This window comes from Cupressus sempervirens, chromosome 5, assembly GCF_028749045.1.
Source record: "Cupressus sempervirens isolate cs-2001-9-10 chromosome 5, ASM2874904v1, whole genome shotgun sequence".
Lineage (NCBI taxonomy): Eukaryota > Viridiplantae > Streptophyta > Pinopsida > Cupressales > Cupressaceae > Cupressus > Cupressus sempervirens.
The window spans coordinates 592,477,532-592,765,889 of NC_143122.1; the positions used below are offsets into that span (position 1 = coordinate 592,477,532).

Sequence of the window (288,358 nt, forward strand, 5' to 3'; positions counted from 1 at the left end):
CATGCTTTGCATCACTTGATTTGTTAAGTAAAGCAACTACTGTTGCCTCCAGCCAAATCATTTATCATCTATGTGTAGTACTTGGGTTTTTCTAGTAATTTCCATCCCCCATACCTCCTCCTCCTGTGCACAATAGAGGGAAAAACTACAATAGTCTCCCCCATGTTACAAGAAGAAACAAGAACAAAAGGGGCACAACACTAGCTAATCCTAGTAGAACACCCACAACCAACATGTCATCGAGCACACAAGTAAACCTAGAAACCCTAGGATCGAAGTTGATTGTTGTAAACAAAGTCGATGTAGAGGCAAGAGTAACTGCTATGACCATTTTGAATATATGTCAGGATTTAAATTTTATAATGTCAAGTGTGCCATTTTCAAGGTGGGAAAAATATGTACAAAAAATGAGGTCTACGAGGTCAATGCATAAATGGAGGATGATAGAATTTGACAAATGTGTAGTTATGTGAAATATATATTAGTTTGTGTATGAGGCGAGATTAAAAGATTTGCTTTCTAAATGTAGGATTTCTATCTTTGAGATTTTTGGATATTGTATATTTATGAATTTGGGTATACAATTCTAGATTTGATGGTATAAATGAAAAGCACTCAAGAAGTCGAGGGTTTAGGATAAATCAAGCTAAATAAAATATTTAAATTGGACAAGTTTTTTGTGATACTTTTTAGAAAAATATTGGTATTTTGATGTCTACAACAAATCTATTTAATAACTCTATTGAGAGAATGCCAAACATTTATGAACAATAATAAGATTAATTTGAAAAATGATTGGTAATGGACCATTAGATTAGGGTTAGTATTATTATGATTATAATCTTAATTTTATAAATTTTAGTTACTACTCCCATTTGTCCCTCTTATATATTACTATCAGCCTAACTATTGCATCTTCTTTTGATGCAAACGCTAGTTATTGCATCTTCTATTGCACTTTGTTTTGCATTTCTTGCTCTTCATTCTAATGATGGATCACGTAGTGCGATTCAAAACCTTGATGATAAAAATCTTAACACAATCAAATCCAGAAATATATCATTGCAATAGAGTTTTTATTTAGATTATTGTCATGATCAAGATTAGAAATGACTTAAATTTGTTAGAATTATGATTTGGATTTATGTCACATCAAAATCAAAGTTATACAAATGTCATTAACTAAATATATATTGTCTAAGAGACTTACTAGTCCAAAAACCATATGAAGAAAATAAAAAACATTTTTCCACTAAAAGACCATCAATCTTTTTTTGCAAACCCATATTGCACACTAGATTGCTAGTTATAGAAACACAAAAAGATTTGCCAAAGTACTATTTGAGAAATTTCTTCGCTTGGGTAAATTGTATTGGTGGTGCTGTTGTTTTCAGATTATTTGACGGTTTGGATTAGTGTTAATTATCTCATGTTCTGTGCTTCTGTACTGGTGATTAGAGCTGACATTAAATTTTGAAAGGGTTCCCATTGTGTAGCGGCAAGCACTGCACAATTGGTGAGAGGTTGTATATCTGCCGCAAGTAATTTGGCTATGGTAACCGGCGATTGTGTGAATTATCAGTTTCAACCATTTGCTTGCAATGTTTGGGTAGTATAGATTTTTTCAGCTCATGTGTTGGTTTCTCTGCAAATCGACACAGAACAAGTGATTCTACGTCTGCATTCTTTATTACTGTTCATGTTTGGTGGTTCAATCTTATCTTGAGTTATTTCAAGGTAACTGCAAATCAAAGAGTATTAAGATCACAAGGGTTTGAGTATCTTGAAAGAAGTTGGGAAAGCATAGTTGTTGTGTGTAAAAGGTTGGCATCATAAGCTGTACGGAATTATATTCGATTGCTGCATGCTTCCAACAATGAGTTTATACATCTCAAATTACTAGGGGGACTGTTAATCTTATTTTTGGGCTGCAAAGAGGTTAGAAAAACCTCTACTTCTCTGCATATGAATCTGAAGTGTGTAATGACTGGATGGATTATCTAAATTTCAAATCTGCTATTAAAATATTGCGCTGCTCTGGAGAATCAAGTTGTATTGATATTGTGTTTGAGGAAGATATCTGTATACTCAGTTTTGCATTATGTTGGCTTTGAAAATTCATGAGCAACTAATCAAAACAGACCATCAAATATCAGAAAATTAGTAAACAAAGCTTGCATGCAAAATGTTTGACAAAATGTCAAACCTTTAAAATCAAACCATAATGTCAGTTCGACAAGGGTTTCCTTACGCAAAGCTTTGCCTTTAACTAATGCATTTATAATAAATAATGAATTACCTTCTAACTGGAGTTTCGCAACCAACATTTTTTTGACCATGTAAACCGTCTGTAATGCTGCCTGTGCTTCCGTTTCATTATTGGTCCGTCATGAATTTTTTGTCACTTAAAGCAACAATACTTCCCGAGCTCTTCCTTTCCACATAAACAGTGCTAGATAGCATGAATTGCCTTTCGTCGAAGTTCACTTTGATTCACCCCTTGTCTGGTTTGACCCAATCCACTGACTTGTTATGAAGAGAAATTGGATAAGCCCAGCAAGGTGGATTAACAGGCTGATGTAATGGCGAAATTTGTATAACTTTTTAATTCATATTTAGTTTTGTGTTTATTTGAAGGGAATGTTTTGATACATGTATATTTCATATAGTTTAATAAGTGACAAGATTTTGTGCAAATTAGACCTTAATTTTGTATCCTCTAGCCCTCTTGTCCACTCTTTTGTTTTATGCACATATCGGATTGAACTCTTTAACATATTAGCATGCACATAGTTTTCTATTGACATAACCCTTGCACCTCTTTTGGGTGCAAGTGTCAGTTAAATTAGCTGTAGAGTCTGAGCCCCAAAAGCAAGCCTCGTAATTTCATTTGAGCTCTTGCATTGGAAGTGTGCAACGAAATACACTTTTGCAAGTTGACATTCTTATTGGGCAACTAATGTGCAAGATACCTTTTTGTTATCTTCTGATCTTTATTTATTTCTTCTAGTCAAGAACAGGTTGTAATGTTACTGAAACTTTTCTTTGGTTTAGTGTATGTGAAATGACAATAGCAGGAAATGATGCTGAATGGAAGGCAGAACAAGTGATTGCAGGAAATCACAGAGCACTGCAAGCTTTGAGGGAGCTTTTGTTATGGCCTACTCTATTTTCAAAGGAAGCCAATATTCTGGGACTCAGGGTAAATAATTATTTTAGTAATCTTTGTATATGTCATTAGTACGTTGTTTTCTCTTTATATTTATGTTTCATGCGAAGATATCAGTATACTTGAGCAAATCTCATAATCGACGTCAAATGTTCTTCCTACACAGTGGCCAAAGGGTTTGCTTTTGTATGGACCTCCAGGAACTGGCAAGGTATAAACCCGTCCCAAACTTAATTCATACCTGTAATTTATAATTGAATTATTCTTAATTTGATATTGCAGTGTGAATTTGTTTCAGACAAGTTTGGTTCATGCAATTGTACGAGAATGCCATGCTCATCTGGCTCTGATAAGGTATGTTCATTATATATGAAAAATTGACCATATCTTTTCCTTTCTGCATCTTTGATAAGCCTATCTTGCAGGTTATTTATAAACTGGTTTGCTTTTCAAAATTGTTTTTGGTGGTGGTTGTTGCTTAAGGGCTGGACCATTCATCATGTCTCCAACAATTCCTTGAAACCAACTCTCTAACGAAATTGCATTAAAGTTTTGTAAACATGCTTATGATACTACTGGCCAATAATGGAGTGAACAAGTGTTAAAGATAAAAATATTTGCATGAAAATTCAAAATAAGAATTACCAGTTGCAGAAAATGCATTTAATGAACTTTTTGTAAAAATAATAATATATGGCTAAGGCCTCAGAACATTTCAAGGCAGTAGGAGCAGGATGTGGTTAACTCCAGTGGGTGAATACATAGAAGAGTAAATAATCATGCACGGCTAGTTAGAGAAGCCCTTGGTGCACATGATTGGGAAGTGGCCCTACAAAATCCAAAGAGAATTGTAATGTGGAAAGAAAACTAAGAAATATCCAAGTTCTTCAAACACACTAAAATTAGCAATTATTTTTTGGAGCATTAAAAGACAAATTATTGACAGAAAGGTACCATAATGTTGAATTATAACCAAAATGATCAGGGGATTAAACACTAGACCCGTGATGAACTTTGGAAGCCTTGAAACAGTGCTGGTAATATAGGAAAAACAAGTAGCAATACCTCTAGGGCTGCTGATTATTTCTATAGCATCCTATGCTGCTAAACATGATAAAGACAATGTTAAAAAGAATATGCTGGTGTGTGTTTTATGACCCACCGACAGTAGACCAAAATATTGAGATTTCTTATCCTCTCTTGATCAAAACCGTTTGTATGCTAAGATTGTGAAAGATCAATCAACAGATTCCAAGGTTCCTTTCATGTTGGTTGTTGACTGTGGAAAAGCTCAATGGTAAATGTGATTGTCATGTCCCCATTTTTGGAGGCAGTTCGATTTAATTAATTTGATTAACTTGGTTGTCCGAAATAATGAATATTTTATGAGGACGACTAATTAATCATTTTAATTAAATAAATAAGTAATATTAAGTTAATTATTTATAAAGTTATCAAATAAATAAATATTAAAAGATGACTTTATATTTAATTAATTTAATAAAGTGACTTGGATTATAAAATATTTAATAAAGTCACTTAAGAGATAAAATCAGAAATGTTCTAGAAGTCTCTGGAGAAGTGGAGAGAAAAGAATAAATAGGCGCCCCGGGGCTCCATTCGAATTAGGGCAGTTGTTTATTTCTCTCTTGTTATCAGATTGTGATTCAATCACATGTGCATTGTGGAACCTAGGGTTTCTGCAATTGTCACAACTGGCCATTGAGAACGAAAACTCTCAATTGGTACGCAATTTTGAGGATGTGAAATATCATCTGAATTATTGCAGATTGGAGGTGATATTCAGTCATTTCATCAAGGCAATTATCTGCGGCTTAAGGCCAATTTGTAGTTCTTGTATCACTATTCATTGAAAGATTTGATTCAGATCATCGGTTCAGGGGCAGAATTGAGGATTTGTTGCAAAGATCATCTATGGGTGAAGCAATTATGAGCAGTGACTAATCTAGGGACATTCGCTGCATAACTATATCAGGGAACGGCATATTATTCTGTTTTGAAGATATTGTTCGATTGCTCAGGATTTTTAGCAGACATTCATGTGATCTTTATGTGTTCTATGCTATGGTGTATGGCAAATTTGTATTTTCCAAGCCAGGCGTCTTCCTTTCATGCATTTCTGTCACTGTTCGAATATTAGTAAATATCGCAGGACTGGGGAAGTTTGCGGGTGTATTGAAGGAAGTATGATAACCGCCAGCGTCGACTTTAAAGACTGGTGCGACTCCAGGCTATCGCTCCAGTAGTGGGAATCCATCAGCGATACAAACCCATTAACTTCGGTTGCGGGCGGCTTCTGTTTGCACAAAAGAAGAAACAAGGTCGAAATTACATGGGACGAGGGCTGTATTGAGTAACGACTATTAACAACTTGTGTAAATTTTTCCCAAGGTTTTAGCGGGAACAACAGGTCCCTGTTACATCGCTTGGTCTTCTTTAATCAAGCCAGGAGGACACAGTTATAGACAGCGAAATAAATTAGGGATCATTTCAATCCAGTTTCAAGGAAGGTAATTCGGGCAAACAAATAAATTTCAAGTTGTTCTAGATTGTAAATGTGCGCAGGCAGCAAACTGTAAGTTGAACACCGTCCTCAGCATCGGCATCTCTATCGGCAAGTTATATAATTTGATTGTTCATTTTCATGTTTGCAAACATAGGCGTCCAGTTTCTTGCTGTCTAAATTAGTGTTATGGGAATGTATGCAATTGGGGAAAGTTAGGAGCATTTATATTAGAACTTGCAACAGATCCGTCCTAAATAGCTAATGATAATAAGATCTTCTCTTTCTGAATATTATTGATGTTCATTGCATTCATTCATCTTAATTGGTGAATTGTCTAAAATCTTATATTTGCCGTTTCATGACAAGTATTAGACGAATCGCCATAATTCAATACTGGTTCTTTAAGTGACTTAATAGTAAGGGTCATCTCAGAAGTATCAGAGCTTGCTTGCAAAGTGTTTGACGAAATGTCAAACCATTGAAGTGTAAAGAGTTTTTGGTGTTGGAAGAAGTAACAACCAATTGGGGTTATTTCAGTGGTATCAGAGCTATTGACCTGCCATCCTGTTGGGTAGGAAATATTTTATGCAACCATATTCAGAAATTATTTCGTAGGGGAACAACACTAAGGGCAGAGCTATGGGTGAAAGACAGTCACAGAGTTCTCCGAGGTTCTCCAGAGTTGATGCAACCAGAGAATTTTACAGAAGCATGACTACCGGACAACAGGGAATAGCTCAGTCACTACAAGCTTTGACTACCTTAATGGAGAGAGTTGTTCGAAGTAGAGGTACACCGGATCATAATAATAGAAGTATGGCAGGCTCACAGGGGGCTACTAGGCGCAGATCATGGACAGCGAATAGGCCTACTCGTCCCACTTCCCTAAGGGAAGAGGTTCAGGAGAGAGGAGAAGATGATTTGCCTGATGACCTTAGAGCTGCTACTGCAGAATGGCAGACATTACCCCCGCATGTGCGTAAAATATTGAACTTTGATCGCTATCTAAATCGAAGGAGAGAACATATGAGGAACAGCCGCCAGAACAAAGAAAAAAAAGAACAAGGGATCTCTACAAGTGAGGTATCTAGAAACCTCTACAAGGAGTTTGCAGCAGTTGGTGACCAGCATATAGCCGAATCTAGGGAGAACAAAAATCAAACTAGCTTGGAGGAAGATGTTGGGCACACAATACTTCAGGAGGTGGTGGGAATGGATATTACACCATTGGATAGTAACTGTCAACTTGATACTCAAGTTGAGACAGTTGTATACAGGTTTCCCAAGGGTGATGTCTCGGATACTCAGGATGGTTTGGTTGCAATAGGCAATGATTACATTGAAGTGAGTTCAGATGATGATAAGGATGTTGATGGTGAGATACCAGGTCGAGATGAGCAAACACTGGGTATTCATGATTTAGCTGAGAGAGAGTACCAGGCTCAGTTAGATGCTTCATCACATGAGGTTGAGACTGGCAGTATTTCACATGATTTGTCCAGCCAGCTGAAGGTAAGCGAAGATAGTATTGTGACTTCATTATCTCATCATGACAAGATGCGGGACATGTTAGAAGATCACATCCAGATGATTCAGTTACGGGATAGACATAGGGGAGTTCAGGCAAAGTCTTCTTGCTTTGACTTACAGGCAATTAGAGAAGGAATGGGAACGATGAAGTTGAGCTATTTACATCTTCTATCAGATCGTGACCATCTTCTTAGACTTGTCAGAGACTACTCATATGCCTTGAGAAGGAATGAGGAAATTGACAAGGTTTCTTGCAAGCTTGAAGACACTCAAGTTTCTTGGGTAAATATTCCCTTGGCATTACAGGACTGGGAGAGACATGGGAATGAGCATGGCATGGAGCTAAGCTTAGTTTCATCTTGCATGCCTGACACTCAGCTTTCTACATTTGATGGATCATATGTGGTTACTGATAATGCAAGGACGATATCAGACAGTTATATGAAGTTAGCTGGTATTGGTCACATTACTCAGGTAAGTAGTTTGCTTGAGTTACCAACTGTTCCTTGTATATGGATTCGGGAATGTTTCAGCAGCATTTGGGATTCAGTCAACCGGAGATCTTTAGCACTTTATGGTAGCCATGATTGTTTGAGTACTATCATGGATTTGATTAGCAGAATATACGGTGTTGTTTTTCCTTGTGCTTGCAGCTCATCCGATATTGGTATTAGTTTTTATACACCGTTGTTGGGTTTGGTTCATATATCCAGACGACCATTCTTGCTGAAGGGTGTTGAAGATTTTTCATATTTGGCAGTGTGTACAGATGAGTCCCAAGATCGTTTTGGCCTTGATGACATCCAGGAGGATGAAGTGGACAATTTTGAAGATTCAGCGTCCTTGACAAATTCTTTGGGTACAGGGGAGTTAGACAGTAGTACTATAGATTGTGACACTCTGGATGTGGATATGAGTTTTGAAGATGATTCGCGAGATATGGATGATAATATTCTAGAAACCAGTAACCTTGAAGATACTCCTTTAGACAGAGCACCAGAAGAGGCTTGTAGGAGACAGTTCAGCTAGAGCCATCATGTGACTAACCAGTTGAAAGTTAGTGAGCGAGACATTGCTATCGCTTGTGAGCACTTTGATACTGCTCGTCAGTTATTGGCTGTTACTGGTTGGGGTACTTCTATGACAGATGAGTCCAGCGGTGGTTACTTTTCTTTGGCAGAGATTCATGCCTTGTGTGAAGCTATTCGGATTTTGAAGCAGGATTACTTACGATTGGTAGCCGACCGTGATCACCTGGTTGAGTGGGGAAGTACGGCATATGAGGCACTCTTGGATCGTGAAGAGGAGGTGAGTGAGCTTTCCCAGGAGCTCATAGCAACTACTGAGGTTTTAGAGGACACACAGCGAGATCTACAGGAGTCGCAGTTTCAGTTAAAAGAGATGACTGTGGAGTTGGAGCAATTGCAGTCGAAACCAGCCCCAGACCCAGTTCACCTGATCGTTGAGGTGGATGGTGGTGAGTACACTCCTGCGGTTGCTATTGAGGAGCATATTGTTGTTGGGACTGACACACATGTTCAGGATTTGGAAGAAGTTGGTCTTAATGAGTTTAGGATACCGGTAGAGTCGAGTCTCCAGATTTATTCTTCTCAGATAGATGACAGTGTGGTACAGTTGGGTATGCCACCTTCACAGGAGGATCAGTTGTGGTGTACAGGGAAGTATATTGATGCTTGCTCGTATAATTTTTACTGCACTGAACTGTTCATGGAGTATTTGCTGGATAGTACATGTGTTCATTTGGACTCGCATAAAGTAACAGAAGGTGTTCTCATCCAAGATACTAGTATTATTTGCAGATTGGTTGAGAAGATTATAATGGTCCTCTCTACTGTGCTACTTCACGGGGATCTCGAGGTAGGGTTCGTTGAGCAAAATGCACGGGATCCTATCCAGCCTATAGTCACTCGGAATCGGAGATTGGAGCCATCTGTAGATTTCCAGTTCAGCGATGATGAGCCAGCAGTAGAGTTTGGAGGTTCTTATTGGCATTATACGGTGGGGTATGCTCATCATTTTCCTTTTGACCTAGAGATAGAAGATTTGATTTCACGCAGGTATAGGTCAGCTCCAGTTTCTTACCATCCATTATGGGATGGTTTGGCACCATCTTTTGAAAATAGAATTGGTAGTTGCAAGTTACACAACTTGCAATATCAACACATTCAGAACAGTTTATCGGGAATGGATTTCGTTGGCAGTGACTCAGGTATTTATGGTTGTGCAGTTGGGTGCAAGAGTCAATTAGACAGGGACTTGAGTTTTGGTAGAGTTGATGTTTCAGTTGGCTTGAGTTCTACAAAATGGTTCTCTCTATCAGCATCTACAGTTGGTCTTCAGATGATTTCATCAGAGTTGTCAGTTGTTTGGGTATTGAGTACAGTTTCTCAGCTGATTGTATTGATGAGTTCTTCACGGGAGTTTGCTGAGGATTGGGATGATACACAGATTTTCATTTGGGATCCAGGCAGACTGATTGGTTATGTTTCAGCCATTGCTTGGGGACAAGCAATTTCAGGAAGGGCGGACTGTCATGTCCCCATTTTTGGAGGCAATTCGATTTAATTAATTTGATTAACTTGGTTGTCCGAAATAATGAATATTTTATGAGGACGACTAATTAATCATTTTAATTAAATAAATAAGTAATATTAAGTTAATTATTTATAAAGTTATCAAATAAATAAATATTAAAAGATGACTTTATATTTAATTAATTTAATAAAGTGACTTGGATTATAAAATATTTAATAAAGTCACTTAAGAGATAAAATCAGAAATGTTCTAGAAGTCTCTGGAGAAGTGGAGAGAAAAGAATAAATAGGCGCCCCGGGGCTCCATTCGAATTAGGGCAGTTGTTTATTTCTCTCTTGTTATCAGATTGTGATTCAATCACATGTGCATTGTGGAACCTAGGGTTTCTGCAATTGTCACAACTGGCCATTGAGAACGAAAACTCTCAATTGGTACGCAATTTTGAGGATGTGAAATATCATCTGAATTATTGCAGATTGGAGGTGATATTCAGTCATTTCATCAAGGCAATTATCTGCGGCTTAAGGCCAATTTGTAGTTCTTGTATCACTATTCATTGAAAGATTTGATTCAGATCATCGGTTCAGGGGCAGAATTGAGGATTTGTTGCAAAGATCATCTATGGGTGAAGCAATTATGAGCAGTGACTGATCTAGGGACATTCGCTGCATAACTATATCAGGGAACGGCGTATTATTCTGTTTTAAAGATATTGTTCGATTGCTCAGGATTTTTAGCAGACATTCATGTGATCTTTATTTGTTCTATGCTATGGTGTATGGCAAATCTATATTTTCCAAGCCAGGCGTCTTCCTTTCATGCATTTCTGTCACTGTTCGAATATTAGTAAATATCGCAGGACTAGGGAAGTTTGCGGGTGTATTGAAGGAAGTATGATAACCGCCAGCGTCGGCTTTAAAGACTGGTGCGATTCCAGGCTACCGCTCCAGTAGTGGGAATCCATCAGCGATACAAACCCATTAACTTCGGCTGCGGGCGGCTTCTGTTTACACAAAAGAAGAAACAAGGTCGAAATTACATGGGACGAGGGCTGTATTGAGTAACGACTATTAACAACTTGTGTAAATTTTTCCCAAGGTTTTAGCGGGAACAATAGGTCCCTGTTACATCGCTTGGTCTTCTTTAATCAAGCCAGGAGGACACAGTTATAGACAGCGAAATAAATTAGGGATCATTTCGATCCAGTTTCAAGGAAGGTAATTCGGGCAAACAAATAAATTTCAAGTTGTTCTAGATTGTAAATGTGCGCAGGCAACAAACTGTAAGCTGAACACCGTCCTCAGCATCGGCATCTCTATCGGCAAGTTATATAATTTGATTGTTCATTTTCATGTTTGCAAACATAGGCGTCCAGTTTCTTGCTGTCTGAATTAGTGTTATGGGAATGTATGCAATTGGGGAAAGTTAGGAGCATTTATATTAGAACTTGCAACAGATCCGTCCTAAATAGCTAATGATAATAAGATCTTCTCTTTCTGAATATTATTGATGTTCATTGCATTCATTCATCTTAATTGGTGAATTATCTAAAATCTTATATTTGCCGTTTCATGACAAGTATTAGACAAATCGCCATAATTCAGTACTGGTTCTTTAAGTGACTTAATAGTAAGGGTCATCTCAGAAGTATCAGAGCTTGCTTGCAAAGTGTTTGACGAAATGTCAAACCATTGAATTGTAAAGAGTTTTTGGTGTTGGAAGAAGTAACAACCAATTGGGGTTATTTCAGTGATATGCTGTTTATCATGACTGGCCTTATGTTTATATTGCTCAAGTTTATTTCAGATGGTACTGAATGTGGTAGTTGTCAAAAGATATTGCAATAGACTACTTTTTTTGTATTTTCACAAATATGCTGAAAACAAATGGGAATAAGTTTCAGGAAATCTCTCTACTCCTAAGGGCAATGATACCAATGGATATTGCTTTGATGGACAGATTCCAAAACAACCAAGGTCTGCTTCACTAAGATAAGCTACAACTATGCAAAAATTGGTGCAATCTTGAGTGGGTTAGACAAATGATTTTCATACCACAACAAACACCATCAAAACAAGCAATGCACATTGAATGATAGAATTTAAGCATCCATAAAAGTAATGGTTCAATCTAACTTTACACAATTACTTACGCTTAGCAAACCATCAAAAATATGAACTGTGGAATTAATCCAAACATCATTGCATTCTCCATTGAAATCAAAACACTTTATCTAAGAAACTTAATCTAAATAAGGGAATGAGAGAACAAGCAAGCACTAAGACACATCAATTGATCACCAAACTTCAATGATAACTCTATTATCTCAGTAGCTCATAGCAACTATTTAAAAATTCCCTCCTTTACAAATGAGAAACAAGGCCTTTATATAGGTCCTTGATTACAGTGAATGGCCCAAATTAAAATAAAACCGATGGCCCAGATTGTTTGACCTAAGCTCTAATTAGATGAGGACAAGAAGAAAGAATCTACAATAAATGAGGGTGTCCACACAAATCAATTAGGAGGAAACCACCATCTGTAGTGGGAAATAAATGCCAACTACACATGCTCATTTTGTAGGAGAGTGGGGCAACATGAATGCCCACTATGCATTAAATGCAAATCTGTCCAGAATAGCCTATGTCTGACCTTGCCGTTCAAATGCGTGGAATCTCCCCGATATGGTCTCCAACTCATCCATACAGACACTTGCTGCTGATTCCAATCTGAATTCTAGGATTGCCATTTCTCGTTCAGATTTGCTCAAGTTGTTCTCCCAGTCTGACAACAAGTCCTGGGTTGTTTGCATATGATGTTTGAGAAAATGGAGAAGTTCTCAAAGTTGTTCTTCGTGAAGTAATTCATTTGAAACAACTCTCTGAGTCTGCCTTCTAGATTTTCCACCATTATTTCATTCTTGACCAAGCTCTCCAATAACAATGATGCAACTGTGTTGGATATCTCTTGCAAAATATTGTCTGACTACCTTCTCCAATCAAGTAGACTCCTTGCTGAAATGTTCAAACATTTGCTTTTCCATAATCACTGCGCTATACCACTATGCAAAGTCATATGCTTCTCCTTCATTGACTACACTACCATCAGCTACTATCTATCTAATAGTCTCAATCAAATTCTCCAAGTGTGCATTATCTCATCTAAGTTAATACATTCATCCTCCCATGACTCATCCGTGCAGGGTATCTTGGAAAGGATGGATCGTGCCCTGTCATGAATTTGCACCAAGTCTTTAGCATGCATATTTGCCTCATTCTAGATGCCTTCTACCCAAGCCTCTGCATTCTGAGAAATTCGTCTGATCCTTTCTATACCTTCCATTGACTCGACTGGAAGAGCTGTAGGGGAACAAAGGCTGGGTCTCACTGGATGGGGTAGGTTGTTTATATATTCGCACAAGGCCTTGTTCTCGCCTTTCAGTTTCTGTTTTTTCCCTTCTAGTTTCCTCATCTTACCTTTTCATTGCCGGTGTAGAATACTAGAATCCTTAAATTGTTGAATAAGTTGTTCTCAGGAGGTATAGACCAGATCAAACTTTGTTATGTTGTACTCATCCACAATAATCTGGTCCTTAATCTTGTCAACAGCAGAAACTATAAACTATAGAATTTTAGATCCAGACTCTACTCTCTTGACTTTGACAAGTTTCTTGGCCTTGCCTTTCTCCTTTGTTTGGTTGACTCAGTTCAGGATTTCCTATAACTTGAATGTCGGTCAACCTCTTTCTCTTGACTTCTTTGCAACCTCTGCCTTGACTACTCTAGAACATCATCATTTTGGTCATTTCAAATTTCCAGTTGCTCGTCTTTGTACTGCCCTTGTATCTCTTCCTCGACTATAGGACTTTCTGTCATTGCCTCAGTTCAAATTTCTGCCTCTACTGCAGGTATTTTTGCTTCTATTGGTAGAACTTCCGTGTCCATCATTTGTCACTCAAGGATACCGCTGAGACTTTCCTTAGTAGCAATATCTTCCTTTCTATTTCTTCCTTGCTCGAACTCCTGATAGACATTGATGCTCTCTTTGTCTTGTACCAATTTGGCCATGTGATCTTCTTGCTCTATTCTTCCCTGGTGAAAGGACCTATCTCCAGCAAAGACGAAGTCTAACTAGGTGATGATGGAGTATTCTTGGATCACTACCTTTTCTGCTAGGGTTCGTCAATATGAAGATCATGACTACTTCTTGGTTGAATTTCCTGAGAAACACTCTTTCCTTTTCGTAACCCAATGCTCCCTGATGAGATCTCCCCTTTTTAAATTCTCTCTCCTTAGTGCTGCTTTGGTCTCTCATCCCTCAACAACTGATGGCCGGTCAGTTTATATGTAAAGCTATCACTTAGTACCTTGAGCCCGCCGATCAACCCATTTTGTGAATTCCAGAATAGGTTCAGATAATCTATCAATATTTGAATTTCCTTGTTTGACCAATTGTACAAATGGATGGTATTTTGATAGGGCATTCGAAAGATCTTGCATGCGCTGATCATATTCAGTGACAACCTGGAATACATCCTCTTTTTGATCTCATTTTCATCTGTGACATTGGCCCACAAATCTTTACCCCCCACTATAATTTTGTTGTAAGGATCATAATCTGTCCTCACCTGAACAAGTGGTAGAAGGCAAAAATGCAGCTCCTCTGATGACCTTTCTACTGCCTACAAATAGGACACATCTCGACTGCTTCTTTTCTAATAGAAATTGGGAATTCAATTCCCGACTTCCTCTTCTACTAAATTTTGTCATAAGTTGTTAATTGCCCAGTGATCTGCAATAGGGCTGTCTTATCAGTGGGATATCTTTGGAGCTTATACGACTGTGAAGCAAATCTCTGCAATCGGATGTAGGAGAATGTAGGGAATTGGATGAACCATGTTTGATACTCAACAGATTCCTTCTCCATGACTAATAATCTTATGCACAATCTCTTTTGTAGAGTCCTGACAATGCGCATTGTGAGCATCATTTACTCTAACATAATCAATTTTGACATATGCAATTGAGGTTACCATTTATGCCCCTTTAAGCGTTGGGCATCACTTCTAGTTGTTCCTTTGCATCTCAATCCATTATATTTTGTTGTGTGAGCCAACATGTAGATGACATAAGAGCTCATATAAAATTTTCCTGATTGCTCCAATTCACCAGTTGCTCATTCAGGTTGACACTAATCATTCCAGCCCAATCCATGTTGTTGAATCCTTTAACCACCTATTTAGTGAAATAGCACATCCATGCCTCAAGCTCATAGGATTGAGGAATCCTGAATATTCTCTTGAGCATCATGATTAAATCACTGTATTCACATTGGAGATCAAGCCAGACTAGCTGCTTAGGCAGTTTGGAATGGTGAGCTTTATGCATCTACAACCACTTCTTATTATTCTTGCTTTTCTAATGCTCAATTTCAGTGGTGAATGCTCAATGGGCTTGCTCGTTTGACATCAACACCATTTTGTGGCATGTCGAAATTCCATTTGCTTTTGAAATTGTTAGTGGAGAGAGATCTGCTATAACTTCTCCATCTGGATCCTTGACTATTTTGTGTCATCTAGATTGTAATTTGAGCATTCCGTGATCAATATTATATGTTGGAAAGTTGGAAGAAAATTACCTACAACCACAATGACTATTTACAATCGGAGTAGTCATGTGTGTTGGTTCCTGATTTATGTATCTAAACATTCTCCTATTGGACTTGTTCATGTCTATGCATCCAAGATTTGTGTTACCAACCTCTACCCACTTTGATATAATCTTGGATTCATGATAGAATCCCCTTTGCTCATTCTTTATCAATTGCTTTCTAGTCAAAATTGTTCTTGGTTCCATCGTTACCTCTTCTTGCAAAATCGAAGTCAAACATACAAAGAGCATGTAGGAAATGGAAAACGCAACCCACATTTCTTTTCGCAAATAAAGCTTCCCTTGGAGTAGAAATTTTTAGAGCGTATTTAAAAAAATCAACTTTCTCTTTAGAATGAGATTCTCTCTCTCCTCCAGAAATCCATGTTTTCTCTCAAATTTTGAAACTTACTCCAAAGAATCTTCTCTTTGAAATTCACAACTATTTATGACCATTAACAACTCATTACACGACTTTGCCTTTTTCTAAAACAATTTTCTCTCTCCATGGAAAAATATCAAACAACTTCAATTTCTTTTTTAGCAAATTCTCCAAATTTTTCAAAACCTCATTCTCAGCTTGTTCTTCAATTCTTGAATGTGAGAATGATATAAGGATGACTTTCGTATATAGGCATTTTGTTGAAGTTTTGGTAGTTGCTATTGTGCAAATAATTGCGTAATAGGTAAATTCTTTGATGTATTATAATGAGAAAAGACACTCAATAAATAAGTTTACAATATTTACAAAATAAGCAAGTTTATAAAAATAAATTTTAGATAAGATCAAGACGATCTTATCATCTAAAATAATAATAAAGTATATTATTGAGCATTAAATAAATAATAAAATATTATTTTAATACCTTCCCTTAATGCTCAATCTATCAACAACTCGAATAGATTTCTGAACTTCACAAACTTATCTGGATTGAGGAACTTGGTGAGGATATTTGCCGACTAATTTGTTGTTGGAACATACAACAATTGAATGGATCCGTCTTTGACAAGTTGTCAAATGAAGTCACAATGAGTTTCCACATGCTTGGTTCTTTCATGGAAGACTGGACTCTTGTCCAGTTTGAGAACTTCTTGATCATCACAAAACAAAGGAATCCTACCTGCTTGAGATAAATGCATATCTGCAAGCATTTGTTGAAGCCAAACTATCTCACAAGCTTCTTTAACAGCTCTACGGTACTTTGCTTTTGTTGAGGAGAGAGCCACAACCTCCTACTTCTTACTAGTCCATCTGACTACACCAGATCTCAAGTTGAACATATACCCAGATGTTGATTTTTTGTCACCAATTGAATTTGCCCAATCTAAATTTGTGTAACCAAGAAGTTTAGAATCTTGACTCCGAATGTACAAGAGTCCAAAGTCCGAAGTGCCCTTTACATAATGTAGCACACGCTTCGCTACTACCCAATGATCAACTTTGGGTGATGTCATGAAGCATGAAATTTAGCTCACTGCAAAACTGAGGTCAGGTCTAGTGGCAGTGAGATAGATGAGACTACCTACTAGTTTCTTGAGCAACAATTCATCCACCACATGTGAATCGAACTTAGTTGACACCTTTAGCCCTTTTTCCATGGGTGTAGAGGCAGGTTCGCAATCCTACATTCGAAACTTATCCAGAAGACTTCGAGCATACTTGGACTAGGAGATGAAGATATTGCTCTCTATCTGCCAAACCATAACAACTAAACAAAAAAAGAAGTCCCAAATCTGTCATGTCAAATGAGTTGTACAATCTTTGTTTGAGCTCACCAATCAATTGTTATGAGTTGCCAGTGATGATCATGTCATTGACATAGACTACAACTAGGAGGATCTCATTACCAACCTATTTGACATACAAATTAGGGTCAGATTGATGTCTGATAACCATCATTTGTGAGGTACCTATCAATCTTGATGTACCAAGCTCGAAGGAGCCTGTTTAGGCCATATAGTGCTTTTACTAGTTTGCACACCTCGTGTTCTTGACTGACAACCTTGAACCCTTGAGTCTGAGTCATATAGACTTCTTCAACTCACCATTAAGGAAAGCACTCTTAACATTCATTAGATGAACTTTCCAACCAAATTGGGCTGCTAAGGCAAGGACAAGCCGAATGGTGTTCATCTTGGCTGTAGGAGCAAAAGTCAATGCCTTCCTTTTATGAGAACCCCCTGGCAATGAGACGAGCTTTGTACTTGTCAGGGTTTCCATCAGCTCTATATTTCACCTTATACACCCATTTGCAGCTAATGGGCTTCTTCTGTGGAGGAAAATCAGAAAGGACCCCAAGTGTGATTCTTCTAAAGACTCTGAAATTTGGCTTCCATAGCCTTTTCCCACTTAGGTACCCCTTCAGCACATGAATATATTTGAGGCTCATAAACACTGTGTATGTTGGCCATGAGAGAAAAATTAACTGTATGTTGCAATTTCCTCTTGTTTCTGGATGATCTACCCGGAGTGAGCTCATCATGCTGATTACCAATAGTCTTAGTCCACCATTTAGGTTGGAGAGGAGAACCAACATTAGAGGTAGGAGGTACAACTGGTACTAGAGTTGGAACAGGTTCAACAAGTGGAAGATTACTATCGTCCAGAGGAAACTCAGGTAGAGCATCATCAAACTCAAAATCTGCATTATCCCTCCCATCAGGTAGACCTAGTGGAAGACGAACACTTGAATCGGAAGCCTTCAAAGGATGATCCTCAGGATTCTGCACAAATGAGGATGGGTGAAATGGTCCACATGTTTAATCAAAGATAACATCCCTGCTGAAGACAAGACGATCAATGTCTGCATCTATCAAGTGACAAGCCTTATGGTTGTCACTGTACCTTGTGAACATAAGCTTTTGACTTTTGGAATCCAACTTGGAGCTCTTGGCATTTGGAATCCATACATAAGCTAAAGAGCCAAAGATTTTGGGATGATTGGTCCTAGGTTTGTGACTAATCCAAACTTCTTTAGGAGTCTTTCCCTTAACAACTTTTGTAGGAGACCTATTAAGGAGATAGAACACTGTAAAAACTGCTTCTGCCCAAAACCTATTAGGTATACCCCTGTGTTGTAACATGGAACATGCCATCTCAACAATAGTATGGTTGCGCCGCTCTACAACATCATTCTGCTGAGGATTGTGGGGTGCGGTTAACTGATGTTTTATACCATCTATATCACATAAGTTGGAGAATGCAGTAGAACAAAATTCCCCTCTGTTAGCTGACCTAAGAGTGATTATACAACCACTAAACTCTTTTTGTACCAAGGCCTTAATTTAATGAAATACAATTTAAGCATCTGATTTATGTCTAAAAATGTACACCCACATTTATTAATTAAAATCACCAACAAAAGCAAGAAATAGCTGCAACCAGTAACAAAAGGTGTATTCATTACCCACAAAGATCGGCATGAACCAATTGAAGTACCTTGGAAGCTCGCCATGAGTCACTATCTGTGAATGGTGTTCTGTGCTTCTTCCCAGCCTGACAAGCTCCATAAACACCATGATGCTGAGCATGAATCTCAGGTAAACCAACTACAAGTCCTTGAACCAACTGAGAGAGGTAGTACACATTTAAGTGCCCATTCTGCTGATGCCAAAGACTATTGATGGAGGAACTTCTAGCTGCCATGGTTAACTTTAGAGAATCACTAGTATCCACAAGTCGGGAAAGAGCATGATCCTCAATGCTAATAGCTACAGTAGTGCAAGTCTTCCGATCAACAATCGAACAGTTCTGTGAACTGAATACAACATCCAGCTAGGGAGAATTCTATTACGCTAATAGATAAGCTTCTATTATTAGTTAATGGTTATCCCTTTGTAATCTATTGTAGATATTAACCAAATTAAAAAGTCGGAAAGGTTCCCTAAACCATCATGTCCCTTCATAAAATAATTAATCCTATGTCAAATTTACTAATACTATTTTATTAAGGTAGAAAATAATCTGCGGTTATGCTTCAATTCCTTACTCTATAAACCATGAAGACATTAGTGATTTGGTGTTTTCATATCTGCATAGGCTAGTCTTTATTCTCATCGAATATCTTCTTAGACCTACAGCAAATACGGTGCATCTGTAGATGATTATTCTCGAATTGGGAGGCCAGGTGGGCATTGTTTAAAATGATTGTATATCTTCTAAACCTTCTGGCTTCTCCAATTTGCGGCACATATGCAAATCAAATTCCTTAAGCGAAATTAACTTAAGACTTGGAAAGCCGCATAAATTCTGGACTCTCATATATATGGAATGCCTCCAGTGATATTGTATTTTCAAATCCTTCTACTTTCTTCACCTTGCTGCCTGTCATGCTACCTATCAGTACAAAGGTTCGTAGAGACACTAACTATGCAAAACATGGAAGGCACTCTAACTCTCCAGATCCATATAATCACAGATGCTGAAGCTTCCTCAGGCCACGGACACCTCTTATGTCATTGAGGACATCACAGCTTTCAACTTTTATTGTCTTTAATATCGCCGGCAGGGTTTCGAACTCTTTTAATACATAGTGTCTCAAAGAACAAAAGTCTTAAGAAAAGGACAACAATTTCCACAAATTGATATCTTGGAAATGTTCGTGTGCTCTACTTGTATCTCCTCGACCATGGACCTAGGCTCAAAACTAAGCTCCATGATTGGCATCCAAAATATTATCAGCCTTTTAAGATGGATTAATGTTTTCAAAAAGTACTTCAGTGCCGACCTCGCTATCCATAAATCTGTTAAGAACTTAAGCTGCTCCATGGAATATGGTACATTTTCCTTTAACCAATGAACAAACAGGCTGCATCCAAGAACATCTCCTTCTCTTGTTTTGTTCTGTACTGATGTGCAAATAGTTCGCGGTGTTTGGATTCAAATCATTTGCATATACAATGTAACCTGTCTATGCTGCATGGATAGCAAAGGGCCCTATACCAGCAAACATGTTGCAGATGATCTGCCTTGGCTGGAATTGTGTTAACAACCTCTTGTGTTGATGTTCTAATCTTGAGTTCCAGATGACTGCCATGGTTGTAGATGGAGTATTGAATACTTTCATGGCTCAAATTCCTTGCTTCCTCACTGGTGCAACTCGCTCAGAGATCATAACTATGGATGTTTGGCTTCCATTTCTCCATATGGCAGTTAACCTTACCTCTGCCGTTAATAACTATTGGCCTCACAAAAATCATCAGGTACATTCAAAGATTTGAAGTTCAAATGAATGCGTTCACCTTTCTTCAGGGACAAATCAAGAAGTTAAAGATTTACATTAATATTTGATTATGACAAATATACCCCATGTGTGACCTGGAGAATCAAATTACTGGTTATCGACAATGGTATTGTATTCATGCTGCTTAATAATGTCTCTGGTAATCACTGCTCATAATGATATTTGCTCTTCATCAAAATCTGGAAACCATGCTTAGCACTGCAAGGTAGTATCGATACTTCTGTCCTGATGACCTTTATAACATCAGGTAAGATCTGATGCCATAACTTTTTATGTAAACATTAGTGCCTTGCTTTGTATTCCCGTATTTCTAATATTATATGACCAACATTTACATTTGATTTCCATATCTGAATAACAGACTTCAGGAACTTCAACAATTAATTGCCAGAAGAATCTTAAACAAGGCCCACTTGTTGCTCTACTCACTTGCACTATCTCTGACTGGTATTTACATCATTATTACCTTCATATCGACTGGTAGCAAAAGTCAGAAAGTATTACTGTTGATGCTCAAGATATACAGCTATCCAAATTTAGATATGCTTCAAATCTTTCTCTCAGTAAACTTCTGTCTCTGGTCGCCATTTAAAATGTATCCGTATGACATTATAGAGTGGATTCATGATCTAAGTAAGTCCTTCAATCCTGATTTTGCACAATATATGCTGAAATTTCCTTTGACTAATGAACAGGCTGGCTGCATCAGATTAACATTAGCACTTACCTTTTTGACTTCAATATCTGATCAAAGAGCTCTCCATCTTTACATAACTGCATCAGTTTGTGAACACGATCGTCATCATCTTCAGATGCATTGCAGAAATGCATTTTAATCATGGAGGCTGATACTCATAAAATATGCCCAAATGGATGCCTAAAAATTTTGAATTTTAAGGCTTCATCAGGTAGGATGGTCTATAATTCACTCTGTAGATGCTTTAGTTGTTTTTCTTCTTATTCATGCCCAACTGCCTTGTTATACATGGTTGTATGGTTCTTCGGAACAATTTTCTCTCATGTGTTATCTTACCTTCTTAATTGATGTGTAAGTTATCATGGCATCACACGTCTTTTATTGGCATCGTGATGTGGCTCATCTTCATGGTTGTTGGGATTCCGTCTGACTGGCAGCAGTTCCCATATTTATTTCATACATATTTGTATTCATTCGTAACTTTTATATACATGATGACATTACATCGTAGTCTCTTTGTATTGCTATTGTCCGTTCCTTATTGTGGAGGTGCTATCAGGTTGTATCGTTCATTCTACATTAATCATTGATGTTATGTAACAATGGTCTCTTGAACTTTCATGAGCGATACTTTGGTCATATCATGGTGTTGTTTGGATGGAAAAAGATAAACAATTCTTTTGGGCATCAGTGATGTTCTTGTTGATTATTGGGTTTGTTGTATGAGAATTGTCAGCTTAAGATTTTGGTTGTTGTGCAGATTTGGCATTCTAGTCTCTTTTAATATGCTTGAACAAACCTTCATTCTATGAGTGTAATAGTATTATTATGCATTTCCGCAGATTGTATTGGCTGTAGAGATTACTGTTGTGTGCATGATCTATGTATGTTCAACATCCTTACTCATTAAAGTCTTTAATAGATTTATCGTATCTGTGAGACTTTAGTATACATTGTGAGTTCCATTTTATATAGTCAAAGTGATCTATCTCGAGAGAGAAATAAGGCCTTTGGTTGAATGATTAAAATTCTCAATCATAAGCAAGAACTTACTGTAATTGTTTTGAGAACTCAATAAAGATATCAATTTTGTGGGCCGGGTTCTTCACCATCAAGAGGAAGGTTTACCTAGGATAAGTCTCCTGTGTTCTTTGTTTTTTGTGTTCTCTATTTCAGTTCATTGCAATTGTTATATTCTGGTTCAAAAATTAAAAATGTTATCAGAGTGGGTCCAAGGAATGATTTAGGACCAGAATCTTTAAGTTGTATATTACTGTTTACTCTACTTTTAGTTTATTTGTTTCAGTTCTATACAATGGTGAATGGATGAAAAGTTGAAGTTAGGTTGGATGGAGCCTCCAACTACATCTCTTGGAAATTCAAGGTCCTGATTGTGTTTGAAGAAAATGATCTTCTTGACCATGTGAAGTTAGATGTAGCTGTGTTTACTGATGAAACTGAGAAAGTGCAATGGAGAAAGAACAACGTCATGGAAAGAAAGATCTTGATTTATTCTGTTAAGGATCATTTGGTACCTGTCATTTCCATGTTTAATTCAGTTAAGGAAAAATTTGTCTCTTCAAAGTCTATGAATTCAACAATACTAGTAGAGCTCTGGCTTTGAGAAGACAACTATTACATATTAAGATGGCTGGAGGTGAATCATGTCTTTCTTTATGAAGATTTCAGGATTAAAGGATCAACTCAATGCAATTGGAGATTCCATTGAGGACAAAGATCTTCTTATGTTGGCTATGAATGACCTTCCGCACCCATGGGAATCCTTCATGTAGGGTATCAGTGGAAGAGCTGAACTTTCCAAGGTTGATCGATTGAGAGCTGATTGCATTCAGGAGGAATGCAGATTAGAGGCTAGAGGTAATGGACGTTAAACTCACCATAAAGATGATCATGTAGTTGCTGCCCATACTTCTAAAAGGAAAGGGAAGAAAGGTTTTCTTTTGTCGGGAAGAAGGGTTTACAAAGATCTCCTTATGTTGGCTATGAATGACCTTCCGCACCCATGGGAATCCTTCATGTAGGGTATCGGTGGAAGAGCTGAACTTTCCAAGGTTGATCGATTGAGAGCTGATTGCATTCAGGAGGAATGCAGATTAGAGGCTCGAGGTAATGGATGTTAAACTCACCATAAAGATGATCATGTAGTTGCTGCCCATACTTCTAAAAGGAAAGGGAAGAAAGGTTTTCTTTTGTCGGGAAGAAGGGTTTACAAAGATCTTCTTATGTTGGCTATGAATGACCTTCCGCACCCATGGGAATCCTTCATGTAGGGTATCAGTGGAAGAGCTGAACTTTCCAAGGTTGATCGATTGAGAGCTGATTACATTCAGGAGGAATGCAGATTAGAGGCTAGAGGTAATGGACGTTAAACTCACCATAAAGATGATCATGTAGTTGCTGCCCATACTTCTAAAAGGAAAGGGAAGAAAGGTTTTCTTTTGTTGGGAAGAAGGGTTTGCTTTTTTATGGATATCCAAGAATGTCCCCTCTATTAAGGTTAGCTTGGGACAAGAAATACATGCAAAATAAATGTCAGCATTTAAACAAGTCTAGCTATGCTATTCTACCCTCTATCTTAACCCCAACTTTAAAGACGTCTCCAAATTAGGATCCCTAACCTTCTTAAGGATCTCCAAAGTTCCCAATGATGTAACACCAGTTTTGGAACTGTCCTCGATTATTTCACTATCTTCTCTAGAGTGCACCCCCTAAGGTTCTTCTTGGACGGGTTTCCTCTATCTAAGGCCAATCACATATGCATATGCTGACATCATCAAAATATTCCGGCAATTAGATCATTCTCATGTAGTCATTCATATGGGGTTGTACTAATCTCTTGCATTGACACGATAGCCATTTCGACCAGGTTGTACTAACCTCCTACATTGACACTATGAGGTTCCATTATCACTTATCTAGCCATTCATATAGGGTTGATAATAATATCTTACACTAGCATGATAGCCATTCATATGAGGTGTTGCTAAGCTCCTACTCTAGCACTATGTGGTTCCATTTATCACTCATTAAGCCATTCATATGAGATTATACTAAACTCTCACACTAACATGATAACCATTCATATGAGGTTGTACTAACCTCCCATACTAGCACTATGCGATTTTTAATTTATTACTTCTTATATTCAATTAATACATATAATGTTAAATAATTAAATATCATGTGAATTTTTATTACCTAAATCTTGAAATATCATTTTCAGTTAATACACACACACAGACACAGACACACGCGCACACACACACACATGCACACACACAGACACACGCATGCACACACAGACACACACACACATAGCCGTAAATAATTTATAGTGAGGTTATTTCTGAATTCAATTGTATAAACTTGATTTCCAATTTAGATTATAGTTTCATATTAATCTGATTGTAATCCATAAATCCTCTGATATATTAGCAAAGCTCTTACCAATTATTACTCCATTTGAAGAAACAATGCCATTTCCAATCCATTCATAGAACTAAACTTTAAGTCATTTCTCATGAAATACTGCCAAGAGGTGAGTGAGTTGTTCTCCATAGAATGAGAACTCAATTCTTTGAAAAGTCTTACTTACATGAAAGTACCTATAGTTAAAGGAACTCTTATTGCTCTTCCTTTTTAAGTACAGGGAGTTAGTGCGCCTTTCAAGTACAGGGAGTTTTGTACTCATCTTTCCCTACAGGAACCTATGGTTAATACTACTATAGTAATCTGGGTAATTATTATTACCCAGACTCCTAAACTATGGTTAATACACACACACACACACATGCACACACGCACACGCACAGACACACAGACACACACAGAACACACACAGACACAGACACACACACGCACACAGATACACACATAGACACACACAGACACACACAGACAGACACACGCATACACACACACACACAGAGACACACATAGACACACACAGACACACACACACACACGTACACACATGTACAGACAGACACACACACAGAGACACACACACACACACATAGACACAGACACACAGATAGACGCACACAGACACACACAAACACACATAGACACACACACACGACACACACAGACACACACACACACGTACACACACATGTACAGACAGACACACACATAGAAACGCACACACACACACATAGACACAGACACACAGATAGACGCACACAGACACACACAGACACACACAGACACACGCACACAGACACACACAGACACGCGCACACAGACACACACAGACACACACCGACACATAGACACACAAACACACAGACAGAGACACACATAGACACACACACAGACACAGAGCTGTCATATTCTCATTATCATAGAATAATGTGAAGAATAGAAAACTTAAAATAATATACCTCATACTTTATAATGTTGTGTCCATACCTTTTAATCCTCATGTTTTGTGTATGCCAAATGTTATACTAATATAAGCCCTTTGCTATTTAACAGTGTAACACGGGGACGCATCCCCCCCCAAAATCTGGGCCGTCTCGGAGACAGGGACGTCCCTGGGACAGGGGGACGGCGTCTCGGCGTTTCGGGCGGCGCCACTCAAAGCACCACCGCCGCCGGAGACGGCAAGACGTCTCCGAGACGGGGAGACGTCTCCGAGATAGGGAGACATCTCCGAGACGGGTGCGGGGGGACGGCAAGGAGTCTCCTTCGTTGTGGGGGGACGCCTGGACGTCTCCCGCGGCAAGCAAAAAAGACACATAAAAAAACAAAAAGTTGAACGCATTTTTAAAATGTTTTAATGTTTTTTATTTATTGTATTGGATTGTGGGGCCCATCCATTCCTCCTCCTTTGTTTAAAACCCTTCTATTCTTCATTTTGATTCACATTTGCATTTCTCATTGTTTGCAACAGCAAGAAGAAGAAGAGTGAAGAGCTGAGATAAGGGTTTGTGCAAGAGTGAAGAGAGTGTTTGCAAGTGAAAAAGGAGAGCTTAGGAGCAAGAAGAAGAAGAGGAGGGTGGTTCTAGGTTCCGGTTCACCGAATCTTGTTGAAGTTTTTAAAGCAAAAGGTAGGGTTTCTAACTTTCTAACGAATTTGTATGATTTTGAAATGCATGTTTATGAATGTTTTTGTTTGTTTAGACGACCTCTGTTATCATTGGACTCTTTGAAATATCTATTTCCGATTGTTTAAATCGACGACTTCCACTCTGTTCGAACTATATTAAAAGAAAATTAACAAAAAGAATAAAAAAAAGAAAAAAAAAAAGAGTATAAAACGAAAATTGACTTCCAATGGTTCCGTAGGATTTGGGCTTTTCTGAGCCGATTTCAATATGTAAGAATTAACAAAAAAGGTTAAAATTTACGGAACCATTGGAAGTCAATTTTCGTTTTAAATTTTTTTTCAAAAAAAAAATATTTTTTTAATAATTTTTTTCCAATATAGTTCTAAGAGAGTGGAAGTCGTCAGTTATGATTATCATTTATAAATTATAAATTTCAATAATTTAGCTTTATTAATTTTTGTTTTTTCATTTTGTGAAATGCAGTGTCACAATGAATACTCATAGTGATGATGAGATGGAATTTCATTCAAATAGTGGCAGTGAATCAGAATATGAGCCTGAGCCTGAGGTTGGGGTTGAGGATGATGATAACACTGTTGAGAGGGGTGACCATGAGAGTGACATTGCGATTCCGGTTGGGCCAAATCAGCAAGGGGCCCAAACTAGTTCCACTTCCATGGGTACTGGTTTTATACTATCTGGTACTCCATCTACTGATTGCCCCTCCCCAACTTTGGCACAGTGGGCTAGGGGTAAGTTTGATCCAAAATCTCCTTTAAAACAATTTGCCACTAGAATAACAAGCGGACAAGGAACAGGTGGCATAAGAAAGTGGAGATGCAATATTTGTGGTGAAGATTGGTATGGTAGCATCACTAAAGTGAATGCACATTTCCTCTTTTGGACAGGTAAAGGTGTCCACCCATGTAAGTTTTTGGGTGAATCCACAAACTTGAAGATTAGAATTGAATTCAACAAGCTTTGGGAAGTTCCAAAGGACTTGGGCCTTCCAGTGCCTACTACTTTGGCTGGTAGGCAACAGATTTAGACTATACAGGAGGTGCATGAGCAACAAATACAGGGGCAACAACACCGACACATGTCTTCTTCTAGACCACAACATAGAGCTTCATCTACTTCATTGCTAGGGGCAACCTCCGTACCTTCCTCTACTTATAGCTCTATAGGTGTAGCAGCAGCTGAGACGAGCAAGAGGAAACGCAGGGCATAGTCTAGTGACAACAACCCTATAGCAGAATTGTTTGCAGCCCAGACGAGAGAGAAGTTAGATGCATACATTGGGAGAATGTTATTTGCCAATGGCGTTCCACTTCACATTGCTCGGTCTCCTTATTTTAAGGAGGCATTTCAGAAAGTAGCGAAGGCGGGATTACCATCATATGTGCCACCAGGTGAGCACAAATTGAGGACTAAAATCTTGGATGATGAGTATGCCAAGATTGGTGAGTCCATGGAGACCATGAGGGCTGTTTGGGAGGAATCGGGGTGTAGCATTGTCATGGATGGGTGGACGGACATTAGACACCGTCCACTCATCAATGTCATAGTCACATGTACAGAGGGCCCATTCTTTCTTAGGGCAGTTGATTGTTCGGGGCATCGAAAAGATGCTGATTTTCAGTTTCAGATTCTTCGGGAAGCCATTGAGGAGATTGGGCCACAAAATGTGGTCCAAGTAGTGACAGATGCAGCTCATGTGTGCAGAGCTGCAGGGAGGCTTATTGAGGCCACATATCGGCATATTTGGTGGACTCCTTGTTGTGTGCATGCTATGAACAATGCTCTAAAGGACATGGGGAAGATTAGTTGGATAAAGGGAGTGGTGAGTGATGCTAGAGATGTGCAGATGTATATTTGCAACCACCACACCTCACATGCACTATTTAGGAGCTTCGCCAACAAGGAGTTCTTAAAGCCAGTTGAGACACGATATGCATCCTATTTCATTCTCTTGGAGAGAATGCTTGATTTGCAGGAGCCACTGCAACTAATGGTTATGACAAATGAATGGAATAGGTGGGATGGTTCAAGGTCAGAGCAGGGGATAAGGGTGAAGGATATAGTTAAGAGTGATGTATTTTGGAGCGATGCAAAATACATTGTTTCTATTATTAGGCCAGTCTTTGAGGTGATCAGGTATGGAGATGGGGATGCACCCACACTTGGAGAGGTGTATGAGTGCATTGATTCTATGCTTGGGCAAATGAGTGTAGTTGTGTGAGAGAAGGACCCCACATTAGCCTTCTACAATGATCACATTCGGCCTATTATTTAGCGTAGATGGGACAAACTTAACACACCCTTACACATGGCTGCATATGCATTGAATCCGAGGTGGTACATGACTAGGCCTGGTAGAGTTACACCACTTCACGATGATGAGGTGATTTATATAATTATTATTATATAACACTTTAAGACTTAGATTCTTATCATTTTATAAATTAAAATCATTTACATTACTAGTATCTTGATTCTTGTATTTGCTAATAATTTGTACTTTTTAAATTTTTTCAGGTGAAGGAAGGGTTCTTCAAGTGCATAGACAGGATGTATGACCCTGAGACAGCAGCTAAGGTTCGCATTGAGTGGACCAAATTTGCTACTCTTAGGGGTTACAGACAAGCGGCAAAGGCGGATATCAAGACTATGGCACAAGAGGATCCCATTTTGTGGTGGTCAGCTTATGGACCGAAATCTACAACCACCACACTAGCTATTCGTTTGCTGTCCCAGGTACTTAGTTCCTCAACTTTTAACTTTTCATTGTTTATTGTTCAATGATCATTGTTCAACTTCTAATTCCCGAGTCTTACATTAGCCAATTATTTTTCATCTCAGGTTTCTAGTTCCTCAGCTTCTGAGAAGAATTGGCCTACATATAGCTTCATCCACTCTCTTAAGAGGAATAGACGTACCTCTCAAAGAGCAGAGAAGCTAGTGGCTGTACACAGTGTGTTGCGTATCAATGACCGCACCACAAGTGTGTACAAGGAAAGCCCAACATTACGATGGGATGTAGAGCCTGAGGAGCCATCGCAGATTGATGAGGAGGATGCTTTAGATCCAACCATAGGGCTAGTTGGTGTTCCCTTTTCAGCTCTTGATCTTGGAGAGACTGATAGTTCCAGTGGTGATGAGTTTAAACCTCCAGGGGATGATCATTGATCATTGATCATTGATTTGGCATTTTGATTTGGACTCTTGGAGACTTGTAGTTTTTGTTTGCATTATATACTTATTTTGATATCATGGTTCATGATACATGATACTGAATTGTAATCATCTTTATGTCATGAGTTATGACTCATATGATCATTGATTACTATTAGATAGTAGAATCTAGATACTCATACTATTGATCTGAAGACTGATATATAGACTAATATTTATTATTTCGAATATTTTTTGACGTTCAATGTTCAATGTTCAATGTTCATTGTTTGTTTGTTATAACTTATTTGATCATGAATCATGACGTTCTAGTTGAAAACTTCAGTGCAATGTTCAATTTTTTTTACATCTAGTACATCTTTTCATAACTAGCATTTTAAGTATCATATGTATAGTACATACACCCCTGCTCCCTTGGCCACCCCCCCGTCTCCCGCCGCCGTCCCCAAATCAAGGTCCCTCTGTCCCCCCGTCTCGGAAACCTGTCCCCCTGTCCCCCCGTCTCCTAGGGTGGTGTAACTATGCTATTTAATAGAATTCCTCCCTTTGTCAATCTTAAAAACTTATGCTCTTCCTTTATTGTTGGATAATATTTATTTGTCTTACCATTTTGGTCCTTTTATGCTTTTCCCTTGGTTGTATAGAATTCCAAATGTATTTTGTCACGTCCCCAAATTTTAATGTAATAATTAAATTAAATTAATTAATTAATTGGTCTCAAAATTTAAATAATAATAAAAAGACCTTTAATTAGTTACTTTAATTAATTAATATGGGGCCCAAGTTGATAATATTTTGACTTGTGGTTCTGATTGATTTAGTATATTTGGGACCTATTTTTATTTATTTGTTTCTCTAGGTGTTGCCGTTGGCTATCTTTGTGAACCCTTGGGAATTCCTCCAAAGGGTATTTAAGCACGACGTTTAGGTAGTAGTTGGATACGATTGGGATTATATATTCTTATATTGTGAATTCCAGTCGGGATTCTCTGTTGTTCACCATTTTGGAAGTGAAAGATCTTCCCTACTTGGCTATTCCAGTTTCGGTGGGATTCAACCCTCACCCTATTCCATTTTTGTATTACTTGATCGGATCTAGCAAATTTGTACACCATCTTTGTTTGCATATACATATATCTATATATCTAGAATTAGTTTGCAATACTTGTTCTGGCATTAATAAGTATTTTTGGCGAATATATTTACATTGTTTTGGCATTGCAGATCGTAGCTCAATCCCTGGCGAAGCATCCGTCAATCATTCCCCTCCCTACCTTGTATTCTGTATGGTCCCCAACACACCTGTTCCACACGCCCATAACATCCTACCATCGTACGGTCTTATTACACCACCTTCACTGCCATACAGACATCTCTCTTAGGCTGTACGACTTGTTTCCCCCTGCAACGTACAAACACCTCACCCATACCGTACGCACAAATCCACTACTCTAACCGTACGTCCATCCCATTCCATATTCCATATGAACATCAAATCTTCCCTACGGTGCATAGTGTGTCACCAACCGACATACCTTCGCCTCCACTGTGCAACTAGTATGAACATCGTATGGTTAGTTACATCCACCATACACCAATTTGATGCCATACTATCGATGATTGAATTGCCACAGATACCATTGAGAATTGCACACATGTAGATTGAAGTTGTTTCCTACGTCCAATCCAAGTACGAAACATTACAATGGTATCAGAGCAATTGCCTTTGTATCAAGATCCCCTTTGGATTGAGATTGCCTCCGGACAAAGATTCCCTTCTGGCTGAGATGTTCAGGCTGAGATTGCTTTTCGGCTGAGTTTGCCTTTGGGACATTACATATTTGCTTTACATATCATCTTTTATACTTTTTATCCTATGTTACATGTGTGATTGCCTCAGTTCATACTTCCATATTTTGTTTCTTGCTTTCCGCTTGTGCAATACTCTTGTTTTATTTATATTATGAAATAGTTGGAAAACATTTTCTTGTTATTAACAGTAAGCAAGAGATCAATTTATACAAGAGATTGAACAATGTTTCCTTAAGAAACAATCGTAAAGAATAAAAACATTCTAGAAACAAAGAACTAAATATTAGAAACATTCTAATATTCACAAAAGATTACAATAGATAACCATTAGATACTAAACAAAGATAATAGAAACTATCTATTATTGTAATACCCTCCCTTTATGGTTAATCTATCCAGAGCACTAAGTTGTCTAAAAGTGCAAAAGACAGATTTTGTCTGCTCAAGGTGCTCAACATTGTTCGCTGTGGGCTGTGAACCAAATTGCTTAGATAGGGCAGCTAAGCGCTTTTGACATTCAACCTTCATGTGCTTACACTTGTGGCTATAATTGCATTGAATGTTTTCTTCCAAGAGCCTTTTGAATCTGGAGCAGAGGATGTCTATTGAGAAGACTGCTGATGGTACTTTGGATAACGCTCCAAAACTTTGCAGAGGAGCATAATGCTCCAAAATAGATCGCAAAATACCATGATTTTTAGGAGAAAATTGAAAGAACCAAACACAATTTTTGGGGTGAAAAATCAATTAAAACCCAACATAATTTTTGAGGTGAAAAATCAATCAAAATCCAATATAGTTTTTGAGGTGAAAAAACAATTAAAACCCAACATGCTTTATGAGGTGAAAAATCAATCAAAACCTGACATGATTTTTGAGGAGAAAAAACAATCAAAACTTGATAATACAAAGCTTCATTTTTTAGGAAAAATGGTAAAACCTAATAGATAATTTAAGGAAAAAATTACAAACCCACAAAGGAATGCCACACAACGTTGCGAATTACAGAATCAGAACTTTTTAAGGGAAAATTTATAGAAACCCATAAAATTTTTTTTTTAGGGAAAAAATATGAAAACCCATCAATTTTTTTTTTTTTTTTTTCACGATTTCTTTTTTGAAAATCCACTAAATTTTTTAAGGGATGCAAAACATGAGACTTTGCATGGTAAAGCAATACATGCAAACAACATGCAAGTACATGCAACCCTCAAAAAGTAGAGAACCAAAAAAATTGAAGGGTGACCCAAAAGAGAGCTTGGAAAACCCAAGAAGAATATGTTGTCAGTTTTTGGATTGATTGGCCCGAAAATCAAGGCACACAAAAAAATTTGACAACCTAATTGAGCTCTCAAAAAACCCACCAAGAATTTACAATCAAAAAAATTTTCCGAACTTGAAAATGAGGGTTTTGAACAAAAATTGCTTTGCTGCAAAAAAATCACAAAAAATGATAGAATTGTGTAGAAAATACAGAAGGATCTAGATAGAAATGGATTGCAAAACTGAGTTAGAAGTCAACGGATTCATATCTCTCAGAACGGAAACCCTAGTCGGATTATAGAGAGTTGGAAGCAAATATGCATGTAAATAATTTCAAAAATAAAAGACGGATAATTTCAACCAAGAAATTATAATTATTTTCGAATTTTTTTAGTATTGGCTCTGATACCATATTACAAAGTAATTGGAAAATATTTGCTTGTTATTAACAGTAATCAAGAGATCAATTTATATAAGAGATTGAACTATGTTTCTTTAAGAAACAATCATAAAAAATAGAAATATTCTATTCTAGAAATACATAAATAAATATTAGAAACATTCTAATATTTCCAGAAGATTACAATAGATAACCATTGGATACTAAACAGAGATAATAGAAACTATCTATTATCGTAATAATTTAGTCTTATTATATCTTCCTTAATCTTTGCATATGTTTTTTCCTGATTGTTTATTGTAAGGACGAATCTTTGCTAAGTTGACTAAGTTTGAGATATGTTATCTTCCCGATAATCATGCCACCTCCCAGATAATATTTTCTTCCTTTCTTCTTCTCTTTCCCATCCACTTTGCATGACCTCCTTAAATACTTGGTAGATTGCCCATCGCAACCCTTAGAAGGGTCCTGCTGGTATCTAATTAATTGTATTTATTTAGTTAATGATTCATTGCCCTTTTTCAATGATTCATAGATTGCAGTTAGTATTAATTAATATTTAATTTTCAACTTGGTTAATATTTAGTTATTAATTATTTAAGTTATATTTATTAATTAATAACATGTAGAATTAGTTATATGATTAGTTGATATAAATATTATTTATTTAATTGCTTGATTAATTTCACACACACACACACACACACACACACATGTTATTAGTAATAATCTAATAACCAGTTAACCATTTCCTTTATATGTTTTAATTAATTACTTAATTATTAGTTCCTGCCATAGGCAGGAATACTATTGCATCCATTAGATGCAATTAAAAACTGTAAAATATATTAGTTTAACCAATAAGATTCAAGTATTTTTTGTGTTCTAAGATTTTTATAAAGTTTGAACATTTTTATTATTTTTTGAAATGGCAAAAAGCTATTTAACTAAAATCTTATTGGTTCTCACTAATAATAATAAGGGAGAAAATTAATTTTTGAAACCAAAAAATAAATAAAAATTTAAAGCTCTAACTTTTAGCATTAATTGTGCAATTAATATGATTGAAAATATCATAAAAGATGATGGGACACTACATTTATCAAGAATTTCAAAATTTAAATTCTTTAGTATGATTGAAAATATCATAAAAGATGATGTGACACAACATTTACAGTTTGAACATTTTTATTTTATTTTTTGAAAAACAAGAATAGTATTTAATTGAAATCTTATTGGATCTTACTAATTAGTAATGGATAAATTTATTTTTTAAAACAAAAAATCAATGAAAAAGTAAAATCATAACTTTTTGTATTTATTGTGCATTTAATATAGTTATTATAAAAGATATGTCACGCCACACTTTACTTTACCATTAGTCAAATTAATAATAATAGAATGTACTAACTCATAAAATTTTGATTCATTTTGTCCTTAAAGCATTATCTTTTAAAAGAATTAAAAGTTATAAAAACTAAATAATGTAACAAAGAAGTTTAAAAACTAAAAACTGAATAATATTATAAAGAATTTTAAAATGGTAGTTATTGTAAATCTAATTATGTTTATTGATTATATATTTAAAATTTAAAATATCTTATATCATTTTTGGGTGTGAAGAAGTTGATTAAATATTTTTTTATAAATTGGAAATAGTGTATAAAGATGACAATTAATTGTAGTTTTAAAAAAAAAAAAAATAATTATTTGATGTTGAATATTTCTAAAAAAATTATTTTTGTTTGGTAATATTCAATTTCTCTAGTTTTTTAATCATATAATTCTTTCTTTTAGGATAACAATTGGTTTCTAATTTCTTACATTGCAAACATGCTAAAAATAAAATAAAATTTATTGTATTGTAGACTCAAGACACAAAGAATAAGCAATTTAAATTGTGGATATCTTTTCTATATGTAGAATTTAGTTATAACATGCTTATGCTTTTGTTAGGGTTTTGGTTGGTATTGTTTAACCTTGCACAAGATCTCAATGATCCATTTGTTCACAACACATTACAAGACATTTATGAGAACTTTATAATTGCATTCAGACTAATATTGTAGAAATTTTATTTATTATCTCAAAACTTCTCATGGAAAAACCAACAATGCAAAAAATGTGTTGCCTTGTAATATATGCGTGATTTTTTTAGTGAAATTGAACAACATTTCTCAAGGGCTTATGAAGATGCTTTCTAGTCTCAAAACTCTTGCAGTTAAAGAATTCCATTTTGTTCTGAAATTCTTATACACTTTTAAGTTTTCCAATTTAGAGCTTGTTGTAACGTTTTTTGTAAAAGAGTTGATGTTAAAATTCTAATGACGCAAAGAAGTAATTTTGCACTTGGTAAGAGCTATAACTTATCTACTAGCATTCGACTACAAACATTAATGAAAAATGTAATTGTCTATGTTTCTCCACTGTCTTTAGTTCTTAAGTTCTATGTACAATTACAATTAATTCTAATATGGTTTAAAGATGATTCAACCTCTAAAAGATCAAAGGATATAAAGAATGTTGTTCTAATACATTTAGCATTCTTTCAAATTAAAAAGTTTATTCCTCCATCTCAAACCTTTATTGCCACACTCTACAATACTATAATCATGACACATATGGCAGGAACTACGATGCTTTGTGTCTCTTGTTTTTAAATGCTTATTACAATCAGGGCTATCACAGTCTCTTTATTAATTGGGTAGTTACAAATAAGGTCTCTTAGGACTTCTACTATATGATATCCATGAATAGATTGACGAGGTGTTTTATATATTTATATTTCAACTATTATGATCTAATATTAAATTTCATTATAAGAGGGGATATTACATTTTCTCTATAATCTTTTCTTGGGTCTTCATGCTTGTGTTTAGTCTTGGTTGAAAATTTCTTAGATCTTTCTTATGAAGAATTTGATTCAACCTTCCTTGCTTTTTTGATGGCTTCCTCCAAGTTTTGGAGTTCAAATGGTTTTACAAAGTTTGTGGTAAAATCTTTGAGTCCCTCTATAAACATATAAGCAAGCCTCTTCTTGGAAAGATTGGGGACTATAACGGATAACCCTTGGAATTTGTGGGCAAATTCTCCCATGGTTCCATTTATTTTGAGCTGGGTGTAATGTCTCATTTACGGGACATTGCGAAGAAGTACGACCAAACATATGTAACATTAAATTTGGTTTTTGAGAACTTAATGTAGTTTTAAAAGGGCCAATTTAATAGTATTAAAGTGAGCTATAAAAGGTGACAAAGGGGAATGAGACGAAAAGATAGGAGAAGGGAGTTGAAAAGTCACAGTCTTCAGGAGTAAAAGGAGAAAGCTTCATTCATTTGAGCATGCTTACCTATGGATATTGTTTTTAATGTTCCCAGAAAGTGGAAGCTTGGCTTTCAGTTTTGTGATCTTGAGGATGAACACCTTCAAGCACTTCTTGTGAATTAGATGCAAACCCAATTCAGCTTTGCGGTAGATTTGAGACGGAATTCACACTACACATTTAGGTTCCTTTTTGGTATTTCCAGTCTAGCTGTAATATTGTTTTTAAGATTGGATTTCACACATGTTGTATTGCTGGTTTATAAGACAATAACAAATCTCAAGTGGTATTAAATCTGAGTATTTTAATGAGCATATTGGTTGATTAGCCAGTCTATATTTGGGAGAATATGCGTTCGGAATATTAAACTAGGTTAGTTCTTGGAAATAACATTTGGGGTCTCTTTCATGAAATCTTCTAATAAGCTTTTTGGAAAATTCCCTATACGAGTTTATATTTTGGTGACTTAGGAAAATAAGCTCATGATGCCAGCATTCATGTGCTGATCCTAACGAATGGAGTATTACAAATTGGAGCATGTCTTCTTATGTCATGGGGCTCAAGGTGAAGAAGTTATTCAATTTCTGCAACCATGCGTGAGTTGTGATTTTCCGTGATCTATCAAAATTCTGAAGTGTTTATTTTGTGTTTAAGATATTTGTTTATGTGCCTCCTAGGTACCTCTCGAAATTTGTCTTCACAAAATTTTCTAAATGATAATACGAGGCTGGAGGATTGCATAAGCCCTTGCAATATCCTCAGTGATACTCATTCATTGTTCTATTCGTATAAGCTCTTGCAATGTCCTCAGTGACACTCATTCATTGTATTATTCGTTCCTCTCTTCTTGGTATCTCTTCTCTAGGCAAGAATGGAGGTTGGGGTACCCTAGAAGTTGATGACACAACATTGTTCTCTGAGTGATTTGAACTAGTGTCTCTTCCATGGTTGGGTTGGCTTTTCAAATTATTGATTGAATTTCCCATATTTTGCAAGGCTCGAAGGAGAGCCTAATTTGATTTTTCCATTTGACTTGTCAGAGTTTGGTTTGTTTGTTTCATATAGGATCTCATCTCATTGGCTAACTCATCCATAGTGGTCTTTTTTGTTCTTCTCTTGCAGGTTTGCAAAAGCTTTTATTTACAAGATGGCAGGATTATGCTCTGATACCACTATAATGTTCCATGTTAGGTTGTAGAGGGTTTGGGACTGATTTTATCACCAAAGACTTCTTTTCATACAACTTGCACTCAAGTCTTTTAATATTGATTATTGAATACTTGACTGCCTATTCTCCTGAGTATAAATTTATAGGAGGCTTTTGTTAAGTGAACCAATAAGACTAACAATTTGGTACTTAAAATTGGTGATACCCACTACTATTTGAATACTGACAATTTTAATATATTGTGGCTTTTATATGAGGAATGTATAGATGTGACTACATCTATCTACTATGCCATGAAACAGATAACAATCTTTGAATTTTTAATATGGTAAATCAATGTGCAAGTACAAAGGTGTTGATATTGATCTGCAAATGAATGGGTAATGACTTGTAGAAATGTTATTTCATGGTGGTTGTTTCAGATTCTACCCACACAAGATTAATGCTACTCTGGCAGGGATCACAAATAGATATATTTATTATGCCGGGAATGATGATAAGAGATTGTTTTAATGGTTCTGAAATTATACACTTGGATGAGAGAATCTTCACGATATCTTTAGATGATCATCATATTCTGACTTTGTATTGTTTTTTCTGTGACTTGTATTGTTTATCTATATTTTTTTTTTGTGTCCTTACCATATAACTCCTTTTTAATCGATGCCGATAAGTCTCCCCTTGTTTTGATATATTTATTATCTTCCCCGATCTGAATATCTATTCAATAAGAGTTAATATCATGCCCCCACTCCATGTTTGGAGTGCCTCCTTATATCTTAATCTTGGAGTGATGCCTTAAATTGCGCAAAGACACTTCTTATTATAGTTACAAGACTTGGACTTGCCTTGGACTCACAATCTAGTCTTGGGCTCAGACTCGACAAGCTAGTTTCAGCCCCTGACTCAGACTTGGTGTTTGGACTCGGCAAATTGAAAAGACCCAAAATTTCAAATATTTTAAGTATTTAAAACTTTTTGCATGCATCATTTAGTCAATTAACATCAAAGACATATTAAATTGAGATAAATAGAAGCTACTTTGCACACATGCACAAGTTTACATTGATTTATGAAGGAATTAAGTTAAACTGGAATTATAGAAGGTATAGGTAATTTATTATCATCATTTTGAGTATTGTGTTCATGTTGAAGATTGTTGGTGGCATCTCCCTTGAAGTGGACTCTGAGGTTGCTCCCTCAAAGTGGCATATTATTATCAAGTGTTTACATAGTTTTTCTTATTATATTCTTATACCGTGCAAGTTATTTCTTAAGTGCTTCCCTTAAATATTTTGTTCTCATTAGATTAGAAAGATCATTATGACTTTTTGGAATGATGTCAAGTATATAATATTTCATCATCTTTTAACTTTGTCAAATGACCAGTTTAACAAACATTTGTTTTTTCAATCTTTCACAAACCTTAAAATTGTTGTTTTATTGTTCTAGAGATGTCCAATTCTTTACAAGGAAAGCATTTTATTTTTTGTAATGCTTTTGAATTTGATAGTGCTGTTTTAAAATTTTAATAGCTAATTCCAGGACTTTGTGATTACAGTCTGTGATATGACACTGCTTTTTTGGCAATTTTTAGTGAAATCCCATTCTTAATCAGCTTTACAAACAAATTGTTATGTTTTATACCTACTACATGTAAGAGATTTTTTACTACTCCATATTGATTTCGTTATTGGGAATCACCATTAGAAATATTTGGAACTTGATATTGCAATATGATCATATAAGCCCAAAAAATCATTAAAAAATTAAAAAATGTTTACTTTTTAATTTATGTCTCAATTGACCGTGGCAAACTCCTGGACTTTGCCCTGATTTGGCTAAGTCAAAGTCTAGAGGCCAAAAAACTTTGGAGCTCTAACTCGGCTTGGGACTTCATAGAATCTTCTTTTGTAACACTTCTTTGCATCATTTCATAAAAGGTCTCTAGTGAAGATCGGTTCCATTAATTAATTATTATATATCTAGATCAATTTTGCCAAGAAGAATCGTTGCATCTTTCCATTCTTGATTAGTATGACACATCAATGAGTCATTACCAACTGTTCTTGGATTTAATTTCTTTAAGCATAACCAATCTTAGAATTTTCTAGTCCTCTCTATTGAGTATTATATAATAAATAATATTATTGTCTATCATAAACAAATGTAGGTGCTTCGCTATTAACGTGAGCAATTCCTTATTTTCATTACTACCATATTATCACTGGTCGTTTGAGATGCTAGGGGTGTTTCACATGTCTTAGATCACTTGTAGATTTGCACCCACGTTTCTGTTCTAAAATATATGACTACATAGTTTCTTGGTAGACAGAGTATTATTTGTATTATTAGGAATATTCTGAGTTGCCAGATTCTCTCCAACAATCCTTAAAGTTTGGTTTGATTCTGTACAAAGTTTGGTCCTTGTCAAATTTGCATAGTAGATATTTCAAATTGTACCAAGCTCTATACCATTCCAAACGCATAAAAATATTTCAAACTGTAGATGGCCACTGTATGACCTGCTATAAGAGTGTTTGTAGTGCCAACTCCTTCGAGTGATGTAAACCTATAGGTGCCTGATAGTTTAGACGAATTCTGCGATTTGCCTCCCGTAATTGCTTGCATACAAACTTCAAGTGACTAACCAGCAAGGTCACAAGCTCCTAGTGCCAATCAAGATTGAAGCTCGATAACTTTGTAATCCTCAACAACTCTATGGCTGTAAGTTTTGATTCTAATGGTTCTATGCTTATTTCTAGAACATCCAACAACATTTATAGTTGAACTTGAGATTTTTGGGCTCCACATTGGCAATTAGCAAGTGAGAATTGCTGTCCCATTGAAATTCTATTTTACAACATTTGAAATGTTTCCAATTTTTTAGAAACTATTGTTTCTGCTAATGATCACGATAGTTAAGTTCTTTGCAGGCTAAGAATATGGGCTTCAAAATATTAGGAAATCCCATCACTACTTGTTTATTGTATAGGGTAAACGGATGTTTATCGCATTAAGATATTAGAATGTAACGCAAAACAATAGAGACTTTATTTATATAAGCAAATATGCAACTCTAATTACTATGATGATCTAATAGTCCATTTAGATGATGTACATATACTTCTCAAAAGGGTTACTCAACCATCACATGACCTTTTGGATACCAACTCTACCCGTCAGTTACAATATGGATTTTACTGACAACATCATCCCCCCCAAAAAGTAAAGTCATCTTCGGATGACAAAATAGAGACAACTAATACATCAAAACTCAAAAAATATGATTCAACAACTAATCCACTAATTACATCAAAGTTCACAACTAAGAAGGACACGTCCATGGTGTAGTAGACGTCTGCGCTCTAAGCTTGTTCAATTCTGCTTGTAGCTCGCACTTGCCTAGTTCGTGTCTCCAAATCTGCTTCAACCTCCATTTGAATTTCCAGGGCTGATTACATCATCGTGGCAATCTCTCCAAGCTCTACCTCCTTTGATGCTGACTCTTGCTATAGCTGACTCTTCTCCCACCTAGCCTCATCTAGCTGAGCCATGAATGCTATCCTCTCGAACTCCCAAGCTGCTCGTTCTGACTCCCTAGCTTCTCTTTCTGCAGTTAGGTTTGCCTTTATTGCTGCTAACCTGGTAGCTAACTCCTCCTGAGCCTTCTCTGTTGCTACTTGGTCTGCGTGGCTCCTTCGAAGAGCATAATACGCATCACGATGAATCTGGACTATCTCACGAGTTAGTCTCTATGCGGCTCTCCAAATTTGGCTCTCTAGTGGTAGCCCAATCTTGGTGCATCTCTGAAGTCTCTACTCTAGGCCATCCGCGCTCCTCAAAGAAGACTGAAAAAGTAGTCGAGCAGCCTACTCTCATGAAGGATATAACGAGCTCCAGCTCTTGTACTACTGAATCGAAAGCCTGTTTTGTGTAGAGACCACCACTTGGCGAGCTTGAGTCACTACGTCAGCCAGGAATGTCTCAACATCCTCTCCAATTGCTGTCTCCGGCCCTACTTTAGGCTACTGAGTACCCATAGTTGTCTTCACTGCCTCTATCATTCTCTCTGCAGTACTATTTGTCATGGAGTGTGGTATCTCATCAATTTGTGTCGGGTGACCCTCCACCTATGTCTATGTCTGTTTGGCAGTAGAGTCTCTTTTCGGGGCTACTTCTCGTGTAGGTGTGTGAATGCCTGACGCCTGTGGGGCTGGTGCGCGATTAAACCTCGTACTCAAGTACGTGCTCAACTTTTGAGATTGACTTGCTCTGCTCTGCTTGCCTTGTTCCTCTGTGATTGAAATTGCTAACAACGCTGCATCTATTATGACCACTGCATCCGAGCCCACTACATCTAGGTGAACACAGGGTGTCCTCAAACCCTCACTTGTTTCTACCTGCATAGGTACCTCCATGTCTTCCTCCTATGTAGGTACCTCCATCACTTCCTCCTTTGTCTCTACCACATCATCGGGTATAATTGTGTGTGTCTCAACGCGTAACTCTGGTAGGACTCTAGTTGTATGTGGCAAAGCCTCTTGATTGGACAGAAGAGGTTGCAGCAGGAGGTAGAGAGCTCGGAGCACAAGAACACTAATAGTGGGAGGGAAGACACATCCTCCATGGACACTGATGACTCAGAGGAGGAAGTGGAGGATGAGGATGATGATGATGAGGACGTCGAGGTTATCATAGCACTGCCACTTCTATTTCCAAGGTCTCTCACAGCTACCTCTCACTCGCACTTAGTCCTTGCAGGCATTTACATTCTTGGGTTTGGACAGTTTAGGCAGCCTATGGTTATGACTCTGGTCACCTTAACAGCCAGATCAACAACACAACCATCACTCCAGTCATCGGGCCGGCCAGCAGCATTAGCACCTTCAGGGGGTACCAAATGTTTACCGTATAGGGTAAATGGATGTTTATCACATTAAGATATTAGAATGTAATGCAAAACAACAAACTTTATTTATATAAGCAAATATGCAACTGCAATTACAATGATGATCCAGTAGTCCATATGGACAATTTACATATACTTCCCAAAGGGGTGACTCAACCGTCATGCGACCTTTCGGATACCAACTCTACCTATTGGCTACAATGTGGATTTTACTGACAACACCACTCTCGTGCTTGCAGAAAAATCACAGCTTATGCTATAGCCTCTGGTCAAATTATTTTTCTACCGATTTCCCTACTATTGCTTCCATGAATAAAATTAACTCGTTTCTTCAATTTTTTTATTTTTTAGGTTCTGTAAAATATAATTTTTTGGTATAGAACGTGCCGTCTATACTCACAATAATATTTTTCCAGGCAATGGAGTGTGGTGTATGAAGAGACCTGATATTTAAGTCTGTTCCAAAGAAACGCTATAACATTACCACCGGATATTGAACATTATGAACCTGGCCATATCGCTGATAACATTGGACTGTATTAATTGTATAAGTGCCACATGAGCGCCTAGACCTTGAAACACCTGAAGCAAAATAATATCTGACAATATAAACTATTTGCACTAATCTTGGAAATGATGTAGGTTGTGAATTCTAATGTTTTGAATGACTGTGGAGAAATATAATACTTCAGAACTCTTAAAGACAACTCTCTGCGACCAAACATGACGGTGGAATGAGGCCCAAAATATTGTTCTAAAAAATAATTGAGAATAGTAGAAGTTCACTTGGTGCTGAATATCTGCAACTATATTTGGATGAAACTCTTGACTATATCCAACTTAATGGCAGGATAAATTGCTCTGATACCACTGTACTATCCCGAATGGATATTTGCCCGGTTTTATCTCAACAATAATGCAGAATGCAAGCAGGTAGCTCATCCAATAAACTTTCAGATTAAAAATGACAAATGCTCATATAGAAGACCTCAAAAATTACTACTGTATTATGATATTCAGTAATACAATATCACAATCACCAAATCCATACAAATTCCTCAGAAAGATGTTATTGCATTATACATCAGCAATGCAAGTAACCAACATCAATTCCAATCTTAAAAATAGAAATACAGACAGATTGAAAGTAAACAGTAAAATGTACCCGTAGTCTCAAATGTGAATTCTGATTTGAATCCGCCACGAATGATGAATTGGGTCTATGTCCAGTCCACCTAGAGAATGGCCTGAAGGTTAGTGTCCTCAGGTCTGAAACAAGAGAAGCTAGCAGCTTCCTAATGTCCTCCAAAGAGAAACCGGCAAATTAATCTCAAATCCAAGCATACCGATAATGAACTCCTCATCCTTCTTTTGATGTTCCATGGTGATTCCTCAGATTCCCATTTTGTCTTTTGTCTCATCTCCCTTGTCACTTATTCCCCTTTAATAAAACGAGACCTTTTTAATAGTTTTAATTGAACTCCAAAGTCACTTTCAGTTGTTTTATAACTTGGACACGTAATTTTCTAGTGTCCCCAAAAAAGGGACATTACAGTTTATGAGGATGTGCAAAATGAGGTGTTTATCATTACCTACCTTTTTGAAGAGTCGTTTGATATCCATCCTAGCCTCAGTTCTTTTTTGTTCATATGACAGGGTTGACAAACAATCACTGTTGTAGCATTCAAGAGACTCTCCTAGAGTGAAAAACAAATATCATCATGACATGTTTCGAGTTTATTGTTTGTGAAAAGGTCAAGTTCTCATTGCTACTAAACAATGGGATATTTAAATGTCAACCAACCCAACAAAGTTTATGCTGTTAGTTAGAATAAACAGTGTTCATTCGTGGAAAGAATGTTAAATCTTGTTGGTTTAGAAAAGAATGGGGTGCATATATTTTTTCTTAAAATATATTGTGGGTGCAAATTGTTAGTTTGTTAAGGAATTTTTTTATTTTAATTTTTGATAATGCTAGAGAAAAGCACGATGGTTGAATTTTGTGGCTTAGCAGAATATTTGCACACTAACCTTTTTGCTTATGAAACTTGTAATCAGCTGCCCTACGTTTTGGTCCATTCAAATTTTATATCTGCCATACTGTCATTGGATGTCTGTCCATTATATATTCATTCAAATGCATTTCTTTTATTACGAGAGGAGTTTTACTGATTGAGTTAGCAATTGCATTTACAGTGCAGGTCTCATTCACAGGGCATATGCTGGAGAAAGTGAAAGGATTTTGCGGGATGCGTTTTCTGAAGCATCATCTCAAGTGGCAGCAGGTAGACCAGCCATTATATTTATTGATGAGATTGATGCCCTTTGTCCTCATCGCAATTCCAGGTATGGATAACCTTTGATTTCAGACATGTATGAAGTAGGTAGGCTGGTTCAATCTAGTCTTTTAAGAAATAAATTGATTTGTCACAGACTTTTGAGTTTGATTTTGAACTAAAGTTGATGGCTTCTCTGTGCAACTTATAACTGAATATTACAGACGAGAACAAGAGTCCCGCATAGTTGCCCAACTTCTTACTCTCATGGATGGCTCCAAAAGTTCAGCAGGGTCTTTGGAGAGAGTGGTTGTAGTTGCATCAACAAATAGGTTGGTTGTTGCGTTATTGTTTTCCTTATTTTGAAAGTTCTGGTAATTTAGTTATTACTGTTATTGTAAATAAACAGACAGCGACTTCTGTAAGCAACTCAGAATTGCTTGTAACTAACAAAATAGGTGATAAGACTGATCTTCCACACATCCTTTGGCACTTAATTGCTTGGTTTACCTAAAGAGTTCCTGAAACACATGGCAATAGTAATGGAAGAAAGGTTGTAAGGGGATGGTTGATTATGAAGCTAAGTCCTATAGAAAGGACAATAGTGGATGAGCCAGTGTTGTCAGTTACTTGATATTGTCTAATCTGAATATTTATAAACATTATGCTTTTGTTAATAGAAAAATGACGTGCTATATAGTATGAGTCTCAAGCCAAATTCTTTTCAAAATTTCAGTAAAATAATTATTTCAAAGATTCCCATGCCAGGAATTTCTTTTTGAAGTCCAATCATGTAAACTAACCTTTTAGTTGTAATTTGCTTTATTCATAAAAATATTTAAAAATCTTTCAATCTAGATCCTGCAGTAAAAATTGGTGCTATATGAGGATTTTCTTTGTTAGTTTCTATAATGTCCCTAAACTAGGACTTTACTTGTTTTACCCTAAAATTCCCAATTAGGGTTTGGATTTCACTTGGAACTGGCAATTTACTTAGTGTCTGTAATGTTTTGTATTAGTAGGCTGCCAATTCCCAATGATTGACCTACACCACTATGCATTTAAATTGTATTAAAATAATTAGTGATTCATAATACATTTGGCAGTTAACCTACTTAAGCTCAGTTTTTTACTTCACTCCAACCTCAACCCTAAGGAGAACATGTACTACTTTTTATAGGAGGCTTGAATACTAATCTACAAGTGGATTCCCTCAAGGTTCCAGAACGCATTCATACCCATCTTGAAACTAAGCCCTTATGGTTTTCCAAAATATATGCCTTAGCTTCTCTTGGGATTCACCCACCTTGTGAGGAATTACTCCAGGATTTCCTTACAACCTACTGTCCTCAAAAGGGACTAGAGCAAGAGATTAAAGAACAAGTTATCTCATGTATTAGGTGTGTGTGTCTCTCTCTATATATAACTGACATAATTTTGATTTCACTATTATTGATGTATATAATCACTACAGTATACATATACCTGTACATCTGCATATACATATACATAGCCTACTTGTGTGTGTGTGTGTATCTATCTATCTATTTATCTATATATAAACCTGCATGTATATCTATATAAGAAACCATATATCAGTATTATAACTTTGCAATGCACACCAAATGCAAATAGACAATAGTCATTCAAAACACTTATCATACAATAAATATCGAGTGACAGTCATATCAAGGAATCACTGATTTGAGTTATTCTGTTTTTTCTTATTATTAGCATTCTTCTCTGTCTTATTGTGAATGTCTGATATGTTTTACAATGTCATTCTTCGATGCCCACCTTCCTGGTTGGGTCCATCTCCATATATGTCTTGCAAGCTAAAGGATCACACCTCTTTGCTAATCATTTTATTAACAAATTTTAACAAACAGTCTTCTTACTAATTGTTACCTCCAAAATGTAATCACCCCTTAAATAACCATTCGTTTTTACCAATATTATTGTCTCTTGACATATTCTAATCTCTGTAACTCAAATATGGAACTCTTATCAATTGTTTCTCTTTTCTCGACTTAATGTTGATTGTTGTTTATCGAGAGTCTTTCTGATAGCCACTATTGCTGATGACTTAATAACATACTTTATTGCTGGCTCTTGTGTCAACATTGAATTATTGTCAACACAATACTTGCTGGATTGGATTCATTAACGGATCATCCACAATGGCTAAACACACTGCATAGCATATGTGAACACCCCAGCTTGGTAATTGATGATGGGTTATTTCTCTATATCTTTGATGATGCATATTAATCTTATTTTTGTCATGTTTCAATATTCATGTTATTTATGTCTCAATCACTGCCCCTTGTCTTAGTCTCACTTGCTGTCTTTGTCACAATCCTTGTTTCCTTTTCCACTCAGCACCTTAACACCAAAATTTCTATACCATCTTTTATCTTCTATGTGTAAGGTACAAAATGATTTTGGTAACAATACAAAATTCGCTAAATTTTTTTGTTTGTGTTCTTACCCATTATTACTATAGCTTCAATATCTCCTAAATCATTCATTTGATTATCACTTGTTACAATTTTTGTCTCAGAGACTTAACAAAATTTTTGATTTGTGGTTGGTGGGAATATTTCAGTTAGGGTTTCAAATACTGGACATGGGAAAAGAGCTTTTAGCTGGGGGTCTGCTGAGACTATTTAAAAATTCTATTAGAGAATTGGCATGAACACAAGCGTGGTACAAGCTCGCTTAGAATACACACACTAGAAAAATATATGCCGAGTACTCTCCTCACTATTGCTACATAGAAAGCACATTGAAGGTCCTGGAAATCTCCCTTTTTGTAGATTTTCCCAAGTGAGACATCTATATTGTACCACCAACCACACAAAGCATTATACTTGGACCAGGCAAATTGATTTCAAACCTATGTTCACTAAGGAACAACCACCTTTCCATAAGTCAATCCATCCAACTCCATGCATCTTGAGGCCATCGAAGATGTTGCCTATGAGTTTGGCCCCAAGCAATGACATCTTGTCCCTTGAGGGAGTTGCAAATTCATCATGCTAAATTCCTAGCAAGTTCTTGTCAAGCATGCACTGATCCTCGAGGACATTAACGTGATTTTTTCCATCTAACTACTTTGCCTTGCCCTAAGCTATGGATAACTTTGCGATCCTCAACTCTACTCCATCCAACTTTAATAAAGCTATCACATAGAAATTGCAGCTGCAGAAATTACAAGAGATAGGAGGGAATTCATTCCAAGATTCATGCTAGAATAGGGCTTCAGCTCCTCTTTTACAAATCTAGAAGAGTCCTTGCTTTACGATCGATTCTCCTCATCCCGTGTATTCCATACCATAGAACCTTTGCTTGTCATATTCCACCAAGGAACATCCTTGCTATCCACTCTCCACAAATATTTTATATTGAGGATTCTGGCTCAACCTGGATCGTGGCAAGCGCTCCAACTCCAGAAAAACTAACTAGCCTTGACACAACCGTCCATATCTAATTGACGCAAACCAAGGATGCTATCTTGTAACAGCCTGCAAACACAATCCCATTTGACCACACTCTTCAAAGAGAGGAAATTACCAGTCCACAAAAGTTACCTAGAAAGGGTATCAAATTCTTTAATAAAACTTATTTTACTTTTAGTCCCATGGAGGAGGAGGATGCGTTTGGATTGTTACATTGTATTTAGCAGGTGTTGCTTATGGTGGCATATTTGGCTTCTTGCACAAGGACATATCCTTGATAAACCATTTGATGATTCTAGTCAATGGATCCTAGAATACTTTTAGGGGAAGGGTAATGATGAGTACCTTAGAGGGCTTGTTTGTAGAAAACAAAAACACGTTGTGGAATCCTATTTTGCTGAATTGTTACCAAGTTGCAGTGATGGTTGTTGACATTTCTAAAAAACAATCACTTTTTGATTTGTTGAAAGTTTGTATGAACCTTCAGAAGGCATTGTTGAGGCTTTTGCATCCATATTTTTACAAGAAGCAGCCAAAGGAGGTTTAACGCTTTAGTCATTTGTGCTTAAGAGAAATTTTCTATCTTAATCCAAGACACTCACCTTTGTGTAGCATGAAGGAAATTTTCAAAAAGGGAAATTTTAAAGACATAATGTTTCCACAGTCCATGATTATGTGATTAGAGCTTCTGGTTTTGATTGTGTGTTCGTTTTTACATCAATGTTTTGAATCATACTCTATGATTCATCATCAGGATTCAGAGCAAGAGAAGCAAATATTCATAGAAGATCACACCTCCACCATTATATAGAAGCAATATCAGATTATAGCATATCTTGAAGAACGATAGACACAATCTACTATAAAGGAACATGCATCTAAGACTTTCGACAGTGAAACAACAGACAATGACACACTTCCAACTCTTTTAGGTGTGGTCAAATATCACCCATTGAAGTTTTGAGGAGTGCGTCTGGTATAGAGAATAGCAATGCCTATTGATAGAGAATAGCAATGCCTATTGATAGTGGGGTCACCCTCAATTTCATGAATGGAAATTTGAAGATCAAGGGAGGGTTAAAGATGAAAATTTTAAAGGATTCAATGTCATTATTGCTGATGGATTCACAATCTTATGAACTAAAATGATTTCACAAAAGGTATGCGATGGTTTCTTTGTTGTGGGTTTAGAAGAGATTGAAGTGGTTTTTGGTATACAATGGTGTAACAAATGAATTTTCTTAATTAAAAAAATAGTTCTATATTCTGAATTAAAACAGATATGCAAACAATACTTCAAATCCAAATTACCGAATTGAACATCCTTAATTCTATTTCATGTGAAATTAATTGAATTAACATCCAACTGACACAACAACCAACTGAAATAACTGATTTCTATCATAATTAAAAGAACTTAAATCATTACCATTAATTCTATGATATTCAATAATTACAAGAGAAAGTAAATGCATAGTAAAGAATGGTAGAAGAACATACAAATCTAATTGGAGAGTCTCCTAATTGTTGTGCAAGCCTCGGCTTTTGGATAAAAGGAGAATCATTAGCTTAGGCTTAACCTCCCAACCATAGACCATATCAATCCCCACACAATCTTTTGCCAAGAAAGACCCTCCCTACCTTGGGGCTAGGCTTAGGGCACTATTAGTCCAGCCATTTGAGCTATATTAGTGTTTCTAATATTCGATCACCACCGCTCAACTTGACAATAGGGTAAGTAGATTAGACATGCATGAACTTATTGGATAGTTTTTAAAGTTATCATATCAAATCTGATTCCTGTTCCTTGTTTTTGCAGAACTTCCTTTCTACCTCTTCACTCTCTTTCTTGGCCATCCAGTCCGGGTAAGTCCTTGGTGTCTATTCATTAATGAAATTAGTTCATTTGCTGAAACTCAGTTGATCGAAAGATAATAATTTAGTATTGGCATGAAGCCATCCTTCTGATTCAAGGACTTCTCTCAAAAGAATCCGAGAATTATATTTCAGAATTGAAGGACAAGCTGATTTAAGAATGAAAACATAAACATTGCATATTCATTCAGTTTCAGATTCAAACATGGTCAGATTACTTGGTAAGCTTGATTGAATGAACTATTCATTATTCGTCTTTTACTTCATAGTCATGCATTAAGGAAATAACATTGGCAGTCCTTAAAACCTACTTGCATCTAGATTTCGGGTGCAATAAATATACCACATAAAAGAATAGAAGTTATCCACATAACCTGATCAATGATGGAATGAACTTGATTAATCCTGACTAGTCGGCTCTCAATGATTCAGGTTGCCAAAAAGGATATCAGATATAGAGTCCCTCGTCAAGGAAACAACAAGCTCGGAATTCACTTTCAATATTGGGCCATATGGAAGAGGTAAGAACACGAGAAGGAAAGAAGAAGTGAAGAGAGTAGTATCAATGATCTCTGAAAGAAATGCAGTCGAGCTTACATGTTTAAACAAAAGAGAAAGCTTCAATTGAAGCCGCAGCTCAAGATGACAATCGCAAACAAGATTATCGGCTTCTTGGTTCACCGATTCAAAAGAAAGAATATCGCCAAGTGTACTCATCGTCCCTCTCAGAGACTTATAATTTTAAAAACTGAATTCAAAGGACTCCTTATTAAAAGAATAATCTATATATATATATAAAATTTTCGAATGATATCATCATAGTATCATTGTATCCAAGGTCTTACCTATTAGGATACGCATATCTACATACGTGCATAATTTGGAGAATTTATTTCATCTTCATATCATCCCAATGTATATGCATATATATGTATGCATAGATATATAAATAGAGACGAGTTTGGATAATTTAATACCATGGTGGCATCATACCTTTATAGATATGTGCATATATATATATATATATATATCTATATATATATATATATATATATATATATAATGAAATGATGAGGATGCCAACATAAATCATTAAAGGTACGAATTTGATTATGTTAAAATATTCAAATGTTTTAAATGATGTCCAAGTAGCACATGCATTTCCAATGTATGTACCCTGTTATACAGTAGCTAGGTCCTTACCAAGGTAGTTAGAGGTCATACTTGTCTATTGGATAAATGGACTAAGGTAGTGCCCCATTCCATAGATCTCGTTAAGCAATGCTTTCTCCCCATTATTTGCTCTTGCAACCACCTGTGCAACATTTCCACAATAATAACAAGTTTTCCATGAAAAATCAACATCAATTTATAATATAGTTGTGAAAAAAATAGTTAACTACCATTATCCAGTAAACAAGCAACTGCTAACTACCATCATTAGACATATGATAAGTATTGGTTAACTACCATCATCACTAAGCAATTATACATAATAATTGTTAACAACCAACTTCATATGAAATAAAAATGGTTAAATATAACTACCCTTTTCACATGAACAAGGAATCAATAGTTTTAACTAATCATCACAACTGCTATAATATATTTTTAAATAGGTCAAAATTTTGGGATGTAACAAATGGTTGCACTCACTTGGTGAGTTTTTGTAGAATCATTAATCCATGGAACTCATGTTTAAATCTCAAAGGAAGATGCAATGCTTAAGGGAATTTCCAATGAGTGCTAGAGGTGGTAACAAGTTAACAACTAAAAGGATAGAAAAGACATTGTACAAATGACAAGTTGCATGGGCAGCAAGCTGTTTGATCATGTGTACAAGTTTATCATGGGTGAGTACTGCATTTTTCATGTTGATTTCAAAAATATTTTGAACAAGCATCATATGGCATTTAGTAATATTATTCGAAGATCACCACTTGATAGAGGATTTTAGTATATTATAGTGCATAAACTATGCTCTAAGTGTATCATGGCCACTCCTTATCAGCACAGAATCTACAAAGAAGCAATAGAAAATCTCATCAAAGAGATCTTGGAGATGGGTAATGTCGTCGGTAGAAATTGTGTAGTCGACGGGTTGATATCGTTGGTAAAGATTGTGTAGCCGATGGACCCCTTCGGGAAGGTTCGGCAGGAAGTATATATACCCTATTTGGGATCATTGCAAATCATCACCATAAGCTTTATGTAATCTCTTGGTATATGCGAATAATAAAAGGAGTACTACTGTTGCTGTTCTTGTTTGTTGTCTGTGTGCATTAATCTATTTATCCCATGCGGTAAACATTTGGTACCGTTACCTGATGGACCTAGAACAAAGGTAGAGGAATGTAGACTAATGTTAAATCAACTTAACAAGGATAGAAATAAGCTAAAGGGCAAAGATGGAATATGCACCGCACAAGAAAATTTAATTTTAGCACAACAGGCTGAATGCAGACGGAGATTTCAGCAACTCGCCGACGGATACCAAAGCACTGAGGAATTGTTGGAGGAGACTCGACAACAGGTGGAATTGGTGGAGGAAGCAAAGGAGGAATTTTTGAACTTGTATTTGCTGAGGGAAGAGAATCCAGATGGAAGGGAATTAACTCGCACGGCTCGGAGTGCCAAGGAAGCACGAGCGTGGAGTGAACTCTTTGTCCGCGATACACTTCTAGAAGGGACAACTTCAGAAGATCCTTCTTCACCAAAGTTTGCGGCTGTTGCAAATAAGACATTTGTACAAAACAGCGACGGTGTGGGAGCACAAAGTGCCGGTGTGGGAGTGCAAAGCCACGGTGTGGGACTGCAGAGAGCTGGTGTGGGAGTGCAAAGCGTCAGTGTGAGAGTGCAAAACATCGCCACTATTGTAGGACCGAACGACGCTTGTGCACAAAATCAAGTAGTGATGGTGGGACCAAAGGAAAAGTTGCCTAAGTTTGATGGTGATGGTACGACCAATCCAATCCGATACTGTAAAACATGCAAAGCGATTTGGAGGGTGAATAGCATAATAGATACAAACGAATGGGTCTGACAATTCTCAGCAACTCTACGGGGTGTCGCAATTGATTGGTTTGCCGATATGGACCCCCAAAAATTAACCAACTGGGACAACATTAAAAAGAAGTTTATCAACGAATTTCAACTGTTGTGCGATGACAATGAGATCATAGCGGAGATATACAACACAAAGCAAGGGAAAAATGAAACTGTTCGAGTATATGCCAGGAAATTAAAGGACTTAATAAATAAAATGGAGAAAAAGTCGGTGGATGGGCTGCAAGAAAGATGGTTCATTAAAAGTCTACGACCAAAGTTGCGAAAGAAGATGAAGATTGTGCCGCCATCGTAATACACTGAAGCATACAGTCGGGCGATGAACTTGGAAAGTGAGCAAAAAACAAAGAAGAAGAGTGAGCTCATCCAAGTTAGATGACGATGCGTTTTCGGAAGAAGAGAGTAGCGATGACAAAAAGGGCAGCAAGAAGGTCTGCGCTCTCTAGAAAGATATGATCTGAATGATGAAAGAATTTAAGAACATGCAGAAAGAGACAAAGGGAAACGACCTCTGGTGCATGGAATGTAAGACAGAAGGACACACGAAAGGATCCTGTCCGAAGAACTAGTTTTGTGAGATTTGCCAAATTATGGGACATTCCTTAAAATAATGCCCTTTCAACATGAAAACAAGAGGCCCTCAGCAAGTACTTCTCACACAGGAGGCTTCCGCGTTAGGAGATAGTGGAAACACCAATAATGCAGGTGCCACGTCTGGAGGGTACAAAAATAATAGACGAGGGCAAAACAACAACAATATGAACAATAATAATGGTAGCCGAAGTCGAATTCAGTACGATGCGAATGACCGACCAGTGGTTTAATGCTGAGCATGTAATTTGTGGGGCCACTTTGCCCGAGACTGTACAACGGCAAACACACTAAAATTATTATGCAGATGGTGCGAACTCGGCGATCATGAAGATGCCAAGTGCCCAAAATTAGGTTTAAATTTGATCACCATCAGGATGGAAAGAGAGGAGGTTCCGACAATTACACGGAGGCAAGCAAAACTATACCTCGACCAGGCGGAAGAAAAGAAGAGGCTAGAGGAAGTACAAAAGGAAATTGAGAAAGTGACACAGGCAGAGAGTGCACACTTGAGGGACACCATAGGTACCTCAACAAGGAACTGCGTGGAATAGAATATTGTACGACAGATACTACAAACGGAGGTACCCATGAAAATAAACGATCTGTTGATCACAATGCCTTAGCTTCGATCGACACTCACAAATATCGCTCCAAATGCTAAATTACCAGGAGAACATGGGAAGGAGAAAGAAAGTAGAGCAAATACAGAGGGCCCAATGCTGTTAGCCCTTACATCCGGATGACATTTGACCGTCGTTGATATGGGAATTCTGGGAATGGTTCTGACGGACACAATTGTGGACAGAGGATCTAGCGTGAATGTGCTACTGGAGGATACGTGGAAGAGGTTGGGACAACCAACATTGTGGCCACCTACATTCCAGTTGCTCACAGCGGACCAACACGACATTAAACCTCTTGGCGTCCTGATGGCACAACTAGTGACAATTGGAACACAACCATTCCTCCTTGACTTTGTCGTCATCCCGTTGAAAAGGAGAGGGTACGACGCTATTTTGGGCCGTGGATGGCTCATACAAGCAAAAGTTAAACATGATTGGAAGAAGAATATATTATCACTAGAAAGCAAAGGACGAAAATTCATGATTGATCTGCACACGCAAATGGTGGGCGAAGAAGCTCTGTCATCAGATTCCGAGAAAGAGGATGAAGGGAAGCAGCGGATGGAATCGGATTAGGAAGGAGTCCCATGGTTGGAAGGAGGATCAACGGACAATGATTTGGACTCAGTAAACGACTTTTTCCATTGGTAGATGGAGGATTACGAGCTCTTATTGAGCTGTAATATGTTAAGGGTCGCCAAAGGTGAGAAAGAAGATGAAAATGAATGTCCAAAAGAGTACAGAGAAGCGGAAGAAGGAAAGACAGTTATGACTGCAGCTGAAGGGAAGAACATACAGTACGAACTTAGAGAAAGGAAAGATTCCACCGTACGGAACACTGTGAATGGACCGCGTGGAAAGAAAATATTATGTTGAACCATGGATATAGTAGAAAGGTGCTGGCAACAAGGAAAACACATCATACGGTTTGCAGAGGAAGAGTTTAATAAACGCTTTAGTAGTACGGAGTGAAGGTTCTAAAATTAAGAATACAATTGTTGACGGCAAGGAGTGCTAGCCGACAAAATTCATGGTACCGAGTGTCGAGAACAGACTGGGTGACATGAAAAACCTGAGGGAGAGATTGTATAACTTAAATAAACTTCGACGATTGTAGGCACAAAAGGCCACGGAGGTGACATAGAATAGGCGAAAAGCATGGCATGATAAGTTCCAACTGGGACAATTGGTATTGAAGCATGATGGACAAAATGAAATCAAACCAGGCAAGTTTAAAGTCAAATGGGTCGGGCCATACCAGATCCGGGAGGTAGGTGATAATGGAGCAATAAAGTTTTGGACATTAGATGGACAAGCAATACTAGAGGCAATCAACGGTTCAAAGCTAAAGATGTACCATGCCAGAATGATTCCCTTGTCATCAAAAAAGGACGAACTTAGAGGGAGAATTAGATGTACATGTTAATTTTTTTTTAAAAAAAGAAAAGAAAAAGAAAGTATGTTAGTGTGTGGGTGTTTCGCGGACATCTGTCCCGCAAACGGGGTGTCCCACAGACACTTGTTCTGCAGACACTAAGTGTCCCGCGGGCATGTGTCCGTGGACACCTTTACCTGCAGTGAGCTTTCTGCGGTCTGAGCTTTGGATCTCCTTGGGTTATACTTTATGTTTCCGTAGACAGTGTTTGATATCCCTGAGGATGTCAATGTGAATATGGCATGTAAATTTTCGCGGCTTGTGTTATAATCTCTTGCGGATGGAACAAATGGCAGCTTTGTGATTCAACACATTGATAAAGACTAGAACATCCATGTGCAAGAGGACGAAACGACCGTCACGTACGCAATTCATTTTGAGGAAGAGGAATGATCAAGGATTTAAAGATCTTGATCTTGGATGTGGCTCTTAGTACCCCTGGTTCGTAGTTTATTGAATTTGTTGTATTGATACGTGCAGTTTGAGCATTCCAGATCATAGTTTGATCAACATTTTGTGGGGTTTTCTTATGCTGTTGGATTCTGTTGGGGTCTGAGTGAAAAGGAGTGGGGTTCAGAGGTTAGGTTTTTGATTTGGGATGTATGGGAAAGAGAAGTCGAGGCAACTTTGGACAGACAAAATATCATAGAATGTTTTCATTGATTGGGTTCAGGATGGGCAAAGGATGGAGCAGGAAAAAAAAAAACTAACGACAACTCAGAAATGTTTAGAATGAATATTGTATGACGCTGAGGGGAAGGGAAATACATAGACAAGGAGGAAACATGAGCAGTTGCCAAAAAGAGTGTGGGATTGGAAGAAAATCCCAAAAATAGTGTGTTCCATGTAGTTTTGTGTGGGTTTCAGAGTGCTAATTTGGGCCCCTACCCCAAGACCCCGCTAGGGGCTATTCCCTCTAGACCCCCAGTCGGTGCGGTTATTAGTCGTGGGAAGTGTGATCGGTTGATGAGACCTGGAGCTGCTGCAGGCATAGTGTGCTAGAGGTGGAGAGAACATTGGAGCAAGCATTTCGAGAGGGATGTTATGCTTTGAGGCACTTGGAGTAGGTGTTGGACGTGAAGCTGTCTTGGTGGATGCATAGAGAGCTTGGGAGGAGCTGATCATCCAGTTGAAGGCAGTAGAGTGACACTTGGCTCAGGGTACCTAGGAGTTGGAAGCAGAGAAAGTAACACAGGTAGCTATTAAGGTCAGCTTGATTAAGGGGACAATATTGTGTTAGCAGAGGCTACAGATGCAATGTGGGTTGGAGACCAGTTTGGTGCAAGCGTGGGATGAATGTGAAAGTAATGTGACAAAAACAGATCTATCTTGTTGTAGTTAGTCAATTAATGTATTTTGCTTGTTAATTTGTCTCGAATATTTTGTAATTGTCGTCTGGAGACGACTTTTTCTTTTGGGGGGGATGATGTTGTCGGTAGAACTTGTGTTGCCGACGGGTTGATGTCGTCGGTAAAGATTGTGTAGTTGACAGGTAGATTAGCATTGTCATATAGCCGACGGACCCCTTCGGGAAGGTTCGGCGAGAAATATATATACCCCATCTGGGATCATTGCAAATCATCATCATAAGCTTTATGTAATCTCTTGGCATATGCTAATAATAAAAGGAGTACTGCTGTTGCTGTTCTTGTTTGTTGTCTGTGTGCATTAATCTATTTACCCCATGCGGTAAACAGGTAACATCAGGTCCATTTGCCTCATCCATGTTTCTTTCAAAGGAAAAGAATCACGCCTTGCAGATGTGTATTGATTAAGAGCCTTTTAACAAGAGGCCAATAAAAAGTATGTTGTTGCATTTTGTTGTTATGTCCATAAAAGAATCACATCATGCAGATGTTACATTCTGTGGGCTATCTAGGGTGCTGAAACATTCATGTGGTCTCACTAGTGGAATTTACACAAGACTATTGGGATTTGAACTATGATTGTTTGGGTAGCAAGTGTTGTAGTTGACATGAAGACATAGCTTGGAGATATATTATACCAAAGACCTGACATCCATTGGAGTTTGTTTTTAACTTTGAGCTCCTTATATGTTTGCTTTATTTCCAACAATGGTCATATAGCTTCCATATCCTCTCTTAGGAAAATCCTTGATTAAGCATTGAGTATGCATTTATATTTTGGGAATATTGGTGGTCTCGTGCCCAAGGTTCTTTGCATTTGAAACACAACACTTCTCTTGATAATTCATCCCTCTTTCCAATCTCTTCTTTTCCTTGACATCAATCTCCTGGATTCCATTGCTCTTTACAAAAGTAACATGTTTTTTTTCCTTATTTTCTTGTTTTGATCCTTCATACTTGTTTTGACTTTTAGGAGGGTAAGTCTTGAATCTTTCCTTTGATACATTTGATTCCACCTTCTTGGCCTTTTGAATGGCTTATTCCACTACTTGAGGTTCTAAAGGGTTAACCATGTTTTTAATGGATCTTTTAGGCCTTCAACAAATAGGTATGTAAGCCTTCTTTGGGATAAGTCATGAACCATGACTAAAAGTTTTTGCAACTCATTTGCAAATTCTTTGACTGTTCCATGCTGTTTTAAATGGGCTAGCTCTTTGAAGTACCATTCAGGCTCCACTTGATCAAACCGTTTTATAAGCTTTTGAGAGAATTCTTGGTAAGAAGTCACATTTTGATGGCCCAGGGATAGCAGCCCATTGTGCCCATTCATGAGCTGTTCCTTCTAAGTGAAGTATGGAAAATTGAAGGGCATCTTCTGTAGTCATTGGGCTAAGTGTATTAGTTTTTGCAGCCATGCATGGGCTGTCATTTTTCTTGATCCATCAAAATTGGGTAGTATCACTTTGTTCACTTTGTGTTTCAAATCTTTGTTTATATGCCTTCTTATCCTTTTAGGGGCCTCATGTTTTTGACCCTCACAAAATTTTGGAAATGTTATGAGTTCCCAAATTTCAGGTTCAAGGCTTGCATAGGCTCTTGCTTTATCTACAATGCTATTGGTGGGTTGGTCTATTCCCTCCTCTTCTCTCTATATCTCTTCTCTTGGTAGGAAAGGGGGTCTTGGGAATCTAGATGGTGTTGACCCATTAATATCTGGTTCATTTGAACTTATGTCTCACCCATGTGAAGAGTTATTCCGGAGGTTATTAATAGAATTTCCCATATTCTGTAAAGCTTTTAGAAGGGCCTTGTTGGATTGATCCAATTTTTCATTTTGACTTGCTAGAGTTGATTGGTTTGTTCCATGAAGGCTCTTATTTCATTGGCCATTTCATTCATGGTAGTTTTCCTAGTTCTTTCATAGTTTAGCATAAAATGTTGTTCTCAGGATGGCAAGATCGATGATGTGATACCACTGTAATGTCCCTTATCTATCTGGTTAAACTTCTTGCTTCCCGATTTCTGCACCTTCAAGGATGTTAGTATTCTAGTGGAGATATGAACCAAAAAAAAACAAACAATATTTAATTATTAGAGAAGATCAACGTAAGATCCCTATTCCCAATTACTTTCTTTCTCAAGGAGAGACTATTATCAAATGCTTAGTTCTTGAGGGAGGGTTTCCTGTGGCTCTAGCTGTTTAGAGCAATTCTCCACTAAGCATCATCTTCTCACTACCTCTCTTTAAGACCCTATGAATAATCAATCCCGATATATCCATCCTTCCTAGAAGATTTCTCAGTCTAGGCCTTGTGGATGACCTTAATAGGTAGTTCCATCCTTTCATATGCATATACTGACCTTCAGAGATAGATGAGCTTTGCCTTAATTCTTATTTTTGGATTTAGAATTATTTTGATCTTCCCATATCTCTATTTGTTAATATGGTTCCTAGCTCAGTATATCTCAGACTGAGCCTATTTAGTTTGCAACATATTCTTTCTGACTCTATGGTTGAATCTCTGATTCTTCTGAGATGTAGCAATCTAATGATTGCTGTACACTGTCTTTATCTGCCTTGCGGTTGTGTGAGTGCTGTAGCAGAAGAATGGATATTTCTTGGTTTAACGGCAGCTCCAACAAAAAACTTTGCTCCTTTCTTGATTGCGGATGCCTCTATGTCTGCACAATATCGATGACTGATGTGGTGATGCTTGTCAAAGATGGGGGTAGTTTTTTGTTACTTCCTTACTCTATCTGAGCATTTGAAGGCTCCAATTGATTTTCTCCTGGGTAACGCACGTATCCCTTCTACTGGTGCTCGGAGGGTATGGCATCTGCCTTGGTCAATTGTCAAACTTGGATGCCGACTTTCTGCTGACGATGACTAAGTCTGTATCCTCTTCTGAGTATTTCCTTCCTTGCTATGTCCATCAGTTGTGCTGGAGGCTGGGCCTTGTTCGATATTGCAAAAAATGAAAGTTTTCCCCGCAACGTCTGCCTTGTCTATGGTAAGTTGGACTGTCTCTTCCTCCGAATGCTGTGGTGTATGCTCTGATTCCTTGGTTTCAATCCTTCCTTCTTTCCGTAATGGCCGTTATTAATATGTGTGGAATCCACATGTTTGGAAGGGTTGCGATATGTGAAGGGTCGTGGCTTCATTCACCAATTTAACAATTTATTTATTATAATTTTATAAATGATCCTCATGCCTTAATTATTCTATTAAACAATTATGATAATATTTATTACTATTGTTTAATGTTTGAAAGAATTAAAATAAGGAAGAATTATCATTGGAAATAAAAATAATTTTGAATTAATATTTGAAGGAATGTTGCTTTATAAATCCTAATCATTTTTATCTTTCTCCTACTTATCATTATTTATCTTGTTTATTAGTCTATTCCTATTGGGGTTATCACATAGTGCACATTACTTTTTTAATGACTGATATATTTCTTTAATCTTGTTAATTTCTCTTTAATATCAAAACAAATCTTTTATTTTCCAAAGCTCAAACAGTAGCCGTTTACCTGTACGTGTAGAGTGAATGCAATTGATCCAGCATTACGAAGGGCAGGACGTTTTGATGCTGAAATTGAAATCAGTGCACCTAATGAAGAGCAGCGTTTTCAGATTCTTCAGGTGAAACCACATCTTTTTCCTACTTTTGTGATGCTTAATGCCTTTTCCATTTTGTGTTTTGTTCCTTCCCATAATCATAACAGAAAACAACAAAATTCCAATATAAACTGAATAAACACACATGCCTGTACCAAGAGGGCAGGGGTGGGCGGGCAAGGGGGGTGCACAGAGAGGCCGGCGAATCAGTATGAAGTCTGTTGTTACTTTTTTATATTGAATACCATAAGCATATTGTCATGTCTCTGAAGAAACGTTTTAATAAGTTTAAATTAAACTTATAATAAGCATGGGCTAATATATATAACTCCAACCTAGTAATCAACTTAGAAGAAACACAGTCAATCACAGGATTAACAATCAGGAAGACAGTGGCCTGATTAAAGAGGACGATGGGTGAAAGACATCAAGTCTATCAACTTAAAGCAGGGAGGACGATGATAGTCAACACCAGATCAATGTCTTTGACCAGCAAGACCAATGACAACAAACACAAGTGTTTTGAAATCAGTCAATCCGATATACGAATCATAACACCACTGCATATGCGTTGATGATTAAAGGGAACAGATAGCGGTTGATACTGTATGTAGAGGGCCACAGACGGGCATCTTACTTAAGCAGGAATCGACGGTGGGCTCATAAAGGAGACTGCAACAAGGATATCTTGCAGGCTTGTCCAAATAACATAATCACATTGACAGGGAAATAATCGACTATGTGAATCAATGGGATCGCTTCCATCGGGCATGATGTACCTTCAGCAAATACCCAGAAAGAATTAAGGGTTGTATGATGCAAAAGATGATATTCCATATAGAGAATGGACTCATCAATATCTTAGTTATTGATACACAAGGAAAAAATTAACATCCATAGAGAGTGTAAGTAGCTCATCTATCCATACATTGACTCTTAGGTCCAGATTATAGTGGATTTGATGATAACTAATCATCACCAATGAAGAGTTAGTGATATTACTATGGATAAGGTCGTTAAGAAGATCGCTGTTAAATGATTTCAACTGATATCGGTTAAGACCAATTGTCAAAAGGTGTGAACTCCATAAACATGAGATATTTCTCATGTAAAGACATGACTTCACATAGGCTACTATTTGGTGAGGCTGGCTACTTAAGGGAGAGGAAGATCAGTCCTTCAAGGTATGAAGATTTCATTTTATTAACTTAAATTTCTTTGTGGAGTTCGCTCGATAAGAGCAGAATCAGTTACTACCACAACCTATCATCATGCAAGTATAATAATTGCAGATCAGAGACAACACCAGTCAAAGAGCATACAATATGATAGACATATTAGAGATGGCTCCTGTATAGAGTATTTGCATACTTCACAACATAATATCTTAGACGACATACTTCTGCCAAGAACTATCCAGTAAATTGCAGCATATACCAGAAAATAGGAGAGACGGTTCACATGGTAATGTGAATGCTATTATATTGCTAAATTAGAAACAGCCAATATATATATATATATATATATATATATATATATATATATATATTATTGCTTTGAAGTTTGAACTGCCAAACACACCTTGCAGTCATTCATACATTTATCTCTGCATTATCATATTGTGATAGTATTGTAACTATTGGTTGTATTCCATTGTGGCATTCTGAATTACCAATTGTATGTATATGAAACCATTTAATTATTATTTAGTGCATTTCCATTATTCTAGCATTTGAAATTACCAGTCATAATTGTAATTCAGTAACTTGTGTTCACAAATTCACTTCATTGCATTCATAATTTAAATAGCTGCACATTGCATTGAAAGGAAATTGACAATTCACATGGTGTCCAAGTAACCACAAAAAGGGGGCATTATGCATATTAATTGCAAAATATGAATAACATAGGATGTAACAATTACGCAACATCAAAAGCACACATAAGAGACATTTTTTTAAGTGGAAACCTTTGCAGGAGATAAGATTGGAGAAAACTATGGAAACATATTGCTCGTATAAAACTTTCTTAGAAATTTTGTGGCCACCAACCCACAAGAGACACTGATCCCCTCTTGATGGTTTGCAGGCACCAACCCACAGACTGCCTCGCTAAAACAACTTGGTAAGCGACACCAGTCTTCTTTGATGAGAGTCACCAACCTCTCAATCTCGTCAATTATGATGAACTAAAATCCAATTGAATAGAATGACAACTATTTGACACTCCACAAATCTTCTTATGACTTGATAAAAAATCTGCCTTAACATCTTAACTACACAAAAATTTATAATATTTCTGAAGTCTGCAATAAGGTTTTTAATGTTTCTCCACATAAATTTGAATTATAATCTTTAATATTCCTGCTCATATGATTGCCACGATCTTTTCTTTAGATCTGCTTCAAAATTTTGATCTTAATTCCTTTCAATCTGCTCTTAAAATAAAAATTATATTTGTGGAATTCTCGCCTTCAACTGCTCTCCACATATTCTATTATCTTCTCAAAATGGGCGGACCTGATTGGAAAGATGTCTACTTGCAAATGTGGCAACCTTTGAAATATATGCACCTTTCATGCGTAAGTCTATAGTGGGCTACTCCTGGATGGGTTTCTTGGTCTTCCAATTCTGAGTTCTGTGTCACAAATCTGATATTGACCAGGGTTGGGAAATTCTGACTTTTTAAGTTTTTAAATTTTTTCTGATTTATGTTTTTTGTTTTTTTTGAAGCTTTCAATTTTTTTGTGTGTTTTGAATGAATAATGATTTGCAGACATGTAAACAAATAAATCTCACTAAAGAAGCAATGCTGCAAGGATGTTACTGGCACTTAATTTCCAAGTGACAATGGCAACACCTCAAGGACAGTGATCAGCCCTACTCAGTGTACTCAACCAAACATCCTACAAGAGTATACCAAAGCCAAATGTCCACCTAAATGGAAATAAGCTCTCATGGATGCAAAGAAAGATTGACATGGGTGCATAATTAATCATATTAATCCACCTCATAGTGCTGTTATGACCTCGGCCAGCAAAACAGAAAGTACCAAATGTATCATAGTAATGCAAACGAGAGACTTCCATCCCACACTCATATATAGTCTAAAGACTCTGATCCATACTCTATCCGAAACTGATCCTGGATGCATAACAAGCTTCCACTGCATCACCCTGCCAATGCTATCAACCGAATTCCACTCTATCCTGAACTTTGCCATATAATTGTGAGTGAACACTGCCATGGGTACAAAGTCCATCAACTCTATGTTACTGGTATGATAGGTACTGATAACCAATAAAATGCAATTCATGTTATAGAGCCTAAGTTTGGCCTCTGGCTCAAACCAAACAACTACCAATAGCACATTGGGATCTGAAGAAATGATGAGTGGCGTTGATTTGTGTTTTATGACCTACCAACAATAGAATGTAATATTGAGATATCCTATCCTTACTTTATCACAATCGTGTGTATGCTAGGATTGTGAGAGATGATACAATTGACTTAAAGGTTCTTTTTATGCAAGTTCTTGGTTGTGGATAGGCTCAACAGTTGATGTAACATGATGGTATCACGAGGGGCCTTATGTAATTCCTGAAGTTGACTTTGAACAGTACTGGCTATGGGAGCGTTCAAATGATATTGGAATGAGAGCACCTTTTTGGGTTTTGACGAATATGCAGAAAGTAAATGAGAGTAAGGTGTAGGGATTCTATGCTAATATTAAGAGCTTGAAAGATGAATCCTAACAACTATTAAAAGCTGGTGCAACTTCGAAGGTTTGTGCAAATAGTTTTCATATCCCAATGAACACTATCAAAATGAACAATGGACATTAAAGACAAAAGTGAAGCATCCACATAATAACTAGGATCCAACCTTACACTACACTTAGAAATGACCTAAGAACAAAAGGCATGAACAAAATGATTCCACCTCAACACTATTATCATTCGCATTTGTCTTAGTACATAAAAATGAATCTAATCTATGTGAGGGATCAAAGAGCATGCAAGCACCAAGATACATCAAGAAATCACCAAACCTCAATGACAACTTTATCGTCTCTGTAGTTTATAAATAACAATCTCCAAATTTCGTCCTTTATAAATGAGAAATGAGGCCTCTATGCAGTTCTCATATTGCTATGATTAGCATAGATTGAGACAAAACTGATGGCATTGATTGTGCTAGCTCAACCCTAATTAGGGCCAGGGCTTAGAAAGAGGATCTATTATTAATAAGAGGGTTTGCATGAACCAGTTTGAAAGAATCCACTCTCTTAGTGGAAACGCCCACTATGCATCAAATGCTTTCTCGCCAAGAATAGCCAAGGCTTGATTCTATTCATTGAATGTCTAGAATTTGGATAACACTGTCTCCAACTCATCTATGTTGACACTTGACTCCGAGTCTTGCTTTAACTCCAGAACGATCATTTCTCGTTCACACTTTCTTAAATTGTTCTTCTAATTTGGCATTGAGTCTTAGGCTGTTAATAACATTTGAGACTATGGAAAGGTTCTCAAAGTCATCCTTCAAGAAGAAATTTAATCGAAAGAAATCTTCTAGCTTTCTTCTTAGGTTTCTATTATATCATTCTTGGTCATCCTTTATGTCAATAAGGCTACAACCATGGTGGAGATTCCTTGCTAAATAGTCTTGACCACCTTCCTCAATCGAGAGGATTCCTCTTTGAGTTTTTGAAACATCTCCTTCTCCATGATTGTTGTGCTGTACGAGTAGGTGACATTAGACATCTATCGCACCCTTGCCATTCCATCATTACCCACAGTCTGCTTGGGAGTTTCAATCAAGGCTTCCAAGTGTGAGATTACTTCTTGTTAAATATGCTTATTGTTTCACGACTCATCTATGCATTGTATCTTGGAAAGGATGGTTAATGCCTTCTCATATATTTGTACCAAGCTTCAGCAGATTTTTATGCCTCTTTCTAGATATCTTCCATCCAAGCCTTTGCACTTTGGGGAAATTGGTTTCATTTTCTCAATACCTTCCATTAACTCAGTTGGAAGAATTGTAGGAGTAATAAAGGGTTGAACTTCTTACCTCGATGGATGAATATGTTTAGAAATTTGCGCAAAGCTCTATTGTAACTTTTCTCCTTCTAGTATTTTCCTCCAACTTCCTCATCTTCTCCTTCATTGCTTGGACAAAGTCATCAATCTCTTTAATTACATACTGCCTCGAGGCATATCTTAGATCCGATTTTGTTACATTATACTTGTCTAGAGCAATCTTTCCCTTAGCTTTGTCAACTATAGTTATTGCAATTTATGAAGTCCTCGATCTAGATTTACCCATGATGAACTTTGCAAACTTATTCGCTTTGCCCTTTTCTTATGGCTTGTTACTTCATCCAAAATTTCTTGTAATTCCAATGCAGGGTCAATTTCCTTTTCATGACTCCTTTGCAACCTTTTGCTTAACCAATTTGGAATGGTAGCATGTTGGTCATGGATTTTCTGTCGCCATAGCATTCTTTCATTATTTTCTTCCTCCACGATGGAACTTTTTGCTATTTCAATGGGAACTTCTACTTCTGTAATAAGAAATTTATTTGCCGTACCAACATCTATCTCCATTAGTTCTTGTTCTAGAATGGCTCCAAGTCTTTCCTCAATGACAATGCCTTGCTCTTGATTTCTTGCTTGAGTAGATTCTTGATAAACATTAATACTTTCTCTATCTTGCACTGTCCTATTCATTTGCAACATCCTTCTCTTGCTTGTTTCAACTTCTTCCCTTGTGTCTCCTATTAGCTTGGAGTCCTATTGGGCAATGGTAGAGTTACTATTGATCCTTGCTGCTTTAGATGGAGTTCTTCACTATACAAGTCAGGCCTCTTTCTCAGTTGCACTTTTCAAGCAGTACTCTTTCCTTTTTCTCGCTTTGCATTCTCTGGTGGAACTTCTCCTCCTTCGATTGTAACTCCTGATGGTTTCCTCGGTCTATCATATCCCGCAACGTTTGATGTCCCATCAATTTATAAGTCAGACAATCTTCAGACACCTTTAGTTTGCTGATTGATCCTATTGAGTGGCAATCTAGAAAACATCCTCCTTTTGACCTCATACTCATTTGTAGTATTAGCCCATAAATCTTCAAGATAAGTCTTGTATTGGTATTTCACACCAATCATTCTATTGTAGGGATCAAAATCTAGACTTGCTGGGTAAAATGTTAGATGGTAGAAATGTAGCTCATCTATTGATCTTTCAGCTATTTGTAGACAAGGACACATCTGATATTCATATCCTAAGTTCTTTTTTTTTTCAATCATTTCATGTGGGTCAGCTGTTTGGTGACTTCCAATAGCACCATCTTGTTAGTAGGATGCCTCAGAAGTTCTTATGGTTCTGAAGAAAACCCTATAGTCTAATGTAGGAAAAAGTAAGTGGATGAACCATGTTCTATATTTCTCCACTAACTTCATTTCTTCAGTTGATAATACAGTATGCAATTCACCCTACAACATTCTGACAATGTGCATAGCAAAAGCGTTGTTGACTCTCATGAAGTTATCCTTAGCATAAAGTTGCAACTAAGGGTAGCACTATTGCACTTTCAAACAGCGTGGACCATTTCCTATTGCTCCTTTGTATCCTAGTCCATCATACCTTGTCATTCTAGTTAGCATGTAAACGACATAGGAATTCATGTAGAATTTTCCTGACTGCTCTAGATTTTTCGCTCATTCGAATTGTTGTTGATCATTCCAGCCCAATCAATGGCATTGAATCCTTCGATTACTTATTCAACAAATCGCATTGAATCCTTCGATTACTTATTCAACAAATCACCACATCCATGGTTCGAATGCATAGGACTATGCAATTCCAAATACTTTGCTGAACATCATCACTAAGTCACTATATCTTGTTGGAGGTCTAATGAAGTCAACTTTTTGGGTAGCTTGGAATGGTATATCTTGTTCTTTGGTAGCCATGTATGGTTGATTATCGCCTCACAATGGTCAACCCCAAAAGTTTAGACTTTAAGTGCTTGCTCCTTTGATTTTAATATTATTGATTTTTATGTTTGGATTCCAAAAGCTTCTGAAATCGTTGATGGAGAGAGGTTTACTAGAACTTTGCTATCTGGGTCTCTAATTGTTCTATCTTTTGAATTGTAATGCTTTGCACATTCCACGATCAACTCTTGATGATGGATGGCCGAAAGAAAGCTGTTTGCAACTACAATCTTGCTTTGGACTATGTGACTTGCTATATGTGGCATTATGGTCCTTATTTTCAATGATTCTTATATTGAATTCACCTATGGCGAGACCTCCCAAATTTATATGACTAACATCTTTCCATTTTGAAACAATCTTAGACTTTGGATTAATTCCTCTCTACTCATTCTTAATCAAAGCTGCTTTGGACAAGCCTGATCCTTTGGGTTCTACCATTTTTGCTTCTTGCAAAGCAAAATAACAAACATAAGAACATGCAAGGAATAAAAAGCAGATTATATGCCTTTAATTGGTGGAACGAATCCAAAGTTTGAAGAAGCAAAATCTTATGAAAATAAGAACAAATTCAGTACAAAACTTCTTCCCTCTCTAGAAAGAGATTTTCTCTCTCCCAAAATCTTCTCTTCTCGAAAATTCAAACTGAATGAATGTTGCAATTTACTGTAGAATTGCTTCTCTACAAATTTCAGAAACCCTTTTCTTGATTCTTCAGCTTAGCACAAGTTCACCTATCTCTACAAAAAGATTCACTCCAAAATTTTTCTCCTCAAATTTTGCATAACCTTTCACATGAAAACTTAACCTTCTCAAATTCTCCAAAATCCTCACCTTTACTCTTGGCTCTTCAATTCTTTGTTGTGAAATTGAACCCCCATGTTGCTAAATTCGAATGAGTAAAATTTGAGAAACTGCATTAAGTTTTCTTCCATGTTGTCATTTTGGGATAGATACCAAGGTGAAGTCCTCTATATAGAAATTCAACCCCTAGCTTGCTAAATTCGAATGAGTAAAATTTGGGAAACTGCATTAAGTTTTCTTCCATGTTGCCATTTTGGGATAGATTCTCTTACAAAAATTGCTATTTGTCTTCAAGTTTCTAATCTTCCTCAAAAAGATGCTATTTTTAGCATGTATCTTCATCGGTAAACTTCGTCCATATGTGTGCTCAAAGGGCTTGGAATTTAAATATTTCACAATTTAATATTTCCATTCCTTTATTTAATGATTATTGGATATAAAATCCCAATAATTAATTAAAGCCAGTATTTTCCAGTTTAGTTTCCATCTTGGTTTATGCTTAATTAAATCCATTCCCGCTAGTTCTTTTCTCGAGTGCACTTTAGGCATTGGTGGTGGAATCATGTCATTTAATTTATTATTATTATTTTTAAATGTTTATTTAACCACAATCTTAGGAGAATTAACAATATTTCCATTATTTAATATAGTTGTAGCTTTATTTCTTAAATACCTCACAATCTTTTTGTGTGTAAATGTGGCACTTTGGATGGCTTTTATATTATGAATTTTTTCATGTCCTAAACTTTAATTGCTTCTTGAGTGTATTCCATGAGTGCAAATAGTAGAGGAGGATTTCCAAACTTTTCCTCGCCCGCGTACATTTGGATTATTGGGTGCATTAGGGGATACATGGATGATTATCAAAATTTTAAGTAATCTTATCTTTGTGATATTTGGGCTATAGAGTGCATTTAGACTACACTCAAGGATTTAGAAACTTTAGGAAAACTACTTCAAAGTGTGAAATTTGCACTACTGAGCACATTTGGATGCCTGTGGGTGATTTTTAAATGTTGGAAATATTCCATGATCAATCGAAAAATGCACTTGGAGTGCAAATCCGTCCTTTTGGACTTTCTCTTCACACGTATTCCGTCACTAAGTGAATTTTGCGCTATGAGTGCATTTGGGACCCATTGGCGGGCTATTGCATTTGAGTGAGATTCCATGACTATATGGTATTTGCACTGTGAGTCTGTCCTTGCCCCAGGGGAATTTTCATTTTTTCAAAGTTTTTCTTTGTTGTGTATGACTACTGCTTTGGGCGCCTTTTAGCTTGAATATTCCTCATGTGTGGAGAAACAATGCTAAGAAATGCATAGCAAGTGTTTCTATGGAAATTATTTCTAAGCATGCTTAAGGAGCAACGATCATAGCACTTCCACGCTTTAGTGTCATGGCCATTAGAAGAGATACAATGAACGCATGGGCTTAATCCATCTCATAAGAGACAATTTATGTTTGATTTCATTTGTTGTCTTTAGATTGTGAAATAAATTCTTATTCGGGCCTAGTGATCAATTCAAACCTTTTGTGACATTTCTTTGTCTTCTATTTTTGCGTGCTTATAAGTGCCTTCACTATAGTAAAGGATATTATGACCTGCTCATTTTTTATGTTTCTCTCTTCCTTCTCAATCAACATTCAACCGACCTTTGTTCATTTTCTATGTTTTCTTGACCAACATTTAGATTACCATTGCATTTTTGTTCTATGACCATGGATTTTCCAAATTTAATAGAATCTTATGCCTGTACATTATAGGCGCCCTTGAGTTCTTCAACCTTAGCCATTTTCATGTCTTTCCATGCTTACTGGTGTTGGGTCTGCCTAGTACATAGTTACACTAGCTTGTTCCTTGGTCTCTTCCAACTTAGTTTCGATCAACACTGCTTATTTGCATTGCTTTCTCAAGAAGTGCTTTTTCATATTTGACCATTTTTTATCACTTCTTTTCCATTTTTTGGATGCTCTTTGTCGGAGTTTTAAAACTAATGAACAACAAAAGGTTCAATACCAAAATGATATTACTCACACAACCTAAGGATTAGCCAATTCCTATTGACAATTACATGTGCAAACCATTTGGACCCAACTTCAACAAAACCAAGGGTGGTTTTCTGCTCTTTAGGCTTTGCAAACCAGGGTGGGTATACCCTGGGTATGATTCAAGGCTGGAAGCTACTGTATCAGAATTATTTTAGTTTCATTTTGATTCTCATCCCATATCCTCAAACATATGCATGATTCTGATATTTTTGGATAAAACACATCCCATATAGCAGATTTGGTCAAAATTCTTCTATAGATTTGCAAGTGTTCTCAGTAACAGTGGCTAACCAAGGCTAAAACATTTCTTGCAAACAAGTGCTGACCACCTTTTGAAATCTTTAAGAAAAGTAAATTAAAGCTGATTGTGATTTTAGATTTGATGCTTCTTCATGGTATACCAATTCTGCAGATTGAGTAAATTTTGATCAGTGCCTGTTCCATTGGGATTCAGAGTTTACTCCAAATTTATGGATCTAATCTGTTGCTTCACAACAAATATTATCAGCAATTCTTACTGAAATTCATTCTTACAGACATCATTTCTATTACTATGACAATCCCATCAAACTCATCAAAAGTATTTACTTAATTCATTGAATTAATAGCAGTAATGAATTGACATACAACCTAAATGAATTGCATTCAATTGAGCAAGCTTTACTCACAGAATCTCAAAATAACTAGGTAATAGCAAAGGAGACAAAATTCAATAAAAATTGATATGGGGACAGCTCAAAACTTGTATTAATTTTTCTTGATAATGGTATACAATTGTAATAAACTCAGAATGACCTTAGAAAGAGACACAAAGATCATTCCATATTGATGTAGTCTCAGAAAATATGCAGAGAAGATACATTATAAAGTTTTGCTCAAAGACTAGACCGAAAACATCCTAAGTGTAATACTAAAATGCATTAGGAATCGGACCCTTCTCTAGCCCTAGAAACTTATATAATGTGAGATGCAACAAGCTTCAGGCATAGAGAACTGATAGGTGTCTATTACAGGAAATATTTACATACACCTATCACAAAAAGACAAAAATTTCAAGTAACAAGAAAGTAACATCATATTATTCTTGGTAGGCCCCTTTTTCTGTTACATCCTCGCATGCTGGGAATCCCGTGATTGGTCTTTATTCATTCTGAATCCTCGACATATGCGGCTACTAGACTTGCCAATGATGTGTCAGGCTTTGATTCATGTAGCTTCACCTCCACTCTAGCATTTTCACTCATATCATCATGTGTTATCAAGGTGACAACTACTCTTGATTCTGTGTTTGTTGAGTCATCTAACTGATCCATTGCATCTTTTGCACGAGATGACTGCCCTTCTTCTTTTACAGGTACTGATGGAGGTGGATCGATGATTTGTAATTCATCTTCGTGCATCTCATCATCATCACTTTCAACTTCTTCTAGTTGCTCACGAGAAGCAATATCCTCCATCCACTTGTCAAAAAGTGCATCGTCTGGCCAGTCAAAATGCAGAATATCCTGTTGTTTCTTGATAACATATTCTGCTTCCCTGTCAATATCAACAAATTCTTGTTTCAAAGAATCAAAGAATATTTGGGCTTTCACTATTTCTTTAGTTGTGGTAGCCCACCATGCATGCCCTGTTTCATTGATAATTTTATTCATCCCTAGACAAAATAAATCATCAAGTTCCTTAGCCCATTCATCTTTGTTTTTCAAATTATTTCTTCTATCTAGGGCATGAGGAAACAAACTAAACTTTTGGCTCTTATATTTGTTCAAATAGCCAACTATTATTCTCTGCAGATGAATTCTCTTATTATCAAAATCAGAAAGATCAGAAACAATATCAAAAGTCTTTTTAATTTGATCATACGAGGCTTTTATGACAGAATAACATAAAAATGTTATTTCTTTCCTCCTTCCTACCCATTTATTCACAATAGGCTTCAAAGCCTCATCACTTGCTTTCAGTTCCTCCTAGATACTTATCACCCTAGCCAACTGATCATAAACTAGTGGCCATTCAATTTTATCCCCCCAAATATGTGAGAGCCTTTCTTAATTTATCTTCATATTTTACATTCAACTCTACACGTAAGGCCCACAACTTACTCTTTTCTTTTTCAAAATCTTCAGCAGTGTAATACTGTGGCCTCTCTGGGGTATTTGGCATCTCTATGAGAGGAGTGGATTTGAAAGGCTCCACTGGAGGGCGAGGATATGTTATTCTAGGTCTTGTAGACCTCCCCGTTAATTTATTCTCAAGTTCAATCCTCTTTTGAACTTCCTTATTGTAGGCCTCCAGAATTGTTTCATATTTACTTTGTAATTCAAACATGGCCCTTTCTTCCTTCTTAGCAGTGGCCAAAACAAATTGGGATGAATCTACATTCCAATGTGCAACCTGCACATGAGAGGTATCAACCACTCTCCTCACAATGATGTTTCCTGTTAATCCTAAGTCATCTGGCTGTGATGAAACAACCCTAGATCCCCTTCTCAATGACCACATAACCAAAGCAACTTGATCTTCACTGAATGAAGTCCCTGCAAACTCCTTTTTATTGGGGTCTTGTAATTCCAATTTATTTGAAATAGAATAAAAATCAATGAATCTGCAATATCCCAATTGGGTAACAATAATATATTGGAAGCCTTTACCATTTGCCTCCCCTCTTCAGGGGTTATGTTTTGGAACTCTTGAATGATTTGTTCCTTTATTTGATTTTGTAGGGCTGCCTCCTCTAGTTTAGGATGCTCTGTCCTCAACTGGTTGCATCTGTCTTCAAATTTATTCATGTTGGCTCTCCATGCAAATTGGCAGAAAGCCCTAGATTTAACAAAATTATCATCTGATAACAATTGTTGACTTGCTTGTTCTAGTACAACGTCTAATTCCCTTCGTTTGTAATCTGCAACTATCAACTCAAAACTTGGTGTTGGAGGCTCCTGGGGGTCTCCTTCATTTGTTTCTGATTGTGTAACAAAAATTCCCCCTTGTGATCCCAATTGTTCAATTTGTTCTTCAGTGAGCTGTTCCTCTTCAATTCTCATAGGGGTCTGTGAGGGCGAATATTCCTCAATATGAGGATCCTTTTCCCTTATTATTTTTCTCCTTTTTAGGGGGGGGGGGGGGGGTTCAAAAGATCTCTCTTCCATGACATCACTAGTGGATTCAACTATTTTTTTTCCTTTGTCCACAGTGGTCCCTTTATTTTGAATAATAGTATACCTTGGCCTTTTTTGGATAGTTAATTGACCTGCCCCTATATTGGGAGTAAAACCCAATCTCCTCATTACTTCCCTGGCCTTATCTGGGTAAAATCTAATAAATAATTGCTTCTTTTCATTCATTGCCTCCATTATTTCAGGAAAAGTATTCATAAGTTTATTCATCTTATCTACATTTGTAACAGCATTGTCCAAAGGACTATAACTTGCATCAAAACAATGAATGAAATCTAAAACTTTAGAGAAAACTCTCCACTTTTCTTTTCTAGTCCCTGCTCTTGCAAGGAGTACTCATTCTTTATTATGTCTTCAGGAAAATATAATTCATGCTCAATTTTTCCAAGCTTAATTCTACACCTCAGAGCCAAATTATAAAATCCCACAGAATCACAAAAATGAGGGTGAGAAATAGCCATCTTGTAAGTATCCAAAATTTTGTTTAGAGAAAGCCAACCTCCTTTTGTGATTACAAAATGATGGGTCACTGTGCAAGTGGGGAATATTGACCTTGTTGATCTTTTCAACAAAAAGGTTTTCTCTACTCCTCCTAACTGCCACAAAAATTCAGCTACTCCTACCTTCAAGGGCACTTGGTAAGGTAGTACATGAGGACTTCCTTTAAAACCATAAATTCTAAATATAATAGAAACAGAGTATGGGATGATATCCCCCCAATTATGTGAAACTTTCAAACCCCTGGGGTTATCCATAGGCCTAATGAGACCCATTAGTGCCTTGGGGATTCTGGGGTTGTCACTCAATAAAATGCATCTCAGCTTGGAAGTGAAATACCTATCAAAATTGACAAAGCTTGCGTTCTCTTCATCCCAAGTCATATTTGCACTCCATAATTGGACTGACAGTGCTTCCCCATTTTCTTCTCTGTTTAACTCCATTTCTTTACCAAAATATGTAGCTCTCTTAAACAAAAACATGTGACATGTGCATTAACAAAGAATAATGGCCAAAAGTTTTTTCCACCTTGCCCTTAGCAATCCCAATCAATCCATTGTGAATTTCCTTAGCTAATTAAGAAGCAAAATAAAAAATTATGTCCACACCAAAAGATGAAATTTGAATAACCATATACATGAAATCCATAGGCATAAACTGCTCTTCATCTCTCCCAAAAACTCTTCATAGGGTCCTATATATCTCTACAGCCCTGATGTTGAAGTATGCCCTTTTGAAAGGTTCCCTGGAGGCTGCTGTTATTGCTGGCAGAGTTCTAATTTTGCCTATATGTGCCTTCAGTGCACCTTGCCTAATGACATCCTCCTTGGATATGTATTCCTTTTCTAACCCTTCCAAATCAATGGGCAAATGGTAATCAGTAAGAGGCCCTAAACCAAAAACTTCCCTAATTTCATCTGGGTTGACTATAATTAGGACCTGACCATCAGTTCTTCTTACTACTCTAATGGCTTGGTCTTAGTTCTTTGCCACAGCTTCCAGAATATCATAATCCATAAAAACACTAGGAACCACCAGCTTCTGTAAATCAAAATTCTAGATATTGGCATGTGGGGCAAGCAGGTTCCTCTTTGAAAACCATTTTTTAAATAGGTCCAGACCAGTTTGAGAGGTATTAGCATCTCTGACCCAATTCCCTTTGTCATACAATCCATCTACTATTTTCAACCTAGGGTTTAATGTAGTAAGCTTTTTAACTTGTACAGTTTTAGTAGTGGAATTAGGGAGCAGCTCAAGTAAATCATTGTGGACGTTCCTATCCAAATAATTCTCCTGACCAGAAAATCCCTTCTTTGGATGCATTTTGGATTGTAACTTGCAGAATTGAGACACTACAGAGATTATGATATAATTACTTACTTGAACCTTTGCTCGTTCCTTTCTATAATTCTGCAGTATATACACGAACAATGGAATTCCGCTTCAAACTTTTGTCAGGCTCAACACAATCTTCTCAGAAATGGCTTTTGGTCAGGAAAAGCTTGAAATCTTTGTTCGTGTGGGATGGAACTGAGAAAATCTTCTGTATTATACTTTGATTTTCTTTTGCACGCGAAGCTTTCATTCCTCATAAATGCATAGAGTAGAAAAACATAGTGGTATCATCTTTGATTTTAAATTTGCGCCGTTGATCTTTGAAAAATCCTACGATCCAAGGATAAAAATAGGGCTGACTCATCTTTCTTCTTAACACGCTGGTAGTCAAACCAATGAAATGGTTCCTTCATTGCTGGCGTTTCAATCTGGACCCACCGATGACTGGGGACATGTGTCATCAAATCGCTACCTTGCTATACATAACTTTCGAGCATCTTGCTATAGCGAAGTAGCGACAACCATTGATTTTTCTTTGATTGTGTGGAGGACATTTGATACATTACTTAAGAGAAATATGTGGTGGGTCCCTTATTTGCTAGCTCGCTATACATAACCTTTGGGCAACTTGCTATAGTGAGATAGCGGCAACCGTAGATTTGAGATCAATCTGAGGGTGTGGAAATTGCATGAATTACATAAGATGTGATGGGTCCCTTAGTTGCTATGTCACATAGAGTAAAAAGTGCACATCTTTCCATAGCGAGGTAGCGATAATCGTTGATCCAAGTTTGATTGAACGATCAGAATCTTTCATGTGTTTTATGAATGGGGCATGGGTCTAGGTTATTGATGATGTAAGAAAATCCTGCACAACTGGCATATAAAACCATATTCTAATCCTAGTCACATTGCCACGTTGCTTGGGTCCCACCATGTGTTGATTTCTCAGCAGGTCGCTATGTTGCTAACGGTGAGATGCATAATTTTTACGACAGCGACATAACGAGCTCCGGTGTCTTATCAAAACTTGGCGCTAGAAAAATAAAGGCAGGTCAAATCATAATCACCCCCATTAATGCTTCTGACATAACAATAAAATCATTACTCACCACGCCACTTGGAAATCGTTATGGTCATTGGGAAATTTGGAGGCCATTGTGTCATGTATTTCCCGGCTATTCGCTATCTTGCTATCGGCAGGGTGCTTAGTTTTTTCGATAGCGACATAGCGAATCATCGGAGAAACCATATTCCAGTGACTTCTTTTGCCCCCTTTTTTACTTGGTTCCCTTTCCTGCTCTGATAGTACTGACAAAGTGCTCTGATAGTATTGACAAAGTGCACGTGACTAACTGCACCTCCATTTTACGGTCCTGTCCTTTAATTTTTTGGTAGTCGCTATGTCGCATAGGGTAAAATACTTGCATCTTTTTATAGCGATATAGCAACTACCGTAGATCTTACAAGAATCTGACAGTGATAAACATAAGAGAACAAGGCCACTTGAGGGCGTGGAAATTTTTGAAATGAATGCAGAAAATTTGTAAAATTATTTACAATATTTTGTGCCCAAAATTTTAAAAGGAACGAGACACAAGGTTTAACAAATGTTTTCAAAGGCTAACAAATTTGGAGGACCAAAGCCTAGAAACCCTATTCACCATTAATGGATTCAATTCTGATTTTTGTACCTATGTTAGGGAAATTTTATCACGCAAAAATCAGACCAACACTCTTCAAAAATGTTCTTTAGACTCTAGATACCCTTTTGCCTTTTCTTCTGTCAGTGTTCCTGAATTGTCAAAACATACCTACAGAAGACAGACTTATGGTTTGCTATTGGGAGGACTTTCAACTAAGCACTTCATCTTATTTTACAGTTCCTAATCAGGAAACACTTCAAAACTAAAATCTAAAAGGTAGGGAACTGCTCTCTACTCTAGACTTAGCAAAATTCACCACTTCTCACTTGGAACACAAGAAGTCTTGGTAGACTGAAACTAGAAGTGCTAGAAAGCACAAGCCAAAACAGCCAAGGCAACCAAAAAGAAGGGGGTTCCTGTTTGCAGTGTGGCAATGTGTGAAAAGGTCGCAACAGGTGGTAAAGTGGAGTCTCTACCAGTATCTGTAAGTAGCTTAGATAAGGTACAATATCATCATATCCTAGTGACCTTTGTAACTTACAAGGCACATCAAGTGGAAACAACACTATCCCAAAATGTCTATCTTGCTGGAATGCAATACTTACAAAATGATTTGCTGCTTCAGGAGATGTAGTGCTTCTCACAGATAGACAGACAAAGTCTTTTGCAGATTTTGCAAAGAAAAACCATCATGCCTAGCAATGGAAATGTCCTCATAAGAGTATGTCAGTTGGCTCCAGAATCCCTATGGCTAGTCGCCTCCATGACCCAAAACACCCATGCACCAAGGAGTCTCTAGGTAACCAGAAAACATATATTCCCCAATATCAAGCCAGAAGTCACAACTGCCTGCAATGCACACATTAGTGTCCTGATTATCAATTGTAGCAACATCCCCATATATAAACTCGTGTCAACTGAGTCTCCAAGTATGCCAACTAAATATACGAGTCTTCATGGTATGTATACCCAATCTATGGCATAGAGCAGCTACATATTCTATAGAGTCATCAACTAGGTGAGACTTGTCATCAACAGACTTAACAAATGCACTATGAACATTCAAGGACCATGGTAACTGTGTATTACTCACATCACCATCTACATGTGTAGTTGTAACTCTAGGAGCTGATTCACCAAGTACGTATGCTCCATAACACACTCTAACTCCATGTAGTGAACCTCCAGATACCTGGCCAACAGTAGTGACACCAAATCCTGATAAAGCAAGTCATATGAATCCACAAAGAATGTTGAAGAAAATATCAACCTCAATTGCACTACTGGCTTGGCCAACTACTCATGAGTGCTAACATGATAAAATCTCATACTACTACTGTAATAATTCTGACCTTATATTTGTTTCAAATGCTGATGTAAATCTGGAGTATTAATTTCGTCAAACAATTTGCAGACCTTCTGAAGTAACCTTAAATTTCTTTGTACTGATTACTGAAATGTGAGATTCAGAAACTATGAAGAAATGCATAGATTCATTATGTCAAACAGTTGGAAGTAACCATAGATGGGCAATTTAATAAGTATCTTAATTCCATACTGTAAAAGGTTTATATCAGAATATTTAAAATGTTACCACAGTACAGGAATTGATTATTTTCTTCAACCCCCTTTGAGTTTGAATGTGGCCCCAAACATATTATGATATTCAGAAATAAACAAAGGAATATTTATCCAGTTCACAGACAATCACGTAATGAACATTAAGTGCATGGATGCTACAGACCTTTTGTAATCTGGGACTGCTGAAAGGTGAAACTCTCAGTATGGAGGCGTCATTGATATTCACCAATATGTGCCGTAGTCCAAACAGCTGGCTTGGTTTCCAACCCATGATTTATTTCCTGTATCTTCTAAGAATGTTGACCCGCTGCACTCTTCACCTCACAATTTTAAGAACCACGATCAGTCAAGGAAGCTGTCTATTGAATCCTGGGTGAGAGTGGTCTAACTGTCCGCCAATGTCCACATCCTATACACCATCGAAGGCCTGTTGCTGGATACGTCAAGGCAAGCTCGGGGTCCAATAACTCGATTGCCATCTGTGTCTCAGTCCCGCGTGAATGTTCCACCCTCACGTATATGCATCTGGCTGTGTCTTACTCCGAGTGGGCTCCCAGCGTAATATCTCCTGCAATGATATTCAAATGGCATACTATGTCTGGGCAAGACTACCAATATGCCCTCCTGTTCAATATTTCTTTCTGAGGCTAAGCTGGAGATGTTAACTTTTACTGGACGAAAAATGCAGGCCAGTAAGCAAGAAATACCAGATTAAACCATATGCTCCATACCTGTCTTCTTATTTGATTCACTGAACATTCTCCTATTGCCGATTACTGTCCAATGTCATTTACTGAATTTAAAGGAAGTCTGGGGTACTGTCCAGCTCCTTCGAATATTTCCAGACTTAGAGGGTTTTCGTCCTCCCAGTCATTAACCAGTCACAGTAAGCAACCAGAATGCAAAGCTTTCTTTTTTCATAAATATTCGTGTTTTGATAGTCCCAATGTAAGCTCCCTTTAATAGCCTCGAAGTGAGGGAAATTACAAAAAGCAAAGAATGTGGGATTAAAACTCCATTTTCGTTCTGTAGTCACTTAAAGTCATTTTATGAAGTATATAACTTATAACATTAAAATGACTTAATTTTCTCTCACTTTAATAAAGTTCTGAAGTAAATTAATTTAAACCCCTGTTGTGACTGGTAAACATCCTACCAAATAGTATTATTAACCTATCCGGATGTGGAGATAGATTAAATTGGCGCCCATCTCTCTAGTGCTGAGAAGGGGACATGATAGTCCTCCCTTCCCGGGATTGCTTGCCCTCAAGCAATCTCAATGACGGATGTTGCAATATAGACTCACCTTCCCAAGTGGCATCTTCATAAGATAAGTCTTTTCAATGGATCAAATATTGCCCGATAGTTCTGTTGCGTAGCCTCCTCTCTCGGGTTTCAGTTACTTCCTTTGGCACCAAAATAAGCTTACCCACTTCATCAAGTGGGGGCAAACTCACTGAAGGTACAACCTGCTGAACCACAGCCTTCTTGAGGCACGAGACATGAAAAACATTGTGAATTTGGCTGTCACCCGACAAATCAAGCTCATAAGCCACTTCTCCTACCCTCCTGGTGATATAATAAGGTCCATAAAATCTGGGCTTGAGTTTCTCGGACCCACTTCTCTTCAAAGAACTCTGTCTATAGGGCTTATGCCGGTATTACCACTTGCTGCTGCTGATGCCACACACTCCCCACATTCTCAGATGCATTGGAGACTTATAGGATGGATTCTTAGCTATTGTAAAAAGAACTCACAAATACTTATACCGCTAACAAACTTACTTCTGAATGTAGGTTCGATTGATACAAGGTATAATACTGCAAACTTCATGCGTGAACTTGGGTACAACTTCAAGGAAATACTGGGGCTATATCTAGCCTCCCAACTCTTCTTAAGGGGTTTTGTCCTTAAGAAAACCAATCACATTTAGGCAACCAACTTCATCTTTCAATATATTGTTATATTCATGGCATAAATCCCAAGGTCTATTGCTTTCATAACCTCAATACGAGGGAGAGCACAAACAACTAGGCAATGTGGGATCAAAACCATTTTTGTCTTTTAGTCACTTAAGTTACTTTTGTTAAAAGATGAGTTTAAGTCATAAAGTAACTTTATAAATTCACTTTATAAAATAAAGTGACTTAACTATAGATAATCTCGTCGAACTTTAATATTTTCCCAAATGAAACCAAATAAATTCCTGTAACTGGCTGACATCCTTTAGATTAATGCCGTTAGCCTATCTAGATGGAAAGATAGACCAACAAGGCGCCAGAAAGGCCTAGCACGAAGAAGGGGATATTACAATATAGACACGAAAACAGTTCAATATTTCACTATATCTATAATTATTAAGTTTAAAATGCCATAAATGACCCTGTCCATTTATCTGATATTTAAATTGTTTATGGTATTTTAAAAATAATATAAAGGACAAATCAACTGCAGTTTAAATCTCCATGCCTTCAATATCAATAGTCAAAGGGCCTTTTTATTTTATTATTAAAGTAAAATATTTGAATTCATATTACAAAGCCATATTTTGCTCCTCATTCCTCCTTACAAGTGAATGCAAAAATATTTTTTCTTCCAATGTGTTTTTTCGAATATGTCCCTTGGCATAAAGGGATGCCTATGAAGTTTACACCTCTCTTAATGGCTAATGATATTAATCAAATTACTCTAATTAATAAAATTTTCTTTCCCTTTTTCTAATTGCACATCTTATATTATTTTGACCATTTAATAAATAATGTATTGTAGTTACTGATATATTCATCGCACAGAGACGAGTTTTGGAATAGTCATTGTTGAGGCACGAGCATCTGCAAATAATTCCTTCTTTGTGAATACTAGTCAAAGTCCTAATGGTATCACCGACGCAATTGGAGACTCGTATATCCTTTTTGGAACACCTGATGATATCCTAGTTACATTCTAACATTGTTTTATTCTGTTGTGGGCATCCAACCATTCAGCTGTTTTCTGTGAGGATCACTTTATATATTGTTCCTGACCTTGCTTGTGTCTCTGTGTACAAATATTCATTGATGGGCTTCTGTCAACTGTGTTTTGATGACGTCTGTCTGGGTTGAACCTGATAAAACTTCAAAGTCTTTACAAAACATATTTGTTCTCTAATCTCTACTATAATCATCTAGATGTGAATTCCTATTCATTGTATCACTTGTTAGTTTGTAGAAAGCTTTCGTTCCACATACATATTGCAGAAATCTAAAACTCTCTATTAATCTTCTTGCCATGCACATGCAGGTTCTTCCATCTCTGTTTGTAGATGAAGACGCTTACTCATTGTGAATGGCTGTAGACATCGTTATGTATTTATAAATTTGTGTAATGTGGAAGACATGTCATCGACGCATATGAAGATTTCATACTTATTGCCGCTGGAGTAATTTAATCTTTATTCCCAGATTGTTTGCTTAATTTGTAGTCACCATGGCAAAATCCACGTAATTGAAGATTTCTCTCATACATATTAATTCCCGACAAAGATATCTATGAAGCCTTGATTAGTTTATTAGCATTATGAAGTTCAGCAAATTATAATGGCAATTGGCTTGATTCAACAATTGAAACGCAATATTAAAGCCAAACATATTATTCTGAAACTCCCACATAATGATCAGTGCCTTTGTATCTCATTCTTCCTGTATAATCCCACAGTAAAATCCTAATCATTAACCTTGAATGGACCTGTTTCTTCTGATTCATCTTTTGCAAACATATGTTTGACAAACTTTATTCATCTTATCCTGGCCTTTGATTCTACCATTTCAAGTTTATCAAGATAGACAGTTCCCTCTAATGGATAATTTGTCCTTGAAGAACTGTCCATTCAATTTTGGTCTTTGAACTTCATTTTTGCTTATATAAAATGCTGAAGTTGGGATGAACTTTGTAAACTATGTCCATTTTTATATTGATCTATAGCAGTCGTTCTTTTATTTTGTGTGCACGCATCCAATATATGTATACTAGCTGTTTTGTTCACCCTATAAACACAAAGATCATTACCAAAGAACAATGTTGTAACCTCTTCACACCATCGTCCTTGTAAGAAATGGAGACGCCAAAAATTGGGCTCCATCACTACCCAAGAGTTAAAGGGTTGCCCATATCTCCAAACAAGGATTTAAAACATGCTATGAACAAATTAACTCTTCCTACATGTGATGACATTGGTAAAACTTCAGCTAGAGTTTGGATACACAAGCTAAACACATTCTTGACACTTAAACCAATTTCAGAAACTGAAGCAATTAAATTTACTACAATACTCTTAGACGGGGCAGTGTGTGATTGATGTCATCACATGCTGCCCCATTTGACATAGTGCAAGGCAGGAGAATCCCCAAAAGAGGTGTCCTGGCCCCCAACAATTAACCACATAGCGGAATATAAACAATAACACAGAGATTTAAATCCAAAATAATGCCAACTCTCATAATAGAATCATAAGATTTACATCCAACATGTCCAGCTGTAAGGCCTTCTGAGTTATGGCCAAATACATCAGCAAATTACAATAATAGTTTTGCAAGACCTCGCAAGATCCAAACTCTAGCTACCCTAGATCCACAATTTGGTAGAGAACTCTAAGAAGATTCTATACTCATGCTTCCAAGCCACCAAGCAACCTTCTTGTTTCCCAAAGCCCATAGTTAACTACTAGCTTTGCTCAAACTTCGCTCCTCTCAGATACTCCATGCTAAATAATGATCCATTGATGTCTCAAGATAAGACAAGACCCTCCAACTTATACTAAATCAAGCCACGGGTTGGCCTAGCAAATTACATTAAATAAACACACCCACATTAAATACACCCTCAAGCCACAAGTTGTCTTGGCAACAAACATTAAATACATAAAATAACTAAATATTTAGGACAAGCCCAAAGTTTACAATGCATAACTAACTCAAAAGACCATATAAGAGTATGCACCCTTAAGCATAGGTCTGCGTGCCATCAAATGATCCAAATCGAAGAGCGCACATGCCAACTCCCTCGGATCGAAGCTCATGAATACAATCTCCAAAGTTTGCATGGAAATTAGGAACATGTGGCCAATAGTTGCTGAAATGGCTCTCAGTCCAAGACGATAATTCCAAACTCTATGCGCACTATAGACAAGGTTGCTCAGTGTGCCTCGAACACATCCCTAACTGTGCAAACCACAAGTCAACAAAATCCGAGCTCGATGCTCCTGCATCAGGCTCCCTAGGTAGATAGAAAACTATGTCTCATACCTTGATGCCAAAGAAATTTCTGCAACCAACTCCATCTTCACCAAAGGATTCCAATTCATCAAGGACAAGAGAACCAGTTTGCACATCAACCATCTTTGTTTCATCCATCTAAATATTAGGATCAAATGAACCCCATCATCCCAATCGACATGCTCACTCCTAGGACCAAACTAGCCATAGTGCTTCACCAATAATTCTTGCAGTTGATCACAACCAGCAATAGTAACATCCTCAAACATGAAATCCATGATAGCAACATCAGGTAATTGCAAAACCAAATCAGCAACATGTAAGCCCCAATCCACAATAAGAGAAACATGTAAATCCTCAGCCATGTCAATCACAAGCAAGTCCACATCAAGAACTGTAATATCCCCTTTTTCTAGGACATTATAATTTTGTGTTGCTGGCTCACTTCGCCTAGGTTTCGGGGGCAAAAAGGTTCTTTACGAGGTTTAGTTTGAGGTTTGGCCTAGACATTTCCAATTTCAGACCCATCAGAGCAGTTTTGACAGATTGATCGGATACTTACTATTTTTAGTAAGTAAATAGAGCTCAGTTATCTTGATATCCCAGTGTTGGTTTGGAAGCGTCTCGCCCAGAGCTTTCCAATGAGCTATTGTGCGTGCTGAGCCGAGTTCGTTTGATCAGTTATTTTAATGCTTGATGATTATATGGTTTACTGAAAGTGACTATTAAAGTTCATTTAACTTGTTAGTTTATTTTTTAAAAGGTGTTATGTTCACTTAAGTGACTAAAAGACAAAAAGGTGCTTTATCCCACATTGCTTAAAAGAGCGTGCATCACATTGGGAAAAGTGATAAAGGTACAACAAGCTCCACATGGGAAGATATGAAGATTATAATATTTAAAACAAATACTAATCTGGGAGCTGCAAACTGTTATTGGTTATCTCTTCGAGGATGCAAACCCTTGAAGAAGCTTTTGGAGGTTGGACGCAAACCTAGCCTTCTTATATTTTTTATTTGTATTGTCAATTTGACTGTTTTTACTGTTTATAAGATTGGATCATTTGGATAGTTGCATGTCATTGTATTGCTGTTGTATAATACAGTAACGCATTTGGTGGTTATTTGTGTTAATTTCTGGCAAAGTAATGAGAATCGGAATTGAATCGGAATTGGCAAGGCCAAATCGAATCATGAATCAGCAATGAATCGCCTATGAATTGGTGATGAATTGGCAAATTTGAAAAATCCCTTTAAATTTAGAGATTTTAATAATTTAAAACTTATTTATTGCACCCTTTATTGAATATAACTTAAACACACTATAACATCATCAAATAGAAGTTAAAACTTAACATACATAAACATGGAAGTTTGGAACATAAAATCCGTCACATACATAACTATGTTATCTAAAATGTAAATTGTAGGCTAGCTGAAGTAAATAGAAATCAAATGATCATAATGATTCAAATCATAGAATGTATGTAAGATGAAGATCCATAAGACATCAAATCATAAATGGATGTAAGAATCTAAGATTAAGATCCATGAAAGTTTGAAACGTATGTCTATTCAATGATTTAGTATCAATATCTGTAAACAAAATATAAAAACAAGGCTCCAGCTCAAGCTTCAGGCTCATAGTCATCATCATCCTCAAGCTCGGCTATAGCCTTAGCCTTAGCCTCCTTTGAGTATCTAGTCTACCTACTAGAAAGGCCTCTAATGTAGGTCCTAGAAGACTGCCAAGCCATATCCCCCACATGTAAGATGGGCTCACGAACGACGTCGCTAGGGCCTATGTCTGTGCGTGCGCGTGTGCGTCTACTAATGCCTGAAGAACGTGCTCTAGTTGCCTCAACCTCTATATCCACCTGGTCAACCTATGCACGGTCTTTCTTAGTGAAGATTGGATCCACAACCTCTGTGAGCCACTCTCATTCTGGATCAATCTCCTCTAGAATGATCGGAGAGGAGTCAGTGCTCAAAATCTATTTGATCCTAAGAGGAAGGTTGTAATGAACAAAGACAAGATCATTCAACCTCTGCACTGTTAACCTATTTCTCCTCTTCGAGTGGATGTACTCGAACATGGACTAACTGCGCTCACATCCAGAAGCGCTGCTTGGCTGACTTAGAATACGGATGGCAATTTTTTGAAGTTTTGGGGTTGTGGCCCCAAACATTTGCCACCATCTATCTGAAATAAGGGAAAATAAAAACAATTAGTCTCATTTACAAATTACAAATTACAATTCTAAAATTACATAGCCAACTTTAAGTTTAGAATCTAGATTCATGAACATTGAATATATTATTTAATTTTTACCTGGCCATATTGTTGCCCGGGCATCTATGGCCATCCTGCTAGAGAAAAGTGGCCCTTCTTTATTATTGAACTTATTGAGCTCAATAATTTGCAGCAGTGCTATCCTCATCACTACTCAACCTATGGATCACTGTATATAATCCGGTGAGAACCTCCTCATCCGCCTTGAAGTCAGGACGAAAACGAAATGCTGGATTCAAAAAGTAAGTTGCTGCATGGATGGGTCTGTGGAGTTGATTCTGCTATCTGCTATCAATGATATCCCAAATAGGAGCATACTTCTCCTGCACTCTTGCATACTGGGCTCTAATGGCCTCCTTGGCCCTATCCATGCCCTCATATATGTAGCCCATAGAGGGCTTCTCCCCATCAGTAGTTTGTAGGAGAGATACAAGGGGCTCAGTGGCCTACATATAAAGTAAAACAAAAATTTGAGTCAAAACTTAAATATAGAATAATATAACTTAAGGTAAAACTAAATCTTTAAACAATTAACATAGTAAACTGTAAAATACTAAATGTTAAATTGCAATAAATTTACCTTAAGGATTTCTCTAGCAGATTCGCAAAAACCATCATCATCAAATATGCAATCCACCACATCTATCCTTGCAGTGGTCGTAGCATAGGAAGATGAAATTCACTCCCGCCCAACAAACATGCTACTCAAATCATCCCTTGATGTCAACAAGAACTGTGAGGTGATGAAATTCAAGGCAAACCTTGTGATCCCTGGACAAGCTAACTACTTGCCTCCTGTGTACTTCCTCATTGTGCTAAGGACAAATGAATGATTATAAATAAACTTGCATATGTTTTTTGCTCTTTCCACACATGACTTGACCCACTCAAGTTTGCTAATTTCCTCCAACATGAGGTCAATGTAGTGTGCCGCACAAGGGGACCAAAATATGGTGGGGTGCCTCTCCATCAAAAGTTTACCTACAACAATTTTAAGTTAATTAGAAATTCAAATTTCAATTTTAAGTTAATTAGAACTTAGGAAACTTAGAACTTCTAAGTTAGAATTAGAAAAAGTTCAAAATTCAAATAAATTTATTTTCAAAACTTGAAAAGTTAAAAGTTTATCTGCAGCAACATAACTTGCTGCATTATCTGTCACCACTTGCACCACATGTTCCCTCACCTTTGCTATGACTTCCTCAATAACCTTACATAAGTATGTGGCATTTTTTACATGAACGAAAGCATCAATGGATTTGAGGAACATGGTATATCTTGCAAGTAATAAAACAACGAATTATAATGTTAAATGGATCATCAACAAATTAGCAATCAACAAATCAAAATTTAAAATAGTTAATCATGATTCAAAATTATGTATGTAGGAAAGTATAATGATCAATCACCTCCACAAGATACAAGAAAATTGAGGAGTGTTCTTCCCCTCCTATCTGTCCAACCATCAGTCATGACGGTGCAACCCTTTTCAATCTACTCTTTTCGGTTGTTGTCAAGCTCAACCCTCATATCCTCTACCATTTCATCTAAAGAGTATCCACTCAACTCAACCTCAGTTGGGGCTTTAAACCTCGGATCCACAAATAGCAATTGCATCTATCATGTTTTGCCAATAAGGAGCCTTGTCACAAATAGATAATCATATTGATTAGAAATTTAGATGTCAAAAACTCAAATCATAAAACAAGTAGATATAATTAAAGTTTTACTTTTACTTTTAAGTTTAACTTTAAAGAAAACAAAGAAAAAAAATCAATTACCTAGTTGCAATAAATGGAATGTTGCAAAAGTACCAAAATTTGCAAATCTCTTTTCTCGCAGCATCATGAATTGCCTTGTTCAAACCCATGCCTTCAAGCGTGGGTTGGGAGCCAGGAGTAGTGCGGGGTACAAAGTAACTATCCATTCTGTTTTTCCGTACTGTAGGCCGCAATAGGTTGGTGTTGCACTTTGTCTTAGTATAAGACCGACTACCACTAGCACTCACATGAGCACTAGAACTAGGACGAAAAGGAGGCCTGGAAGAACCCTCTCCAACAGAACCTATGAATTCGGAGGTTGATGCAGATGCTGATGTAGATGTGGCTGCGGATGCGGGAGCATGGGAGCCAATACCTCTTAGCCCTTCAAGTTGCATTTTCTTATTCAATTTGTTTTGTTCAATTTTTTCCAATGCCACTAAACAAGTGCGTTTTGCCTCAGCAGTTTGTTGAGTGATTGTGACATCATGTTTAAGTATAGCAACAATGTGGTATTTCATTCTATAGATACCTCAAGAATTTATTTTTTCTTTACAAAATATACATTTTTTTTGAAATTTGGTTCTTCCAAGAAACTCTTCGTTATATTTCCAACATTCATCTTTTTTATCCATTGTAGAAAATGAAAGCAAAGGGCTGCTGCAATAAAAAATCCATGTAAAATATCAAAATTTGAAACTAATAAACAAAAGCTACAAAACAACAAACCTTAGTTTGCAATTTAATAAAAATAAAAAACATTCAAGATTTGCAAATGAAAATTAAAAAAATTTGACAAAAAATGCATAATACACTAACATGTAAAAAAAAAAAAAACCAACACTTACCTCTTGCAAATGAGTTGAGGAATGTTGATATTGACTCCTTAATGCTCTCAATGCAATTTATGGCCTCCCTAGATGGACTTCTGATCTCTTTAGTGCTCTTCCTTCTTGTCGGTTGGAAACTTATGGTTTTTCTTTTCTCTTCTTCTCTCTCACTCTTCCTCTCTTCTACTCATGCTAAGCAATTAGAAGGCCCTTAAAGGTTATAACAAAGAGGAAAGGCAAAAAAGAAAGCAAATAAAACATGTGTTTTTAAATAATTTTCAAGTCAACTTCCTAGCTGTTGCGGGCGATTCACAAGAGAGATTCATGCGATTTTTGGCATGAATCGCCTGAATTGGCGATTCAAGTGATTCATGCCAAAAAATCAGCTCCAACGATTCAAGATTCATAAAAATTCGTCAGGCATGAATCTTATCGCGATTTGGGCAATTTTTGAAACTATGATTCCTGGTTTATATATGTACTTTCTGAATATTGGAGAAATAAAACAAAGTTTTTTGAGTTTCCTTGTATGCAAAACTGTGGGTTACAAATCGGTTAAGATTCTGGAATTTGTATCAAATATTGGTTTACTGTTCGGATTTAAATCTGCAAGTTTATATCATAGGTTTTTAGTAAAATATCCAGAAGTGATATTATAGGAACATGCAGATATAAATCAGCAGAATCATGTATATCCTCAACCACATCAGCAACTAGTGAATCCACACCAGCAACATCCAACACCACCTCAATAGCAGTATGGAAATCCAAATCATCCATATCACCACTAACATGTACATCCTCAATCATCTCAGCAACAATAAATGAATTAAGATCCATATCATCAACCATATGTAAATCCTCATCCATATGTAAATTCCCATAATCAACTATCTTATTATCTACAACAAGATGCTTTGCAATTTCCCTGTTAGACACAACCAACTAATCATGAAAACAAATCTTCATCCTAGCCTGAACAAGGTTAGGAACCTCTTCGGTAAGCTCAGGTATCTCAACAACAACCACAAGTTGCTTTGCAGGTTTCATACCAGACTCCACAAACTGGTCAACACATACTGCTTTAACTTCAGCGAAGTCATCCTTTACCTCTTCCTCAACAACAAAGTGTCTTCTTCTTTGAACAATCCTTCTAACATGCCATACAATTTCTTTCTGGTCGGTAGATTCCAATTCAAGTAGCATACAACTTTCTTCTCTTTAACTCATTTAGACACAAAGAAACATCCACCTGAGAAAATGCCTTTTTTATCTTCCTCTCCACCACATTACGGAGATTTGCAATCATCCTAGGGTCCAATCTTCTTAGAGGCAGCTTCCAAGATCTTCGCAAACCCTTTGTAACAAATCTCCAACCACATCCAACCCCCATTCAACAAGATCAACGTTCAATCTTCGCAACCATCTCTTCATATCAAGATCCATCTGCTAGCCCTATGCAATTGTAAGTAAGAACCATGATCTGCCACATGACAACCAAGATATCTAGGACTCCAGAAAGAACAATCCACCACAAGATCGAACTCTACTCTACAAGATCAACCAACTGGATCTTAACTAGTTATGCCAACTCACATAATAGAATCATAAGATTTACATCCAACATGCTTGACTATAAGGCCTTTCGAGTTATGGCCAAATACATCAGCAAATTACAATAGCAGTTTTGCAAGACCTCACAAGGTCCAAACTCTAGCTAGCCTTGATCCACAATAAGGTAGAGAGCTCCAAGAAGAATCTAAACTCGTTCTCGCAAGCCACCAAGCAACCTTCTTGTTTCCCAAAGCCCACACTTAGCTACTAGCTCTACTCAAACTTAGCTCCTGTCAGCTACTTCATGTTGAATAATGATCTATTGATGTCTCAAGATAAGACAAGAACCCCCTATTATACTAAACCAAGCCGGAGGTTGGCCTAGAAAATTACATTAAATAAACACTCACATTAAATACACCCTCAAGCTACAAGTCTACTTGGCAACAAAAATTAAATATATAAAATAACTAAATACTTAGGACAGGCCCCAAGTTTACAATGCATAACTAACTTAAAAGACCACATAAGAGTACACATGCTTAGGCATAGGTCTATGTGCCTTCCAATGATCCAAATCCAAGAGTGCACGTGCCAATTCCCTCGGATCAAAGCTCTCGAATACAATCTCCAAAGTCAACCAATAAATTAGGAACATGCGACCAACCGTCACCGAAATGACTTTAACACTAAGACGATAACTCCAAACTCTATGCGCATTTAGGACAAGGTTGCCCAATAGTCCTCAAACACATCCCCTAAAGCGCAAACCACAGGTCAACAAAATCCCAGCTTGATGCTCCTGCATCACCATCTAAGTCCATGATAACAAATTAACTCTTATGAGGAGGTCAGTAACAAACTAATCACTCGGTTTGACAAGGACATAGAAGTATAATAAAGGGAGATCGCCCAGCTGAAGCAAAGTGGTGCATTAGACCCATTTATTGATGAGTTTCAATGAATCTCCATGCTTTCAAAGATTATGGAAAATAAGAAGGGGATGTTTTTCGTGTAAGGGTTGAATGAAAAGTTCAAATGATTTGTGAAATTGCTGAGACCATATACTCTCCAGGATGCAATTAAGATGGTACATGACTTGGATTTTGCACAATCTACGTTTCAGCCTCCTAAGAAGCCTTTAAAGGATCAAAAACTAATCTGAAAGATGCAAATCAGAATCATGCCACTCCCTCTAAATTGGATTATGAATCTAGAAATAAACTAAGTAAGAAGTTACGCCTCACGTGCAACAACTTTGGACCCTTGATCATAGATGCCTAGGAAAGGGTAAGCTTTATTATTTGAGATTGGTTCTGATGTTGAAAATGAAGAAAACAGGTTTTTGGCAATGATGATGAAGGTAATCATGAGCAGCCCCAAGTAGAGATAGTTGACATGTTTCTAATTAGCCACCCGTCCTTGCCACCCTCTCCGGAGTTCTGATAGACAATCTTATGTGTCTAAAGAGAGTTGTGCAAGGGTAGAATATTATTTGTTTAATGGATGCAAGAGCTACACAATTTTATTAATGCATCCACAATATCAAAAAGGAAACCACAAGTGGAGGCACCTCTTGAATTTGATGTTAAGGTTGCTGGTGGGATCTACTTAATTCTCTAGGAAAGGTTTCCCAACTTAGCATCCAACTGAAAAATTATGCCTTGGTTGTAGATTTCTATGTTATTTAGTTAGTTGGGATCGATAACATCTTAGGACTACAATGGGTTCAGACACTTAGCAGGTACACTATTGATCATGATTTGAAATAGATTGAGTTTATGAGAGGAGATAAACGGAGCCACGACAAATAGGGTACCTAGGATTGTTTAGCTCATCCGATGGAGGTCATACATCATGATGTAGAGTGGGCAACACAACGTTTTGCATCTACCAAGTCTAGTTCAGATTTGGGGCAGCAACATCACCTAGACATACAAGCAATGTTGGATTAGTACAAGGGTTTTTAAGTGACATTCCTCTTGGCATACCACCTATCTGTGGATTTGAGTACATAATAGAGTTAATGGTGGTCACTTATGCTGTCATTGCTACTTATCTCCATCCTAAACATTTTAAGGAGGAGATTGAGAAGACAATCAAGGAGTTACTTGCCATGGGACACATTGGACCTAGTTCGAGCCCATTTGTTTCATTAATGATATTGGTTAAGAAGAAAGATGGAACTCTACAAATGTGCATTAAATAAAGGGCTTTGAACAAGAGGACTATCAAGAATAGTTATCCTATTCCGCACATAGATGACTTATTAGATGAGTTGCATGTGAATGCTTACTCTTCAATTATTGGTCTTCATTTAGGATACCACTAGATTCGGGTTTTTGAGGAGGATGTGCATAAGACAACTTTCAGATGCCACTATGGTCATTATGAGTTTTTGGTGATGCCCTTTAGTCTCACCAATGTACCTACCACATTTCAGTCATGTATAACCACATTCTTAATAAGCAGTTCGGTACATATGTTTTGGAGTTTTTTGATGATACTTTTGTGTTTAACGAATAATGGAAAGAACACTTACAACATTTGGATGAGGTTGAGTATAATGGAGTAGCATTCTTTATTCGCTAGAGCATCCAAATATGAGTATGATTTGACAACAATTTTCTAGCATGTTATAGGGGTCTATAGGGTCAAGGCTTATAAAGAAAAGATACAAGCAATATCATATTGGCTGCCAACTAGTAATGTTTCTGATTTGAGAGGATTCTTCGGCTTATGTTCTTACTAGTGGAGATTTGTTAAGGGGTTTTCTAGCTTGCAACACCACCCACATACCTTAGTAAAAAGGGGGCTTTTAGGGGCTTAGATAATGCACAGGTGATATTTGACAGGATTAAGAGGGTCATGAGAACTTGCCCTATGTTAGCACTACCGAATTCTCTAGACCATTTGTTTTGGAGTGTGATGCTTCTGGTAAGGGTATTGGTGTAGTTTTCATGTAGAATAGGCACCCCATTGCTTATGAAAGCAGGAAACTAAAGAAGCATGAGAGATTGTATTCCTCCTACAATAGAGAGATGTAGGCAGTTATGCATGCTTTGACAAAATTTAGGCAATAGTTGGTAGGTGGGAGATTTGTGGTGAGAACAAACCATACCAATTTGCCCTATGTTTTGGCACAAAAGGAGTTGAATGAGAGGCAACAAAGAGGATTAGCAAGGTTCAAGCTTGTGATTTTTATATTGAAAATGTCAAAGGGAAGAATAACATAGTAGTTGATGCACCTTCTAGGAGGCCCTCTAGTGCTACTTGTGTTATGTCATAGATTTCAGCTGATTGGAAATCTTGACTTTTAGTTGAGCATTCTAAAAACACACATGCTTGTGAGATTAGAGAGTGCTTGGCTCGTCTAGAGAATAAGTCTGAGCATGTGTATCCATTTGGGTCGTTGCACCCTCACTAGTTCCCGAGCAGAAATGAGAGAGTATATTCATGGATTTTATCACAGGTCTTCCTCAAGTGTAGGGTAAGGACAACATATTTGTGGTGGTTGACAGATTGACTAAATATGCTCACTTTTATGCTATTGAAGCCGATTGGACAGCCTCACTGGTGGTGGAGTTGCTCTATAAAGAGGTTTTTATATTACATGGTCTACCTAAGATCATTGTTGATAGGGATAACATGTTCCTCAACATATTCTAGCAGGAGTTGTTTAGACTAGTAGGGACATAATTGACTCCTAGTACTAGTTACCATCCTTAGACGAATGGACAAACAAAGGTAGTAAATAAATGGTTAAAGGGCCATCTTTGCAATTATGTCTCAGGGCAGCAGCGGACATGGGTCAAGTGATTATATTTGGGTGAACATTGCTAGAGTTCAACATGTCACATACCATTGGCATGACTCCTTTTAGAGCCTATTTGGTTATGATCCATTCCATTGCACAAATTTGGCTCTGTCTGATAGTAGGACCCACTTGGCAAAAGATTGGCTACATGAACAACAAGAGATCCTCGCGTTTTTCGGGGAGAATATGCAATGAGCTCATAATCAATAAAAGAATATGCTGATGACCGCAAGACTGAGAGATCTTTCCATGTTGGGGATATGGTGTTTCTATGTCTTTAACCCTACTGGTAGAGTTTGTTGGGCACATATTTTGCAACTCATGGGTTTTAGAACTTTTGTTACAAAATAGGGATTCCAGCCACATTGTGTGAGACAAAGTCTCTCCTATCTTAAAGGGAAGGTTCCTTCTCACTATTACTTGGATCAATTCAAGGTAAGCAAGAAGTTTAGAGAATCTTAAATAGGGTGTTACTAATATTGTTTCCTCTTTATTCAGGAAACAATCCAACTACTCAGAAAACAAGCCATGGGGACCATGAATCTCCAACTATCGCTTTATCTTGAATTGGAACAGTAATACCAATAAACTCAAATCAACTCACAAATTGATTGCAAGCATACTGATTTAGATCTATGTCTGGTTTCGAAGCTATGAGGACAAATAGGGAGCTCACAGACTCCTACGAAATCCTTAAAAGATGAGTTTCTACTAATGGAGCACACAAACTTCCACAAATGATTAATTTGTAATTCGAATTCCACCAACACAAATGGAGCAAACTAATTTCTACAAATAGTGATTTCTAAATATTATTCCACCACCACAAATTGAGTACACAAACTTTGACAAACAATGATTTCTAAATTCTAAATTTCCAAGTTATCCCTACACACATATTGAAAGTGGCTGTTTTATTTAGGCCTTGAATATAAACAAGTTTGTATGAATTCAAGAAAGCAATACAAATTGTAGACACAACTTACAGTTGACACTACCACAATTGTTCCCAGACACAACTTTGAAACAAATTGCTTGTTTTATTCACTTCTCTTTGAAACTTGCACAAATAAATCATAGTTATACTCGCACAACTTCTGCAGAATTTTCTTACATATAAAAAGTTGATTTTTACAATGTAAGACACTCCCTTATATAGACAAAGGAATGAAAGAAAAAAGAAGAAAAAGGTGGGAGGAACTCAACCACCTTGACTAAGTCAAATAGTTAAGAAGACTTATTCGATTAAATTGCTGAAGGCATGTGTAATTCGATTGCATGCAAGTCAATTACATGCAACATGTCTTCTGAACTACAAAGAGAAAGTTGAAAAAAAAACTTAAGCAAAATGAAGAAAATGTTGAAACTGTCGAATCAATCCTATAGGTCATTAGCAAATGCTTTGTACTTGGCGATGCGATTGTGGATGATCGTAGGATTGGGGGTTCCTACATGTCGTGCCACTGCATTCACTTTGATAACCATGGTGTTGCATGTTTTGATGGTCTCTTGATTCTCTTTGGTTAATTGTCATAGATTATTCGCCAAAAATTTATAGGTTGAAAATTTATTCATGCCATTGCAAATTTTGTGTTGATTTTAATTATAAAATTTGAGGTTATGGTTTGCTTTGCGATCAGATTATTATCCTCGGTAAACATCTTGCATCCCATCTAATCTAGCTCATCCACCATGTCAATCTTGACAATGTTGCAGCTTCTGAGGGCTTCTTGTACGTTTGTCACCAACCCCTCTATTACTAGTCCTTTGTTGACCACAGGGCCCTGATATTCTTGAAATATATCTAGGGATGGGATGATTTCACATGTGTTTAAAACATCCAAGTCCCTTTTTGGCATTTTATTCCAAATGCTCAAGTCTTTGTCCAAGATTCTTAGTTCTTGGTTGAAGGAAGAGTGTGCATCTTTGAGCTTGGGGACAATACCTCTAAGGCATCCAAGGACTTTGTGTGCATCGATTATGGTCTAAACTCCTTTAATGCTGATTTTCTTGAACAACCCTTCAATGCTTCAGCTTTCCTGTTCATCTGCTCAGAATGAGATGTGGTGACTGTAGATTTTGAAGAGTGCCGACGAATGATCTCGTAAAGATGAGTATTCTCAAGCTTGAGTTGATTCTTCCTTTGCCAGAGTTTATTATGTCCAGACAAAGTAGAAATTGCATCGTTAGCGTCTCTCTGACATCCCAACTACAACTGTTTAACAAGTTCAATTTTTGTGAACTTTTAATTTGAAGCATGAAGTTCTTTTGGTGGCTTGTCTACCAAGGGTTTTGCAATCTCAACATCGTTAACATTCTTAGAATTAACAAGAATTCGTAAGATAGTCTTGGCTTTCTGTATTGGGAGCTTTGATTTATTTTTCTTAGGAAAGAGATCATCTTGGGGGGAGTTCTATCATTCTCCTCTTTACAATAACATTGCTTAACCATGTTGGCAAGCTGAGATCTTCCTCGGTGGACACTGGAATGCTTGCAATTGTTGACATTGATCTTGATTGTATTTCTGTCACCATTATGCATGCATTTGTCTGCACCGTTGGTGTAATAGATATTTTTTGAGATGACTCTTCCATGAACATTTCAAACCTGACGACCAAGCTATCAAGTTGGGAAACTTGTCCCTTTGTGAGAGCCGAAAAACAAGAGAAACTCTCAAAAACACTTTCCAAGTTCTCACATTGTTCTGCTGTGACTGCAAGAGGGGCCGTAGAAGAGATAGGCATTGCTGAAATGTTTACCTTCGAAATGGGGATAGCAGGTACATAAATTGTAGAAGAATGAGATGTTTGAAAAATACCCTTTCCTCTTTTGATTTTCAGTTTTAGTTCTTTGTCTAGTTTTGAGGTAGAGGAACCATCTTTCTTTTTCCTTTCCAAATGCATTTGCATATTGCAAGAAGAACTTTTAAATTTCTTTCATTCCCAGCCCAAAATTGCACTTTTGGAGGCTCATTGCATATTGTATATAAAATGCCCAAGTGCAAATTGCACTTTTTGAGGCTCTTTGCATATTGCATGTAAAATCCCTATGTGCAAGTTGCTCTTTTTGAGGCTCTTTGCATATTTAAAAGCCATGCATGTGAAACACCCAAGTGCAAATCACACTTTTTGGGGCTCTTTGCACGTTGCATTGGCAAGCTAAAATGCACGTAGATGTTGATCGCAGTTTTAGGTGTGACTTACATGATACTGGCAACCTTATGCAAACAAGAAACAAATCACTCTTTTGGAGGCAATTTATGCATTGCATATGTTATATTCACCTTATGCATATCATGGTTTTGGGTGTGATTTACATGCCTCTTTTAGTTATTTATGCCAATTGCACTTTTGGAGGTAATTTTCTTTTGCATGAAAGTGAGCAGCCAAAAGGCAAATGATGTTTTTCAAAGTGGATTGCATATTGCATGACAAATTAGGTTGCCTTTGTGTTTTAAAAATGCATATGCAATATAACTTTATAAGTGCGATTACATGTGCTTTTCAATGCAAAATAATGCCCTACAAAAACGGATTTGGAAAGACAATTTGTTTTACATGAAAACAAGCAAAATTGTGGTTTTGGAGTTCATTTGCATATTGCATATAAAGGGAAAATTGATGTAATATGCAATGTGCTTCAAGAAGTGGGATTGACACTTGAAATGAGAGCATTTGAAGCCAAATCATGCTATTCAACTTCATTTGCATATTTTAATGATAGCAAATCACGCTTTTCATATGCATTTGCATATTCACTTGCATGCATATGTTATTGACTTGTTTTAACTTGCTTTTTCACTTGGTTTGTATTTTGCACATGTCTAATTGTTTCACTCAAGTGAAATCACACTTTTTTGGGTCTATTACACATTGTATATAAAAGTTCATGTTTAATGTGTAAATGGGTTGAAAAAGTGCACATTTTACTTATGTGATTAAGTTTTAAAGTGCATGTGTAATGTGTAAATAGGTTCTAAAAGTGCACTTGATAATGTAAGTGATTGAACTCAAGATCAAAAAGTGCAACTTTATAACTAAGTAACACATTCAAAAGTGACTTTAAGTTAAAAAATATGTTGCCAATTTAGGCACATGAATTGGCTCCATGAAAAAGATATTCCCATTATGATTCATATGGATTCATGTGTGTATATACATATGTATATAAAAATATATATATGCATTACATATACAAAAAAAAAAAGAGAAATACACAATGAGAGAGCAAACTAGCGAGCAAATAAAAGGGTCGTTTTAGGGTTAGGAGGCCATAAAAATAGTAAAAAAGTCATATTAAATAAGTTGGACTCACTTAAAACCTTGGTCTGCCAATGGATCCTTGTGGATTCGTACTCAACCCTTGAGGATTCACACTGGATCCTTAAGAATTTGCGTGGATTCATGTTGGATTTGTGCATGCTGGATTATTGCCGATTCGGGCAGGATGTTTGTTTCACATTGTGGATCCGTCCAAATTTGTGGGTTTGCAGATCTAGATGTATCCATAGTGTAAAACAAGGATCCTGCTCGAATCTATAGGAGTCCGACCACAAATTTGAATCTGGATTGCACCCAGACCCGAATCTAGCCTCCCGAGCACGAATCTAGTAACTAGGGTTAAAAACATCAAAGAGTGCAACATAAACACACTTAAAAGATTTAAAGTTTAAAATATGCAATGAGAGTTTAAAAGTTTGATAACACATCCACTTAAACATTAATATCTTTTGATTGACAACCCGGATTAAGTCTTAAGATTGCTGAAAACGAGCGTGTGACCAAAAGCAATAGAATGAAGGAAACAAAAGGACCAAAACAATGAAATAGACACACTAAAACACATAAAGGACTTTGAAGGCCTCAAAAATCAAGCATATGCTACTAGATTTGATAATTTTAATCAAGCTTTCAAAAATTGAGGTAAGTTGACGAGAATGTTCAATAAAGGATTCACAATATGAATTAGGAAAAATTAATTGAACAACTTTCACGAATCATATAGTGAATCAACTTAGAGAAATTGGAAACTTTTAACATCAAAGTTTCGTAGTGTTGCTTCCATTTTGTGATTACAAAATGAAGGACAATAGAGTTCATAAAAAAGGAGCAGTTCATAGAAACTTGAGCCTAGATTTTATGGACCCTATAAGGTGGTGAGAAGGATAGGAGAGGTAGCTTAACAGCTAGAGTTACCAGATTTCAGTAGGATTTGCAATGTTTTCCATATTTCATGCCTCAAGAAGGCTATTGGTCAGCATCTCATGAGTTCAGCAGGAGTGCCCCCTTTGGATGGGGAAGGGAAATTGGAAAACAAAAGCATTGGAAATTTGGAAGAGAGAGACAACTAAGGAACAACCCAAATAGAAAGTTTCTGGTGCAATGACAAGAGTTACTCATTGAGGATGCAAGTTGGTAGGGCAAGCATATATTATAGCACCCAGCTATTCTAATGCTTGTGGGCAAGAAATCCGGTGAAGGGAGGATTCTCATGTTTCCTTCCATGAAGTAACCATCGAAGCATGTACTTAGCCTATTTTTGCATCTCGATAGACTGAGGTTTTCAATAAAAAATGGGATCACGTGGGGGTTAAATATAGAATTTCTTTCTCCATTGGTGTCATAATTAATCAGCAATTTAGAGTCTATATTATGTGCCCCAATCATGCAAGGTGGCAAGGACTATATTAATTATGTGGACCAGTCATATATTATTTTCTGGACACTATGCTGGCAGTGACAATTATTTGTGAAAGTGCAACTTATGTTTGTAGCATCTCCTGTACGAAACTGTGCATGTTGAGATTATGGGTGATGCCTTGTATTCCATTCTTGGAGGACAAATATGCTAGGGGAGACAAGAGGAAGAAGATGGAATGGAAATTGTGGAGAAAACATTTTGGGGTTACAAACTTTGAATGTCATCTCTGTGACTGCAAGATTTCCAAGATGCAAACCTTGGAATTTGTTTGGATGTAGCCCCAAATAGACTCTGAGATCTTACATGGGAGTTCACCATTGTTTTAACTGAGATTTTGGTAGCTTGAAAATGGTTGTGTATGTTTGATTCTAAATATTCTAGTAAGAGGAGCCTCTGCAGATATCGTGGTTTGTTTCTATGAAAGATATGGTGGTGAGAGTTGTTTAGTGTCAACGGGCTGAGCAAGCCTCACCATGACTGGAGGATCATTGTCGATTTGTGTTTAGAGTTGTGGGAGGAACCACAACATGCCAAAGTTCCTATTGTGGTCTATGGAAGCACTTCAAGGAGCGTTTAAAATGGATCCTTTAGGATGAATTGACATTTGTGGGGGCTTTTAACATTGGTGTCAATATTTGAGTTATATACTGTGCCATGCCATTGAGCCTAGCTGATCCTGTGCATGCTGCTGGGCGTGGGTCGCCCAAAACAAAACTTGAGAAAGTTGATTCCGTTTCCATTGCATATTGACTCATTCCAGATGTCCTTCAAGCTGGCGTCTATATCTAGGTTCTGTAATTGTGCACCATATTTCTTTTTGTTGAACAACGTCCTCGGAAACTTTCATTGTGAAAGGACTCATTCTCATATTTACTACTGTTACGATATATCTTGTGTATGCAATATTGCTGGTGATTGTTGTCTAAAGTTGATTTTTGATCTTGATTTCCATGTCTTTATACTACTGGTTGATTGAGTAGGTTTAATCCGATTACAAAGGAACTGCAAATTCTGATTATCAGTAGTATCTTCGTAATAACAAGTTGCAACTCAAATCGTGTGTTTTAAATTAGTCCTCCGTAAACAATTCAGTTTTGGGAATCCAAAACTACATAAATCAAACATTCATAATAAAGTGTGACAGTTTGCCTCAATTTTGATTTAGAAATGTTTAGTCCAAATTCACTCAGGATATTACAGCCACTTATTTTATTATAAAGGGATTATAGTAATTGCTTCTATTATTAATTTATTAAGGCAAACATAGGAAATATTTAAATTTATTTGCAAATTATTTGTTGCTTGCTCATCCGAACCATGATTTGTAATAACCCAAACCAGTCATAACTTTGTCAAACACCAAATTCTTCTCTAATTCAGTTGTTTGACATTTCGTCAAACACTTTGCAAGCAAGCTTTGATACTACTGTAATATCCCGTGCAATTCTGATTTTTATTTTCAAATGGAAAACCTGAGAATTTCGTCAAACACTTTGCACACATATATGCCAAACTTTAATTGATACGCTTGCAAAACTCCAAACAACCAACAACAAATGTTTATGTATTTTTTTGAAACATAAAACATTGACTATAAATGAGAAAATATGCACCTACATCAATAATTGACTATAAAACTTTGATATAAATTAGATTACAAATGATTTCTAAATTCTTACACATGCCCTAAAATATTCAAATCTATCCTCCATGCAATACAAATGAAAAAGATAGGAACTTGGAAAATTGCTCAAGAAAATCTAGATTTTTACTGTAGTGAGTTCCTGTAGCAAGCAACCATATTGTAGCAAATTACTATAGCAATGAGATTGTAGCAAGTTATTGTGGCAGCATTATTGTAGCAACGATATTGTAGCAAGTTATTGTAGCAGCAATACTATAGCAATATCCAACTTATTCCTTTAATCTTACTCCAGGAATCTGGCCCTAGGCCACAAATTTGACACAATGAAAATACTGATTTGTCTTCACCAACAACTGCAGCCCCTTAAAGGATCTTTCTCCAATATGCTTAAATAGAACACTTGTATGATGTCCTCCCAATACCAAATTCACTGGTTATTTCACTAGCTCAAATGGAGGCACAGAAAAGAACTCCATTCTCTAGTGGCAAATGTTGAAACCCTTGGCTCCACACAACTCATCAAATGTAAATGACAATAATCGGATGATAAGAAAAGAACCTCTTATGCCCTTTTATTCTTTCCTTGTGGGAAGTCACTTACTTTTCTGTCCAATGTGGGATAAAAGATTGTCGTCGGTAGAAATTGTGTGGCCGACGGTTTAATGTTGTCGGTAAAGATTGTGTAGCCAACGGGTTGATGTCATCGGTAAAGATTTTGTAGCCGACTGGGTTTTGCAATTGCAAATTGTGTATTTGGTAGCCAACGGGTAGATTAGGATTGTTTTGTAGCCGACGGACCCCTTCGGGAAGGTTCGGTGGAAAGTATTTATAACCTATTTGGGTGCATTGTAAATCATCTGATCTGATCTTATGTTCTGTATGTAATCTCTTGGATATGCGAATACAAGAGTACTGTTGTTGTTGCTCTTGTTCATTATCTGTGTGCATTAATCTATGCGGTAAACAAAGATATTCTTACATTTTCACTTAATTATAATATTATAATATGAAATTATGCCCCATCATAAAGTGCCAATCCCTAATAAAACCCTCTAACCACCATATTAGCCTACGAGGATCACAATAATAGGCTAATCCTAAAGGGGGACATTACATGATGTGAGATATGATTGATGCCCTTTGTCCACTAATGATGTGTGACCAGTGTGAGCTGATAGTCCCTTCCTAAAATTTAAGAACTACCCTAAAAAATAGGAACTGTTCTAGAAGTCCCCAGGCTGATCCTGGAGGTCTCTAGGTTTGTCCTTGCCAAATCCTAATTCGTCCCTAAAAAAATTGGATTCCTGCTAAAGTCTAGGAGACTATTTGAATCTGGCCAAACTAGCTCAAAAGCCCTGATATCTCTCCATAAGCCCTTGAATGGATCCCCAATGTAATTTGCAGGCCTATAGGAAACAAATAATAGGCCAACCCTACTAGAAACATTGATACTAAGGAGGGTGAAAAAAAATTGGGACATTACAAAGTTTATTTTTACTTTCTAAAACTCAGTATTGCAAGAAAATCAATTCTACAATATTAATAGTGAAGTATGCAACAATTACGCAACACAAAAATCCACATACATTAGGGACTCTTTTTTTATTAGAAACCTTTATGAGAGAAAACCATGGAAACATATTTGCTCATTTAAAACTTAAACTCCACAATGATTTTTCACAATATTAATAGTGAATTATGGAACAATTAGACAACACAAAAATCCACATGCATTAAAGACACTTTTTACTCAGAAACATTCATGGAAGAAAACCATGGAAAAATATTTTCTAAATATGAAACTTTCTTAGGAATTTTATAGGCACCAACCCACAAGAGACACCAATATCCTCTTGATGATTAGAAGGTATCAACCTGTTGGAGACACCACTGAGCATCAGCTCAATAAGAGGCACCAATCTCCTTTATTGAGCGGCTCCAACCTCCTAGTCTCTTCAATTAGGAGGCACCAACCTCCAAATGAATAGAATGATGATTACTCAAGTCTACTTCTCATGACTTATAAAATATCTGCATTATTAACTGCTCATAAATTTGCAATATTTTTTCTCATAAGTCTGCAATAAGCTCTTAAATATTTCTGCATATAAATCTGAATTTTAATCTCCAATATTCCTCATATAATTGCCATGATCTTGCCTTTAGATTTGTGAAGTGTAATTCTAATCTTTACTCTATTAGATTTGCTCCGAAAATGGAAATGATTTTAAACTCTTGTGTTAAACTACTCTCCACAAATTCTTATATCTTCTCAAAAGTGGGGAGCCAATTGGAAAGACATCTATTTACAAATGGGGCAATTTCAGAAATATATGCACTTTTTCATGCATGTCTGTTTTCAGTTCACGTTTTTAAAACTCAATATAGTAAGAAAATCAATTGTACAATACTACAATATCAATAACATAGGATGCAACAATTACGCTCCATATTGGTACACACACACACATAAGATACAATTTTTATCTACAACTGACATCATATGAGCTTGACGCTGGCACAACCATGTCAACTCCTAAAGTGCACCATAAATCTATGATACTTGATAGGATATTGCTAAAATTTTAGCTTCTAGGCCCTTTGTATAAATACTTGCACTGTTCAAGGTATAGGTGGAGAAGAACCAACCAACAACTTTGCTGCATACATGTCATCATACATATCTTGTTCGCTTCATTACATTTACATTTCAAAGTCTTCTTTGTATACCAAAGTGCATTTTCTTTTGTTAAGGTTTCATTATCTTATTCCACAATCCTCTAGATTAGTTTCTAATTCGGAGCTTGTCCATTAATCCACCTTGAAATTGGATTAAAAAACCTCCAATAGAATTTGTAATTGATTAATTGATAGAGGTACAAAAGGTAAATTCTATGGAAGTCTTTCTCTAGTACTTGCCAAACACACAAAGCTTGATTCCGCACAAAATCTAATTATGATAAGAGGATGTTTATAAAGGCTTGCATTTTTTATTCACATTCTCATGTAACAGTTCACAATTGAGGTGAGATGGTCAGGGATTCTTGTAGAAGCAACTTTTGGGTCTGAATGGCTGACAGATTAGCCATGTCTTCAAGGTGCATGGTAATCTAGCAAAGAATTTATAGGCTTCCAGTTGATTTGAACAACTACATTTGCCCGGTCCCTGTTAATTTAGGTAAACAATTTTTTGTGAGATCAAGCAAGAAGCCAATTGAACCTACTTGCTGACTTCTTGAGACATTTGAATGGGACCTTTTGGCATGTAACAAATTGATTGTTTTATGTCTTGTATACCGTGTCAGCTATTCAATGTATGCTTATTGTGGCTGCTTTGGGGTTGATCAAATGCCTGAACTGAATTGAAATATTAATCTTCCTCTCCAGCATTTTAGCTGCGAATAACTAAGAGTGCTCGTCATAACCCAATAAACTTAATGCACTCACTTATAGGTAATTCAGTTTATGAACAGAATAAGATATGTGGATTATGCTTGTTATTCGGTGTTTTTTTTGTGCGGCAATGCACAGTTTTGACCAAAGCAACCTCATGTTGTGTATTCTAATCTTAATTTGGAACCAAAATTATCTTGATATCAATGAATAGTTACCCTTTGTGATTTAAGTAATTTCAATTTAGCTATTCATTGATTATTTTTTCATGGAAGAAAACTGAGATGCAGTAGCTATATTATGTTTGGTTACTTATGTCACAGCTACATGCAAGGAATCTCCCTCTAGATGAAAATGTCAACCTTGATGCTATAGCTTCATCTTGTAATGGTTATGTCGGTGCTGATTTGGAAGCTTTATGCCGTGAGGCTGCAATGGCTGCACTCCGGAAGTTTTCAGTTAGTGGAGAAGGAGATTTGCCTTGTATAACAATGGAAGACTGGGAGATTGCAAAGTCGAAGGTTGGTCCAAGCATAGTTCGAGGTGTTGTTGCTGAAGTGCCAAAGGTCTTATGGGAGGACATTGGAGGATTGCATGATGTTAAGGTTAGTTTTTGAGGTCATTGTTTGTTGTGGGGTGTGCAGTTATCTCTCTGAGCTATGCAATTTGTGTTCTTAATGTCTGACATCTGTCACAAACAGAAGAAGCTTCGGCAAGCTGTGGAGTGGCCTATTAAACATGCAGCTGCATTTGCAAGACTAGGGCTCCCTCCTCCCCGTGGAGTTCTCTTACATGGCCCTCCAGGATGCTCTAAAACGTCTCTGGTTAAGGCTGCTGCTCATGCTGCTCAAGCCAATCTTTTCTCATTGAGGTTTGTTGACCTGACTTATAAAATATATCTTCATTTTTCTCATCTTAATAGTAGTTATGATTGCAAGAAAGGGATGTTTTTGATTTAATTATCTTTTGTCTTTCCAAAAATAAGGAAAACGCTCTCTTCCCCACATCGTTGAAATTTATATTCATGTTTTGTAATTACTTCTTGCCTTTTGCCTTATGAGCCTTGGTAAATTAAAATTATGTCTCAGTATGTATTTCTTTCATGTTCAAGCAGTTTTGAATCAACTAAATCAGCTAAATTCCTGCATCAGACAGCCAGTGAAAGTTAACAGAGATTGAACAATTCAGCAGGATTTCGCTCATATTGCACTGCCAGTAAAAGTTGTCCAAGATTAAAACTTTTTCCAGGGAGAAGAACTACAGGGGCCAACTTCTATGAACATTATGTGGTGGCTAGTTGATTGGGAAGCATATGTGACTTTGGGGATAATAAAACAAATAAAGTTGGTATCATTGAAATAGGGTATAAGTGTGATGCAAACTGTTGACAGCTGGAATATGTATCAGGTAGGTACATTTTGTCCAAAAATCTAATATACACGAAGGCTGATTTTGATAATTTGAATAAGTGCATATGATGATAAGAAACATGTAATGTCCCCTTCTTAGCATTCATAGCATGATGTTGTCGTTAGCCTATTTCCCCACGGTCCCGTAGGCTAACCAGGACATTAAAGGGACTTAGAGGCCATTTGGCCTAGATAGTTTCAGTTGCAGGTCTTTCTGAGGGGTTTTGAGGCAACTTTGGGCATACTTATTATTTATAGTAAGTCATCTTGGACATGGTCGGACATCCAGTGGCAGTAGTATGTCGATGGTAATTTTTAAAATCGACAAGAAGACTTATTTATCATTGATAAGATTTGTTATGCATTGATAAAGCTATTTTATAAAGTTAAATTTAAATATTTAACTTTATTAATGCATAGATTATAGTTTGTGGGAAATATTTAAATTAAAAGTGTCCCTTTTATTTTATAACACACTGGAGACATAAGTTACATAAAAGGAGTTATGTTTTATCCCACATTGAGAAAACGAAGGATTGAGCTCTTGTGAGAACACTATAAAAGAAATGGAAGAGCTTCTTTTTAGTATGCTTGGATGAAGATTAATGTTATGTTGCTGGATATGTGATTATCGGGCTTGGAGGACGGAATCCCTCTTTGCTAGCATTCTCTTCGCTGTTGAAAGACATAGTCAGGAGGATTAACGGTGTTTCCAAACACACTGGGTTTCATTTAGTGTTTTGTTACAGTACGGATGAGTAGTGTTTTGCTATAGTGTGCGTGAATAGTGTTTTGCTACAGTGCGGATGAATAGTGTTTTGCTATAGTGCGTGTGAATAGTGTTTGCTACAGTGCGCATGAATAGTGAATTTGCTACAGTGCGTGAACAGTATTTGCAACAAGTTTATTGTTTATTCTTGCTGATTTGGGGGTTTGGAAGGCTGCCAACTACATCTGCAAAAATACTACAGCAGCTAATTCCAGGTTTCTTCTGTCAAATTTTTATACTTTTGCATTGTAGTTGTTGAATACGAGATTGATATTTGTCACAACATGTTAAACAATTGTATGAGCAAATTTACATGGCAAAAATCAATATTTAATTAGCAAATAAGAAGTTTCAGATTTTCCTATATATTGTAGTATGTGTGCCAAGTGTTTGACAAAAATGCTATGTTGAGTTATTAAGCAAATTAATTGATATCATAAAGTAGCTTGCGAGTTTCTTTATTTGGAAAACAAGGGGAGGATACTACAGTGGTATCAGAGCTATAAGTCCTGCCATCCTGTGGAGGTCTTATAGGGAATTTGGAACAACCGGATAGAGGGGAAAGTGTTTGACGAAATGTCAAAACACTAAAATTAGAACATTTATGTTTGAGCATGCGATAGGGGCCTTATAGTTTTTGCAATACCAGAGCAAGACAAAATAGGATTTCAGACCTACAGAGTGAACAATCTAGTTCATTCGTGCAGGTGGACATAGAATCCAGTCATACAAACACAGGAGAGGTATTCTTTGATCAAGACAGCAATATGGGTGACCGAAATGACAGGATTACAGGATTAGGCAGAGGCGGGAATGCCAGTCTAGATCAGGGAGAGGAAAGATTCTTACAGTTATTAGACACCTTGGCACAGGGATAGCGATTAGCAAAGCAGAGATCACACGAACAAAGTCAGAGATTGGAGCTTATGATGCAGATGATGGCTCGTCAAATGGGGTTGAATGCTAATGTGGATGGAGGAAATAATCAGAATGGTAATAATAAGAATGGTAATAATCAGGATGAGACACATAATGGAGGCGAACAACTTGGGAACAATTTCGGTCATGCACCCCAGCAAACTAGGACAGTGAGTTTGAGGCCCATGATTCCCACATTTCCTCCTAGAGCTCTAGAGCAGCCCGTACCAGAGCCCCAGATCACTGATATACAGGACCAGTTGAGGAGAGATTGGGAAGCCAAAGGTCCAGATTTTATTGTTGCAATTACCTTTAGGGAGTATATGGATGTGCAGATGAAGCATATGCCACGTGGACATGACAGGAACCAGAGCTATGAGCTACGGAAGAAAGTAGGGAAACTTCAGTTACCGTATTATGATGGCTCGGGGAAGTCTACAGCAAGAGCTTGGGTTCAAAAGCTTGACACATACTTTTAATTGAACCATATGCCTGAGGAAGAAGCTATTAAGTATGCAGCAATTCACCTGGATGGGTTAGCACACGAGTAGTGGCATCATGGTATGGTCACTATGGGTCATGCACACTTTACCTCATATGTGGAGTTTACGGAGAGACTGATTGAACGTTTTGATAGGAAGGATCCAGAACTCCATTTCAAGGAGTTAGCTCAGCTTAAACAATGGGGATCATTGGAAACATACATTTCAGAGTTTCAGAAACTTGCAGTGTTAGTAACAAATGTATCTGAACGGAGGATATTGGTTCTATTTATGGATGGGTTAGCTGATTCGTTGAGAGGGTGGATTAAAGCTCTCAAACCTCCCACTTTGTAGGAAGCCATTAAGAAAGCTCGTGATATGGATTTCTCTTTAGCTTCTAAAAATAAATTTCAGGCAAAGAGTTTTCTTTCGAGGAAAGATAAGGACATGGAACCTTTCCATAGAGAGGCTCAACCACCTAAGGAGGACAGTAAGAGGTTGGACAATGAGACACTTAATGATCTTAGGAAGAAGAAGCTTTGTTTTCATTGTAGGGAGCCTTGGGATTTGTCACATAAGTGTCCATTGAAAGCAAAAGCTAAGCAGATGGAGTACTTTTCAGCCGAAGAGTCAGTGGATGGAGATTCAGAGCAGTCATCAGAATTAGAATCAGATGATGATAATTCTTCACATGAGGAAGCACGCAGTGATAGCACGATAGCTTAGTTGTCCAGTATATAGGAGGCCGTCATTTTCAGAGTTAGGGGAACTTTGGATGGATAGAGATTTGTGGCACTCATTGATACAGGGGCAACACATAACTTCATTGATGAGAAGTTTGTGTCATGTAGAGGGCTACATACAGAGGAGCATAGGGGATTTAAGGTGATGGTTGCCAATGGCTTCAAAATCAACTGTACCAAGAAAATCTCCAACTTGCAGCTTCGTTTGGGAGATTATGACATGACGGGAGATTTCTTTGTGGTCAACATTGGTGATCAGGATATGGTGCTTGGGATGAACTGGATGAAGTCTCTGAAAGAGTTCACATTTAACCTCCAGAAAATGGAAATGAGGTTTGAGGCAAATGGTAAGAAGATAGTGCTTAGAGGTTTGTCAGATGGGAGACTTCGAGTGGTGTCACTCAAGCGGATGCAGAGTTTCTTTAGACATGATTAGGTACAGTGGGCAGCAGAGTTCAGAGCAATGCCTGAGATGACAAAGCAGCATGAACAAAAGTATCCACCTGATGTATAGGAACTAATAACCAAACATACTAAGGTGTTTGGTGAGATACCTCCAAGGAGACCCCCGGATAGGGGAATCGAGCATGTTATTGAGTTAGAGGAAGGGGCTAAGCCAGTCATCATCACACCTTACTGCCATCCAAAGAGATATAAGGATGAAATAGAAAAGGCAATCAAGGAGTTGATTGACATGGGGCACATATAGCCAAGCAAGAGTCCTTTCGCTTCTTCAGTGGTATTGGTGAAGAAGGATGGTACAATGAGGATGTGCATTGATTATAGGGAGCTAAACAAGAAGACAATCAAGAACCGATACCCTATCCCGCGCATCGATGAGCTTATTGATGAATTGCACGGTGTATGCTACTTCTCGAAGATTGATTTGAGATCCGGCTACCACCAGATACGAGTTAGAGAGGTGGATGTGGAGAAGACAACTTTTAGATGCCACTACGGACATTTTGAGTTTTTAGTCATGCCCTTTGGGTTGACTAATGCCCCCGCCACTTTCCAGTCCTGTATGAATAGAGTATTCAGAGATTAGTTGAGGAAGTTTGTGTTGATTTTTTTTTGATGATATACTGATATACGGCTGTACTTGGGAGGAACATTTGAAACATATTGATGCAGTGCTCAGCATTGTAGAGAGGGAGTCATTATATGCCAAGATGAGTAAATGCAAGTTCGGGATGACAGAGTTGCTCTATCTAAGGCATATTATTAGTGCAGGAAGTGTTCGGGTTGACCCAGACAAGATTAGGGCCATTCTGGATTGGCCACCGCCGAGGAACACTTCACAACTCAAGGGATTTCTTGGGCTTTGCGGGTTCTACTGCAGATTTGTGAAGGGATTTTCACAGATACCAGCACCACTTACAGATTTGACACGGAGAGACAGTTTCAAGTGGTCAGAGAGGGCTCAGGATTGTTTTGATAGGTTCAAGGAGCTGATGAGTACATGTCCTGTTTTAGCCATTCCAGATTTCACCAGGCCTTTTGAGCTGTAGTGTGATGCCTCAGGAGAGGGCGTAGGAGCTGTCCTCATGCAAGACAAACATCCCATTGCATATGAGAGCAGAAAATTACGAGGTGTTGAGAGAACTTACAGCATCTATGACAAAGAAATGGTAGCAATCATGCACGTGCTAGCTAAGTTCAGGCAATACTTAGCAGGGAGCCGATTCACAGTAAAAATAGATCATAACAGCTTGAAACATTTCCTTGGACAGAAGGATCTTAATGACAGGCAACAGAAATGGGTAAGTTACAGGCTTATGATTTTGACATAGTCTATGTCAAAGGGAAGAAAAATATTGTTGCAGATGCTTTATCCAGAAGGCCTCGTTTACTTGTTGTTGGGATAGTCATGGATGATCGGAGAGAGTTGATCTTGGCAGAGTATGCCAAGGATAGTTGGGCATCTAGTGTTATTGAAGGAGCTATTCAGGATAGTCGATACATTGTTGTAAATGATTTGATCATTTACAAGGGAAGGATTTATATGGTACCTGTGTCTGCCATGAAGCAAAAGATGTTGAGAGCATTTCATGATTCACCATTAGCAGGACATCCAGGATTCTTTAAGACATATCGGCAAGTGAGAGAGCGCTTCACTTGGAAGGGGCTTAAGTCAGAAGTGCTACAGTTCGTTAGGGAGTGCCCAGTGTGTTAACAGAACAAACAGGAACATTCCTTTCTAGGCGGTTTACTATAGCCCCTACCTATACCAGAGAAGAAGTGGGATAGCATTTCCATGGATTTTATCACAGGCCTTCCAAAGGCATAGGGTCGGGATTGTATTTTTGTTGTGGTAGACAGATTGACGAAATTTGCACATTTCTTTGCGATTTCGTCCACATATTCAGTAGTACAGACAGCAGAGCTATTCTTTCGAGAGGTATTTAGATTACATGGGATGCCGCGGAGCATAGTTAGCGACAGGGACAGTAGGTTTATGAGCCACTTTTGGTAGGAGTTGTTCAGGTTGTGTGGAACAGAGCTAACTCTGAGTACCAGTTACCACCCCCAAACTGATGGGCAGATAGAGATAGTGAATAAATGGGTTGAGGGGTACCTTCGAAACTACATTGCAGGAGAGCAGAAGGCTTGGGTGAAGTGGCTACACCTAGGGGAGTACTGCTATAATACGTCTTTGCATATGTCTATTCAAATGTCCCCTTTCATGGCACTGTACGGGTATGATGCTCCTAATTTTCTGGATTTGTTATTTGGGGACAGTAGGGTGCCTAAGGCCAAGGATATTTTGTAGGAGTGTCAGGACATTATGCGATCCTTGAAGGAAAATTTGCAAAAGACACAAAATCAGCAGAAGCAATATGCTGATCAGCACAGGGTTGAGAGGTCTTTCGGGGTAGGAGACATGGTGTACCTCATGTTACAGCCGTATAGACAGTCCTCTCTCAAGAAGAGTGGAGCGGAGAAATTGAAACCATGCTACTATGGACCATTCAAAGTAATCAGGAGAGTGGACGAAGTAGCTTATGAGTTGGAGTTGCTTGCAGACAGTAAAGTGCATAATGTGTTCCATGTGTCATGCCTTAAGAAGGCATTAGGCCACAATGTGGTGCCTTCAGTAGTATTGCCACCTCTTGATGATGAGGGGAAGCTTATCTTGGTTCTCGAGGCTATACTTGACTCCAAGGAGAGGGTGCTTCGCAGGCGGATCATCAAGGAGTACTTGGTCAAGTGGAGGAATCTACCAGTGGAGGATGCTACTTGGGAAAATGAGCTAATATTATAGCATCCAAAGTTGAAATTGCTTGAGGACAAGCAATTTTGGGAAGGGCGGACTGTAATGTCCCCTTTTTAGCATTCATAGCATGATGTTGTCATTAGCCTATTTCCCCACGGTTCCGTAGGCTAACCAGGACATTAAAGGGACTTAGAGGCCATTTGGCCTTGTTAGTTTCAGTTGCAGGTCTTTCTGAGGGGTTTTGAGGCAACTTTGGGCATACTTACTATTTATAGTAAGTCATCTTGGACATGGTCGGACATCCAGTGGCAGCAGTATGTTGATGGTAATTGTTTAAAATCGACAAGAAGACTTATTTATCATTGATAAGATTTGTTATGCATTGATAAAGCTATTTTATAAAGTTAAATTTAAATATTTAACTTTATTAATGCATAGACTATAGTTTGTGGGAAATATTTAAATTAAAAAAGTCCCCTTTATTTTATAACACACTGCAGACATAAGTTACATAAAGGGAGTTATGTTTTATCCCACATTGAGAAAACGAAGAATTGAGCTCTTGTGAGAACACTATAAAAGAAATGGAAGAGCTTCTTTCTAGTATGCTTGGATGAAGATTAATGTTATGTTGCTGGATATGTGATTATCGGGCTTGGAGAACGGAATCCCTCTTTGCTAGCATTCTCTTCGCTGTTGAAAGACACAGTCAGAGGATTAACGGTGTTTCCAAACACACTGGGTTTCATTTATTGTTTTGCTACAATACGGATGAATAATATTTTGCTACAATGCGCGTGAATGGTGTTTGCTACAGTGCGCATGAATAGTGATTTTGCTACAGTGCGTGAATAGTATTTGCAACAAGTTTATTGTTTATTCTTGCTGATTTGGGGGTTTGGAAGGTTGCCAACTACATCTGCAAAAATACTATAGCAGCTAATTCCAGGTTTCTTCTGTCAAATTTTTATACTTTTGCATTGTAGTTGTTGAATACGAGACTGATATTTGTCGCAACATGTTAAACAATTGTATGAGCAAATTTACATGGCAAAAATCAATATTTAATTAGCAAATAAGAAGTTTCAAATTTTCCTATATATTGTAGTATGTGTGCCAAGTGTTTGACAAAAATGCTATGTTGATTTATTAAGCAAATTAATTGATATCATAAAGTAGCTTGCAAGTTTCTTTATTTGGGAAACAAGGGGAGGATACTACAAAACACTGAAAGTACCAGGAGGTTGTGGAAACTAAAATTTTATCATATGGTAGATGATACGTCTTTGTGCCTGTAATGAACTTCCTTGCTTCATCTCTTCACCTTGATGGGTTTTCCTTGTATGGATTTGATGGGGAAGAGTCACAGTACAGTCATATTCATAACCCCTAATGATATGCTTACACAAGTGTGTTGGCTTTAGTGTGGGTAGGGACTACACGAAGTGAACCAATGGATACATTCACTATGTTGACGGTGATGAGGTCAAAGCTCTGTCACTGTGACCATGAAGCGTGATCATTATACACGAGCCAGTGTAGACCTCAACAGCCATGCATATGATAGGAATATGTTTTTTCTTTTGAAAAATAAGGGATAAGGGTCATTTCTTTATTATATTAATTTAAAAAACAACATCACTACATATGCCCCAAACATGTTAACATAGTACTGTTGATGTGATTCTTGTGCCACTACAACATGTAGGACAAAACACATAATGTTCCAGGATGAAATACCAAATATTAAATCTTATAAGGAAGTTCATATGCTAAACAATGTTTATGGATTGTGTGATCAAATGAGACAACCCCAAGTTTCCTTTTAGTTGTGAACTTTCTCTCAATTGTAATGATGTGATATGGTTGGTATCACAAATGAATTTTTGCTGTTCATACAATGGATGTCAACTACTTCAACTACTTCCCACCCAAAAAACTACAAATGGAAAGGGTTCAGAAAGCTATTCTACTCCTAGAATACAAGGAATAATATTGAGTTTAGCCATTGACATCTACCAAGCTAGTATGATCTACTAAGGTAGACGTCAGATGTTCAAACTATCACTATTCCATTAACATCATCCATTGATGCATATCAATGTGCACAATAATCAAAGAAAAGCTTATAAATATGTCATTCAGCCACACAAGGCAAACTCATAAGTAAGTAGCTAGTGGTTTGGTCTAAGCAAGTTTACCAAAGATGCGTACAAATTTTCATCCATTCAACTGAACACTACTTGTAACCAACCTGGAATGAAATCTATTTTAAGTGAGGGGATTTAGAAACTATACAATACCCCAAACAAACACAAGTAAGCCACCATGAAGACCAACAACGAGTTATCAATTACCTTGAATGCATTATGGCAATAATTTCAATAGGTCTCTCCTACTCTACTCCATCTTTAATGAGTTACAAATGAGAAGCCTTGGCCTTTTATTATTGTTCAATTATTGTGGATGGTCAAGATCAATTTAAGATATAGGGCCCAAATTTATCCAACAAAGTCGTAATTCAACTAATAGCCACAAGCAATAAATGCTTGACCAATTACATGAAGGCAACACGTTGTGTGCCTCAAGGAAAATTAAAATGCTTTTGAGAGCTAATGACAAAATTTTGATAAAGGAATGTGTTGATGCAAGTTTTGTACCACTACATAACATATTAGCAATTGAATATCCGATACGGAGTATCAAACATACAATTCCTCTCTTGAAAAGTCATTGCTCATGGGATATGAGAATAACTCCAATGTTTCTTACACTCGTGGATACTCACTCAGTTTTATCGATGTGATTTGCTGGTAATCACGTAGGTGGCCTTAGGCTATTCATTCAAGGATGTCTTGGGCTTTGGTGGGATGATGGAGATGGTGGCTCGATGTGAATGCTAGATGATGTTGATGGTGACGGTGATGGTGGAGGATGCAGCGCTAGATAATGTTGATTGGGGTGATAATGGTTTTAGTGATTTCTACCTTCCTAACTTTCTTAGAGTGAAATTTGACTACCCAACTAGTCGCTATTCTACTCCTACTCCTTCAACTACTCACTATTCTACTCCTACTCCTATGAATGGAAAGGTTAGCAAATGGACGGGGATCGAATCTAATGAAAGCTAACGAACGGCCCCACCTTCATAGATGCAATGGTTTAAAGGAAAAATAAACTAGTTTGCCACACAAGGCTTCCCAACAAGCCGCTAGGATGCTAGTGGTCTAGTATTGATCCCCTATCAAACATTCACTAACATCACCATACAATTAGCCATCTACTTCTACTCTAACAACATGAAATGAAATCCTACTTTAATTTGAGAGATGAGAAGAACCATGCAATACACCAAAATGATCATGTATATCCTCCATGCAAGTCACACCAATGAATAGAGAACAATTTTGATAGTATCTTGGCAACAATCCTCCAACATAACTCCCTCACAAATGTTACTCTAACTATTGGGAAGTAGAAGCCATGCAGTAATACCAAAGGCTCTTAATCACCATGCAAGTCACAACAATGAGAAAAAAAGCGATTTTGGCATTATCCTATGCAAAAATTTTCTCGACCCTTACAAATGAGACCAAATGGCCTTTTATAGATGCCAAAATTACAACCAATGGTAGAGATCAAAAGCAAAATCAATGATCCAGATTTAATCCTAGAAACCCTAATTAGGGTTGCCACCCCATCGGCCTATGAGAAGACGCCACCTCATCAATGGACCAATGAAAAAAGTGGAAAAGTAGCAACCAATGAGAACACAATAAAATGGTGGCCAATCAGAATTAGACACTTGTCCTACCCTAGAAGAAAGAGAAATCGCCATTTGGGCTTACATCAAATGATCTTCTAATATAAATCTCCCTTTTTCTTTCATTCTTTTAGCTAAGGCAATGAACCTAACTAGCCTTTCGTTGACATCCTCCATGGGAGGACAAGGTGTATATTTCATCTTGAGTTTAGCTGATTTCACCATGCTGCTTGCTGCTTGTAGCGTCTTCTTATGTTCCTTCTCATATTCTTTTGCGTATCCAATAAAGGTGTTGAGAGAGGAAAGGGTGCCCAAATGTTTCTTCTTGATAGCAACCTTTCCTAACTCAACCAGTCTTGATCCAAGCTTTGTTTCATTGATGTCCTCTTCTTTGATATCTTTAAAATCAAGTGCTGCTCCGATGTCTCTCATCATGGTTGTAATGGAAGTGTCGACGCCTGGGCTATGATGTGCAACCGCCCTCTGTATCTCTTCTTTGCCAAGGGGGATTGTCCTTCCTTTAGTCTGCCCTTCACCTGTAGCATTTTTACTGTTCCGACATCGGTATTGGTTATGCTCCTCATTTTCGAGAAGAAAGTTGTTTTTCGAGAAGAAAGTTGTTTTGGGCATCATATCCTCTTTGTCTTTCTTAGTGTTTGTTCCCTTAGGGTTCTTGCTTGCACTAACTTCTACCAACTTGTCAACCTATGATAGGATGGTGAAGTGGTGGATAATGAATGCAAGAACCAAGGGAGACAATGTCTAGACAAGAATGAAAGAGAGAAATCCGCTTACGGACCCCTTTCAACTCTAAATGATTTGAAATTGCCTTTACCAATAGTTGGGTCCTCTTTTTGGAATCTTTACCTGTATCATGTTTACTGTACCGATATTGGTGTCGGTTATTCGCTTCATTTTCGAGAAGAAAGGTGTTTTGGGCATCATATCCTCTGTCTTTCTTAGTGTTTGTCCCCTTAGGATTTTTGTTTGTACTAACATCCTCCATCTCGTCGCCTTATTACGGGATGGTAAAGTGGTGGACAATTAGACAAGCAGAACCAAGGGAGGCAATCCTTAGACTAGAATGAAAGAAGGAAGTCAACTTAAGGACCCCTTTCAACTCTAAATGATTAAAAGTTACTTCAACCAATAGCTGGATCTTGACTCTTTTGGAATTTAGGATCAGACTTTGAGAATTTCAAATTCTCTTGCAAATCAGAAATTTAAATACTTGAAACTGTCCACCATTTGTCCACAAAAATCAGACTTTCCTCATGTATCTCCTTCCAAATAAAGTCGCCTAATTCTGATGTGAAAAATACAGTCCCCAAATGGAGAAAATCAGACCTCCATCATAGATTGCCTATGGCACAAAAATCAGGTCTGCCCTCAAAAAATGCTAAGAGTGGAAAGTTCTGCCTTCAAATCAACTCGCCTAAGCATGGGAAGTCTCCAATTTGCCCTCCAAAGTCACCTAGGGCATAAATCGCAGCCCTAATAGAAGGAGGAAAAAAAAAACACCCAATAATGCAAAAATCTGCCTCCAAAAGAAATTGCCAAGGACTGAAAATGGTTGATTGCAAGCAAAATTGCCCAAAAATGCAAAAAATCTGCCTCCAAGAGAAATCGCCAAGGTCTGAAAATGGTTGATTGCAAGCAAAATTACCCAAAAATGCAAGAAATCTGCCTCCCAAAAGAAATCGCCTAGGAAGAGGAGCTGCTCCAAGTCTAAATTCGCCCAAAATGGAGAGAGGATTGCTCTTGCTAAAATCGCCAACACCTTGAGGAGGAAAAGTGAGAAGTGAGAAGGAAATGGGAGAGAGGCCTCCTGTTATACCCAACTTCTTTACTTCCTCCAAGCTGGCCGACTTGGACGCTGGGAGCAAGAAAACAATAATCAATGCAAAATTATGGCCCACAATTAAATACTTAGCTAAATATTAATTTTGCCAAAATAAAAATTGCTTTTTTAAATTGCCAATTAGATCCAAATTGCAAAAAGAAATTAAATAATGCCTTGGAGATGCTAAATGTTTCTATTTAATGACGATTTAGTAATTAATACATCATTAAAATCAGATTTTGGCTAGCCAAAAGCCATTTTTTCAATATTAAATTACCAATTTTGTCAAAGGCTTAAAAATTTTCAAGGCAAATTCAATCCATTTAATGCCAATTTTTGCAATTCAATTCAAATTGATTTTACTAAGCCATTTAATTTTTTTTTTTACAAAAATAAAATCATTTCTAGAGTCTAAAATTGATTTTGCAATTTGCTTTCATCATAACAAAAATTAAATTTTTCATCGAAAAAATTTCAAGATTTTCCATAAATTCAAATCTAACAAAATTTCATTTTTTGAAAATTATCTAAGTTTGCACAATTATATCCAAATTTTCAAAAGAAATCGTCTAAGTACAAATTTACAATTTTACCCTGCCAAGTATGGTTCTTTGAAATTTGTTTGGCCTAAGGATGAAATTGGTCATTCTAGAAAATCAAGTTGGAACCGGGTGAAAATAAACCTAGCCGTCTCCCCACCTAGCCTAAAGGTGTCCAAGGCTTAAAAATCTAAAAAAAAAAATCAAATCAAAATTGTTGGACAATCCAAAATTTTTGCCAAGGTGATTAAAAAGGGGGGGGGGGGGGGTGGGTGGGGTCCCCACCCCCCCAAAGTTTTGGGGCAATGGTGTGAGAATCTCACAACAGAATGATGTGGAAGCGACTAGTATCAATAGCAATGGAACCAAGGAGGGCACAACCATTGCAAACCAGCCATGGACCCTCCTAGAAGAGGCTGAGGCAACAATAGCCTCAGAGGAGCAGAGGGAGAGGAAGGGATACCTGCTATGCTGCATGCTTAATGCAAATTGATAAAATTCATTTTAATATTGAAAGGTAGGTTTGAAGAGGGATGAAAGAGAAAGAAGATGAAATGATAGGAGGTGGAAAACGAAGAGTCACTTGAGTGCTCTTAAATGGAACTAGGAGAAGCTCATTACGCATTATGCTTGGTTGATGTTTTGCATTACTATCCTTTGGAGAATTTGGAAGCTTTGGCTTTTAGCATGTTTGAGGATGGAAACCCTCAAGCTTAGAGGCAGTGGACAAAAACCCTTTGCCGGTTAGAGATATCATGCATGTGTCTCAGTGTTTTAGACTCATATTTATGATATCCAATCTTGCTGTAAATTCTTTAACTACGATTGAATCTTTGCTATTTCTTACTGAAGATTTAATTGCAATATTCATTTCTAAGACTATTTCAACCGAGTATTTTGTATTTTTGCTGGATAAATTGAAATCAAGTGCATGCAAAATATTTAAATGAATCTCTTAGTAAAAATCTAGGGATAATATCTAAGTTGTCAATTTGGGTTCGGGGACGGATTCAGGTTTGGGATTTGGGTTCATGAGTTTGGGTGATTTTTTTTTCCCATTTAGGTTTGTGGGTGGGTTCGTGAATATATATATACAAGAAAAAAAGTGAAACAAGCATAATTGTGAAACTACTCGTCATTTCATAGTATGAATATATCACTGTACTTGATCATTGATCAATGCCAAATGTCAAAGATAAAAATTAAATACTTGCTCATTAATCTATGCTCATGATTGTAAAGAAAATTATACATTGAATTACTAAATTGCAAAATGAAATTTCAAAACATAAACTAGTTCATCAGATTGACATATAATAAAGTTTGAAACATAATGATATATTACAAATGTTTAATAGTTTATCAATGATCATAGACTCATAGTATCAAAGATGCATATGCCCTTCAAGGGTCAAATGGGTCATCAAAAAATGAGGGATCAATGGCGTCGTCCCCAACTATATCTACATCATCATCATTGGAACCCAAACTGGTTCTACTAGCCCTAGATGCTATTACATTCTCCTCACCGTCCTCAACATCTTGCAAGGCAATTCTTGCTAGATTCTAGATGGTCATATCCAAGTCAGTAGTCTCAAGTAATACATCCCACAATCTCTTTGACCCCTTCTTCTATTTTGGATCCTTGAATGACAAGAGGCACCACTTGTTGTGAATATATATACCAAGTCCTCTACTTTCTTGGAACCTAATCGGTAGTCGAAGGTGCAGGTGCAATCTCAAGCACACACAAAAGGAAGAGGACATCACAACACAAAATGTGGTAGTCGAAAGAGTGAATAGTTTTAGATGCAGGAAATGGTGGCAAGAGACATAAGACATAGACTTGGTAAAACAGCACATGAGGCGGGCTGACATTGGGCCATACAGATGCTAGTATTTTGCATCCGCAATACATAGATGCCCTTTGCATGCTTGTTGACTCCTTTGATAGATTCACACTCACCAACACCTTTGAGTATCTTTTGTACGAACTCAAGGTCACATTCACAACAACTGAATTTAGGAGAGCATTTGGTATTCGGGGAAGAGATGAGAAGAAAATAGATATGAAAGCAAAGAAAATGACTAGAGAAGAGAAAGAGGATTTGATAAAATTGATCTCAACAAAACTCACACTGTTTACGGCATAGGGTAAGAAGTTCAACACAAGTATAACACGATTCAATTCAGAACAGGTACTTTATTCATGTATGCACTTGCTGATTACAATCTGATTCCAATGACTACAATGATCTCTGATTTACAATGATTCCAAAGTCCATCTTGGACGTATACATATACCTTTCCGAAGGGGTGACTCAAGTGTCACGCGCCCGTTCGGATACTATTCTACCCGTCGGCTACATTATACATTTTATCGACAACATCATCCCCCCCAAAAGAAAGGTCGTCTCCGGATGACAATTACAAAATATCTGAGACAAATTAACAACAAAATACATTAATTGACTAACTACAACAAGATAGATCTGTTTCTGTCGCATCACTTTCACATTCATCCTATGCCTGCACCAAACTGGTCTCCAACCCACGTATCTGTAGCCTCTGCTAACACAATACTATCTCCTTAGTTGACCTTGATAGTTTCCTGTGCTGCTTTCTCTGTTTCCAACTCTTGGTTACACTGAGCCAAGTGTCGCCATACTGCCTTCAACTGGATGATCAGCTCCTCCCAAGCTCTCTACACATCCACCAAGACAGCCTCATGCCCAACACCTACTCCAAGTGCCTCCTCTGACACACAAACACTCATGCCTACAACAACAGCTCTAGGTCTCATCAACTGGTCACACTTCCCATGACTAATATCCACAACGACTGGGGGTCTAGGGGGCAACGCCCCCAGCGGGGTCGAGGGGCAGCGCCCCAGGTGTGCTCCCTGATTAGCACTCCGAAACCCACACAAAACTGCACAGAACACACCATTTCTGTCATTTTCTATCGATTCCAGACTTTTCCTGGCAACCATTGATGCTTCCCCTTCCCTTTGGCATCATCTGCTACTCATTCCGAACAACTTGAATTTGTCCTCGTCTTTTTTTTGTTTTTTTTGTTTTTTTATAGCTCTTCCACTTCCTCTTTCTTGCAGACTTACTTTGTGAATCGACTATAGCAATTCCTCTTCCTTTCCTGATACTCTTCGTCTTTGGCTATTCTTTTCCTTGCGGCTTTATTCTGGTCACCACTCAGTATGATGGCGTTTTAGTGTCTTGAGATCGTACGATCTTTTTCACTTTGCCCTCAATCCATACGGACAGGCTGCATGGTCTTCTTACGCTATCCCTTATGTTATGGGCCGTACGGACATCGATGATTCTCTGTATTTTGACTTGCCTTATGCCCATACGGTCTTCCTTTGCACTCTTCGCTATTCCACCGTATGGTATGGTCTTTTTCACTTGGGGTCGTACTATCTATCTTCCGTACGGTACGATATGTTCTAGTACGGTTTAACAAAACTCAATGCCGTACAGTCATCTAGTGGCTGTACGGTCATGTCAAATTTTAAGCTTGCTTTATTATTATTTCCAACATAACTTTGTTTGAGGCCGTATGGTCATTTGGGGGCCGTACGGTCATCAAAACTCTTATTTAATGAGCTCTCTCCCAGCCGTACGCTTATCTATCCATTGTCCGTATGGCAACTTGTTCAGCCGTACCTCTGTTCCCTGTTGGCCGTACGATCGATAATACATGACGTCCTTGGTCCTACGGGCTTCTTGTGCTGGTCGTACGTACTGCCATTATTGGTTGTACGGTCTTCTTGTGCTAGCTGTACGGTCTATAATATCTAATGTCCTACTTCCTCTGGCCATACAGGTCTTAGCCTGTTCTTGTTATGTTCTTTGCTTGATTTGCTCCTCAAGTCCGTATATCTCAGTGTCAATACAGTCTTCTTGATTTCCATTCCCAAGATGCTGTATAGTCTTTTTAACTCCTGCACAATATATCCCTCAAGGCCCGTACAACATTTGTTACACATTTTTCTTTACTTTATTACTTCGCAGTGGCACTCAAAATTTATGTTTAACTCTTATCTTACATATGTACAATATTTACAGTTCTTTTCTTAGTTGTTTGTCCACGGAGGTGCGTTATTTCTTTCATGGTAGACTTTTAATTTCGAACCATTTACTGCATTGGCTGCTACTTCCTTCCTATTGAATGTCCATAACTTAATTGTCCCGTTATATCCAACTTCCCGTATCTTGTATGGTCCGACCCATTTGACTTTGAACTTCCCAAGTCTGATTCCATTCCCTCTGTTATACTTCAGTACTAACTGGTCGGGTTGAAGATTGTTTAATTTTAAACGCTTCTGACGCCATACCTTCCATCTGTTTTGTGCAATTTTCGTGGCCCATGCTGCATAGTTCTTATTCCTTCGATACGGCTGCTTCTGTACAGGTACGGCACCTTCGATTAATGGTATCCGGTGGACACATAGCTCTGGTGGTACTCCTTTTAAGTCTTTATACGTCCAAGCTGCTGCCTTAAATACTGGGTTCCAATCATTTCCTACAAGAATGTTCTTCGGATTTTCTTCATCACCCAAGTTCATTGTTTTCACCATCGGCTCTTCATACTTCATCGGTTTATCTTTACTGGACGTATGGGCAAGTGTTTCATCCACCTGTGCTTCTCCTTCCTTTAGTTCACTGTACTCCTTCGGAAACTTATGGCCTTCTTTTCCTTCCTCGACACTCAAAATATTGCAACTCGGAAAGACCTCATAATCTTCCATTTGCCAATGTAACAATCCGTTTACTGAATCTAGGTTGTCATCAGTTGACCCTCCTATTCTCAGCACCCCTTCATCATCTGGTTCCATCCTCTTTTTCCCTTCGTCATCACTGTCGCCATCGCCTTCTGAGTCTGACGACGCGGCTTCTTCTTCTACCATCTATGTATGCAAATCGATTATAAATCTCCTACCTCCCTTCTCCATTGACAGGGTGTTCCTTTTCCAATCATGCTTTACCTTAGCTTGCACCAACCACCCCCGTCCTAGGATGGCGTTGTACCCTCTTCTCTTTAATGGAATAACTACAAAATCCAGTAAAAATGGTTGTGTCCCAATTGTTACCGGCTGCGCCATTAAAGTACCCAAGGGTTTTATCCCATGGTGATCTGCTGTAAGTAACTGAAAGGTGGGTGGCCATAGTGTAGGTTGTCCCAGTTTTTTCCAGATATCTTCTGGCAGCACGTTCACTCCTGATCCTCCATCTACTATTGTATACGTTAGCACCGTACCCAGAATGCCCATCTCCACTACTGCTGGGTGTCTACCTATTGTCAGTGCTAGTAACATCGGATTTGTTGCTGCCGCGAGGGTTGTTTCCTTGCTATTCTTTGCTTCCTCTTGGCCATCCTGTGCTTCCTCCATTGCTCTCGGGGATGGTGTTATATTTATAATGGCCGTACGCAGTTGTGGCATGGTAATAAGAAGATCATTTAATTTAACTGGTACTTCCATTTGCATTACCTGTTTCACCATGTCTTGTTCCGCCAAGTTTCTTTTCGAAGTTTCAGCAGTGTCTTTTACTTGTGACTTCTTCGCTCTCATCTGCTTCTCTATCTCTGTTTGGGCTTTTTGTAACCTCTCCTTCTCTTCTTCTGCATTCGGATATTTTTCCTTCTTCGCCTGCTCCCGTGTGATCGCCAACACGTTCTCGTTACTTGTTTCAATACTTAATAAATTTACACTTTGTTTAGGACATTTTGAATCTTCATGGTCCCCTGGACCACACCATCTGCACAGTAGCTGCAACGCCTCTTTCGTAGTACAGTCCTTCGCAAAGTGACCCCAAAGATTACATGCCCGACATTGTATCATCGGCCTTCCACTTGCATCATATTGTATTCTACTTCGGCCTCCATTGTTGTTGTTATTGCTTCCGCCCCTTCCACGTCTATTGTTATTTCTATATCCACCTGAAGTTGCATCATTGCCCGCGTTATTGCTATTGTTCGACGCTTCCTGCGTGAGTAACACCTGTTGGTGTCCTTTTTCTTTCAAATTAAACGGGCACTCTTTCAGGGAATGTCCCGCCACTTGACAGATGTCACAAAACTGCTTCTTCGAGCATGAACCCTTCGTATGCCCGTCCTCCTTGCAATTTGTGCACCACAGTTCTCCCTTTACTGTATTTGGATTCTTTTTCAAATTTTTGAATTCCTTCATCATCCAAAGCATGTCTTTTTGTAGCGCCTTCACCTTCTTGTCCGATTCTTCATCACTACTGCTACTTTCCGAAGATGAGCCATCCAAATCCGATGATTTATGTTTCTTTTTCTTACTCGTCTTTTGTTCGCTTTCCAAATCCATGGCACGAGTGTATGCATCGGTGTACGATGACGGTGGTACAATCTTCATTTTCTTTTTAAGAGTCAACCGTAGCCCCTCCACAAACCACCGTTTTTTCAACCCATCCGCTGGTTGACTCTCCATCTTTCCGATCAATTCTTTCAGTTGCTTGGCATAGGTTCGGACTGTCTCATTCTTTCCTTGTTTGGTGCTGTAGATTTCTGCTACTATTTCATTATCATCTCGGAGTAATCTGAATTTTGCTATAAATTCTTTTTTAACATTCTCCCATGTATCAAGTTTCTAAGGACTAGTGTTAGAAAACCAATCTATCGCCACACCCCGTAGGGTCGCTGGAAATTGTCTTACCCAATCATCCTCATCCGTCACACCATTTGCCGTCCATATGGTTTCACACGTTTTACAATGTCTGATAGGGTCTGCTGAACCATCACCGTGAAACTTGGGTAACTTTTCTTTAGGGCCAGCCATTGTTACTTGTCTTTGATTCTGAGGTACTTGTGTACCCGCTCTGTTTTGAGCTCCCTCGCTGTTTTGGACTCCCACACTGTTCTGTGCTCTTGCGCTGTTCTGGACTCCTGCGCTATTCTGTGCTCCCGCGTTGTTCTGGACTTCCGCGCTGTTCTGGGCTCCCGCATTGTTCTAGACTTCCGCGCTATTCTAGACAACAGTCTTGTTCCCAACAACCGCGTTGTCTGGTGACAAGTCCTCAAGTGATGTTCTATTCTCCGCCTGTATCCGTTCGTCCGGTGTATCAGGAACGAAGAGATCCCTCCACGCTCGTGCTCCCTCGACACTCCGAGCCGTGCGAGTTGCTTCCCTTCCGTTCGGACACTCTCCCCTCGGCGTATACAAGTTAAGGAATTCTTCCCTTGTTTCCTCCACCTAATTCAAGTGTTGTCGAGTTTCTTCCAGCAATTCCTCGGCACTCCTCAGCCTACTAGGTGAGTGCACTCCCTCCATCTGTGCCTCTTCACCCCTTCGGTGCCCCTCGACAATCTGCTGAACTCTTTGTGTGTGTTCTGCTTGCTGTGTTAAAATTAAAATTTCTTTTGCTATACTTAGTTCATTCTTATCTTTCACCTTATTCCGATCTTTGTTTGGCAAATTCGGCATCAATCTTCATATCATTCCTTCGTTCCAGGTTCGTTTGGCAACGACGCCAAGTGTTTACCGCATAGGGTAAGAAGTTCAACACAAGTATAACATGATTCAATTCAGAACAGGTACTTTATTCATGTATGCAATTGCTGATTACAATCCGATTCCAATGACTACAATGATCTCTGATTTACAATGATTCCAAAGTCCATCTCGGACGTATACATATACCTTTCCGAAGGGGTGACTCAAGCGTCATGCGCCCGTTTGGATACTATTCTACCCATCGGCTACATTATACATTTTACCGACAACACACACTAGCAGAAATGGATTCTGATGTGAGTGCCTCTAAGAGCCACGAGATAAAGAAATCATTTATCGTACCAGGAGAGAGGCATTGTCTCATGGACATAGTGAAGAGAAAGCTCACTGGTTCGAGTAGACCATTAGACACAGTCTTGCTAGAGATTATTTTCATGATTAGTAATTTGATGGGCGTTGTGTACAACTAGTCAATTGTACTTGCAGAGAGGATGTATGAATTTCTAACAATTCAACATAAGACCTATATGCCACATTACACCATTGGGTTGTTTTTGGATGCTACCCTTGTGTAGATTCCACATAACAATTTTGTAAGTGAAGGCAGAGGTGTAATGTCCCAGTTTTTGGCAAGTCTATGCAGTTGATGGAGTTAGCTCATCACAGCGACCCTCGTGAGCTGATAGGGTGTTTTGGGGGTCCCACTTGTGGACTTTCTATTTTTAGTAAGTCTATTTTTGGCAGTTGCTATTTATGGCAGTGCGGTGGGTGGCTTTGGCAGTTGGTTGTCACCTACAATAAAAAAGGTTAATAATTGCATGAGCTCTTATTTATTCATTAATTATTAAGTTGCATTATTATAATAATATTTATGTTATTATAATAATGTTATTAAGAGATATTTCTAAAAAGTGTGTTGGAAAGTTTCAAGTGCGGAGTTCTTTTGGGAAATTTCCACAATTTCTGAAGTGGAGTTTTTTAGGAAACTTTGGCCAACAAAGGATTATAAATAGGAGTTCATTTCATTGGGAAAAGCATGCTTGAATATTTTATTTGCTTTTGATGCCTTTGTGGCTTTTTCTGAGGTTTTGAATTTTGATGCCCTTGCTGAATTATAAGGGTTTGAATTCTAAGTTGTCCGTTGAATCTACAGCTGAAGTATCGTAGATTGAAATTTGAGATTTTGTTCTGAGTTTGCATTGGCAATTACCGCTGAGGTATGGTAATTTGTTTGTGCTTCTCTACTGTACATGCTGTGTCTGAGAAGCCTTTTTATGCTGAAAGTTTGTGGTGGATTTAATACTGGGAATTGGTCAAGCTTGGTTTGGTTGTGCTGGGTGATGGAATCCATATGCATTAAACGTTTCCTTATCCTTGCTGTTGTTTTTGGGAGGTGGTTATTGGCTGAAGAAATCACAGATTGAAGTTGGGAGGATCGATTTGACATTGGATGCCAATTCTATACTATTCTTGGGCAGCCAAGGTAACCAGCATTCTGGACGGTTATTGCATTAAGGAAAATTGACCATTATTTGGTTGCTTATATCAGACATGGGTGTACCTCTTTCAGTGTCTGGGTCTGTAACGTTGGCATAAGCTGGAAATTGAAATCTCTTGTACCAATTGCAGCATCCAACAGTCCACATTTCAACATCAGGTCTGAGACATACTGACACAAGCTGGGGTTGAAATCATTGTTGCCATTCATTATATCAGTCAGTGCTGGGTGTTCATTTGAAATCTACAAACATAATCGCAGACTTGTTCAAGTTGCAAGCTCACACTAGGAAAGGAAGTAGCGGTTGCTAGTATAGAGGAACATGCTGAAGCCAAAGTGGCTGTATGGACTTGGAGAATTTGCCCTTTGCCTCTAAATCAGGTTCTGGGATGTAATATTTGCTGAGTTTTGAATGAATAAAATACTGATCTGAAATTGTGAGTTAATGTTCTATATTTCCATTCTATCTTTGGTATTGCAAGTTCTGGGTTGTGAAGAATAACAAACAAAAGTTTTGCTGGAAATTCTAAATCATTTCAAATATTGGATATAATCAGTATAGAGTTGAATTATGTTAGCTACATCAGAACTGGTTGCATACTTGCCAAGGCTTTATAAAATGCCAAACCACCGAAATGATATAAGAAATTTGTGAAATTGGAAATTGTTCATGTTATAGCCAATACTGGGTTATTACAAGAGGGCAATTTGGTATTGGGTGAGCCTCCTATATTTTATTGGCGAGATTTGGATTTGGGGTACACCAGTTGGCTAAGTTGCTAGATTCTCTCCAGCAACCCTCAAAGTCTGGTTCAATTCTGTCCAAAGTGTGGTCCTTGTCAAATTCTTGTCGAATTCTCCTAGAGAGCCACAGATTCGCTGCAAATTGTCAGAGGAATCGGGGCAGAATTCAGAGTGAATTTTGAAGGATTTGCTGCCCAGCAGCTGAACCCCAGCTGAATTTGGTCTCAAAACAAATTGTTTTTTTTTAAAAGTGTTTTTTGCCTAATTTGGTTTACTTGATCCTCCCAACCATAAAAGTTGACCACTAAAAAGGCCAAAAAATATGGTTCATATGTCATTTATGCATTTGTGAGTGAAAATGAAAACTTGCTTGTAGGGGAAATCCAAATTGACAATTGGTGAAGTCCAAATTGATAATTATAGAGGAATTTCTTTAAAAGAACTATGATATATTCTTTGAATCTAGGGCTTCAAATCTGAATCTCAGCTTTTGATATAGCTTGGTTAGAAATCCTCTAACCAATATAAAAAAAAATCAGATAACTGCACTTAGCTTTTGATGATTCCTTTCATTCTCAAACTGTCCCTTGATATGGAAATATGTCCCATGAATGCGACCAAGCAAGTGTATGATGTGTTGTATGTATGGCTAAATGATGCAATTAGTATCCTATTACATTGAAACATAGATATGGTGGTGTATTTTCCTATGTTGCTTTACTATTAGCGAAGTGGTTTATGGACTTATTTGTTCTTGCACACACACACACACACACACACATTTTTTAAAGATATGTATTGGTACGGAGGAACCCAAAATGAATCTGAACCCAACCCAAAATATATTTGGACAAATTTCGAACCAGAATGTTGAACCCGCATCCGTACTAGAATCTGAACCGGCAACATAGCCAATTGGGCATAAGCAGAAGCGCCAAGTGGTTTCAGACTCCGAGTTTGAGGATTATGTGGACAATGGATGAAAGGACTCTAGTGCAGCTTTGAGTGAAGGTAGTCTCTAGATGATTGGTGGAGATGCCCAAATGGTTGAGGGAAAGATGGTAGATTCCACAATGGTTGTAGGAGGGGCCGCCCCTACACTCTTGAGTGGTGGTCCCATGCAAGTTTTGTCCTACACTCTTGAGTGGTGGTCCATCAATTGGTGCCACAATGCTAGTAGTGCTAGTACTTGCGTTTAGGCAACTGAGGGCCCCAATTTCCATTGGACCTTTCAGGGTGGGCACTTTAGAGGTCGACCCACTACTAGGACCAAAGGTGGAAGACTCGATTGTGGGCATAGTTGCTCCACATACAAAAGTAGTTGATGTTCCTGAGGAGTTAGTATAGGAGGAGATGCCTTGTACAACAATGGAGGGATTTAAGGTTGAGGTAGTAGTGACCGTTGGGACTGAATTGGTAGCGATGGAGCAACAGGAGGGTGTAGAGGCACATGAAGATGGTGTGGAGGAGATGTTGTGCAGTGTTGTTATAGAGGTAGAGCAACCAATAGAGATGGTGATCGGTAGTACTTCATCATATACATGTACAAAGATGAGCACTTGGCTCACTTGATTCTACATGACACTGATGGCACTAGTTGGAGTCGCTACCCTCTCACTATGGCAGGAGATACCCCCTTAGGAGATATTTGATCTTGAGGGCAAGAGTTCCCTAGTAGCTTGAGATTTGGAGAAGGAGAGTTGACCAGTTAGGTAGTTGGTAGAAAGTGGGCATTTCAAAGCTGAGTGATGTAGAGAAGTATATCACACAGATGGCCGCAGGTGCAAGGAGAATAGTGGCCAGTGCTTGGTCATAGGGTCACTTTGTGGTAGAGAGATAGGTGATGTAGTTGGAGTTCATGAGTGAGGGTGAGTTTCATTGTTGCTTTAAGTCCCGTGGTTGGCCAGCTATAGAGACTTTGGAGATGATGGCATGTTAGGGTATCCCAGAGGATGTAGAGAAGGCTCGAGTCCAGACAATGTTGAGGAGCATCAAGCCAACTTTCCTTGAGAGTTACAACAAATGGAGTCGGACCCAGTATGTGACTACTGGGGTTGAGGCTTAATGATTGGCAATAGTAGGTGGAGGAACAATTTACCCAACAGAGGGATGAGTTGGCTCGAGAGAGGGTTGCATGGAAAGCAGAGAAGGCTGCTATGATAGAGAATGAGACTTGAAGCTGCACACGAACCAAGTGTACTAGTTGTGAGCTTGACTAGCATACACACCTCTGCCAAAACCTTCATCAAGGATGCCATCTCCATCCCCTACCTAGTCTTGATTTCTTTTGGTATAGTTGGTGTAGTGCTTCATTGTCCATTTTGTTTTGTGTCGTCAGGAGTCATTTTCGTTTTGGGGGGGATGATGTTGTCAGTAAAACTAGTTGACAGTTGTTAGTGTGTCTGAAGGGATAGGTAGTTTGGATTGGTTGAGATGGTTGGTAGTCACACCCCTTCAACACTTACATAACATGTATTTGTCTAAGAGACATTATCATTATTGTGAAGCAAGAACTTGTGTTGGCATTGTGAGTTTGGTACACATATGGATGTAAGCATTTTCTGATATTAATAAAGAAGGCTTGGCACATTCTTTGATACTTGTGTTACATTGCATTTGTTTTTGTTACTATCTATTCTCGTACCTCTCAACTTGTTACCCAAAGGGGCAAACAATTGTTACATTTGAAAACACCTATTTGAGATTGTGTTACTTGTTTGCTACTAATCTTGTAGGATCAAAGATGGATTGTACTTTCTGATCCTTAAAAGGTCTAGCAACTTGTTCCATTTCATCAAGAAACAACAATATTATATTTGCAAAATGCTTTTTGCGAAAAACTGTGCCAAATTGTATAGAACTAATATTTCAGACTGCATTTTGTGGTGCAATAGTGATGGATAGCATAACGTGGTGGTCCTTTTATGAGTAACTTTGTATATGGAGCGAATTCATCTTCATAATGACTACCCCTGGAAATCTTAAGTAATGAATGAAACATACAATGCTTTAACATGGTAGTGTTGTCTGATTCTGAGATCTGGGTGATGGAAATCCAAGAATGGTTGTGAGCGAAGCCTCCATACGTCTTTAAATTATTTGGCCCTTTAGCCATTTCAGTGGCTTCCATTGAAATTGGCACATCAAATCATTGCCTTCTTCCTTAATTATTTTTGAATTGTTAATGCAAATATGTTGTTTGGTTGGAGAGTAATGCTTTGGGAAGGCTTAAGTTTGAAGTTTGCGCCCTATTTTACTTTATATCTGCACAATTTCATTTACTCTTGTTTGAAAGCTCTTCCATCTTCTCTTATGTATGGCTTGCAGCTTACCAAATTAACAAGGGGTCATGTGTGCCAATTTTTCGCTTCAGATCAATTAGAGTTTTTGCTCATTTCAAGAGTAGTGCACTTATTATTGAATTGGCACAGTGGATCATGGATGCAGTTATAAAATAAAACTTATTTATGAAGGTGCCTTGGAATTGTATTTACACTTATCTGCTAATTCTGATGTTCATTTTAAATTGTGATTACAGTGGGGCAGAGCTATACTCGATGTATGTTGGAGAAGGAGAAGCATTCCTGCGTGAGATTTTTCAAAGAGCACGGTTAGCAGCTCCAAGTATAATATTTTTTGATGAAGTTGATGCTATTGCAGCAAAACGGTGTGTATCATTTTCATCATTGGTCTTTTTTTCTTATTTTATATTTTTGAACTTTTTTTTCTATTAAGATAGAAATAATTATATGTATAGAGTTGAGTCTGAGAATTAACAAAACTGATCACACCCCCATTACATAGACAATTACAAAATTTGGGGGGGTGATAGCTAAACAATTACACCTATACCTTAAACTAAGTCACAAAGTTATATGAGCATTTACATATAACCAAAAAAGAACTTAAAAGGAGTCTGTTAAATACTTCCAGCCATCAGTATGGCTGTCTTGGTCATTATGGACCCCAGGATTCTCTTCAGAGATCTGATTCACATCTACTTGAGTCTGCCATTTGATGTGCTTCTTATTGATTTTACCATGCACCCAATCCCACATATCATTAAGATTGGGTTCAACTGAGAAGGGAATACCCAAATATCTAACTACCTGATTGGGACCTGTCCATTGCGAACCCTTATTTACCAGACAATCAGGTGGTTCAAGAGACCATCCCAGCACATTAGATTTGGAAGGGGAAATTTTGGACCCTGAAGCTTTACAAAAAAAATTAAGCCTCTTAATAGCATTATCAAAATTCTCTTCTGAAAAACCTAGGAACAGGGATGTATCGTCAGCAAATTGGACATTAATCAACTCCTCATTATTAGGCAGAGAGATACCTTTAAGGGAGGCCCTAAGCCTTCTGCCCTTAAAGTGTAAAACAGAGCATCAACAGCAATAACAAACAACAAAGGAGCAATCGGGCAGCCTTGCCTTATAGACCTTTGCAGCACTATAGGTTCTGACAAGTTACCATTCACATCAATGATAGTACTAGCATCTTTAAATAAAATGCTTATCCATTTACAATACACCTCCGGGAACCCATATGCTTTGAGCATTCCAATGATAAATCCCCATTCTATCCTGTCATAAGCTTTTTCAAAATCTAACAAGATCATGGCCACCTCCTGTCCATCTGATTTAGCCCAATGCATAGCCTCCCAACTAGTGATCAGATTCTCTAAAATGTATCTCCCTTGAACAAAACCTGTTTGAGTTTGAAAAATAAAGTTATTCAGAAGAGAAGCAATTCTCCTAGCAAGGACCTTGGCTAAGATTTTATAGGACAAGTTTAACAAAGTAATTGGCCTCCAATTTTTGACAAGAGACTTATCCCCAGCTTTTGGAAGAAGCTTAACAACACCTTTGTTAATAGATACCCCTAACGAACCTTTCTTGAAGGCTTCTACGTATACATCCAAAAGTTCAGTACAAATCCAACTTTTGTTCTTCTTGCAAAATTCAGCTGTAAAGCCATCCAAACCAGTAGATTTCCCATTAGGGAAGGAATCAATAGTGGCTTTAATTTCCCCCACAGAGATATCTTTACTGAGATTGTTCTGCTCTGAATCAGAGATTTTGAGGGGGATAAGCTTAAGACAATCCTCCAAAACTACATGGCTGTCTGTTGACATTTCTGAAGAAAAAAATTCACTATAAAATCGCTAAAAGGCCTTTTGGATGTCCTCTGGATCCCTAGAAAGTCTATCCTCCAACTGGATTTCACTGATCAATTCTCTTTTGTGTTTGGCCTTAATAATATTAAAGAAATAACCAGACCCTTTATCCCCTTCATGAATCCAGTGCATCCTGGCTCTAATTCTCTGTGCTTGAATTTTATATCTCTGAATACTGCTCAAATTATGTTTAATATTGATCAGTTGCATTTCCAACTGTTCATTAGTCCCTATGTCTTGCAGTTCTTTTTCCACACAATTTAACCTACTTTGCCAAAATGGTTCTTCTTTGTTCCTATCCATGTCCACTTTTTTCCCGATAACTTACAGAAGGTTCTTCCAAGTTTCTACCTTCAAATTCCAAAGCTTGATTGCATCTAGCAAGGGATTACCAAGTCTAGTAATCTCATTTACCATAATCTTGGCCTCTAAATTATCAGGATCTTCAAGGAGCACAGTGTTGAGCTTGAAAGGGTCATACTCCCTCTTTGAGACTTCTATACTTTTGTTGTCCTCAATCCTACAAGAAGTATGAATAAGTGAATGGTCAGAAAGAGAAGCTGGGAGAACTTGAACCGGGGCATGATTGCTTTCCGGAATGAAGGAGACTGAGGAAACATCTCCACAAACTTTATCCAATCTACAATATACTCTTTGTTTACCCCTCTGATTATTGCACCAAGTGTACCAATTATTAGGAAACTTACCATACATATGCTCCATAGGGTCCAAAAGATTGAACTTCCTTTTGAACTTATGCCAAAAAAACATCTCATTGCCTTCCCAAGAATGAGCCAATCTTCCTGATTTATCTACTCTGTGTTCCACCATGTTAAAGTCACCAACAACCACGCAAGGGATTTTTGGTAGATGATCACAACACCATTCCCATAATTCTGCTCTTTCTCTATAGTTATTTGAAGCATACACATTACAAATTCCAAATTGGTCTTTCAATTCTTGAGATATTCAGAAAATATAACAGATGATTGTGGTAGAACATTGTATCTCACTATCCATCGTATCATTTTAAGATAACAATAAGATCTTGTTTCGGTGTGTTAATGTGCTTTGCTGCCTACAGAATGCTACTTTGTTTCTTGTAACTGATGGGACTGATCACTGATGTAAATTGCAATACTTATAATGCAGTTAGGTTTTCATCTAATGGAATTCAACAAACTGATCATCTCTTAAAGGCTGTCAAATGGATGCTTCTATAGTGGGATGTAAAAGGATCATTTGCATAGTAAAGACAATAAAGTTTGGCTCTCTGGGGTACCTCATTGATCTCCTTGAAATGTAGAAAGGCACGGCACCTGATAAATGAATTAACTTTTTAAAAGTACTTGAAATGAGTTATTGCTTGTGAATCACATACAAACTTAAAGTCTTGAACACATTTTATTCTATCTATTTCTAACTGCAATCACCTGTAAATTAATTGAAGGGATGAAATAGCTATATTCAAAATAAGCAGACATCTCCAGCTAACTTTAGTATGTCTATTGAAGGTACCTCATTGTAGTATTCCTTTTGCTTAGATACCCAGGTGTCTTATGCTTAATAAGAGATTTGTTTTAAGATGTTAATCTTGCAAGGCTCTGATAAACTGATGGATTCTTGAGTGCTATGAATCTTGCCTCGATAGTGATGATTTGTCTTTCTTGCAGCTGTTAACAAAACATGCTTTTTCATGCAACCATTTGTATATCATTTAAATAAAATGCAAATATTTATTCCTAAGTGAAATGAGAACAATTTATGAGTAATATTCAACCGCAGTTCTGAAATTTATAAGGGGAATACATCAGATAACATACAGTCCTCAACAAAGTTTGAACAATACTATTATGAAATGCTTCTGAGATTCGTATAACAGCAAGAAAGAATTCCAGCACCTGATTAATGCTCCATCATTCACCCAGGTTCAGAGAGTCTCTTGTTGCATGCTTCCGAGAAGTGCATGCTGTTACAAAGTAGTGGGTGGGACATGAAACTTGGCTGTGATGCGCTATGTTCCCTGTCCACAGGAAGAGTTATGGTCCCGTGTTTCAAAGATACGAGCAGAGATGACCAGAGGTTGAATCCCCTCCCAAAATATAGATTCTTCCAAAGATAGAATCAAGGGATGTACACTGACCCAAGCAACAACAATTCCAACGTCACCTTTTGATATGCAATATAATGGAAACAAGGCCCGACTCCTCATACACAGGCTTTGTGAAGTGTACAGACCTGGCAACTTGCAACTTCAATCTATGATAACCATTGCCCAAGCCAACTAACGGCAATTAGTCAGTTAGTCCCATTGATACTCAAACATCTCTAAAGATTAAAACACAAGGAAAGAATCGTGCTTTATCCTTGTCACTATAAACCATCTATGTTCAATGAGAAATTCTGTTTTGAACTCCTCCCAAACAAGTTTGGGTTTTCATCCAAACTGCAAGCCCTGAGATTTCTGCCTCTAGACTAGTCACAGAGCTATGTCTGCCACAAGTTTCACAGAAATGTTTTCCAAAAACCATCGAATGATCTCCATCTCGAGTCGGAACCACAGATAACATTCAGAAAGGCATTATGCAGCAATGAGAAGCATTATACAAAACGGCTGCCACTAGGAATATGTGTCAATGCTCGAAAATGTGAGGTGCTCCAATTGAATCACCAACGTCATTATCAATAATATTATAGTTTGATGAATCTAGAAGAACAGCCTCTGCCAACATAGTGCCAAGTAGGATTCATGATCCACGTACCAACTTCAAACTTTTGATACCAATCAAGGATTGGGTGCGTAATATGGTTTGAGTCCGAGTGCTTAAAATAAATAACCATATGCACTTCTAAACAAAGGAAATAATAACATCCATATTATGACCCCATAACATCCCATTTTGTTTAACACATTAGCCTATTGGGATGCAATAGAAAAATAGGCCAATTGTTGACATGAATGGTTATTCCATTGGAGGGGACATGACAGTCATAGATCCTTTTGGAGTGTAGACAGGCATGGCACCTGATCAATGAAGTAAAAATTTAAAAGTACTTGAAATGAGCTTACTACTTGTCAATCCCATACGAACTTTTAGTATTGAACACATTTTATTCCATCAATATCCAACAGCTCAGCTATAAATTAATTGCAGGGATGAAATAGCTATATCCATTGTATGCAAACATCTCCAGCTAACTGGAATTAAAATGTTGAAGGAAAGTAACCATCTAGGAATTCACACAAGTGAAGATACGATGCTTAGAAGAATACACGAAAAGGAAAATTAGTAGCTATTATTAATTTGTGTCAAATGTCAGCTGGTTTTGTTGACAGCGTATGAGGTGGCTCTTTGTTCGGAACAAGATATCCAACTGGAAACATGACATCAGGATCCTAAACCTTCCATCTTTCTTTTTTTAGTGTCGAAAATGAGATCCTTATAAGGATGGTTCACAAATACTTTACTCAAGACTCCTTTTGCCTTCATAATTAACTCCTAGAACCCTGAATATCACAATACCAACTCGTACTTGTGATTAAATGACCACTCATAGCATTATCTATTAAATAACAACATAAAGGACCTTTTCGAAGGACCAAGACCCCTCAAGGGGGCCATTTTACTTATCCAGATTCACAACAAAAGAGACAGGCTGGAGAAATCACATCAAACTGACTAGGAGTTTTATGTGGGTCCCTTAGGCTTATGGCCTCGTGGATGTCTTAAAAATGTTTCATTTATTCTTTCACTAACATTATGCACAATTTTGACTTTGTTAATGACCTAAAGGAAGAACTTGAGAATTGTTTATTACTATGTTCCCCCGAGTTTCCGGGACGGGGACAACGGGGGATGGTGAGACAGGTTTCTGGGACGACAATTTTTTTATGGTGATTTTGGGGATGGGGGGGGGATGACAAACAGGGACAGCTATATATATAGGGAAATTTTAAAATATACACTGAAATTTGCAAATATACATGCATTCATAGGAAACTAAGCACAAAGCATGTCATTTAAACATTATAGAACATTAACATACACCATTTGAATGCAAGGTAGGAAATAATAACCAATTTCAATACTTAATTGTCAATATGCATATCAATATGTGAACAAAAATATTGAAATATAAGTTAGCAATGAACAATATCATAAAAATATGGAAATCTAAATATGCCCAAAGGCTAGAGGGCTTGCCATATAGTTTCATCATCATGTTGAAGTTCAACATAGAAAACAAATATTAGAAAAATGAAGTAGACTGCTGCTCAAGCTCTTGGAAGCAAAAAAATCACCACTTGCAAAATGAAAATCCTAGCCAGCTGCGACCCACTCCAACTTCACAAGCAAAATAAAATAAAATGACAAAACGACAATGTTGTCTTTTTTGACATTTTGGGGCATTTGGAGGGGCAGAGCTCACTGGACGACCAAGTAGGGGCAAAGAACATCAAGTTTTTTTTTTTTTTTTTTTAAAGCTTAAAAAATGGTGACGGCTGGTCATCCTTGGTACGGTTAGGGGACTTTTGGACGTCCGCTTTTCGTACTAGGGACAGGCAACTGTCTCCTTTTTTCCTCCCAGAAATCCCCAAGTACTAGGGACGTCCCTTGCATTTTTTGCCTAATTGGGGATGGCAGGGGGACTTCCCATACCCGTCCCCCCATCACAGGGATGTCTCCTCGGGGTACATAGGTTTATAATAATAGTAAACCAATAAAAAACTTAAAATTTATAGGGCTGCATTCAACACCACCATATTGCAAAATCCTACATTACATGTCAATGGTATGGAGATCTATCATGTGCATTGGGTGTGGGTAGATTGGTAAATTTCTTGAAATTGTTTTAGAGGTTGTACTCCAGAGGAATGACATTTGAACAATTATATAAGGAAAATCTAAATAAACCCACTTTTAGGCATTCACAAGTGAATTTCATGTGTCATGTTAGGTCCCAAAACCATGGGTCCACAATCCTAGAACTTTGTACCTTCAAGGTCACAAATATGTCATCACACAGGTAAGCAGGAGTTCATCAATAGACTCTGAATGACTTAAGGCCTACGATGGGAATGAATAGTTTCTTATGTTTTGGCTCAATTTAAATATGGAAGGGTTTTCGTAAAAGTGTCCTTAACAAGGTTTTACATCTATTAGAATGCAACATTACAACGATCAACAATGATACCCAAAAGAATACTTGAACCCCATAGTTATTATTAGGTCATGGTCAACTAGCTGCATAAGACCGATCTTCTGTGTAGTTGATAATACACCTCGTACATGCACCTGTAGATTATTAGTTTCAATATAATCACTTGAAATGGATTCATTTATCACTTTTTATATAGTGGCAAGGTGCAGACAACATTTTCAGATTCTTGGTTGCTGTGGCTGTTAGGTATTTGCAAAATAGTTCTTTGGTTTGTATTGTTGGATTGTGAACAACATGCAAAAAACCTAATTTAATCCTACAACCAACCAAGATGCAAGTGACTTAAATAATGGAATCTATAAGCTGTCATCAATGTGGATCGATGCCTACTCCACTGCACAACAAATGCATATATAGAAAAGAGGAAAGAAAATACATACGGAAGAGCATAAGTTGAATTAGGTTAACTATCATTTTAAAACCTAAGATTATATTTCTGCAATAGGCATACTTAATAATTTATAACTAGAGCCACATTGACCCATGTGGAACAAAGGAATGATTTTTACAAGGGATTTGTAAGTTGTAATACACTAAGTGTTGTCACAAATACATCAAACCTTTGTTACATTTGTGCCAACAAATTTGGCAAAGTGTGATGACATATTTCCCTAAATCTTCATAAACAACTACGAAGAATCCATTATGAAAGATATACATCCTTCCTATGCTATCCTGAATGTATCTCTTTGTTTACAATTGTAACATGCATTGTTTGATGCCCTAGAAAGCACATTAGATTTTATCAAATCCAAAAAATTGACTTGACAACCAACCCTTAGAAAGAATAACAAACTGTAATATTATTCGTGACTCAGTTGTGAAGTTTGGATATTGGAGCCTTGGGATGTTAAAATTGTGGCTGACATAAGGAAACCCATCATTCTTTGAATATAGTTGTCATTCTCCCATGATTTTTGCCTCAAATTGCGTGAAAACCTTTCATGTTAAGTGCCATAGACAGTGTAAGCATGCTTTCAACACCTAAGTTTTAAACTTTGCAAAATGGTTCATGTGAAGAAATTGTTCACCTTCTTGTTAGCTTTTGTTACTAATGATGCCTTTGTAAATTTAGATCTGCGAAGAAGCAGCGTTCTTGGACCAGGTTGAACTTGAACTTGAACATCAAAGTTAAAAAGTTCAGAGTTCAAAATACAGATTTGATGGATTGAAAGTGCAGATCCAAAGTTCAGGTTCAGAGCACATGTTGGTTAATTCAGTTCAAAATTCAATTCAAGGTTCAAAATTCGAATTTCAAAATGATAGTCTTGGTGTGGGGGCAATATCTTCAAGTTCAATCGTTGGATTTCTCTCCATTTTGGATATGTTGTGGAGAGACAAATTTTCCAACTTCTCACCGGAGCAATTGGCAAATTTTTATCAGATGTAAAAGTTTTTAATGTTTTAGTACAAGCCTATCAAAACAAACGGATAGCCTAAAGTTCATATTGAACTTGAACCTTGAACCTCTAAGTTCAAGTTCACTGTTTCGAAATGTGGAGGTCCAGAGTTGCAAGCAGCCCAGTGGCTCAATTTCCGAGGAGAAACTCATTCAAATGGTTCAAGTGTTTAAATCATTCAGAATCACCAAGGTTTAGGTTGGCAAGTTGTCATATTGAACTTGAACCTTGAACCACTAAGTTCAAGTTCGAAGTTCAAATTCACAAGTTCAAATTGTCCAGTTTTAACAGCAGCAATCTGTAACTACAAATTTCTATAACTGAAGAAATGAGTCTCAGTGCAGGCATCATAACTTTTAATCCAACCATTGGATTGAGCTAACTTGTGGATATAATTGAGGAAACATAGTTCGTTAAATCCTCTTCAAAGTGTTTTTTGAGAGTCTAAATGGATCAAAAGTTACACATGTTTGACTACAACACTGTCAAAATTATCCATGACAGTCACAAAATGATGACAGAAATATCAGTCTATGTGGGGGCCATATCTCCCAATTCCATCATTGGATCAATCTGATTTTTGAATATGCTTAAAGAAACCTAATTTTCAAAATCCACTCCAAACGGCGTTGCGAGATTCATTCTAGATCAAAAGTTATGGGTGTCTGACTACAACACTGTCAAAATTATACATAACAGTTACAAAATGATGACAGAAATATGAGTCATGTTTCAGGGGGCATAGATTTCAATTTAACCGTTGGATTGAGCTGATTTTTGGATATGTTTTATAAATCCTAGTTTTGTAAATCCTCTCAAGACGGTTTTGTCAAATAACTTACAGATTAAACATTATGAGCATTGGCGTGAACTGTCCAAACTGTCAATGACAATTATGAAATCATGACAGCATCTCATCACCAGCATATGCCACCTGCCTAAATTGCATATGACCTTAATTTGACAGATGTATTTATTCCTATATTTATAAGAATAATATTTATAAAGAAGAAGAAGGTAGAGGAAGTTGCAAAGAAGAGGGCAGACAAATAAGAGGTATTCCAAGAATCAGTTATGATAACTAAGAAGTCACCCGAAATCTAAGAGGATAAATATGCAGCAAAACATCAAAATAATGGTTCTTCTTTTTCACAAGTCGTGTGGCTACAGGGAAGAAGACATTTCTGTTTGTTAAGGGAATAGGGAGAGTTGTTTTATTTTCTGCAAACTGATTGTAATAGCAGGGATGAAATAATAGTATTGTTGTTTTGTTATGTTTTTGGAATAAAAGGAAATATATTTAGATGCCAAATCTTGAGGTCTGGATACTTATTTTTCTGGATGAAGTAGATTGTATGGTCTTTTCTTTCCTATTTCAAATGCAGTCCTGCTACTCATAGCTTTTAGAAATGAAACAATTAAATTTCTTTCATTTCCTTCTTTAAATGAAAGGTTCAGTAAATGTTTGTGTGGCTATTTTATATACTTTCCTTTTCTGTCTTGTTCTTAAAATTTGTAATCGCATTCGTTCCATGTTGATGGGTGGATGTTAGAAAACCTTCATCTCTTCAGGTAAAAGACATAACCAGTCATTTAATTCATTGTAAATCTTTATAAGAGGGAGTTGCACCTCTCAATTCAGAAGATAGTTATCAATCAATGATAACTCATCCAATTGTTAGTATCTTTTTGTTCTTTTGTTTGGGCATTTTGAGTTATATATTGTATTTCTTTTCGAAGGACAAATCTGTTTACTAACAGATAGCACGGAACAATATTACATTGATTAGAAAATATTTTCTTCATTTATGATGCCTCTTAATTTGGTTTGACAAGGCACCAAAATGCCCGTGTAATCTTCACAATGCAGCCAAGAGTTGACATGAAAAGTTGTGGTCATGAAATCCTAACCATCACATTAAATACTATAAAGGTTGCCATTATTTTAATTTGATTTAAATAGATGCCTTTTAGAATAAAGAATGTTTCCTAGGCACAATCAAAATACATGTGGTGGCAACAAAGCTTCATTGGCTTGTTCATGGCATTTCTAGTATGTTTTTGCCTTCATTGCTAAAACATCTTGTGAATTCACATGTAATGTACCCATTTTTGTGTTGCATAAGAGTTAATGGATTTAGCCTATCATTGGGTCCTTGTAGGCTGATATTGGTGATTAGAGGACCTTGTTGTGGAGCTCGGCTCTATCGTTGGTAGAAACTATGTAGCCGATGGGCTCATGTTGTCGGTAAAGATTTTGTAGCCAACGGGTAGATTAGGATTGTTGTGTAGCCAACGGACCCCTTCGGGAAGGTTCAGCGGGAAGTATTTATACCCTGTCTGGGATCATTGTAAAGCATCTTATGCTTTGTATATAATCTCTTGGCATATCCGAATAATAGAGGGAGTACTATTGTTGCTGTTCTTGTTCATTATTTGTGTGCATTAATTAATTAATCTATGCAGTAAACATTTGTCCCCGCCAGGTGTTGCTTTCTTCACGGTTGCGGCGGATGTTGTGTCTTCTATAGCTTTGACCGAGGGCTTGCCTTCCCAAGATTGTCTGCCAGACCCTGTTACACTAGCAGAACTAGAGTTGATAGAGTTGCTAGCGCCAGAGTTCGAACCCCAGGTTCGTTTGGATGTGATTGATTCAGATGATGTGGTCACGATTTCATCTTCCTTGTTAACGGAGGCACAGTCAGAGCAGCCTGAGAGAATGGAGGTGATAGATAGAGTGAGCGAATTTCTGAGGCAGCAGTTCCAGCTCATTCCTGCAGAGGTTGGATCGTCCATTCAGTCCTCGAGTCATGGAGTCCCCCCTAGGTTTGGCAGCCGTATCAGAGCCATAGGAGGAAGTGGCAGTTCCATAGTCGGAGGGTGTGCCCAGGAAGGAGGTGGCACCAGATGTGGACATGGTTACAGCGGCAGTAGCAGAGACGAATAGTGATGGGGAGTGGACCATGGATGATGTGCCGAAGGAAGATTATGGGTCGGATGAGGACAGATGTAGAGATTACCTTAGGGCTATGTGGGCTGCGCTATAGAAGGGACACAATGTGGCATTGCAGGCTATGACTTGACGGAGGGAGTGGCATCTGGTTCGAGCTTATATCAGGGGGATTTGTCCACAGCGGTTCCGTTCATGTTTTGAGGACAGGGGTTGGCCAGTAGTTGACACACCTGAGATGTTGGTGGATTGGGCCGTCGAGCCAGAGTTGGGTCCATGCAACACTTCCATGGAGAAGCTGGCGAATGAGATAGTAGGATTGTACAAAGAAGTCTACTATGCTTGCGGGTGTGTGGAGGCGGACAGGGTCGTAGCGGAGAGATCTCTGGCAGCAGAGAAGGAGGCTAGGGAAAAAGTAAATGTAGATTTGGCCTGCCAGCAAGTAGCATGGGCAGTTGAGCATGCAACACTGTTACGGGATAAGGAAGCGGCTGAGCAGGAATTATAGTTAGCAAAGACCTAGGTTAGGGATGCAACGCTTCTCTTGAAGGAGGCCGTACAGGTTAACACACAGATTCAAAAGGATTTGAGCATTCAGACAGAGCAAGTCTATGAATTGCACCAACAACAGCATTCTTTAGGATCCCAGCCTCCTTTATAATGTATATTTGTTCTCTATTGTATTTTGTGGTCTCCTATTTTTGTTAGTTTTGAAGTCGCTAGGAGATAACTTTTCTTTTGGGGGGGATGATGTCATCAATAGAAATTGTGTAGCCGACGGGCTCATGTTGTTGGTAAAGATTTTGTAGCTGACGGGTAGATTAGTATTGTTGTATAGCCGACGGACCCCTTCGGGAAGGTTCGGCGGGAAGTATTTATACCCCTTTTGGGATCATTGTAAAGCATCTTATGCTTTGTGTATGCGAATAATAAAGGGAGTATTGTTGTTGCTGTTGTTGTTCTTGTTCATTATCTGTGTGCATTAATCAATTAATCTATGCGGTAAACAGGCTCTCCAATAACCAATTGTGAATTTTGACTTTGTTTTGAGGGACTTACTATTTATAGTAAGTCAATAGATGATTCCAATGAGCTCAGAGGATTTAGAGGAGTTATATGATGCTTTCAAATGTTATTTCTGACTTTTGGTTTCGGCTCCAAGATTATTAGATGGAGCATCTATTTTTAGTAAGTCACCTAGTCAGAATCATTTATTATCTTTTATCGTCAGAATCAATCCCACGCTATCTGTTTTTCGATCCCATTGCTATTAGGCCAATTTCACAAGTTGGGTGCACTATTGGTTATAATTTAATTATATTTACTAAGGTGGTGCAAATAAAATCGAAATTGTTTACTAGGCATCTTAGTGTTGTAGCTCGTTGGAATTGGGATGAAAAGTTTTAAATCATGGGCACATGAAATAGGAACCTTGTGTGTCAAGATACCATTATATTAGTGAAAAGGTTAATTTTAATTTTTTTTGTTACAATTAGCATTCAATTAAAAAGAAAAAAAGTGTTAAAAATTGATTTAAAAAAAAAATTTCAAACAATTTTATTTATACTACTTTAAACATTTTTAGTATTAATTTTATATTTGTAGAATATATTTTTAAATATTTTATACTTATTCTTTACTACTGTTATAAATTTTATTCTTTTAAATATTTTTACTATTCTTATTATTTTTGAGTGTTGAATTTTTAATTTTATTTTCCTTTTACAGTTTTTTTCCTCCTCTAGTGAATACTTGTTTCATCCTTGCTTTTATCCCACTCAATTTCTATTTGACAACCTTGTTATTAAATAAATAGAAAAATGTTCAATTTGAATGCTAGCTAATAGATAGCTTTCTTTGTTGGTAATAAATACATCAAACTTTAGTTTTGGGTAAGTTAATATCATGGTTTTTATAAAGTCCATCGTATCCAAAACTTAATATTTGGTTTTCTGTTTTCATAGTGCTGTGCAGCAATGGTGTTATTTGGTTTTGTTTGTGTTTGCTCTTCCATTTCAACATAATCTTCCATTTTCCAGCAAATTGATTCCTTATCTACATGAAAACATACCATAGCAGCCTCTTCTGAAGAGAAGCTAGTCAAGGCCTCTTAGAATCAATATTCTTGGAATTTTAAAACTGTGTGGACATAAATTGTTTAACTCAGTTTTTCTTCAAAATCAAAGTAGCAGAAGAATGATATCTGCTCTGAGAGCTTCAGTGATTCATGTTGTATGAAAAACAATAAGATGAGTCGTTATATTCCCGGAATTCAATACTTTCCAATCCTTTTTTATCTGGTTTAGTTTATATCCTGTTAACATTTAGTTTTGAATAATCTCTATAGCACAGACACATGCACGGTTCCATTTAAGAAGTGCAGCTTGTCCATGTTACAGAGGGAGAGAAGATGGAAACTCTGCCACAGTGGGAGAGAAGCTGTTATCTACTTTGCTGACTGAGATTGATGGCCTTGAGCTCACAACGGTATGCTTGGCTTGTTGACATTGCCCTGATCTCCATATCCTTATTTTGCAAGCATAATAAATAACTAGGCGTTCAATGAACTGTTTAAATAGCTGATATTTTTGCTCTGATGGAGCATGCTTTATGCTGTCATCTGTGTTTTATATTGCCTTTATACATGCATAGCTGTCCTGAAAATCGTTCATATTTAACTAACAGGTATAGGCTTTTTTGGCACACACACACACACACACACACACACACATTACTATAAACAACATTTATTTCAAACTTTAAACAGTGCTCTATGACTGTATTTGTATAACGTGGAATGAGCCTTATAACTGAATATGGCAAGAAAAGTGTCTTCCTTTTCCTGGTTTCCGTAAACAATTTCTCAAGTTATCACCTATTTATTGAATGTGAATACTCTAAAAACATTGGAAAATGCTTGCAGCAAAATTTAAACTAGGACATTCCAACTCCCATAATCTTTCTGCCGTTTAATTCAAATGAATAAAGCTTGATACAGGCATAAGTATTAGCAACAAATAACATAATCTCACTCCAGGATTGGTTATATAAAATATCTTGAAAGAAAGAAAAAGAATGGTTTTGAAAGTATTTATAACTGGAACCGTACTCCTATTGCTATAAATTATAATTATTTCTGCATATTCCTTTTCTATATGGCTGGGAGATGAGTGTTTGAAGTTATACTAATAATCTTCAATTGAATTAGTAATTCTATAGCTACAATCATATTTCTGCATACCATGTTTATGTAGTTGTTCAGCTTGCTGTTCTTTAGTATTGAAACAAACTGAAAAATATATATAACAGAAAATATATCAAATTGATAAATATTACATTGTATTCATTCTCTATAACATTCTCATAATACAATTTTCTGCAATTATAGATTTCCAAATATAACTGAAAACTCCACCTGCCAATAAAGTAATAACTGTAATATCCTTTATTCTCCTCAATAATAACTATTGAGAGAAAAAAGGTCATTACTCCATTATTTCTTACACACCCCCCCCCCCAATAACGAACCTCTGAAGAGAACTTCCAATTAAAGATGATCAATCTGCAGTTGACCATAATGAGTCACTCTGTGGTTACTCCAGTCACGATCATACATGACCTGCTCTTCTCTCTCTACAATTCTTATAGCCCCAGAATTTGCAATCTCATAATATACTAAAACAATTCTAAAAACTACTTCCTACAACTTCACGCTTAGAAAACTAAGTTGCTGGTTTGGATATGGGTTCGAAATTCGCTATTATTTTTTTTGAGCTGGGTTCAGGTTTGTTTTAAATTCGTCCGTGTATATATATATATATATATATGTATGTATGCATGTATGTATGCTGCAACAGATAATTTGATACACCACTATGCTAATATAAAGCAATTTAGCAAAATACAACCCCACATATATTAACGATTTTGTTCGAATGACATGACAAAATGTCAAAATACACCACCATATGAATGTTTTGGTTCAAAAACTTTAAAACAGCAATGTCAACATTACTAATCAGTAATTAGTAATAAGTCATAGACTCACATGTGATCAAATATCAATGTATGAAAAATCATCGAATAATTCATCATCAGTAGGCAGTTGCTGATTAGAAGCACAATTAGTGTCACTAACATCAGCAGTCTCAGCCATAGCCTCAGGATCAGCTCCATCAATACTATGTATCTCAAGATCACCATCTTCAATCTCAAGTGCATCAAAGTGGACTTCCAACTCCACAACCTCTGGTTCGACATACCATTGTTTTGCCTCCCCTTTTTTGTAGGTATTCTCTTTGTGAATTGTGAGCCTCAAGTTTGAATGCACAAACAACAAGTTATTTTCTTTCTTGGAGTTTAGTCGGTTGCATGCAACCTATCAAGATTTGTGAATTTACCGACAAGAAACTGGAAATTAGAGTTTGGAATATTTACCAACAAAAAACTAGAAATTATAATCTTGAGTTTATATAACTTACCTATGATAAAATTTTGATGGCAATGGGCTGTGAGTGTTGGTATCTTTGTTCATGGAAGTACCACAATTTATGAGCATCAACATTGTTCTTGTCTTCAAAAGCGTCAAGACCACAATCATTGGTGCTTGCGAAACTCATAAATTCAGACCTCACTACAAGTCATAGGTGCTCAGGAAAGAGTCTTCGAAGGGCTGCCTTGTGCCCTTGAGCAACTTCAGGATCTCTGTATGGGGCATATCTAGTGGTACTCCCCTTGAGAACCGATTGACTATAGAACCTGGGGCTCAATGCAGAGGCAAGTAGATGGAAAGGGTTAGTCATTTTGTTCCATCTTTCTACCATGATTACCTGTAGCTCCTTGAAGAACATTTCATTAGGATCTTGCTCTTTCTCATTATGATATTTCTAATGTCCTCAATCATGGAGTCAATGCCATCATATCTCTCACCCAAGCAAGGCCTATCCATGTCAGTGTATCAGATCATGGGCCAATTTTTTGCAGCATTAGGTTGAGTAAGTGCACAACACAAGTTGTCCAAAAACTGTGTTCATACTGCTCCTCAACCAATAAGTTGGCAGCCCTACAATTCTTTGCACTGTCGGTTATTACTTGAACAACATTCTGAGGGCCAACTTGCTTGATAGCTTGGATGAGAATGTTTGCAATGAAAGCACCATCCTTTACCTCTCTTTCACAATCTACAGCTTTCAAAAACATTGCACCTCTTGTAGACATTGCATAACATTCACCAAAGGATGGTTCCTTGCATCTTTCCATCCATTCGATACTATTGTCACACTTGTTTCGACCCATGAATCCTTGATGGGAAACATGACATTCTCTACACGAGCCATCACATCATCCAATAAAGTGGCGCGTATCTTCTAATAACCAGGGCCCTTGAACATGTTTGGAGCCTCATTAACTTCCCTCACCATGTATTGCCAATACGGTGAGCGAACAACATTAAATGCCAATCCATTCACATAAACACATCTGGCTATGGCTTGATCAACAATGTCCCTAGCTTCATTTTGGAATGATGATTCCAAGGGTCCCGCTACTCTCTTACTTGCAATGTGCTGTTGAGGAGGACGCAAGAATGGATGGCCCTTTGCAGGTGGGTCACTAGGAGTGGTAGTTGAAGACATAGATGTTGCTTTCTCTTTCTTCAAAGGCCTACCACTTTCCAACGGATGTGAAGAATTTTCCCTCCCAGCATTTTCCTCTGCTTGCTTCTGTTCTTGAATGTATTTGTTTACGATATGATTTGGAAGGAAACTTTCAAGTAGCACTCCATTTTCTCTTGGCTTCCCGGTGCAAAATTTGATGCCTCTTTGAGGAATAAAGCACAAATGTGCTTTTACTCTACTATAAGAGCTACTAAATTCCTCTTTGTAGTGGCTACAAATCCACACATAATCTCCTCCACTTGGAATTGGTCAAATCATTTGCATGTCTCCAAAGTGGAAAAGATTTGCCGATTTTGAAGTGGGGATTATTGGCAACAGAAGCACTTGCAGCCATTCTTCAAATCTACAAAAAAAAAAAACACAACAAATAAAACAAAAAATTAAAAATGACAAAAACTCATTTATATACACAAACTGTCAAACTATAATGGATTTTTAGTATGTATTAGTAAGTTCAGAATGAAAAAACTAAGAACAGCTCAAATCCAAGAATCTCAAAAACAATGAAATTAGAATCTCAGAATGGTATCCGGATCTAGTTCACTATTAAACTATGATGCATAACCAACAAGTTGCATCAGGATGCAATATTTCCCTACCTCTATTTTGATCTCTAGAGTTGGAGAAGAAATCAATGCCTCACTGCTATTAAATACAAAGCTTCCTCTGCCTTTGTTGTCAGAAGTAATGGCTGTCTCAGGACTAGGAGTGAAGGCGAATGAGTCGTTTCAAACAGCTGCAAATGAGGGACCAAATATGGATGTAATGAGTTTATGAAATATTAAACATGAAGCGCAAATATGAAGTGTGGGCGTGTTTTAGGTTTGGGTCGGTTGGACAATAAAGCAGATTATAATATATTTATAATAATAAACTTAAAAACCGCCTTTTCAAAACAAGTAAAACATTAAAAAGTCAAACATTTCTGATCGCACGCCCAAATTCGCAGTCAGTCCGCCTGGGCTGTTCCGTCATCCACCAAATTTGATTGACATTCTCCCAAATTTGACCAGAGTGCGAAAAAGAGAATCCACAGGGAATTCATCAGGAAAACGACAACTTTGACACAAACTGGGATCAACTTCGAATTACCTGCAAATCAAATGTCGAAATTGCCTGTAGAGGGGTGAATATGGTAACTTAGTTGGAAAACAATGATATTTTTTCCACCCAAGATCATTTATGCTTGAATAAATTTTTGACATGCCTTTCATCTTGTACCAACTCGATGCTGAACTCCATCTGCAATCCTTTTTAAGCCCGTGGCTACACAGCCACGGAAATGCACTTCTTTTACATTGCTTTTTCTAACTTTTTAAAAAATTAACTAAGTCCTCTCCTTCGTATGGAAGTGCATTTTCGTGGCTGTATAGACGTTGCCTCCTTTTTAATGCATCCCAAAATAAGTTCATTCTTCAGTGCTTTACTCAACATGTCTTTTCATAATGGTTTTGCAACCCACATTAGGTATAAGGATGTCCTTTGCGGTTATTGTAAAAACATTTACTTTCTTCAACAAATTTGTTAGAACTTGCAGCATCTGTAGCATTATTTCTGTGAACTAAGGCATACTATAAACCTTTTTTGGCTGCATTTTTGGCTTAAACAGCTCTCTCATTCCCTGTTCATGACTGCTCAATCCCTAACTTTTTAATCTCTCAAACCAACATGTTCATAATTTTAAAACCAACTTTATCCTTGAAAGTTGAAACAAATTGCAACATTTGCGTAATCAAATTAATCATCATTAGCCAGCAGCTTTGTTCTTCTTCAAATTGTATGACTTGTTTCCTCTAGCAGTCGCCTCTGGCTGCAGCTTTCTTTTCTTTATGTGACAATTATTTCTAGGCAACAATTTTGATTTTTTTTTCATTATCTTCGGACAACTGTCTTTTAATAGACTCCTCTTCAAACATAGAGACTTTCTCCAAACATGCAAGTCACAACTCCTTCCCTATGCTTCCCTATGCTCTGATACCAATTGAAGGAATACTAAAATAAAACTGAAAAATATATTAAACACAGAAAATAGATCGTGATAAATATTACATTGTATATATTCCCTATCGCTTTCTTATGATACAATTTTCTGCATATATAGATTTCTGATTGTTACTGAAAACTCCAACCACCAATAAACAAATAACTAATTATATAAAATGATGTTTATTGCCCTTCAACTACTGTTCTATTTTATCATATTGTCTTTTTTATTTGCTGATACACTGCATGACAACCATGCTTATTTGTAATCTAAGTATCAGTTTCAGTCTACTTGCAAGGCATCAGAATGCTGCTTTATTAAACATTTTAATTTCTACACCAATATGTGTTGCCATTATAATCAAGGAATCTCTATGGTTGCGGCTGATTGTTGTTGATATAACCTGATTTCAAAATATTTTAACATTTTATTTGGCATAAATTTATTCTTGTATACAGGGTGTTCTAGTCCTGGGTGCTACAAATCGCCCAGAAGCAATTGATTCTGCCCTTCTACGTCCTGGTCGCTTTGATGTGGTAAAGAGATTCTAGGAACACATTGATCTGCTGGTTTTGTAATAACTCTAATTGTTCAAATACAATTAACTTTGACACAATTGAAATGTAGGTTCTTTATGTTCCGCCACCTGATGTTGAAGGAAGAATTGAAGTACTACGTGTGCATACTCGTAATATGAATTTGACTAGTGATGTAGATCTATCACAAATTGCCCACCGAACAGAGCTCTTCACTGGCGCTGAGTTGGCAGCTCTGTGTAGAGAAGCAGCTATCTTAGCATTGAGGGAGGACATTCATGCTCATACTGTTTCTGCTCACCATTTTGAGCTGGCAACAAACTCTCTGCGCCCATCATTAACACAATTGCAGATTGCTATATATTCTTCTTTTATGAGTAAAAGAAAACACTAAGTTAAAAGTTGGGAACAAAAAACTGTAAATGTACTGATTCGGTGTATGTATTTTGTGGAAAGCCCATAAGGTTTTGGTGAAAGAAAGGAAAACTAATTTATTTTAACAAAATGTAAAGGGAGGTAATATCACTTCAGAACTCTGGGAGTCTGCTTGAATGGGAATCTCATCTGAACATTATGGTACCCAGCTGTCTCAATATAAATTTTATGCATGGTGTCCTTAATAATGATCTACATTCTATTTTTACTTGCGAATTTGAACCAAGAACCCCGTGTTTTCCTGTTCAGTTGATAATAGGCATGATGGCAAGTTAATACCAATTGCAACAATGCACGGGAAGTATTAGAAACTAGAAGAGAGATTTTAAATATACTTCCTTTCTTATTACCGAAGAGTTATATCATTTTAAAATTGCAATTTATTTACATTGTTTAAATACTTTTATTTCAAGAGTTTTTTTTTGGGGTTGTCTAAAGGTTAATTTAATTTTTGCATAAATTTTATAGAGCCTAAAAAAGAGGATGATTATTGAGAGCTATATATATTCTTTAAAGAGATATACTTAGAGATAGAGGTGTTTAGTTGATTGGAGTGGGTTCATGCCTTCTAATGTAGGGTGGATGGGACGCAGTCGTCCCTTAGGTAGCTTTGGAAAACTGTATGTTATGTCCTACTTTTGTTACCAAGGAGATAAATACTTAGATCGAATAATGGTTAATAATATTGGCAGTGAGGGAAGGAGAGATGAAGATATAAAGGGATGAGGGAGAGAGCAAGAGCTATAGAGTAGAGATGGAGAAAGAAGGTATTTATGCCTATTCAAAATGTGAGTACATTATTATGCAACTCATATTATGGTTTGTTGGTGAACATAACAGTCATACCAAGTCATAATATGAGCACAATATGGGACACTTGTTATGCTCTCTTCAACAAAAGATATATAAACAAAGTATAACATAAACAATCAACTCAAATGCTATCAAAATTTATATTGTTGAAAGATTTTATCTAATGACAAGGTTATACATGTAGATGCTTTTTTGCTTGAAGACTACCAGTTTGACATGTACTTAGCTTCAATCGTAATATAAATTTATTAGGATTGAAATGGATAAGAGGGTTTGAATTAATAGAATTTTTAAAGAGATTGCCAAGATTTGATGGTGAGATCAACGATGGGCAATGGTTGAGAGGGGTTCTCTATGATCTAGGAGGGAATAAAACATTGAGATAGAAGTACTTAGAATGTGTGTGGCTAAGATGAACTTATGAAATTCCTAAATGGTTAAAAGGATGAGGAAATAAGGGACATGTCTATCTAGTGGGGCTATATTATTGGGTTTGATTGAGCAATAGTGGAAGCATTAGGACAAGTGTTTCTAGGTTCCTTTTGTTCTTGAAATGTGTGGAGGGGGTATTGACATAATTAAATATTAATATTTTTAAATTATTTTAGCCATATATTGTTAAATATATTGTTACTCTTCTCAAAGGATTTGTTTGCTGTTACTTTGTTATTGTTTTAAATATATTTTTATTATATTTCTAGATATTATTAGTTGTTTAGTTGAAATCATAAATGCATTAGTTCTTCATTTTTTCATGTATACATTAATTATAATAGATGTGAAGTGAGTTATAAAGCTTTTGATATGGTATCAGAGCACAATGCAAATCTTGGTTGAGTTATATAATGGAACCAATTTTTAATGCGCCTAAGTTGTCAAAATATTGTGGGATATCCACCCTCCCCCCCCTTGTTTAGTTGCAATTGCTGGAAAAGGTGTTTGGTGGTTTGTAGAACTTGTCATTGAAATCACCCCCTATTTAATTTGCTAAGGGGTATCTTTGATTGTTTTGGTCAAGGCACTGTGATTATGGTTTCAACATGAGTTTGGATAGGGCTAAAATTTTATCACATGCATCTCTTTCTTATTTGGTGTTGCATAAAGGCACAATGTTTTATGTTATTTCTTGTTTGATTGGCTTGAAGGTATGCTAGATATGGTGCAGAGTACCTTCTATCGTATGACATGACATTGAGTTGATGTTTAGTGTTATACTTGGGTGTATTTGTTAATACTAGTGTTTTTGTCTAACATTATGTATATGTTTGCTCAAAATGTATGTCTTTGCTAGAGACACTTTGTTAAGTATGATGGATGGTGAACATTTTTGATTGGGTGTTAATATGTTATGAATTGATTTTTGTTTTGATAGCGCTAGATTTTTTGAATATTTAATGATTTTGGATTTTTGGAATTGTTTGATTTTTTTGAAGTTTTGAGGTTTTTTCATTTTTAAGATTTTGTGCAGGATATTCTATTATTGATTGATGTGGAAGAAGTGTAATAAAATTTATTCTCAAGAAAGATGTATTTATTTGTCACCAATATATGGCACTACATGGAACATTTTGAATGGTTTAATGAAATAGTAGGTTGGAAATAGATAGGTGAAAGATGGGGTGTTGCAAAGCTACTTGTGGTTTGATCTTAACAAGGTTTAACTAGCTAGTTAGGTCTCACTAACCATCCAATGTTTATGACTCTAGTGGCCTTCCAAATGACATACTATGGACTTGTCTAATCCTTCCCAAGATTTCTTTTTAGACAATCCACTTGCTACTAGATTGTAGACATTGCACAACCTTAATGACCTAACAAGTTTATTCTTCCAGAGGACTACTACCACAATTCCTCCACCTACTAGGTTCTTAATGTGCTAATGCTCTTCATGGCATTCAAATAGGTTGGTTTCATTCTATTTAGTCAATGGTTCAATGAGTTTTCCTAATACCCTTCATGACATTCACATAGGTTGGTTTCATTCCATTTAGTCAATGGTTCAATGGTTTCTACTCAAACATACATAATACTTCAAGTGGCTATAAGAAGTCCCAATAGGCCTAATCCAATTAGCCTTGCCTATCGAGTATTTGGCCTTTAACCTACCAATCATCTGAACAACCCCAACATCAAATTAGAGTTTTTGACACCCATTTGGGGAGCTCTAAACATTATCAAGGAATTGCATTTGGGTTTTCCTTAAAGACCCTAAACCCAAATTGAGCACTTGTAGGCTTATTGAGCAACTTTTAAGCAATTTTGCAAACCACGTTTATTGACCTCCACCAGATCAATTATCTTGAAGTGTAGACACTATAATGGGGTTTGTACATGCCCGAGGAATCCCAATCTGCCTACACATGTCACCATTCAGTCATTTGTTCATGGCAATAAACTTTATCTTTCTCTCTTCTTAACTATGCAACGATCAACCTAGGGCATGATTGCAAAAGAAGAGAACCAATATTGGCATGCACAAAACCTAAACAAAAATAAACTATACAAGCATGCCTAGCATTCCAAGAAGGCATAATGAATTATGATTGTGGAATGCTAGGGAAAATAAAGTTTAAATACAAAACCCTAGGTTAACCCATGTAGATTCAAAGTTTAAAACCATGACTCTCTTCCCACACATAACATCAAAGCCTCAAACTAGGTGCAAAAGAAAGCTAAAACAATAAGCTCTAAGATACAAAGTACTAATTCACAAAATTAATCAATATGCTATGAGCTACAGGATGAAAAATATTTGCTCATAGGAAAAATAGAGTAAAACTCAAACACAAAAACTTGCTTCTTGCCTTGATTGACTCAGCTAACTCCAAAAATAGTTTCCAAGGCCTTTTATGTGCTCTTGGAGCAGTTGTACCTTTTCCTAATTCAATTTTGTGCTTGAAGTTGCATTCTTGCAATATTTTGCAACTTTTGAGCAATTTTGCACTTGTACTACTCTAAGCTTCTCCTAGGTGTCCCAAGTCACCTAGAAATCATTTCAAACACCTAATTAGCCTTGGATTACCCTTCGTAAGAAAGATTCATAACATGACAACCCTTGGTAGTTGAAGACCCAAATATTGACTAAATCCATCAATTAGGGTTTGTAAACAAAATGGGTTCAATTAGGCTCAATCTCACCAATTTTTTTTACTTTAGACCTTATTACATCAACTAATTACATTCCACAACAAAATGGTTATGGTGCTCTTGCACCAATCTTTTGGTGTGGGAAAACTTAAGTCCCTTGAGTCAGTAGGGCTTGAATAGTTGTTCCATACTTTATGATGTCTTCTTCTATCATTCAAGTGGCTTTAGCCTCAATTAAAGTAGCCCATTTCACCATGTACTTATAAACTCCTTTTCTAGTCTTCTTGAGGACTGTAAAATCCATAATGCTTTCCACTTGTAAGGGTTGGCTAGGAGGTAGATCTTTTATCCAATCAATTTCATCAATTGTTGCAATATCATGTTGCTCTATATATGTTCCATTCCCTTTGGATAGATAAATGACACTTACATTGAAAATAGGTGAAATACCTACATTAGGGGGTAGTTTGACCTTATGTGCATTGTTGCCAAGCTTGTGAACTACTTTCGATGGTCTTATCTTCTTCATTAGTAGTTTTTTAGGCTGCCCTTTAGGTAACCTTTCTTTCCTCAAGTAGGCCATCACTAGATCACCTACTTGTAAATGCATGTCTATCCTTGTCTTGTCGGCTTGAGCCTTGTATTTCTTTGCAATATGTTACAAGTTCTTCAACTATTCATGCATTTCTTTCATGTTTACTACAAAGGTTTCTCTTGAGGTGCTTCTATTATGCATTGTACTCAAATCTTGGAGTTCCAATATTCCTCTTGAATGACATCCATAAACAATTTCAAAAGGACTCTTGCTAGTACTCCTATTGACTGAGTCATTATATGCATATTCTTCTTGGCCAATAACCAAATCCCATGCCTTTGCATGTTGCTTACTAAGACTACATAACATGTTGTCCAATGACGTGTTGACTACTTTATTCTAACTATTAAACTAAGGATGATAGGTTGATGAGAATGATAGATTAGTTCCCAATCTTTTCCACAAGGTTCTCCAAATATGACCTAGAAATGTTAAGTCCCTATCACTAAAAATAATAGGTAGAAGCTCATATATTCTAAAAACTTCTTTGAAGAATAACCCTTCTATGCATGAAGCATCATTAATACCCCTACATGGATTGAAATGTGCCATTCTACTGAATCTGTCCACCACTAGTACATATGCACTACCAGATCCCCTAACTATATTTGGCAATCCTAGGACAAAGCCCATAGTAAGACATTCCTAAGGTCTGGTAGGAATAGCTAATGGTTAGTAGAGACCTGCATTAGAGGATGTACCTTTTTCTCTTTGACAAATTGAGCATTGTTCCACAAAATTCCTAACATCACTATGTACTTTGGGCCATGATCCTTGTTACTTGCTCTAGGGTCTTGTCTAGGAAAAAGTGCCCTATAAGACCGTCTTGATGTTTTTATTTGATAATATTTCCCTCATTGAACATTGAGGAATGCACAAAAAATGTCCTTTAAACAAGAATCCATCTTGCAAAAGGAGATCAAAATAATCAATATGGAAAGCATCAATGAATTGAGAACAAACTTAATAGGCCTCTGCAAAATCTTTGTTATCCTTATACAAGCTTTTAAAGGCTTCTACCCCTACACTTCACAATTGAATTTATTGTATGGAAAAGACTCTACTGCTCAAAGCATATGCCACCTTATTTGTGGCACCCTTGTTATATTGAATGATGAAAGTATAAGCTTGCAATTGCTCTACCCAATTTAAGCGTCTTTGGTTTAACTTCTCCTATCTATCAAGAAGCTAAGGACATGATTATTAATATAGAAAATAAATTATTTAGGCAACAAGTAATGCCTCCATTTCTTTAAGGTTTGTACCATGACATACAATTCTAGGTCATAGTTGAATACTTTTGGTTATCTTTATTGTGCTTCTTTGAAAATAATGCTAAAGGATGATCCTCTTGACTCAATAATGCTCTAGTTGCCAATTTACTTGCATCACACTCTATTGTAAGCACTTGATTAAAATTTGCAAACCTCAGGTAAGGTAACTTAGCAACTTTCATTTTCAATTTCTCAAAATTGTGATTATCCTTATCAATCCAAGGAAAGTCTCACTTAACTCCAACTTTGATGGTATTAAGGATAAGAGCACATACATGATCGAAACTTTTTATAAACTTCATATAAAATGAAGCTCACCCATGAAAACTTCTCAGATCCCCTACTGATTTAGGAGCTGACCAATTAAGGATGGCCTCTACCTTAGTGGGATCCATTTTCAAACAACCATGTGATACTACAAAGCCAAGATATATCAATTCCGTTTTAAGAAACTCAGTCTTTTCCAAGTTGATCATCAACCTTTGTTGATGCAACTTTCTAGAACCATGTCGAAGTGCCTGAGATGTTCCTCTTTGGTCCTACTAAAAATCAAAATATCATCAAGATACACTATCACAAATTTTCCTATAAAGTCAACAATGACCTCCTTCATAAGGCATATGAAGGTACTAGGCACATTTGTGAGCTTAAAAGACATCACCAACCATTCATACAACTGTTCATTGGTTTGAAATTTTTCTTCCACTCATCCCCTAATCTAATCCTTATTTGATGATATCTTGATTTTAAATCCACCTTAGAAAAAATAAATAAATTCTCCAACCAAGTAGTCCATTACGTCCTCTATCATAGGTATATGAAACATGTATCTAATTGTGATCTTGATTATGAACCTTGAATCAATACACATCCTCCACTTATTATCTTTCTTGGGCACTAACACTATAGGAATTGCACAAGGACTTAAACTCTTCCTAATTATCCCTTTATCTAACAATTTTGGCACTTGTTTCCTATTTCCTTTTATTGAGTAGGTGTCATCTTGTAAGAATCTTTATTAGGTAATGTAGCTCTTGGTATTAGGTCTATTTGATGCCGAATGTCCCTCATAGGAGGAAAGGTATCAGGGATCTTCTTGACTGCAATATCCTTATACTAGCTCAACAAATTTTGAAAATTTGCAAGCAGCTTAACTTTTCTCAGTCTTTTCTACTCCTTTGGGTTTCACCATAATATCATAACAATAGTTCCCTTTTGTTTTTAATACTTTGACGAACTCCTTACCACTAAGCAACATAATAGTGGACCCAAAATGTTTATCTTATCCTTGATAAGACAAAGTATCCATTTGGTATTTCCTACCCTCCTTAGTAATCATGTAAGAAATCCTTTCCCCATCATGTATTGCCTTAATATCATAGTGCCATGGATGATCTAACAAAAGACGAAAAACATTCATAGGGAATATATTACACAGCAATTTATCCCTATAATCCCCTATCTCAAACTCTACCCAAGTATTTTCATCCACAGGGACTTGTTGACCCTTATTGAGCCATGACACTTTAAATGGACTGGTATGAGGTAGTCTCTTCAACTTCAACTTCTCTACTATTTCTAAGGCTATGATATTTTTAGTAGAACTTGAATCATCTATAACCTTACAAATCTTACCATGATACTTACATGTGGTTCTGAAGAGTGACTTCCTTTGTAGGGGTTCCTTGTGTTGTCACACCTTCAACAATGTTCTTCTAAGCATTAGATTCTCTCCTTCCATGACTAATCCTTCTTCCCTACTTGTGAAGTCACACTCCAACCATCTTTCTCTTGTATCAATTGAGTTTTTTTTTCTTCTGCATGAGAACTAGAAGCCCTTTCAAGACATCTTCTTATGGTCTAGCTAATTTGATTACAATTTTAACACATGCCAGTAAAGATGACTGCACTCCTACTTTGACTTTCAAATCTACCTCTAGAATTACTACTTCCTCTACAACCTCATTCATAATATTCTCCTTTACCACTACTTTATCTTTTTTCCCTTAGTTAGTGTGGTTTTGCAACCCTTATTAGGCACATTACCTAGGAAGATAGGTATCCCATAAAGATGATCTTTGTTTATAGATTTAAAGGCATTCAAGAATACCTTTGGTTCTTTGGCCAACTTTAGGGATAGAATCACCTCTATTGTGGACTCTCTTCTTCTCCAACATCTATTATATCTCCCCATTCAGTCAAATTGCATTTTTCCCTTTCCTTATCTTTCTTATATTCTTGCTCTTGAGCTTCAACAATCGTTTCTTGTACCAATTTCCTAATGCCCTCTAGATTCATTTCCTTGGGAGACATTAGGCTAGAATTAGAGATGTCTAGAAACATTAAGTGTCTAACATACACCAAACTAGTCACACCAATATTGGCTCTGATACCAATATGATGCATAGGTACTTATGGTTTGATTTTAACAAGGCTTAACTAGCCAATTAGGGCTCACTGACCATCTAATGGTTATGACTCTAGTGGCCTCCCTAATGACCCAACATTTCTAATTAGGCAATCTACTTGCTACGAGGTTATAGACCTTGCATAACCATATCGAGCTAACAAGTTTCTCCTTCCAAAGGACTACTATCATAATTCATCCACCAACTAGCATCTCAATCTGCTAGTAACCTTCATAGAATTCAAATAGGTTGGTTTCACTTTATTTAGTCAATGGTTCAATGGATTCTTCTCAAACTTACTTAATACTTCTAGCTATAAGAAGTCCTAATAGACCTAATCCAATTAGCCTTGCTTATCGAGTATTTGGACTTCAACTTAACAACCATCTAAATAACCTCAACTTAAAATTATACTCTCTTAACACCTGTTTGGGAGATCTAAATAATATCAAGGAACACACTTGGGTTTTCCCTTAAAGACTATACCCTAAACCCAAATTGAACACTTTGTAGGCTTATGGAGAAACTTTAAGAAATTTTACAAACTAATCTTATTGACCTTCACCAAATTAATTATCTTGAAGTCTAGAAATGAAAATGGGGTCTATACGTTCTTGACGAATCCCAATCCACCTTCAGATGTCACCATTCAATCCTCTATTCATGAAAATCAACTTATCTTTCTATGTTCTCAGCTCTTCACTATCCAATGATTAACCTAGGACATCATTGCAAAAATAGAGAACCAATTGGAAAGCCCAAAACGTAAACAAAAATTAACTATACAAACATACCTATCATTCAAAGAAGGTATAATGAATTATGACTATGGATTTGTAGAGAAAATGCATTTTAAATATGAAACCCTAGGTTTTCACGGCTTAAGGCATGTGCAAATTCAAAACCACAAGTCTCTTCCCACATGGAGCTTTAGATCTTAAAAATAGGTGCAAAAGAAAGCTAAAATAATAAGCTTAAAGATATAAAGTACTAAGTCACAAAACTAATCAATATGCTATGAGTGGTAGTACAAAAAAGTTAGTTGATAGGAAAAATAGAGAAAAACTCAAACAAAAAAAACTTGATTCTTGCCTTGATCGATTCAAATAACTCTAAAATAGTTTCCAAGGCCTTTTATGTTGTCTTGGATTAGTTTTTCTCGTCCCCAACTTGTTTTCAGGCTAGAAGTTGCATTCTTGCAACATTTTGTAAAAAGTTGCAATTTTGCATGGGTATTGCTCAAATCTTCTCCTAGGTGTCCCAAATAACCTATAAATCATTCCAAACACCTAATTTACAATGGATTACCCTTCCTAAGAAAGATATGAAACATGAACACCCTAGGTGGCTCAAGACCCCAAACCTAACTAAATCCATCAATTAGGGTTTGCAAACAAAATTTGTCCCATGAGGCTCGATGTCACTAGATTTTTTTTCCTTTAGACCTTATTACATTAACTAATTTCATTCCAAAAAAAATGGTTATGGTTGATTATAGACAATTGGATCAACAACGAAGTCCATTCTCTCATAAATAAGGTAAGTAGTTTGGAGTAGCACTTGAAGAAGGAGAAATATGAAGAAGATGGAAGGGAAATATGATGATATACCTATTCAACTCATGGTTTTCAAGGAAAGGATTAATAATATCCTTAAGGAAACAAATGATAAGATCAATGCTTCCATCTTGAAATTGATGAATGGTAAAGGTAAAGTAAACCTAGAAGGGATTGAGCTCAATGTTGATCTAGACAACAAGGAGAAAGACATGGAGATGACCAAGGGCCCTAGTAAGAGAACTAGGGCTAGGATCAAGAAAAAGATGGTTGGAAAATTAAGAACCATGAAGACTCCAGAGGATGGTCCTAAAATGATGATGATCCAGGGAGCTAAAGATCTTAAGGAGCTTGTTTAGGTTCTCTTTGTCTTTTGCTACTATTTTGTCTGGATTCTCGGTCTATGTTTTTGCTAGCTATTGGATGGTTAATAGGTTTGATCTTTCTCTAACAAAGTTTTATTTTGTGATCTTTATTAAATATCTTATGTAACTTGAATTGGAGTTTCAGGTCCCTTTAAAACTTGTTTCTACCTTAATCCAAAATAATTACAACATTAAATTTAGAAATATTTTATTTACTATAACTTTTTTAAAAGTTAAAGTTTGAAACTATTCTATGCATGAATTTATATGATAATTTTTTTCCATTAATAGATTGTGTGTATTTATTTCTTATCAACATCTATCATTTGAACTAAGACTAGAAAATATATAATTTTGAATTCATAAATATAGAAAGAAATTTGTAACAAATTGTATTTTCGTCTACTTTCTATTATTAAATGGTACAAAGAGTTGTAATTTTTTTCAAACATTTAATTAATAAAAATTAAAATCTTGAGAGGTTTGAAATTTTTGAATCTTTATCTTTCTTGTCCATAATCTTTTTCTTTTCGTTTTTAGCTATAATGTTAATCATATTTAAACAATTATACACTATATTTAAAATTATTAAAAATAACTTATTTGACATTGTATATTTTCTTTTATAATTGAAATTATTTCGTAAATAATTATAATTCTAATTCAATTTAAGTGAATCCAAAATATATTTGTCTCATATTTTAATGGAATGAAAATAATCATTAATAAAAAATATTTTAAATATTAAAGAATAAATAGTTTTATTTAAAATAAATAAAATATCAAATAATTAATATCTAAGAAACTTAACAGACATACATACACACATACATACACGCACCCATATGTATATGTATATATATACATATATATGTACATACATATCTACATACATATATATAATATACATATATACATATATAGATACATACATATATATACATACATACATACATACATACATACATACATATATATATACACACATGTATATATGTATGTACACACATATATAAAAACACACACACACACGAGAGAGAGAGAGAGAGAGAGAGAGAGAGAGAGAGAGAGAGAGAGAGAGAGAGAGAGAGAGAGAGAGAGAGAGAGAGAGAGAGATTGAAAATCTCATAAATCCATTTTATGTGTTTCTTAAATTTCCTGTAGGTACCCATATGGTCATATATGCCTTCAAACAAAGATTAAGCATTTGAAAAAAATATTTTCTAACTCATTGTTTAAGATATATTCTCCATAAAATTAATAGAAAAAGTTTATAAAGTAAAAGCCATGAAAACTATAGAATAAAAGCTTTGTATATTTATCATCACATATGTAGAAGCATGATCAACTATTTAGGTGGGGACTAATAACAAGGGGCCCAAGCGCCAGAGTTCCTACCTTTGATGTAGAGGGTTTTGGGATAAAAGTTGAGTCAAGCTATACATTTAATTGGTAGCTTCGAATAAAATGTGAATGCCATGGAAGGCTCCCAGTTTGTGAAGACCAACTAGATCCAATTTACTTTTATAAGTTCTAAGAATCTATAAATGTCAATATAGATTTCACGTTTGATGATTTGACATTCAATGTTTACAACCTCTTCTTACAGCATAAACATGTTCTCTTTTTCCATTCTTCTTGAATTCTTTTATATATATATATATATAATCTATCGTGTTGGTAGGTGTGTACCTAGACCAAAAGGTGAAACAAATGGCCACATGTTGACTAGGGCCTGGTCTATGTTGACACTTTGATGGAACATAAAACCCTATCTTAATACTTGTTGGGCACCCCACTTTGATGGATATCTCACCATTTGATTTACGTAAACACTCGTCAAAACAACCAAGGAATACCGACTAATGTTTAGCTGACATACTTGGTTGTCATCTAGCAAGGGAATCACATATTTACATTGTTATCCCAATTCTAAGATATTATTCTTTAAGCTTTGCCTTGGGAGAATTACTCGTAGTATGTGTTTGTTGAGGTAAAGCTCAGAAGACATGGTGAACCATACAAGTCTAAGAGATAAGTAATCGTAAAAGGAAAATTACCAAATTATAGGAGTGTTGGTTTTCCATTTGAGGGTTTAGCTTATAGAAGTCTAACCCATTCGTCCACAAAGTTTGAAAATGCCAAGACATTGGATGTTCATTGAAACATTGTGGATGACGTAAAACCACTTTTCACAATGCATGTTGACAAAAGATGTCATGAGTGTTTTTTTGTTTTATTATCCTTTTTGCTTCTTTTTACATACCTTATTTATATTTTTTAAATTTTCCTCATTTTTTCTTATGTAGAAATTTTAAGATAGATAAAAGCAAAGGAAAATAGAGAGAAAAGAGAGAGAGATGGAGAGAGATTATTGGTAGTACAAGGAGAGATAAAATAGTGAAAAATAGTGTGTCAAGAGGGAGAGATAAAAAGAGATAAATAAGGAGAGATCAAGAAACAAAGTGATAGATATGTAAAATTATTTAATTAAAAAAAATAAAATAATATTTTAATTATTCAAAATAATCATTAATAAAGATTAACATCACAATATTATAGACTTAAATATTTATAGATATTTCATAATTCTTTTGAATTTAAAAATAAATAATAGCTTATAATTTTTTATACCCTTGAATTCTATCAATTATAATTTTAATTGTCTAAATTTTAATTCTTATCAAATAAAATGTTACTTAAATTAAATACACATATTCTAATTAGTTATAGTTTTAAGTCTAGTTTCATTAAAAACTATATAATCATTATTATAATTAATCTACATATTTTTTTTTTGTAATAGAATAAATAATATACTTATATATTTTATTGAAAATTAAATTAAATGGTAATAGTATACAAATTATGATGAAATAAAGGCAGTGTCTTATAAAGTAAAAATTATAAAACATTTTTTAAATTTCTTAATGCTTCTTTGAAATGGATGAGAGCTTAAAGAATTCAAGAAAAGATGGCCAGATAAAAGAATGTGAGGAAAGATGGTATAGTAGGATGTCTCTATATGGACATTATGTTTTACTAGACTTGATATTTTTGGGGGATATTTGGAGCATTGCTACATTAGGTTTGATGGTCATCTAGGTGTGTGCCAAAATGTTGCGTTGTCTTATAACATTTTTGTCACCCTTCTGATTTTTTTTAGAACTTGGTTGGAGACTCTCAAGGCCTTGTACGCCCTTTTTAAAATGACTCTTCCACCATTTTCTTGCTTATGGTGGTGCAATGCACAATTATGACATTTGTCTCTTTAGTCTTCGTCTTCTATATTTTATTTTAATGACTATGAAGGTATTGAGGATTTGAGTCAATCGTAAGGGAATTTATTAAACCTTAAGAAGTAGTTGGACATAGGGGGTTTCAAGATTTTTAGTCATGGAATTATAGGTCCAAGAGAGGAGAAAAAACATGCTTTTCAATATTCAATTTATAGTGGATGGTTTTGGGTTAATGATGGAAAAGTCCCCTACCAATTGAAGTGTTGTTTATAAACATGATTTCATTAGAACACACCCTATAGATGTTAGGTAAAGTTTTGTACAAATTATTTTCTTTAATTTTTTATAATATTTGATGTAGAATTGCAGTTTTTAAATAGGTTGGAGTGTGCATGATGCCTGTGAATTTGAATTAAAACAATATGGAAAGTGCATTTTTTATTAGGTGTACACTTGGAAATGCTTTAGTAGCCATGTATGCAAAATATGTCCAAACACAGAAGATATGTGAATTGTTTGACATAATGTTTGAAAGGGTTGTGATTCCATGAAATGAAATGATACAGAATATGAAGATAATGCTTTTATTAAAAAGTCTTTGGAAACTTTAAACTTGGTAAGAAATGATCAACGACACACATTGAAACCTAGAGTAGCTCACTTGGTTGTTTATAAATAGTTATTCTATTTTTCAAATATCCTTCTTTTATTTTCCAATCTGTTGCTTTGTAAATGTAATATCATATTTCTTTATTGACCGATTATAGGATTTACCCAAATCCTTCTTGAATGCTTATTTTTTAGATTTGCATGGTTGGCATTTGGCTCTTCTCACAAGCTTTTAATGTGGGGTTGGCAATAGTTTTGTTAGGAATATTAAGATTGTCTAGAATGTTCTAGATGAGAGAAAGTTTCTAGAGTCTTCTATAGAACGTTCTGGATTGTGAGTTCTCGAGCCTTCAATTTTACATTCCAAGTTTTGAGTAGAAAATTCAAGGTTGTAGAACATTCTAGAAGAGTAGCTTCTAGATCTTTGTATTACCTCTATAAATATGTACTATGCGCAAACCAAAATTGCATAGTTAGAAGCTATTTGAATTCTTTAATGGTTGTAAACAAGTTAGATTAATATATTCTTGTTAATGAGTTACATATTGCTAGTTTACTCTATTTTTTGTCACATTTTCTTATATCGCAGTAGTTGTTATTGTGGTATTTTATTTTATTCCTACATTGTTTTAACATAGTATCAAAGCTAAGGTTCAGCTAGAAATATATTGTTGAAGTAATTTGCTTATAAGGATTCTATATTGTTGGAGTAATTTTTTTTTGAAGTTTTTTTGTGTGGCTAACATGGGCTCTACAAATGAGGTATTTCCAATATTTGATGGAAGTGGTTTTGCAAATTGGAAGATTGTAATCAAGAATCCTTTGAGAGAAAAGTATTTATGGAGGATAATGAATAGGGAGACTGGAAAATCCCAATTGATATAGACAAAGAGTTTTGGAAGTACAAATTGGAGCAAGCTAGAGGTATTATTGGAAAAGCTTTAAGCTCTAATCTCAATAGAAGATTTGTTGATATTGACGATCCAATAGAGCTGTAGGAGAATTTATATATTTTTATATAAATATACATATATTGCTAGAACATTTAGTATAGAAGTAAAATTGGTGGCCTTAGATCTATCTTATTTTGAAAAATGACAGATTACTTTAATGAAGTTACTTTTAAAATGGTCAATTGAAGAAAATAAGTGTTGAGTATGCAAAAAAAGATTATCACCTAATTACAATGGTTGAAAGTAAGCTCCCTTAGTCATACACGATATTTAAGGAGTCAAGGAAAATTTTTATACAACTAAATTCTAATGCTCCACAACAAACATTTGATCAATTTTGTAAGTTTTTTTTGTAAATGAAGAAGATTGACTTATTAAAGAAGGATATATTAAAACAAATTTGCATATGCGGCTAAAAGTAAAGTCTTTAGAAATGATGGAAAGAAGAATTGGAGAGGATATAATAAATTTTAAAACAATGAAGGTTCTAACCATTTTTCTAGAAATATGCAAAAAAACAAGTTGGGAGAAAACCCATTATTTTTAGGTATAATGGTGGTGAAAATAACATAAAGAAACTTAGTTTGAAAATGAAGGACAATGAAAGGTAGCACTACAATCCCAAGTAAGAAAGGTTTAATGATGGAAAGAAGTATAGGCACAACTTTGTAGCCATCTCCCCAAAAAAGGCAAGAGAAAATAAGGAGGTAATTGCTACACTTGAAATTAAATGTAATGTTAAAGGGGAATACTTTGCTTCAGATTCTATTAAAGAATGGATTTTAGATTCAAGGGCATCATTTCACGTGACTAGAGACAGATCTTTTCTTATTAATTTTTATGAAGGAAAGAATTCAAATCAAGAAATTACTAGATTGGAAATAAATGAAACTTCTAGTTCTAGGGACATGAATTGTTAATGTGACAAATGGGTCTTTAAAAATGTTTTATTGGTTGAAGGATTAGGGTTAAATCTAATTTTAGTATACAAAATAGTTGAAGCTAGATATGAGTTTTTTGTTACTGTTGATCAAGTTAGTTATTAGAGATAAAAAAAGAACCAAGCAATATGATTGCTATTGGTAGAGTTGATCATGAAGAAAGTCTATTTAAATTTGTGGAATTCACTGATGATGAATTTACACACTCTCATTCTTATATTGCTCAAGTTCATTATATGTCAAAACTTTGGTATGCTAGACTTAGATATATAAATTATAGAAAATTACAAGATATGGTTAGAATGGACATGGTTAGAGGATTGACACAAATTTCACTATTTGAAGGAGTTTGTGAAGGATGTGTGCTAGGTAAACATCACATAGATCCTATTGACTTAGGTAAAACATGGAGAGATAATAATCTATCACAACTCATTCATAGTGATTTATGTGAACTGAGCTATCCTTCACTTTCAAGGTACCAAATATCTTCTCATTGTTATTTACGATTATAGCTAGACAGTATGGGTTTATTTCATTGAAAGAAAGAATGAAGTACTTAAAGTTTTTCAATAATTGAAGGAATTATTGAGAATCAAAGTGAGAAAATGATTAAAAGCTTAAAAATGACTAATGGGGGTGAATATTGTAATTATGCATTGGAGTTATTTTGTGAAATTTGTGAAAGTACAAAGAATAGTTTGTTATATTCCTCAACAAAATGGGATGGCTGAAAGAATGAATAGATTTCTTTTAGAAATGGCTCATTGTATATTGCACTTTAAAAGTTTACATGATAAATTTTGGAGTTTGGCTATTTCTTGTGCTGTATATATTGTGAATAGAATTCCCACCAAAGCCCACACGAATATCACCCCTAAAGAAGCTCGGAGTGGTAGAAATCCTCACAATGGTTATTTAAAGTACTTGGGTGTATTGCTTGGGAACATATTTCAGATGAAAAGAAAAGAAAAATCGGAACCAAAGAGTCACAAGTGTTTGTTTATGGGTTACAGTGAAGAATCAAAGGCTTATACGCTATATGATTTGATAAAAAAACAAGGTATTTGTTAGTAGAGATGTAAAGTTTGATGAGCATTCACAACTTCCAACCATCTCCTCTTCTTTCACAACAATAAATCCTTTTTAGATTACAGAAAGAATTGAAGACTATATTGATGAGGATGAAGAATGCATTTTTGATACCAATGAAATAACTAATGCTTGTAATCAACCATTATTTGCAGGAAGTGATGATGAAGAAGATACTTTTTTAGATAGACAAAATACAAGGAGCATTGAAGAAATCTATTTGTAATATTCAAAAATCCAAAGAAGGAGTGGTTGTGTTCTCATGGCCAAAGAATTACAAGTAAATAACCTAGAATCATACAAAGAAGTTAGAGGAAAGAAAGAATGGGAGAGAGCCATGAAGGAAGAATATAATGCAATAATAGAAAATAAAACATGGGAACTTGTACACCAGCCAAGAGGTAAGAATGTTATTGTTTACAATTTAAAAAAAAAATTCAAATGGTGATATAGAAAAATTTAAAGCTAGATTGGTTTCTAAAGGATATAATCATAGGAGGGTGTTGATTATGAAGAAGCATTTTCTCCTATCATTGAAATGAATACAGTTAGAGTAATTCTATCTTTGGCTACAAGTATTGGGTGACATGTTCATCAAATGGATATCAAAATACTTTCTTAAGTGGAAACTTATATGAAGAAATATATATGGATCAAACCCCAAGTTTTGTAGATCAACAACATCCTAATCATATCTATAGATTAAAGAAGTCACTTTATGGACTTAAGAAAGAATCAAGAGTATGGAATGAGAAGATTGATAAGTATTTTCAACTTCATGGGTTTAAAAAATGTAAATCAGACCCAAATCTATATGTAAATAAGATACAAAATAAAATTATTGTTGTTGCAATTTATGTAGATGATCTACTCATAGTTGGACTAAATATTGGGCTAGTTAATGACTTCAAATCAGATCTCAAAGGGACATTCTTTATGAGTGATTTGGGTGAGCTAAGTTATTTTCTTGGCTTACAACTTGGTAGGCTTCACGATGGGTTGTTTATCTCTCAAAAAAATATGCTTAGGATCTTTTAAAGAAATTTAAAATGCTGGAATGCAAGCCAACTCCTAATCATTTCCAATATAGAGTTAAGCTTACTAATGAATTTACCTCCAAGAAGGGATATTCTAAATTATATAGACAACTTGTTGGTAGCTTGGTTTATCTAACTCATTCTGGACTAGATCTTTGTTTTACAGTAAACATAGTATCCAAATTTATGCAAGAACACAAAGAAAGTCATTGGATGGCTACAAAGAGGATTTTGTGATATATTTGTGGAACCATTTACTATGATATTTATTATAGCTACAAGTCCTTAACTTCTTTGATTGGCTTTATAGATTCAAATTGGGGTGGCAATGTTCGATGATGAAAAATCTATTGGAGGCTATGTCTTTCAGCTTGGATTAGGTCCAATTACATGGATCATAAAAAAAGAAAAAGGTAAATCACTATCTTCATGTGAAGAAGAATACATAGTAGCGAAAGAAGCATGAAAAGAGGTAGTTTGGATTTAAAATCTTTTATTTTGAGCTTGGCTTTGCACAAAGTTTGGCTACTAATTTATATTGTGACCATCAAAGTGGTATACAAGTTGCAAATAATGTTGTTTTCCATGCTAAAATAAAGCACATTGAGATTGATGTTCACTATATTAGGGATCTTATTCAAGAAAATATTGTTAACCTCCAATTTTGTCCAAGTGAAGATGAAACAATTGATATATTTATTGAGTTTTTTTAAGGCTAAATTTTTGAAGTTATGGGATATATTGGGGATAATTGAGGTAAACATTAAGGGGGGATAGTAATATAATGTTCTCCTCCTCTTTTGTATTCTTCTAGCCAATCTTAAGTGGAGATGTTACGATGATTAAGATTGTCTAAAATGTTCTAGATGTGAGAAAGTTTGATTGTCTAGAATGTTCTAGATGGGAGAAAGTTTCTAGAGTCTTTTATGGAACATTCCAAATTGTGAGTTCTAGAGCCTTCAATGGAACATTCTAGATTTTGAGTAGAACATTCTAGAATGTAGAATATTCTAGAAGAGCAATTTCTAGATCTTTGTATAAGAAACAAAGCTGAATGGTGAGCAAGAGCGAGAGCAATGTAGGTGTGATGGGCGGGAAGAATGGATTCAAAATTTTAGGGGGGAATAAGACATAATCATCTAGATTAGGAGTGCAATCAAGGACAACAGGGGGCAATTCTGAAAAGAGGAAGGATCCTGATGATAGCGCAACTATGGAGGATTCGAGGGGAGGTCCTAGGCTGGTTTTTGTTCTGCCAAAAAAATTGGCTAGTCAGTTCAACATCAAATTGACAGGCAAGTCCTCCTTGTCGTTGGTAAAGAATATTTCTTTGAATGATAAAGGTATGTTTACACTATAAATTTAGGATCAAATCATTGATAAAAATATTTCTAGGATGGACTCGACCTTGGTTGGGAGGTTCTTAGGTGCTAGGCCCAACATTGACATCATCAAGGCCTTTGTTTGAAGGAAATGGGCTTTAAAGGCTAGATGGATATTCCTGCGATGCTGAAAGGTTGCCTTTCCTTTGATTTTTCTTGTGATGAAGGTAAACAAGAGATCCTTTGCAATGGTTCATGGGTTGTGGGTAAAAATACATTGATTCTGCATAAATGGGTTCCAAACTTGTATTCTCTAGATTAATCTAGGATTCAAACTCTAGTTTGGATTATATTGATAGGGCTACCGCTGGAGTTTTGGGTAGAGGATGTGTTTCAAGGTATTGCTAGTACCTTTGGTGAGCTCCTCTCTATGGATCCAGTCATAGTGTCAAGGAGAAGAATGATCTATGCTAGAATTTGTGTGGGAGTTGTTCAAGGTACAGATATGCTAGAAGTTGTTTTACTCATATCTAAACTTGGTATATGGAAGCATAAAATTAAGTATGAGACAATTCCCTTTTCTTATTTCCATTGCCAAAAATTTGGGCATTGGGCTAAAAAATATCTATCTTTGAATGGAGTTCCCAAAAAGGTTAATAAAATTTAGGTTTGCAAAGGATTAAGTGATCAGAATGGACCTGAGAATAGCAACTACAAGGAAAGGAACACCCAAGAGGTTAGCCATTTGGTGAAGGCAACTTTGGTAGTTGATGAAGAAGCATCTTAGCCAAAGGTGAATGTTGAAGGGGAGAATCAGGTAAGGGTTCCACTAGATCATAGTAGTGAGGCTAAAGTTTTGGTCCATGATGGCGGTGTGATCAATCCTAATTAAGGGGATGAAGAAGAAAGTGGGGATATTCAGATTGATAACACTATTGAAGATGTTTCTGCATCATTTGATGAATCTGATTGTATCATCATGAGTAAGGAAACCCAATATTTGACTAAACCTCTTGCAGATGTTATTGCCATATAAAATAATCAAACAAGAGGGGATGTTGAGGAAATCTCTAAAGCTCTACAGGGGGTGGAGGAGGACTCTTGTGCAGACTAGACTCAAGTTGGGGGTAAAAGAATCATTAAATATAAAAAGAAAAATGAGGTTGTATCTTCCAAAAAGATTAAAGAGAATGAATTTTTAAATACTAGGAGTAATAAGAAAGGAGATTTCCCTATCACACCTTTATGAAAAGGCAGTTAAAAAGGTGAATTTAAGAACAACAAGGCCAAGGACTGTTTTCTACTTGCAACACCATCAAGTAAAGATTTTAAGGCTGGAGATGTTGGTTTATCTCCTTCTTTAGTAGGTAGACCATCTAATGTGCAGAGAAGAATTGTTGAGACTAATAGAAGTATAGCAGATGGTAGTTAGAGGAATATCTTAGACTCAAAAAATTTTCATAAGAAATGAAGTTCATATCATGGAATATCAGAGGATTAAATAATCCTCACAAGCAAGATATTATGAAAAATATGATTAGGAATAATAAATCGGTTATTGTACTAATTAAAGAAGCAAAAACATTAAAGGAAAAAGTGGAAAGTCTCTTGGATTTTTAGGGAGGCAAGATTATTGGGAACAATTTTGACGAGGCCTTAGGTGGTACGACGGTATACTGGAATGACAAATGTATTAATGGGGAACTTATCTCTTAGAATAGAAATATGATGAACATTAGATTTACTAATTCTAAGGATGGCTCTATATGGGTGCTTACTAATGTTTATGCTCCCAATTCTAATTGGGGTAGAAAGGCACTTTGGGTAGAACTTTCAGTTATGGAAGATGCAAATGGAATACTATCTTTATAAGAAGGATTTATGGAAGCCGTTGGAAGGCAAAACCAAAAATCAGGGATCTATGTCAAATGACGATTGAGATCTTTTGGAAAGAAAGACACTTACAAGCATTCAACTATGCCTAGCACCATCGATGGCATTTAATATTATAAAAGAAAAGACAACAGAAGAGTTGATGCAAACCCTAATGAAATTGTATGGAAAGCCCTCTGCTTCAAACAAGGTATTTCTCATGAAGTGTTTATTTAATATGAAAATGATAGAAGGTGGATCTATTGTAGATCATTTAAATAAGTTTAATACTATTACTAGTCAGTTATCTTTTATGGGTATCAATTTTGATGAAGAAATTAGGGCTTTCTTGATTTTGTGTTCTTTTCTTGAATGCTGGAATGGCTATGAGTTATTCTACTCCTGGATCTAGTACCCTAAAATATGATGATGTGATCAGTGTTATTTTGAGTGAGGAAAATTGTAGAAAAACCTCAAGCGGATCTACATCAGGAAGTTCTTTGAAAGCACAAAGTAGAGGTAGAACAACTAAGAGAGGAAGTAATTCTAGAGATTGTGGGAAATCAAGAGGAAAGTCAAAGGGAAGGAGGTCTCAATTGAGAAGACTAAACAACTATGGGTACTATGGGAAATCAGTGCATAAAAAGAAAGATTGTTAGACTCAAAAGAAAAATGAAGGAGATAAACTAGATGGAGAAAATGAGGTAAATGTGGTAAGTAAAAAATCCGAAGAGGATGCTTTGCTTCTATCATTAGAAAGTGTTGGCAATTCATGAGTTTTAGATTTTCGTGCTTCATTTCATGCTACACCTCATAGAGATTATTTCATTGATTATGTCCAAGAGGATTTTGGAATTTTTTATTTGGGAGATAATGAACCCTGTCATATTGTTGGAAAGGGAAAAGTTAAGATTAAGGTGCATAATGGGAATCATTGGCTATTGCATGAGGTAAGACATGTTTCAAGGCTGAGTAGGGATTTAATTTCAGTAGGGCAACTCGGTGATGAGAGTTGTATAGTTACTTCTAATGATAAAAGTTGGAAGGTTTCAAAAGGTTCCCTTGTAATAGAAAAAGGTGTGAAAGTAGGCACCTTATATCTTTGTACAAGTCATATTGTTCCTTCTACTTTAATTGTTTAAGAGAATAATGAATGTTTAGGAACAATTGCTATAGTTGAGTAGGGAGAACAAATAGCTACTATAGATTTTGGTACAACACTATGGCACAACAGACTTGGGCACATGAGTGAGAAAGGTATGAAATTACTTCATTCAAAGAAAGTTTTACCAAGTTTGAAATGTGTTAATATGGATTTATGTGAAAACTATGTGTATGGGAAAAAAGAGAGAGTGAGTTTTGTGGAGATTGGGAAGGAAAATAAAAAGGAGAAATTAGAGCTTGTGCATACCAATGTATGGGGATTGACTTAGGTATCTTTCCTTGGTGGATCTCATTATTATGTTACATTCATTGATGATGCAACTAGAAAAGTATGGGTTCATTTCCTTAGGCAAAAATCTAATGTATTTCAAAATTTTAAGAAATGGAAATGCTTAGTTGAAAATAAGGCTAGTAAGAAATTAAAATGCCTCAAATCTAATAATGGTGGTGAATATTGCAGTTATGAATTTGAAGATTATTGCTCCACTAATGGTATTCATAGATAGAAAACTATTCTAAGGACTCCACAGAAAAATGGAGTGGCTAAATCCATGAATAGGACTATTATGGACTGTGCAAGGAGCATGAGGTTGCATGTTGGGTTACCCTTACACATGTGGGTAGAGGCTGGCAATACTACTATATATTTGATTAATAGAGGTCCCTCTACTCTTTTAGGTTGTGGTATTCTAGAGCAAGCATGGACTAGTAAGAAGGAAGTTATTCTTTTCTCAAAACCTTAGGTTGTGAAGCATTTTCTCACATAGATTTTGAAAATAGAACCAAGCTGAAAGCTAAATCAAAAAAATGTGTATTTTTTGGATATGGCATTATTAAATTTGGTTATAGGCTTTAGAATTTTGAAAATCATAAAATTTTAAGAAGCAGGGATGTCATATTGAATGAGAAAGTGTTTTACAAAGATCTGTTGCAACAACATGAGGAGAAAAAAGATGATTATGTAGTGCTGAATGATACTCCAAAAGATGATGTTCCAGCCATTCCTCATGATGTGTAACAACAACAAAAAATACCACACACACCAATGAATGTTAGATGGTCTACAAGGCTAATTAGACCTCCAGAAAGATTTTCTCCCTCTTTGTATTCTATTTTACTAATAGATGTGAGTGAACCTAAATGTTATGATGAAGTTGTCCAGGTAGATACTAAGATTCAATGGGAGTCTGTAATGAAAGATGAAATGGACTTTTTACTAAAAAATAAGACATGAGATTTATGTAAGTTGCCTGCAGGTAAAGAGGCTTTGCAGAATAAGTGGGTTTACAAGTTAAAAGAAGAGGATGGAGGTAAGCAAAGATTTAAAGCCAGGTTAGTTGTACAAGGTTTTGCATAGAAAAAGGGCATTGATTTTGATGAGATATTTTATCCTGTTGTTAAGATGACTTCTATCTTTAGGTTTTAAGTATTGTGACTATTAAAGATTTTTACTTAGAGCAGCTTCATGTTAAAACAACCTTACTTCATGGTGATTTGGATGAAGAGATATATATGGCTCAGCCACAAGGATTTGAGGTCAAAGGTAAGGAGAACTTAGTGTGCAAATTGAAGAAGTGTCTATATGGCTTGAAGCAAGCACCTTGGCAATGGTATCTAAAATTTGATAATTTTATGCATGAACTTGGATATAGTAGGTGTCATTTAGATCATTGCGTTTACTTTAAGAGGTTGGATGATGATAGCTACATTATTTTATGTTTATATGTTGATGATATACTTGTAGTTAGGTCTAACATGGATCAAATTAAGGGGCTGAAATGCTAGTTAGCACATGCATTTGCTATGAAGAATTTGGGGGCAACAAAACAAATTCTTGGTATGAAGATTTGTAGAGATAGGAAGAATAGGAAAGTGATGCTATCTCAGGTTGATTATGTTGAGAAGGTGTTGCAACGTTTCTCTATGGAGAATGCTAAAGCTGTCAGAATACCTTTACCTAGTCATTTAATGTTGACTAAGGAGATGTGTCCTAAGACACAAGAAGAGGAGGATAAGATGTCAAAGATACCCTATTATTTAGTTGTAGGAAGCTTGATGTATGCTATGGTATGTATAAGGTCATATATTGCACGTGCAATGGGATTCGTTAGCAAGTATATGAGTCATCCAAGAATTGAGCATTGGAGTGTAGTCAAATGGATTCTAAGATATTTGAGAGGAACATTCAATAAGTGTTTACACTTTGGGGGCTCTACTACTAATTTATAGGGCTACGTTGACTCAAATTTGACAGTGGCTATTGATACCAGTAGAGTACTACAGGTTATGTCTTTACTGTTGGTGGGGTAGCCATGAGATGGGTTTCTAGTTATAGAAGGTTAATGCTTTATCCACTACAGAGGTAGAGTATGTTGCTACTATAGAGGCAATGAAGGAGATGATATGGCTTCAATTCTTCTTGGAAGAATTGGGACACCCTCAAAAGGATAATTATTTGTTTATAAATAGTTAGAGTGCTATTCATCTTGCAAAGAATTCAGTTCTACATTCAAAGACCAAGCACATACAATTGTGGTACCATTTCATTTGGTCAATTTTGGATGATGGACATTTAAAGCTAGACAAGATACATATAGATGACAATCCAATAGATATATTTACAAAAGTGGTAACCAAGGAGAAGATGAACTCCTCTTTAGGTTCAGTTGGTCTTCTAGATTGAACATGAATAGAAGAACAACATAGTCCAAGGTGGTTTAATCCAATGGAGCCTCATGGAGTAGTGACATAGCTATAGGATCAATCTCTAAGTGGGGGATTATTGTCTAGTGTGGAGTTTGATCAGTCTCCAAGTGGGAGATTGTTAGTTTGTGGTGACTAATCAGGAAAGTATTGTACATACTTCATAAATTCTTTGGGGCTCTAGAAATTTTTTTTAGGCCCTATTTTATCAAGATTTTGGGTTAACATGTAATTATTAATTATAACGCTAAAATGGTAAAAATACTTGTATAAAAGGGCTTAGGTTTAGGGATTATTTCATTGTTGTAATGTAAAAATTGGTTCTTGTGGTGGTATTGAGCTATAAGGGATTACATATTATAATTAGGTTGTAATCACTGGATCATAATAATATCGAACTTGTTGTTTGGTGGATGTAGCCCAGGGATTGGGTGAACCACATTAAATCTTGATGTCTTGTGTTCTTTTCTGTGTGATCTATTACTTTTTTGATATTTTTTATATTTGCATGTAATTGTTATTTTTGTTCGTGGTTTAATCCTAACATTATTAGTAGTGATTGGTTTTTAAAATATAAATGCTTTCTTTCTGCTCATGTTTGCATTCGCTCAGATCACTACCCCATTTTTCTTATGGTTAATCTATTAACCTTTAAGAAGAATTATACCTTTAGTTTTGAAAAAATATGGACTCTCCATTCAGGACTAGAAAATCTTGTTAAGGAATTGTGGAGCATTCGAGTGGAGGGTATTACCATGTTCAAAATTGCAAGTAGGTTGAAAAATGTTAAAAAGAATATCAAAAGATGGAATAAGGATAATTTTGGGAACATTTTTGAGAATAAAAAGAAGGTTTTGGAGGAGCTTAAAGAAATTTAGGATAGCTTTCAAGTTGATGGATATGGGACTATTTCTAGGGAAGAATAGAGTGTGAAATTGTCTAAGATACACGATATTATTACTAAGGAGGAGATGTTCTAGAGGAAGTGATCTAGAAATTTTTTTTTTGAAGGAAGGGAATTAGAATACTAAGTACTTTGACATCAATACTTTGAACCATAGGATGGCTAATAGAATTTCTAGACTCAATGCTAATGAGGGTACTATGAAGGATGAGGAGATCATTAAAAGGGAAGTCATGGATTTTTTTCATTAACTTATTGCAAGGTGATCCCAATTTGAACAAGGAGAAGTAGAATATGTTTTTGGATGGCATCCCAAGTTGTATATTAGAGGATTAGAATAAATTCCTCACTTCTATTACATCTAATGAATAAATTACCAAGGCTATTTTCTCCTTTGATGAAGACAAGACACTAGGGCTAGATGGGTTTCGTTTCTTATTTTTTCATAATTATTGGTGTATGATTAGTGTTGATGTTTTTAATGGGGTTAAGGAGTTTTTGGTTCTAGAAAAATTCTTAAAGAATTGAACGGTACCTTCCTTGCTTTGACTCTAAAAAAGTTGGGTGCTGATGGTATGGACTAGTTTTGACGAATCAGTATTTGTAATTCTTTTTATAAAATTATAACTAAAGTGCCAACTCTCAGAATTTTGTCTCTTCTCCCTAATTTGATTTCCAAACAGAAAAATGGTTTTGTTCATGGTAGGTAGATCTTGGATTCAATTATCTCAGAGCATGAAAATATTCACTCTCTCACCTTATCCAAGAAAGACGGATTCCAGTTAAACTTGATCTATCCAAAGCTTATGATAGAGTGGATTGGGATTTTTTGCAAAGAGGGCTTGAAGATTTTGGTTTTAAAAAGAGATTTAGGGAATTGGTCCTTATGTTGGTCTCTTCTACTACTTTCTTAGTGTTGATGAATGGTTTGCCAACTCCTTTTTTCTAAGCTTCTCGTGGTTTGAGGGAGGGGGATCCACTTTTAGCTATCCTCTTCATTCTAGCAGTTGAATGTTTGAGAAGATTTGTGGAAAAAATGATGAATGAGGGGGATTTCGTTGCTCTCAAACCCTCATCTAAAAAGCTGATTCCTTCTCATCATCAATTTGTGGATGATTCTATAGTGATGGGAGAAGCCTCAGTTAGAAATGCTAGAAACATAAAGAATGCTCTAGAGGATTGTGGGAAAGCTTCTGGTCAAATTATTAACTAGAACAAAAGTGTGATATATTTCATTAATGTTAATGATATTAGATAGAATAAAATTAAAAGAATTATTGGCTATGAGATTGACACTTTACTAGGTTCTTATCTGGTATTACCCCTTTGTACAGACCCACCTGAGATCTTTTGGAGTTTGCTAATTGATAAAATTCATTCAAAGTTAGCATAGTGGAAAGGTTACCTCCTTAGTCAGGATGGTAAGGTTATTGTTCTCAAATCCATATTATAGAATGTTTCACTGTATACCTTGAGTGTTTTTAAGATCCCTAGAAAGTTTGTACTGGCAATAGAAAAAAATCAAAAGCTTTTCTTATGGACGAGTATGGAAAAAAAGAAAAGAAAACCCTTGATTGCCTAGGAGAACGTTTGTATGCCTTTGAATAAATGAGGTGTTGGCCTTAGAAGAGTTACCACTATGAATGATTCTTTTCTTTCCAAGTTGTTATGGAGATGGCATAAAGAGGAAGGTGAATGGCATGATATTTGGAACGATAAATACAATAGAGAGAATCAAGATCTTAAACAGTTTCTTAACAATGAGTCTTTGCAAGGGGTTTTAATGATTTTGAAACATAGTAAAAAAATAAATAGATTATTAAGAAAGGGGTTAGATGGAAGGTGGGAAATGGGAGGACTATTCTTTTTTGGGATAATATTTGGATTCTTGATCACCCACTCAGTGTTGATCAAAGGTGGAATGGTTTTATGGAGTAGTGTAAGATTCTCTTTAGGATTTTTGTAGAAGACTATTGGGAGGAGAATAATTAGTTGGACTTCAAGAGAGTGGATAGAAACCTGAATGATCTCAATAAGATTCTAAATGCTATCTTTTTAAGCCATGAGGAGGATGCTCTAATATGGAAATATAATCCTAATGGATTGTTTCAGTGTCTTCAGTGTATGCTAATGCTTTTGAAGAGCATCATGAACCCTATTGTGCTAAATTGTGGTTAAAGGTATGACTCTCAAAGTTAACATATTTTTTTGGATTCTTCTGCAGGAATTTTTTTTAACAATATATAATTTATTGAAGAGAGGGTTCAACATAGTTAATAGATGTTATCTCTATAAGAATGATGTTGAATAAGTTAACCACATGACTATTCACTATTCTTTTACTAGAAGGGTATGAAAAGGGTTGGTGGTTTGCTGAATATTACTTGGGTTTTCCCTGTTACAATTCAAGAGTTTTTCAATGGTTGAAAGTCACCCTCTACTAACACCTTGGTTATGAGGCTGTGGGATTTTATTCTCCCATTCATTTGCTGGGGTGTATGGAAGAACATAATGATAGGGTTTTTATGGTTGTTGAATCTAAGCCAGATCAAGTATTTAGTAAGATTAAGAACATGGTGACTAAGAATATCAGATCTTGTGGAAAAGGACAACAACCTCATAATGATTGGGAAGAATCAATGGTTCAAAATTGGAATTTAAATGGTATCAGTTTGGCGCAATTTGGTCCTAACCTTAGGGATCTAGCTAGATGGGATTGCCCCTTGATGTACTGGTATACGATAGATTTTGATGGGGCCTCGAAGGGCAACCTAGGAATTGCTGGTTGTGGTATCATCATTTGGAATTCAAATGGGGATAGAGTGGGTGAAATGACCCTCTATGGTATTAACTATGCAAAAAGTTTGAATTTGAATAAGATATTGCTTGAGGGGGACTCCCTTAATATAATTAATTGTCTTAACAAAGTTACCAATTATTCTTGGATTATTAATAATATTATAGGTAAGGCCATAAATCTTATTAAATCCTTTGAAAATTGTGTTGTCACTCATAATTATAGAGAAAAAAATAAAGTTTCTGATTGAGTGGCTAATGTGGCATGTAAGAGTGATGAAAAGGTAATATGGAACCACAATGAGATCATACCTATTGAGGGGTTTTTATTGATCGAACATGAAAAAGCTAGAAGTAAGCCAAAGTGTTTCATTAATGATGAATATGCCAAGAAGAAGTAATTATTATATGGGAAAAATTAAGAAGTGGCGGGCTATTATGAGAAGGATAGTGTACTACCAATCAATACCATACATATTGTGGGTTATTTTTCCCACAAATTTTCTTGGCTGCGATATTGACAATGGTTTTCTATTGCAGAGGGTTTTTTTGAGAAGAGAGAAACTTCATCTTAGACACAAGAGGATGGGAGGAAAGCAAAAAAGAATTGAACTAGCAAGTTGTAAAGAGTGGAGGAAGAAGATGGAAATTTGGGATATACTGGAGCAAGGGAATTTGATTGCTTTTATGGAGAAATTGAAAGGAAGCAACCCTACCATTACCAGGAATTTCATAAAGACTTGGAAAGAAGGGAGTATTTTGGTGGGAAATCAAAGGATGGAGGTATCTAAAGACATCATAGCTAGAGCTATAGGGTTGGATATGGAGGGTATTAATTTCTACTGGGACATGAAACTCTTAGATTGTGTGGTCAATGAGTTTGTGGATTCAGCTAAGGAATGCAACAGATTGGTGAAAATAAGTAATTCCTACTTTAGCCCAGCTTCCATTTTGCACCCTTCGAGATTTGTTATGTTTGTGGTTATTGAGTATTTTACTTTAGATGGGCACTTCACTGAGATTTATGGTCACCATTTCATGTTAGTTAACCATTTTAGGCATGGGGTTAGGATAAATTTTTCTTTTTACCTCAAACAATCTCTGGGTATTTCTATTTTTTCCTTTCAAAATGATCCTGAGGGAGATCATGCCTACCATGAGGGGTTAATGGTTTTAATAAAGAACCTTCTAAAGTCAAAAAAGGTGGATAGGCCCAGTCAGAGTAAGAAATCACTTGATTACAAGACTAAGGGCAGTAATTTTGAGTAGGATTTTGATAAGGATACCAAGGATGAGGTGGATGAGGTTGATTTAAAGAAGAACATGAAAGGGGATCTGGGAAGCTCTTTTAAGAAGAAAAGGAAGGGAAAGGAGAGTGAGTCAGATCAAGATAGTGATTACAAGGAGGAGCATATAAATATTTTTTTAGAAGAGAGGAACCGTAGGGAAGGTCTTGAGAAATAGGGGAAATAATGTGAAAAGGGTTTATGTCCCCTTTGATGATGAACCCTTAATTAAGAGGATGTAAAGAAAAAGAAAAAAGGTGTTTGCTTAGGATGCGGGTGATGACATTGATCTCAAGGACGTGGACCTAGATAGAAACAAATAGGGGGAGTAGGAGGACTACTTTGAACATAATAGGGAAGAGGATGAGCAAGGGCTCCTAAAGGGAATCATGGGTAACCCAAGGTCAATTATGAAGGATATTGGTACCCTTAAACAAAAAATGCAGGAAATTTCAAAGGACTTTGATCAGCTTAGCAAGATGGCAAGGGGGGAACAAATGTTGGGTTAGCACATTGATAGGCTTTTTGAGGTTATTTGCGATGTGAAAGAGGTAAAGAACTTGTTGAAGCATGTGTCACCAATTGAAACTAAAAATAGGTACCTTGATTAGTTTAGTAAAGATATTCAAAAAAGGATGGATAGTCTAAATGCTAGAGTAAGTAACATGGAGAAAACAATCAAGAAATTAGTAGATCAAAATTGTAGTCTTTTGAAGATTGTGGTTGATAATTTTAATACCTTGCTAAATAAGATGGAACAGAGTAAAGGCCAAGACTCCCCTATTGTGAATGAGGACCAGGGCTTGAGTAAGCACACAAGGGCCAATTCCAAGAAGACTAAAGGAGTGGAAGCAAAAAAGCTGGATGAAATGAAAGCTTCTACAAAAAATATGAACATTCTCGCAGATCAAGCTGCAGACCTACTAAAAACTCTATAGCTGTCTGGGAGCTATCCTTTTTCTTTTCTTTTGTTGTCTTTTAGTGTATAGCTATACTTTGGCCTCCTATTTGTATGGTTGTTTATATGTTCTCTAAGGCCCTTTTTATCTGAACTTTTATGTTTGTATTTCTCTGATACCTTGTTAAAGGTTTCAAGTCCTTTAAAACCTATTTTTAAGTAATCAAAACTTCTAGATCTTTGTATTACCTCTATCTATCTATCTATCTATCTATCTATCTATATATGCATCACAAAACAACATTGCATGTTAGAAGCTATTTGAAAGCTCTAATGGTTGTAAGAATGTTAGATTAATATAGTCTTTTTTATGAGTTACATATCTCTATTTTGCTATTTATTTTTTCATATTTTGTTATATTGCAACAATTTTTGTTATGGTATTTTATTTTATTCTTGGGTTGTTTTAAGAAATTTTTAGTTCATGAAGGCAAAGCGACATGAATATAATGTTAAAATGGAATTAGTGTCTCAATTAGTTTGATTCAAATACTCTAGGGATTAAAAGTTTTCTAATGTGTGAAAAATTTGTTTCGCTATTTTTCAAGCATCACCCTTTTTTAGTTCATTTTGGGGAGTGTTTCTTTTCAAAAAATACCATTTTTATCTCCAAAAATATATTTGTTGCTAGTGGACATGTTATTCATGTTCATTGTAGCTGTGGGCATTCTTATGGCCTACTCTAGAAAAAGAAAGTCCAATTGAATGTAACGTGAGATCCTATGTAATTGTCCTTTGTACATGAGCCTAAATGGAGGCTATGAACATGACGTTGAGGCAGTTATTTTTTAGATACTATAATTTCAAATACCAATTCATTCAACCCATTTTAACTTATTACAAACCCTTAACCGATTAGAAAACACATATTCCTAGTCAAAAACTCATTTTTAATATTTCTGCATAAACTTTAACAAATTAATTAAAAAAATAAAAATAGAATCTTTTGTGTGATGTTACAACAATAATTGGATAGGAAATAGTAGAGGAGTAGGAGCAAGAGAATTTCAAAGATAGTAATAGAAGAGGAAATGTATTTGGCAATGCTCTTTAAGGCCGTTCATTAGATAAAATGCATGAAGGTAGTGAACTTTTGGCCAAATATGATCTAGGGGTAGTCCTTTTGGTCCACAATTCATAAAATGTAGGGTTTAAAAAATATAAAAATATGAAGAAATAGGGAGAGCATATTTCAAGACACATAGGATATAACCAAACTAGTCAGAGAACATGAAATCCCAATAGAAAAAAAAAACCCTAGAAAGGACTGTATTATATATTGCATAATAGCTATTTTTTGAAATAATAATTTAAACATACAAACAAATTATGTTACACCATAAATCTGAAAAAAAGGTTATGCCTAGAACTAATAGTATTCAAGAAGTCAACTCAAAGTCTAAAACCAAAAATTTAACTTAAAAAACATACCTTTTCCCCTATTGACATGGAAATGGCTAAAAGGTAAATTAAAATGCAATGCTTGATGTATATCATTAACAAGAAATGGCTAAAAGGTAAATTAAAATGTAATGCTTGATGTATATCATTAACATGTCATGCCAACAACATTGTACATGTTGTCTTTTCAACACTACATTGAACTCCGTTATGTGCTGACAGTGGTATTTTCACGTTGATATTTTTAATTATTATTTTAGTTCTTTACTTTTATATAAGTATCAAGTTAGATTTATCTTGTCAACTATTATTTTATTTTATTTCTATATTTGATATTTATATATATTCTAAAATTATATTAATTCAATTAAAATTATGTCAAATTTAAATAGTTTGTCTTGGAATCACTTTTAAAAGAATTAAAAAATTTGATACTATATTTTTCAATTATGAACATGCAAAAGTATAAGTAAATATAATAGAATATAATTATATTGCATAAGCAATTTGTGATTTGATTTGGTTAAGTAAATTTTGAAATTAGATTTTAAATATAATACCATTTTATGTTTCATTCTTATAAGAAACCACAAAAATACAAGTAGAAACTTATAATAGGTTTGTAAAGTTTCTACAAATTCTGATCAATCAATATTGAAATAGTGATTTAAGTCTTGTTAAAAATCGATCTCCTTCAAATTTGGGCTAAATGTTATTGTTCAAGAAAACTGAAATGAATTCTTGAAATTATAATTTTATATCTGTTCTAAATCCTTTGGAGCAGATTGCTAGAATAACATACTTTGGTAATTGTCTATCTTCTACCCACAAACATGTTCCTATTGATATATAGACCAAGGTTCTTGTCTTTCCAAAAGACACATCCCTTCTAGATCGGCCCTCCATGAATTAATCCCTTTTTCATAACAAATTGGCAGCCTTTATTAGTTAACTAATAATTAATTAGAATTAACTCCAATAGTTATCTAAGAGGCATATAAGTATACCTCATAAGACACCGATCACGTTGCTTGGAGAAGTATTTATCATGAGGCAAATACAAAGAAAATTATATGCCTATTGGATCTGTTTGGTCTAGAATATCAAAACATTGCTATTATCAAGTTATAAGGATTTAACACTCTCTCTTAACTTGATATTATCAATGACAGAAACATATATAGCAACATAGTTTAAGCATAGAATTGTACTCTATATCTATCTGATTCTTTCATGTATGTAGTATCATCATACACATGATAGTTATATTACCAAACCTATAATATAGATTATCACTGACACTTGTTATAATAGTATTACATGTAATGCAATACACAAGATAAAATATGGAGAATTATAAAATTCTTCTTTTATCCAAATTATGACTCATAGGTACTAGCATACCTATATCACAATATGATCTTGAGTTAAGATCTACCAATTCACAAGATAAACTCCAGAGAATGATTAAATTCTTCCTTTATCCAAGTTGTGATTCATAGGCATAGAAATGTCTACATCACAATGTGATTTTTAACTCATCTAGATCTAATAGTAGATCTCTACCATTCAACGTATTATCTAAGAGATCATCATCTCTCATAATGTCTTTTAAAGAAGTGTTCATTATCTCAGAGATCATCACCTCTAAGATAATGAATACAAATGGTGAAGCCCATAATAGTCAATAGCCTGACAATAATAATTTAATTCAAAATTATTAATAATTAAATAATACAAATGTATTACAATTCAACCAGGCCATGTCTTTTCCTGAAGTGATATATCTTCACTCAAGAGAGAGTTTGGTAAGAATCTTTGCTATTTGATTTGCAATGCAAATGTATTATAATTTTACAATATTCTTGTCTGCCATATCTCTTACATAATGGTAAAGAATTTTAATATACTTGGACATGTCATAAGAAACATGATTCACAAAAAGCTTGATGGAACTATGATTGTTACAATGAATAATAGTGGGATTCATGAGTTGACCAAATAATCCCACAAGTAACTTTCTGAGCCAAACAGCTTCTTGAGAGGCCGTAGTTGCAACAATGTATTCAAATTCTATGGAACTTTGTGCTACAAATGCCTACTTTATGCATATCCAAGATATCATTGCCGAGCCTAAACTAAAACAACATCCTAAAATGCTTTTCCTATTAGCAACACTTCCAACCCAATCTGAGTCTATGTATCCATGTAGGTCCAAGTCAATTTTCTCATACTTGAGCCCAAGGTTAAGATTTTCTTATAAGTATCTCATAATTTGTTTGATTGCAACTAGGTGAATTTCCTTTAGCTCACACATAAAATGACTTAAGGCATTAACAACATAGAAAATATCAGGTCTTATATTTGCAGAGTACACAAGGGACCTAATTATCTATCTGTAAAGAGTAGAATCTATGGAGGGTGATTCTTCTATTGCTTCCTTAAGTTTGTGTAGATTAATCTCAATAAGAGAAGTCATAGGTCTACAGTTCCACATTCCAAATCTTTTCAAGATGTCTAATGTATACTTTGATTAAGTATGATGCTATTAGAATTTTGTCATACTTCTAGTCCTAGGAAGTAATGAATGATTTCTAATTCTTTCATTTCAAATTCTCTGATTAGATCTTTCTTGCATTGATCTATAAGATGATCATCACTTGTTATTGTATATGAGCAATGTTAGTATGCTAATAGAAACCAAATTTAAATAAAGCTTCTACAAACTAAACAAAATTCATAAACTTCAAGATAGACTAAGATGAGCTCTCAATTGAGAATATGAGCCATTAATGGGCTCTCTCAATGAGAAGCTCTCTTGTTGAGTGGCTTTGTCTAAATAGGAAGGATGTATGCTCAAGCTTATGCTTCAAAAAGGGCTTCAAATGGAGTTGGAATTTGGGTGTGAGAGTATGGTTTTGATGTAAAATGGCTTCTTAAAATGACATTATGACTTTACTTCATAGATTGTGTTCTTTTGCAAAAGGGGAAGGATCCAATTTATAGGCAAGAGGCTTGAGAGATTGAGGGCTAAGATGCAAGGATGGGAAAAAGCTCATGGAGGGCTCAGATTGCATGAGAGGAGAGCACATGGATTATGCTTCCTTACAGCCAATCAAGGAGTGACACATGTCACAGGGTGAGAGGATGGAGGAAAGGGGAAGGATGAGTCAAAAAAGGAGGCTCAAGGGATAAAATATTCATCAAGACCCTCATAATGGCTTGTAAGAGTAATGAAAGGGCTTGGAAGAGTCATTTATGGCCTAGTGGGCTTCATAAAGTTTTATGGTTGGGATATTTTGAGGGAGATGAGAGGAATTTTGACTTGGGCTTGATTAGGAAGGTTTTAAGCTTGCTTAGGATTGTGCAAATAATTAGAAGATGGATTAGGATGGTTTAGGATTAGCTTAGGGATAGGCAAGTGGATGTCATTTAATGAGGGTGGGTGAAGGAGGAGATATTTGTTAACTTTGGCTTGGGTTAGTAAGTCTTAACCCATGTTTAGGGAATGTGACAAGGTTAGGAGGGGATTAGGATTAGGTCTAAAGACATCTTCTAGAAGAGTCTAGACTTTGGATGAGGATAAAGACTTTCTAGAATAGTCTAGAACTTCCTAGGATGAGGATGAAGACTTTCTAGAAGAGTCTAGAACTTCTTAGGATGAGAATAAATTAGATTTTTAGGAAATAAATAAAGTTTTATTTATTTCAAGGGTTTGAGTTGAGGAGATATTTATTAAAACTTTTTTAATAAACATGAGGATTAATATTTAATCTTAATTAAATATTTTGAGTTGGGATTAGGGGTAGGAAATGATGGGATTAGCATTTAATCAAAATTAAAGAAGGATTAGAAGATTTTGGAAGAGGTTAGTGGTCTTAAGAAAATTGGCCAAGTTTTGGGCAAAAAATAATTTATTTATTTATTTTGGGTTTTTTGATCAATTTATTAATTAAATAATTAATAAATAAGGAAATAATGTTTAAATAAGATTTAAACATTTTTGGGAGAGATTCTTTAATTAAATATTTTTAATTAAGATAAAGTGAGTTAATTGCATAAAAATAAATAAATAAATAAATAAAATAATTAATTAATAAATGATGATGTCATAAGGAATTTTTTTAGAAAATAAAAATACTTTATTTTCTAAAGGATTTAGGTGTCTACATTTTGCCCCTCTTTGATGTGATGCCGCAAGTGGCATAGCATCAAAGATAAGAAAATAAGATGCCCAAGGCTAGAGCAGAAGAGGAGAGAATGGACTGCGAGATGCCCCCTCAAGAAGGCGACGGGGAGAGAAAGTGAGGCTTGATGACTTCTTGAAAAGTACAAGAATCTGAGATGAGCAAGGAGACTCAGATTGGCTTAAGAGAAGAGGTTTAGTTAGCTCAAACTCTCAGTACAGGATAATGATAAAGGGAGAATCAGAGGCACAAGAGGAAGCAAGCTTAAGATCTCAAGGATTGCAGAGGATGAAGGAGTGGAGCGCTATAAAAAGGAATCCAAGATAGGGAGATGGATGATGGGATGATAAAGCTGATGTAACAAGATTTCAAAGAGTCATTTTGGCAAAAGATGGGTTTCGGAGATCCCTAGGACTAGGATTGTGGAGCTTGAAAGATGAGGCTTGGTGGATTGATTGGATTGGTGGATCCCTAAGACTAGGATTGTGGATCCCTAAAGCGAAAAGTGCAGATTGATTCAAAGAGATACTAATGCATAAGCTGGGGTAGGAGAGATAGATGCTGGATATGGATGGGGGATAATGGAGATGAAGGGAAACCATTGAAGCTTTTTTGAGCAGGAGAATACTTCAAAGAGAAGTACCACCATGTAGTTGAGCACTAGATTTGCTATAGGATTGTTGGTTAATTGCCAAGGTTACCAAGAACATCAAGGCCTTTTCACCAATTATCAAGAGGACTGATGGACTGACTCAAAACAAACACGCAAGGATTGCCCTAGCATCACACATGAATCCCAGAGGAAGTAGTGTGGAACCGACACTAGGTAACCCACAAGCAGAAAAGAAAAACAAACAAAAGACCTGATCAAAATTGTACGCTCAGATTGCCCCATTCGCAACATACCATGATACGGAAGATCGTGGAAACCTTGAGGAGGGAACAAAAAGATTGCTTGGAAAAGATTCTTCAAGATCCAAAAGAGAAGATTCTAAATCAAAAGAAAGCAAAAATCCAAAAGAGAACCATTTGCCAATGAGATGGGTAGGATGAGGTACTAATGGACCAAGATCAGACATGAGGAAAGCTATATCCTGCAAGGATCTATCGGAGAGCACCTAAGCTAGTGGATTTGGATGAGTGATGCACTTGGCAAGCTGAACTGAGAAGGATAACACTTTGGTGACAAGAGATCTAGCTAAAGGATGCATTTGGAATAGCTAACCAAGGGTTGTGCGATGTGTGCAAGATGCTGATCAAGGATGAACTGACATGAAAGCTAGATACATACAATGGTACTAAGCTAAAGACGATGTACAAGCTAACATACCAAGATATGTTACAAATGTACAAGGTTGTTCATGTTGTGGTTTTTGTGAGATGGAAATGTTTGTGAAGGGTGGGATGTCTATAATAGTTGATAGGCAGATAGGTAGATGGTTTGCAAAAAGCTTAAGGAAAAATGGGATTCTTTGTGTTCATGTGATAGGATACAAGCTAGGATACAAGATTTGGCATATAATACAAGCTAGAATATGGTACAAGCTTTGGACAAGATTTGGATATACAAGCTATGATACAAGATTTACAAGTTGGGGTACAAGATTTACAAGTTGGGGTACAAGATTTCCAAGCTGTATAGGAGGTATTTACAAGCTTCATTAGATGTTGGATATTTGGTTGGAACACCAAGGGAAAAAGCAAGTGTTTTATGGGATGGTGAGTGGATGGATGAGGGATAGGATAGTGATAGATAATGGATTAGTCTTAGTACACAAGGTGCCTAAATTATTAAGTTTTCACCAAGGTACCTATCCAAGGTGCTTGAATTGCCAAATTTTCACCATTGGATGCTTATTTCTCTTTATTATTTTTTTTGTATTTTTCAAAAGCTGGGTATACCAAGGATCTTCAAGCATAGAACTTCTTGAGATGAATGATGTTAGTAGGATCATTCAAGAGTTCTCCTTCCGGTGTAGATAGCTGATAGGCTCCAGAGCCAAAGGAGGCAATGACAACATAAGGACCAAGCCATGTAGGTTCAAACTTACCTTTCTTTTCTTGATTTGCTTGGAATTTCATGTTTTCTTTGAGGACCATGTCGCCCGGCTAAAAGTTTTGTGGAAGTACCTTCTTGTTGAAATTCCTTTTAAGACGAGTTTTGTAGACTCTGAGATGATCATAGGCTTATTGTCGCTTCTCGTTTAAGAGATCTAGTTGGGTGAGTCTAGCTACTCTGTATTCTTCATCTGATATTTTCCCTTGCAAAGATATGTGCAAGGAGGGAAGTTCAACCTCTATAGGTAGTATCACTTCGGCACCATAGACTAGGGAGTATGGAGTTGTGCCTGTGGATGTACGAAAGGGAGTTCGATAAGCCCATAGGATAGGATTAATCTGTAGGTTCCAATCACGGGTAGAATCATTGACAACTTTCTTTAGGATTTTGAGGAGGGTTTTATTAGTTGCCTCTACCTGGCCGTTACCTTGTGGGAAATATGGGCTAGAAAAGTGGTGATGGATGTGGAGGGAAGTACACAATTCTTCCATGTTGAGATTTTCAAAGTTACCTCCGTGGTCGGTGAAGATGGTGGATGGGATGTTGAAGCGGCAAACAATGTGGTACAAGATGAACTTGGAGACCTAAACTCCTATAGCTGAGACTAGGGGGACTGTTTCCACCCACTTAGTGAAATAGTCTGTAGCTGTTATTATCCATTTATGTCCATCAGATGAGAGAGGTGTGATAGTTCCAACTAGATCAAGGCCCCAACAAGTGAAAGGCCAAGGTGGTGCAATAGGCTATAGATCTTGTGCTGGAGCATACACAAGATTTGCGTGTTGCTGACATGGGAGACACTTTCTAAAAAAGTCACAGGAGTCTTCTTTGATGGTAGGCCAATAGTAGCCTGCTCTAAAGATTTTTCGTGCTAAGACAATACCACTCATGTGGGCACCGCAAAGTCCATAGTGTACTTCTTTTAACATCATCGCGGCCTTATTTTCATCTAAACATTGAGAGAGAGTATCATGATAACCCCAACGATATAGGGTATTGGCTATGATAACATAGCAGAATGATTTTTGGATAAGGTTTTGGCATTGGGTATGTGTGAGGTGAGGGGATATGATACCATTGTTAAGGTAAGCATGAATCTCATGGTACCAAGGGGATTGGGGACCAACCAAGATACAAACACGGTTTGAATCCTCATTCACATAGGTAGGTGTGAGGAGCTGCTCAACTAAGAACTCATACTGCGTAGCCACTTGGGGAATTTCCAAGAGCGAGCTGATGGTAGACATAGCATCTGCTACTTTGTTCTACATTTGAGGAACTTGTGTAAACTGAAGCTTTGTAAAATGCTGGGTTAGCTGATCAACTAGCTCTTTGTAGGGTAATAGCTTTTCTCTTTGGTTTGATATTCATTTAGGACTTGCTTGATGATGAGCTGAGAATTGCCAAAGATTTGCAACTCAGTGATGTTCCATTCTGTGACTATCTTTAATCCTGCTATGAGAGCTTCATATTCTGCTATATTGTTGGTGCTAGGGAATTGTAGCTTGAAGGCTTTTGGAATGTAATCTCCCTGAGGTGTGACCAACAATATTTCCTGCCCCTGATCCATGAGATGTGTATGAGCCATCAAAATAAAGTTTCCATGAGGGCAGTTCTTCAATTAGACAGATATGCTCATTTGGAAATTCTGTGATCAAAGGATATGTATCTACTAGAGGCACATCAGCTAAGTGATCTATTATAGCTTGCTCTTTGATTGCCTTTCTGTCCACATATTGGATGTCAAATTCGCTAAGGAGCATAACCCATTTGGCCAAATGGCCTGTAAGTGTTGTTCTAGAGAGCATATACTTGAGAGGGTCGATCTTGGAGATTAGTTGGATGGTATGACTTAACATGTAGTGGCGAAGCTTTTGAGTTGAGAAAACAACTGCCAAACAAGCTTTTTCCATAGGTGTGTAATTGAGTTCATAACCAACTAGGGTTCTACTAATGTAGTAGATGGCTCTTTCTCTACTGTAGTCGTCATGTTGTGCTAGGAGTGCCCCTAGAGCAGTAGGTGTTGCTGATATGTACAAGATCAAGGGATGACCAGGAACTAGTTGAACCAAGATAGGGGGATTGGTGAGATACTGTTTGAGATGATTGAAGCTGTGTTGACATAAAGGATCCCACTTGAAGTTTTCATCCTTCTTTAGTAAATGTGCAAATGGCGTACACTTATCTGCAAGCTGGGAGATGAAGTGTCGGATGGATTGAAGCTTTGCCTAAAGAGTGCAAAACTATCACAATGTCTGGAGAGGAGGCATGTCTAAGATAGCCTTGACCTTCTTGGGGTAAATCTCTATACCTTGTTTAGAAACTATAAAGCCTAGAAGCTTGCCAGATGTGACCCCAAAGACACACTTCTTGGGATTCAACATGAGATGATATTTGGCTAACCTAGTAAAGACTTTCTCTAGGTCAACAAGATGATCCATGAAGGTATGAGATTTGACCAAGATATCATCCACATAATCCTCCAAAATGCTATGGATGAGATCATGAAAAATGGCTATCATAGCTCTTTGATAGGTAGCCCCAGCATTCTTTAGGCCAAAAGGCATCATATTGTAGCAAAAGGTTCCCTAGGGGGTAGTGAATGCTGTCTTATGCTGATCCTCTTCTGCAATCTTGATTTGATTATACCCAGAAAATCCATCCATGAGGGTCAAAATTTCATGTCCAACTATAAGATCTACAATCATATCTATGTTGGGCAAGGGAAAATCATCTTTTGGACAAGCTTTGTTAAGATCTCTGAAATTAGTGTAGATTTTGATGTCACTAGAAGGCTTAGTGATGGGGACCATGTTGGAGATCCACTTTGAGTAGTCGATAGGTCGGATAACCTTAGCAACTAACATTCTTTCTAATTCATTTTTGACCAGTAATGCCACCTTGAGGTGCATTTTTCTAAGCTTTTTTCTGACGGGCCTGATCTTTGGATCGACTACAGGATGATGAACTACAAGCTTTTGATCAAGTCTTGGCATGTCCTGATATGACCATGCAAATTGGCTAATTTTCTCTCTTAAGACCTCAAAGAGGAGGTCAGTTTGGTCTTGTGATAGGGATGCAACAATGTGAACAAGTCTGGGGATCTCTAAAGAACCGATGTTGACTTCTCTAGTATCTTCAATTAGAATAGAAGACACCTCTGGTCGATTATCTTGAGGAGGTAATGCTAAATCATCATGTTCTACTTATGACTCTAGATTTTCTTGCTAAGGCGCCCTCTTCGCTACTTTAGCTAGTCCCAGATTCACCTTAGTTCTAGTTTTGGGTGTATCAAAACTAGGTTGGGGATTTTCTCCAAAATACCCCTTGGGATCTAGCTTATAGATATAGGCAGAATCTGGCTTTGTTTTCTTGTGAGGAGTTTTGGCTCCCATGAATCTTAGAAGTGCTTCCTCTGATGTGAATTCATCAATGTGTATGATGCTTGGTTGGTCCCAATCTATGAGTTGTGGATGGGCGAGTGGTAGGTCAATGAAATGGATGGATAGTTCTTAGAGAACAGAGTCTCCTAGGGAGATTTGGTCTGGGATATCGTCGTAGGCTCTCTTTTCAACTTCCTCAGGAATGTCTTTGATTTTGAAAAGGTCGCGGTGAATGTTCAAAACAGAGTGACCGTCTATATTGGTACCCCCAGTTGTGGGTATGCCAAAGCCAAGACCTGACTTCATTTCCCACTTATGTGCTTCGATGGGGCATTACATGCCTTTTTCCTCTAGTCCTAGACCACCACCTTGATAGTTCCATTTGTTAGTGATGAGCTTATCTTCTTGGGGATACTTCTGGTTGAAGTGATCAAGGTGTGCTTGATTTCTTGGAGGTGCATCCTTATGTAACCAATTGGTGATATCTAGAGTGAGCTCCTCATGAAGAGGGACTTTGGAGGATACAAAGGTTGTTGGGCTAAACTATTTGTATTGAGGAGGTGGAATCTCCTTAGCTTTGTGATATGTTGGTCGTCCATGGGTGTGTGGACCAAGTGGGAGTGCCTCGACAGCAAATGCATCTGACAGACTATACTCTCCACAACCTTTGTTATTGATCTTCATGGTAGATAGGGTGGAGGTGAGGATGGTTTCTAGGTCATTACAAGTGTGGGATGAGCTAGTGATGGCTGTGCCAATATCAATTCTAGGGCAATGGTTTGTATATGAAGCTTCAATAGCATTGCAGTAAGCAAAGGGTTCTGGATCGGCATGGATGGTTACCTCAGTGCCTTGATGTGAAAATTTGATACACTGATGGTAAGTGGATGGAATGGCTTTCATGGCATGAATCCATGGGCGACTGAGGAGGATGTTAAATGGTAGGTTTAGATCAATAGCATGGCAGAGTGTTTCTTGGATGACTGGCCCAACCTTGATTAGCAACAAAATAGTTCCTTCTGTGGTTCTTTCCAAGTTCTCATAAGCTTTGATGGTGATAACCTCATTGATGATATCTGCCTCAGTATACCTAGCTTGTTTTATGAATTTTAGGGTGCAAATATTCAAGGTTGATCCATTATCTATCATTACTCTTTTTATGGCAAAATTGGATACGATAATGGCTATGTGGAGCGAAAGGGTGTGATCTGGCTCGACCACGGGTATGTCGGTGGGTTTGAATGATAGGGCACATGAGGAGGATAGGTGTCCAACAAGATTACAAAAATTAGTAGTGTTGATATCTAAAGGGAAATGGGATTCTATGAGAGCAATGCCAAGGATGTTTTTGTACACAGGACTAGTGCAGAGAAGGTCTAAAATGGAGATTTGGGCTGGCATGTTCCCAAGGTGTTCCAAGATATTGTACTAGCTTTTTGATGGAGCTAATGGTGCTGGTGAAACTGGTGGGCCTGTGATGTTAAATTGTTCTCTTCGAGTGGTGACTGCACACTCATTGTTTGGTCCTTGGATATTGATAACATTGACAGAAGGCTCTTTCTCGGATATACAACCTATGAGGCTACCATAATCTATATAGGATGAAGTGTGGTCATTTTTCTTCCCATGCTATTGGTTTGGCTGGCAGTTGTTGGTTTGGATAGGTGCTTTTTCAGGATTTTGGTTGTTGTGAGGAAGAAGAACATTTTGATAGATCTGTAAGCCTGCATTGGGAGAGGTTTGGGCACCAACGGTGATTTCTTTTCGATCAATGAGGTCCTGCACATAATCTTTCAGTTTCATGCATCCGAGGCTGGTGTGACCTTTTACCCTATGAAATTTGTAGTACTCATTGTCTTTGTAACATGCAGCTTTGGATTTTTCTGGGTCAATTTGTTGGGTAGGAGGAAATTTGATGAGATTTTCCTTAGTCAATTTCTTAAAAAGGACATCCAATGGCTCACCAAGGGGCATATAGTTTCTAGGTGCAGGTTGGAACTTAGGCTTTGGTCCTACAACTACATTGATGGCATTAGCTTGATTGCTAGACCCTTGAAAGTTGGGTCTTGGATTGTGGCTTTGATAGATTTGGTGATTCTGCTGTTGGTAGTTGATAGCTTGTTGATTGTTTGATTGATATAGTGGGTTGGACTGATTTTGGGAAGGACCAACAATACTCACATGTCTCGTATCAGTAACCCCATTTGTTGCAATGTGCTTGTTTTTGTTCCAATACCTAGACTTGTCATTTGAATGTGTTTGATTTTGGTTGGCTTCCTTGTAAATCTTGACCACACCATCTTTAATGAGTCCTTGCTCAAGGATCATTCATTTCTCTTTGATATCTTTGTAGGTCTGCAAATAGTTCATGGTCATGTGGTGAGCCAAGCTAGGATGGGCATTATCAATAAACATTTTCACCAAATGGTGCTTTGGCAAGGTGCAAGATATACGGGTGGTAAGGGTTTGCCATCTTTGTAGATATTCGGGAAGGCTTTCTCCACCTTTTTTCTTAGTGTGGACAAGATCAACTACTGATAGTTCTATTTCGACAAGATGGGCATATTGGGCTACAAATGCCTCAGAAAATTTAGCAAAGTTTTTGATTGTGCCATATGGGATTCTAAAATACCATTCAAGAGCTAGTCCGGCCAAGCTTTTGGGAAAGAGATGCAAGAGGAAGACGTCACCGTATGCCACTTCTTGGCAGTGCATGTAAAATTCTTTGATATGTGTGATAGGGTCCCCTTTTCCTCTGAATTTGTCAATCTTGGGTATCTCAAAGTGTTTGGGAAATGGTGTCATGGTAATGACTCTGTCAAATGGGTAAGGACACACATTTTCAAACTTGAAGGTTTTTGGATCATTTCCCTCCTAGATGTTCTTCAAAGCTGTCTTTATGGCTTCCCATTCTAAATTAATGGGTGATGGCTGGGGTGCACCCAATGTAAGAGTGCCCTGAGGTAGGTATGTGCTAGATGGGGCAATGGAACATGGATAGCTTTGAGGTATGGGCTGGTAGGGATTGTACATGGCTTGGGCAACTGAATGGTGGATGATGGGTTGCTGAGGTTGAGGAGGCACATATTGCTGCATGTGTTGCGAGGCTTGCTGCTGATATGAGATTTAGGATAGGGATTGAGGGACATAGGTTGGCTGTGGGATAAATGGATTGCTTTGTGGAGGTAAGGTATAAGATGGTTATGAAGCTTGGAGAAAGGATCAAGGAGCTTGTGGAACTTGACTTTGGATTTGAGGAGTTTGACCAATATATGTGGGTTTCGCCCCCATTTGGGAGGGTATCATGGAAAAAGAGGCCAAGTAATTGGTGGCTGGTGGTGGAGGTGGTGGGAATTGAAAGCTTGGGAATGGAAGTGATGGAGTTTGATAGCTTGGTGGCTGGATTTGAAAGCTTGGTAGAGTGGTGGCAGGAGCTTGGGTCACTTGAGAGCTTGGCAGAACATTGGTAGTTTCTTGTGGGGTTTGATAGCTTTGTGGAGTGAGGATAGTAGCTTGTGGATTTGTGGTTGATGGCATTGAGCTCCAAGGACCTAGTGGAAATGATGGAATTGTGTTATGAGCTTAGGTCAACAAGCTGGGGGTGATGAAAGGTTGATTACTTGGCCCCATGGGTGGCATCCCTATTGTATATTGCTAAGGTTGGCCAAAGATGCTAGCATTGATTTGGGAGATGGGTGGATTTGGAAGGCTGGGTTGGAGAGCAACAACAACAATAGTGAAGGGAGTTAATGGTGAGGTGTTTTGGGAAAAGATAGTTTAGAGTGGCGAGGTATGAACCAAGGATGGAGTGGTGGTGGCTGGATTGGCTTGCAAAATGGAGATTTCAACTTGGGTGGAGGATGGTATATTTAGGTCTATTGGATGAAAAGGATTGGCTTGAGGCTCTTCTTTTGGCACATATTGAGGATAATCTGAATCATAAGAGCCTATTGGGAGTGGTAGTTGTCCAAACAATGGGTGTGATGGATCTAATAAGGGAGGAGGTCTTCCAAAGTCAAAGGCTCTTATATTGTCCCTTTGAAAGTTAGCCATGATTGTTTCTTTGTTCTTGTCTATAATGGCATTCACCAATACTACATTTCTTGATTGGTTCATGAAACCTTCAATGTTAGTAGGTGATGGTATAGTGTTCTCTGGGCTGAAGGATGGTTGAGTGCTCAAGGGGAGTGATGCTGTTTGATCCAAATGATAGGGATCCATTGTTTCCTTCTTCTTCTTGGCTAAGCGAGTGATGGGTGGCATGAAAATATTCCTAGGGATGAGATGCAACAATGCTGATGGATGCAAAGGGGGAAGGCTTTTCTATGCAAATGATTTCCTAGGTTGAGGCAAAGCTATATGAAAAACCTAAGAAGGATTGGGTTGGGGATTCTAACTTCAAAGATATGTCACCAAATCATGAAAGGTCTTCTTTCCTATGTGCAAGCTTGGTGGTGATTGTGTCAACTTAATAATAGACTGATGATCCTTTAGGAAAAACACGAGATTGACCACTTGTGGATCCCAACCTTTAGCTCAAGGTGATGAGGGATAACAAGTGACAAAGCTAGATTACCTTAGACAAAGCTCTGTCAAAAGGGATAATCTTGGTGAGATTGGTGGATTTGGAAGATGTTAAGAATGGCAAACTTTTGGCAAGGTGACAACAATTTTGAAGGCTTGGATGTGAAGTTTAGGCTTTTGGGATGCTAGCTAGGTTTGAGGGGATTGGTTTGGTTCTAAGGAAAAGATTTAAATGAGATGGATGAGCTAAAATGCTTAAGGGGATGACCTAAAATGGCTGTCTTTCTTACAAAGATGACTCTAAAGTGAAGCTCATGCAAGAAGATGTGGAGAAACAAGGGGGTCTAATCATAGAAATCATGCCTAGTTAGTAAGGCATAAGTAGGGTTAACTCCTGGATGTTTGCTAAATTTGATAGTGCGATCTAACCAGGCCTCTTGAAGGGCTTCGTCGGTAGCTTTGTCTTCTACTTTGTGGAGTTTGGCAATTTGAGGGCTTGGTGTTACTTCCTTTTTCTTGGCTGAAATTTTTTGGTATGCTTGAGGTGGCTTGAGTTTGGCTTTGTGAAACTTCTGTTTGGGTTTGGGTTGTTCTGACATAAATTCCTGAATCTACTTGGCTTTGAGAGATCTTTCTTTTTTTTCTTCAACTCATTCAACTTCTAGAATAGGCAGTGACTACACTAAGTATGCCCTAAGCTAGGATTGACCAAGTTTGGAAAACATTCATTCAACAAGTAAAAAAATCAAGCAATAGATAGGAACAATCAGATAGAAGTTTTTGATTCTCAAAATGTGATACTTGCGCTAAGGAGTGTGTATGTTTTACAAATGTTTCGATCAGTCACTTCAAACACATTAACACCCTAGATGGTTGTCTGCAAGGCTGACAGTTGGTTTGGCTAGGGAGTCCTCGATATACCCAAGGTACGTGAGGCCCAAATCTGTAGATGAAAACAAAAAGATTTCACATAGTTGAGAGGAGTGATAACCTACTTCTCTTTCACTTCTCAAGGGTATAAAGTTCCTTGAGGCTTAGCCTGAGTGACAAAATCTTGATCCCAACAGAGGTGTCTTTGGATTCACCTCTTGATCTTTATACTCCACTGGAGCGCTGGAGTTGAGGTCGTCCCATGGGGTGATGAAATCCCCAAGTAGGCCTCCTAAAATTTAAACAAGATTTTGGATCCTAATCTTATGCACTCAAGATGGCCTTGAAAGGCGACAAGGGGAGAGAAGACTTGGATGATCTTGGGCTAAAAGACAAAATTCTTTTCTAACTGACGCTTAAGTTTTTTGATCTAGACCTTGCAAACACACATGTTTAGGATGCAAATGTTCAATTCTAACTTGAAGTGTTAACAAAAGTAAAATTGATCGAAGAATGAATACACCAAGAAGATTTAGGGTCAACAAAAGTAAACTCGAGTGCCTGGAGGCCCTCCACATCAAGTATCGATTGATTTTTCTTTAAGGCATTCAAGATTGAGTGTGAGCTTTTTTTAAGCCCAAAATAAAGATGTGTAAAACTCGGTTTCAAGCGCACGCCCAGAGGTCCTCCATGTCAAGATTTATTTTATTTTTATGCCCAAATGAAGTGTTAGCGAGACTAATGTGCATTCAAGAAATTTTTTATCTTAGAAAAACCAATAAAAACTCAAGTGAGTGAAATTTTATTTTTGTGGAGCACTTAACACCTTCTTAGGTAGACCCATCCCCATATATAGCGCTGATATTGCAACCAATGGTTAGAATGACGGGTGATTAAAGAGGGTGAGTCCAACAACAAATTCACTCAAAGTGTCTTTATTTGTTTTTATAACTTAAAAAGTTTCTAAAATGTAGATTCTTTTTATGCCCCAAAAAGATGAAGTGTGAGATATTGTAATGATTAATTGACCTTTTGCATTCAAGATAGGATTTTTTGTTTTAATCATGCATTCATAAAAAAAAACAAACTTTATTTTAATCCATGGCACTCAAGAGTGATTTTAGCAACATGCATTCAAAGACAAGTGATTAAACATTCAAGTTTTTTCCTTTGAGCATTCAAGATTGAGATTTTGTGTGTTGTTTTAAGAACTTTGAAATGCTCTGTTTTAACCTCAGATCATTCAAGATTGTTTTGGACTCAAAAGTGAAAATGACTCTTTGGACTTTGGTTTTCATTCAAGAATTTGTGTTCTAGTTTGCATGTTTTAAGCCCAAAAATGATATTCCTAGATTGTTTTGATGCATGAAAAACTTAAGAAAAATTCAAGATTTTGCAACAAGACATTTGTTTAGAACAAATAACAAAGCTTTTAGGACAATTTAGGCAACCATTTAGGACTCTTACTTTTCATGAGATTTTTAAAAGAACTTTAAAATATTTGCAAATGAGGTTCATTTTATCCTTGATTGATGCTTTGAGTTTGATTTAGATTTTAGTGTGCACTTAGTGTTGATTTTGAACCTCTTGAAATGGAAACTTGAAATTCTTTTTAAATTTCCAAAATTGAAGTGTTCCTAACTTTGCATGAATGCATCTAAAACCTTGATGTTGCAAGGATGCAAATGATTGGATTGGTTTAGTTTCACTTGTTAAAAGATTTTTTTTTTTTTTACAAATTTTTAGTTTTTAATGGATTTAAATATGATTTGGGGGTTCATTTTAAGCACTAAAAAGAAGTGTGTATGATTTTTCTTCCTTAAAAAAAAAAGCGCCAAGATCTCCCACAAGAAGAAGAAGAAGAAGAAGTAGATGGAATAAGAAGAATATTGACAAGAAGAGGAAGAAGAATTCCAAGTTCTTTTTCCACCTATAAGCTTGAAAAATCTGCAAACACTATGAGATAGACTATGAGTTCCTTTTTCTTCTTCATGCTCATGTGGACCTACAAAACCAATTTATACAATCCTACCAATCACAAAAATAAGCAAAATTAGCCAAAATTAGAAAATGACATACAAAACTTGACTAAAAAAGCTAATGAAGATGATCCATGTAGGGTCCCACCGGTTGTGCCAAAATGTATATGAGAAATGTTAGTATGCTAATAGAAACCAAATTTAAATAAAACTTCTACAAACTAAACAAAATTCATAAACTTCAAGATAGACTAAGATGAGCTCTCAATTGAGAATATGAGCCATTAATGAGCTCTCTCAATGAGAAGCTCTCTTGTTGAGTGGCTTTGTCTAAATAGATAGGATGTATGCTCAAGCTTATGCTTCAAAAAGGGCTTCAAATGGAGTTGGAATTTGGGTGTGAGTGTATGGTTTTGATGTAAAATGGATTCTTAAAATGGCATTATGACTTTACTTCATGGATTGTGTTCTTTTGCAAAGGGGACGGATCCAATTTATAGGCAAGAGGCTTGAGGGATTGAGGGCTAAGATGCAAGGATGGGGAAAAGCTCATGGAGGGCTCAGATTGCATGAGAGGAGAGCACATGGATTGTGCTTCCTTACAACCAATCAGGGAGTGACACATGTCACAGGCTGAGAGGATGGAGGAAAGGGGAAGGATGAGTCAACAAAGGAGGCTCAAAGGATAAAATATTCATAAAGACCCTCATAATGGCTTGTAAGATCAATGAAAGGGCTTGGAAGAGTCATTTATGGCCTAGTGGGCTTCATAAAATTTTATGGTTGAGATATTTTGAGGGAGATGAGAGAAATTTTGACTTGGGCTTGATTAGAAAGGTTTTAAGCTTGCTTAGGATTATGCAAATGATTAGAGGATGGATTAGGATGGTTTAGGATTAGCTTAGGGATAGGCAAGTGGATGACATTTAATGAGGGTGGGTGAAGGAGGAGATATTTGTTAACTTTGGCTTGGGTTAGTAAGTCTTAACCCATGTTTAGGGAATGTGACAAGGTTAGGAGAGGATTAGGATTAGGTTTAAAGACATCTTCTAGAAGAGTCTAGACTTTGGATAAGGATAAAGACTTTCTAGAATAGTTTAGAACTTCCTAGGATGAGGATGAAGACTTTCTAGAAGAGTCTAAAACTTCTTAGGATGAGGATAAATTAGATTTTTAGAAAATAAATAAATTTTTATTTATTTCAAGGGTTTGGGTTGAGGAGATATTTATTAAAACTTTTTAAATAAATATGAGGATTAATATTTAATCTTAATTAGATATTTTGAGTTGAGATTAGGGGTAGGAAATGATGGAATTAGCCTTTAATCAAAATTAAAGAAGGATTAGAAGATTTTGGAAGAGGTTAGTGGTCTTAAAGAAATTGGCCAAGTTTTGGGCAAAAAATAATTTATTTATTTATTTTGGATTTTTTGGTCAATTTATTAATTAAATAATTAATAAATAAGGAAATAATGTTTAAATAAGATTTAAACATTTTTGGGAGAGATTCCTTAATTAAATATTTTAAATTAAGATAAAGGGATTTAATGGCATAAAAATAAATAAATAAATTAAATAAAGAATTAATTAATAAATGATGATGTCATTAGAATTTTGTTTAGAAAATAAAAATACTTTATTTTCTAAAGGATTTACGTGTCCACAGTTATTAGTAAATCATCAACATAGTTATCAATATTATCTTATCAGATTTATCCCTTTTATAATAGAGATTCAAATCATCTTCATTCTTGGAGAATCCTAACCTGGTGAGATACTTATCAATTTTTTCATACCATGCCCTTGGAGCTTGTTTAAGCCCATAAAGAGCTTTCTTGATCCTCCAAACAAAAAATTTAGGGTTATGTGTTCAAATCCTTTAGGTTGTAATTTTTCCATTTAGAAATGTTATTTTTACATCCATTTGATGTACTTTACATCGCTTCAATGTTGCAATAGCTAGGACTTCTCTTACAAAGGTGTATCTGGCAACATGAGCAAAGGTTTCTTCATAATCAATTACCTCTTTCTGAGAGAATTCCATGGCTTTGAATTTGGCTTTATATTTTTCAATGCTACTGTTAGCAACATGCTTGATTTTATTTATGCACTTAGTGGAAACAACAAATTTTCCTTCAGGTCTTGGAACAATTTTCCAAACATCATTTTTAATAATGAATTGGTATTCTTCTATCATGGAATCCTTCCAAGCTGTATGTTTAATAGCATCTGAAACATTGGTTGGTTCTGATTTAGATAAATCACTCATTTTTTTGGGGTCTTTTTCTTTCTCTAAAGGTTCCAAATGGTACAACGAAGTCTTGTGCTTCCTCTATTGTCTTAATGGCCCAAAGTGGTCTTTTCTTTGGATTTTGAGTTTCCTTAAGATTAAGATTTTGAATTTCATCTTAAATTTCTTCAATGTTCTCCCTCTAAAAATTAGATTCAATATTTTCTTTAGAACTAGGTAAGGGAGAGGGATCTCTAGAAATTAGGGCTCTTTTGAATGCTAAATCTTCTACAAATATTACATCAGTACTAAATTTAATATTGTTCTAACTTGGTACAAAAATCCTATATTCTTTAGATGTTTCACTATACCTAACAAAAATACTTATCTTCTCAAAGGGTTCTAACTTAGTTATCTTTTCTTTTGGAACATGTATATATACTGGGCACCCAAAAATCCTTAGATGACTTATATTATGGTTAACCTTAGTAAAGACTTCTTTAGAAGTTTTATCTCTAAGGTAGGCATGAGGACTTCTTTTTTGAATATAGACAACAATATAAGAGGCTTCTGCCCAAACATAATATTCTAAATTTTGATCAAATATCATAGCTCTTGGTGCTTCTATAATTTTTCTATTCTTCCTTTCTGCTACCCCTTTTTTGTTGTGGGTTATAAGGAACAATATACTCCCTCTTAATTCCTACTTCTTTACAAAACTCTTTAAACAAATCTAAAGTATATTGTCCTCCATTATCAGTCCTAAGAGTTTTAATTTTGTGTCCTGATAAGTTTTCAGTTAAGGTTTTGAAATCTTTGAATCTCTTAAGGATTTGTTTTGATTCATTACATCTTAAGAAGTAAATCCAAGTTTTCCTAGAGAAGTCATCTATAAAAAGTATAAAGTACCAGAATCTTCCAAGAGAAGGAACAGACATAGACCTCCACATAAATATGAGTGAATTAATTCCAAAACATTGTTAGTTTTTCTAGTGCTATCATGAAATGAAATTTTGGTGTTCTTTCCTAGAGCACATCCTTTGCATATGCTTGAATGATCTTTATTCAACTTAGGTAAAATAGTTGCAATCTTCTCCATAGTTTATAAGGTTTTGAAATTTAGATGTCCTAACCTTTTGTACCATATTTTGTTTAGATCATCTACTTCATGAATTAAGGCTTGAATAGGTTGACAAGGTTCTATATTTAATTCATACAAGTATTCATTTATTTGATCAATCAACTTTGATTTCTTAAATGAAGAGTTCTTCGACTAGGTCATTACTTTACCATCCATGAATGCAACATTATGTCCATCATCTTCAAGTGCTGTAATAGAGATTAGATTCCTTTTTATTCTTGGTACATAGAGTACTCCTTTGAGATGTAGAGAACCACTCAACTTCAGTTTCAAGGTGAAATTCTCAATTCCTTTGACTGAATGAGCAGAATTATCACTGATGGTAGATTTTCCATCAACTTCCTTAGATATGAGTCCAATGCTTCTTTTTATCTTGTAATTTGTTGAGATGATCCACTATCAATTACCCATGCTTTGCTTGATACTTCATTTGATAGTGCAAAATACAATACACAATTCTCAAGATCATAGTTATCTTCTTTCCTAGTAATGTTTGTATAGTTTACTTGCTACTTTGTATTCTCAGGGCAATTAGATCTATAGTGTCCAATTTTTTTGCATTTGAAGCATTTTATTTTGGATAGATCTTTCTTAGGTTTTTCATTTCTTTGATTACCCTTCTTCTTCTTGAAATGCTTCTTCTTACCTTTATACGATATTGTGTTGAGAACATGAAGTTCTTCATCTTCAATTTTCAATCTTCCTCCTTTCTTAAGTTTCCTAGATTCTTCTTGTAGGAAATCTCTTATAAGCCTATCAAAGTCTAGAAGATTGTCTCTAGCACTTACTCCTTGTGAGAATATTTCCCATGAATTTGGTAACCCATCTATAGCCATAAGTATTAGTTCCTTGTCTTCAATTATGGTTCCTATACTTGCAAGTTTGTCTCTTAGACTAGCCATCCTTAGGAAGTAAGAGTTTATAGATTCTCCCTTCTTTATGTGTATATGATTTAGTTGCCTTTTTAGTCCTTTTTAGTGCAAAGGTTCTAATTGCATTGTTAATGTCATATGTATTTAATAATACTCCATCTGATATGATCTATATGGTTTTCCTATTTCCTTAACTCCAGATAGTATGATATATTATTTAATATTATTATTATTTAATATGATATATTATTATTTATTATTATTATTTTTAATATAATAATAATATTATTTAATATGATACATTATTTAATATAATAATAATAATAATAATATTAAATAATATATCATACTATTATAATAGTATGATATATTATTTAATATTAATATTTAATACATGATATTATTATTATTTAATATGATATATTATTTAATATTAATATTTAATATGATATTATTATTATTTAATATGATATATTATTTAATATTAATATTGAATAATATATCATATTAAATAATAATAATATTATTATTAATATTATTTAATATTATTATTATTATATTAAATAATAATAATATTATTATTATTAAATAATAATAATAATAATAATATTATTATTATTATATTAAATAATATATCATATTAAATAATAATAATAATAATATTATTTAATATAATATAATATAATAATAATAATAATAATATAATATAATAATAATAATTATAATATAATATAATAATAAAATTATTATATTATAATCGTATAATATTATACTATAATAATAATATTATAATGTATTATATTATAATAATATAATATAATATTTAATATATGATAATATATAGTAATGTAATATAATATATATATATATATATATATAAAAGATATAATATAATAATAAAAAGTAATATATTATAATATAATATATAATAAAAAAGTATAATATATTATAAATTATAATAATATAATATAATACACTATAATAATATAATATAATAATATTATTATTATGTAGTATAATATTTTATATTATAATATATAGTAAATTAATATAATATATATAAAATATAATATAAAAATATATAAAATGTAATATAATGTAATATATATATTATATGTTATATGTTATATATTATATGTTATATTATATATATTATATATTATATGTTATATTATATATATTATATGTCATTATATGTTATTGCGGCCATATCGGATATCCGATTTTATATCGGATATCTGATACCTATGCATAGGATAAAATAAAATCACAGACCCGCGGGCCCTCATTTCACATTAATTTGGGGCCAGTATTACCATTATCCATTGGATATCAGATACAAGATCGAATATCAGATATTCAGGTATGGTTTTTTTCCCAACTCATTTTTAACCTAAATTCAATAGATTTTAGGATGATTTTGTTTGTTTTAGTTGAATCTAAGGTTTTTTTGACAAAAATGGTTAAAATTTAATTTAATTTTAATATATATTACGTTTTGCAATTCAATAGGAATGGCTGATCAGAATGATGACACTGAGGCAGGGAATAATATTCCTCGTAACCCACCACCAAATAATCCAGTACCCCCACAAAATCATCCACCAAATGATCCAGTACCCCCACAAAACCATCGACCAAATGATCCTTTACCTCCTCAAAACCCTCTTCGAATCGAGGATTTGATAAATGAAAATCTCACCGAGTTGAGAGGTTTGCATAGAACATACAATAATGTACCTGCATTAGCTCCTATGTTATCCATGTTAAACACCATAGTGGATAACATTGAAACCCTTACGAACCAACAAAATGCCGCTCTTCGTTGGTGTGATGAAATGCACCAGATGTTTGATGATGGTTTGGATTATGATGAGGTCGCAACCCTCAACATTACTAAAGATGATTTGGCTAGCCTTTTTGCTAACCCAAAAATGGGTATACCAGTTGACCCAAAAAAATCCAAACTATCGATTAAATGGTGCATAAATGACACCATATGTGAAAATTTTTGGGATCGTTGGTGGATGGTTTTTGATATCCCTCCACATGGAAATTTAGACATACCATTTTATTTCCTTAGAAAATTATATGTAGAATTTGTGTTGAAACTTAAAGTGAACTATTGGAGCATGAAGCCCAACATGGGCTTAGGACTAGGAGCTCCTCGGGATAGACCCTCTTCCCAGCAGAAGAAACTTGGCACTTTTGTCCCCCCCACTAATATCTCCCCCCTCCTCGAGTGCAACATCCAGATATTATGGCAGAGGCTAGCTCTCAGACCATCAGAGCCATTCATAGGCTGAGTAGCCTAATGATATCTTAGGCTAGGTCAGTCTTGCCTCCTCATGTTGATGATGTTGGTGCCAGTTCATCATCGGCTAGCTCATCACACATTTGTGTGCCTCACACTTGCATTACATGCAAGAATATTTGCCTGGGTCCCATAGGTGATCTTCCTGAGTATCATTTTGTATTAGACAAGGATACACCAGACACACGTGCAGAGGCTATAGACCTTGATGCGAGAGAGGAGGGGAATGCAGAGGCATGGACTCCTTCGGTGTCAGTACATGTATACATTTGTTTGTTATGACATATGCAATTTAAAGTTAATTTTTATAATAGAGTAATTTTAATTTTTAAGCCATACTGACTTTTACATGTATGTGATCTTCATTCATGTTTAGTTGATGATTGAGGAGGAGCTCAGACAGAGAGACGATGCTACACTCTTGACCCTTTCATTTGGCCTTGAGACATCTATGGTACATTATGTTGTGTTCGCATTTTTTTTTCTATTTGATATTGTAGCATATATGGTTGCTAATTTTTCTTTTATCTTGTAGATACCACCTGCCCCGGGGGGACAAAGTGTGGGGGGTGAGCTAGCATGCACTGACAAAGGAAAGGTAATTAGATGTTTTTTATTTGATTAAATATTGATGCATTCTTGTAAAATGTTTGTGGTAATCTCATTTAATTACATTCTTTGTTGTATATAGGGTGTGGCTACTGGCGATGAGCCTGTATAGATTCGGCGTCCTAGATCATCAGGGATTTCCATTCGCATAGAGAGCCCCATTGTATGTATAAGTATAATTTATTTTTTATTTTTCTTATTGATGCAGAGAAAAGTATGATTGTTGTTCCATACAATTTCTGTGATTTTTTCCGTACCAATAATGATTCATGTCTTGCATATGTTCATTACAACTTAAATAGGCTTATATGCACCTATCCAACCGACCAAGTTGGTTACAAAGGTTTATTTAATCAAACAAATACCAAATTACTACTTACCCTCCAAAACTAATATGACCGTTTGAATTTGAAATTCAAATTTCAAACTATAGTTTTTATGCATTCCCTAACTTTCTTAACTATTCCATTGACTCAAAATTGGTCATATGGATTTATTAAATGCAACTAAGTATGAAACTATCCTAAGACTACCCCATATGGCTCTTTTGGCCATTTTACATCATGTTACCCTTAGGTCCTTACTAGGACTTTTATGAATTTTGTCTTTCAAAGTACATTGTTTATTACATAATTCCATTATTGGTTTTAATATATCCCAATCAAAAATCAATGATGTCTTTGATCCTCTATATTCATCTGGTACCAAGGCTCTCTTAGATGATTTAATAGGTGCCTTTGCACCAAACACCCCACCTTCAAAGCAACTCTTGTCCCAAGAGTTAAGGGGTACTATCTTCTTTACTCCCATCCTTCTAGAGGGATGTTTGCAACTTCTCACTTGCAATGTATTACCCTGCACACTTGCATACAAATCATTATAAATAAAAAGCATTGGATCCTTGTTACCAGTCATGGTAACCTTACTGCCTGCTGATTGTGAACAGTCATGTTTTATCCTTGACAAAGGCTGAATAACTTGTTGTCTGAGGTCATTCTGATCCTATATCTTATCCTCCATGAATATGTTCACTTCTTTGTTCACTCTCGTCACCAAAGGACACCATACTATTCCTATCATCACTCCTTTTGCTATCATTGTCTGCTTGTAAGCAAAATTCTGAGTTTTGTCTTGAACAATCTCATCCTTCATAACCAAAAGAGATGGCTTTAGTGGAAGATCTGTCATATCATGTTTACTCTCCCTCTGCTCGTGCAAGTCCACAAACTCTTTCTTGCCAAAAAAAAAACTCTTTCCTCATCATGACTAGTCAAAGGATTTAGCTTAAACTTCACACCATCTTTGTGTACTATATAAACATTTGATGAGCCAAAATGAATAGTGTTCCTTGAGGCTTGCCAAGACCTTCCAAGGATTACATGGTAGCATGTCATTAGAATGACATCACATATAACTTGATCTTTATATTCTCCTATAGAGAAATCCACTATTGCTTGCTCCCTTACAACAATATTTTGTGCATCAATGACCCAAGATGCCCTATATGGTCTATCAATAGGATACTTCTTCAATCCTAGTTTATTTACCATTTCATAAGACACTAAATTATCAAAGGAACCAAAGTCTATTATCATCTTACAAATCTTACCATGGCTCATGCAATTTGTCTTAAAAATGGATGGCTTGGTCTCCTTTTGCTGCTGCATTTGTGGTCCTCTTCTCACCATCAAAGATTCTCCTTCAAGTTCAAGGTCTGCATTATCGTACTTCTTTTCTTCCTCTTCTCCTTGGGTCAAGGTGACTCTCCTCTCCTCCTTCCTGAAATCCACACCTTTCTCAGGGCACTTGTAGGATTGATTGCCTACTCCTCCACATGTGAAGCATTTACCTATGAAAACACTATTACCTCTTCCACTTCCAAATCTTCCTCCCCTGAAACTTCCTCTTGTCTCAGATGTAATCTCTTTTCCTTTATCTTTGTCTTGATTGTTTGAAGTGTCAAATTGACTTGTTACACCTCTTCCTCTCATTGTTCCACCTCCTCTCTGATTTGCTTGCTTCTCATTCTTTCTTTTCAACTTCTCGTCTGCCCGGATTGCCAACTGAAAACATTCTCCAAGTTTCCTTGGTACATTCAATCCTATTTCATCTTGAATATTGTACTTGAGGCCATTAATGTATCTAGCCACCTTCTCATCTTCATCTTCCAGTCCTCCCCTAATACTCAGGGTATGGAATTTCTTAGTATAGAACATGACATCCATATCCCTCTGTTTCAAATTGTTCCTTCTTATCTTTATTTGGATTGCTAAATTAGATGGCAAGAATTGATGTCTCACCATGGTCTTCATTCTCTCCCAATCTGAAATCTTATTCAATCCCCTTTTGATGTAGAGTCTACAACAACTACCTTCCACAAGCCAATAAATGGCTATCACAATCCAACTTAGGATTCTAGGACTTCTCACAAGTCCTCTTACCCACTCCGAGTATACTCAACCTCCAAGCCAAACAAGGAAATACCACTTCAAAAGCCTCACCAACTATCACCAGAAATGGAGACAATCATGGACATACTATTCCAACCCAAAATCATCAATTTGTTTGGTTCCACCAAACTCTCAACACACCTTTGCACTTCTAGGCCTACAAACCTTGTAGCCTTCTAATTAGCTTCTTTGCACTTTTCTCCCAGTATCCCTTAATAGCATAGGGAATTATCCATAGGTCCAAACACCCTTCTTGGCACCTACTAAGAATCCAAAATCTTTTGGGCTGATCTTGCTCCAGCACCCTCCAAACTGCTTCTTGGTACCTAGGCCTAGTTGATCAATTTAGGCTAGGGCTTCAAGGAAGAATGGACAAGGTGGGTTCCCAAGACCCAAAAAACTTAAGAAAATCTCCAACACACTCAATGCATCCAACTCTAGCACTCAAACTAATCAGAAGTGCTTGCAACCATGACTGTCACCAATTACCTTGCAAAAACTGGTCAAGCACATGGGCTTGCTTGACCTAGGGCCAACTTGGAAAAATAGTTGCCCTTCTCTCCAATCCTCCAACCTCTAGCATTATGTTGCCTAGTCTCCTAAATTTCATATCCCTCAGTTTCAAAGGGTGCCACTGATGGGAATGCAAGTTAGGGATGCATCTGTGGAAGGGTCTAGGAAATAAGGCTTTTCAGACCACCTTCTACTAAAATGCAGATAACTTTTAAACCCCAACTCCTTTTTGAGTCAAACCAAAACCAAAGGTTTCCTAACTCACACTATTTCATACACTTAGCAATCATAAAAGTTATGTACAGATCTATACTAGCGTAACAGCTAAGCGATTACCAGTAAATTTCTAGAAAATTAAAGTTTTTATTGTTTTTTCTCCAAACCACCGTACACTCTGATCTCCCCCTTTAACCTGAGATCACATATGACATATATAAAGGTCTACATGACCGTTGGAACAACCATATAGGCATTCCCAACCATAAAACAAACAAACAACCACTTATTGCTAATACTGTTTAGACTCTAAATACCCTATTCTAAGGCCTTTTGGTCCCATGGAGTCACTTGGTTTATAACCACACCAAAATGCTCGTGGGCCTTACATGTGCCTTTATTACAAGAAAAACTTGTAAAATATGGACCAAACCTTTATTCCAACTTCCTAATCTACTTGAATCCTCGCTTTCATGGAGTGGCAAGGTGTCTGGCAACATAGATACTTTTCCCCCCCTGCCACATAGGTTAGGTGCCCTGCACTAGCTTTCCTCTCTCTCTCATTCTGAACACTAGTCCACCAAGTGAGTGTTGTTCCTCTCAGTCTTGCTTTTGCTACTTTTACCTTCTTATCTGCCTCTATGTCTTTAAGATCAAAGTAGTTCTCAAGGGCCTCTATCCACCCTAGCACTTCTTCACTATCCATTTTACCCTGGTATATTGGCAAATCAATATGGTTCTTCCCATCATTACCTTGTACCACCTTAATGATTCTCATAAATCTCCTTTCTTCAGGATCATCTGTTGTCTCATGCTCTTGCCTTGCATTACCAACCTCTTCTTCTTCATGGTTCTCTCCATGATTTCTTCCTCTAACCTCTTCTCCTCTAGGTTCTTGCCTTTCCTTTTCTAAGGATTCTATCCTTGCAATAAGCTGCAGCCTCTCTCTTCTCATCTATCTTTCTTCCCTCACTCTAGATGCTTCAAGTTCTCTCCTCTCTCTTTTCTCTCTTGCCAACTCTTCTCTCAATTCTTCAAGTTCTCTAGCCATTTGATTTTTAGGAGGCATTTTCACAACAAGTTTTCTTCCTTCCTAAGGGCCAACTCACTAATTCTCTATCTTTCCTCACCAAGAAATCTTTGGACACCACTTATGTACCTTTCAACTCTGGGACACACAAGGAGGAATTAAACACTCCAAGGCTTCAACACACTAAGGATGACAAAGACTCCTATGCTGACGAAACCTACAACTTATCTACTCCCAAAAGACCTTGTTGATGATCTGATACCATTTGATGTAGAGAATGGAGGATCCAACCACAAAATTTCAAATTCAAGCACAATATGGACCCAACCCCAATGTTTCAATGGTGTTCCCAAATGCACACAATACCACCAAAGACTCCAAACGGATTTACATTCACCAAGTGTTCCCTCCACCTCTACACACCTTAAAAAACTTCAACCAACATGTTTCTAAGATTTCCAAACCCACAAATCTTCAGTAGATACAAAAGAGACCAGTTTTGCCCTTTACTAGGCTATTCTCTTCTTTGGATCAGCAGACCCTATTTTCTTGATTTTTCTCCCAAACTTTCCAAAACACCAAGAAAATAAACTAGCTTTTTAGATACCCTTTTTTGATTTTTATAACATATCCAAAAATTAGATATCACTCCTTTGGAAATATGGTATAGAACAGGGCAGTTTGTCTTAGAATTAGGCCTAATTAGACCACTTTTACAAAGCAAGTACCCTTCACACTTGCAATCTGACTTAATCCTTTTTCATAATCTCTATTAATGATCTAAATCAAATTATTTTCAAGATTATAGGTCTTGGTCACACTCCTAAACACCCAAAATTCAAAACCCTCCTTAAAATGGCTTAAAAACCAGGGCCTACTTGTTCAAACCCCAAAACTCAATTCTAGAACTTCTCCTTTAGCATTAAACATGCATTTAAATATCTAATATGATATTACCCCTCATTCCAATATCAGAAAGCACTTACAAAACAAAGGATTCTTCAAGTTGCTCTTGAAAACCAAGCACTTTCATTCAATTTTTTGAGATAGTCCATACAAATCTGACCCTCCAGGCTGTACAATCACAATTTATAAGTTTCAAGGGATGGTTAGTAACCCCCTCAACCACCTCCAATCAGTTTCATTTGTTAACTCTTCATAAAATTTAAATTATGGAGTTTCCCTCCAAAAAAACATAACCGTTACTATTCAAATTTCTAACTATTAAACTATGCTTTTAATGGGCTTAGTGAATGTTTTGACTTGTATAATGACAAATATGATCACGACAACCTACATGAACCTATCAAATGACTCATCTACCATATGAAATCCTAAAATACTATCTCATGCCCAATTACAACTTTTTTCCACATATGATTCCAACATTATAACTTTTAATGCTTCCATGAGCCATAATTGGTGCAAGGATTGCCCAATTTACTTCAAGAGATGTTCCATGACCTCTGTAATGCCTTGGACCTTCAATGTTCCCTTGATGAGCATGGGATTCTCCTACATCACTTATCTTCATAAATAAATTCAAAACTAATTTATGTGATATTAACAACTACTATTTTGTATCTCATAAGAGACTCCTAGTGCACATGAGGTCCGATGGGAGAGTTATGTAGATTTGATGATGCGACCACTCTCTCCTCAGGCAAAGCCTACAATAGTAAGTTGTAGTTTGAATTCATGATTAAATATGTTATAAATTTATCATTGATGAGTTATAATGTTATAGTTTAAATTGTAGATTGATCTGACAAACGTATTTGAACATATACAACCCACAATCAGCGAGGTACCATCATTGTCAATGGCATATGAGAGGACTCCTAACCGGTGCAGGAGGTCGATGAGAGAGCTATTTATTATGAAATTTTGATAGTATAAATCTTCATTACAAAAAAGATCATTATGCATTTGAGTAATTCAATGTTAGATATAAAGAATCATATAAATTTAGTAGTCTAACTTTTGGTTTTCCTTTTTTGTTTATGTAGGAGTCATCTGATCTACCTAGTGTAGAGAAGAGGCTATATTTTGATCATCCACTAGCACCCTAGGATAGTATAGTTGTCGTAGGATGCATCATGAGACATTTTGAGATGGCATATGCCACATTGTATACAGAAACATTGATATTATACACATTCTGATGACATGATCAGCCACATTTTGCATATGGATCTATGTATTTTGATATATATTTGAGTACTTTGTCTATGGATATATGATCTTTGATATATATTTGTGTAAAATTTTGTCTATGGATACATGTATTTTGATATATATTTTTTTCATTTATGTGCACAATGATATACATATTAATTTAGTATCTAGTAATGTTCAATTTATTGTGGATCATGTGTATTGTTCATGTTTATGGAATATCATTAATTTTGATTCTGTTTGTTATATTCGATTCAAATGCAATAATTTTTGAATAACATTTTAACAACCTTTATTATCAAATTTGGATGCAATGTATAATTTGAAGTGCTATCATAACATAAACACACTTGTTTCTAGGGTATGCTCAATCTCCCACGTAAAATGCCTTACTTGACCAATTCAAGTTATAGATCTCTATGTTTTAACACCATAAACAAGATTCAACTCTCAAACCCTACCCTCACTAAGGAAAATCATTCCCACTATGACTGTCCCCTCAGTTTCCCTCTTGTTTTCACTGTGTTAGGGCTTGGTGGCCACCTTTTATTGCAGTTAGATGATGAATTCATGGGTAGAAATATTTATCCATGTCAGAGATAGTCCGTACAATGATAAGGTACAGGTCGTACCAACACAAATGCGCCATAGGGGTAGATTAGAGATAGTTTCTTATTTAGATGCATTTAATTTGTGTATAACTAATCCATGGGATGGAACCTATAGTGCTAAAATTTCTGACTATACCTTAATATTCAAGAGGAATGAAGATTTGCAGGTTAAAGTGAAGAATATGCAAGTTTGAGTGGTGAAAGGATTGATTTGGGTACCCAAATGAGTGCTAACTGTTACACAGCCATACATTTGGCTGAATGAGTTATACTTTTTATTTGATAACCTTTGAAGATAAGTTGAATGAATGGTGAATCCTAAATTTTAGGTCTTGGAAGTGAGTGATTGACCTAGATTGCTGATACCCTAGGATTTTAGGGTTTTAAGGCATGAAATTGGGGGTTTTGTATCAAAAGACCTTATAGAGTGAAATTGGTGGGTGATTTGTCTAATTGAGCATGAAATATGATAATTTCATGAATTTGGTGGAGTTTGAAGAGGTATTGTGCATAGTTGCTTTGTAAAAGTGGCCTAATTAGGCCTAATTATGAGACAAACTGCCCTGTTTCGTACAATCTTTCCAAACGAGTGATATCTAATTTTTGGATATGTTATAAAAATTCAAAAAAGGTATTTGAAAAGCCTATTTATTTTCTTGGTTTTTTGGAAAGTTTGGGAGAAAAATCAAGAAAACAGGGTCTGCTGATCCAAAAAAGAGAATAGCCTAATCAAGGAGGCTAACTTGGGTTTATGCATGAAATTGGTTTGGGGATTGTAAAACCTGTATAAACATGTCATTTTGAGTCTAGGAAAATGATTTTTTGGGTTGGAATAGTTAGTTGAAGGTATATTCCAAAAGTGTGCATGTGAAGCCATTAGGTGCCTTGAAGAAGCCTAGAAAGCCTCGTGAAATCATTCAAATTTGTGAAGTTATTGTTGTTATCTCCTTGGCTCTACATCAGAATCCTTGACCATGGATGATGCAAAGATAGCACAGTGGAATAAAGGATCAAGCCAACTCCTACACAACCTTCAAGGAGATAGGAGAACTAGATACCAAACTAGGGTACACACACACCACACACAAAACAAAATAAGATACACACAAGAATATACACAAGCCAATAAATGCCATTTTCATTCCCAAGCCTCGCAATGACTTACAATTTTTAATAATGGACTGCTTCAACAAAACAACAATAAACACCATTTTATCAAGCTTGCACAATAGACCACTCTAAGGGCCTAAAAATAGAGTGAAGGTGTGCGAAACCCAAGTGGAGAAGCCAACAAATCACCAAGTATCATGCCTTCACAAGGCTTCAAATTCCAAAAAAACAATGCCATGCCTTCAAAAGGCTTCAAGATGCACATATAATTCTTTTCACAAATTCTCCCCTTATCACCCCAAGTGTAAAATAAGTTGTGGCACATGGAGACCATACTTCATTCTTTTTCCCTCTTCCCTCCAATGGAAGAGACTCTACACTTATGGGATGGCCCAACTAGCCCCTTGACTCATAAGGCCACTACTTCCCTCCCAAGGGTGAGTGATGCCTTGAACACCCATAAAAATACACAAAGAAGAAAAAAACACCCATAACAATCAACAAGAAAAAAAAAAACCACAACAACACATAGGGAAAAATAATGAGAAACAAATGTCATCCAAACTACCCATTATAGGAAAGCAACAACATTTACAATACCAATTTTGTAGTAAGAACATCAGTTACACAACATGAGAAGAGAACCAAACTTGGTCCAAGTTATGGAAATATGGTTGATGAAGAGCTCCCTTCCAATTCTCCAAAATTCTTTAACTCCTAAGCTTGTCTCCCAAAGTTGGAGAGTGGGCAATGATTTTTCCAACCATGGAGAAAACCCCTAAAAGAGATCCACACATTTCCTATAATCCTCTTGGTGAAAGTGTGAGATCTCATTGGTCACTCTTCCCAAACCCTTACAACTTCTAAGTTTAGAAACTAGAAAAATGGCTTTATAAAGGAAAAAAGTCTTTGCACAAAAATGAAAGGTTGTCTAACCAAGGTCATGCTTCCAAAAGTTGATTTTCGTCCATCTTGGAAAACCAACTTTAGGGAGGCCTCTCAAGTCAACTAAGGGTTGTCCTATTGTTAAAATTGACCCTTACCGTAGGTATACCAAGTGGGCTTGGTAAAAAAGGCCTAACTTAGCCCTAGGTGCTCATATGACCCTCCGAAAACCCAGCTAAAGTTTACATACAAATTTCTAGATATTTGACCCATCCTAAGGCTATCTAACCAAGTGGAGATCATATGGGAAGTCTAATAGGATAATATGGTCAAGGTAGGGTTCACATGTTTTTTTGGTGGACATGTCATACATACACATCACATATGTCAAGTGGCACCATAATTACACATCACAACACACATGGAATTGTCCACCTAGGAGTTACACATTTACAAATAATAATTAACAACTACACTAATTCAATAATACATGTAAGAATAAGACACTATTAAAAATGAGGTCTTGTCTCTCAATATACACAACCTTGGCTGACTGTTTCACTTAAGTTTGGTTCTAATTCTCAAAATTTAATTCCATGGATTTCCCTGCACAACTCAACTCAAGTATCAGTAGTCCAAGAAGTTCTATATAAACTCTTCAGTACTTTCTCAAGATGACTTATAGCATTTTAGGTTCACATTTTTCCAACAAGACAAGGAATTGTACATGAGATTCTCCTTTTTCACTGGTGATGCCATGAGAATTGTTCACATGTCTGAGCAAAGTGACCTTGCTCATACCAAAATGGGAGAGTCATGTGAATAAATAGATGACAATTTTAAGAACTCAAGGAGATGATTTAGGGAGTGTATGTAGCATGTAAAAAATTTCAAGGTTTCCCTATTTATGAAGGACATGAATATGGTTTTTGGGTGAGAATTTTGATAAGTTTTTTCTAGTAGGAGTGAAAATTCTGGTCACTCTTTCATCTGGGTTTTCTCTCCTTTTCTTTTTCTCCATCTGGATACCCTACTTTATGATTTCAAGATTGTTTATTCCTTTGAATTTTAGTATAGAATATGATATGCCTCTTTTTCGGTGCTAATCATGAGCCCAATGGATTTTAGTATCCAATAACTATTTAGGTTGGATAAAAAGTAAGGTGAACATAAACTTGTAAAAGTCAATTATCCAGTAAAATCCTCGTATCCTTTGCTATGCATCTCTGTCAAGATAGTCGAATTCATAAAATAGTAAAACATTGTAATTTAACAATCAACAACTAATTTTATCATATCACGGCTAACATAATGGTTCACTTGAAAAATTAAAAATCATACATAATTTCAACCATGGAACCAATTCTTGACCTAATACAATTTGCATCTACTATTTTATTAATGCTTCTTTCATGTCCTAGAAACCATATGCATATAGCATGTATATATATGATGGTAAACATCAACTAGCAGATCTTAGCATTTTCTTAGCACCTCTATTTTATCAATTCATAACTCACCCAATAGAATAAATTAACACTTTTCTAAGGAACTCCCACCTGAACTTACATGTACATGTAAGTGACTATTGAGTATCAATGTCTAATAACATTTTAGCATAAACATTTGGATTAAACACCTTCACAAACTTTCATGTTTCATCAACACATGACCCACAGTTCATTTTCACAAAATAAATTCCACATAATTTACCTATAAGATGAGTATATAACACCCGTCATAACATAATTTCCAATTTAAGATAGAGTCAAAGCTCAAATTGCATTCTCATAGGACCCAAAACACTACAAAAGGTTTCTAGACTTACCTTCCACAAGTATGACCCAAAACCACATGCACCCAATTTAATGAAAATATGAAAACCTCCCTCAAAATGGGCATAATGAGGATTTTGCTGTTAGGAGTTACAATTTTTATTGCAAATTTTCTTGTAAATGGATTCCACAAACGCCTAGGGACCCTAGTATTGTTATAAACACCTAGACTGCCTAAAAAACATAGAGATAACAAAAAATCCACCTTATTGGACCAATTGATGCCCAAGGCTTATAGTTGCACCATGGGGTCTTGTATCCATTACAAAAGTAAAAATAATAAGTAAAATATACAATGGGAACCTCAAACCATAAAAAATAATGAAATGCATTGATAAGACTTGTAGTAAAAGGCTTACATGTACTTGTAATCATAAAATCACTTTTTCTTTCAATGCCTCATTGTGAATGAGTATTCAAACTTATTGACACATTCCCCAAATTATTTTTTAAGAAATCAAGTATTCTAATTGTTCATCCATTTCCTAGATTTTTATTATTTGATTAGTTTGATAAAAATAGTTTTAATAATCATAATGTCACCTCTATGTCAAATAAGAAAAAAGCCAAACTTGTAATAAGATATCCACAAGCAATTATCTTTCATATAGTTGTAAATGCTCTTAAAATTGTCCTTATAGACTTGTATCACATGCAAATATGATTTGCAAGAACTTGTTCAATATCTTCCTCTTATAATTCCTTACAAAGAACCTACCAAAATAAAAATTACAATGTGCAACTAATTTAACCTGTCTTTTTCGTTATTACAAAAATCATATACAAAAAAAGTTCACATTTTACATCATAATACATCATAAATCTTATGAATTCTCCCAAACACCACCCCCCCCTCCCCAACTCTTCATGATGTACCTACATTCCAATATCATAAAAAAAAATAGTAACTTATTGTATTAAACAAGATAATCATTAGTTCATTGAATCATTATGAAGAAAATAACATAAGAAGTAAATATACCTAGTCGAGTGTTCTAGTAGGGTCCTCTCTCTATTTTAGGGTCTCCAACAGGGCTTCATGATCAGTATTAGCAATAGTAAAAAGTTCTTTTACTTTTGGTCTTCCTTGATGCTTCAACAAATTTACATTTGTTGCTATAATAAGATGCGAATATATGAGAATTATTTTGTGCTTCTGATAGTCTTCGAATGTGGGAATTTCGTTCTTTCTAAGCATGTATGTCCATAGCCATATTCCAGCGACAACCACTGAATCAGTAGGATATGTGAATCCTTCATCATCTGTGATCGGTTGTGCAAGTTTTTGTTTACCTCTTACACAACGTGCTAACCAATAATTGAATTTCTCATCATTCCCCTGTGGTGCAACCAATGCAAAGACATGTCCTGGCTGAAGTAGATCTGATAGATGGTTATGCTCAACTGAACTTTTCATGTCATCATTTCTGATAGAGGGTATGATAGACAATGGAGTAAGATAATGTGGAGCCCATGTGTCCACCCACTCACTTGACTCACAGTGATCCCAATCACACTAAAAACAACTAGGAAAAAAGCAAGCTAGCTGTTGTGTCCAAATGGTCCATGTACTAGAACTAGAGCTCCAAAATGAATGCATTTTTGATGAGTTTCTCACTGTAGCACAATCTGATCTATTAGCTATGGACCCTTCCTCAACTAACCAAAAGAACCTGCGTACCACTGAATCAAGAGTCCCCCCTTGTGATAATGCTAAACTACACCAATCAACAATGCTACGAGCATCAAGAAGCTCTAGTGCTGAAACCTGTAGTTGCTCCTTAACTAGAGCTCTCTTCACACATGCCCCTGCTCCATCATGTTCCCCTTTTCCATGGCCAAACTCAAAAAAACTCCAAATATGAGGCACCCCTCTCTCTACGTGCATCCTACACAACCAATAAAACATGCAAGCATTCTTGAATTGACCTGTACAGTTATCTAACCAAATGATATATCTATCCATAGCAATTGCATGCTCATGTAAGAAATCAAAATAATTCTCAAAACAATGTTGCACAAACTCGTGAGAGTGAGATCTATCATCACTCATATAAAAATGATACTCTCTAATAATCTTTCGATTATCTTCCGCATTATCAGGGGCATGTCTATATGTTATGTGAACGAAAATAGCAACCTGAATGGATTTGTAATACTGAGATTGTGTCTCATTTTGAGGTTGTAATGAGTAGTTCTCAAGAAAATCAACAACTGATACAATAGTGCCAATGGAAAAAGTATCCTTACACATTCGAAATTGTTGATCCAACCACTGAGACCTGTGACTATGTCTTGCATACTTGTAGAAAAGATTTTCCTTGAAATCTTAAATAAAACTAGCCATACTGATATCTTTTCCAACCAATTCACATCTAGAGCTCTCACCCCCACTCTTCAATGTGTATTTCACCATTTCATATGCCTTTTTTTTCACTATTGTCTTTCCAAGATCTTGTTCGCACCCCTCATGGAAACATGTGTCAAACTTGGATAAGCCACCACATTCTGAACACTTCTCATTTAAACAAGTATTTCTATAAAAGAAACAACTATCAATTCTATGCCATAAAATTTGATCTAGCAAGTCTCTTGATGATTTTGGAAGCCCACTAACCCCACAATCCTCCAACATTTCTTTAGTATGCAAAGTAGAATAGATGGAGCGTAATAGTTCATGGTGCATAGAAAACTCAACATGATATTTGCAACATGTATTTCAAATTTTGAGTGGCACACAATAAAATGGCTTCAAAGATTCAAAAGCCCTTTGTGATATATGAAGACTTGGATGACTCTCTCTAAATTGTTTGAACAACATAGTTTGACTTACCTCCAAATATTGTTTAGGATGTGGCATGCGGTCTCTGATGCCAATTCTCAACTTTAACACGTCTTTAGCATTGGGTGATACCCATGAGTTAGAGTGCCAAAACTGTGTAATTTCTTCCTTCACATCATCAGATAGCTTCTTATCAATACGTGGAAGTCTCCCACCAAATGCCCATGTTTCATTTTGAAGAGGATTATCAATTTTCTCTTGTCGACTAAGTGCTCTTCTCAAAGTAGTATGATTTAGATTAAAATCAATACAAGTTTGTCTCATATATCTACCCTTTCTCAAATGATGACTTACCAAAGAGGTTGTAATAGCCCTTCGAGTAGCTCTATTATCCTTCTCCCCACTATTTTTTCCAATGCTATTGAGAGCACTGAAAAGATTCTTCACAATAATGGCATTTCTTTCCAACTTTTTATTGACACGAATCTTCAATTTGGAAAGCATAGGTCTCATCTTTTGCATCTTTAATAAGTGCATGAAAAGTTGACATTGCTTCACCACTGTCTTGTTTTCGAAGAACATGTTGTATAGTCTTGTAGCCCATAACCGAATGGTTCTTTTTGATTTTTTCCCTTCCAAACTGGTAATAATCATTTCATCAATTTCAATTATCCATTTTGGTGTTCTAAACCTTCATTTAGATTATAATTAGGAGATATGTAAGGTTCTTGTGCATTAGATTCCTATGCATTGTCATATTCGACATGGTCAATTATGCAATTTGGATTATGACTTGGTAGCATTTCGTCTTCGAAATTTTCATTCTCTAAATTGTCAATTTCAACATTATTATTTTCAATAGGTACATTTTTATTCTCCAACTATACATATTCATTATCTGACTCTATGATTTCACCTTCGACTAATTCATCATCAACTTGATTGATATTTATCATACCTTGTCTTTTTCTTCGGTGTCCCATTTTGTCCCTTTCCCTATATGCTGCAATATCTTCACTGGATAACTTCCATTTGCATTTAGCCTTTCGACGACTGCTGCTCCCCATTCAGATGACAATTTCAGACACCTAAGGTTGTATTTTTGAATTTTTTTCGATTGGTTGGGCCCCAAAACACGACTTTTTATAAAACTCATGAAAAAAGTCAAAAAGTGATGTTGTCGGGTCTGCAGGGACAGCGAATAAGTTGGAATTCGATGCCAGTAAAATCGGATATCCGATCCAAAATCAGATTTCCGATCCAAAATCGGATATTCGATATGTCCCCCACGAAATTTTGGAGGGAAAAACAGTTTGTGATAGTAATTAAATATTTTTATATATGTATTTATTAATATAAATACATATATTTATGTATTTATATTTGCTTTATATAAATACATATATGTATTTATTTTTAAATTTATATTTATATTAAGAAATATATAATATATATATATATATATATATATAAATATATTTATATTAAGAAATATATGAATATATATTTATATATTTATTTTTTATATTTATATATTTGTGGGTATATATATATATATATATATATATATATATATATATATATATATATATATATATATATATATGCACACTTTTGACATTGTTTATAATTTTTATATGCTCTTTTTGCTTTAGTATATAGTAGTATATTATAGGATGTTTTTGTGCATCATATATATATATATATATATTTAAGTGGGTAATATATTTGTTCTTATATTTATATAGTATATAATTGCTTTATATACATAGTATATAATTTCTTTATATACAAAGTATATATTATATATATATACATAAAATATTATATATATACTATGTTAATAGTATATTCCTTAGTATATAGCGATATATAATAGGATACAATATATATATAATACGTTTAAATGTAAAGATATAACATATTATCTATTAATATATAATAATAAATTATGTTATTCTTATTATAATCTATAAATATAATTTATATTATTATTTTTCCTATATTTTTATTAAATATAATAACATAATATATATTATTATTATTATGAGCTCTATTATTAATATATATTATTAATATATAATCTTAAATATAATAATGTAACACACACACACACACACACACACACACACACACCTATATATATATCTGTGTGTGTGTGTATGTATGTTATTAATATATATTATTATTATAATCTATAATATATTATTATTATTATGAGCTATGTTAATAATATATAATAATATATTATCTTATTAGTATTATAATCTATAAATGGGTCGAAGGGGGTCATAGGTCAACCTATGACCCCCTTTGACCCATAAGAACAATTCTGATATGTCCCTAGGGGCCCTAAGACCCCTAGGGACATATGTCATCCTTAAATGGGTCACCTATGACCCCCTTTGACCCAAAAGGATGATTCGAATAAGTCCCTAGGGGTCCTAGGACCCCTACAAACATATGTCATCCTTAAATGGGTCGAAGGGGGTCATAGGTCAACCTTTGATCCCCTTTGACCCATAAGAATGATTCTGATATGTCCCTAGGGGCCTTAGGACCCCTAGGGACATATGTCATTGTATAATGGGTCAAAAGGGGTCATAGGTCAACCTATGACCCCCTTTGACCCATAAAGATGATTCAAATACATCCCTAGGGGTCCTGGGACCCCTAGGGACATATGTCATCCTTAAATGGGTCGAAGGTGTTCATAGGTCAACCTATGACCCCCTTTGACCCATATGAATGAGTCAAATACATTCTTAGGGGTCCTAGGGACATATGTTGTCATGTAATTGGTCGAAGGTGGTAATAGGTCAACCTTTGACCCCCTTTGACCCATATGAACAATTCAAATACATCCTTAGGAGCCCTAGGGACATATGTCATTCTTAAATGGTTTGAAGGGGGTCATAGGTTTGACCCATAAGAATGATATGAATATGTCCCTAGGGGCCCTAGGACCCCTAAGGACATAAGTCATCCTTAAATGGGTCGAAGAGGGTCATAGGACAACCTATGACCCCTTTTGACCCATATGAAAGATTAGGACATATGTCGTCATGTAATGGGTCGAAGGGGGTCATAGGTCAACCTATGACCCCCTTTGACCCATGCAAACGATTTGAATATGTCCCTAGGGGTCCTAGGACCCCTAGGAACATATGTCATCATGTAATGGGTCGAAGGGGGTCATAGGTTTGACCCATAAGAACAATTTGAATATGTCCCTAAGGGCCCTAGGACCCCTAAGGACATATGTCATCGTGTAATGGGTCAAAGGGGGTCATAAATACCTATTGTAGAACCAGAATCAGTATGCAAAGAACATTAACAAATAAAGTAAACATTCACAAACCAAAAACTAAATTCACATCTATGCTTAGACAAAGGAAGAAAACAAGAAGTGCAAACCTCACAAGAAAAAGCACTCCATGCTTTCTTGATTCTGTAGATGTGTCCTTTTGCTGTGGATGTATGCTCAAGATGCTCAAAAGCTTGTTTCAATGGAGATGGGTAATGGCAAATTGGTAGCTTTGTGAGCTCTCAATTTGGCATTATAAGGGTAATATTGATGGCTTTGGTTCTCAAAATAGCATGGTAACTTTAGCTCAAAGATTGTTGATGAAATGGCTTGGGATGGGATTCAATTTATAGGCTAAGGGGTAGAGGGATGGAGGGCTTAGATGCAAGGATGGATGAAGGCTTAAGGAGGGCTAGGATGCACTCAAAGGAGAGCACATGGATTGTGCTTGTTTAGCACCAATGAGAAGGTGACACTTGTCACAAGGAGGATGAGTGTGAGAGGGTAGGGTAAAGGGTTGGTTAAAGTCATGATGAGTGGGGTTGAGTATGTAAGAGGGATGTAAGAGGAATGAGTGTGGAAGAGGGAAGAGTGTGGAAGATGGGTGTAAGAGTCATGAGTGGGCTTGTAAGAGTCTTTTATGTTTTGTAAGAGCACTCATGACTTAGTGGTTGGGTTTTTTGAGGGGAGACTTTGGTTTGGATTAGGAAAGTCTTAAACTTGTTTAAGGAATGTGACAACATTAGGGGGTGGATTAGGCTTGGGTTTAGGATTAGATTAGGGATGTTAGAGATGTGCAAGTGGATGGCATTAATGAGGGTGGGTGAGTTAGTGGCTAAGCTTGGTTAGTATGGGTGGATGGGGTGGATTAGGCTAAATGGAGGATTAGAGTTAGGTTAGGGGTTTTTGAATTTGAGGATTTCATTTATCAAATAGATTTATTTAATAAATAGAGATTTTTGGAATTAGATAGAAGAATAAGATTTAATTGATAAATAATAGATTATTTGATTTATCAATTAGGACTATAGATGATTAATTAAATTAATCAACTAAGGGATGACAAAGGATTAATTAAATAAGAATTTAATTAATGATGCCTTTAGAGATGGCTAAATTAGATTACCAAAGCAGTGTAATCAAATTTAGGTGTCTACATTTTGCCCCTCTTTGACATTGTGTTGAGACAACACTATTTCAAAGAAGTTTGAATGAAGACAACATGAGGAAGATGTTTTAGCAACAATGTTGCCCCAGTCTCGGATAAGAAGAGGAGAGACTAGACTTAGATGATGCCCCCTCAAGAAGGCGGCGGGGAGAGAAATGAGGCTTGACGACTTCTTGAAAAGTACAAGAAATTGAGACGAGCTGAGATGCTGGTTGGCAAAGAGAAGGGGCTGAATTAGCTCAAACTCTCACTACGGGAGAATGATAAAGGGAAATCAGAGGCACAATAGTAAAGCAAGCTTAAGACTTTCCAAGATTGGGGGGGGGGGGGAGATGGAGGAGCGGAGCGCTATAAAAGGAATCCATTGAAGCTTTTTGAGTGGGGGGATACTTCAAAGATAAGTACCACCATGTAGTTGAGACTTAGATTTGCTATAGGACTATTGGTTAATTGCCAAGGTTACCAAGAACATCAAGGCCTTTTCACCAACTGTCCGGAGGACTGACGAACTGACTCAAAACAAACACACAAGGATTGCCCCAGTATCACACATGAATCCCAGAGGAAGCAGCGTGGAAACGACACTAGGTAACCCACAAGCAGAAAAAGAAAAAAAGAAAAAGACCTGATCAAGACCTTACGCTCTAATTGCCCCATTCGCAGCATACCATGATATGGAAGATCATGGCAACCTTGAGGAGGGAACAAGGAGATTGCTTGGAAAAGATATTTCAAGACCCAAAAGGGAAGATCCCAAATCAAAAGAAAGTGAAAATCCAAAAGAGAACTATTTGCCAATGAGATGGGTAGGACGAGGTACTAACGGACCAAGATCAGACATGAGGAAAGCTATATCCTGCAAAAATCTATCAGAGAGCACCTAAGCTGATGGATCTGGATGAGTGATGCGTCTGGCAAGCTGAACTAAGAAGGATAACACTTTGGTGATAGGAGATCTAGCTAAAGGATGCATTGGAATATCTAACCAAGGTGTGCGATGTGTGCAAGATGTTGACCAAGGATGAACTAACATGAAAGTCGGATAGATACAATGATACTAAGCTAAAGAGGATGTATAAGCTGAAAGACCAAGATATGTTACAAATGTACAAGTTTGTTCATGTTTTGGTTTTTTTGTGAGATGGAAATTTTTGTGAAGGATGGGATGTCTATAATAGTTGATAGGTGGATAGGTAGATGGTTTGTGAAAAGCTTAAGGAAAATGGGATTTCGTGTGTGCATGTGATAGGATACAGGCTAGGATACAAGATTATTTACAAGCTGGAATATGGTACAAGCTTTGGACAAGATTCAAATATATACAAGGTATGGTACAAGATTTACAAGGTATAATACAAGCTTTGGTACAAGATTTACAAGCTGTACAGGAGGTATTGACAAGCTCCATCAGATTTTGGATATTTGATTGGAACACCAAGGGAACAAGCAGGTGTTTTATGGGATGGTGGGTGGATGGATGAGGGATAGGATAGTGATAGATAATGGATTAGTCTTTAGCACACAAGGTGCCTGAATTACCAGGTTTTCACCAAGGTACCTATCCAAGGCACTTGAATTGCCAAATTTTCACCATTGGACGCTTATTTCTCTTTACTATTTTTTTCTTGTATTTTTCAAAAGCTGGGTATACCAAGGATCTTCAAGCATAGAACTTCTTGAGATGAATGATGTTAGTGGGATCATTCAAGAGTTCTCCTTCTGGTGTAGATAATTGATAGGCTCCGGAGCCAAAGGAGGCAGTAACCACATAGGGACCAAGCCATGTAGGTTCAAACTTGCCTTTCTTTTCTCGATCTGCTTGGACTTTCATATTTTCTTTGAGAACCATATCACTTGGCTGAAAGTGTCATGGGAGCACCTTCTTGTTGAAATTCTTTTTGAGACGAGTTTGGTAGACCGTGAGATGGTCATAGGCTTGTTGTCTCTTCTCGTCTAAGAGATCTAGTTGGGTGAGTCGAGCTACTCTGTATTCTTCATCTGAGATTTGCCCTTGCAAAGATATGCGTAGTGAGGGAAGTTCAACTTCTATAGGTAATACCGCTTTGGCACCATAGACTAGGGAGTATGGAGTTGTGCCTGTGGATGTACGGAAGGAAGTTTGATAGGCCCATAGAGCCAGATTTATTTGAAGGTGCCAATCACGGCCGAAATCATTGACAACTTTCTTTAGGATTTTGAGGAGGGTTTTATTAGTTGCCTATGCCTGGCCGTTACCTTGTGGGAAATATGGGCTAGAAAAGTGGTGATGGATGCGGAGGGAAGTGCATAATTCTTCCATGTTGAGATTTTCAAAGTTACCTCCGTGGTCAGTGAAGATGGTGGATGGGATGCCGAAGCGGCAAACAATGTGGTACAAGATGAACTTGGAGACTTGAACTCCTGTAGCTGAGACTAGGGGGACTGCTTCCACCCACTTAGTGAAATAGTCTGTAGCTGTTATTATCCATTTATGTCTGTCAGATGAGAGAGGGGTGATAGTTCCAACTAGATCAAGGCCCAAACAAGCGAAAGGCCAAGGTGGTGCAATAGGCTGTAGATCTTGTGCTGGAGCGTGCACAAGATTTGCATGCTGCTGACATCTGAGACACTTTCTGACAAAGTCACAAGAGTCTTCTTCAATGGTAGGCCAATAGTAGCCTGCTCTAAGGATTTGTCGTGCTAGGACAATACCACTCGTGTGGGCACCGTAAAGTCTGGAATGTACTTCTTTTAATGCCATCCTGGCCTCATTTTCATCTAAACATCGAGAGAGAGTATCGTGATAACCCCGACGATATAGGGTATTGGCTATGATAACATAGCGGGATGATTTTTGGATGAGGTTCTAGCGTTGGGTACGTGTGAGGTGAGGGGATATGATACCATCGTTAAGGTAAGCGTGAATTTCATGGTACCAAGGGGATTGGGGACCAACTAAGATACAAACACGATTTGAATCCTCATTCGCATAAGCGGGTGTGAGGAGCTGCTCAACTAAAAATTCATACTGCGTAGCATCTTGGGGAATTTCCAAGAGTGAGCCGATAGTGGCCATGGCATCTGCTGCCTTGTTCTGCATTCGAGGCACTTGTGTAAACTGAAGCTTTGTAAAATGATGGGTCAGCTGATCAACTAGCTCTTTGTAGGGTAATAGCTTTTCATATTTGGTTTGATATTCATTTAAGACTTGTTTGATGATGAGCTGGGAATCACCAAAGACTTGTAACTCAGTGATATTCCATTCTACAGCTATCTTTAATCCTACTACAAGAGCTTCATATTCTGCTATATTGTTGGTGCTAGGGAATTGTAGCTTGAAGGCTTTTGGAATGTAATTTCCTTGAGGTGTAACTAATAATATTCCTGCCCCTGATCCATGAGAGGTGTATGAGCCATCAAAATAAAGCTTCCATGGGGGCTGTTCTTCAATTAGGTAGATATGCTCGTTTGGGAATTCTGTGAGCAAAGGATATGCATCTACTAGAGGTGCATCAACTAGGTGATCTGCTATAGCTTGCCCTTTGATTGCCTTTCTGTCCACATACTGGATGTCAAACTCACTTAGTAGCATAACCCATTTTGCTAGCCGGCCTGTGAGTGCTGTTCTAGAGAGCATATACTTGAGAGGATCAATCTTAGAGACTAGTTGGATGGTATGACTTAGCATGTAGTGGCGAAGCTTTTGAGTTGAGAAAACGACTGCCAAACAAGCTTTTTCCATAGGAGTGTAATTGAGTTCATAACCAACTAGGGTTCTACTGATATATTAGATGGCTCTCTCTCTGCTATAATCATCATGTTGTGCTAGAAGTGCCCCTAAAGCAGTAGGTGTTGCTGATATATACAAGATCAAGGGATGACCAGGAACTGGTGGAACCAAGATAGGGGGATTGGTGAGATATTGCTTGAGCTGATCGAAGCTGCGCTGACATAAAAGATCCCACTTGAAGTTCTCATTCTTCTTTAGCAAGTGTGAAAATGGTGTACACTTATCTGCAAGTTGGGAGATGAAGCGCCGGACAGATTGAAGTTTTCCATGAAGAGAGTGAAGCTGTCGTAGTGTCTGGGGAGGAGGCATGTCTAAGATATCCTTGACCTTTTTGGAGTCGATCTCTATACCCCGTTTAGAAACTATGAAGCCTAGAAGCTTGCCAGATGTTACCCCAAAGACACACTTCTTGGGATTTAGCATGAGATGATATTGGGCCAACCTATCAAAGACTTTTTCCAGGTCAGCAAGATGATCCATGAAGGTGTGAGATTTGACGAGGATATCGTCCACATAATCTTCCAAAATGCTATGGATAAGATCATGGAAAATGGCTGTCATAGCTCTTTGATAGGTAGCCCCAGCATTCTTTAGGCCAAAAGGCATCATGGTGTAGCAAAAGGTTCCCCAAGGGGTGGTGAATGCTGTCTTATGCTGGTCCTCTTCTGCAATCTTGATCTGATTATACCTAGAAAATCCATCCATAAGGGATAAATTTCATGTCCAGCTGTAAGATCTACAATCATATCTATATTGGGCAAGGGAAAATCATCCTTTGGACAAGCTTTGTTAAGATCTCTAAAATCAGTGCAGATTCTGATGTCACCGGAAGGCTTAGTGACAGGGACCATGTTGGAGATCCATTGTGAGTAGGCGATAGGTCGGATAACCTTAGCAGCTAACATTCTTTCTAGTTCAGCTTTGACTAGTAATGCCACCTTGGGGTGCATTTTTCTAAGCTTTTGTTTGACGGGCTTGATCTTTGGATCGACTGCAAGATGATGAACTACAAGCTTTGGATCAAGTCCTGACATATCCTGATATGACCATGCAAATCGGCCAATGTTCTCTCATAAAACCTCAAAGAGGAGGTCAGCTTGGTCTTGTGATAGGGATGCAGCAATGTGAACAATTCTAGGGATCTCTGAAGAACCAATGTTGACTTCTCTAGTATCCTCTATTAGAATAGAAGACACCTCTGGTCGATTATCTTGAGGAGGCAATACTAAATCCTCATGTTCTGCTTGTGGCTCTGGATTTTCTTGCTGAGGGGTTCTCTTCGCTGCCTTAGCTAGTCCCAGATTTACCTTAATTCCTGTTTTGGGTGTATCGAAACTAGGTTGGGGATTTTCTCCAAAATACCCCTTGGGATCTAGCTTGTAGATGTAGGCAGAATCTGGCTTTGTCTTCTTATGAGGAGTTTCAGCTCCCATAAATCTTAGAAGCACTTCCTCTGATGCGAACTCATCAATATGTATGACACTTGGTTGGTCCCAATCTATGAGTTGTGGATGAGCAAGTGGTAGGTCAATGAGATGGATGGATAGTTGTCGGAGAACAGAGTCTCCTAGGAAGATTTGGTCTGGGATATCGTCGTAGGCTCTCTTTTCAACTTCCTCAGGAATGTCTTCAATTTCGACAAGGTCACGGTGGATGTTCGAAAAAGCGTGACCGTTCTCGTTGGTGCCCCCAGTTGTGGGTATGCCAAAGCCAAGACCTGACTTTATTTCCCAATTATGTGCTTCGATGGGACATTGCATGCCCCTTTCTTCTGGTCCTAGTCCACCTCCTTGATAGTTCCATTTTTTAGTGACGAGCTTATGTTGTTGGGGATACTTCTGGCTGAAGTGATCAAGGCGTGCTTGATTTCTTGGAGGTGCATCCTTATGTAGCCAATTGTTGATATCTGGAGTGAGCTCCTCATGAAGATGGGTTTTTGAGGACACAAAGGTGGTTGGGCCAAACTGTTTGTATCGAGGAGGTGGAATCTCCTTAGCTTTGTGATATGTTGGCCGTCCATGGGTATGTGGATCAAGTGGGATTGCTCCGACAGCAAATGCATCTGATAGACTATATTCTCCACAACCTTTGTTGTTGATCTTTACAGTAGATAGGGTGGAGGCAAGGATGGTTTCTGCATCATTACAAGTGTGGGATGAGCTGGCGATGGCTATGCCGATGTCTATTCCAGGGAAATGGTTTGTATATGAAGCTTCAACCGCATTGCAGTAAGCAAAGGGTTCTGGATCGGCATGGATGGTTATCTCAGTGCCCTGATGCGGAAATTTGATGCACTGATGGTAGGTGGATGGAACGGCCTTCATAGCATGAATCCATGGGCGACCGAGGAGGATGTTAAATGGTAGGTTTAGATCAACAACATGGCAAACTGTCTCTTGAATGACTGGCCCAACCTTGATTGGTAGCAAAATAGTCCCTTCTGTGGTCCTTTCCAAGTTGTCATAAGCTTTGATGGTGATAACCTCACTGATCATATCTGCCTCAGTATAGCCAGCTTGTTTTATAAATTTTAGGGTGCAAATGTTCAAGGCTGATCCATTATCTATCATTACTCTTTTCACGGCAAAATTAGATACCATGATGGCTATGTGAAGTGGAAGGGTGTGATCTGGCTCAACCACGGGTATGTCGGTGGGTTTGAAAGATAGGGCACATGAGGATGAAAGGTGTCCAACAAGATTATGAAAATCAGTAGCATTGATATCAGAAGGGACACGGGATTCTATGAGAGCATTGTCAAGGATGTCTTTGTACACAGGACTAGTGCGGAGAAGGTCTAAAATGGATATTTGGGCTGGCATGTTCCCAAGGTGTTCCAAGATATTGTACCGGCTTTTTGATGGAGCTGATGGTGTTGATGAAACTGGTGGGCCTGCGATGTTAAATCGTGCTCTTCGAGTGGTGATCGCACACTCATTGTCTGGTCCTCGGATATTGATAACATTGACAGAAGGCTCTTTCTCAGATATACAACTTATAAGGCTACCATAGTCTATATAGGATGAAGTGTGGTCATTGTTCTTCCCATGCTGTTGGTTTGGCTGGCGGTTGTTGATGTTGTTTTGGATAGGTTCTTTTCCAGGATTTTGGTTGTTGTGTGGAGGAAAAGCATTTTGATAAATCTGTAAGCCTGCATTGGGAGAGGTTTGGGAACCAATAGTGATTTCCTTCCGATCAATGAGGTCCTGCACATAGTCTTTCAGTTTCATGCATCTGAGGGTGGTGTGACCATTTACCCTATGGAACTTGCAATACTCATTGTCCTTGTACCATGCAGCTTTGGATTGGCTTGGATCAATTTGTTGGGTAGGAGGAAATTTGATGAGGTTTTCCTTAGCCAATTTCTCAAAAATAACATCCAATGGTTCACCAAGGGGTGTATAGTTTCTAGGTGCAGGTTGGAATCTAGGCTTTTGCCCTGCAGCTACATTGATGGCGTTAGCTTGATTGTTAGACCCTTGAAAGTTGGGTCTTGTATTGTGGTTTTGATAGCTTTGGTTATTTCGTTGTTGGTAATTGATAGCTTGTTGGTTGTTTGTTTGATATGGTGGGTTAGACTGGTTTTGAGAAGGACCAATGATATTCACATGTCTGGTGTCAGTAACTCCATCTGTTGCAACATGCTTGTTTTTGTTCCAATACCTAGACTAGTCATTGGAATGTGATTGATTTTGGTTGGCCTCTTTGTAAATCTTTACCACACCATCTTTGATGAGTCCTTGCTCGAGGATCATTCCTTTCTCTTTGATATCCTTATAGGTCTGCAAACAGTTCATGGTCATGTGGTGAGCCAAGCTGGGATGTGCATTATCAATAAACATTTTCACCACATGGCATTCTGGCAAGGTGCAGGATATGCGGGTGGTAAGGGTTTACCATCTTTGCAAGTATTCGGCAAGGCTTTCTCCACCTTTTTGCTTGGTGTGGACAAGATCAACTATTGATAGCTCTGTTTCAACAAGATGGGCATATTGAGCTACAAATGCCTCAGATAATTCAGCAAAGTTTTTAATTGTGCCATAGGGGATTCTATAAAACCATTCAAGAGCTGGTCCAGCCAAGCTTTTAGGAAAAAGGCGCAAGAGTAAGACATCATTGTATGCCAGGTCCTGGCAATGCATGTAAAATTCTTTGATATGTGTGACAGGGTCTCCTTTTCCTCTGAATTTGTCAAATTTAGGTACCTCAAAGTGTTTGGGAAATGGTGTCGTGGTAATGGCTCTGTCAAATGGGTAAGGACACACATTCTCAAACTTGAATGTCTTTGGATCATTCCCTTCTTGGATGGCTTTCAGAGCTGTCTTCATTTGCTCCCATTCTGAATTGATAGGTGATAGTTGGGGTGCCCCCAATGTAGGAGTGCCTTGAGGTAGGTATGTGCTTGATGGGGCCACTGAATATAGATGGCTGTGAGGGATTTGCTGATAGGGATTGTACATTGTTTGGGCAGCTGCATGGTGGATGATGGGTTGTTGAGGGGGAGGCGGTGCATATTGCTGCATGTGCTGTAGGGCTTGCTGTTGATATGGGATTTGAGGTTGGGATTGAGGAACATAAGTTGGCTATGGGATAAATGGATTTCTTTGTGGAGGTAAGGTATAAGGTGGTTGTGAGGCTTGGGGAAAGGATCAGAGGGCTTGTGGGGTTTGACCAATGTATGTGGGTTGTGCCCCCATTTGGGATGGTATCTGCAAATAATTGGTGGTTGGCTGGGGTGGTGGATTACCTCCTAAAAGTGGCATTGAAAAGTAGTTGGTAATTGGAGGTAATGGATTAGTTGGTGGTGGAGGTGGTGGGAATTGAAAGCTTGGGAATGGAACTGATGGGGTTTGATAGCTTTGTGGCTGGATTTGGAAGCTTGGTCGAGTGGTGGTGGGAGCTGGGGTCACTTGGGAGCTTGGTAGAAGATTGGCAGTAGCTTGTGGGTTTTGATAGCTTTGTGGAGTGAGGGTAGTAGCTTGTAGATTTGTGGCTAATGGTATTGAGCTCCCAAGACCTAATGGAAATGATGGGATTGTGTTATGGGCTGCAGTGAACAAGTTGGGGGTGATGAAAGGTTGATTACTTGGCCCCATGGGTGACATCCCTGTTGTATATTATTGAGGTTGGCCAAAGATGCTAGCACTAATTTGGGAGATGGGTGGATTTGGAAGGCTGGGTTGGGGAGCAGCAGCAATAGTGAAGGGGGTGAACAGTGAGGTATTTTGAGTAAAGGGGGTTTGGAGCGGAGAGGTATGAACCAAGGATGGAGTGGTGGTGGCTGGGTTGGCTTGCGGCATGGAGATTTCAACTTGGGTGGATGATGGTATGTTTGGGTCTGTTGGGTCATATGGATTGGCTGGAAGCTCTTCTTTTGGAATATATTGAGGATAATTTGGATCATAAGAGCCTATGGGTGGTGGCAACTGCCCAAACAATGGGTGAGATGGATCTGATAATGGAGGGTGTCTTCCAAAGTCAAAGGTTCCTACATTGTCCCTTCAAAAATTAGCCATGATTGTCTCTTTGTTTTTGTCTATAATGGCATTTACCAATACTGCATTTCCTGGTTGGTTCATGAAAGCTTCAATGTCAGTAGGTGATGGAATAGCTTGCTCTGGGCTGAAGGATGGCTGAGCGCTCAAGGGGGGTGAGGCTGTTCGATCCAAATGATAGGGCTCCATTGTTTCTTTCTTCTTGGCTAAGCGAGTGACGGGTGGCATGAAAAATGCTCCTAGGGATGAGATGCAATAATGCTGATGGATGCAAAAGGGGGAAGGATTTTCTATGCAAATGATTTCCTAGGTTGAGGCAAAGCTATATGACAAAACCTAAGGAGGATTGGGTTGGGGATTCTAACTTCAAAGATATGTTGTCAAAGTACAAAAGGTCTGATTTCCTATGTGCAACCTTGGTGGTGATTGTGTCAACTTAAGGATAGACTGATGATCCTTTAGGAAGAACACGAGATTGACCACTTGTGGATCCCAACCTTTAGCTCAAGGTGATGAGGGATAACAAGTGACAAAGCTAAATTACCCTAGACAAAGCTCTGTCAAAGGGATAACCTTGGTGAGATTGGTGGATTTGGAAGATTTTAGAAATGGCAAACTTTTAGCAAGGTGACAACAATTTTGAAAGCTTAGATGTGCAGATTTTTGATTACTGGCTAGATGGTATGATTCTAAATGAGATGGATGAGCTAATAATGCTTAAGGGGATAACCTAAGATGGCTGGCTTTTCTACAAAGATGACTCTAGAGTGAAGCTAATCCAAGAAGATGTGGAGAAACAAGGGTGTCTAATCATAGAAATCATGCCTAGTTGGTAAGGCATAAGCAGGATTAACTCCTGGATGTTGGCTAAATTTGATGGTGCGCTCTAACCAGGCCTCTTGAAGTGGTTCGTCGGTAGCTTTGTCCTCTACTTTGTGGAGTTTGGAAATTCGTGGGCTTGGTGTTATTTCTTTTCTCTTGGCTGAAAGTTCTTGGTATGCTAGAGATGGCTTGAGTTTGACCTTGTGAAACTTCTGTTTGGGTTTGGGTTGTTCCGACATAAATTCTTGAATCTTCTTGGCTTTGGGAAAAATCTCAATTGTTTTGCTTCAACTTGTTCAACTTCCAAAATAGGCAGTGATTATGCTAAGTGTGCCCTAAGCTAGGATTGACCAAGTTTGGCAAACATTCATTCAACAAGTAAAATAAAAACAAGCAATAGATAGGAACACCCAGATAGAAGTTTGTGGTTCTCAGAATGTGATACTTGTGCCAAGGAGTGTGTATGTTCTACAAATGTTTCGATCAGTCACTCCAAACACATTAACATCCTAGATGGTTTTCTGCAAGGCTAACAATTGGTTTAGCTAGGGAGTCCTCGATATACGCAAGGTACATGAGGCCCAAATCCGTAGATGAGACCAAAAGGATGTCACACAGCCGAGAGGAGCGGTAACCCACTTCTCCTCTTTCACTTCTCAAGGGTATAAAGTTCCTTGAGGCTTAGCCCGAATGACAAAATCTTGATCCCAAGAGAGGTGTCTTTCGATTCACCTCCCGATTCTTATACTCCGCCGGAGCGCTGGAGTTGAGGTCGTCCAAGGGGTGATGAAATCCCCAAGCAGGCCTCCTAAAAAGAAACAAGGTTTTGGATCCTAATCTTATGCACCCAAGATGGCCTCGAAAGATGACAAGGGGAGAGAAGACTCAGATGACCTTGGGCTAAAAAACACGCTTGTTCTTTTACCAACTGACTCTTATGTGTGCTAATCTAGACTTTGCAAGCACTCATGTTTAAGAGACAATGTTCAATTCCAACTTGAAGCACCAACAAAAATAAATCGATCGAAGAATGCAAACAATAAGAAGAGTTAGGGTCAACAAAAGCAAACTCGCGTGCCCGGAGGCCCTCCACGTCAAGTATCGATCAATTTTTTTTAAGGCATTCAAGATTGAGTGTGAGTTTGTTTTAAGCCCAAAACAAAAGTGTGTGAGATTCGATTTTAAGTGCGCGCCCGGAGGCTCTCCACGTCAGTTGTTGTTCAATTTTAGTGCCCAAACTTGAAGTGTGATCGATTTAATCTAGAGTTTTGGCCATTTAAGAATTTTGATAAAGTTAAAGCAAACGTTCAAAGACCAAGTGAGTGAGTTAGATTGTGGAACATTTAACACCTTTTTCAAGTAGACCCATCCCCATAAATGGCGCCGAGATTGCAACCAATGGTTAATATTTGATGGGTGATTAGAAAAGAGGTGAGTCCAAGGAACTACTCAAATTGATTTTTGTAAATTTGTATTTTAACTTAACAAAGTTTCTTAAATGTCCAAAAATCAAACTTTACCTAGATTGCATGTGAAAAAGAGATTTGTTTTGTTCAATTTTAGAAGCTCCAAATGAAGTGTTTGATATTGTAATGGTTAATTAATCCTTGGCATTCAAGATTGGATTTTTTGTTTTAAGCGTGCATTCCAAAGAAAGTTGATTTTAATCCATGACATTCAAGAGTGTGTTTTGAGCAACATTCATTCAATGGAAAAATGTGTTTAACCATTCAAGTTCATTTTTTTTTTAGCAACATGCATTCAAAGACAAATGGTTAAACATTCAAGTTCATTTTTTAGCAACATGAAAACCTGCAAGAAACATGGTTAGTGGTTCCATATGTGCTCCAACCTGCAATGAGACAAAAAAAAAAAAGCAATTTAGTTAGTTAGCCAAAATATTCAAAAATGAGAGCTTAACTATGAAAATTTTTTTAAAAACTTTTTTTGTTGTTTTTTTCTACGCGTAAAAATGCTTAAAATGGTCTAAATCCTACCGAACCACTAAAAGTCAAATTTTGATTTATACTCTTTTTTTTTTTTTTTTTTTAAGCTACAAAGTGCAGAAATAATAAAGCAGAAATGGAACATAAGCAAGCAGAGAAGACAGTCTGTCAAAATACGAAGAGGACAAAACAGATTTGCAGCACAGAACACAGGTGAGACGCCGATTTGTGCAGATGCGGATTTTCGCAGACGACGATTTTCGCAGACGCGGATTTTCGCAGATGTTGATTTTCGCAGATGTCAATTTTCGTAGACATTGATTTTTGCAGACGCGAATTTTTGCAGATGTCGATTTGCGCAGACGCGGATTTTTGCAAACGTCAATTTTCGCAGATAGAACAGGTTGCAGACACCAAAATTGTGCCAAAAAAGCTGAAAAATGCAATTGTTTTTTTTTTAGATGGTATTTCTTCTTCCTAAGTGCGTTCTTTAACCTGAAAAATAAGCAAAACACCCTCACAACACACTCAAACAACAAAAAACATTAGATGGTTAGAAAAATGACATATAGATGAAAATAGATGATTAAATGACCCATAGTGGGGTCCCACCAGGCGTGCCAAAATGTAGAACCAGAATCAGTATGCAAAGAACATTAACAAATAAAGTAAACATTCACAAACCAAAAACTAAATTCACATATATGCTTAGACAAAGGAAGAAAACAAGAAGTGCAAACCTCACAAGAAAAAGCACTCCATGCTTTCTTGATTCTGTAGATGTGTCCTTTTGCTGTGGATGTATGCTCAAGATGCTCAAAAGCTTGTTTCAATGGAGATGGGTAATGGCAAATTGGTAGCTTTGTGAGCTCTCAATTTGGCATTATAAGGGTAATATTGATGGCTTTGGTTCTCAAAATAGCATGGTAACTTTAGCTCAAAGATTGTTGATGAAATGGCTTGGGATGGGATTCAATTTATAGGCTAAGGGGTAGAGGGATGGAGGGCTTAGATGCAAGGATGGATGAAGGCTTAAGGAGGGCTAGGATGCACTCAAAGGAGAGCACATGGATTGTGCTTGTTTAGCACCAATGAGAAGGTGACACTTGTCACAAGGAGGATGAGTGTGAGAGGGTAGGGTAAAGGGTTGGTTAAAGTCATGATGAGTGGGGTTGAGTATGTAAGAGGGATGTAAGAGGAATGAGTGTGGAAGAGGGAAGAGTGTGGAAGATGGGTGTAAGAGTCATGAGTGGGCTTGTAAGAGTCTTTTATGTTTTGTAAGAGCACTCATGACTTAGTGGTTGGGTTTTTTGAGGGGAGACTTTGGTTTGGATTAGGAAAGTCTTAAACTTGTTTAAGGAATGTGACAACATTAGGGGGTGGATTAGGCTTGGGTTTAGGATTAGATTAGGGATGTTAGAGATGTGCAAGTGGATGGCATTAATGAGGGTGGGTGAGTTAGTGGCTAAGCTTGGTTAGTATGGGTGGATGGGGTGGATTAGGCTAAATGAAGGATTAGAGATAGGTTAGGGGTTTTTGAATTTGAGGATTTCATTTATCAAATAGATTTATTTAATAAATGGAGATTTTTGGAATTAGATAGAAGAATAGGATTTAATTGATAAATAATAGATTATTTGATTTATCAATTAGGACTATAGATGATTAATTAAATTAATCAACTAAGGGATGACAAATGATTAATTAAATAAGAATTTAATTAATAATGCCTTTAGAGATGGCTAAATTAGATTACCAAAGCAGTGTAATCAAATTTAGGTGTCTACACCTATGACCCCCTTTGACCCATAAGGACGATTCGAATACGTCCTTAGGGGTCCTAGGACCCCTAGGGACATATGTTATCCTTAAATGGGTCAAAGGGGGTCATAGGTCAATCTATGACCCCTTTTGACCCATATGAACAACTCAAATACGTCTCGTCATCCTTAAATGGGTCGAAGGGGGTCACAGGTCAACCTATGACCCCCTTTGACCCATATGAAAGATTCGATTACGTCTCTAGGGGCGTTAGGACCCCTAGGGACATATATCGTCCTTAAGTGGGTCGAAGGGGGTCATAGGTGACCCATATGAAAGATTCAAATACGTCCCTAGGGGCCTTAGGACCCCTAGGGACATATGTCGTCCTTAAATGGGTCGAAAGGGGTCATAGGTCAACTTATGACCCCCTTTGACCCATATTAACGATTCAAATACATCCTTAGGGGTCCTAGGACCCCTAGGGACATATGTCATCATGTAATGGGTCAAAGGGGGTCATAGGTCAACCTATGACCCCCTTTGACCTATAAGAATGATTTGAATATGTCCCTAGGGGCCCTAGGATCCTTAGGGACATATGTCATTGTGTAATGGGTCAAAGAGGGTCATAGGTCAACCTATGACCCTTTTTGACTCACAAGAATGATTTGAATATGTCCCTAGGGGCACTAAGATTCCTAAGGACATATGTCATCCTTAAATGAGTCGAAGGGGGTCATAGGTCAACCTATGACCACCTTTGACCCATATGAAAGATTCAAATACGTCCCTAGGGGCCTTAGGATCCCTAAGGACATATTTCATCGTGTAATGAGTCGAAGGGGGTCATAGGTCAACCTATGACCACCTTTGACCCATGTGAATGATTCGAATATGTTCTTAGGGGTCCTAAGGACATATGTCATCGTGTAATGGGTCGAAAGGGGTCATAGGTCAACCTATGACACCCTTTGACCCATACAAATGATTTGAATATGCCCTTAGGGTCCCTAGGATCCCTAGGGACATATGTCATCATGTAATGGGTCAAAGGGGGTCATAGGTCACCCTATGACCCCCTTTAACTCATATGAATGATTCGAATACGTCACATATGTCATCATTTAATGGGTCAAAGGGGGTCATAGGTCACCCTGTGACCCCCTTTGACCCATATTACCCATTCAAATATGTCCTTAGGGGTCCTAGGACCCCTAAGGACATATGTCATCATTTAATGGGTTAAAGGGACCTATGACCACCTTTGACCCATATTACCAATTCGAATATGTCCCTAGGGGTCATATGTCATCGTTTAATGGGTCAAAGAGGGGCATAGGTCACCCTATGACCCCCTTTGACCCAATGAATGATTTGAATATGTCCCTAGGGGTCCTAAGACCCCTAGCGATCTATGTCATCATTTAATGGGTCAAACGGGGTCATAGGTCAACCTATGACCCCCTTTGACCCATATGAACGATTTGAATATGTCCTTAGGGGTTCTAGGACCCCTAGAGACATATGTCATTGTTTAATGGGTCAAAGGGCATCATAGGTCACCCTGTGACCCCCTTTGACCCATATTATCCATTCGAATATGTCCCTAGGGGTCTTAATGGGTCAAAGGGGGACCCATATTACCCATTCAAATATGTTCCTAGGGGTCCGAGGACCCCTAGAGACATATGTCATCATTTAATGGGTCAAAGAGGGTCATAGGTCACCTTATGACCCCCTTTGACCCATATGAACAATTTGAATATGTCCCTAGGGGTCCTAGGACCCCTAGCGACATATGTCATCGTTTAATAGGTCAAAGGGGGTCATAGATCACCCTATGACCCCCTTTGACCCATATGACTCATTTGAATATGTCCCTAGGGGTCTTAAGACCCCTAGGGACATATTTCATCATTTAATAGGTCAAAGGGGGTCATAGGTCACCCTATGACCCCTTTTGACCCATATGAACGATTCGAATATGTTCTTAGGGGTACACATGTCATCGTTTAATGAGTCAAAAGGGATCATAGGGTGACCTATGACCTCCTTTGACCCATATTACCTATTCAAATATGTCCCTAGGGGTCCTAGAGACATATGTCATCGTTTAATGGGTCAAAGGGTGTCATAGGTCACCCTATGACCCCCTTTGAGACATATGAACGATTCGAATATGTCCCTAGGCGTTTTAAGACCCTTACGGACATATGTTGTCGTTTAATGGGTCAAAGGGGGTCATAGGGTGACATATGACCGATTTTGACCCATATTACCCATTCAAATATGTCTTTAGGGGTTCTAGGACCCCTAGAGACATATGTCGTCGTTTAATGGGTCAAAGGACCTATGACCTCCTTTGACCATATGAACGATTCAAATATGTTCCTAGGGGTCTTAAGACCCCAAGGGACATATGTCATCATTTAATGGGTCGAAGGGGGTCATAAGTCACCCTATGACCCCCTTTGACCCATATGAACGATTCGAATATGTCCCTAGGGGTCCTAGGACCCCAAGGGACATATGTCGTCGTTTACTGGGTCATGACCCATATGAATGATTCGAATATGTCCCTAGGGGTCCTAGGACCCCTAAAGACATATGTAATCTTTTAATGGGTCCAAGGGGGGTCACAGGTCACCCTATTACCCCCTTTGACCCATATGAACAATTCAAATATGTCCTTAAGGGTCTTAGGACCTCTAGGGAGATATGTCATCGTTTAATGGGTCAAAGGGGGTCATAGGTCACCCTGTGACCCCCTTTGACCCATATTACTCATTCGAATATGTCCCTAGGGGTCTTAGGACCCCTAGGGACATATGTTGTCATTTAATGGGTCAAAGGGGGTCATAGGTCACCTTGTGACCCCCTTTGATCCATATTACCCATTCGAATATGTCCCTGGGGGTCCGAGGACCCCTAGAGACATATGTCATCGTTTAATGGGTCAAAGAGGGTCATAGGTCACCCTATGACCTCCTTTGACGCATATTACCCATTCAAATATGTCTCTAGGGGTCCAAGGACCCCTAGAGACATATGTCATCATTTAATGGATCAAAGAGGGTCATAGGTCACCCTATGACCCCTTTTGATCCATTAGAACGATTTGAATATGTCCCTAGGGGTTCTAGGACCCCTAGAGACATATGTCATCGTTTAATAGGTCAAAGGGGGTCATAGGTCACCCTATGATCCCCTTTGACCCATATGACCCATTTGAATATGTCCCTAGGGGACTTAAGACCCCTAGGGACATATGTCATCGTTTAATAGGTCAAAGGGGGTCATAGGTCACCCGATGACCCCCTTTGACCCATATGAATAATTTGAATATGTTCCTAAGGGTAGGGACACATGTCATCGTTTAATGAGTCAAAAAGAGTCATAGGGTGACCTATGACCCCCTTTGACCCATATTACCCATTCAAATATGTCCCTAGGGGTCTTAGAGACATATGTCATCGTTTAATAGGTCAAAGGGTGTCATAGGTCACCCTATCACCCCCTTTGATCCATATGAATGATTTGAATATGTCCTTAGGGGTCCTAGGACCCCTAGGGACATATGTCATCATTTAATGGGTCAAAGGGGGTCATAAGGTGACCTATGACCACTTTTGACCCATATTACCCATTCAAATATGTCCCTAGGGGTCCTATGACCCCTAGAGACATATGTCGTCGTTTAATGGGTCAAAGGACCTAGACCCCTTTTGACCATATGAACGATTCAAATATGTCCCTAGGGGTCTTAAGACTCCAAGGGACATATGTCATCATTTAATGGGTCAAAGGGGGTCATAAGTCACCCTATGACCCCCTTTGACCCATATGAATGATTCAAATATGTCCCTAGGGGTCCTAGGACCCCAAGGGACATATGTCATCGTTTAATGGGTCAAAGGGGGTCATAGGGTGACCTATGACCTCTTTTGACCCATATGAACAATTCAAATATGTCTCTAGGGGTCCTAGGACCCCTAGGGACATATGTCATCTTTTAATGGGTCAAAGGGGGGTCGTAGGTCACCCTATGACCCCCTTTGACCCATATGAACGATTTGAATATGTTCCTAGGGGTCTTAAGACCCTTAGGGAGATATGTCATTGTTTAATGGGTCAAAGGGGGTCATAGGTCACCCTCTGACCCCCTTTGACCCATATTATCTGTTCAAATATGTCCCTAGGGGTCCTAGGATCCCTAAGGACATATGCCGTCATTTAATGGGTCAAAGGGGGTCATAGGTCACCTTGTGACCCCCTTTGACCCATATTACCCATTCGAATATGTCCCTAGGGGTCTGAGGACCCCTAGAGACATATGTCATCGTTTAATGGATGAAAGAGGCCTATGACCCCCTTTGACCCATATAAACGATTTGAATATGTCCTTAGGGGTCCTAGGACCCCTAGAGACATATGTCTTCGTTTAATGGGTCAAAGGGGGTCATAGGTCACCCTATGACCCCCTATGACCCATATGAACGATTTGAATATGTCCCTAGGGGTTCTAGGACCCCTAGAGACATATGTTGTCATTTAATGGGTCAAAGGGGGTCAGAGGTCATCTTGTGACTCTTTTTGACCCATATTGCCCATTTGAATATGTCCTTAGGGGTCCTAGGACCCCTAGGGACATATGTCGTCATTTAATGGGTCAAAGGGGGTCATAGGTCACCCTATGATCCCCTTTGACCCATATTACCCATTTGAATATGTCCCTAAGGGTCTAAGGACCTCTAGAGACATATGTCATCATTTAATGGGTCAAAGAGGGTCATAGGTCACCCTATTTCTCGCTTTGACCCATATGAACGATTTGAATATGTCCCTAGGGGTCCTGGGACCCCTAGAGACATATGTTGTCATTTAATGGGTCAAAGGGGGTCATAGGTCACCCTATGATCCCCTTTGACCCATATGAATGATTCGAATATGTCCTTAGGGGTTCTAGGACCCCTAGAGACATATGTCGTCGTTTAATAGGTCAAAGGGGGTCATAGGTCACCTATGACCCCCTTTGAACCATATAAATGATTCGAATGTCCCTAGGGGTCCTAGGACCCTAGAGACATATGACATCATTTAATGGGTCAAAGGGGGTCATAAGTCACGCTATGACCCCCTTTGACCCATATGACCTATTCAAATATGTCCTTAGGAGTTCTAGGACCCCCAGGGACATATGTGGCCATTTAATCGATCAAAGAGGGTCATAAGTCACCCTATGACCCCCTTTGACCCATATTACCCATTAACCCTCTTTGACCCATTAAATGATGACATATGTCCGTAGGGGTCCTAAGACCCCTAGGGACCAAAGGGGGTTATAGGGTGACCTATGACCCCCTTTGACCCATATGAATGATTTGAATATGTCCCTAGGGGTCCTAGGACCCCTAGGGACATATGTCTTCCTTTAATGGGTCAAAGGGACCTATGGCCCCCTTTGACCCATATGAACGATTCGTATATGTCCTTAGGGGTCTTAGGACTCTTAGGGACATATGTCGTCGTTTAATGGGTCAAAATGGGTCATAGGTCACCTTATGACCCCCTTTGACCCATATTACCCATTCAAATATTTTTCTAGGGGTTCTAGGACCCCTAGAGACATATGTCATCATTTAATGTGTCAAAAAGGGTGATAGGTCACCCTATGACCCCCTTTCACCCATATTACCCATTCGAATATGTCCCTAGGGGTCCTAAGACCCCTAGGGACATATGTCATCATTTAATGGGTCAAAGGGACCTATGACCCCCTTTGACCCATGTTACCCATTTGAATATGTCCCTAGGGGTCCTAGGACCCCTAGAGACATATGTCATCATTTAATGGGTCAAAGGGGGTCATAGGTCACCCTATGACCCCCTTTGACCCATATGAATGATTTAAATATGTCCCTTGGGGTCCTAGGACCCGTAGGGACATATGTTCTCATTTAATGGGTCAAAAGGGGTCATAGGTCACCCTATAACCCCCTTTGACCCATATTAACCATTGTAACATGTCCCTAGGGGTCCTAGGACCCCTAGGGACATATGTCTTTGTTTAATGCGTCAAAGGGGGTCAATGGTTGACCTATGACCCCCTTTGACTCATATATATATATAGTACGTTACTATATTTAATAAAAATATTACGTTATTATATTTAATGAAAGTATTACGTTATTATATATATATATTAATAACATACATATTAATATAATAATATATATAATACATATTATATATTTATATTTAATATATTACGTTATTATATATATTATATTATTATACATATTAATATAATAATATATAATACATATTATATTTAATAAAAATATTATGTTATTATATATATATTAATAACATACATATTAATATAATAATATATAATAAGTATTATATATATATATATAAATTACGTTATTATATTTAGTAAAAAATAATAGTAATATAAATTATATTTATAGATTTTAATAAGATTAACATAATATATTATTATATATTACTAGATTATATCTTATATCTTTACATTATGTTATATATATATATATATATATATATATATATATATATATATATATATATATATATATAAAATATTAAAATACGTCTTTACATAGTAATATAAGTGAAATAATTTATAAATCATAAGTTATAACGTTTAAACCAAATTTTCCCTCCAAAATGGGTTGGGATTTGAAATTGCCCACCCGAAGCATATCGGATATCCGATTTGAGATTGGATATCCGATTAGGCTTGGTATTTACCAAGCCTACCCGATCAATCCAAAAGACGTGTTTGAAGAGGGTTTTAGTGATACTCAGACTTCGAGTAGCCGTTTGACAATGTTATTTTGATCAAAATTGAATGAAACAAAAATGGTTTTTAATATCACTCTCTAGATTCTATCAATATAATTTTTGTCAAATTTTGAGTTCGATAAGTATTTATTAGTTAATTATCAATGAAGATTATTGTAAAGTGCTAATTGACATACTGATTGAAAAATAGCTATAACTTTCAAACAGTATAACATTTTTTAAATCTAAAAGTTGCGTCACATTCTATACTTTTCCTAGTATAAGAAAAAAATAAAAAAATTTAAATTTGGTAAAATTTTCTATTAGTTATGGTGGTTAGACACGAGATTTTTTTTTTTTCAAAAATTTTTTGGTAGAAAATTCATATTTAATTATTTATTTAGAATAAAAATACCAAAAACTATGCGTCACATCTGGGCATGAGTCTACTTTTCATATCTATAATTATATCAAAAAAGTATTATGATTTGATTTTGATTAAGGTGGTCAGACACACCTACTTTTTATTTTCGCTCTGAAATTTTCTTAGTACTGCATTAAAATTCAAACTTTTGGCCTATTAATTATTTTTTTCTCCTGATAAGGCCTAGTAGTTTAGAAACTACATTCAATTTCCTACAGATTATTTTCTTACAACTTTTTGATATAAAGTCCATAACCACTTCAAATTATGTGTCAAGTTGACATAAACCTGATTTGCTGATTTTTCACTACCACTTAAGGCCATAGTTTGGTACACCATGATCTTGCACATACCCTCTTGCTGAAAATTGATCTCCTTCAAGTCTAAGAAAAATGTTATTGCTCAAGAAATCTAATATGAGTTCTGGAAATCATAATTTTATCTCTGATCTAAATCCTTTGGAGCAACTTTCTAGAAGATCAAACTTTGGTAATTGCCTGTCTTCTATCCATAAACATGTTCCTATTTATACATAGACCAAGGGTCTTTCTTTCCAAAAGACACATCCCTTCTAGGTCGGCCCTCCATGAATTAATCCCTTTCTCATAACAAATCGATGGCCTTTATTAGTTAACTAATAGTTAGTTAGAATCAACTACAATAATTATCTAAGAGACATATAAGTATACCTCATAAGATGTCGATCATGTTGCTTAGAGAAGCATTTATCATGAGGAAAATACAAAGAAACTTATATGCATATTGGATCTATTTGATCGAGAATATAACATTGCTATTATTAAGTTATAAGGATTTAACAAGGTTTTGATTGGAAATTTAAAAATACACTAATAGATTAAAAAAGTGTACTAATAGTTACGTTTTACCATTGTCATTTAACATGAACAAAAATAAAAATATGAATATTTAGTTAAATACAATTTTTAAATTTGATATTTATTCTAAATGAGAATCTTTATACATAAACTCTATAGAATGATAAAGTAAATTATAAAATAACTATAAATATACCTGATATTAATAAAAAATAAAATAAATATGATTTATAGTAATTAAATAAAATATTTACAACATAATTTAATCTAGACTAAACTATTACAATATAAAAACAATCATAAAGGAATAAATTTTTTACTCCTCTTTTAGTAAATTATAATAATGACGATGTTATGAAAAAATGGTTGAACAAACGAGGAAAGTAGATAAATAAGAGAAATTATAATAATTTATTTAAAAATAAGATAAATCTTCAACAAAATATTGTGATAAATATTCTAAAACTAGAGACTAAGAAATAATAAAGATTTATCTATTAGTATTCTCAATATAAAATAGTAAAAATAAATTATATCATTAGAATAATAAAACATTGTTAATGTAATATTTTTTTCCTCAAAGTTTTAAATACACATAAGTGCACTTTCTAAATAAAAGATTTACCTATTAGTTTTCTTAATATAAAATACTAAAAATAAATTATATCATCAAAATAATAAAAGATTGTTAATGTAATAATTTTTTCCTTTTTAAATATACATTAACATTCTAAATTTCCAATCAATCTTATTATAAAATTTTCCTTTTTTTTTAATGATTTATTATAAAAATAAAATAAATTTAAAACTCAAAATTCACTAAAGAATATTTTATATAAGCAAAAATTTATGTTATAATCTTTAATGCAAAACATAAGCAAATGTGTACGTAAACAATTATGGACGGGCTAATTACATTTGACCAATTTTCAAAAAATCAAAAATATAAAATTTCAGCATTTGATGTTGATGACCTACACAGTTTGTAGTCGAAAACAACAAAAAAAATTTAGAAAAAAAATCACTACCTTTTCATGAATCTGGAAAAGTAGAAAGTGACTTTGTTTTTCTTTACCCTGTCCCAACAATCATTCTAACTTATAATTATTATGTTTCCCTTGCTCTTTGGCAGGGCCTGATTTGACAGATGAAATCGCAGGTGGCTTGCCATTTTTCTTATTTTTTAATTCCTTCACCACATCCTCCTCTTGCGACCTTTTCACCTTTCCTGGAAACCCACCAATCACAATGCCCAATGGAGACATGCTTGGGACTCCACCAACATAATCATCTCCTCCAAGTCACCTGACAATGAATGATATGATATGATATGATAGATTTTAATGACGTCCATGAGACTAAAGTAGTCTATGGGACCCATGCAATCACCCTCCCGAGTCAGGAGCCAAACTAGTCAGTTGCAAAGTTTTGGTTAACTTGTCTCTTCTTCTCTGAATTTTTATAATCAAATCCGCTGTTCTCTTCACTTGATCTTCCTTGAATAAATAGTTGAAGTCCTTGTTCTGCAGAATTTTTGTATAATCAGATCTGATGTCATTGTAAGCCAGGCATTCCTTGAAAAAGTGTTGCTCTGTCTCAACTGTTCCCGTGTTGCAGAATAAACATGTTCTGTCTGCCCACTCTTCCTTTGGAACTTGCCATCTACCAATTTCACATCGCCGCTGATGTGAACTAGTTCTAATTTGTGCCATCAACATTTTTGCTTTCCAATTAATAGGTACCCTTATATAGGCCTTTTCATCATGACTAGAAGTGAGATTAAATTCTTTAATGTAATAAGATTTTTTTCGCCCTATGTGTCTTGTCCACAGAATATTGCAAAATTTTTTATTGACAAACTTCTTTATTTCTTTAATGTTATTCGGGCAAGTTTGGATGTTGATATCCCATTTTTGCATCCATTTGTCATTTTGTTTTATCCATGTGCTTTTCCGCCTCACAAGTTTTTCCTCTATTACCAACTTGGGCCAACGATGTGTTTCCAGACCTTGGGTTTTCTTTAAATAGCTTAGCATTTAGATCAATGCGACGGCTTCTAATGGAAAGGAACCTACCTCCACCAAAAGGATTTCATATAGAACTGTGGTCTTGACTTTAAGATTGCATGTGATGAAGTGTTTTTGAAATCTTTCTACTTGCTGCCATTTCTGTTTGGACATACTACCGCCCCACACTTCACATCCGTATAGAATAACCGGAGTGACCAGCAAACCAAACAGAGTTTTCATGGTCGTCCAATCCCATAATTCTGCGTTCCTGCACTTGTTTTGTAAAGAGTATAACACCTTCCAGCCCCCTTGGATCCTTTTGAATCTGCAAGTATCCCAGTTGAGTTTGTTATGAAAATCGATGCCCAAGTATTTGAACTCTTCCAGAATCTCAAGGGGGCTATTTTCAAATAGAAACTTGTCTTGTACGCCCCTATTCTGCTTTAGTGAGAAGATCATAATTTTGGTTTTGCTAGTGTTAACTTGCATTCCTACATCATGAGAAAAAATTTCTACTGCTTTCAAGTGCTCTTTCAAACCTTTAGCTGTTCTAGCAAGAATTATGAGATCATCTGCATATAAGAGCAATCTTATCACAAAGTGGGCTAGCTGCACCCCCTCACCATTGGTCTTGTTTATCCACTCTTCTAACTTGTCAATATAGAGCCCGAATAATGTTGGAGAAAGCGGGCACCCTTGCTTAACCCCGATGTTGTTGTCAAAATCTTCTGATATCCCTTCTGTCATTCTGATTTTAGCTTTGACTTGCTCATATAATCTGTAAACCGCTAACCTAAGTTCTTTAGGGACTTCCAACTCTACCATTCTATCCCATAGTTTATTACATGGCACTGTGTCGAAAGCTTTTTTAAAGTCCACGAAACAACAAAAAGCCTCGTTCCCTGGAGTGTCCCAAACTTTCTCCATCAAATGTTTGAGAGTGATGTCGTGATCTATAGTAGAGTGTTTCGGTCTAAAGCCTGCTTTCCTTTTTGCATGTTTGCCTTCTGTTTTAGCCCAATTGCTGATTTTTTGTTCAACCAAGCTATCAAATAACTTGCCAAATAGTGGATTGATCATGATGGTTCGGTAATTGGAAGGATTTTTTATATCTCCATTTTTGTGGAGTGGGATCACCACACTTGTAGTCCATTTTACAGGGAAACCTTCTCTATTGACACTATTGAAAATCTTAGTGATGTGTGGTGTGAGGATTTCAGCACCCCATTTTAAGTATTCTGCTTGTAGCCCATCTATATCTTGCACTTTACCAGCAGCTAACCTCCTTATGCCTTGAATAATATCATTTTCGCTGAATAACTCCCCTGTAGTCTCTATTTCCATGGTACTACGTTCTCCTAGAACACATTCGTAGAGAGTCTTGGCATATTCCAGCCATTTGATTCCTGTTATGTTATTCTCTATCTGAGTTTTTCTCTGCTGAAGCTCTTTCCAAAATTTTCTGGGATTGTTTTTACCAAGATTAATCAACTCTATTCTTCTCTTGTTCACATACTCTTCTTTCTTCTTTTTAATCAGTTGATCATACTCCTTTCTACTTTCTCTATTCATGTTCTTTTTCCAATTCCTTTTTGCCATTTTGCACTCCTCATCAAACCAAGGATTGGCCGAAAAAGTGTTCTTGGCTTCTTTTGTGGCCCTAGATCTTTTACACTCCTCCAATGCCTTAATGATAGTAAGAACAAGATTATTCTTGTCCATGAAATGTTGTTTTTTAGATTCAAGATGGTTTCCCGGAACCCTAGATAGCCGCAAAAGAGTCTTGAAAAGTATCATGGTTTTCTTGTGTCATTAAAACTTTGCCAGTCGAAATCGTCTTCCTCTTCTGTAAAAGTTTTGGGAAAATATGTTGATCTTTAAAGTGAATGGCCACCCTTATCAAGATGGGGTTATGATCAGATTTTAACTCTATGGGGCAATCTTCTATCTCAAAGTTAATTATCTTTGCGACATAGTCTTGTGAGCATATAACATAATCAACAACACTTTGTCCATTGTATCTTTTGCATGTGATTCCACCTGATTTAGGCCACTTTTCCATACCATTGCATATAACCATGTTGTATAGGCAGCATAAGCCTAGTAATTCAACACCAAAATGATTAATCTTTCCCATGCTATCCTATGAAGATCTTTCCCATTTTTGTGTCCCTTCTTCTTTGAGCCAAACTGGATCTCTGCTTTCATTGTAACTCTCCTTAAGATTGAGAGTTTGGTTGTTTTTTGTTCTAGCATTGAAATCCCCTATTATCATTATTTTCCCTAAAGAGCTAAAGGCTGCTATGTCTTTTTTTAGTGCAACGAACGGGTCTTCTCGATCCAATCTATGTTTTATATATATTTTTGAGCCTTTTGGAGTGAAGTAACATATAGCCACCCTTGTAAAAATCTGATTCTCTATTATTTTTATCCAAATATACTGCTTGTTTACATCTTCTTTTTATCCAAATATACTGCTTGTTTACATCTTCTTTCTCTAAGTTTACAAATTTGCTCCAAGTTTCTTTTATTAGAATGGTGATGCCTCCATGCCCCTTACCATTATCTATCTTTTCATTCCACAGTGATACCTTCTTATACCCTTCAAAATCTGGAACCCTATATCCACCATGTTCATGAGTCTTGGTAAGCATAATGATGTCATTATCTTTAGCTATTGGCCCTAACCCAGGTCCTCTTCTCCAAGGATAACCTCTACAGTTCCAGCTAACTATAGTTAAATGTTCCTAGGTGGGCCCGAGTTCCTATTTATTGCGTGTGATTTTGTTGCTGATTTGGGCTTTGTCATTTTCTAGCCACGCCCACTTGCCGTTTCCTCTTGCTGTTTTCACTTTTTCTCATTCCTTCCTCCTTTCTTCTTGCTGAGTTATGGTGAGGTCATCATCAAGATATATGTGTGTGCCTCTAAGAAACTTCCTCTTGCTGAAAATGTTATTTTTATCCCCTATATTCCTCATTGTCACTCTAACATGTCTATCTTTGCCTCCTCTAATCCATTTTTCGATTCTTTGAGCTTGTATGGTTGTTCCATGCCAGTCTAATTGGTCTTTAAAGAAGTCTTTAACTAAATCCATTGTTTTCTCCTGTTCTCCATAGTTTCATAGCCCTTTGACAACGATGTTTGTTGCTTTCTCATTTCTTTCTTTTTCCTCTCTAATCTGTCTTCGAACTTGTTTTTCTATGTTGTCAATAGGAGTGTTTGCTGGCCCCTTTACTATGTTAGCCCATGATCTAACTTCTTCGATTTGTTCTCTGAGTTGATTCTCTTTTATTTCCATATTGGCCATGGCATCTTGTATATTTTTCATTTGCGAGTTTTTGTCTGCTTCCGTAGCCTCTCCTTCTCCCGTAGTACTTGCTGCTGTCCTCTTTTCCCCTACTTCTTTCTTTAACAATATTAATTCATACTCTCCTTTTTCCATATTAAATTGCAATTTTTGAATTTGTTCTCTAAGTGACTTGACCTCCGCTGCTAGCTTCCAGTTATCCTCAGTAACTCTTTTCATTGTGATACTTTCTATTTGGCTCCTCTCTTCAAGTGCTCACACCCTTTCCTTCATAGCTACTAAATCGTTCACAAAGATGTCTGGATACCACGTCATAGGTGTCCTTGTGGGGCTGTAATTATTTGGTAGCCCATCCTTCACTGTGTCTATCACCTGAGAATTATCTGGCTTCCCTTTACCGTTAATATCTCTGATATTATCAATCTACTTAATTGTTTTAGAGATTTCAGTCAGCCTCAAACTTTGTTCTCCCTCCCTTGCGCTGTTTGGGGTTTGTGGAATCAGTTTCGGAAGTAAAGCTGCTAACTTCCCTCTTTTTGCATTTTAAAACTTTCGTATCTTTCTCCGCCTAATTATTCTTTAATATTGTTTGGCATTCACATAGATGTAGTTTCCTCCTGTGGGTGGTCCGTTGGCTTGTGATAAGCTCAGAGTGTTTGTGGGTAAATTACTATTTGTCCCTCCAAGATTGAATGAACTCGTGTGTCCGACTGAGGGTCCTGGAATCGAAACATGTTATTTATTTACTGCTCTACTGAAATCTGAAAGAAACAAGGAATTACATAAGAAATTTAAGCTTGGTTTTGATTATTTCACACATGAAATATTAGTGAACAATATTGACAAAAGACTTAAAAACTATAATGCTCTAATTAGATTCTAACAGCTGCAACCAAAATAAGTTCTTTATAGAAATCAAACATTGAATTTAGCCACGATTCGTAATTAGATTCTTCATTTCTTTCTTCTTAAAATCGGGAGGAGTAAATATGCTACAATCACGTAGATCTGTAAATATAAATTTTCTAGATTACTACATTTTATGTTCGACTTTGCAATTTGCATGCGTTTTTTTGAGTTTTCAGTTGTAGAGAAAATTAAGGCAGATAATTCAAACCCTAAGTTATGTAATCTCTAACAGAAATACCAGTAATTTCAGTCTTCATAACCAGAAAAGATTAGAAAGCAGTCAAACACACAGGATTTAAATTCTATATTCCAAAGGTTTAGTATTCACCGCCGGATTTAAGAGAAAACTATCAGATAAGATGAAGATCACTTCAAGAAAAAAATAGTATACGAAAATAATTACAGCTTCATAAAAATAAAGATCACATCAGGGAAAAAGAGAAGTAAAATGAAAATTTTACTATACTTTCAGAGGGTAAAACAAATCCAAATTTCTATTAGTTCTTGAAGTTCACGGTTTGAATCTCCTCAAAAACATCAAAAGTTAAAGTCAAAAACCCCTGAAAAACATAATCCAACACAAGCTTTTAAATCTAGGGTATGAAAACCATCTATTTGAGCACGAAGATGATTGTTTGCTGCACTAATAATATTTTCCTATTTTTTCTTAAAACAACATTAACATGAACTATCGAAGTTTCGCCTTCTGATATCAACACTTTTTTCAAGAATTTCTGAAAGGAAATGTGGAAAATATCATTATCCAGAAATTAGAAAGGGCAGAAAGTATATTATACCTGATAGACTCCGGATTGCTAAAATAAAATGTCCGCAACTCCATATCATAAACCTTCACAAGATTTATTGAAGTTCATCAACTGGTTTGATAACAGACAAGACAATAAAAAGTGCTTTCAATTCACAATTTTTTTGACTAAATTTTGGATCGATGCTTAAATTCTCGCAACACTGCCGTTGAGACACACATATATGCAGGATTACAATCAAATACTATTAAACAAATTATGACATGCAGGGCGCTTTTCCGGTTTTAAAACTATTCTAAATTGATTTATTTATGCAAGTCCAGTTATGGACACGTTGCACTCAGTGTCCGCATGATTTATTATATTCTAATGTCGCTTAATTTAGAATGAGATAAATTGTACACGGAACTTGAAAGTCGTTATCCTTAATTTAGGATTTTCTTTTTAACGAAACAGTGTCAGTTTGGACTTTGTCATTTAGCACTCCCTTTTTAAATTAGGATAAGTTTTGTTGTCCATGAATATTATTTTTTCAATTGTTTAATAATAAGTTTATCAATTCACTTAGGCAATAAATACGAATGTTAGATATTCTGATTTTAAAATATTAGACTGTTTTTAGAATTTTAATTTAAGAAATTAAATATAAAAATATAAAAATATAAAAGAATTATACTTGTCAAGTGGCAAAGACTGTTTATAAAGCTGTAATGTAAGTGCAAAAAAAAAAAAAAATTCTATGTAAATAAAAAAGAAATGTCATTTACTAACTAATTTAATTTAAGACTTAAATTCAAATTAAATAGTGTCACGTCCCATTTTGCGATCTTTCTTGTCTTTGCTTATGTGACAATCCTGTCAATTTTGACTTGGTCAACCATGTTTAAACATGGCTTAATTAATGATTAAGTTAACTACTACATTATGATGATTTAAATGAATAATTAATGCATTGAAATGTCTTCATTATGTTATTTAATGTTAAGTGATTATGTTTTAAAGTTATTTGATGATGATATAATGGGCTTCATTTTAAGCTGATGATGTAATGAGTTAGATTACATCATGATAAATTAATTGAAGATATTAATGTATGTATTATTAAATTTATGTTATTTTGTTCATGATATCAATTCATTTATTATTTTTATGGATACTGACTTTCTATCTGGTTGCAAGTGTTTGAGTGATCATAGTTTGTAAAAGGCGAGGGTGTGGTTGAAGTAGAGAGGGTTAGCCTCACGAAAGGGAATAGACAGATAATCCATGGAGCACCACATACACCACTTAATCTAGTGTGATTTAATTTAGTCTGAGGCATTTGATCTTTTCCCTAATCTCTTAAAATGGTAATATGATTCTGAAAAATGTAGTTCAATGACATGAATATGTTTCTAATTTTAAAGCTATTGCTCCTTATAGTACTATGTTTTAGAGGATCTAATATAAATTTGAAGGCATAAATTCTTATGGAAATCTTATTTAATTATGATATTGTGCATTCAAGTTTAGGAACTTGTATATTTGTATATTAACTTTTCTTCATGCTTTTAAAAATGTTGATCTTGATGTTATTTTGCATTGTCCCCACTTTATCTATAACTATATTCTCGAGAGAAGAATTATGGGGGGGAATATAACATAAGGTTTCATTTTTGGGAAAAGGGGGTTTTCCGTGAAAGATAATGAAATGAAGCTAAAAACCCCATTCCACCCAAATTGGGTCAGTTACATCCACAACCGAGGGCACAAAGGAGGAAAAAATGATAAAGGTGTGACACAACAAGAAGGGAGGAGCGATGACTAGAAGGAGAGGAGTCTTGGAAGGGGTGGAAGAACAATGGTTATTGAAATTCATCTAGGTTCCTCTATTTTTGTTTTGTCATCACTTCCTTTTTAAGGGTTAACTTGAAATGGTTTCCTCAATGAAGTTGTTGTACATTATGATTGTGCATGTTTGAGCATTGTTGTGATCTATTTTATTTTTTTCTTTTCTTGTTTTCTCTTTCATGAATGTCTCTAGGGTGTGGTAATTTGTTTAATTGGGGTACCGGATATGTATGTGGCTAGACTAATTTATGCAACATTCAATATGCCATAAGATAGCTAGGGCTACTATGGTTGTTACCACAATCACCTATAATTTTCTGCAAGAATAGGTATCATGGCTTGGAATTAAACATCTAGGGTAAATATTGGAAGAACAATATTGATTTTCCTTCACTTGATAATTGCTTTATCAATGATAATCTATCAAACCTGTGTATACACAACCTTGGTGATGTGAGAAAATTTATCCACGAACACACTTCTTGAATGCCAAACAAAAAATGAAACCTAATAGACTAGTTGAAAACTCCTCTTACTACTATGGAAACATCTTACAATGCAAATCATGCTTTATCTGTTCCTTTCCTGTACAAGAAGCGACATTGGTTATATTTGATGTGGAATGAGAGCATATTTGATGCTAAATTAGTCTTTACTTTTACAATTACCTAAGCAATGACATAGCGTGAATACTGATGCCAGGCATGTTATAATTTGAGAATCCAAATTTAGAAACATATTGTGAGCAACCATTGAGACCTCCATATAATATAATTTTTAGAATTAACACTGTAGGTGAGGAAACTAGATAGGTAGGTAGAAACATCTATAGTAACAATGAACATATCTTTTGAATATCTATTATCATGGTTATTACCATTAAACTTTTTAAAGTAGTACAATATTGTTCTTGATGTTTTCATAATTCTATTGAAGCTCTTTTCATATCTACTGACTATCTTAATGTCCCTATAAAAAGGTGTACAAATGATCATACATGGAAGAGTATTTAACATTGTTGCTGCTGTCATTTTTCCTTTCTCCTTAATTTCTCTGAAACAATAATAATGATTAGTATTGCTACTATCTTTTCTTTCTTTACTAATGGTTAAAATAGTGGAACACCTACTCCTTGGTTATAATACAAAAGAATGACTGAACTCACATGTTGAACATAGTTTGTTTTAGTACAACAAAACTAGAGAATAAATTGGAACTTCCATTACATACTTGCTTGATGAACACAAATAATAGAAACTGATTACAACATGTTTAGGACTTGTAATTATAAATTGAAAGCACAATTTGGTTCCTCCTCACAATGTTCTTTTACTGAATCATTTACTCATAATTGAGCCTTACTATCTCAATCATATTGCAATTAGCATTCCTTTTACTTTTTCTTCAAACTAGTATTTAATTTATGAGTACTTGCATCAGCTACTTGTGTGATGCTCCAAGTGTGTTTTTACTCCTTTATGGGATGGGTGCAATGTGGCTTAAGGGAGGGTAGGGATGGATGCATTGTGATTTTCTTCTCTTAGCCTATCTAGATCTGGAAAGTAGGATTCATTACATTTTGCCTCTATTTTTTGTATTACTAACAAATTTAGTGCTTGGCCAAGCCATTTTATTTTGCATTTAAGTATATTGTTCTGACATGTATCATATGTGTTTGACCATGCTCAATTTATCTTGCATATGTGTAGATATGCTTTATTTAAAAGAAATGTAATGTGGGTAGATGTGTTACATTTTTTTTTTCTTTCACTACATATGTGTAGATGTGTAGTGTTCTTTTCTTTTCCCTTCCACATTCCATGATTAGGTTGCTAGGCACATGGTTACATGTAGTTATGTTTCATGACTACATTGGATCCATCCAATCCATCTTGTTCTGTGGAGCTAGGATTCTCGTGCCAAGGTTGAGGCATTCTTCATGTCAAGAAGAATCCTGGGGGAGTAAACACTCTGTTGTTGGTGAGGTAAAAATGCCTAGGCCACACTCCCATCTCAGATAGTAGATGGATGATGTCCAAAGGCTTTGGAGACCAGATACACTTTTAGAACACCTCTCAAGCTTCAGAATTTTTTTATGATCTTGTATCTTCATTTTGGTGATGATGTACAATATCATTCAATTGATGCAATCTTGATTATCAGTTAACATAAACTTAAAAGTTGGTAATATATTAGTGTCATGTATATGATGGGCATGTGATGTATATATATTGTAATTTAGTAGTATAATTCATATGATGTAATGTCCATGTGATGTAATCAACACCTTAGTGTTATGCCAAATTTGATGATAAACTAATTGTATTATTTATTTAGTTAATGGATAATGTATGTGATTTTGAATTTTCAACTTTTGTTGTGATTGGGTTCTTTTCCACATTTTTCATTCTCATGTGATATGGCATTTTTGTTTTGGACATGGTTTTACATACGGTATTAGAGTTGTACTTAAACCCTAGGCTTTAGGCTATTGTTCTAACTTGTGCCTATGTGTGTTAGGTGTTTGAGTTATCACTATGGCCACAAGAGCTAACTAGAGAAGTGGGTCCAATAGTGGTGCATGGGCTGAGGAACTGAATGAGAGGTTAGATCACATATTGGCACTATTGACCCAACGGGGAGCTTTTTTACAACAACAAGACCAAAGGATGGATAATCTAGAACATGAGGCTCGGGGTAGACAAGCCAAAGAAGAGACAAGGAAGCATGATGAAGAGAAGGGTTTTGAAGCCTTGTGTAAAAAAGAGGAGGGACTAAGGAAGAAACACAAGGATGAGTAGTAGGCTAAGGCTCATAGGAGATCTAAGGTAGAGAAAAAGGCGTAAGCTAATCGTCAGATTTCTCTCATTAATACTGACAAGGTACATGTAGCAGCCAACTTAAGAAAAGGTCACAAGAAAGTTAATTCACCCAAGTTTCATGGTAGAGCTTTTGGGGAAGATGCTAAGGCTTGGATTACTAGCATGGAGATGTATTTCTTAGTATGAAACTATACATGGAAATCTAGAGCAATTTGGGCCACATTTTAGCTGATGGGTGAGGCAACTACTTGGTGGGAAATGTGATGGCTGAAAAGAAATTTCAGCATGGAGAAACTCAAGAAGAATTTTTACAGCTTTTCTACAAACAATGGTTGCCTCAGTTGTTGTATGACAAGAAATCATCAGATTTCTACAAGCTAGTTTAGGGGAACATGAATGTCACGCAGTATCATGAGCATTTTTGTCATTTGGTGAAGTATGTTCCTCAGTATTAGCATGATGAGCTATTTAGAACCCAAAATTTTGTTATGGGTTTGTGACCTAAGATTTACAATGAGGTCAAAATGCAAGAGCCCGAGACTATGAGTTTTGCATTATGTAAGGCCCTTAAGCAAGAACAGAGACAATAGGATGCTTCCTCTCTAAATCTTCCAAACAAAACTATAAAAGAAAGTTCTAGGATAACATGTCTTATTAGGATAAAAAGGGTTATCAAAATGACAAGAAAAAGGGAAATGGAAAGAAACAAAAAATCAAAAACATGAAGGATAAGAGACAAGAGAATTTTGATAGGAACAAGAACAAGGAAAATTGTACCAACAACAAGAACCAAAACAATAGAAATAACATAAATGAAAATGGAAGGAATGGAAACAAAAGGAGTAATCCAAATAGGAATGATGATAGGGGAGGCCCTAGGATAGGATGTTTTGTATGTGGTAGTAACCATTTTTCTGCTAAGTGTCCACAATGATTTGACAAAAGGGACTTTCGAACAACAACATCACATTCATGCTATCATTGATCATAAACAAACAAATTATCAAGCCACTCCTATATAGATGATTGGTACACTTTTTGGTTACCCTATTTCTTTTCTTATAGATACTAGTACTACTGAATGCTTTGTAGATCTTGAGATAGTAGCTAAGATACCTGTTAGGGCTGGTTTTATGATTGAACCTTGGACTGTAGAGTATGGTAACAGGGTTGAACATAGGGTAGAGCAATGCTTATTTTGAAGTGAGTTGGAACTCCCTAGATTTTGTATGGAGGTCAACCCGTATGTAGCATCGTTGGGCTCATACATTGTCATCCTAGGTATCAATTGGTTAAGTGAGCACAAAGCCATAGTAAACTGTCATGATAAGGTGATTGCATGACTCAATGACACATGTTACTCAGTAATATTAAATGGTGTCAAACAACCATTTGAATTAAGAAAATTTTTAGCAATGCAATTAAAGAAAGAAAAGAGGAAGGGTTGCTAGTTATATGTTGCCCATGTTAAGAATCTAGAAGAGGTTCCACCTCAAGTAGAGTATCACCTTATTTTGCAAGAATTTAGAGATGTGTTTCTAGATGATTTTTCCAAACTACCCCCTAAGAGGGAGTTCAATTTCTCCATAGATCTTGTACTAGGGTTAGAACCTCAACCAAAGGTTCTCTACCACATGATCTCCACAAAAATGTATGAGTTGAACACTCAACTACAAGAAATCTTGGATAAAGGTTTCATTTGACCTAGTGTACCATCATGGGGAACTCTTGTAATCTAAATTTCAAGAAGAAGGATGATACCTTAAGGTTGTGCATTGATTACCACATGCTAAATAAGGTAACCATAAAGAACTGATATTCTCTCCCAAGAATTGATGAACTTTTTTTATCAGATCAAGGGAGCAAGCATATTCTCTAAAATTGATTTGAGATCTAGATATCACCAAATTTGGATTCAAGATGAAGACATACCTAAGACAACATTTAGAACAAGGTATGGACATTATGAGTTTTCAGTCTTACCTTTGGGACTGACAAATGTGCCCACCACTTTCATGAACCTGATGAAAAATGTATTCAAAGATTTTCTTGACAAATTTGTGAAGATATTTATTTATGATATCTTAATATACTCCAAGAATTTGGAAGAGCATGAAGAGTACTTGCACATAGTTTTGCAACATCTAAGAGAGAAAACTGTATGGAAAACTCTCCAAGTCTTTATTTTATTAGAAAGAGATCAACTAGTTGGGGCATATTTTATCAGCTGATGTCATAGCAGTGGACCTTGCAAAGATAAAATTCATACTTGAATGGACAACTCCACAGAATGTGAGTGAAGTTAGGATTTTAATGGGTCTTATTGGGCATTATAGGAAGTTCATTGAGGGATTTTCTAGCATTTCAACATTGATCACATCTCTTTAGTGAAAGGGAAAAAGATTTAAATGGATAGAAGCATATGAGAAAGATTTTTAGTTTCTTAAGAAAAGGCTTACTACCACTCCTATCTTGGTTATACCAGATCCTAATGGACACTTTGTTGTCATGATGTATATGCTTTAGGAGATGGGCTTGGGGGTGTTTTAATACTAGGTGATAAGATTATTGTGTACGAGTCTAGGAAGTTCAAATTGCATGAAGTGAACTATGTTGCACATGACTTAGAGTTGGCTATGATAGTACATGCTTTGTAGATGTGGCAACATTACTTATTGGGAAATCCATTTGAGCTTAAAATTGATCATATGAGGTTGAAATATATTTTCACTCAACCTAATCCGAATGCTAGACAAAGGTAGTGACTTGAATTCCTTAGTGAATATGATTTTGGCATAGAGTATATTAAAGGTAAAAAGAACAGGGTAGTGGATGCAGTCAGTCACAAAAGACACATTACCACTATCTCTACATCTTCAACTAGTATCAGAGACTATATTCTCTAGTACCTTCCTGGAGATACCTATTACAAATAGATGAAGTTAGTATTGTACACTGATACCTTTGATTCACAATTTGATGATTAATATTTTGATGATGATGGTGTTCCTAAGTACCCGAACATGATATATATTCCTAACCATGAAGGGTTGCAAAAAGTTGCTCTTGAGGAGATGCATTGTCTTTATTTTCAAGGCACCTAGGGTAAACAAGATGATGCCTAATTTGAGACCTTTATACTTTTTGCCTGGACTCAAATGGAATGTGATAGAGTATATTGTCCAAAATTTGGAATCTTAGCATGTTAAGGCTGAGCATGTCCATCTGGTAGGTCTTCTGTACCCACATGAGATTCTGCAGTATAAATGGAAGGTTATTAGCATGAACTTTATACATAGTTTACCCATGACATGATGCACACATGATATCATCTTGGCCATGGTTGAGAAATTAATCAAAGTTACCTACTTCATTCATGGCAGTCTGAATAACAGATCTCCAATTTTTGCAAGAAAATTTGTCCAAGAGATATTTCGGCTACATGGTATTCCAGAAACTAACATCTTCAATAGGGATACCTAAATGGCTTCAAGGTTTTGGAAACCTTGAACTCTGCTTTGGGTACATGCCTGAACTTCAACACAACTTACCATCTTGAGACTGATGAGAAGATTGAGAAGGTGAACCAGGTGTTTGAAGATTTTTTGCACATGTACTGCATGGATCAATAGTACAAATGGGTGGAGTACCTCCAATTGGTGGAGTTTTCCTATAACAATTCCTATCATTCTTCCTTGGGTATGGATCCATTTGAGGCTCTTCATAGATGTAAGTGTCAGACTCTTATCAATTGGGATAGAGTGGAGCAAAAGATCATTCTAGGTCTTGAGATGCTAAAAGAAATGGAAGAGCAAGTGATCTTAATCCATAGTCAATTGAAAGAGGCAACATACCATCAAAAAAGTTTTGCTAACAAGAAATGCACTTTTTGATAGTTCTAGATTGGGGATAAGGTGTTTTTGAGGGTTAGACCATATAAGAGTTCAATCTCATTTGGCAAGAGCTCAAAACTTGCACTGAGATTTTTTGGCCCTTCTGAGGTTTTAGAAGTTATCAACCCAGTTGCTTATTGATTTGCTTTACCACCTGCTTTGGCCTGCATTCATAAAATCTTCCATGTTTCTTTTCTTAAGCTATATCATCCTAATATATCTCATGTGCTAGACTGACATGCATTTCAGGTATAGGATCTAGGGGTGATGGCAGTTCAACCCACCTGACTCATTAAGTAGCATACCATTAGGGTAAAAGTTAGGGATATCCTCTATTATAAGGTCCAACATGACCAATTTGGTGTGGATAGTGCTTGGAAACTTGGAAGGATGCAGAGGATTAAAAAAAATCATTTCCCCATCTTTTTTTTAGCTTGCTTTGTTTCAGTTATATCTCTTTTTTGGGTGTGTGTGTGCTTATTTTGTTCTGATTAACATTGGGATGATGCTTTTCCTTAGAGGGGAGGGATGAAACATCATATTTTGTGACCTTCTTTGACTTTTCTTATGTGGTGACCCTATCAATTTTGACTTGGTCAACCTTGTTTAAACATGGCTTAATTAATGATAAAGTCAACTACTATATTATGATGTGTTAATTAGGATGATTTAATTGAACAATTAATACATTAAAATGTCTTCATTATGTTATTTAATGTTATACATGATTATGTTTGCAATTTATTTCATGATAATATAATGGGCTTCATTTTATGTTGATGATGTAATGAGTTAGATTACATGATGATGAAGTAGTTGAGGATATTAATATATGTATTCTTACAATTACATTATTTTGTTCATGATGTCAATTCAATCATTATTTTTATGGATATTGACTTCTATCTAGTTGTGACCGTTTGAGTGATCCTAGGTTGTCAAAGGCAAGGGTGTGGTTAAGGTAGAGAGGGTTGGACTCTCAAAAGGGGACAAATGGATAATATATGCAACATTACCCACACCACTTAGTCTAGTGTGATTTAATATTCTAATACATTTTTTCTTTTCCTTGATCTCCTAAAATGGTAATATGATATTGAAAAATGTAGTTCAATGACATGAATATGTTTCTAATTTTAAAACTATTGCTCCTTATAGTACTATGTTTTAGAGGATCTAGCATAAATTTGAAGGCATAAATTCTTATGGAAATCTTATTTAATTACAATCTTGTGCATTCAAGTTTAGGAACTTGTATTTTTGTTTATTAACTTTTCCCCATAAAATGTGCTTTTAAAAGTGTTGATCTTGATGTTGTTTTGCATTGTCATCACTTTATCTATAGCTATATTCTTGAGAGAAGAATTATGGGGTGTGAGGGAATATAACATAAGGTTTCATTTTTAGAAAAGGGGATTTTCCTTGAAAGATAATAAAATGAAGCTCAAAATCCCATTCCACCCAAATTGGGTGAGTTACATCCATGAGTGAGGGCATAAAGGAGGAAGAAATTACAACGGTGGGACACATAAAGAAGGGAGGAGCGAGGCTTGGAAGGAGAGGAGTCTTGGAAGGGGTGGAAGAGAAACGAGAACTAAAATTCATCTAGGTTCCTCTATTTTTTTTTTGGCATCATTTCCTTTTGAAGAGTTACCTTGAAATGATTTCCTCAATGAAGTTGTTGTACGTTATGACTTTGTGTTCTTGAGCATTGTTGAGATCTATTCTATTTTTTTTTTTTTTTTTTCCTTTTCTTGTTTTCTCTTTCATGAATGTCTTTAGGGTGCTACAATTTTTTTAATTGGGGTACCAAATCTATATGTGGTAGGACTATTTTCTAAAACATTCAATATGCCATATGATGGCTAGGCCTTCTATGGTTGTTACCACAATCAACTATAAGTTTCCATAAGAATAGGTATTATGGCTTGTGATTATACATCTAGAGTAAGTATTAGAACAATAATATAATTTTTCCTTCACTTGATAATTGCTTTATCGATGATAATCTATCCAACCTATGTATCCACAACCTTGGTGATGTGAGAAACTTGATTCATGAACACATTTCTTGAATTCCAAACACAAAATGGAACCTAATACACTTATCAAAACTCCTCTTACTATTATGGAAACATCTTACAATGCAAATCACATGCTTTATCTATTCCTTTCCTGTGCAAGAAGCCTTGTTAGTTATATGTGATGTGGAATGAGAGCATATTTGATGCTAAATTAGTCTATGTGTTTACAGTTACCTAGGCAACAACATAGCATGAATAATGATGCTAGTCATGTTATAAATTGAGAATCCAAATTTGGAAACATATTGTGAGCAATCATTAAAACCTCGATATAATATCATGTTTAGAATTAGCTCTATAGGTGAGGAAACCTGATTGGTAGGTATACACATCTATAATAATAGTGAACATATCTTATGAATACCTATTATCATGGTTATTACCATTAAAATTTCAATAGTGCAATACTATTTTTGATGTTTTCATCATGCCATTGAAGCTCTTTTCATATCTACTAACTATCTTAATGTCCCTATAAAAAGGTGTACAAATGATCTTTCTATGGAAGAGTATTTAACATTGTTGCCACTATTATTTTTCCTTTCTCCTTAATTTTTCTGAAATACTAGCAATGATTAGTGTTGCTGCTATCTTTTTTTTCTTTTCTAATGCTAAAAATAGTGGAATATCTACTCCTTGTGATAATACAAAAGAATGGTTGAACTCACATGTTGAACATAGTCCATATTAGTACAACCAAACTAGAGAATAAACTAGAGTTTCTATTACATGGTTGCTTGATGAACACAAATAAAAGAAAATTATTACAACATGTTTAGGACTTGTAATTATATATTGAAACCACAATCTAGTTCCTCCTTGCAACATTCTTTTACTGAATTGTTTACTCATAGTTGAACCTTACCATCTCTATCATATTGTAATTAACATTCTTTTTAATTTTTCTTTAAACTAACGTTTAATTTATGAGTACTTTGATCAACTACTTGTGTGATGCTCCAAGTGTGTTTTTACTCATTTATAGGATGGGTGCAATGTGGGATAAGGGAGGGTAGAGATGGATACATTTTAATTTGTTTCTCTTAGCCTATCAAGATCTAGAAAGTAGGATTCATTATGTTTTGTCTCTCTTTTCAGTATTAGTGACAATTTTAGTGCTTGGCCAAGCCATTTTATTTTGTATTTAAGTATTTTTTTCTGACATGTAGCATATGTGTGGGACCATGCTCAATTTATCTTTCATATGTGTAGATATGCTTTATTTAAAAGAAATGTGCATGTGGGTAGATGCGTTACAATTTTTTTCTTTCACAGCATATGTGTAGTGTTCTTTTCTTTTCCCTACCACATTCTATGATTAGGTTTCTAGGCACATTGATGCAGGAGCATCTTGCACGAGAAAATTATTGAAAAAAGAAAAATTGAAAAAAAAAAAAAAAATGTGGAGGAGAGAGAAAGTGACGAAAATTAGAGGAGAAATAATAAAAAAATAAAAAAAGAGGAAAAAGGAGAAAAGAGAGAAAAAGAGGATTTCTATTTTCGAGGTGCATAGGTGGCATAATAGAAAAAAAAATAAAATAAATGGTTGTCATTCCATTTATCAAGGTGTGTGGGTAGAATTCTAAAAAGTTATGAATATTGTAGAAAGTTGTGGATATTGTAGAAGGTTGTGGAAGTTGTAGAAGGTTGTGGAGGAATTCTAGAAGCTTGTGGATAAGTCATGCATGGGGTGGTAAGTGCCTATTTAAGCAAGGCATATGCACATTTCTAATCAAGCTCGAGAAGAAGGTGAAAGCTCAAGGAGAAGCTTGAGAAGTGGAAGCTCGAGGAGTAGAAGCGTGAGAAGTGAAAGCTTGAGAAGGAGAAGCTCATGAAGTAGAAGCTTTGGAAGGAAAGCTTGGAAAGCTTGGAAGGCTTGGAAGGTGTGAAAGAGAAGGAGGAAGTGAAGAGTGAGTTTTCCTGAGTCTATGGACAGAGCGCTGAATGTGAGGCAGTTTACAACAGGATTGTAGTAGAGTTGTGAGTGTGTAGACAGTGCACCGAATGTGAGGCAGTTTACACTTGGATCTTGGATAGGGTTGGAGAAGAGCTAGTGACTGCGGTTTAGAAACAAGGAGGTTTCTTGGTGGCTTGCGAGCACAAGTTGAGATCTCAAAGGTTTCTACCAGAGTGTGGATCTGGACTAGCTTAGGCTTGGATTGGATCTTGAGAGATCTTGGAGAAATGTTATTGTAATTGCTATTGGATTTTCAAGTATAATAAAATTGTCTTCATATTGTTACATTCTTGGTTACGAGTTGGTAAGGGTGGTGTGGCCCTTTGTCAGTGGTATCAGAGCATACCTTCATCAAGTGGTATCAAAGCGTACCATCATTAGTGGTATCAGAGCTGTACCTCTATCAGTGGTATCAGAGCAGGAGTTCCTGAGTGTACAAGCAGATCGCCGAAGTGAGAGAAGTTTATTAGAGCAGGAGTTCCTGAGCATGTAAACAGATCGCCGAAGCTAAGGCAGTTTGCACTAGGACCTTGGGAGGACATGCAGATTGATCAATGGATGTAGAGATGGAAGACTGAACTTGTTGAGGCATGATTATAGAGAGCTTGTGGATTACAAATTCATTGTCCTAGACTTGTGATGTGGTTCTTGATTGTTCATGCGAGGTGGCAGGTTGCGATCTGACTTGCAAACAATTTGGTTGTCACAAGGAGCGTAGGAAGGATTTGTTGCAGAGGGTTTACGAAGATCTTGGGAGATGGCTCCAAGAGGATTGGACCCTAGGATGATTGCAAAAATCCATGATATAGTGGAGAGGAATTTTTCTAAGATGATTTCTCGGTTGGATGCTAGATTGGCTGATCAAGCTAAGGTCAAGGTGGAAGAGGTTGATTTTGCTGATCAGTTTGTGGAGCCTGATGTAGAACCTGCAAAGAAACTAGAGGTTGTTGCTGAAGATATTCCTAATGTTGTTGATGTTGGGACATATGTTGGTTTTCATGATCAAATGGTTGAGACTGACATGGAGATTGTGGAACATTTGATCGTGGATGATCTAGTTGATGTTGGTGGTGACCTGTTTGTTGCAGAGCACTTGATCATGGATGATCCAGTTGTTGGAGGTGAGTTATGTATTGCAAAGCATCTTGTTGTGAGTAGTGAGGTTTTTGGTGTTGAGAGTTTGGCATGTGTTGATGGAGATCTACATGTGGATTTTGATGTGGGGTTTGTTGCTATGGGTGTGAATTCACTAGTTGTTGATGTGGATGAGAGTTTTTTGTTGAAGCATTATGTTCAATTTGTTCGTAGAAATGAGCATTAGATGGTTGAGATGCTGGTGTAGAGGATTTGCATGGTGGTTTTGTTGTCCCTGTTGAGGTGGAAACCTTTGGTGAAGATGAAGATGGTTGTAGATCTTTCTTTTTGGCATCAAAGTGTGGGACACACTTTTCTATCTACCAGGGGAGTCTGATGCAGGAGCATCTTTTGCATGAGAAAATTATTGAAAAAAAAAAATTTTGGGAAAAAAAATTGTGGAGGAGAGAGAAAGTGACAAAAATTAGAGGAGAAATAATAAAAAAATAAAAATAGGGGAAAAAGGAGAAAAGAGAGAAAAAGAGGATTTCTATTTTCGAGGTGCATAGGTGGCATAATAGAAAAAAATAAAAAATAAATGGTTGTCATTCCATTTATCAAGGTGTGTGGGTAGAATTCTAAAAAGTTATGAATATTGTAGAAAGTTGTGGATATTGTAGAAGGTTGTGGAAGTTGTAGAAGGTTGTGGAGGAATTCTAGAAGCTTGTGGATAAGTCATGCATGGGGTGGTAAGTGCCTATTTAAGCAAGGCATATGCACATTTCTAATCAAGCTCGAGAAGAAGGTGAAAGCTCAAGGAGAAGCTTGAGAAGTGGAAGCTCGAGGAGTAGAAGCATGAGAAGTGGAAGCTTGAGAAGGAGAAGCTTGGGAAGTAGAAGCTTTGGAAGGAAAGCTTGGAAAGGTAAAACTTGTGGAAGGAAAGCTTGGAAAGCTTGGAAGGTTTGGAAGGTGTGAAAGAGAAGGAGGAAGTGAAGAGTGAGTTTTCCTGAGTCTGTGGACAGAGCACCGAATGTGAGGCAGTTTACAACAGGATTGTAGTAGAGTTGTGAGTGTGTAAACAGAGCACCGAATGTGAGGCAGTTTACACTTGGATCTTGGATAGGGTTGGAGAAGAGCTAGTGACTGCGGTTTAGAAACAAGGAGGTTGCTTGGTGGCTTGCGAGCACAAGTTGAGATCTCAGAGGTTTCTACCAGAGTGTGGATCTGGACTAGCTTAGGCTTGGATTGGATCTTGAGAGATCTTGGAGAAATGTTATTGTAATTGCTATTGGATTTTCAAGTATAATAAAATTGTCTTCATATTGTTACATTCTTGGTTATGAGTTGGTAAGGGTGGTGTGGCCCTTTGTCAGTGGTATCAGAGCATACCTTCATCAAGTGGTATCAAAGCGTACCATCATTAGTGGTATTAGAGCCGTACCTCTATCACACATGGTTGCATGTAGTATGTTTCATGGCCACACTGGATCCATTTGATCCATCTTGTTCTGGGAAGCTAGGATTCTCATGCTAGGGTTGAGGCATTCTTCATGTTAGGAAGAATCCCAGGGGAATAAACACTCCATTGTTGGTGAGGTAAAAGTGCATAGGCCACACTTCTATCTCAGATAGTAGATGGATGATGCCCAAAGGCTTTGGAGATTGGGTACACTTTCAGAACACCTATCAAGTTTTAGAATCTATCTTATGATCTTGTATCTTCATCTTGAAAATGATATATGGTATCATTCAATTTATGTAATCCTGATTATTAGTTAATGTAAACTTAAAAGTTGGTAATGTATTAGCATCATGTATATGATGGGCATGTGATGTATATATATTATAATTCAACAATATAGTCCATATGATGTAATGTCCATGTGATGCAATCAACACCTTTGTGTTATGCTGAATTTGATGATAAACTAATTGTATTATTTATTTAGCTAATGGATAATGCATGTGATTTTGAATTTTCAACTTTTTTTGTGATTGGGTTCTTTTCTGCATTTTTTGTTCTCATGTGATGTGGCATTTTTGTTTAGGACATGGTTCTTACAAATAGAGAATGTTGAATGACATTAAAAAAATGATTATAGTTAGATAAGAAATGTCAACTCACATTCTAATAAGAATTTATTTTATATAATTTTTTTATTTTATATATATGTATATATATATTTAATAAAAATGGAACATCAAGGGTTGCTATTGATTCAAAATGTATGCAATTAAATCATTAGGGAAATATTTTACATAAAAAATATGGGAATAATGAGAGGCATCTATATAACCTTAGCACAAGCCAAGTGTTGGTTCCCAAAATGGTAGGTTTATTTTTGACACACTTCACTTTAAGTTATAGGGAGAAAGCCAACTCCAATTATCAAATTTCTTTAATTTCTAGAGCAACTAACAAGGATCTATAATCCTCCTATACTTTAGGCTTTGCAAGACCTAGGCATTTGCACCTTAGATTCATAAATATATCAAGTGTTGAAACATGTATCATATCATCTCATATAAGAGCTTCAAACATGAGAATAGTTGCTATGTATAGGCTAAATAACCATTGAACTTCAATCCTCATGGAGCATGAGATGTAGAACCCACTACAAAAAAGAAAAAGAGAATAAAAGGTAGGATTGGTAATTGACTTAAATTTAATGGAGGAACATGGAAATGAGAGTAAAAAAGATGCATAGTTCTCCAATTGCAATTAGTGCCTTATCTCCATTGAGTGTATGAGTCATAAGACATAGCATCATTTACACAAGAGAACTTCAAAAAATAGCATTAGATTTAAGACATGTTGTCTTACAAAACTCTTTACCAACACTAATTATTCAACCTACTTATCACAATCAATGTAAAACCCAATCAATTTGTGTTTTCCATTAAGTAATTTAACTAGTTCTTGAATCAAATCATAAACAAAGAAATCCATATCCCATAACAAGACACCAAATAAGCTAAATCCTTAATTTATTCATCTAAAATTTGACCAAGTATTACAATGGAGAGATCTAAATAAAACATTTTATTCATTGAAATTCACAAGCTATCTATGATATAAAAATAACTAAAACACAAAATACACAAGAAATCCTAGTGAGACTCAACCTTGATTCATTAATTTTTCTCTAAGAACCCAACAATGTTTCTATTTATAATAGAGATTTTCTTGAAAGGAATCATAGACTAGAAGTTGTCCAAAACCTGGAACCCTTGAGAATGAAAAATAAAGAGAATAAATAGAAGAAATAAGAATATTAGATTTGATCTCAATGTGTCATTTTTTATCTTTAATATCAATCCTTTTGTTTCTAAAAAATATCCTCTCTTATCTTTCATCAGCTAATAATCAAATCTCATAATAAAAAAATAAACTCTGAAAATATCTCTAAGAATAATGAAGAGATAAAATCTAGAAGATACTCAAACTGCTTACTAAAAACCTCTATCCAAAGACCACCAAATAGCTACACGAACAAAATAAAAATCTTTGAAAAAATCTTGGCGAATTTGAGAGAACTCAGATGATGGTTTTCACCAAAATGTCTTCACATGCCACTAAAAAAAACTAGAAGAAAACTCTCTATAACTATTGTTTATCTTTTCTATTGAAAAAATATTTATTGTTGTTAAAAAAAAATAACAGTCACTTTAGCTCTTCAACCCTAACATGTATCTCCACATTATTGTATTAAACTAGGGCTCATTAAAATTTTTCATCTATATAGTCTCCACAAAAATACTTAATAGAAGCTCCTTTGATATATGTCCCTCCATGTAATATTTTCCTAGAGAGTATATTTTGTTATGTAGACCCAACATCTTAATCCAATCCTATTTGATCTCTTAAGTTGAACACAATATTAATTTTTATTTACATGTATAACTCCTTTAATTTCCATTGGTCATCTTTTTATGCGGGCCCCACAAGCTTTTTGACTCCTCAAAATTCTCCAAATTCTTTAATTTCCTATTTAGTATTTTTCTTTCTAGTTTGAGAAACCATTTGCACATTCAATTGGAGGAATCATTTCTTAATCTACCCTTTGTCTCATTTTTAGTTGATATTCCTTTCAAACCTATACATGGGTCAACTAGCGCATTAACACATGGAAACTTTTGATTCATCTATTAGACTTGTCTATATAGTCCACTCAACATGACCTCATAAAATTTCCACGTATACACTCCTAGTTGATCTATTCATCCTTGTTACATCCCAATTTTTGACCTAATTTAACATATAGCCATTGAGGTTCACATGAAGTCAATTGATAGTTAAATTTGTTATAATCTTGCTAAATGGTAAAATAGTTAGTCATTGTAATTTCATATGAAGATAACATGCTAGTTGATTATTTATCATGAATTAATGGGGTTTAATAGGTAGTTAGCTATTATGATTATTTATGATTAAATAACTTATTATGGTAAAATAATTTAACTGCAAAGAATTTTCTTGTAGGAAGCACGTCGAAGGAGTGGAAGCATTGTCAGAAAAGAATTGGGTACAGGAGCATCACCATCACTGGGCAAATGAGTATGAATCGTGAATCACCATGGTTAAGGACTTAGCAACTTGAACACCAGGATATAATCGATGAAATTGCATGAGCTATTAAATAAATAATTTAAAACATAAAATAATTTAATTTAAAAAAATTAATTAAAATATAATACGTACCTCAAAGTATTTTGAATGATCTTTCACCTTATTATTATAATATATATCTATGTACGTACACATAGATATAAAAATGAAGTGACACTATCATACTAATTTATTATAATAAAATGATGCCACCTCACCAATATATTTACATGTACATATATAAATATAAATTATAAGAATTTTCAAATTATAACCTTCCAACTCTTTTTTCATCTTTTATTCTTTTCCTTGTTTGAAACCAAATTAAACACTTGGCATTTTTAATTGGCATTCAAAGAGCCAAGATATTCTTTATGTTACAGAAGCCAAAGAGTCCCTCTTAATATTTTTTATACCATGGGTCGAGTGAGATGAAATACAGAGGAGAACACATTCCCAACCTTCCTTTTTATTATCACATTTTCCTTGATTATTCTGGCTTCCTCCACTACCAATGCTTTGCTATAAACCAAATTAATTTCTGTAAGTCCATTCTAATTCCTTTTCATTTCATAGTAGTGTCATCCTATTATAGTTTTCCATACATGTTCTTTCTTTGCTGACAATTTTAGTAGTAATTATACACTATGGATTCCCTTGCAAGAAAACCGATGAAGAGTTGATACAAATTGTTAGCAAGACTCTAGACAATTTTGGATTTATGTCAAGTTATGTGGTAACCATTCCTAGTTATTTTTATATTCCATTGTTATTACAAATTGAATTCCATAGTTGAAGTTGTAAATTATCTTCTTTTATAACTAAATAACTCTAGGGAGTTGCATAACAATAAGCATAGTAAAGTATCCATGTCATGAAATCATGAGTTATTGTTGTTACAAGACATTAGAATCAAGATGGTATTTATTTTTGCAATTTTTAATGAATATAATTTCTCAAATCATAGATTATGAAAAAGATGGAACTATATAAGAGATCATGTTTCAAGCATTGCTGTATATTGCTTATCATTTCCTATTGGTTTCTGAATTCCATAATAGCTAAATTGTAGATATAATCATCAGATAGAACCTCTTGAGAAAGAGTTATTAAGGATGAAATAACTCATGATTTAAATATACAATTTGGAAATTAGAATTAATGATATTTCTACTAGTTTTAAAGAAAATATTATTCAAGTCACAATTTGTGATAAGATGGAAACATATAATATTCTTTTACTAGTTAAGGAACAACAAAAAGAGTGGGTTGCTTTGAGCTTCAAACACTTAGGACTCACTCGACTGTATAGCCATGGAAAGGTGAAGAGGTGAGATGGAATCTACAATAACATGAAACAAAATCAAATGTGACTTAACAATGCATATCATTTAAAAAGGGATCATTTAATAGCTCATGCATGTTCATGTTTATTGTATTCTCCTATTTTCATGTCGAGTGGTGTGATTAGGTACCAGGATGCTTAGTGAATGATAAGATGTTCCATGTCTATTCTAGGTAGGGAGGGCCTTTCTTGTTAGAAACTGTGTGGGGATAAGTTATGGTCTGAGGTTGGGTGTTTAAGCCCTTGACAATGTTTCTCCCTCTACAAGATGTCGTACGTGCATCAGATAAAGATAAGTTATGCATTCAAACATTTATCGGTAATAGGTATTTTTACTTTAATGATATTATGATGGATTAATTTATATCATTGAATTCAATTATCTCCTTTGAGTAAGAAATCTTTCTCATCAATGTAATAGGTACTCATTAGATTGGTTGACCTTTCCACTAAATATATAATATATCTATAGGATTAATATTTTAGTTTTTCATTTATATGAATAATGATTATGATCATATCTTCTAATATTATGTTATTGCTATAGTTATAAATGGAAAGAAAAGAAATGATATAGTGGTATCTGATGCCCTAAGTGATACAATGGTATTTGATGCCCTAATTGATACAATGGTATCTGATGCCCTAAATGATAAAGTGGTATCTAATGCCCTAATTGATACACTAGTTTGTTATACCCTAAATGATCCATTGGTAATCAATGCCCTAATTGATATAAGTGGTATTTAATGGTATCATTATTTAATTTTGATATAGTGGTATTTTAGATATAGTGGTATTTGTGGACTAACCTAGGTGTTTGCAGTAGCATTCCTAGATTGATTTCAGTCTCAAATTCCATGGTATATAGAATTTAATTTCCATAGTAAAATCATTGATGGTGTTTTCAATTCTTAGTTATGAAATTTTGTTTAACTAATTTTAACCATTAATCTCATTCATATGAACATAACTAATTTAACTATCTTCCTATGAAAATGAAGTAATAACTATATTTCTTTGATTATGTTAGTTGTTAATTAAGACTTGGAAAAAGTGGATGTTTCAATCCTTGTCAACATCACCTTATCTCTAACTTAGCTGAGCACCTTTGCCACATGTCAAAATCTTGTTTACTCATGTTGGTCATCTCTCATACAAAATTTTTGATGACTATGCAATACCCATATATTTCTTCTCAGTGTTTAATAGATGTCCTAGAAGATGGCCAACTATTACAACCACATATCAATCTCTGATTCATCTTCTCTACCACCTTGGCACCATCTCGACTACCACTTGGAATACCATGTCATTGTCTATTAGGACCTCCCTATCATGCATCACAATATCACTTTGTCACATCACCCTACCACATTTTATGCGATAATTTGATACACTACCATGTGTCCATATTTCCAACCAAGAATCTTGAAGTTCATGCCATGTGGCACATGCTCATTAGTTATTCAAGTCAACTTGCACACTAACACATGGAAATATTTAATTCATCCATTAAACCTATTTGTATAATCCACTCATCATTGTAATCACCTAAAAATGGTCATCTAGACTATTAGCCCCCTTCTCAGCATTTTGGCTAATTTAATTTAATCACTTACCTAGACCAAATTGCTAATAATCAATTTATTTAATTATAACCTATAGTTTGACTATGCTATCCTAAGTTCATTATTTGATTAAAAGAACATGTCCCCTTTTAATTAAATAAAAGACCCCATTCTTCTAACCCACTTAAAGTGCACACATCAAGTCCTTTTTCTATTTTACAATTAAAAGAAAAGGCTTGTGAGACTTTTGTCTTGTGTGACAAGTCAACTTATATTCTATTGGTTGACTTGTGTGTGCACATGGATCACTCCTCTTTTCGAATTCCACCATTGATCATCCACCATTTTCATCTTGATCTCTACCATCCGTATGACTTTAAAAGGGAGAGAGCTTTCCCCCTCAAAGGATCCACCCTCATTTGAATATTGTTATGCTGCAGGTTTCTTTGGAGCTTTGTGGAGAACTTCTCATTTCTTGTCTCATTCTCTCATCACCATTGCACACTAGTTTAGATTCATACTTACATGCTAGTTTAGTTATTTTCTTGCAATAATCTATCTCACATAGTTTAAATAATGATATTGTAACACTCTCATTCATATTCTAGCATAGCTGCATCTTGCATCTCCATTCTAGTTTAGTCTTCCATCTTGCATTACATACTTGAGGGATCCCTCGAGATATTTGCACTCTTGCTCTTGTCTCAAAGAACCTCCCGTTGCATGGTTTACTAGCAAGAAGCATATTTCTAAGGCTTAGCTGAGAGCCTTCATGCTTGAATACTAGCCTCTTGCACTCGGTGGATAGGGAGCTCTAAGCCAACATCTAAGCATTCCAACTCATGGAATTGTTGGGATAGAATGGTTTAGAGTGTGACACATTTCTAGTGTACAATCATGACCTCTCATCTTCTTCCATGTTATCACATGACCTTGTAGACTTTCCATGTGACATCACCTAGTTGGTCCATCCATCCTTGTCAATACCTCATCATATTTGACCCAACTTCGCACCCTTGCCACATGTAATAATCTCATTTACTCATGTTGGTCAACTTATGTGTAACTTGCTTAGTGGCTAAGAACTAACCATACATTTCTACTCAATGTTTAACATAGGTCCCAAAATATGATCAATTATTACCATCACGTGTCAATATTTGATTCATCTACTCTACGATCTTGGTAGCATTTGGAATGCCATCTCGACTACCATGTCACTGTCTATCAAGCCCTTGCTTCCATGTGTCATGATATCACTTTGTCAAGTCTTAGTCACCACCTTGCCACATTGCATGTGATAACATGATATGGTGTCATGTGTACATATTTCCAACCAATCATCTTGAAGTTTATGCCATATAGTGTTAGAAATAGGGATTACTAAGAGGGGTGGGGGGAGGGTGAATCAATAATCTACAAACTTTAGTCGCTAACTAGATATTATTACTTACTTTAAACCATGCATAAAAAAGTAATAAAGTAATGCTGAATAGTAATAGTAACAATGCATAAAGATAACTCATAACACCATATTTTGTTAACTAGGGAAACCCTGGCCAAGGGAAAAGCTTGATGGGGATGATACGCACTAGATAATATTCTAATATATAAGTTCCTTGTCAGAGAATGGACCCTGTTAGGATTCAATGAGAAAATTTAGTATATGGAGTCCTTGTTAGGAGACTTTGAATCCCTATTAGGAGATTTGATTAACCTAGTTAGGAGTTGTGGAATAATGTATGCAAGAAGAGCCCACTGCCCAAACATGCAATTTCAACTACAAGAAGAGCTCACTGCTCAAACAAGTAATTTATTGTTATCTTCTTTCTTTACTAATCTCTAATCTTTATCTCAATCTTAGATCATCCAATAACTCATATAAAACTTTGCATAGATCACTTTCACAAAAGTTCACATATAGTCACAATTCGCAATTCATACTTGTCCTTCAATTCAAGATAGCTCACTTCTTATCACAAAATGCCATTTGCATAAATACCATGCCTTTAAATTTTTTTTTGCTATGTCGGCTAAGACCACAAACCACTTTTCCAAGTTAGAGTAAACATCTAGGATGTCAACCCTAATTCGACAAGTACTTATTTTATAAACAAAACAATTATTTTTCTTCAATTCCACTGTCCTATTTTTCTTAAAACATGATTTTCTCTATTTCATACAGTCTGTACTGACTTCCAAGTTTATACATGTCATCATCAGTATGTATACTCTCCCAATGTAACTTCACTAGTTATAAGATGACATTAGCAACAAGTTATAAACAAAACAATATACTGCTATAAACTAAATTGTATACTTAGAAAATTTTCTAATTATCAAACACTAAGTATCTTTATTTATGAGGTTTCTTGTGAGCATATACATCATGTGTTTCCATAAACAAAAATAATTACATATCACTATTAGTGAATTGTCAAAAATCTCCCCCTTTGGCATTGATGGCAACAAACTAGGGAAAATTGGCTGAGTGACAAAAAGTTAACATAAATAACATATAAAAATTACATCTATTACAACTTGTTCAACTTTACATATGCTCCCCCTTACAATACACTTTACTACTTTCCAATTAACTACTACTCCCAATTTTATCTCTCCCCTTTACTATCCAAAATTTTTTCTTTCCAATTTTTTGCAACTCTTACTCCCCCTTTGACATTAATGAAAAAGGTCAAAATGTCAAAATTTGATCCAAAACGTGTCAAAAATGTTGTCCTTATGTTGAAATAATCTTCATGTAGTCATCAAAATTTGCATTTAGAATATCTATACCTTTGATCCATGCTTCCTTTCTCAACTGCATTAGTATCTAAATACAAAAATTTGGAATATGTGTCCTTAGTGTTGACACATTCCTCTAACTGTTTCTCAACAAAAGATAATTCTAGAGCAATAGATTCTTTGAAATTAGATGTCCTCTTCAAAATCTATTCTTTCCAAAGTTCTAGTTTCCTGATGTCACTGTGAATAGTAGATACTTGTCCTTCAAAATCATCTACTTTACAAGATGGATGCTGGATCTAGTTAGATAAAGCCTATAGCTCACTCTTCTTTATCTCTATCTGACTATCAATGTATTTAGTCAGCTTGTATGATAAGGTACACTTAATATACAAAGTTTTCCCTTCCTGTTGGCATTTCTAGAGTTCTTTTATACAAGTATCAAGATTAACTAAGTCATTCTTGATATTCTAACAAATGATGCTAAAAAAGTTAGCATCATGGGAAGTTTGTGTCTTTTCCTTTACAACATTCAACAAATTTGTAAACTCTTCATCAAATGATTTTAGCATTGCTTGTACTCTCTATTCAGGATTGGATCCTATGTGTTGAACTACTAATGTACTATGCAGTTTGTCTATCACTTCCATTAATGTTCTTTGTAAACTCCTTACTTTCCCATTCTTCTCAATTAGCTTGGTTAGGTATGAGATTAGATTTTTTTGATCATCAACATTAGTAGATAAACTAGCAAGACAGAGTGGAGTAGATGAAGTAGATGGTTTAGTATCATCTTCCCTCTGTTTCTTTTCTTTTTCTTTCATTCTTCTCTCTTCTTCTTCTTTCTTTTCCTTTTCCTCTCTTTCTCTCTTCTCTTCCAATCTTTTCTTATCTTCCTCAACCAGTTTTTGCTTGGCTTCCTCTACTTTCTTATTTTCTTCTTCAATTAGCCATTTCTCTTCCTTAATCTATCTCAACTTATCCTTAATATCCTTAGCATCTGGTTCATTTGGTTTGGAAACACCAAATGGATTGGTATCATCAATGTTAAGGGTAATATTGGTTTGATCAATCTGCATAGTGCTTATTGACACTTTTGAGGTTCTAGGAGCTAGAGGAGATGCTTCCTTTGACTCTATCACCATTTGACTAATTGTTGTTGTAGTCTCACTTCTTAGCTTATCCTTTTCATCAATCATAAATAGGAATGGTCTCAATTTTTTCCTAAAGTATGGTGCAAGGTTATTCAATAATCTTTTGATTTCATCTTCATCATCAGTCTTGCAAATAGTCCTAAGCATAGACTTCCAAAGTTCAAGGTCTTCTTCCCTTGCAAGAGCCTTCTTTTGGATGAGTCTCTCATAGACTTTCTAGTTAATAATGCTCTCAAGATCCTTTAGATTCAGACTATTTTCCACAATGTATCTCATAGTAGATATATCATTTTGGTCCTTCTAAAAAATATTGTATAAATCATAAAACTTATTCATCTGAACAAAATTTCCTTCATTGGAAATAGCTGTATTGATCTTCTCAATCTTTAGCTTCCAAGGTTGCCAAGCTTTTCTTGTTGCTTGCTTAGGTGGAGTCAAATTTTCTTCTTGCTTGATTTTGTGTTCCTCATCTTCTTCATCACTAGAGTCAATTGTCAACAATTTTTTTTTGTCTTTTACCTAGTCTGGTGGCCTATTGTTTTACTCTCTTTGTCTTAGTAGACAATGCTTCCACTAATCTTTCAGACTTTCTCTTCTTCTTACTAGGTTGAACATCAGACATTGTTGCATACAAAATGCTCTATTTTGAAGATGTCTCAACAATTGATATTGACAAAGGTTGTATGTTCAATATACCTTGCTTAATTGTCTGTCTTATAGCCTCAGATTCAATTTCTATCATTCTAACCTCTAATAGTGCCTTCTCCATTATAGATTCAAGTTTCTTGTGTGATGCCTTTTCTAAGGTTTCTTGATGAGCTTGCTGTGTGATCTCATCATATGTGCCAAATCTATATTCTGCTTTATCTTTGTCTAAATTTAACAACAAATCAATATAGCCAACTACAACATCATCATTCAATTCATAGCTCAAGGGATCAAGAAATGTCTCTCCAGGTTATACTACTTTAATATAGGTATGATCTATGTTAACCAAGATAGTAATGTCTTCCTTGAATCTATCCACAATTGTAGGAGCAATTCTAAATCTCTGTTTCATTTTATTCTGAAATGTCTTGATTATTAGGTTGCCACTATCCAATATCTTATCTGTAGGATGCCTTCTACATACCTTTGCAATCTTCTCCATAGTGCATCTATCACTACTCATTATGTCTGTGACTGATAAGTAAGTACATGAAAGAATATGCAATTGATCAATGATTAGAAGCTAAACACACCATTCTTTGTCCTTTTAATCTTTTCTAGATTTTCTAAGAGTTGCATCCTTAGTATTTCACTAAGATTCACCATATCTTATATGCTACATAGATCAATCCCATTGAAAGTTCATCAATCTTAGAACTTGCACAAATAGAATAAGAAATAATTCTACTAAAAAATCTAACATCATCCTACTTGATGGTGTTGATCACAATAGCCTTACCATTATACACTACTTTAGTATAACTTTCAACTTTCTTCTTGACCATATTCTCACCTATAGGTACACTGCCTTGTTTACTAAGGTCTGTAGAAATGTGAACTGCATTATCTTGCATCCATAATTACCATAATGTATCCTACTCAACATGATCTGTGTCCATTCATCTATGTCTAAATCATGGTAGAAATGATACTTAAACAAGTCTAATTTCCTTAGATGTTCAAATCTGTGCTTCATAGTCATTTTGTAGTTGAAAAAAAATTCCATATCTTTGTTCATGAATTCACTACCAATCCATTCCAACTTTCTATTCAATAAGTTACTACATCTTGAAGATAAACTACGTTGTTTTGAGTGATAAACAATGTTGATTTAGGCTTTCCTCTAGTGGGTTTTACAGAAACAATCTTTAACCTAGGTCTATCATCATTCTCGACACTATGTACTAATGAAATATCCATGATTCTATAAATTATGAACTTTTACCAAACAAATTTGTAGAAAAATGATAAAATACCTCTTTCAAAAAATAGTGTTTGCTTCAAAATCACTTTGACAAGTTTCTTCTAAATGCTCTTTGCTTTGGATGTGTTCATAATGAAGTGAAAATCAATTCTATACTCCATTTATCCTTTCAACTTGAACTTGCATTAAGTGCATACTTTGCAAATATGAAAAAGCTATCAATTACATTTTATAATCAAATAGTTTCCCAAGATCATCTATTCGATCTTCAAATGTCACCTGAGGTTTACTATAGCCTTCTTTCATCATGAAAAACATCCTCAAGACTTCACATCACAAAATCTTCTACAAAAACATACTTTTCATATTTTTTTGTAGAATCAACCTTTACTATAATACCAATAACTCTAAATTTCTTCATACTTGTTTAGATGAGCTCCAAATTACAGGCGAGCTTAGGTACCATCGAAACATAACTGGATACATCTTTTTCCAACTTGACTACCTCTAATTCAGCTTTTGACTTAAGTTCTCAAATTTTGATGCTGTGAACAAGCTTAATTTAACTTAATTGAATCAAACTCAACAACTGACTTCGATCTTTCTGTCTCATCATCATCAAACTTTTCTTTTAAGATATCTACTCCTTTCAAAAATGCTTCATTAAGTTCTTCTCGAAGTTCACTGACAATGTTTCTTTGTTCTTCATTGTCTCTATTTGATTCAGAGTTCCTTTCATGGTTCCTTCTATCATTTGCAACATTTTTTCCATCATTCCTTCTATTCCAAAAGTTTCTCCCAATATTCCTCCTATCTCTGAAGTTTTTGTCCATTCTGTAGTACTTCGCCATGTGGCTAAAGTTGTTGCATAAATGAAAAAAGGTGTTCTACTTCTTGGATTATGCTGATCATTAGGTGCATGACAATTTTGAGCAATGTGTCCTAAGTTGTTACACTTATAACACATGATCTGTCTTTTGTCTTATAAGATCTTCCTTCTCTTGATGTTCTTTCATTAGATCTTCTTCTATCTGCAAGGTTAGTATTTCTAGACATTCTACTATTTCTTCTATCATTATCATACATAGGTTTCCTACAATCAATTGCATTATGACCCATACCATGACAATTATGATAGTAAAAGTCCTTAACATGATTAAATAACTTATTTGTAAAATCTCTTTTCATATGACCTATTTCTTGACATAAAAACCACTTACCTCTAAATTCATACTTGGTTGCCTTAGGAGTCTCCACTTTATTTGGTTCATCCAAAATTTCAATTTCCTTGACTTGTCTAACTTCTTTAAGTTTGTTAGAAGATTGAATGGATTCAATCTTATCATTAGATTTGTCTTTTTCTTTTGGATTTGATCCAATCTTAGGTTTTTTTGCAGACATGTTAATTAGATAACCAAGACTAGTCTTTTCATAAGTAGGTCTTTGTATTGAGATTGAATCATCAAGCTTTTCTCTACTAGAATTATGATTCTCAAGCTATAGTTTGCACTATGTTAATTCACCTTTCACAATAATATTTTACTTATGGAGTTCTTCATGATCTTCTTTCAATGTTTCAAACTCAAATGTTTTCTTTGCCAAACTTACTCTCAGATCTGCATTTTTAGTCTTTAAATTAGATTCAAATATTCTAGGATCATTTCTCAAAGTCAACTTTATATTTTTAATCTTCTATTAATGCTTCAAAATCTTGTACTCTATCTTCAAATTTGAATAGTCATCATCACTATTTCTAGATTCAGTGGATTTAGGCTTGGATTTAGATGTTCAATCTTTTCCTTCAATTGACCAATGCATACTTTTGAGTCTTTATATTTATCCTTCAGCTTATCTCTTTCTTCAGTAAGGAGATCAATTTGTTCAAGAGATTCTTCAAGGTTCTTCATCAAATGTTCCATATCCATAGGAATCTTACTTAAGCTATTAAACCTCTTCAAAGTAACAAGGCTTTGATACCAATTGTTAGAAATATGGATTACTAGGGGGGGGGGGGGGGGGGGGGGTGAATTAGCAATCTAAAAACTTTAGTCAACAACTGGATATTATTATGTACTTTAAACCATGCATAAAAAAGCAATAAAATAATACTAAATAGTAATAGTAACAATGCACAAAGATAACTCCTAACACCATATTTTCTTAACTAGGGAAACCCTGGCCAAGGGAAAACCTCAGTGGGGATGATAACCACTAGATAATATATTGATATATAAGTTCCTTATTAGAGGATGGACCTTGTTAGGAGTCAACGAGAAAATTTAGTATAAGGAGTCCTTGTTAGGAGACTTTGAATCCCTGTTAGGAGATTCCAATCCTATTAGGAACTATGGCATAATGTGTGCAAGAAGAGTCCACTACCCAAACATGCAAATTCAACTACAAGAAGAGCTCACTGCTTAAACAAGCAATTTACTATTATCTTCTTCCTTTACTAATCTTTGATCTTCACCTCAATCTCATATAATCAAGTAGCTCATATAAAACTTTTCATATATCACTTTCACAAAAGTTTGCATGTAGTCACAATTCACAATTCATACTTGTACTTCAATTCAAGATAGCTCACATCTTATCACACAATTTCCTTTTCATAAATACCATGCCTTTACATAGATTTTTTCTAGGTCAGCTAAGACCACAAACCACTTTTCCAATTTAGAGTAAACATTTAGGATGTCAACGCTAATTGGACAAGCAATTATTTTGTAAGCAATACAATTATTTTCCTTCAATTCTGCTGTCCTATTTTTCTTAAAACATGATTATCTCTATTTCGTATAGTTTGTACTGACTTCTAATGTTATACATGTCATCATCAATATGTATATTCTCTCCATGTAACTTTTCTAGTCATAATATGACATCATCAACAAGTTATAAACAAAACAATATACTTTTGTAAACCAAATTCTATACTTGGACAATTTTTTGATTGCCAAACACTAAGTATGTTTATTTCCAAGGTTTTCTATGAACATATACATCATGTGTTTCCATAAATGACAAAAATTACATATCACTATTAGCCAAATGTCAACACATGTCACATGCTTATTAGTTATCTGAGTCAACTTGTACACTAACACATGAATTTTTTTGATTCATCCATCAAACTTGTGTGTACAGTCCACTCATCATGAACTCTCATCCTTCCATGTTATCACATGACCTTTTAGACTTTCCACATGACATCACCTAGTTGGTTCATCCATCCCCATCAACACCACCTCATTTGTAACCTAGTAAAGCACCCTTGCTAGAAGTAATAATCTCATTTATTGATGTTGGTCATCTCCTATGTAACTTTCTTGGTGGCTAAACACTAGACATACATTTCCACTCAATGTTTAACATAGGTCCCAGAAGATGACCAATTATTACCACCACATAAATATCCAATTCATCCTCTCTACCACATTGGCACCATTTGGAATTCCACTTTGACTACCATGTCACCATCTTTCATGCCCTTAATTCCATGCATCATGGTATCACTATGTCAAGTCCTAGTCACCACCTTGCCACATTTCACATGATATGCTACTATGTGTCCATATTGTCAACCAATAATCTTGAAGTTTATGCCACATGACACATGCTCATTAGTTATTTGAGTCAACTAGCACACTAACACATGGAAAATTTTGATTCATCTATCAAACTTGTGTGTATAGTCCACTCATCATGACCCCTCATCCTCTTCTTTGTTCTCACATGATGTTGTGAAATTATCACATGGCATCACCTAGTTGTTCCATCCATCCTCATCAACACCACCTCATCTCTAACCCAACTGGACAAACTCATCACATGTAATAATCTTGTTTACTCATGTTGGTAATCTCTTATGTAAATTTATTGGTTACTAAGAGCCATCCATATATTTTTTCTCAATATTTAACATAGGTCCTAGAAGATAACCAATTGGTACCACCACATGTTAATATCTGTTTCATCTTCTCTACCACATTGGCACCAAACTTATGCCAAAAATAGATATCTTTAATAACTTTATAGCTTGCATAGGGAAGTAAGATAATTATGCTAAAAATTAAACATAACCATAAAAAAAAACTCATAACACCATATTTTGTTAACAAGGGAAACCCTAGCCAAGGGAAAACCTTGGTGGGGATGGTACTCACAAAATGGTCTCCTAATCAAAAGTATTTGGTTAAAGATATTTACCCTAATAGGAGTGAGTTACATTGATAATTATCCCAGTCCTTATTAGAGGACTTAGGCCTTGTCAGAAGCCTCAACCCTATTAGGATTTCTTATACACAATTTATAAATGATGCAAGATGAGCTCACGACCCAAACATGTAATGTATGATAAAGTTCTTTAATACAAAAGATAGATACAAAAACCTTTGCATAGTTGTTGATATCTTCAATATCTGATATTGCCTTAATTTCTCTTCACAAAAAATTATCACAATTCCCACTACTCTAATCATACATTAGAAGTCACATCACATACATATCACACTCACTTCATTAGAAGCACACTTAAAATCACATTTACAATTTTCCTTTATACCTTGTTATTTCATAACTATCTTCTCTGTTGGCCTTCATGCCTTTACACAGTTGCCAAAATATAAAATTAACTCTTGATAGCTTAGGGTTAACATCCATAATATCATCCCTAATTAGTTAAGTAATAATTTTGGTAAACAAGATAATTCCTTAACCCAAATTACTCATTTCCTTATCTTTCTTTGTTGTGTCTGTACAATACTACAACTATTAAAATTATTATAACTCTATTTGTATGGATCATACTATCCAACACTCTTGCACATGTCATCCTCATAGTCTCTGCTAATTGTACCTAACTCTGCACATGTCAAGATTTATTTTGTGAACCATGCTGATTAAAACTCTAATCATTTTGTGAGATGAACTATGTAACACTTAGACAATTTTCTAAGTATGTAACCCAATTCTTTATCCTTATGATCTACTCATTTCAAATGACTTATATGTTTCCATAAATGAAAACATCATGGTGAATAGCCTAGCACCATTTACAAAAATCTCCTACTTTGGCATTGATGACAACATATTGAAAAATTGGCTATGTCCCAAAAGAGAACTTCAAAATTTACAAAACCTTGTGGCCTTTACAGAATTTAAAAAACTATGGCTTATTATAGACACCATCTTTCCTCATTTCTCCTAATTGATATAACTCCCCCTTAGAGTATAATTATTCACTCTATTACAATATTCTATTTACAAATTTCCTTATGTGTATCCCCCTTTGACATCAATCACAAAAGTGTCAAAACTTATATATATGTCAAAATTATTTTACCTTGTTCTCCATGCTCAGTTTTTATTATCTTGGAGATACAATTTGTAAAGTTTGACTTCAGGATCTCAAACTCTTTCTACCATGTGTCATTGACTACCTCAGATACAATGATCAAGGAACATAGTCCATAAGATGTTACCTCTACTGCATTAAGGTCTGAGTAGATAAACTTTTCATATGATATCTTCCTAGCAAGATATTCATCCAATTGCCTCTACACATTACTAACCTTTTATGTTAGGTTTTATCTCGATAATGAGAACCTCTTTATGATTATTTCTTTCTTTAGCTTAATAAGATTTATGTCATCATGTATTTATGCAATAACTACCTCTAAGTCTTCAATCTTTGTAATTGGTTGCTGAAGATTATTTGCTAGGTTTTGTAATACATTCTTCTTCCCATTTAGCTTTTCATTCATATCTTTGACGTAGTTGTATGACATGGTACATTGTCCATACAATATCTTTCCTTCCACTAGGCATCTTCTTAGTTCCTTGATACAAGTATAAAGTGTTATTAGATCATTTATGATATTTGTAACAATATGTCAAAC

The 288,358-nt window shown here is 36.3% G+C and overlaps 1 protein-coding gene across 1 annotated transcript; it reads left to right on the forward strand.

The window, feature by feature from the left end:
* Positions 1-1,220: 1,220 nt before the first annotated feature.
* On the forward strand, positions 1,221-152,122 carry CDC48B (cell division cycle 48B). Its single transcript, XM_089832002.1, has 13 exons — positions 1,221-1,938; positions 3,055-3,202; positions 3,336-3,380; positions 3,468-3,523; positions 44,714-44,863; positions 45,018-45,125; positions 60,763-60,862; positions 105,494-105,775; positions 105,872-106,041; positions 132,132-132,260; positions 145,748-145,835; positions 151,466-151,543; positions 151,635-152,122. Exons 2-13 carry the CDS (start codon positions 3,065-3,067, stop codon positions 151,935-151,937), a joined length of 1,647 nt encoding a protein of 548 aa, XP_089688128.1. The 5' UTR covers positions 1,221-1,938; positions 3,055-3,064; the 3' UTR covers positions 151,938-152,122.
* The last annotated feature ends 136,236 nt before the right edge of the window (positions 152,123-288,358 follow it).

Excerpts from the sequence above, each read along its gene's own strand:
- CDC48B (XM_089832002.1), top strand. The coding sequence starts at position 3,065 with ATGACAATAGCAGGAAATGATGCTGAATGGAAGGCAGAACAAGTGATT. Across the intron at positions 44,864-45,017 it reads TGTCCTCATCGCAATTCCAG|ACGAGAACAAGAGTCCCGCA; the intron begins GTATGGATAACC and ends TGAATATTACAG. Across the intron at positions 151,544-151,634 it reads GTCCTGGTCGCTTTGATGTG|GTTCTTTATGTTCCGCCACC; the intron begins GTAAAGAGATTC and ends ATTGAAATGTAG.